Source organism: Bos indicus, chromosome 2, assembly GCF_029378745.1.
Source record: "Bos indicus isolate NIAB-ARS_2022 breed Sahiwal x Tharparkar chromosome 2, NIAB-ARS_B.indTharparkar_mat_pri_1.0, whole genome shotgun sequence".
NCBI lineage: Eukaryota > Metazoa > Chordata > Mammalia > Artiodactyla > Bovidae > Bos > Bos indicus.
In genome coordinates this window covers 125,006,424-125,229,895 of record NC_091761.1, presented here as the reverse complement: position 1 = coordinate 125,229,895, position 223,472 = coordinate 125,006,424, and the positions used below count along the sequence as shown (strand labels likewise).

General features: G+C 42.6%; 5 protein-coding genes, 1 long non-coding RNA gene and 1 pseudogene across 13 annotated transcripts; 3 read left to right on the top strand and 4 right to left on the bottom strand.

The window, feature by feature from the left end:
• Positions 1–8,193: 8,193 nt before the first annotated feature.
• Positions 8,194–22,470, top strand: THEMIS2 (thymocyte selection associated family member 2). The gene is made up of 6 exons (XM_019980184.2): positions 8,194–8,348; positions 10,810–10,950; positions 13,427–13,837; positions 15,729–16,801; positions 20,007–20,163; positions 20,588–22,470. Exons 1-6 carry the CDS (start codon positions 8,255–8,257, stop codon positions 20,638–20,640), a joined length of 1,929 nt encoding a protein of 642 aa, XP_019835743.2. The 5' UTR covers positions 8,194–8,254; the 3' UTR covers positions 20,641–22,470.
• A 989-nt stretch (positions 22,471–23,459) lies between these two features.
• Positions 23,460–46,234, bottom strand: RPA2 (replication protein A2). 2 transcript variants are annotated; one of them, XM_019980196.2, is made up of 9 exons: positions 45,851–46,207; positions 45,510–45,616; positions 40,786–40,887; positions 40,552–40,665; positions 33,120–33,194; positions 32,519–32,635; positions 26,758–26,865; positions 26,497–26,591; positions 23,460–24,364 (listed from the first exon to the last, which is right to left on the bottom strand). In XM_019980196.2, the coding sequence occupies exons 1-9, from the start codon at positions 46,137–46,139 to the stop codon at positions 24,280–24,282; spliced, it is 1,092 nt and encodes a 363-aa protein (XP_019835755.2). In that variant the 5' UTR covers positions 46,140–46,207; the 3' UTR covers positions 23,460–24,279. The 2 variants fall into 2 exon arrangements, with proteins under 2 accessions (XP_019835755.2, XP_070631570.1); XM_070775469.1 differs by lacking the exon at positions 23,460–24,364 and adding an exon at positions 24,373–25,618 and having other exon boundaries at positions 45,851–46,234.
• A 15,075-nt stretch (positions 46,235–61,309) lies between these two features.
• Positions 61,310–93,428, top strand: SMPDL3B (sphingomyelin phosphodiesterase acid like 3B). Its single transcript, XM_019980140.2, has 8 exons — positions 61,310–61,850; positions 75,458–75,671; positions 78,529–78,626; positions 86,131–86,274; positions 88,096–88,268; positions 89,871–90,051; positions 90,135–90,268; positions 92,821–93,428. The coding sequence occupies exons 1-8, from the start codon at positions 61,790–61,792 to the stop codon at positions 93,184–93,186; spliced, it is 1,371 nt and encodes a 456-aa protein (XP_019835699.2). The 5' UTR covers positions 61,310–61,789; the 3' UTR covers positions 93,187–93,428.
• Positions 81,923–94,297, bottom strand: LOC109572982 (uncharacterized). Of its 4 annotated transcripts, XR_011562666.1 has the most exons (4): positions 94,162–94,297; positions 92,501–92,641; positions 90,195–90,287; positions 81,923–90,060 (listed from the first exon to the last, which is right to left on the bottom strand). It is a non-coding gene; the product is annotated as an uncharacterized lncRNA (long non-coding RNA). The 4 variants fall into 4 exon arrangements; XR_011562663.1 differs by having other exon boundaries at positions 90,195–92,641; XR_002182883.2 differs by having other exon boundaries at positions 81,923–90,287.
• On the top strand, positions 93,824–101,093 carry XKR8 (XK related 8). Its single transcript, XM_019980161.2, has 3 exons — positions 93,824–94,325; positions 96,862–97,058; positions 99,543–101,093. Exons 1-3 carry the CDS (start codon positions 94,033–94,035, stop codon positions 100,280–100,282), a joined length of 1,230 nt encoding a protein of 409 aa, XP_019835720.2. The 5' UTR covers positions 93,824–94,032; the 3' UTR covers positions 100,283–101,093.
• A 2,932-nt stretch (positions 101,094–104,025) lies between these two features.
• EYA3 (EYA transcriptional coactivator and phosphatase 3) lies at positions 104,026–199,582 on the bottom strand. Of its 4 annotated transcripts, XM_070775443.1 has the most exons (19): positions 199,430–199,570; positions 198,924–199,044; positions 177,664–177,764; positions 167,724–167,767; positions 162,997–163,076; positions 157,446–157,512; positions 154,500–154,636; positions 145,279–145,416; positions 138,777–138,862; positions 136,113–136,296; positions 132,823–132,962; positions 128,174–128,257; positions 126,871–126,960; positions 124,752–124,810; positions 122,303–122,463; positions 120,150–120,264; positions 119,055–119,176; positions 113,348–113,448; positions 104,026–107,704 (listed from the first exon to the last, which is right to left on the bottom strand). In XM_070775443.1, the coding sequence occupies exons 3-19, from the start codon at positions 177,694–177,696 to the stop codon at positions 107,624–107,626; spliced, it is 1,722 nt and encodes a 573-aa protein (XP_070631544.1). In that variant the 5' UTR covers positions 177,697–177,764; positions 198,924–199,044; positions 199,430–199,570; the 3' UTR covers positions 104,026–107,623. The 4 variants fall into 4 exon arrangements, with proteins under 4 accessions (XP_070631544.1, XP_070631535.1, XP_070631518.1 ...); XM_070775434.1 differs by lacking the exon at positions 198,924–199,044 and having other exon boundaries at positions 199,430–199,582; XM_070775417.1 differs by lacking the exons at positions 198,924–199,044; positions 199,430–199,570 and adding an exon at positions 186,768–198,892.
• On the bottom strand, positions 165,448–165,566 carry LOC139179014 (5S ribosomal RNA; annotated as a pseudogene).
• Positions 199,583–223,472: the final 23,890 nt, after the last annotated feature.

Below are 223,472 nucleotides of genomic sequence, written 5' to 3'. Positions count from 1 at the left end.
AAATCTGTCAGACTTACGTTATGTGGTCCCCTGAACCAACAGCGGAGAGATGAACTGCTGTTTTCGGGACTTCTCTGGGGGTTTAGTAGCTGAGACTCTGTGCTCCAAATGCAGGGGACCCAGGTTCAATCCCTGGTTAGGGAACTAGATCCCATATGCTGCAATTAAGACCCAGTGCTGTCAAATAGAAAAATAAATAATAAAATAAGTAAACATATATATTAAAAAAAAAAGAATTGCCATTTTCTGTGGCCTGCTGAAGGAGCAGCAGAGCTGGGCTAAAATCCAAGCATCTCCCCTTTTTCATTGCCCGGTCTTAGGCCAGTCCTTTCACTTTTTTGAACCTCAGCTTGCTCATCTGTAAAGTGGGACTGTGTTTTGTCTCGCTTACTAGTTTTGTCTTGTTTATGAATAGGGAGGATTAACTGAGTGAACCGTTGTATAGGGCCTGCCCGGAATAGGGGCTCAGCGAACACCCTTGATGGTGTTTCTGGAAACATGTGGAAATGTCCCCTCCATCCCATCTCCTCTGCTTAGCAGAGCCTCCTCCTGGGTCTGGAGCCCTCTTGGGTGCCTCAGCTCTTGAAAACGTCTCTCTCCTTCATTGCCTTACTGCATCCAGCAGAGATATGGCAGCCTCTCACCAGGACTAAAATACACCATTGGAGGCTGTAGAAACAAGCACATCATTTGACCCAGAAATTCCACCTCAGGAATCTATCCTAAGAAAGTAGTTTCCACCCATCAATAACAATGCTGATCTTGAGCACCTACTGTGTGCCAGGCCCTGTTCAGTATGCTGGAGGTACAATGGGAGGGGATAAGACAGACTGGTACCGTGGTCTCTGCCCCCTCAGAAGCTACCTAATTGCTTAAAAGCAATTAAGCAAATAATGGGTTGGCCAAAAATTTCCTTCAGTTTCTAAGTAAAAACAAAAGACACATTTTTCATTTTCACTAAGAACTTTATTCAACAAAATATTCACCATTTTGTTCCACTACATTCTGCCATTTCTTGGGCAACTTCATAATCCCATCTTCCCCAAATTTTGAATCTTTTTGAGCAAAGAACTGTTCCAGGTACATTTTACAGTCTTTCAGAGACACAGGTTGGATCCCTGGGTTGGGAAAATCCCCTGGAGGAGGAATGGGAACCCGCTCCAGTATTCTTGCCTGGAAATTTCCATGGAGAGAGGAGCCTGGTGGGCTACAGTCCATGGAGTCACAAAGAGTCAGATACACCTGGACGACTGAGCATACACACAGGGAACTGAAACTTGGTCCATTAAGAGAATATTGTAAAGACTGAAATAAATAGAAATCCAAAGGTGCAATGGTGAATGAATTAGAACTTTCCAGTCACACTGTTAACAGTCTTTGCCTGCTCTTCAAAGAGATATGTGGTCTTGCAGTGCCCTGATGGAAGATTACACGTTTTATGTTGACTAATTCTGGATGTGTTTCGCTGAGTGCCGTTTTCAGTTGTTCTAATCTGGAGCAGTACTTGTTGAAGCTAATTGTTTGGTTTTCTGGAAGGAGCTCTGCATAGAGGACTCCCTTCCAATCTCACCATATACATAACATCACCATCTTTGGATGAAGGCTGGCCTTTGGTGTGGTTGGCGGTGGTTCACTTCAATTGCCCCATGATCTCTTCATTCCACATTATTTCAATTTAATAATACTGGAATTCAACATGAGGGTAGTGAGAATTGAGTTCTTTTATGCAAAAACTATCAGTATGTAGACATGTTGGGCTTCTCAGGTGGTGCTAGTGATAAAGAACCTGCCTTCCAATGCAGGAGACACAAGAGATGACGGTTCAGTCTCTGGGTCGGGAGATCCCCTGGAGGAGGGAAAGGCAACCCACTCCAGTATTCTTGCCTGAAGAATCCTATGGAAAGAGGTGACTGGTGGGCTGCAGTCCATAGGGTTGCAAAGAGTCTGACACAACTGAAGTGACTTAGCACATTCACTTTGCGTCACCTGTCACAATTTGTTTTAAAAATGGAACGTTTTCGTTACACTTAAGTAGAGATGGCATACACAAATATGGTCAAGGGGTTTTTTTTCACTTAACTTCTGTGGAACCCAAACCTCAAAATGATTAACGTAACCAAGCTACTGTAAATGATTGTCAATGCTTGATTGGAATATTTTGAGTATGTCAGCTATCTGCTGCATGGTATAACACTGATTGTTCTCAATTTCTGTCTTGATTTGATCACTATAACTTCAACCGGTCTACCTGACCTTGGAGCCTGGTCCAGCGAGAAAGCTCCAGCACGAAACTTTGCAAACCACTTTTGACACATTTGATTAGTCACAGCACCTTCTCCATACGCTGCACAAATCTTTGTGGGTTTGTTTTTTGCATTTTTACCTTTTTTGAAATAATAAAACATAATATGCTAAAAATGTTGCTTTTTTTCTTCCATCTTCAATATTTAAATGACTACACAAAAATTCACCAATTTTTTTTTTTTTAAAACACACACTGACATGACAGCTGTCACAATACAAACTAACAACAGTGTTTCGAATGAGGTTAAAGGCAACCAAGTGCTACTAGAGCCATCTCACAGAAAAAACTAGACAGATTTTTCGGCCAAGCCAATAATTACACAGATAAATACACAACTAAGTTGTACTGGCAAGGAGATGGTTTCTATATGTCAATAGTAGTACGCTTTGCCTACTCAGTTTTGGTAATCCCACTTCTGCGCCAGGAAAACGCTCACAAATAAACACCAAGTGAAAAGGGAGGATTTGAAAATTTCTGTTGAGAATTATTACTCAGGAGCAACTTCTGCTCCTCCTTTGTCTCCTTCTTCAGCAGCTGTATTTATTCATCTACTTACTTATCTGTCTTCTAGTTTTATGGATGTATATTAATAGCTGATGTACAGCACCGTATACATTTAAGGTGCCAGTATAATGGTTTGACTTACACACATCATGAAGATTAGTGAACATCCATCAGCTTATATAGATACAAAAGTAAAGGAACAGAAAAAATGTTTTTCCTTGTGACGAGAACTCTAAATTTGCTCTTAACCACTTTCATATGTAACATATAGCATTGTTAATAGCATTTATCATGTTCTACATTATACCCTAATACTTTTTTTTTCTAAGTCGGTTCAGTCGTGTCCAACTCTGTGCAACCCCATAGACGGCAGCCCACTAGGCTCCTCTATCCCTGGGATTCTCCAGGCAAGAATACTGGAGTGGGTTGCCATTTCCTTCTCCAATGCATGAAAGTGAAAAGTGAAAGAGAAGTCGCTCAGTCGTAGTTATAAGGAATTTTGTACCTTTTGCCTGTCTTCATCCAATTTCCCCTTCCCCCACCCCTACTTCTAGTAGCATAAGTCTGATATCTTTTCCTATGAGTTTGTTTGCCTTTTGAGGTTTAATGGACCTATGACACTATGTTAGTTCTTGACACACAGCACAGTGATTCAATATCTCTATACATTTCAAGATGATCCCCACGGTGATTCCAGTTATGATCTGTCACCATACTAAGATATTACATAATTGTTGACTATTCCCCACACTGTATATTTCTTTCTTGTGACTCATTTATTTTGAAAGTGGAAGTTTGTACCAGAGGAGCTTCTTCTTGGAACTTAGGGGTGGACCTGACATCAGCTGGGTCATGGGGCAGGAGGTGGTGTCTGTAAATGTCAATGCAAGGGGAAAAAAAAAAAAAAAAGACAAAAAAACAGGCAATGCAGTAGCAAGGAGACTCTCAGCAACCACAGTGTGGTTTCTAAACACCATTCTCCGATAAAAGGAAATACTGGCTTCTGGGAGAAATGGCTGATTGTATGATGAGGGCAGGGAGAAGACAAGATGACCCGGGAGCATCTGATAGCACCAGGCAGTAAGGACGTGCTTAGAGAAAGGAACAATGGGGCTATGGCAAAGGGTCCCAGGAGCCAGACTGGAGGAGCTCCCAAAGCCGGAAGAATTTGAGCAACTAAATAATGTAGTATTAGATTATAGTCAAAGTATAAAATAAATATACAAGAGTCTATACTGACATAATAATTGAATAAATAAATGGGGGAGGGTCTTCCCTGGCGGTCCAGTGGTTAAGAATTTGCCTGGCAATGCAGATGACACAAGTTTGATCCCTGATCTAGGAAGACTCCACATGCTAGGGAGCACCTACGCCCACGCGCCATAGCCACGGAGCCCGCACTCTAGAGCCCGTGTTCTGTAACGAGAGAAGCCACCGCAGTGAGAAGCCACCGCAGTGAGAAGCCCGCACGCGGCAACAGAGTCGCCACCACCCACTGCAACTAGAGAAAGCCCTGGTGTGGCAGCAAAGACGCAGAGCAACCAAAATAAATGAAATAAAATAAATAATTAAATGAGGGGGAGGGACAATTTTTTAAAATAATAATAACTTCATTTATTTATTTATTTTTGGCTGCCCTGGGTCTCTCTTGCTGAGCCAGGGCTTTCTCTAGTTGCGGTGCACAGGCTTTTCACTGCGGTATCTTCTCTTGTTGCAGAGCAGGGGCTCTAGAGCTCAGGCTTAGTAGTTGTGGCGCGTAGGCTTAGTTGCTCTGCATCACGTGGAATCTTCCAGGACCAGGGACCAAACCCGTGTCCTCTGCATTGGCACAGGCAGGTCCTTAACCACTGGACCACCAGGGAAGCCCAAGACAAATCTTTCTTATAGAAGAATTCCAAATAATTTATGTGGATGCTGCACCTCAGCGGTTAAGGTTAGCATCACAGTGAGAAGTCATGTGGATATGTCATGTACGCCCCAGAGGATGTGATGAGAAGGGCACCTCACCTGGGAAGTAAACTCCCCTAAAATTCATAACCCCAGTCTAGCCATAGGAAGACATCAGAAAACAGCAACAACAATAACAACAAATTGAGGGACAATATCTGACGAGTACTCTTCAAGACAATCAAGGTTATAAAAACAGGGTCAGAGAAATGCTGAGAAAGTGTCACAGACAGGAATCGTTATGACTAAATGCAACAGGGAATCTTTGTTGGGATCCTGGACCAGAAAAAGGACATCAGTGAGAAAATAGATAAAATTCAAATAAAGTCTGTAGTTCAGTTTACAGCAATGCAGCAATGTTGGTTTCTGAGTTTTGACAAATGCACCCTGGTAACGTGAGATGCTACCAACAGGGGAATTTGAAATTAGCTGAGGGATATATGGGAAATCTCTACTATTTTTGCAACTTTATAGTAAATCAAAAATTAAAAACAAATAAACAAACCACCACACACACTCCCAAGCAGCATAAAGAGTAGACAGAACACTGCAAAATGTTAGTTATATTTGGGTGGTGAGAAAAGAATGTCCACTTTTTATTTGTCAAATATCTTTTTATTTTTATTTTAAACTTTGGTTATGATTTCGATTAGAAGTCTTCTGTTACTCTCATAGTGACAAAAACCAAAACAAAGCGTTTTGCACAGTATCTATATTATCTCACTTAATTCTCACAACCAGCTCAGAAAAGATTCTTTCTTCCATTTTACATGTAAGGAAATGAAAACTCAAAATCAAAGTGATTTGCCTAAAATGATACAATAAGCAAGAGAAGGAGCTTGGATTTGAAGCTTAGTTGGTCTAACTGCTGAGGGACAGGGAGATGGAAAATCCTTATCCATCTCTCTGCGGTCTCCAGAAATAGTTGGTCTCTGTCCTAAGCAGATTTCTCTTTAGCCCAAGGAAGAATTTTTCAGGAGAATTGTCCAGCGGGAAGGAGCATCCTGGAAAGTTAATGAGTTCCCTGTGGGTCAAGGACCGTGAAGTGTCCCTGAGAGGGATTCAGGAGACCTGATGCTTTATCTTCCTCCTCAAAGCCAAAGGGCAGGGCTGTGTGCCTCCTGTGAGACTCAGAACTGGACTAGGAGTTCTAATTGACCAGGGCAGGGGATGTGGGGGGCGGTGTGTGGTAGAATAACGAGGGTGGGGCGGGGGGGGGAGTAGTGGATTTCTCCTTCATCTTTATCCTCCTCCCCCGCTCCACGATGGAGTACATCACTGAAGCCTAGGAACGTGGGGACCAGCTTTTATTTACTCAGAGCCTCCTGAGACGGAGGTTCATGACATACAGGAGGCAGTGATCAAGACCATCCCCAAGGAAAAGAAATGCAAAAAGGCAAAAAGGTTGTCTGACAAGGCCTTACAAATAGCTGAGAAAAGAAGAGAAGCTAAAGGCAAAGGAGAAAAGGAAAGATATACCCACTTGAATGTAGAGTTTCAAAGAATGGCAAGGAGAGATAAGAAAGCCTTCCTCAGTGATCAATGCAAAGAAATAGAGGAAAATAATAGGATGGGAAAAACTAGAGATCTCTTCAAGAAAATTAGAGATACCAAGGGCATATTTCATGCAAAGATGGGCTCAATAAAGGACAGAAATTGTATGGACCTAACAGAAGCAGAAGATATTAAGAAGTGGCAAGAATACACAGAAGAACTATACAAAAAATATCTTCATGACCCAGATAACCATGATGGTGTGATCACTCACCTAGAGCCAGAGATCCTGGAATGTGAAGTCAAGTGGGCTTTAGGAAGCGTTTCTACGAACAAAGCTAGTGGAGGTGATGGAATTTCAGTTGAGCTATTTCAAATCTTGGAAGATGATGCTGTGAAAGTGCTGCACTCAATATGCTAGCAAATCTGGAAAACTCAGCAGTGGCCACAGGACTGGAAAAGGTCAGTTTCCATTCCAGTCCCAAAGAAAGGCAATGCTAAAGAATGTTCAAACTACTGCACAATTGCACTCATCTCACACACTAGCAAAGTAATGCTCAAAATTCTCCAAGCCAGGCTTCAACAAAGCATGAACCGTGAACTTCCAGATATTCAAGCTGGATTTAGAAAAGGCAGAGCAACCAGAGATCAAATTGCCAACATCCGCTGGATCATGGAAAAAGCAAGAGAGTTCCAGAAAAACATCTACTTCTGCTTTATTGACTATGCCAAAGCCTTTGTGTGGAGCACAACAAACTGTGGAAAATTCTGAAAGAGATGGGAATACCAGACCACCTGACCTGCCTCTTGAGAAATCTGTATGCAGGTCAGGAAGCAACAGTTAGAACTGGACGTGGAACAACAGACTGGCTCCAAATAGGAAAAGGAGTACGTCAAAGCTGTATATTGTCACCCTACTTATTTAACTTATATGCAGGGTACATCATGAGAATTGCTGGGCTGGATGAAGCACAAGCTGGAATCAAGATTGCTGGAAGAAATATCAATAACCTTGGATATGCAGATGACCACCCTTATGGCAGAAAGTGATGAGCCTCTTGATGAAAGTGGAAGAGGGGAGTGAAAAAGTTGGCTTAAAACTCAACATTCAGAAAACTAAGATTATGGCATCCAGCCCCATCACTTAATGGCAAATAGATGGGGAAACAATGGATATGTAAGAGACTTTATTTTTGGGGCTCCAAAATCACTGCAGATGGTGACTGAAGCCATGAAATTAAAAGACGTTCCTTGGAAGAAAAGCTATGACTAACCTAGACAGCACATTAAAAAGCAGAAACATTACTTTACCGACAAGAGCCCCTCTAGTCAAAGCTATCGTATTTCCAGTGGTCATGTATGGATGTGACGATTGGAATATAAAGAAAGCTGAGTACAGAAGAATTGATGCTTTTGAACTGTGGTGTTGGAGAAGACTCTTGAGAGTCCCTTGGACTGAAAGGAGATCTAACCAGTCCATCCTAAAGGAAATCAGTCCTGAATGTTCATTGGAAGGACTGATGTTGAAGCTGAAACTCCAATACTTTGGCCACCTGATGCGAAGAACTGACTCATTTGCAAAGACACTGATGCTGGGAAAGATTGAAGGTGGGAGGAGAAGGGGACGACAGAGGATGAGATGGTTGGATGGCATCACGGACGCGATGGACATGAGTTTGAGTAAGCTCCGGGAGTTGGTAATGGACAGGGAAGCCTGGCGTGCTGCAGTCCATGGGGTCGCAAAGAGACACGTCTGAGCGACTGAACTGAAACTGAACTCCCCGGTGTCAGGTCCTGGTCTTGACCTTCTACAATAGCGCCACGAGTGTGCGAGGTGGGTACTGCAACCCCCGTGTAGAGACCCGGGAACTAGGGCCGGCAGGGGAGGGTGGGCGTCCTGGAACGCCCCTGGGCGGGGCCTCCGGCCCACCCCGCCCCGCTGGGCCGGGCCGGGCTGGACCGCGCGGAGGCAGCTCAGTCCGCGTCCCGCTAGCCGCACGGGCCATGGAGCCGGTGTCGCTGCAAGACTTCGTGTGCGCCCTGGACCCCGCCTCCCTCCCGCGTGTGCTGCGGGTTTGCTCGGGGGTCTACTTCCAGGGTGAGTGAAGGGCCGAGACCCCTCCGACCTCACGGCCCCGCCGCGGACCGGCTTCTCCCGACCGGGACGTTGGAAACCTGGGGCCTGCGCCCCAACTTCTCCGGGCCACGGCTTTTGCCTCCGTGGAATTGGGGGTGGGGGGTCGCTGATTGCCTCCCAGGGTGGCAACGAGAAGTCACTGAGCTCAGATACTCAGGTGAGTGGAACCGAGCCAAGCGGGATGGAACCGTCGGGCGCATTGCAGGAGGTCCGACCATGCGGGGTCTCGGCACTCAGGCGCTCGCGACGCGGAGCTGTTGCTTGATGATTCTGAAACGCCGGGTCAGCCCTCCCCTCCGTGTACCCTCCGTTGCCCCACCTTGACACCTGTCTACGTGTCCTATTCCGTCCCTCTAGTCCCGCCTTTGCCCCTCTGCTCGGCATTGGGCAGTACTTGATTCGACAAGCTCTTCGGTTCGCAGCTGAAATGACTCCTCCTCCGGGCAGCCCTCCTGGCTCCTTGCACGCCCGCACATTTGCCTACCTGGCCGCAGCCCGCCTGGTTCACAGGGGTGGCACACAGCTGGGGCTTCCTCAGTAGTCATTGCCTGAAAGATCTAGAGGGGAAGAATTGACAGGCCGTGAAGGTGAAAAGAAGGTGGCAGCTCTGAGCGGGGGCGGGCGGGAGGGACTGTGGGCGGCTGCGTGGGGAAGGAGGAGGCAGCGGAGAGAGGGAAGCGAGAGTCTGGGTGGGGTGGGGGAGGCTCCTTCCTTAGAGAGCAAACTCCGCCCGAGTGCCCTGACCCATCCTGTTCCTTCAACCTGCTCCTGGTCCGCACAGGAAAGCGTTCTGAGGCTCCAAGTGGGGTCACAGATCAAGGGTGAGACACCTGGAGGGCCCCCGGGGCAGGACCCGCCGCCAGGCCCGCTTGGGAATCTGAGGGATCTGGGTTCAAATCTCACTCTTCCTGTCTCTGGGGGCTTCCTGCAGGCATCTGTGCTGTTTGCTCTCCTCTGGACCCCCCCCTCACACACTGTGTCACAATGTTTGCGCTTCCTCATTCTGCTTCCCCAGCCCCACCCTGGGAGGCGGGAAGTGGAGGAAGTAAGAAAAGAACCCGATGGGGTGACAGCGTGGGGGTGGGGGTGAGCTGGAGAAGGGCCAGTGATGATCCTGGTGGGACAGGTGGCTCTGATCCCTGCGTGGTTCGGAGCCCCAGGTTGGAGGCAGACATCTGGGCCTGAGTCCTGGTAATGCCTTTGATTACCTGATCATCTTGGCTGCCCATTCATCCTTGCCTAGTCTTGGCAAGACCTTATATAGGAAGAAAGTCCTTCCCTCCAAGGACAGCCATGGGTCTTGAGCACAGTGATACCCCTGCAGTACTGGGCACAGCAGCAGGCATCGAGTCCATCTCCAGCACCAAGGCTGTTCTTACCAGCCCCGAGGGTCTGGAGCCTGAACTGTGTGTTGGAGCCTGAGTGTATTTTCCTGGGGGTAAGGGATGGGGTTTTCATTGATTTTTCGGGCCCTTCTGGGGCTACCTTCGGTGTGAGGTAGAGTCAGGTGGCCTCGAGGTTTGCCCACCTGCAGTGTCTGTCCTTCCTTCAGCAGGATGGCGGGGTGGGGGCCTATGCACTGCCCGAGTGGAAAGATCTTTATCGAGCACCTTCCATGTTCTGGATGCGGCTTTAAGCTCTTGAAACCAGGAAACGTGGGGCTACTGTGCTTGAAAGTGGGGACCCGGAATCCTGCCTACAGGGCCCACCCTCTCAGTGGACTGCCATTCTCTCCTGTGCTTCCTTTAAAAACAAGTCATTTGAAGAAGAAAGTGCCAGGGTGGGTGTTTGGCTGTGTGTGATCTCAGAGCCTCTCTGGGCTTGACTTTGCAGCTGTCTAATAAGGGAATTGGGCTTCTCTAGTGGCTCAGATGGTAAAGAATCCACCTGCAATCCAGGAGACCTGAGTTCGATCCCTGGGTGGGGAAGATCCCCTGGAGGATAGCATGGCAACCCACTCCAGTTTTCTTGCTTGGAGAATCTCATGGACAGAGGAGCCTGGCAAGCTAACAGTCCATAGGGTCCCAAAGGGTTGGACACGACTGAAGCGACTTAGTACGAAATAAGGGAATTGGGATTTACTGGGTGGTTTATACATTCATGACTTACACACCCTGTTCGAGGCTGGGCCTGTGCTAGGTGAGCTGGATCAGTCCTGCTGTATGAGTTAAGTTCCAGAGGCTGGGGGTTGTGACCACAGAGGGGTACAGTCAGTGCTAAATGCAGGCAAAGTGGCATCGATGCTGCCTGAGGAGAGCTGAGCCTGTGGATGCTGGGCAGGGAAGACAGGGAAGGGCATTCCAGGTGGCGGGAACAATGAGGGCCAAGGTGTGGTGAGTGACGTCTTGGGGGAACAGAGCCCTGGCCCCCAGTGACTAGCATTTGCTGAATGGGCGAAACTGAGCTTGCTGTGTCTCCACAGGCTCCATCTACGAGATCTCTGGGAACGAGTGCTGCCTCTCCACAGGAGACTTGATCAAGGTCACCCATGTTCGCCTCCAAAAGGTGGTCTGTGAGAACCCAGGGACAGGCCAGACCACCGAGCTCGCTCCCAATTTCCAGGGTAAGGCGGGCACCTCTGCCTCCCTGAGTGCCCCGGAACCCTCCAGGCACACTCTTGGACCCACTGGACTCCCCACACAAACCCCCAGCCCTCTGGGTTGGCCCCCACGGCCCTCACATCCACCGCCACCCAGCCCCGAAGCACAGATGACCCCTGAGCGCTCTGACAGTGCCCGCAGCCGGCGTGGCTGTGTGCTCTCCTTGTCCATCTCTGATGACGTCTGCCTCTTGGCGGGGACTTTTCCTGTTTTGTGTCTTTGACCACGTGCCTGTTTTTGTCTTCATTCCCACATCCACTCACCAAACATGTATTGACCCTTGCTGCTCACCAGGCCTTGTGCTAGGGGCTGGGGGGTGTGTGCTCAGGATGAATCAGATACAGCCTCCTCCAGTGGGGAGCTTCCAGGATGGCAGGGAGGAGGACAGCAGAGGTAGGCACCCGTTTAGAGAGGGCTCTGGGCATGAGGGGCCTGCCTCAGAGGTCTGTGCGGGCTTCCTGGGGGAGGTGGCACCTGAGCTGGACCAAGGATCCCAGCTAGAGGGAGTGGCACGTTCACATAGCATAGTCACTGCAGGAGGCGTGCGGCGTGGTGGACCACAGGCCCAGACGCTAAACCCAGCAGCCTGGGTGGGAATCCCCAGGTGTGCCGGCTACTAGCTGTGGCTGTGGTGAGTTCCCACGGTCTCTCTGCCTCTGCTCCGTCTTCTGTCATGAGGGAGTCAGGCTTGAGGGCATCACCTACTCAAAGGACATGAGTTTGAGCAAACTCCGGGAGATAGTGAAAGACAGGGAAGCCTGGCATGCTGCAGTCCATGGGGTCTCAAAGAGTCGGACACGACTGAGCGGCTGAGCAACAAGGTTGATGTGAGCATTAAATGAGTTGCCACATACGATGTGCTTAGAACAGGACTGGGCTCAGAGCAGGCGCCCTCTGAGGGCTTGTTCTCAGTATGCTTTCTTGATTTTAATCCCTGAAGTACAGTTTTGTGAGTGAATGTTTTTGTTTCTTAGGAGATGCACCAAATATTAGGAGTAATATTTAGATATAATGGGGCATCAGGTCTATAAGGGGCCTGGTGAGGGCTTGGGTTCCAGGTGAGGAGCAAGAGGTGGGGAGGTGAGTGGAAGCCAGACCACTGGGGGAGGCTTTTGTGCGGCACTGATCCATTTCAGTCTTTATTTTGAAGGCATTAAGTAGCCAAAGAGGGTTTTAAAAAGGGAAGTGATAGGTTTTATTTTCTATTTTGAGGATTTTTTAAAAACTTGAAATAATTTCAGACTTACAGAAGACTTTCTAGAATTCTTATATACTGTTTATCCAGATTCACCAATTATTAAGCATTTTGTTACGTTTGTTTTCTCTCTCTGTATATTATATATACATATACATACATATGAACATATATTACTATTATATATGTGTATATATATAATCTTTTTATATATCTATGTGTGTGTGTATGTATATATATATGTATCTTTTTCCGAACCATTTGAGAGTAAGTTACAGACATGATGCCCCATTACATCTAAATATTACTCCTAATTCAGTGTATCTCCTAGAAAACAAAGGCGTTCACTCACAAAGCTGTAGTTGAGTGATTAAATTCAGAAAATCCAGTATTGATACAATACTACTGTCTAGCCCACAGTCTGTATTCAAATTTCACCAGCTGCCCTATAATATATCCTTGATAGCCTGGTGTTTGCCTTGATTCAGAATCCAGCCTCAGATCACACATGACATTCAGTTTAGCCTCCTTTAGTCTCCTTTAGGCTGAAATAGTTCCTCCGCCTGCCTTTGCCTTGATATCAACGTTTTTTGAACAGTCCAGATCAGTACTTTTGCAGAATGTCCTTCAGACCGAGTTTGTGTGGTGTTTCCTCGAATAGATTTGAGTGGAGGGTTTCGGCAGGAAAATGTAGAAGTGGTATTACCTCCAGACATGAGATATCTTAGGCCAGTCTGGTAGCAGAAGAATGGACAGGGCGGCAGGAGGAAGGGGAAAGAGCTGGTCAGAGGTCACTGGCCAGTAGCTCTTGGGTTTCTAGTTTGGGAGGGACAATGGCGCTCGCCCACCCAGGACAGGGTGATGGGAGCTGGTGTGTGGAAACAGAGCAGTGCTGAGGTGTCTGGGGGCAAAGATGGAAAACTTTAGAGGCAGGACGGGCTGGGAGGCGGGAAAATGTGGCAGTCAGTGTGTCTGTCCTGTTCCGTCTCTGGTGACAGTCCCTCTGTGTCTGTGTTGGAAGGAACCGTCCCCAGCCCTGCCCCTCGCTGTCCGTTCGCACACGGTCACTTGCTGCCTCTAGTCCCTCAGCCCTGCAGCCCAGATATGCCAGCACTGGCCCACCTTTGACCCCTGTCCTTGGGATTCTGCCTGGTTCTCTGCAGCCAGACCTGGGTGTGGGGTTCACGGCCCTAGGCTGAGCAAAAGCCTGCCCCACCCTGACACCCCCTGCTGTGCCCCCACAGGCCTCTTCAGCCCCCTCACCGGCCCCCAGAGCTATGGAACCCTGGAGGAGCTGGTCTATGCTGCAACCCAGAGCTCCAAGTCACTGCCCATCCGCTTCATGTCGACCCACAGAATCGCCACCAAGGCCAGGGTGGTGCCTCAAGAGCAGCCCCTCAAGCTGGAGGCTGTGGAGATGCACCAGGGGGCCTGCTGTGCCCGCTGTGTGCTGGACTCCGGGGCCCAGCAGGGCTTTCTGCACCTGCCCTTGTCCCAGCAGGGGCCCTTCTGGAAACTGGAGCCCGGGCCCCCTCGGACCCTGCTCCAGGTGCTGCAGGACCCCACCGTGAGGGACACCCTTCTCACCTGCTCCGCCTTCCCCTGGCGCTGCCTGACCTTGAAGCCCCAGTATGAGGTCGAAGCCATCATGCACTGTGAGTTCCCTGGGCAGGAGGATGGGGGTGGGAGGCGGGAGGGACAGAGGGGTCCCAGGGGAGTTGCTTTGATGGATAAACCAGGGATTCTGGGTGGTTTACCTGGTATATACAATGTAACGGAGTTAAGATTCCCCAGCAGTGGAAGTTGGGTGCAAAAGGAGATAGGAAAACAGGGTAACTTGAGTGAGATCCCATATAGTTTATAAAATTGGGCAAAAGTTGGGTTGTGCGCTTGTCCACTGCTAGGACAAAGAAACAGTGTTACAAAGTGAAACCTTGAGCCTTTGCTCTGGAGAAATGTATTTTCCTGTTTCTGGGGAGCAGGATTGCTGGTGAAGGGCCTCCTGTTGGGGAAGGCACTGTCTGGCTGAGTCCCCCGGCTGTTTCATAGGTCACTTCTTAGGCGGGCTGGTGGCTGCACACAGAGGGTTGGTGAAGCAGAGGCAGAACCTGCCAGGTCTAGCTGGTCGGCGGCCACACTGGAGCAAAGGTAGAAGAATGGGTGTATCTGTCGAGGTTCCCAGGGCACTCCCACCCCATTCTTCTACCTCCACTCAGGCTTGGCCTCCGATTGGGCAGACCCCTGCCTCATCAACCCTGCTTTGGATGCTACCAGAAGCCTCATTAAGGACTGTCTTAAGAAACAGCCTATGCTTTGTTTACTAGTTTTTTTGTTTTTGTTTTTTAAATAATGAGTTGGCTGCCCTGGAGAATAAGGCAGCTCAGGTAATCTAGAAAACATTCTAAAGAAAAGAAAAAAAAAAAAAAAAATATATATATATAATGAGCCCACATCTGCCCATCTCCCAGCTTCAACCAATTATCAGCTCGTCTGGCACAGAGCAAAAATCCCAACCATGTGACCTGAGGGAAGTCACCACCATTCTTTGGAGTCTCAGTGTTCTCATCTGCAAAATGGGAACATTCCCTGTTCCGATTTCCATGTGGTATGACTCACACAACACAGTGGGTAGGCCAGTTTTCCTCATTCTCTTAGAGTTTATGCACTTGGCACTTTCAGCACCAGGGCAGGATGTTATCCAAAGTCACGCAGTCACTGTTTTTCTTGATTTGACTTTTATTTATTCAAATCCAGAAAGGATTTGGAAAGACAGCTTATATTCAAAATTATATCAAATTTGAATGTATACAATTTGATATATTTAATTATGCACAATTATATTCAAAATTCAATTAAAATTTTAAAAGTAAACTGGATATTCAGTGATATTAAGGAATTACCAAATTATTATTTCAATGTGATCATTGCCTAGTTGTTATTAAAATTTTAATTATCCCTTCTTTTAGCAATACACACTGAAATGGTCACAGATGGCAAGATATGATTATTCTGATTCAAAGTAACCCAGTGGAGGGGGAATGGATAGATGGGGGTATAAATGAAAGAAGATGAGCCACGGGTTTAAATGTTGAACCTGGGTGACAGGTTCATAAGGGTTCACAATACTATTCTACTTTTGTAAACATTTAAAACTTTCTATAATAACTTTTTATTAATTTTTTAAAGAGTTTTTTTTTTAATGTAGACCATTTAAAAAGTCTTTATTGAATTGGTTACAATATTGCTTCTGCTTTATGTTTTGTTTTTTTTGGCCACTAGGCATGCATGTGGGGGTTTTAGTTCCCCGACCAGGGGTCAAACGCACACCCCCCTGTATTGGAAGGCGAAGTCTTAACCACTGGACCGCCAGGGAAGTCCCTATAACAACTTTTTTAAAAGAGGTACAAGGAAAGGAGTGGGCGAGGAAGCTGGCACAATAGGAAAATGCTGGTAGGAAGGAAAAGACAGAGACAGGCAGGAGGTCAGCAGACCCAGACCTCTGAGGGGAGGAGGGCGTGGGCCCGGGCTGACCTCTCCCCTCCACAGTCCGCAGGACCGTCGTCAAGATCCCCTCCACCCTGGAGGTCGACGTGGAGGACGTCACCACCTCCTCGCAGCACATTCACTTCATACAACCGCTGCTGCTGAGCGAGGCCCTGGCCCGGGGAGGCCCCTTTCCCCTGGCCACAGAGATCCTGGAAGTTCCGCAGGGATCCCCCAACTTCCTCAGCCCGTGGCTGAGCTCCTTACAGAAGGGCCAGAGGCTCTGCCTCCATGGCGTGGCTTCACCGCCCTGGCGGTTCCTGGCCTCGACCAGGGGCCGGAAGGTACCCAGACACTTCATGATCTCCGGGGCCTACCGGGGCAAGCTGCGGCGGCGGCCGAGAGAGTTCCCCACGGCCTACGACCTCCTGGGTGCTCTCCAGCCGGGCCAGCCGCTCCGGGTCGTGGCCACAAAGGACTGTGAGGGAGATGAGCTGGAGAACTTGGGGTTTGCATCCCTGGCTGTGGGTGACAGGCTGGAGGTGCGGGGGTCTGGCCAGGCCCTTGGGCAACATGAGAGGGACATAGATGTCTTGGTGTGTCAGCGGCTAGGTGAGCCGACTGGGGAGGAAGAGGCTGGGGAGGATGAAGAAGTGGAGGACCAAGAACAGATTCTGCTGCCCCTCTACTTCTCTGGCGGCTTTGTGGAGGAGCTGAGCGATGCCCGGCGCTATAGCCTGCAGGACCTGACTGCCCAGTTCTCACTGCCCTGTGAGGTCAAGGTGGTAGCCAAGGACCCCAGGCACCCCGCCGACCCTCTGCCCTCCTTCCCGGGCCTGCAGCTGGAAGAGAAGATCCTGGAACCCTTCTTGGTGGTCAGCCTGGACTCCGACCCCGAGATGTGCTTCGAGATCCCTCCCCGGTGGCTGGACCTGACTGTCGTGGAGGTCAAGGAGCTGCCGGGCCAGCCGTCTGGGGCCCTCCCCATGGCCACAGTGGAGGAGCTGACGGAGGCCTTCTACTATCGCCTGCGGAAGCTACCAGCCGTTGAGAGTCAAGCTCCCCCACCCAGGCCTCCAAAGAGTAAGGGCCTCAGTGAGCAGAAGAAGCAGATGAGCAAGGAGAAAGGCATCAAGGTACCAAGAGAACCCCAGGGGGCAGGGAGGGGCCCTCTGTTGGGATCGTTCGAGTCCTGCTGTTCCTTCTTTGGCATGGCACTTCTCTTCCAGTCGTAGGGAACCTAGAGTTTATAAACGTGCACACCGGGTACCCACTATTCCATCCTGACCACCCTAACATCAGTGTGATTATCCGTATTTTACGGTTGAGAAAATGAGGTCTCAGAGACTCTGAGATGTGCCCCAAGTTACACAGTTCAGTGGCCCTGAACTGGAGCATGGCATTGCACCTCCAAATTCACGGGGCTCTTCCTGTCTCTGCTAACCCTGCTGTCACTCCCCAGCTCACGCTGCAGCATTTTTCACCTGAACCGTTAGAGCAGCCTCTTCAACCCCTCCCCACTGATATCGGAACGGCCTCCCACATCTCTCCTGGTCGCTGAGGGGCCTCAGCCCCATCTTCTGAACCCTTCAGTGGCTCCCCGTTGCTGGGGGTGATGGAATCCCTTAACATGGTATCCAGGGTCCTTTAGAGCTGACTTCAGCCTCGCCTTCCCAGGCCTGTTTTCCGTGTCAGCAGCCCACACTCCAACTCCTGACGCTCCCTCAATATGCCAAGATTCCCGCCTCAGCACTTCATGCAAGCCAGTCTTTTTGCCAGGAACGTTCTTCCTCCTTTCAGACTCCTGGGCAAGGCTCCGCTTAGATTTCTTCCAAGGCAGTGATAGTCCTGCATGCTGTATGTAGCCTGGAGGTGGGGGGCTGTGTCGTTTTTTCTCTTTTTGGCTGCGCTGGGTCTTCACTGCTGTGTGCACTCGCTCTAGTTGCAGCGGGCGGGGGCTACTCAAGTTGCGGTGTGTGGGTTTCTCTTGTTGCCGAGCATGGGCTCCAGGCGTGCGGGCTTAGCCATCTCGCAGTTTGTGGAATCTTCCCGGACCAGGGATTGAACCCACGTTCCCTGCATTGGAGGCTGATTCTTAACCACTGGACCACCAGGGACATCCAGTCATGAAGTTTTAATCAGTTGTATTTGGTCTTTGGGGCTAGAACAAGAGTTCTGTGGGGCAGGCTCTGCCGACTCCAAGGCAGGCAGAGAAAGTGAGAAAAACTTTCTCCAGAGAAAAACTCACTGTCAGTGAGTCTGAATGGAATCAGACTGAATCACAAGGGGGAAGGAACCAAAGAGTCAGAAATACTAAGTTCACATCCCAGCTTCCTCACTCTGCGGCAGGGACCCCTGCTCTGGGCACGTTTCCTCACCAGTGAGCCTGAGAGAACGTTGCTAATTCTCAGTGCGGTTTTGTTAGCCTCAGTTGGTAAAGAATCCGCCTGCAATGTAGAAGACCCTGGTGCGATTCCGAGGTTGGGAAGATCCCCTGGAGAAGGGGAAAGGCTACCCACTCCAGTATTCTGGCCTGGAGAATTCCGTGGACTGTATTGTCCATGGGGTCACAGTCGGACACCACTGAGCCACTTCACTTTCACTTGTTGGGCGCTTACTCTGGGGCAGGCACCTTATATGCAGCCCCACCTAGCCCTCACAACCTCCCTCTGAGGTGGGCACTGGCAGTTCTTTTTATGGTTGAGAAAACAAGAGGCACAGAGAGGTAAAGGAGTTTACCTCAGATCACACAGTTAGAGCTTCCCCAATGACTCAGCAGGTAAGGAACCCACCTGCCATGCAGGAGACATAGGAGATTCTGGTTTGGGGAGATTGGGGAGATCCCCTGGAGGAGGGCATGGCAACCCACTCCAGTACTCTTGCCTGAAAAATCCCGTGGACAGAGGAGCCTGGAGGGCTACAGCCAAAAGGGTCATGAAGAGTCAGACATGACTGAGCGACTAAGCGCACACACATGTGCGCACACACACACACACAGCTGCCAAGTGGCAGGCTGGAGGTTGAAATTGGGTCCGACCACATGGCCTGAACACCTACCTGCCATGCTTTGCTGATAAAGGGTGTTGGGGAATGAGTTGTATAAAAAGCACTTTGTAAACTGTTAACAAGCTATTATCTTGGGATGTGGAGAGACTTGTATTTGTACTATGTGGGGAGGTAGTGGGATGGTGGTGGAAGTTGAAAAATGACCCCGAACCATCTCAGCCCCAGAAGGGACTCCAATCTGTGGGGCAGCAGGTAGGGTAGCTGTTTTCTGACAAGAATCAAGAATAGACTAGGAAAAAAAAAAAGAATAGACTAGGACATCTGAAACGCAGGCCTGTGACAGTGTTGGAAAGAATGTGGTACAGATCCGAGACCTCCGCCCCAGCCTTGGTTTCTTTGGGCCTCTTCCCTGCTTGTTGTCCTAGAACCAGCAACTTTCCCTCCCTGGGCACGGGTGTTCTCTGCTGCTCACCAGGGCGCTGTACTGTTTGCCCTTGAAAGCATGGCGGGAAAAGAGGTGGCTTTATTTTTGTTCTTTTTTGGCTGCGCTGGGTCTTCACTGCGGCCGTGGGCTTTCTCTTGTTGCGGTGTGCTTGCTTCTCGCTGCGGTTGCAGTGGCGTCTCGTTGCGGCACGTGGGCTCTAGAGCACAGACTCAGGACATGTGGGATCCTCCCAGGCCAGGGATCGAACCTGCGTCCCCTGCACTAGCAGGCGATTATTAACCACTGGACCACCAGGGATGTCCCGAGCAGCAGCTTTTTAGAGGTCACAGACCTGTTCTGGGCCCCAAGCTTGACCTAGCCAGAAATCCCGCGTGAGGTGTGGCGTGGCACAATTTCACTGAGCCTGGTTCCTTACCTACAAACTGGGGGCTCAAACAGCTCCTCAGAGAGTGAAATGGGCTGACATGCATACAGTGTTTGGCACATGGTGTGTTTGGCACATGGTGTTTGGCACATGGGAGTTCAGTAAAAGTCCTCTTCCTCCTGGGATGCTCCTCAGCCCTGCACTCTTGCTCTGAGGCTTTGTGACTACATTTTGTTCCTTCGGTGACAGATCTGAAGGACGATGACCAAATCCCCGTGGAAAAATGCAGGGACATTTTCCTGTCTGGCCCCCAGTCCCATCATCCCTAATCCTGACCCCCTTTTCCCCTGCCAAAGAACATTTCAAATGCTTGTAGCAAAAACTCCTGGTGTTCTGAGATGTGCTACTCTGAAAGGGAAGTTCAGAGGGGAGCAGAGGAAGTAACAATTGGAGGAAATTGCATTTTGTGGACTCTGCCACCCTATTTCTTGAGACCCTGCTGACTTCTGCTTTTTCTCCCATGTAGTCCTCTGAAGTCTCAGAATTGCAGGAACCACCTCTGCTGCCTAAACTCAGGACAAAGTCCTTGCCGAAGGTCACCCAGGACAGTTCCAATTTATACAGTGAGGTTCCTGGCCGCAAGAAGGGCTGCAGGCCCGCTGTGCCCATCACTGAAGATTCAGGTGAGTTCCCTCAGCCCGTTCATCCAATCCTTGCTTCTCCCCTCCCCCACACCATTCTGCTGCTGCTTTGCCTCTGAGGGCACCAGCCATACCCTCAGCAGGGCCCTGCCTGTGGGCAGACCCTTCTGCAGTCCTAGTTGGATGCACAGGCTTATATGGGGTGAGCTTAGGCTGAAGGATCCTTACTGTCCTTCACCTAGGGGCTCCAGGGCCCTGGCAGGCAAAATGACTTCATCCAACTACCCTCCCCAACGCACACAGGAAGGTTGGCAAAGTGTGCAGACACAACCAATTGTGGCTTCTGGGCTAGCAAGGACCTTAGAGCATCCAGACCAAACCCTCCCCTGTCCAGGGGGTGGAAGTGCCCTAAAGATGGGAAGCAACCTAAGGCCGAAGATCCTTACTGACCTGGATTCTTTTGCAGATGATGAACATGATTACGAAGAAATAGCTGAGCAGTTTTCGAAAACCCTCTAGGCGCTGGAAGAACCTTACATCCTAACTGTTGCTTCTCAGGGAATCGGAGATACCAGCTAACAGTTACAGGCTTTTAGAGGACCTTGGACAAGACCTCTCAGAAATCAGACTGTGGACGAGGAATGGCCGTCTGAGGCCTGACTGGAAACCTGCACCAGCTCCCCTCAGTTCCAGGTTCCTACCACCCGGAGCTGGCTTCTCTGGGCCCAGCATCTTGCATTCGGCTCTCTCAGCCTCAGAGCTTTGGTATCAAGTAGCCGACTGGGTTCTACTCAATCCTGTATCTGTAATACCAGCTGCCCCACTGGTTAGTGCAGGAAGGAATCCAAGAGACTGCCCACCTGGATGTGGCAGCACAGTGCCTCCTGCCTCTGGGGACTCAATCCTGATCACACGCTGCAGTGGGAGTTTCTTTAAGACCCATACCACCCCTGCTCCACTCTCGTCTCCCCCTCCCCATCCCCAGCTCTGAGCCTCTGAGGGACCAGGACTGTCTTCCTCATCTCTGCAGCACCCAGCACATGAACAGCTAGAGGTGACTATCCAATATTATTTTATAAAACCAGAGAATAAAAATTACATCTGAGCTTCTAGAAGAATGATAATCATGATCACTTACTAAGTTGCATCTGTGTGCCAGACTTTTTACAAGCCCTACCTAAATTCTCAACTCTCTGAGGCAGACAATGGCAGGATTGTCAGCAGAGGACAGGATAGACAAATAGATGGTAGAAGTCTCCAGCTGAGGTGGGAGCTGAATAGAGGGTCCAGTTTCCACTCCTTGATTCTAGGCATTACACCTGAGTGTCCTTCCTTTGCCTGCTACCATCCCTCCGGCTCTCTGGACCCATGCCACACCCCAGCACGGAGCTCTTCAGGTGACCACTGCACGGTGACTATTGCTGCTGGGCCAGTCTCCAGTACCTAGCATTCATCCTTGTCTTCACACCAGTTCCCATGCCCTCCTTCGCAGACACAGTCTGTACTACACAGCGGACCCTGAGGAGAGAGCATTCTGGGAAAAGCAGTAAGCAAAAAAAAGTTCCTCCTGGGTACAGAACCCCTAGGGGTCAAGAGCACATGCAAAATGGCAACAGTTTTCACTTTCATGTCTGCACTGGATTTTGGCACCAAACTGAGTAAGGTCACAAAAGGGAGGCACAGGAGAGGACCACCAGTTTCCACAAAAGGGGATTTCTGAGTGGCCAAATGCTACTATGAGGAGAAAGGCAGTGATTTCCCAGCAGGGAAAGCTGGGCTTACAAGGAAAACATGCTTGAAAACCACATTGTGAATGTCTTACCAGAGCAACGGGGTCAGGCAGGGAACGGAGCAAAGGCAGACACCACCCTCAGGGTGCCTGTGTCGTCTTCCCTCCATGATAAACCACGGGGTGGGAGGAGGGTATTATAGTGAGGTTAGAGTCCCCCCACCCCCTGGCAGTGATCTCCAAAGTGAGTGCGCATGATGACTGACTGGGAAACAAAAGAATTACAGCTGACCCTGGAGCAACAAGGGGGTTAGCGTGCTGACCCCCACAGTCAAAAAATCCTCAGATCACTTTACAGTTGGCCCTCTGTATACGCAGATGCAACCGCAACCAACTGTGGATTGTGTAGTATGTACTTATTGAAAAAAATCTGAGTATAAGTGGACCTGCACAGTTCAAACCGTGATGTTCTGTAATAGTATCCCTTTATATTTATTTTTAATATCTTTTCATTTTTAATTTTTGAATGTTTTGTAATATATGTAACAAACTAACATAGTAACATATAAATAACTGTTAAATAAAGGAATGTAACTTGGAGGTGCATGCTCAAAAATGTATCAAGAGTTTTTAATTTCTCTCAACATTTCCCACCTGTACATCTAGTAAGACCTTCCTGAGAGGAGGCTGTACTCATGGCTTGGCCGTGACACGGGATTTCTGAGCGCTTGGGTCACTGTGCTGTTCTGCTGTCTCAACAGTGTGCCAAGGGAACACTGCATTCCCGACGTCCCAGGTAACCACAAACATCTAAGTGTGCGTGCCCCCAGCCTGAGCAGGCAGAAGCTCTAGAGGCTGGGGTTTCATTCTGCTGAGGAGTGGCCCGCCTCTGCTCAGCCCCAAGGGCCTCTGTGGTGCTCGGGAACTACAGAACTCCTGTAAGATCATGTCAATGCCGAGACGGCAGGGAACTCTATCACTGGGCAGCTACTCTGTGTTACTGGGAATGTGGAGTCGGCAACACCTGGGACGCCAGTCTCTTGCTTTATACTCCTGGAAGTTGGCAAATGAGCCGACACAGTAGGTACTGAATAAACACTAGCTGGGTTAATGAGCAAGCAGTTTTTGATTGCTAAATCAAATTCAAAATGAAAAGAAGAAAAACCCAAACCACTGCTCTTGTCCCCTTGCCCATTTGAGGGCATCAGCATGGTAACTAGAAAGAGAAGTCCACCACCCATGGAAGTATTCTATCATGCATTCCATATTCAAATGAATACATTTTTTTAAACCTGTTTTTAGCCATTGTTCTTTTAGGAAACAAGAATGGACACGCTTGCAAATAAGCACACTGGCTGACTGGCTTGTAAACATCTGCACAGCTCCCCAGGTGGGAAGTATCCTGCGAGCACAGAGAGCAACCACATTGTTGTTCGCTGTCAGAAACCACGGCGGGGTGGGGCCTTCTCCACACAGCTGCTGGTAGGTCTCATTTAGAAACACTTAAAGCAGCTACAGAACTTCTATTTGCATGTTACAGCTCATTAACTTATCTAAGAATTAGGTTGAGATGATAAAGTATTAATTACTGCAGCATAAAGAAATAACATTTTTACAAGTTACTTCAATAACAGAACTATTTTATTAAACATATGAACGTACTGATTTTGTACAACACACATTTCTTTCTCTCCTCTGCCCCAGGAAGCCAGCGCTCTAGAACCCCATGTTTATAAAAACACACTTTGGCAGCTACTATGACAAGGTGAAAAAAGTGCAATTCTGAAAGTGACAACACACAACCAAAGTGGGGAACAGAAAAGGCAGAGGGGAGTGGGCCCAGGGCTGCTCATCTTCTCTCAAGAGGAAACAATTTAAGAATAGAAACTCTTGAGCATTATTTAAGCAGTACTGCCCAACTCTCTTGGTAGCATCTCTGTTTCAATTCCATTTATCTTGATGTTGTAACTAACTAATCTGTTACTTCTTTAAGAAATTCTGCCCTGGTTTATATCCTTTTCAGTGACCCATATCCCTTTGAGCTTCAAAAACACAGAAGTCGCTCAGTCGTGTCTGATTCTTTGCGACCCCATGGATGGTAGCCCACCAGGCTCCTCGGTCCATGGGATTTTCCAGGCATGAATACTGGAGTGGGTTGCCGTTTCCTTCTCCGGGGGATCGTCCTGACCCAGGGATCTAACCCGGGTCTCCCACATTGTAGGCAGACACTTTACCGTCTGAGCTACCAGGGAAGTCCATGAAAAACACAGAAGAGTAGTAATAAGTTTCAAAAGGATGTCAGTTGAGATCTTTTATAGATGAAATCTACTTCCTAGAAGTCAACTTGCCAATTATATGGACAGCTGGAGACAAGAGGTTGCAAAAAAAGGTCCAACTGGAAAATATCTTGGGTACCCAATTAGATCCAGTTATTCTGCGTCTGTGGATTTAAAATGATCATCATCCACGGTGGAATAGATGTGTCCCTCGTTGCTTAGAAAATCCACAGCTAGCCTAGAAAGAAAGAAAACACCCAAATGCAGAAGATAGGAAACTCCCTTTTAGATACGGCTGAAAATGTAAACTTCCCTCATTTCCCAACTTTCTATCTTCTTGTTTTACTCACTAGGTCGTGTCTCACTCTTTTGTGACCCCATGGACTGTAGCCCACCAGGCTCCTCTGTTCATGGGATTTCCCAGGCAAGAATACCGGAGTGGGTTGCCATGCCCTTCTCCAGGGGATGTTCCTGACCCAGGGATCAAACGTATGTCTCCTGCATTGGCAGGTTGATTCTTTACCATTGAGTCACCAATTCACAGCTGTTTGCTCAGAGAAGGCTCTTGCAGGGAGAAACATCAGTTAAATTGCAAAATTGAGGTAATCCATGGAGACAATGGTTTTAGGGCTGCCTTGGATCCCTCTCCCAGATTGTATAAAGCAAAGAAAGTAGGACCTCACTTAAACACCAGTCTAAACGAGCATCTGAAACTAGGATCTAAAGCTGTTGTTCAGCTTGCACATAATGTTTCCTAGTAGAAATAGCTATTAAAAAAAAAAAGCTCCTCATCCATCCATGGGCCCTCCAATTTCCCTCTGGGAAATAAAGTTGCAGGAGGGAAAGAAAAGGTCTTCCAGAAATGGTTTTAAGGCCTTCAGGGAGAAATATCAATAACCTCAGATATGCAGATGACACCACCCTTATGGCAGAAAGTGAAGAGGAACTAAAAAGCCTCTTGATGAAAGTGAAAGAGGAGAGTGAAAAAGTTGGCTTAAAACTCAACATTCAGAAAACTAATAAGATCATGGCATCTGGTCCCATCACTTCATGGGAAATAGATGGGGAAACAGTGTCAGACTTTACTTTTGGGGGCTCCAAAATCACTGCAGATGGTAACTGCAGCCATAAAATTAAAAGACGCTTACTCCTTGGAAGGAAAGTTATGACCAACCTAGGTAGCACATTCAAAAGCAGAGACATTACCTTGCCAACAAAGGTCCTTCTAGTCAAGGCTATGGTTTTTCCAGTGGTCATGTATGGATGTGCGAGTTAGACTGTGAAGAAGGCTGAGCACCGAAGAATTGATGCTTTTGAACTGTGGTGTTGGAGAAGACTCTTGAGAGTCCCTTGGACTGCAAGGAGATCTAACCAGTCCATCCTAAAGGAGATCAGCCCTGGGTGTTCATTGGAAGGACTGATGCTGAAGCTGAAACTCCAATACTCTGGCCACCTGATGCGAAGAGTTGACTCATTGGAAAAGACCCTAAGGCTGGGCAAGATTGAGGGCAGGAGGAGAAGGGACGACAGAGGATGAGATGGCTGGATGGCAACACTGATTCAATGGACATGAGTTTGAGTAGACTTGGGGAGTTGGTGATGGACAGGGAGGCCTGGAGTGCTGCAATTGATGGGGTCGCAGTTAGACACGATTGAGTGACTGAACTGCACTGAACTGGGTCAGTGTCAATATCATATTTAATAATAGTAACAACTTAGAAAGCACCTACTATTGTGACCACCATTCTGGACCTCATCATAACAGTAACTTTTAAGACAGGAATTATTATCCTCATCTTATAGGACAGGAAATGGAATGAGACATGAGCATTTTTCTCTATCAAGATCTAAAATTTCAACTGATTTATAGTAATAGTGATCACAAACACAATACTCTGTTTGTTTGAACACAATACGAGTTCATTAGAATCAGGAAGCTGCTCATCTAACAGGTTATCAGGACAATGATGCTAGAAGGACTGTCTAACGGCTTTAGGTCCAGATAGCGTGTGGCACACTCTCCACATCTGGGACAGTAACACCAATGAGACTGTACACCTGAGGACCAGGAGTCAGGATCTCATTCCTCCAGACTAAATTCCGCAAGAGGTATCATGTCAATTTTCGCTCAAAATTACATACTTCACACGTAACTGGACTTACTATTTGTTGAATGAAACAATGAATGAGGGAAGTGACAGGCAGCACCATCTTTATGAGTCCTTTTTCTATTTTTCCATGACTGAACAACTTCCCTCTTATCAGTCAACAGTTGTTCTTTTTTTAAACTCACTTCTCATTAAAGGAAACCTTGGTGAGGTAAAATGGGTATAATTCTGGAACCCTAGCTCACAGAAACCAAATACTCACTTGATTGAGGCTACGGACATGTGTTGGAGTTGGTTCTTGAGATCCTGAAAGTTCAATCCTTCAGGTCTTGGGCAAGCCTTGATCAAATTCAGCACCTGAAGATTCAAATCAGAAGGATTTCAGTAACTACTATGAATCAGTTCCCCTATCAAGCAAGAATCTCTTTGTAAGAAAGAAATGAGTCAGATACTTAGCACCATTAAGAAAGTAACAATTTACAGCTCTGTGTCTTGCAAAATTTGGAGCCACTCCAATGTTTACCTGGTTCTGGGCCACAGTGAGGCCATTTGCTGGTATGAAGTTATTCCCACCAAAGTTCCCAGCTTCACCCATTCCTGGATTGCTGATAGGTGCTCTCCCTGCTGAAGGCTGAATTAAGAAGTTCACAACAGTAGTAAGTTTACCAATTTAAACATAGTTCTTAACTCTTTTAAATAGCTTAATAAGTAGTTTACAAAAAACAATTTAAGCAAATTTTTTTTTGTTTTTCTGACCACAACATATGGCTTATGGGATCTTAGTTCTCCAACCAGAGACTGAATCCAGGCCATGGCAGTGAAAGTACTGAATCCTAACCACTGCATCGCCAGGTAATGTCCTAAGCAGAATTTTCCAAATAACAATTGCTTAGACTGGAAAGGATAGCTATTATCTAATGAGTATTTCATAAGATAAAGTCATTCTCTGAAATATATATATCATATCAAACAGAAAGAAAGGTACTTCCTGGCTTCCCCTTTTCTTTGCAATGTGAGAGAAACCAGAGGAAAAAGAGCACAAAGAAAATTAATGAGTTCTGCTACAGTGCTATCTATCTTTGGTGCTAAATCATGCAAGCACTTACCAAGCATCAGCTAGCCATTAAGCATTACAAGGAGAGAAAAGGAGACGCAATTCTCATCACCCACTTCTTTTTTTTTAACCAAACTTCTAAAAAACAATAGACTATACTATTTTCACTTCTCCCCTATTTGGATTCTCCCCAAATATACCCCTGAAACTGTTCCCACCAAATCATCAATGCTTTTCAACCAACACAACCAGTAATCCCTTTCAGTCCCTCATAACAAGTGACCTCTCAGAAGCAGACACTGCTGACCACACTCCTCTCGAAAGGGACCTATCCCTGGGCTTCCTAGCACCATGTTCTTCTAGCTGTCCACTTAACTCTTGAACTCTGCCTTCTCAGTATCTCCTCTCAGTCTCCTTGTCTACCTCTCTTTCAAAAGGCTGATAGTTCCCCCAGGATTTCCTCCCAGACTTCCTTCGAGACCACAAATCCTTGTCCCCAACCATCAGCTGAAGACCACCACTTAGATGTCCCATGCACTTCAAAATAAAGTTCACTACTTTCCTCCCCGAACTGGCCTACTCTGCTATGCATTCCATCTCAGTTAGTAAGCCCAAGCCCAGTCCTGCAGAAGTCAGCCATCTGTGCCTCGTCACTCATCTCCCATAGTCTGCCCACAGCCTATTAATATGATCTTCAACAGTTCCAGTCCATCCTCATCACCCCCAGTCTCCTGACTAGTGTCTCAGCTGCAAGTCTCTCCTACGTCAATCAACCCTCTTTACTGCTCCGAGTAATAATTTCTGATCACGTCTCTCCTCCACCTAAACGTTTTCAGCTGGCTCCCCCTGCCTGTGAAAATAATATGAAAACTCCTGACATTCAAGACCTACCACAATTAGACATCAGTCTTTCATTTTTTTTTTTTAATTCTTGACCACTAGCTTTTAACACAGAGACTTCTGGCCATTCACACATGCCTCTGACACTTTATTCCATGTCTGGAATGCTCCTCTTGTCATTTGCGTGGGAAACACTCTTCTTATCCTTCAAAGCCCAACTTAATTGCCACTGCCTTCAAGAAGCCGTCCCTGACACCCTCCCAGGCCAGGTTAGTTGTACTGTTTCTGGTCTCACAGCACTCGCCCCATTCCCTCTCTCAGCAGCCATCTCGGTTTGTCACTTCCCTTCAGCTCTGCAGTGCCCAGTGGGCAGCAGGTGCTCAGTCAATGTTTATTGAACTGAATAAAGATGACAAAAGATCAAATATGTTAAGTACTCATTACAAGTAAAAGAGCATTGTGGAAGCTCATCAGGGGAACTCCCATCCAGGCAGGAGACGCATTCCTTCAACATTTATCCATTAAATGCCAATGCTTTGAGGTCATAAAAAAATAGACAAAAAAATCAGTCATGATCCTCTTGTTTTCAAGCTAGATGCCTTCACACTGCTTTCTGGGAAAACAGAAATCTCATGTTATGATAATACTGACCTGAACGCTATTTCTTCCCTGGATACCTCTGCTTATATGACCTGCTTCAGATATCCCCCCTACCTCCCATTTTACGACTAGGTTTAGGCATCATCTCCTCCAGCAGGCCTTTCTTGATGTCTGGGTCAGGATGGGCAACTCCTCTCTGTGCTTCCATGTATACTGCACTTGCCACTCATTGCTGGTTCCACTGCTTAAGTGATCTGAACCCCCCCGCCCCTGCAATGCTTGAGGCAACTCATTGAGAGAAAGGATTATTTTATTTACTCCTCAATATAATTGTCTATGCTCACAACTTCCACCTATTCTAACTTTAAACCATTTTTATCATAGAACATTTGATATACTTTATGTATCACACATAAAATATGATACACATTTTATGTTATACATACATAACATACATACATATGTTATGAAGCACAGTCATAAAATAAACACCCTAATCTTTCTATCCAATCCCATTCTTTCTAACCCATGTTCCCCCTAACCGTTACTAAAGCCACTCTTTTGAAGATCCACGTTTCCAAATTCAACAGACCCCTCTCATCATCTTACTTGACTTCTGGGCAGCACTCTCCAGTTGAACTCCATCCCTTCCTTAAAATACTTTTCAGAATATCCTATGGAATCACATTCCCCAATTTTCCTCTTGTCCAGCTGACAACTTCTTTGACTTTCTCTGGCTCCTGTGCCTCCACACTCCTAAAGGTTAGTGTCCAGAGCTCAGGTTTCTAATAACTCATTAGTTATCCCATCTCATCTGAAGTTTTAAATACCATCCACACAATGACTCCTAAAGTGCTTCCTCTAGCCCTGATCCCTCCCTTGAGTCCCAGCCTTATACAGTCAACCTTCCACTCCGGTCTCCATTTGGGTGTCTAACTGGCACGTCACATTTGTTAAATCCAAAACAGAATTCTGGATTTTATCCCCAAAACCTGCTAGCTTCATCTAGTTACTCAAGTCCCAAACCTAGGAGTTATATCTGAACCCTCCCTTTTCTTTAGATCCTGTTTCTAAACTATCAATAGGTTCTGCGGCTCTACCTTCAAAATAGGTTAGAATCCAACCTCTTCTCCCAGTTGCTGCTACCATTCCCCCAAATTACTGTTGCTATTGCTGGAGCCTCAATCTCTCTCCATACAAGAGCTCAAATGAGCTTTTGCAATGGTAAATCACACCCCATCACTCCCTAGTCAAAATCTTCTAAAAGTTTACTATCAGAAGAAAGTAATTCTTACTACAGCCTATGAAGCCCTACCTCCTCTGGGTCCCGCTTCCTTGTCTACATCCCTCTACCATCTTCCTGTCATTTGCTTCACTCCAGACAGTGTGGCTTTTTAATGTTCTCAGATATGCCAAGCTTGTTCCAATACTGTGGCTTCTCATTTTTTATTTCCTTAGCTTCAAATGTTCTTTTCTCATCTAAAATTATACCATACATTTTTCTTCATCACTGTCCTGTCCTACTCTGCTTTACTGCAGAGTATATCAGTTCAGTTCAGTTCAGCCACTCAGTTGTGTCCGACTCTTTGTGACCCCATGAACTGCAGCACGCCAGGCCTCCCTGTCCATCACCAACATCCAGAGTCCACCCAAACCCATATCCATTGTGTCGGTGATGCCATCCAATCATCTCATCCTCTGTCGTGCCCTTCTCTTCCTGCCCTCAATCTTTCCCAGCATCAGGGTCTTTTCCAATGAGTCAACTCTTCACATCAGGTGGCCAAAGTATTGGAGTTTCAGCTTAAACATCACTCCTTCCAATGAACACCCAGGGCTGATCTCCTTTAGGATGATTGACTGGTTTGATCTCCTTGTAGTCCAAGGGACTCTCAAGAGTCTTCTCCAACACCACAGTTCAAAAGCATCAATTCTTCGGCATTTAGCTTTCTTCATAGTCCAACTTTCGCATCCATACATGATTACTGGAAAAACCACAGCCTTGACTAGACGGACCTTTGTTGGCAAAGTAATGTCCCTGCTTTTTAATATGCTGTCTAGGTTGGCCATAACTTTCCAAGGAGCAAGCGTCTTTTAATGTCATGGCTGCAATCGCCATCTGCAGTGATTTTGGAGCCCAGAAAAATAAAGTCAGCCACTGTTTCCACATCTATCTGCCATGAAGTGATGGGACCGGATGCCATGATCTTAGTTTTCTGAATGTTGAGCTTAAGCCAACTTTTTCACTCTCCACTTTCACTTTCATCAAGAGGCTTTTGAGTTCCTCTTCACTTTCTGCCATAAGGGTGGTGTCATCTGCATATCTGAGGTTATTGATATTTCTCCTGGCAATCTTGATTTCAGCTTGTGCTTCCTCCAGTCCAGCGTTTCTCATGATGTACTCTGCATATAAGTCAAATAAGCAGGATGACAATATACAGCCTTGACGTACTCCTTTTCCTATCTGGAACCAGTCTGTTGTTCCATGTCCAGTTCTAACTGTTGCTTCCTGACCTGCATAGGGGTTTCTCAAGAGGCAAGTCAGGTGGTCTGGTATTCCCATCTCTTTCAGAATTTTCCACAGTTTATTGTGATGCACACAGTCAAAGGCTTTGGCATAGTCAATAAAGCAGAAATAGATGTTTTTCTGGAACTCTCTTGCTTTTTTTGATGATGCAGAGGATGTTGGCAATTTGATCTCTGGTTCCTCTGCCTTTTCTAAAACCAGCTTGAACATCAGGAAGTTCACGGTTCACATATTGCTGAAGCCTGGCTTGGACAATTTTGAGTATTACTTTACTAGCATGTGAGATGTGTGCAACTGCGCGGTAGTTTGAGTATTCTTTGACATTGCCTTTCTTTGGGATTGGAATGAAAACTGCCCTTTTCCAGTCCTGTGGCCACTGCTGAGTTTTCCAGATTTGCTGGCATATTGAGTGCAGCACTTTCACAGCATCATCTTTTAGGATTTGAAACAGCTCAACTGGAATTCTATCACCTCCACTAGAGTATCTATAACAATATTTATTTTCTTGTTTATGATTCATCTTTCTCAAGAATGTAAGTTTGAGTGCAGATACTTTATCCATCTTGTTCACTGCTGTATTCCTAGGACCTTGAATAATGATTTGCATACGCTATGCTCAATAAATTGAATGAATTTCTCTTTGTATCCTCAGTGCTTAGCAAAGTGCTTGGCAAAGAACAGGATGCAAAAGCAAATCAGTTTTCCAGTCCCTCCTACTGTAACCAGTCCTCCACCTTGCTACCAGAATCATCTAAGGGCATTCTAATACTCAGATCAACAAACCTTTTGTGTGGTCCTAGATGGACTTGTCAAACTAAATTCATTAGAATTCATACAGAAAAAGATGTTGAGAAACAAGAAGCACATGAAACAAGAAGTATAATCTCAGGACAAAATAATGGTGAATAAATTTTCTCATTTAGCCAATAGCTTGAAAGGGAAGCAGCAAAATGCTGTCTTAGTTGGGATTTTTCTCTGAATATGGACTGAAAATCCTGAAGTAAAGCTCAGCCTATAATGATGAGTCTACACTTGAAGTCTGTCTGGGCCTCAGCCATTCAAGACAGTGGAGAGGTATTATGAGAGGAATGTGAGTGTTTCATCTGGAATAAAGTAACATGACAAAGCTCACGGAGAAGACTTTTTGAGGATTGAATGATGCCTGTCTTCTGGCTCGATCTGCAAAATGTTTAGGAAATCAAAGCCTGAGCACAGAAGGAGTTCCTCCAGGAAAGAGAAAAAAACGAAGAGAGTGAAACTGGTCACCTGGCTGTTCGACTTGCTCAGCATCATGTGTGCATTGACCACTTCCAGAATGTGTGTGGTAAACTCATTCATATCCTCCAGGGGAATGATCTTAAAGGCTACCAGGCTTTTCTTGTTCTATTAAAATAAACAGAAAAATGTGAACAAAGGATAAGTACATTCAAGTCAACTGGCTCTTTTCTTGGTTAGAGTATTTTATTAAATGAGGAAAATGTGCTATATATTGAAAAATTTCAACTCAAAATTAATTCAAATATAGTCATTGAAATATAGTCAAAAAACAAAACTAGCTCAGAGATGTTCAATGATTTTCCCAAGGTTAAACAGTCTAGTCTCTAAATCCAGTGTTTGCCCTTCCACATCTAATAAATGCCATAGCTGGCAACTGTAGGCTGAGATCTTGTTCTTTCTCTACTTCCTATTTTAAACTGAAAAAACTCATTATTTCCTTTTGAAGAAGAAAATAACAAAATAACTTCAATATAATTCCCATTAAACATAGAGACTTAGTTAAGTCTTAAGTATCCCAAATGTAGGCATGACTCCAGAAACTGCTTCATGCAAATACATTTTAACTGTTCTTGTTTTTTTCTGACTTTACCTGGAAAGATCTCAGATGACCAGCCACTTTCACATATGTTTCTGGAGGGACCACAGTGTTTTCACTGCTGGCATCCTAACAGAAAAAATACAAACACACACTTAGGTTTTAGTGATGTTGGTAAAAGCCTCTTTAAAATTTCTAATTTATGTAGAGAAAGTTACAAAGTAAGAGCTAAAGGATCCTAATGTAGCACTAACTAGTTTTCCCTGCCTTTTATAATTTAATATTTTAAAAAATAAAATCAGGAATTAAGATAATCTCTCTAAAAGTAAGTTCCAGTTCTAAGTTCTACATCATGCATAAAAAAAAAAAAAAAAAAAACCACAACAAACCAGCAAGCAATTATGGCACTTTCATGCAGTGCTCTTAGGCACACAACTTTCTGGTAGACATACTTCTCAATACAGCAACTCTACTTTTAGAAATTTAAGAAAATTACTGAGAACATGTAATCAAGATTTAGCTTAAAAAAAAGATTTAGCTTTAAGAGTAGTCATCTCAGCATAGTTTTGAATACTACTAAAACATTTAAAGCAACCTAAATATTCAACAAAAAGTATACATTCATATAATGGGATACTTTACACTACTACAAAGGATAAATGGAGAATTCTATTTACTGTCTGTGAATATCATTTGTGACTCATGGAAAAAAGCTTATATCCCATGAGGGGAAACATACATGTCAAAATATTAACAAAAGTTAACTGGGATAATTATAAATGATTTTAATATTTCTTTGTGGGTTTTCTAGACTATGTACCTATTATTTATAAGAAAAACGTATAAGCTGACTCAAAATTATTTTCTGCTTATAGAACGCATGTGTGTCTGCTAAACTACTTCAACTGTGTCCAATTCCTTGTGACCCTATGGACTATGCCCACCAGGCTTGTCTGTCCACAGGATCCTCCAGGCAAGAATACTGGAGTGGGTTGCCATGCCCTCCTGAGGGGATCTTCCCCACCCAGGGATCAAACCTACGTCTCTTATGTCTCCTGGAGAAGGCAATGGCAACCCACTCCAGTACTCTTGCCTGGAAAATCCCATGGACGGAGGAGCCTGGTAGGTTACAGTCCATGGGGTCGCGAAGAATTGGACATGACTGAGCGACTTCACTTTCACTTTTCACTTTCATGCACTGGAGAAGGAAATGGCAACCCACTCGTGTTCTTGCCTGGAAAATCCCAGAGACAGCAGAGCCTGGTGGGCTGCCGTGTACGGGGTCGTACAGAGTTAGACACAACTGAGGCGACTTAGCAGCAGCAGGTGAGTTCTTTACTGCTAGCGCCATCTGGGAGGCCCACTTAGAGAATGTTGCTAGAATAACAACAATAAAAAGCTAGAATAGAAAATCTGCATGTTTAAAAATAAAAAGCATTCCAACTCCCATCACCTGGAGGTTATCAACTATTTGCATTTCATTCTATTACTTTATATACCTGAATCTATACCACAGATAAAACTCTGTATTCCCACAAAGAACATTTTTTTTTTTTCCTTTTTTTTTTTCAAGAGTCTTCTCCAACACCACAGTTCAAAAGCATCAATTCTTTGGCCCTCAGCCTTCTTCACAGTCCAACTCTCACATCCATACATGATCACAGGAAGAACCATAGCCTTGACTAGATGAACCTTTGTTGGCAAAGTAATGTCTCTGCTTTTGAATATGCTATCTAGGTTGGTCATAACTTTCCTTCCAAGGAGCAAGCGTCCTTCAATTTCATGGCTGCAGTCACCATCTGCAGTGATTTTGGAGCCCAGAAAAATAGAGTCTGACACTGTTTCCACTGTTTCCCCATGTACCATATAAATTGATATACACACACACACATATATATATATTGCCAATTTTACAAAAATATATGGCTATATGATCCCATTGCTAGGGCCTTTCAAAAGCCTGGAGGAGTGAGTGCAAGAGGAGTCAGTGGATCTCAGAGCTTCATTTGCTTTACAGTAGATCCACCTCTGCTTTGATACTGAGACAGAGGCCAGGGTTGATTGTGGGAATCACAGGGCTGAGATTTTTCCCCTGAGAGTGCTGAGTGTTTTGAAAGTATTGGATCTGTGCAGGACCTAAGCTGATATTTCCCAGTTAGTTATCCTCATTGTCTCCTATCCCCAGTTATCCTCATTGTTTCCTATCCCCTGAAACAATAGGGTTAATCTTTCAAGAAGTGGGGAGAAAAGTTCTAAGATGAGTGCATATCTTGAGAAAGCACTGAGAAACAGAAGCTCTTCCCTGGAGCCCATCTAAAGAGAGCACAAACAAAGCTGGATTGTCAGCAGAGAATCCAGCAGAGAGTATGGCTGACTGAGTTATGTTGGAAGCTGAGCAGGCAGGAGGCGTTAGCAAAGATATGAGGGAACTCTGCTGGGGGGTGGAGGGGTAGGATGGGGCAGTGAAGGTGCCTGTCTGTGTGATTGACTTCAAGAGGCAGGAGATAACTGGAGACTTCCCAGAACCCTCAATATGTGAACATCCAAGAGTATAGACTCCACCCAGTAGAATGTGGACACAAAGACAGTAGAGAATGATAAAATCCCCTTCTGATATGGTTGCTGCTCTGTTGGCCAGGTTCCCTCACACTAGCTAAGTGACATTTTGGATCACCCAAGCTTCCAGAGAGAGATAGACACAAGTAAGCCTCATCCAAAGACATCTGCATCACAGGGATTCTGGGTTATGAAGGACTAGTCAAACAAACCCTCCCATCACTTCCTGGCAAAGAAAGGGAAAACATGGAAGAGTGGCAGATTTTATTTTCTTGGGCGCCAAAATCACTATGGATGGTGACTGCAGCCACAAAATTAAAAGACAAAGAACATTTTAAAACCACTTGGAAAAAGTGAAGCTGGATCTATACTTCTTTCCTTTTACCAAAATTTATAAAAAGGCTTAATCATATATAGAAATATGAAAAGAAACCATAGAAATTGTAAAAGGAAACACCAACAATTAAAAAACAATAATCTGAAACAAGGAAAAGCTTTTTAAAGTCAATAGACAAACTAGAGAAATAATATGACAAGAGATTACTACTTTCCAGGTTCTTACAAACAAAAATAAACACTCCTAGGGAATCAAAGCACTTAGACAACTAAAAACTCTTCCCACAAATTAACATTTTGTTGTTGTTCAGACGTGTCCAACTCTTGGCGACCCCACGGACTGCAGCACACCAGGACTCCCTATCCTTCACTATTTCTCACAGTTTGCTCAAACTAATGTCCATTGAGTTGGTGATGCCATCCAACCATCTTGTCCTCTGTCGTCTCCTTCTCCTCCTGCCTCAATCTTTCCCAGCATCAGGGTCTTTTCTACTGAGTTGGCTCTTCCCATCAGGTTTAGCATCAGTCTTTCCAATGATTATTCAGGGTTGATATCCTTTAGGATCAACTGGTTTGATCTCCTTGCCATCCAAGAGACTCTCAAGAGTCTTCCCCAACACAGTTCAAAAGCATCAATTCTTTGACACTCAGCTTTGTTTATGGTCCAACTCGCACATCCATACATGACTACTGGAAAAAACAGCCTTGACTAGACGGACCTTTGCCAGCAAAAGTAATGTCTCTGTTTTTTAATTCGCTGTCTACATTTGTCATAGACTCATTTGTCAGAGTCTTTTAATTTCAAGGCTGCAGTCACCATCTGCAGTGATTTTGCAGCCCAAGAAAATAAAAGTCTCTCATGTGTCCACTGTTTCCCCATCTATTTGCCATGAAGTGATGAGACCAGATGCCATGGTCTTAAGTTTTCTGAATGTTGAGTTTTAAGCCAGCTTTTTCACTCTCCTCTTTCACCTTCATCAAGAGGCTCTTTAGTTCTTCTTCTTCGCTTTCTGCCATAGGTGTGGTGTCATCTGCATATATAAGGTTATTGATATTTCTCCCAGCAATCTTGATTCCACCTTGTGCTTCATCCCACTCAGCATTTCTCATGATGTACTTGGCATATAAACACGCAGGGTGACAGTATACAGCCTTGACATACTCCTTTCCCAATTTGGAACCAGTCCTCTGCTCCATGTCCGGTTCTAACTGTTGCTTCTTGACCTGCATACAGGTTATGCAGGAGGCAGGTAAGGTGGTCTGGTATTCCCACCTCTCTAAGAATTTTCCAGTTTGTTGTGATCCACACAGTCAGAGACTTTAGCACAGTCAATGAAACATAAGTAGATGTTTTTCTGTAATTCTCTTGTTTTTTCTATGATCCAATGGATGTTGGCAATTTGGTATCTGGTTCCTCTGCCTTTTCTAAAACCAGCTTGAACACCTGGGAGTTTTCAGTTCACGTACTCTTGAAGCCAAGCTTGAAGAATGTTGAGCATTACTTTGCTAGCGTGTGAGATGAATGCAACTGTGCAGTAGTTTGAGTTCAATTTGGCATTGTCCTTCTTTGGGACTGGAATGAAAACTGACCTTTTCCAGTTCTGTGGCTGAGTTTTCCAAATTTGCTGGCACATGAGTGCAGCACTTTCACAGCATCGTCTTTTAGGATTTGAAACAGCTCAGCTGGAATTCCATCACCTCCACAAGCTTTGTTAGTAGGGATGCTTTTTAAGGCCCACTTGACTTTGCATTCCAGGATGTCTGGCTCTAGGTGGGTGATCGTATTATTGTGGTTATCTGGGTCATTAGGATCTTTTTTGTGTAGTTCTTCTGTGTATTCTTGCCATCTCTGATTAATATCTTCTGCTTCTGTTAGGTCCATACTGTTTCCTTCCTTTATTGTGCCCATCTTTGCATCTCTATTTGCCCATCTTGGTATCTCTAATTTTCTTGAAGAGATCTCTAGTCTTTCCCATTCTGTTGTTTTCCTTTATTTCTTTGTATTGTTCACTTAGAAAGGCTTTCTAATCTCTCCTTGCTATTCTTTGGAACTCTGCATTCAGATGGGTATCTTTCCTTTTCTCCTTTGCCTTTTGAATCTCTTTTCTCAGCTATTCTTACAAATAGCCTCCCCAGATAACCATTTTACCTTTTGCATTTCTTCTTCTTGGGGATGGTTTTGATCATCGCCTCCTGTACGATGTCATGAACCTCCATCCAGAGATTTTCAGGCACTCTATCACATCTAATCCCTTGAATCTATTTGTCACTTCCACTGTATAATCATAACGGATTTGATTTAGATCATACCTGAATGGCCTAATGGTTTTCCCTACTTTCTTCAATTTAAGTCTCAATACGGCAGTAAGGAGTTCGTGATCTGAGCCACTGTCAGCTCCCAGTCTTGTTTAAATATAGTTAAAAAAAAATTCAATCTCACTAGAACCAAATTACATATAAAAAAATAACATTCTCAATGACAAGATTCTATTTTTTAAACTATCATCCAAAAACTTAAAGACTCATAAAAACTACTGTTAGGGTGTGGGGAACTAACTGGACATTCTCATGCACTAATTAAATAAAAAAAATGTAAAATCGTGAGTGGAAGAACAACCAAAAAAGAAAGTATTTTAAAATGTATATTTCCTCCAGAAAGTGTAGTTTAATTCATCGTAAAGAGATTATCTCATAATCATGAAGAGATGTACACACAGACACTCACTGGGGCATATTCTGTAATAACAAATGATGGAAATAAGCCAAATGTTCCCTGATTGGGTCTAGAAGCAAGGGATGATGTATCCTTATAATACAACAGGTGGTCACAAGAAATGGGAGAGTTCTGAGTGAAAAGGGCAGATTATGAAGCAGTTGCATATCATATTATCCTTTATGTAAAACTGTAGGCATCCTTCTCATTAAATGTACAAATATGCAGAGAGAAATGTCTAAAAGGGTATTTATCAAAATGTACTGTAACAGTAATCATCTTGGAGATGTGGGATTTCAGGTAATCTTTAAATGCTCACTTATTATAAAAGCAAGCACCATACATTTTGCATGAGTATGTAGTATTAGGCATCTCTAGTAATTACCTCCCCACTTGATGGCAGGGACTGTGTGGTTACATTCTTTGTCTACCTGGAATCAAGCAGTCTAGTTCAGAATTCCAATTATAACTGTTCCAATTGGCATTCCAATTATAACTGTTCAATAAATTCTCCTATATTTTTCTGAGGTGCAAAAAATAAAGAACACATAACTATCAAGTTAACTCTTCACAGATGACTGTGGGTTTTGAAATGAAAATAGCATACAAAGTATTACCCAAATTTTCTAAAATGAATGCACTTTAAAAACATTAAAAAATGAAGAAGCTGGGAATTTCCTGGAGGTCCAGTGGTTAGGACTCCATGCTTCTACAGGAGGCACAGCTTGATTTCTGGTCAGGGAACTAAGATCCCAAAAGCTGCACAGTGCAGAAAATACAAAAACCAAGACACCTTCTGCCCAACTAAAAAATAAAAGGGAACAAGCATATATTTTCTTTCGGTCTATTTTCTCCATGTTTATACATATACTCATATACATGGTGCTTTGCAAAAATGGGGCCACATCACGCATACTATCTTTAACAACCTCTTTTCCTCTCAACATTTATGGTAAACACTTCTTTGTGACAATACATACATCTCTTCATCATTTGCAGTGTTTTATACCATGGTTTAATTAATAATATCCTATTGCTAACATTGAGATTCCTTTTAGTTTTCCATTATGATAAATAATGCGATGATCAACAATCTTACAACTGAATCTTTGCACACATCTTTATCTTCTTAATGTAAATTTCCAGCAGTGGACTGCTAGATCAACATTTCTGTGATGGGTGATCTTGATCATCGGCTTTTGAGAAAGGTTATACTCATAACATCAAGGTAGGATGGTATCCACTTTCCCAGACAAACACTGACAAACCATTCCCCAAATTAAGTGCCTCCTGCTCTCAACAGAAGTAGATGTTGCTATTCTTTGTTTTTTTCCTTTGTCAATTTAATAAGTTAAAAATGGTATCTTAATGTTTAGTAAACCTGCTTTTCTAATTGTTGCAATTTGTATTTCACCTATTATGAATTACTTGTGCATTTCTTTCCTTGTTTTCCTAAGGTGCAGTGCTTTTTCCTTTGTAAGAACTTTAATTAAAAATTTAAAATGTTTGTAATATGTTGTAAAATATGTCCCCACTCACTTGAATAATATTTACTCAGGGCCCACTATGTAACTGGCATTATTCTAGGTGCTGGGGATACGATGCCAACATAAAAAAATCTTTGTACTCACAAAGTTTATATTCTAGTATGTCCTGTCACTTGCCCTTTAACTTTGTTTATAGTATTTGGGGAAGCTTCAAAGATTCTAAATTTTTATGAAATAAAATGTACTGGCCTTTCATGTTAGGGTTTCTGTGTTTGACGTCTTGCTTATATTTTATTTTTATAATAAGACCCACCTTTAAAAAGTAAAACTAAACAAGTTCGACATCTCCAAAGTCCCAAAGTAACCCCACCCGGATTCCAAAACAACTACTTACATCTGTGTCAACCCACTGGCGAACATCCATGGGTGCAGCTGTCATGTCATCTATCTTGTAAACAATGTTGGTTGCAGCCTTCTCTGCATTTCTGATAATCCCCACAATAGTGACCTAGACCAGAAGGGAAAAAAGTTTAGTTTTCTTGGAAACCAAAGTAACATTTATATATTTTTAAATGATGTTAGTTTTATTTCATTCTTCATGTTAAGTGACTCTTGCACTCTTCCATACCTGTGAAATCTCAACATTTCCAATTCTGAATACTTCATCAACCAGAGTAGCCGAAAGCAGCTGAGATATGGTACAGGGTACAATGTGCTGAGCTCGAGCTCTCTGAAAAAAAAGTATGCATAAATTCAATCAAGAAAATAATTAACCACTGTTCATTTAGCACCTGCTATGTGTCAAGCGCTATACATATAACACTGAATCTTCAATATGATCCTATCTCTACTTCATACAGGTAAAAACCAAGATTATATAGTTAACAAATGCCATACTTTAGACTTCAAACCCAGGTTTGTCTGACTCCAAAGTTCCTGATGAATGGGTAAGTCTGTGCTGCACTAGGGATCACCAAAATGAGTAGGCCAGATTGTGGACAGTGTAAGGACCTGCTTCTGGAATAGACTTTTAAGAAGAAACTCCAGCTTTAGGATGAAGGCAAGCTGGAGCTGGGTTTTCATCACTGATGAGATGGGTATTGGAAGGGGTCTGAGAAATGGTCAGCAGAGAAAGAACTCTGGAGTTGTTCTAAGTCTCATGATAAATAACAAAAATTTAGACATATAGCTTTAGGACAGATGTTCTGACAATCAAACATGAGTATGGGGAAAATGGGATAAAGGCTTGGTCACACTGGACATCCTAAAGGAAAGGGACAAGAGGCAATGGGCAGAAGAGGACAGACACCCAACTCACATCTGGAAGCAACCTAACAACAGTGTAAACTCTTATTTTGCCTACCACTGGTCAGAGGACATAAAGATGAGTATAATGGAATAGGATTTGCCCTCAACATACTCCTAACTTAGGGGAGGTACAAATGTAAGCAACAATCTTGATCTTTGTACACTACAGAATGAGAAACTCTATGTGGAATCTCAGAAAAATTTATTGGAAATTTCAAGAAGAGGGAGCATTTAGGCTGGACCTTGAAGCACAAAAATTTTGATGGTGAAAAAACAGTGGGTAAGGAACACTCATTATAGACTGAGAGCAAATATGCACTTTCATAGACTCTTAGGAAGAACTATGTACAAGACAGAAAAAGCATGGTGCATTAAAGATGAGGGTTCTTCCTGTTGGAAATCAGTAAGGTGTAAACCAGTAACTGTTCTATATGTAAAACTGATTTAGAAGTCAAAGCTTATCTCTGAAGATACATGATACTAGCAACATTTCACCTTACTGAAGCATAATTTTGAATGGTGAGTACTGCCAGGATAGGAGAAAGTAAGCCCAGCCAACTACCAGCACATATGTCACACAAGGTGGCAGCCAAGCTTGAGGGTAAAGATTATAGCTCCACCACTCAGTACTGTGCCCTTGATCACATTTCTCTACTCATCTGTTTACCTCTGTTTCCTCATCTATAAAACAAGGAATGATAAAATCACTAAAAATAATTATGAGAAGTAATTATATGGTGAAGTACATAGACTATCTGGCACACTATAAACACTCAAGAAATATTAGCAATTATTAGGCCAGCTATTATTCCTCACTCTTTCTATCTGCAATAGCTTTTAATAAGGATGTAAAGGAACCAACTATGTTTTCCAATTTTATGGTATTGGTAAATGAACTTATATGCTATATTAGTGCTTATACATTTAAAATCTGTTGAGGTTCTGTTTTCATCTATCACACTTGAGATTTTCACTGTATCTTCAGCATAAGAAAACTAAGAGCCACTATGGTAAGAGCAGCAAGAACATGGCTTTGGAGCCAGACAGTCCTATAAACCTGTGTTCAAACCTCTGCTCCACAGCCCTCGACACACTGCCACCTATTCTGTAAAATGAGGATATCAACCTGTGGAGCTGTTAACAAAACATATACTGTATTTAAAACTGCTAATATCAATCTCTATATATAGTCATATGCATTCAATAAAAATTATTATTCCTCAGGTAAAAATGTTATATATGGGTAATTACTGAGGTGTTGGTAATACTTTCTGGAGAAGGCAATGGCACCCCACTCCAGTACTCTTGCCTGGAAAATCCCATGGACGGAGGAGCCTGGAAGGCTGCAGTCCCTGGGGTCACTAAGAGTCGGACACAACTGAGCGATTTCACTTTCACTTTACACTTTCATGCATTGGAGAAGGAAATGGCAACCCACTCCAGTGTTCTTGCCTGGAGAATCCCAAGGATGGGGGAGCCTGGTGGGCTGCCGTCTATGGGTCACACCGAGTTGGACATGACTGAAGTGACTTAGCAGCAGCAGCAGTAAACCTTCAAATTCACCTCAAATCATAGAGGATTCTTGTGTTTTGTTAGTCAGTCAGTCAGTCAGTCGTGTCCGACTCTGCGACCCCACAGACTGTAGCCCACCAGACTTCTCAGTCCATGGAATTCTCCAGGCAAGAATACTGGAGTGGGTAGTCATTCTTTCCTCCGGGGGATCTTCCCAACCCTGGTCCCCTGCATTGCAGGCAGATTTTTCACCATCTGAACCACCTGGGAAGCCCTCTTGTGTTTTAACGAACACCTATTATGTGCCAGGAACGATCACAAATAGTTCCTGGTTTGTTCCAAAGAGTCTCAGAGAGAGTGCAAGCACAAGCATGTTTAATTTTGGAAAAAAAAAAAAAATTTATTTTTTAGTTGACTATGAATCTGTAAAAAAATCCAAAAAACAAAAATACCCCACCATTTTAAAAGGCAAAACATGATCAATTTTGGAAATTTCACATGAATTGATCAAACATAACAGGTTTATAATCAATAGGAAATGTTTTAGATAGAATGTTAACTTAATTTACTATGGAAAAGGCACTGGATTTAAACATAAAAGACCTGGGTTTGAGACTCCAGGTTACAACCATCACTTCTCTGAGAAGTGGTCTTAATATACAGCCCCAGTCAGGTGGAGATTCTGAGATAAAAATTCTAACAGCTGGAAATGAAGAAAAATATTAAGCTTAAGAAGAAAAGATGAGAACTAATGGTCTATCTTTTATTTTTTCCTTTACAGCCTCAAAGAAGACAAATTTAGAGGACTTGGAATTCCCTCTGGTCTTCGTAGGAAAAAGAAAGATATAATAGACAGAAGTTGCTCACCAGATTTTGGATTTGTGCAGCATCATATGTGCACTGTCTTACTAGCTATGCGAGTTCAGGTGTCCCTGAATCACCTTGAGCCTATGTTGTACAATGGAGTAAATAATAAGTCTCTTACAGGATTATATAATCATATGAAAAATATAAAGCAATGCCCAAATGTATGGGAATTATCAATGAATTCTTTCCTACTGATATACACCTGTGAATCAACAGCTCAGGTAAAACCTTATCAAACCTGGACAAAAAATATAGAACCGACTAATATTGAATCTTAACACCAAATTCTGTATTTTTAAAAAGATGAAATCAACAGCAGCTATTAAATGCAAACTTATTTCTGAAAGAGTGAATAATAAGCATTTGGGTAGGTTTTTACAGATCACTTTCCTATACATTATTTTATTTATCAAGTCTCAGAACCACTCTGTGACATGAATAGTACTAGTACTATTATCTAATGAGAAAAATCAAGGGTCACCAAAACTAAGGATGTAAGTTGCTTCACTAAACTCACACCAACAGTTAAAAGGCAAAGTTGATTCTGGACACTGTGTATTCTGACTCCAAAACTCAAGTTGTTTTCAGTAATACTCTGTGGGACCATTTATTGAAAGCAATTCTGGGATAGGCGTAATTACATTATTATAGTATTAAGTCTCACACCAACTTCGTAAAGTATGTATTATTAATCCCATTTAGCAGGTGCAAAACGGACTCCCAATTTTAAGAAATTTGTCCTATGATACTCTACAAGGAGTGGCAGAGCAACAGTTCAACACGTAATATATCCACTAGACTTCAAAGACCAAGCTCTTTCCACTGCATTAGAGCACCTCATTCGTCCAACTCTTTGAAACCCCATGGACTATAGTCCATGAACTATACAGTCCATAGAATTCTCCAGGCCAGAATACTGGAGTGGGTAGCCTTTCCCTTCTCCAGGGGATCTTCCCAACCCAGAGATCGAACCCAGGTCTCCCACATGGCAGGCGGATTCTTTACCAGCTGACCCACCAGGGAAACCCAAGAACACTGGAGTAGGTAGCCTATCCCTTCTCTAGCGGATCTTCCGGACCCAGGAATCAAACCGGGTCTCCTGCATTGCAGGCAGATTCTTTACCAACTGAGCTATCAGGGAAGCACCTCATTGCGGCTTCCCTAGAGGCTCAGCTGGTAAAGAATCTGCCTGCAATGTGGAGACTTGGGTTCGATTCCTGGGTTGGGAAGGTCCCCTGGAGAAGGGAAAGGTTACCCACTCTAGTATTCTGACCTAGAGAATTCCAAGGACTGTATACTCCATGGAGTCGCAAGAAGTCGGACACGACTGATCAACTTTCACTTTTCAGGGCACCTCATTAAATTTCATTGAAAACTGACTTTCAGTACATGAAGAATGCAAACTAGGCTAAACAAACAAGTTTTTTCCCACAAGACTGACTCATGAGTTCTACTGGTAAATTTCAAAATAAAGCCAAGTTAACAGTGGATGCAAAATTAGGGAAAACATCACTTTTCAATACTAACAGCATTCAATTATAAAATTCGATAATAACTGACAATTACAGCTCAGGTTTAACACTCTTCTCTCATAAATTTTCTCTCACAGATGAGTTAAGAACTTCAGGAAAGGATAACATAAACCGAAGTACGCTTTCGACCTACGGATTTCTTTTCGGCCTGGGAAGCTGTCGGAGATCCAAAGCCCCCAGGGGACTGTGTGTAGCCGCCGGCTCCCCCGAAAGAGGAGGTGCTATAGCTTTCAAATCCACCTGGTTTTAAACAACAACAGTATAAACATCTGTGCTGCCCTCCAAGCCTCTGAACAACCCACCGGACCCCCACCCTAGACTTCGCTCTAACCACTCGCAGCGTCTTCCTAACCGTCCCCCGCCCCATCAGCCAGTCCCCTGCTCCTCCCAGACCCTCGCCGCCACAGGCCTCGCCCACCCCGCTCCTTGCTAAATCTTTCCTGCGATTCTCATCACGCGCCCCACTCATCATACTATTCCACATCTTCGACACGATTCCCTCAGGAGAGAGTTCCAGAAGGTTCTCGCTGGAGGGTTCGCCGAACCGCTTCAAGACCCCTGCCGCTCCCGCTGCGCAGTATCTACTTTTCGCTGGCGCCACAAACTCCTTCCCGCGATGGACAGAGCCAATCAGCAACAAGAATGCTTCGAGCTTCAGCCAATCAATGCTCACGAATCTACGCCTTTTCCTGTCTTCTCGGGCCAAGCTCCTGAAAACTCGCACTCTGATCCCGTGAGGGCCAGAAGCCCCGGCGGCCATCATTGAAAAGGGCAAAATAAACTGCGCAAGCGAAAGTAAGGCTGAGAACCACTGAGATAGGACGATGTCTCAAGGAAATTACCAATCAAGATGATACGTCTTGATACTTCACGATCTCAGACCGTGTAATCCCACCCGCGTCAAGTGAGTGACATCTTACATCACTTCCTTTGTACGGCCTCCTCCTCTCCCGCCAAACTCTCACCAATCAAAAGAATCCCCAATCTAAAACGTTACGGTACAATTCTTGCTTCTGCGTCTCCGTCTGGTGATCGCGCTTTATTTGCGCATCCGGGAAAGTCACAGTACTAGTTTCACGGTACCTAGTAGGGCTGCGTATCCTTTTCCATAAACTGTTAGTAGCTCAGTCGTGTCCGACTCTACGGCCCCATGGACCGTAGCCTGCCAGGCTCCTCTGTCCATAGCATTCTCAAGGCCAGATTACTGGAGTCGGTATTCTTTCCCTTCTCCAGGGGATCTTCCCAACCCAGGAGTCGAACCGGGGTCTCCTGCATTGCAGGCGGATCCTTTACCAGAGCTGCCAGGGAAGACCTTTCCATAAAGAGCCAAGTTCATTTCTTATTGCTATCTCCTCGTCCTTACTTTCCCCAGTGAGGCTGTGAGAAAGTTACACTTTCCCAGAATGGCAAAAAATATGAGAATGACATCCCCCCAACCAGTCTTTCCTGACCCTGATCTAATTCAGCTCAGTGTCCTCGGTTGCTTCAAGTGCTCCGTATAACGTGGTTTTGTCCCTACCAAAGAGAGTGGCAGTCCTCTGCCTTAAGTACTACTACGTTGTTGGGACTCCTCCTCCCTCCTCCCCTGCCCCCCGCCCCCAGTTATTTAAAAATATTTATTGACTTTCCACGAAGAAGGAAATGGCAACCCACTCCAGCATTCTTGCCTGGAGAATCCCAGGGACAGAGGAGCCTGGTGGGCCGCCGTCTATGGGGTCACACAGAGTCGGACACGACTGAAGCGACGTAGCAGCAGCAGCAGCAGCATTGACCTTCCAAGCTCTGTGCTGGCCGCTGGTATTCAGTGGTAAATAAGATAGTCATAGTCCCTGGGCTTCTGGGCCATTGTATTTCCTTTTGATAAAACTGCTGGGACTGTCTTAAACATAATATTGCTGTTGTCCTCGCTTTACAGATGAAAAACTGAAACTCAGTTGTGGGAGTCTACATTCAAGTCCAGGACGTCTGAGTCCATCAACCAAAGTAGTTAGTATACCTTCCTGGACATCCTAGAATTGGGACACAAACTCAGTTGGATAAGGGGATCAGGCAGGAAAACTGTAAACATAATAGATTGGATAATAGAGTGGAATTTTTAAAACTTTTTCTTTTCAGTAACCAAAACAACCACACAAGCATAATGATAAATATTGACTGACATAAAGAATATGGGCTCAGTGGGACTTCCCTGGTGGTCCAGTGGTTGGGAATCCACCTGCCAATGCAGGGGACACCGGTTGGATCCCTGGTCTGAGAAGATTCCACATGCTCCAGAGCATCTACACCTGTGCACTACAACTACCGAGCCTGTGCTCTAGAGCCGGAGAGCCGCAACTACTGAGCCCGTGCGCTTGAAATACTGAAGCTCAGTCGCTTAGAGCCCGTGCTCCACAACAAGAGAAGCCCTCCGAAAAGCCCCTGCACTGCAACTAGAGAAAGCCTGTACGCAGCAACAAAGACTCAGGGCTCAGCATTGCCAGGTCATTTAAGTTTTTTTAGTAGGTGCCAGAAGCCTGTGACTTTATGTAAATATTTGCAAATTTCGAGTGTTTGTAAGTAATTTAAAAATTGCAAAATGCTACCTAGGTCAAAGAAAAGGTATCTGTGGGCCAGATGTTGCTTGTGTGCCATTTCTTTCCTATGTAAATTCCATTAGCCTCAAAATCATTGCTGAGAAATACACAAGATACAACCAAGAACAAAAGTCATACCAAGATAACATTATTAGGTTAAGCTTCAGGTGACTGAAACTTACAGTGTAACAAGGAAGAACATATTTATGATATGTAGAATAACATGTTTGCAAATAAGAGTATTTGGAAAAGTTAAGATGTGGGTTCATTTGGGGTAGTCACCCTCATTTGGGGTGCACCTAGTTATAAATTTAGCTGAGAAGATCATACTTAAAAATTTTTTCTTTTATTTATTTATATTTGGCTGTGCTGGGTCTTCACTGCTGCGAGGGCTTTGCTTTCGTTGCAGAGCACGGGCTTCTCATTGAGGTGGCTTCTCTTGTTGCAAAGTGCAGGCCATAGCACGAGCAAACTTCAGTAGTTGCAGCTCTTGGGCTCTATAGCACAGACTCAGTAGCTGTGGCTTACGAGTTTAGTTACTCCAAGGCATATGGGATCTTCCCACACTGGGGATTGAACCCCGGGTCCCCTGCATTGGCAGGCAGATACTTAACCACTGAGCCACCAGGGAAACCTAAGATCATATTTTTTAAAATAAATAAAATGATGGACTTCTCTGGTCATACAGTGGATAAGAATCCACCTGCCAATGCTGGGGAATGTGAATTTGATCCCCGGCCCGTGAAGATTCCACATGCTGTGGAGCAACTGAGTCGTGCGCCACAACTACTGAGCCTGTGTGCTGCAACTACTGAAGCCCAGGAGCCTAGAGCCTGTGCTCAGCAACGAGAAATCCCCGCAACAAGAAGCCCGTGCACCACAACGAAGGGTCCTTGTTTGTGACAACTAGAGAAAGCCCATGGGCAGCAACAAAAACCCAGAGCAATCGAAATAATTAAATAAATAAAATGGAATATTACTGTTTTAAATATAAGAATGCAAAACGTCAAACTAAGATTTTTGCACCTCTTTTCAAGAGCTTGGTGATCTGATAAATTGAGCAGAGGGCTCAGTTCTCAATTATTGATAAAATGATTAGTATTTACTTTCTGTTTGTGCATGGTGGGCAGTGAATTCATCTGTCAAGGTTTTGTTTTATCAAGTTGAAGTCTTCCTGTCACATGGAAGGGATTTCTGAGAAGTCTTTCATTTCCCTGTCTAGGTAGACTGCTATCAGGGAAATCCACAGCCAGATTGAGAAAAGGAAAAACTACAGTTTAAAAACGATCTAGTGGGCCCTCCCTGGTTGTGCAGGGGTTAAGACTCCACCCTTCCAGTGCAGAGGGCACAGGTCCAATCCCTCGTTGATCTGGCAGTTCCATTTCTGGGTGTATACCCCAAAGAACTGAAATTAGGGACTCAAAGAGATAATTCTACACCAGTGTTCATAGCCAACATTATTCACAAAAGTCAAAAGTGGAAGCAAACCAAGTCTCTATTGACAGATGAATTGATAAACAAAATGTGGTATGAATATACAATGGAATATTATTTAGTCTTGAAGAAAACTCTGATACATGCGTGCTACAGTATGAATGAACGTAGGAGACTATGCTAATGACAAAAATGGCATCATGTCTTTCATAAAAGACATTAGGAAATAAGCCAGTCACAAAAGACAAATGTATGATTCCACTTAAATAATGTACATAGAGGAATCAAATTCACAGGGACATGAACCCCTAAGTAAATGGCAGTTATCAGGGGCTGGAGAGAGAGAGAAATGGGAAGTTATCATTTAATGGGTATGGTTGCCATTTGGGAAGACTGAGAAGTTCTGGAGATGGATAGTGGTGATGGTTGCACAATAACAGGAATGTAGCTAATGCCACTGAACCATACTTGAAAATGGCAAGTTTTGGTTTTCCAGGAGGGAGTGGAGAAAAGAGTGGGAGCCTCGCCTGGCCTTGCCCGGCCTCTCCTCGCGGCCCGGGGCAGGGGCGTCAGCCCACCCCCTCCCCAGCGTGTCTCCCGACCCACCCGCCCCCCGGTGGGCACACGCGGCCCGCAGGCCCAGAAAAAAAAAAAAAAAGAAAATGGCAAGTTTTATGTTGTTTCTATTTTACCACAATTAAAAAAAATTAATCAACCCTAGTATTTCTTGAGTATATACCACATGCCAGATATGTGCATTATCTCTACTAAATGCTTCATATGCATTATCTCCCAAAGTTTTTGACCTGCCATTTTAACCTCCAAGTTCATTTTTCCTCCACATCATAAATAAACATATTTTGATAAGAACTGTCTCAACATCAATGAACTTTCATTTAGACTTGATTTCCTGTTCAGTTTTTTGTACGGTGAGATTTAGCCATTTCTAATTTTTTTCTATTTTCAATTTTGCAGAAATCACTGTGAATCAGTTCTTTCCTGGGTAAACTTTACAATGAGGGTTAAATTCATCTTTTAAATTTGATCCATACAAAATTTTAATTTTTTTTCACATCTGCCACTATAGTTTCATGGGTGCTGATTTCTATCGAATACAATTTGATTAAGGGGATTCCTGGTAGTTTTCAATGTTATATGCAAAATATGATTCTTTTTTTCTAAGATAATTTTACTGGATGGAGTAGTCATTTTCAGTTTTATATCGTACTGATTATTTCTACTAGTAATTGTCATTATGAATTGGTTGATATTGATAGAATTCTTTTTGATAGGGATTGTTGTCGTTCAGTCACTCAGCCATGTCTGACTCTTTGAGACCTCATGGACTGCAGCACACCAGGCTTACCTGTCCTTCAAGCATCTCCTGGAGTTTGCTCAAACTCATGTCCATTGAGTCAGTGATGCCATCAACCATCTTGTCCCCTGTTGTCCCCTTCTCCTCCTGCCTTCAGTTTTTTCCAGCATCAGGGTCTTTTCTAGAGTTGGCTCTTCGCATCAGGTGGCCAAAGTATTGGAGCTTCAGCTTCAGCATCAGTCCTTCTAATGAATATTCAGAGTTGATTTCCTTTAGGATTACTGTTTTGATCTCCTTGCAGTCCAAGGGACTCTCAAAAGTCTTCTCCAGCACCACAATTTGAAAGCATCAATTCTTTGGCACTCAGCGTTCTTTATGGTCCAATTCTCACATCCATACATGACTACTGCAAAAACCATAGCTTTGACTATATGGACCTTTTTGTTAGCAAAGCGATGTCTTGATTTTTAATATGCTGTCTGGATTTGTTACAGCTTTCCTTCCAAGGAGTGAGTGTCTTTTAATTTCATGACTCCAGTCACAATCTTCAGTAATTTTGGAGCCCAAGGAAATAAAAAGTTTCTGTTGTTTCCCCATCTATTTGCCATGAAGTGATGAGACTGGATGCCATGATCTTTTATTTTTTAATGTTGAGTTTTAAGCCAGCTTTTTCACTCTCCTCTTTCACCTTCATCAAGAGTCTCTTTAGTTACTCTTTGCTTTCTTCCATAAAGGTGGTGTCATCTGCATATCTGAGATTAATGATATTTCTCCTGGCAATCTTGATTCCCGCTAGTGCTTCATCCAGTCCAGCATTTTGCATGATGTACTCTGCATAAATAAGCAGGAATAGCATAGGATAATCAAGTAGCTTAGAAACCCCATTAGGGAATTGTAGATAGGGAACTTTAGGGGGGTTGGGAGACCACAATAAGACTAATGATCACTCAAGAAAGTAATGAAAATGTTCTGAAACAATGTGGGCTTGCTTGACTCATGAAGCAAACAAGTTGCTTAGCATCAAAACCAGATTGGCTGGCTTAACAAAATCAAGCTAACTTTGCTTAGTGACAAAACCATGCAACAGAAGCACTAGACATGCCCCAAAACAATACAACAATGGTAGCATGAGACCTATATCCTGCCCGGTAAGTTCAGTAAGTTAATAACCTGCAAAACATGCCCTTTGGCCCCAAAGACGTGTTCTTTGCACAATGCCCCCCAAACAATAAAACAATAGTAGAGAATAAGGCCTACAACCTGCCCAGTGGTGTCATCAAGTTAATGACTCCCAAAATATGCCCTGTGCCCACAAAAAAACAATCATTTATGGAAAGGTGAATTTTCAAAATGAAAGACCTTCATTGTACTGAGACCTGAAAATATTATTCCAAAATGTTATGACAGTCTTGGCCTGACCATATAGTGACAAGAAAACTTCCCTACCTTACTTGCGGGAGAAACCGATGAAGGAAACCTGACATCTATTTAAGAAAGACAAAGATCTTTTCCCCTTTCCCTCTCTTCCTTTGATTATAAAAATGTAACCCACTGAGTACTCTGGGCAGTGCAACACTTGTCTGCCTGCTTCTCTGTTCATGGGGATTCACCAGGCAAAAACACTGGAGTGGGTAGCCTTTCCCTTCTCCAGGAGATCTTCCCAACCCAGAGATCAAACCCAGGTCCCCACATTGCAGACAGATTCTTTACTGTCTAAGCCACCAGAGAAGCCCTTGTGAAACTTACAAGCGTCCTAGTCTAACAAATCACTTCTTGTCTATCACTTTGCCTCTTGCAGAATTCCTTCCTGTGTTGAGACATAGAGGACTGTGGTACCAGAGCTCTTCGGAGCCCTGGAAATGACACTAACGGTTTCATTTTCATATTAAAGAGGCTTTTATAAGTGAAGAAGAACACTTAGAATTATTTGTTTAATGCTCAATTTATCGAAGTTTTATAGGTGATAAACCTTGAAGTCAATTTTTTGGTATTTAAACATTGTTTCAGTTCAGTTCAGTCTCTAAGTCATGTCTGACTCTTTGTGACCCCATGGACTGCAGCACGCCAGGCCTCCCAGTCCATCACCAACTCCTGGAGTTTGCTCAAACTCATGTCCATTGAGTCAGTGATGCCATCCAACCATCTCATCCTCCATCATCTCCTTCTCCTCCTGCCTTCAATCTTTCCCAGCATCAGGGTCTTTTCAAATGAGTCAGCTCTTCGCATCAGGTGGCCAAAGTATTGGAGTTTCAGCTTCAACATCAGTCCTTCCAAAGAATATTCAGGACCCACTTCCTCTAGGATGGACCGGTTGCAGTCCAAGGGACTCTCAAGAGTCTTCTCCAACACCACAGTTCAAAAACATCAATTCTTCTGCACTCAGCTTTCTTTATACTCCAACTCTCACATCCATACATGACTACTGGAAAAACCATAGCCTTGACTAGATGGACCTTTGTTGGCAAAGTAATGTCTCTGCTTTTTAATATGCTGTCTAGGTTGGTCATAACTTTCCTTCCAAGGAGTAAGCGTCTTTTAATTTCATGGCTGCAGTCACCATCTGCAGTGATTTCGGAGCCCAAAAAAATAAAGGCTGATGCTGTTTCCACTGTTTTTCCATCTATTTTCCATGAAGTGATGGGACCGGATGCCATGATCTTAGTTTTCTGAATGTTGAGCTTCAAGCCAACTTTTTCATTCTCCTCTTTCACTTTCATCAAGAGGCTCTTTAGTTCTTCACTTTCTGCCATAAGGATGGTGTCATCTGCATATCTGAGGTTATTGATATTTCTCCTGGCAATCTTGATTCCAGTTTGTGTTTTGTCCAGCCCAGCATGGCTTAGAGGGTAAAGTGTCTGCCTGCAATGTGGGAGACCTGGGTTCGACCCCTGGGTTGGGAAGATCCCCTGGAGAAGGAAATGGCAACCCACTCCAGTACTCTTGCCTGGAAATTCCTATGGATGGAGGAGCCTGGTAGGCTACAGTCCATGGGGTCGCAAAGAGTCGGACACAACTGAGCGACTTCACTTTCTTTTCACCCTGCATATATGGAGAAGGGAATGGCAATCCACTCCAGTATTCTTGCCTGGAGAATTCCATGGACAGTGAAGCCTGGCAGGTTACAGTCTGTGGGGTCGCAAAGAGTCAGACATGACTGAGCGACTAACACACACACACACAGACACACACACAGACACACACACCCTGCTTATAAGTTAAATAAGCAGGGTGACAATATACAGCCTTGACGTACTCCTTTCCCTATTTGGAACCAGTCTGTTCTTCCATGTCCAGTTCTAACTGTTGCTTCCTGACCTGCATACAGGTTTCTCAAGAGGCAGGTCAGGTAGTCTGGTATTCCCATCTCGTGAAGAATTTTTCACAGTTTATTGTGATCCACACAGTCAAAGGCTTTGGCATAGTCAATAAAACAGAAATAGATGTTTTTCTGGAACTCTCTTGCTTTTTCGATGATCCAGTGGATGTTGGCAATTTGATCTCTGGTTCCTCTGCCTTTTCTAAAACCAGCTTGAACATCTGGAAGTTCACGGTTCACATATTGTTGAAGCCTGGCTTGGAGAATTTTGAGCATTACTTTACTAGCGCGTGAGATGAGTGCAATTGTGCAGTAGTTTGAGCATCCTTTGGCATTGCCTTTCTTTGGGATTGGAATGAAAACTGCCCTTTTCCAGTCCTGTGGCCACTGCTGAGTTTTCCACATTTGCTGACATATTGAGTGCAGCACTTTCACAGCATCATCTTTTACAAACTTAATTAATTATTCTTAAATTTTTAAAATAGTTTTTTTGGTGGGCTGTGCCACTCAGCTTGCAGGATCCTTTTTAAGAATTTATTTATTGATTTATTTTTGATGGCACTGGTTCTTCGTTGCTGCACACGGGCTTTCTCTAGCTGTGGTGAGCCAGGGGCTACTCTTCATCAGGGTGCATTGGCTTCTGATTGCGATGGCTTCTCTTGTTAAGAGCACAGGCTCTAGGGCACACAGGCTTCAGTAGTGCGGCTCTCAGACTCTAGAGAGTTGGCTCAGTAGTCCAAGGCATGAGAAATCTTCCTGGACCAGGGATCAAACCTGTGTCACCTGCCTTGGCAGGCAAATTCTTATCTACTCTGCCACCAGGGAAATCCTCCTTAAAATTTTAAACTGTAATTAAAGTGCTGGTTTGGCTGATGCTTATGAATTCTTCAAACATCTTCAAGAGGAGATCAGAAACAAAAATGATAACTGAAAGAAATGAAGTTTAAATTTCAGTGCTCTTTGCTTGCATAGCCTCTTCCAAGGCCCTTCTTTTGTCTGTATGCCTCTTTAATACCTTACTATGCATTTTTTTTCTTAAGTAGGGCCACACAAATTGTTTCAGCCATGGGCCCCACAAAATCTGGAGCTTCTTGCCCCCTGCTTTCTTGGACCATTGCTTTCTTTTGTTATCGTCCTATGGTTTCTGTAATATTATTCATATTCCTTTCTGGGCTTTCAAAAATCCGATCAGACTGGAAAGAAAGAGAAATGTCATCTTAGTTCAGTTGAGGTAATTAGATCTGGGTCTTCAATCAACTGATTCTTGGTCAGTCTTAAGATCTGCTTGTGTGATCCAAGGGGATTGTCATCAGGCCACTGATGATCAAGCTGAGCTCCCTTTTTATAATGTCTATAAGAGTTTTAAAATCATACCTTTCTCTTAGGTTTTCATTGTTTGTAATGTGATATTGTCCCTTAAAATCATGAGCCTTCAGTCTCACTTGGGTGGCATTATATAAACTGCTGTCCTGTCTCATGGGCTTACCAGGTGGCTCAGTGGTAAAGAATCTACCTGCCCAAAGCAGGAGTTGCAGGAGACGTGGGTTCAATCCCTGGGTTGGGAACATCCGCTGAGGAAGGAAATGGCAACCCACCCCAGTATTTTTCCCTGGAAAATCCCACAGACAGAGGAGTCTGGCAGGCTACAGTCCATAGGATTGCAAAGAGTTGGACACCGCTGAGTGAACACATTCACACATGTCCTGTTTGATACATTGATGGGGATTTTAACAAGTTCATTTATTCCTACTGATATATTATTTTGTGATATTCATAGAGCCACCTGAGATCTTCACTTCCTAGAGGAGGAGGAATAGAGTCCTTGGGGTTAGCAGGACTCAGGTTGGCTAATTAGCTCTTGGAGCCCCTTCTTAATTATTGTGTGTGAGCAATCCAGCCTGTCAGCCTATCTTGTTCTTCACAAAATTCCCATTGTTTGGGACTATTTGACTCCTCACAGGTCAGTGAATTGCTTTTATACCCAAGTGGGAAGAGTATATATGTATATTTTATAAATAGGAATTCAGTTAATAAAAGAAGCAAAGTATACATGTGCTAATTTTTCTTATGGAAATAAAAAAATTAAACATATCTTGTACTAGTCACCATTCTTGTGTGTTTTAACTAACTTTTTCTATTTGGAAAGAGGAACTAAAGAGCCTCTTGATAAGGATGAAAGACGAGAGTGAAAAAGCTGGCTTAAAAATTCAACATTCAAAAAACTAAGATCGTGGCATCTAATTCCATCACTTCACAGCAAATAGAAGGAGGAAAAGTGGAAACTGATAGATTTTCTTTTCTTGGGCTCCAAAATCACTGCAGACAGTGACTGCAGCCATGAAATTAAAAGACACTCCTTGGAAGGAAAGATGTAACAAATCTAGACAGCATATTAAAAAGCAGAAACATCACTTTGCCTACAAAGGTCCATATAATCAAAGCTATGGTTTTTCCATTAGTCATGTATGGATGTGAGAGTTGGACCATAAGGAAGGCTGAACGCCGAAGAACGGATTCTTTCAAATTTTGGTGCTTGAGAAGACTTTTGAGAGTCCCTTCAACTGCAAGGAGATCAAACTAGTCAATCTTAAAGAAAATCAACCCTGAGTATTCATTAGAAGGACTGATGCTGAAGCTGGAGCTCCAATACTTTGGCCACCTGATGGGAAGAGCTGACTCATTGCAAAAGACCCTGATGCTGGGAGAGACCAAGGGCAGGAGGAGAAGGGGGATACAGAGGATGAGATGGTTGGATGGCATCAATGACTCAATGGACATGATTTTGAACAAACTCCGGAAGATAGTGAAGGGAAGCTTAGCATGCTGCAGTCCATGGGGTTGTAAAGTTGGACATGACTTAACGACTAAACAACAACATGAACTCATGGCCTTTCACAGATGCGACTTGCTCCAATAATTGTGACAATAACAATAGGAAAATAATTATGTTGTTATTAATGCTGCAGTTGTCACACCTTGGCCAATTAGAGGTTGGTTCCTTAGACATACTTGCACTGCTAATGCTTCTTAAAGCCTTCTGGTGTTCTGGAAGCAGGAGCACGTTCCACCTCATCCAGTCTGACTTTTTTCTTTTCCTAAGACACAGACTCAGTTCTCTTCCTTTGCATGGAGAAGGATGCAGAGGGACCCTGCTGTTGGAGCCTTCTTAGTAGTCACTCATGAGTGGAAGCATTTTTCTCTTCAAGTTAGGAGTTAACATTTATTTTTCCAGTTTAACAGAGCATGTTGCTGTACCTTACATTTGTTATGCTGACAAATACATTGTGGATAGTTTTTTTTAGATGCCTTGGCGCTCCAAAAGGCATTAGATTGGGAAAGACATAGGACCTGGGTGTGCCTCTGGATTGGGAAGGCAGGGTCAAATATCCTGCTTTAGTCACTTCATCTTCACAACAACCAAGTGAGGTAAGCGCTGTCAAAATGTTGTCCCCATTTTACAGATGAGGAAACTGAGCTTCCCAACCTGCTTTTATGTCATAGACATATGAAGAAAATGGGGCCTGTGTGGTGTGCTGGACTAAACACTTAGGGCTGGCAGGCACCAGAGGTGCAGAAGCTAAAGGGGCACTCATCCCAGTTTGTCCAGGACTTTTCCGTTTTTTTTGGCTGCACAGCATGTGGGATCTTAGTTCCCCAACCAGGGATGAAACCCGTGTACCCTACATTGGGAGCATGGAGTCTTAGCCACTGGACTGCCAGGGATGTCACAAGAATTTCCCATTTTTAAAACTAAAGGTCTCTTGTCTTGGAAACCCCTCCAGTCTCAGTAAAACCAAGATGCTTAATCATGCTTCAGAGGTCTCTGGTCAAGCCCAGCCTGCCTGACTGACCTATGTATGAATATCTCCTTGCTCCTGTGACCTGCTAGTGATGTACTGATGTGCCTGGATATTCCATGTGAGGCTCAGTAATCAGCCTGAGGTTGCAGAGCTAGTAAAAAGAGAAACCAGATAGAACCCAACTCCATGTGACTCCTGAGCCCAGCTCTTAATCATGATGCTTTGTCCTTATTGCCCATTCCCTCACCCTTTCAGCTCTTCTTTACCCTAAGTGCTTAGTGCTTTGATGGTCTAGTCACATTAAACAGAGGGGAAAGGAGCTTATTCTTGTTTTTCTCAAACATAGTCGCAATTTTAAAGAGTGCCCTGGGTTCATTGCAGCACTATTTACAATAGACAAGAAATGGAAGCAACCTACATGTTCATTGACAGATAAATGGAGAAAGATGTCACACACACACACACAGACACCCCACAATGGAATACTACTCAGCCATAAAAAAGAATGAAATAATGCCATTTGCAGCAACATGGATGGGCCTAGAAGTTATCATACTAAGTGAAGTAAGTCAGACAGAGACAGACAAGTATGATATAGCTTATATATGGACCCTTTAAAAAAAAAAGATACAAATGAACTAGTTAACAAAACAGAAACAGACTCACATACCTAGAAAACAAACTTAGGTTACCAAAGAGGAAAGGGCAGGGAAGGGCTAAATTAAGAGTTCCGATTAACATAAACACACTGCTATATATAAAATAGATAATCAACAAGGACCTCCTGCATAGTTCAGGGAACCATACTCAATATTTTGTGATAAGCTATAAGGGAAGAGAATCTAAAAAGAATATATGTATGCATAACTTAATCACTGTGCCATATACCTAAAACTAACACAACATGGTAAACCAACAATACTCAATTAAAAGAAGGAAAACATTGAAGATATAAATACGTAAAGAAATAGATTGCACTCATGGGCAGAAAAATTCAATATCATAAAAATATCAAGTTGAGAAGAATTGGCCCATAGGTTTTATGCAGTTGTAATAAATATTCTCAATAAGGTTAAAAAAAAAAAAAAGAACCCACCTGCCAATGCAGGAGACACAAGGGATACAGGTTCCATCCTTCCATCCCTGGGTTGGGAAGATCCTCTGGAGGAGGAAATGGCAACCCATTCCCATGTACAGAGGAGCCCGGTGTGGCACAGTCCACAGGGTCTCAGAGTCAGACGCGCATGTGTGCTAAGTCGCTTCAGTTGTCTCTAACTCTTTGTGACCCTATGGGCTGCAGCAACCCAGGTCCTCTGTCTATGGGATTATCCCAGCAAGAATACTGAAGTGGGTTGCAGTGCCCTCTTCCATGGGATCTTCCCGGCTCAGGGATCAAACCCACATCTGTTACATCTCTTGCATTGGCAAGCGGGTTCTTTACCACTAGAGCCACCTGGAAAGCCCAAAGAGTCAGACTGACTGAGCAACTGAGCACGCAGGCACGCCTGCACATTAGGATTAAGCTGGTGGGACACCATACAAGTATGCGCCTTTTCTCTGCAATGCAACAGGTGGGACACAAGACCACATGAGATGTCATCTTGCCAAAAAATTCAAAGCTAACTGTCATCAAAACTTCAGATCTAACTACCAGTTTATAGGCAGTATGGAGAACAGAAGAACAACTTAAATGACACCACCAAGAGGCAATCAGCCAAACACTCCAGAATGTGGGAAATTTCACAAGAAAAATGACCTAGTTCCTTAAGAAGGGAAAAGAAAAAAGCGGGGAGGGGGAAAAGTCTAAAATTAAGAGAGACTTAAAGAGACAGATAAACTGCATGCAATGTGTGGGCCTGATTTGGATCTTGATTTGAGCAAATCAATTGTATTTGGTTAGCCAAAAAGTTTGTTCCAGTTTTTCCATAAGTTAAACAAAAATTTTAATTAAATTTTAAAAAATACTATGAGAAAATCAGGAAAGTTTAAACACTGACCAAGTATCTCCCTGGTGGTATGGTTACTAGGAATTACTCCTGAGATAGGCTGGAACCTGGGACCCTCTACTGGAGTGCCTGCACTTTCACCTGGGTAAATGCCTCCTTGAGCAACAGAATACAAAGAAACTATAAGCAGCTAAAAATAACTGCAAGCAGGAGCAGTTGGGCCAATTATGAAAATAAGATACAAAAAGGCCACAGACTTCTGAGGTGCTGGGAGCAAAAGCTGGGTACTGTGTAGGACCCCTGCACACAGCACCACCAAGGGGTGGGGAGACCGTCTAAGCTACCCCTCCAGTCCAACCATCTGCTCCTATCTTCATCCCACTTAAAGAACCAGCCCACCTTCCTGGGAGAGAGAGCCAGGGCACTGGTGTCTTGTTTTCATTCTGTTGTGATGCAGCACAAGTAAAGCCTTGCTTGAATCTCTCGTCTGGTCCCTTATCAATTTCTATTAAATAAAAAGACACATGCTCCTTGGAGGAAAAGCTATGACAGACCTAGACAGTGTATTAAAAAGCAGAGACATCACGTTACCGACAAAGGTCCATATGGTCAAATCTATAGTATTTCCGGTAGTCATGTACGGATGTGAGAGTTGAACCATAAAGAGGGCTGAGTGCCAAAGAATTGATTCTTTCAAATTGTGGTGCTGAAGAAGACTCTTGAGAGCCCCTTGGATGGCAAGGAGATCCAACCAGTCCATCCTAAAGGAAATCAACCCTGAATATTCATTGGAAGGACTGATGCTAAAACTGAGCAAACTGTGAGATAGTGAAGGACAGTGAAGCCTGGCAAGCCTGGCGTGCTTTTACTCCACGGAGTCGCAAAGAATCAGACATGGCTCAGTGACTGAACAATGAACAAGGGAGGAAGGTGGGAGCGGGGTTCAGGAAGGAGGGGACACGTGTATGCCTATGGCCGATTCATACTAATGTACGGCAAAACCCACCACAATTTGTAAAGAAATTATCCTTGGGTTAAAATAAATAAATTTAAAAAAAGAAAAATGAGTCCAAGGAGGAGGATCAGTAACACTACTGTTTTTAGATCCTCTATGCTGTTTTTAAAAAGTTCTAAAAAAAAAAAAAAAGTTCTTATCTTTTAGAGATGTATACTAAAGTGTTTATGGGCAAAATGATATGATCTCTGGAATTTAAAAATAATCCTTTGGGGTTGGGGTGGGGGTAAAGATGAAGTAAGATTGGCTCTGAGTTCATAATTGCTCTTGCAGGAGGATGGGTACTGGGGCTCCTTACATTGTTCTCTCTACTTCTGTTTATGTTGGCAAATTTTCACAATCAAAGAAGAGACGAAGCCATGTTACCTCCTCCCAGAAGCCCTCTCAGTTTCCTCAGAGGGTGAGCTCCCTCCTCTGGGCTTGTCAAGCCACCTGCCACCCAGAACTGCAGTCCAGTGGCCTGCTTCTTCCTCTAGAGGGCAGAGTGGTGGCCTTGGGTCCCTCCATCTCCCCAGGACAGGGTTTCCGGCAAGAATGAGACTCTTGGTCTGGGTTCATTTGTGGTCAAGCAGCTCAATCTCCAACAAGCACTTAAGTTCCTTTGATGGCAAAGGCTGGACATTGTCTGTTTGTTCTCCTGGGGTGGGGCAGCGTGAAAACTCTGAAAGAGGATATTTGCTGGTTGGTGACTGCGGCTGAGTGAGTTTCCTGGGGAATCCAGTTGCTGACTGGACCGACCTACACGCTCTGAGGAACTGGCAGGACTGGTGCTGCTTCTTACGTGAGAGGTCAAAGGCCTGGCAAGTGCAACTCCCGGGGCAAACCCCGCTCACACTCCCCTGGGCAAAGGAAGAAAAGCCAGAGGAGCCAGATGCCCCGAGTGTCTGGGAACAGCTGGTGACTGGACGGGAAGTTCTGCTCTGACACGCGGCCATCCACACCTAGCTAGGAAGCCTGTGGCTCGAACAAAAGCTCAGGGAGAACCTGACGGCTCCCATCAGGCGAAACCCTAGGATGAGGCTGCCAGAGGTGCTGATTTTCCTGGCCTCCTGGGGAGTCGCCAGGGCTGTACCAGGTAGGCACTGAGGATGCCTGGGATCGCTGTGAACTCCGAGTCCAGGGCTGCTGGAAGCTGCTCAGGGAAAGCTGAAAATGTTGCTAAGAATAGCAAGACAGGGAGCTCAGCTGGGGAGGCTGGGTGAGAGAGTTAGTGGGCAGAGGGTGTGCTGTTTGAGCCTAAGATTGTTAAGTGGAGGTGATGGCTGGCCACAGGAGGAATATGGACATTGTTCAGAGCTGTCGGTATCTAAGAGCCAGCCAGCTGGTAGAGGTAGAAGGTAGCAGGCAGACTCATGAATTCATTCAACAAATATTGGTCGAGTAGCTGTCAAATCTAGTATTTTACTGGAACTCTGTTGAAGCATTTTACTAACCTCATTCCCTTTTTGATCTGTAACACATTTTGGAATTTCCTAACAGAGTTCACTGTTGTTTAGAAATCTGCATCTGGAGAAGGGAATGGCAACCTACTCCAATATTCTTGCCTGGAGAATCCCATGGACAGAGGAGCTTGGTGGCTATAGACCATGGGGTTGCAAAGAGTCAGACATGACTTTGCGAATAATCCACAACCTCAGAAATCTGCAAGGGTTTCTTTTCTGCAAATGCCACCAGCAGATTATAATTCTGTCAACAATGTGCACGCACACACTACATGGATCCGCATCATACATGGTATAAATTTTATCCTTGCCAGATTACTCCCATTTCTCTCTTAAAAGGACATTAGATTAGCAAAAGATACAAACGCTTTGTTGTTTTGTTAAGACAAAGGCAAGCTTTCCTAAGCTTGAATTTATAGTTCTTCAAAACAAAAACAAGACATAAGAACTAAAATGTCCTGGGGATTAAAAAATTATTTTGAACCAAAAAATGAATCATGCACTATTCTTGGAACCAGGGATGTGGCAGAAAAGAAACAAAATTCCAGTGCTGGAGAAGCCTCCCTTCACCTCAGGAGAAACAGACTAAAAGACACATAGACAAAGAAATACATATTCCAGGAAATAACGAGGGTTATGGAGAATAACAAAGCAGAATAAAGGAGTAGAGAGGATGGGGGAGAAAGACTACTTAAGGGGTAGCAGAGAAGAACTGTCAAATAAAGTGACATTTGACTAGAGACCTAAGGCAGCACGGGAGAGAGCTATGTGGATATCCAGAAGAACATTCCAGCAGCAGAGGACGAAAAGTTCACAGGCCCTGAGCTGGATGCACAGGCCATGTGTGCGAGCTAAAGCCTGAGGCCAGGGTGGCTGGAGCTCAGAGAATGGGGGATGGTGGGGCAGGGGGATGTGGATGTTGGGAGATCACGGGGGTGGGGCCAGCGGCTGGTGCCAGCTCATGTGTAAACTTGCAGACAATTTTAAGAACACCAAGTGAGGGAATTCATGGGCTGTTTGGTGGTTAGAACTCCACGCTTTCACTGCCCGGGTTCAATACCTGGTGAGGGAACTAGGATCCCGCAAGCTGGGAGGTGCAGCCAAAAAAAAGAAAAAGTATATAAAAACATGCAAACAAAGGAAAATAGTCAAGAAGAACTAACATTTATTTTCTGAGTACTTACTATATACTGTGCTTATGCTTTGTGCTTGACATATATTGTCCTTTTAAAACCATTTGAAAAATGAAGTGAAAACACCTCCTCTGATTTTTTTTTTTTTTGATTTTTTTTTAAATTTAACTTCATGGCCGCCCGAGGCTACCCTGCCGCGGCCCCCTCAGACGCCCGGCAAACGCACCCAAGCACGCAGCACCGGCGTGCCGCGGCAGCGTCCGCCGCAGTTCCCGGGCGGGGCTTGCACGCAGGCACGCGTGCGCGTCTCCTCTGATTTTTATAGTCCCTGTAGTGGTGGTTTAGTTGCTAAGTTGTGTCCAACTCTTGTAACCCCACAGACTGTAGTCTGCCAGGCGCCTGTGTCCATGGCATTCTCCAGGCAAGAATACTGGAGTGGGTTGCCATTTCCTTCTCCAGGGGATCTTCCCGACCCAGGGATCAAACCCAGGTCTCCCGCACTGCAGGGAGATTCTTTACATAGTCCTGTGAAGTAGGTACTATTACCATTACATCCATTTTGTGGATGAGGAAATGAGACCCAGAGGGAACACAAAACTCCCCAAGATCCCACAGCTGGGAAGTGGCAAGACCAAGTTCGTACTCAGCCACCTTATCCACCATACACTTGGATGGGTCCTCTTGGGATTGTGGGTACTACTTTTTTCCCCCTCTTTTCTTCAAACTTTTCTGGACTGTATACATCTATAATCTAAAACTGGAGTTAAATTTAAAAAGAATTCCATAGCACCTGTCAGTTTTTTCAGAATCTGAGTCTCTTCCTGAAGTGCAGACTTCTGAGACACCCAGTCAGATAGCCATCACCCTTGCTTTGCATAAGGCCGTGGAGTTTCTACCTGCACCATCCTTAGCCAAGAACTTGGGTGGGGCACCAACTTGCTGGATTCATCTCCTCCCACACAAACCGGAGGCTACACAGCATTTATCCCTCAACCTCTAACTGCAGACAAGCCCACAAGTTCTTTCTGTGGGAGCCAGTGTGGGAGGCAAACATTTCCTTGAAGAATGACGAGCCTGCCTCTTGGAGCTGCTGTGAGGCGATGGTGAGCCACACAGCTAACACAAGTGAAGTGAAGTGAAGTGAAGTGAAAGGCGCTCAGTCGTGTCTCACTCTTTGAAACCCCATGGACTGTATACTCCATGGAATTCTCCAGGCCAGAATACTGGAGTGGGTAGCCTTTCCCTTTTCCGGGGGATCTTCCCAACCCAGGGATCAAACCCAGGTCTCCTGCATTGCAGGCGGATTCTTTACCAGCTGAGCCACAACGGAAGCCCAAGAATACTGGAGTGGGTAGCCTATCCCTTCCTCCAGGCAGATTTACCAGCTAACACAAGGGGTCAGTTTTAACAAGTTAACCCTTTGTGTTTTGGAGGGCAGTGGTTTACAGAGGAGGAGTTATAATTGAAGTGTTTGGGATCATTGCTTAGCATCAAAAATGATAGCTTATTATTGTTAGTCACTCAGTTGTGTCTGACTCTTTGCGATCCCATGGACTATAGCCCGCCAGGCTCCTCTGTTCCTGGGATTCTCCAGGCAAGAATACTGGAGTGGGTTGCCATTGCCTTCTCCGATAGCTTGTATGCAAATCTTAAAAAAAAAAAAAAAAATGTCCAAATGAACTTATTTACAAAACAAGAACAAACTCACAGAGAGCGGATTTATGGTTACCAGGGGAATGGGGAGGGGGGGATAGATTGAGAGTTTGGGATTGACATATATACACTGCTGTTTTTAAAACAGAAAATCACGGACTTCCCTAGCAGTCAAGTGGTTAAGGCTCTGTGCTTCCAATGCAGGGGTCATGAATTCGATCCCTGGTCAAAGGAACTAAGATCTAGTGTGGTGGAGCCAAAAATATATATATAATAATAAACATAAGAAATAAAATAGATAACTAACAAGGACCTACTGTAAAACCAAACCAAAGCAGAAAAACAAAACAAAACAAAACAAAAAAATCCCCACAAAGGACTGAAATTGGGACCGATATTGCTTTATGGTGGGTTGTATGCATAACAGATAAGTCACGGAATCATAGGCAGTTGAAACTGATAAAACAGATAACCTTTGTGCAAAACACAAATCTTAATGCTTCAGAAAAAAGAGGCTCCAGAAGAGAAGAAAACCTGAGGTCCAAGGGGCAGAGCAGCCCAGGGATTAAGCACTCAGGCTGGTTTGTCCACTCTATGGCCATCCACCCCTTTTCTACTGGTATCGTTATCCCCATTTTACAGAAATGGGGACACTGAGGCTCAGCTGAGGAAATCTCTTGTTCAAGTTGCCATTGAATGTGTAGCCAGGATTCAAAACAAGATTTCTCTGATTTCAAATTTCATGCATGTCCTTTCAAAAATAATCCACTGCCTTAAGCCAGAAAACCTAGGTAGTACCTTTTAATATCTATGTGACCTTGAGTCTCTATTTCACTATCTGTAAAATAAGGATAACACTATAGGAGGAGAGATTAAATCAGGTGAGCTCATGCACTTACACTGCAATGTGCTGTAAAAGTTTAAGACCTTTTTTTTTTTTAATATCTAAGGTCACATGGCTAGCTAGTGGCAAAGTGCACTGTGGTCATTTCTTTTCAGGTACAGTATGAATCATAGGTCTGCCACTAACTAGCTCAGTTTTCTCATCTGTAAAATGGGTATGATAATAGAACATATTTCATCATTTTGCTGTGAGGCTACATAGGCAGAGGGCTTGGCACAGCAACCGGCCTTCAGTAGGTGCTAAATAAATGGCAGGTGTTTTCCTGCCTTCCTCTTCTTGTCTCTGACCATAAGCAAACTCACCTTTCAGACATTTTAAGACTGTCTTAGACTCTAGGAATGGTTTTTTCGTTTCCTCCACTCCAACATGAATCAGTAAAAGGATCTCACATTATATACGATTTTTAATGACTTCTAAAAATAATTATTAAAAATATATTAAATGTACTAATTTTGTTCATTTATCTGGCTGCCCCAGGCCTTAGTTGAAGCACAAGGGATCTGCGATCTTTGTCGTAGCATGCAGGATCTTTAGTTGTGGCAGGTGAGCTCTTGTTTGCGGCACGTGGGATCCCATTCATTGACCAAGGATTGAACCTTGGCCGCCTGCATTGGGAGCTCAGAGTCTTAGGAAGTCCCTAATTTTTAATGACATTTATAAATGTTGCATTTGAAATAAATTGTTGGTTTTGATGGCACAGATTTTTTCCCCTCAATTTTGGAACCAATACATTTTTTTTTTCCAGGTCTTAGACATTTCCATGGGTCTTACAGAGGGATTAGGCTCTGGGTTCTGTATCTGTTGTCCCCAGTGTACAAAGTTAGCCTGGTGACACCTTGGTGAAGAAGGAGGGCCAAGAGACTGTTTTGCCTGCCCAGGCACAGGGAGCAGAGTTGAGCTCTCAGAATTAAAGCTAGAGGGTACGCTGTGCCCGCCAGCCCTCTGCTCAAGTAGAACCAGCCAGGAGAGGACAGCATTCGTCTTCATATTGTTCCTGGCCCTGGACCTTTACCTGCAGAGGACAGCAGCTGAGTGGATGCTGGAGCAGGCAGGAGAAGGACACAGCCACCCCTCTCATCCCATCTCCCTTCCGTGGTGAAAGCAGAACTGCAGGATCCCCAGTGATCAAATTCAGAGTAACTGCTGCTTTGCATTGATGAGGGCTTATGCATTCTCATATTCTCTCTTTTTAAACCTCACAATAACTGTAAAAGGTAGGGGGCCCTGTTGTCCCCATTTTACAGATGAAGAAATTGGCAGAGAGTCAGTTCACCCAGCTAGTGAGCACTGGAGCTGGAATTCCAACCAGGTCTGTGCCCTCAACACTCACTGTAACTTGATGCCAAGTTTATTTATAGTCTCCATGATTAATGAATAATCATGATAGCTAAGATTGGTACCTTTTCTTAAAACTCAAGGATTTTGAGAATACACTCTTACTGTAAAAGTTCCAAGCAGTATGGATATAGAGTTTCTTAATTTTCATGAGATTTCCCCAGATGAGGTGTCTTCATGGTAATGTTTGAGAATCTCTGGTCCAAAGGATAAAGTGTTAAAAGTGCCCACCTCCCCATACCCTCTGAGTCTCACTCTGGGTCCTGGGGGTAATTGCCAGGGACAGTGGTGTGTGAAGAGTCCTCTGGACAAACACCCCTCCTCCCTTTTTTTTCTGATTGAACACGGTGATTTATTTGAAAATATTATACTTTTTTTTTTCAAATACAGTAATAGAAGGGGTTCCAGCAAGTCATATGGAGGGAGATGTTTAGGGGAAAGTGTAGGAGGAGAAGGAGGAAAAACATTATGGGAAGCCCACCAGAAGGGTCAGGCAACCATATTGTGTGTCGTTAGAACTGAAGGTGGATACACGACTGAGCGACTTCACTTTCACTTTTCACTTTCATGCACTGGAGTAGGAAATGGCAACCCACTCCATTGTTCTTGCCTGGAGAATCCCAGGGACGGGGGAGCCTGATGGGCTGCCCTCTATGGGGTCGCACAGAGTCGGACACGACTGAAGTGACTTAGCAGCAGCAGCAGCAGCAGCAGGGACTTCCCCCAGGGGGCGCTAGTAGTAAAGAACCCACCTGCCTATGGAGGAGACATAAGAGACTTGGGTTGGATACCTGGTTTGGGAAGATCCCCTGGAGGAGGAAATGGCAACCCACTCCAGTGTTCTTGCTTGGAGAATCCCATGGTCAGAGGAACCTGGCGGGCTACAGTTCATAAGGGTGCAAAGAGTCAGACACATTCTGAAGCAACTTACCAGCATGCAGGGACTTCCCCAGTCGTCTGCCTTTTAATATGGAGGGTATGGGTTCAATCCCTAGTCAGGGAACTAAGGTCTCATATGCTGTGGAATGTGGCCAAAAATTTAAAAAAAAAATTGAAAGTAGATAAACAGGGCCTCTCCCTGCTGAATGGCGCACTTGGAGAAGTCCCCAACTGCCTCTGAAGTTGTCTAGGCTTTGACTGACTCCACCTTTCTTCCCCACCATGCTACTCTTTTTTTGAGAGTTGACCAATTAATAATGTCAAGGAGCACTTTTCTTTCTTCTGTTTTAAAAAAATACTTAGTTTTTAAAATCTATTTTGGCTGTGCTGGGTCTTTGCTGGCACACACGGGCTCAGTAGTTGTGGCACATGGGCTTAACTGTGGTATGTGGGATCTTAGTTCCCTGGCCAGGGATTGAACTCGGGCCGCCTGAGTGTGGAGTCTCATCCACTGGACCACCAGGGAAGTCCCAAGGAGCACTTTTCTACCAGGGCCATAATCTGTTATTCAGGAGAGATGGCTCTTCCAGGTGAAGCCATACACCAGTCTTCCAGTGACCAGCTTTGCTTCCTAAAGCACAAAGGCCACTGAACGTCCAGTAGCTCACTGTCCTCACTTGGAGCTTATCCTCCAAGAGCTTGACTTCTGACTCATTTTCATTTGAGGCAAAAACATTAGGAGAGTTGATCCTAATATGCTAGCAACTGTGAACCCCAACTTTATAAAATGAAATATCATTTCTCAGCTACTTTGCCATATTACTTAACCTTCGTTAGCCTTTGCCCATTTGCAGGAAACTCAGCTGAAACCAACGCTGACCACCCCCTGCAATAACTCAGTGCCTCCTCAGACTATGATGGGATGCTATTTGGTGCGCTTGTACCAAGCCTAGGTGCAAAATAATCCCAGAAATGCCCTTTTTACCCTGTATTGGAAACACCATGTGACAGTGGGAAACCAGGAGGGTGGTGGTGTCAAGTGCCAATTTCTCACAAATCTAAAGTCCTGTGTTTTTTCATCATTAGATCATTAGTGACTATAGGGATGGCTCTGAGACTGATTTTTTTTTTTTAATTATTAAAAAGTAAAGGGACTTCCCTGGTAGTCCAGTGGTTAAGAATCCGCGTTGCTATGCAGAGAACAGGGGTTTGATCCCTGGTCGGGGAACTAGGATCCCACATACCTCAGAGTGTGCCCGTGTGCCACAACTGAGACCTGATGCAGCCAAATAAACAAATATTTTTAAAAAGATCTCTTGGGGAAAAAAAAAGTAGAGACGGAAGTTTTTATTTTAGTAGGATTTTGTCTAACAATGGGGTCTGAGTGACACAGTGACAGATATACCTGTGTCTGGCTGGTGTCAGTGGGTTTCTATACCTCATGAGCAAGACTCGGAGAGAGCTTGAGGGACCAGGCAAGGAGGTTAACTGAAGATGTTAATTGACAGCTTCCAAGGTTGCTTCCTATAGCTATATCCTGAGCACCACACACTGCCTCTTCTAAAATTAGCCTCTTAAACAACTATTTAATTCCTCTGCTTCCCAGGGCAACCAACCAAGATCACAGTGAAAGTAACAAGAAACAAATAAAATAAAAATGTTAATTCGCCATTGTATTTATTTGTCAGACAATTGTAAGCCACTGCAGGGGACAAGTGAAGCATCGTTATCTCTGTCCCCTAGGCTTAAAATCTAATTGGGAGGAAAAGCACACACCAATTGTAATTTAAATATCTTCACTGATTAAAAAAAAAAAAGGAAAAATAGAAAAAACTATAAAAAAGAAAATCATTAACTTTTTCATCGGGTTCCTTATAAATATTTCTCTTCATTTTTATGTGCTTTTAAAAATAAAATGACTACCACACTACATACATAGTTTTGTAGTCTGCTTCTTTGACTTAATTTTACTTACCAGGAGAAGCAGAAAAGGAAGTCTTTATCCCCCCTTCCAACGTTACAGCATATATGATAGATAAAGGGTTAATATTATACAGACAAATGCTCTTACAAACTAAGAAAAATAATGGAACACCTCAATAGAAATAAAGAATCTGCCTGCAATGTGGGAGACCCTGGGTTCGATCCCTGGGTTGGGAATATCCCCTGGAGAAGGGAAAGGCTACCCACTCCACTATTCTGGCCTGGAGAATTCCATGGACTGTATAATCCATGGGGTCACAAAGAGTGGACACCACTGACTTTCACATGAATAAAATATGTACAGAAATTAAACATCATATTTTCCTTTTTAAAAACTTTTTATTGAAGTATGATTGATCTACAATGTTGTGCCAATCCCAGGTGTGAATCTGGGAAAAAGTGAAACTGCTATACCAACACATAAATGCACTCCTTTTCAGATTTCCCTACCACACAGGCCACCACAGAGCACAGGTCCTTATTAGTATCTGTTTTGTATACGGTAGTGTGTGTGTTGATTCCCAATCTTCCAGTTTATCCCTCCCCCTCTCAATACCTCCCCCCAACCACAAGTTTATTTTCTACCTCTGTAAATCTATTTCTGTTTTGTAGATAAGTTCATTTGTACCCTTTTTTTTTTAGACTCCACATATAAGTGATATCATATGATATTTGTCTTTCTCTATCTGACTTCACTCAGTGTGAGAACCTCTGTGTATTAGTCCCTGGGTCGTGTCTCACTCTTAGCAACCCCAAGGGGTTTAGCCCACCAGGCTCCTCCGTCCATGGGATTTTCCAGGCAAGAATACTGGAGTGGGTGCCATGTCCTTCTCCAATGAGAATCTCTAGGTCCATCCGTGTTGCTGCAAATGGCATTGTTTTGTTCTTTTTAATTGCTGGGTAATATTCCATTGTATATATATACCACATCTTCTCTACCCAGTCCTCTGTTGGTGGACATTTAGGTTGCTTCTGTGTCCTGGCCATTTGTGAATAGCGCTGCAGTGAACATGGGAGTGCATGTATCTCTTCAAATTATCTTTTTTTCTGGGTATATGCCCAGGAGTGGGACTGCTGGATCATATAATAGTTCTATTTTCAGTTTTTTAAGGAACTTCCATACTCTGCCCCATAGTGGCTGTACCCAGTTTGCATTCCCACCAACAGTGTATGAGGGTTTCCTTTTCTCCACACCCTCACCAGCATTTATTGTTTGTAGACTTTTTGATGATGGCCCTTCTGACTGGTGTGACCAGTTTTTATTTGCATTTCTCTAATAATTAGTGGTGTTGAGCATCTTTTCATGTGCTTTGGACAGGTCCTTTCTTGTTCACTGTCTTATTTGATGGTTATAGAGAAGTAGGCCAGATGTCAAACACCCTCAGTCCAACTGGCTTGCTCAGAGTTCTCAGCCTGGATTGTTGCTGTTGTTCAGTCACTCAGTCGTCTCCAGCTCTTTGCAACTCCATGGACTGCAGCATGCCAGGCTTCCCTGTCTTTCACCATATCCCGGAGCTTGCTCAAACTCATGTCCATTGAGTCAGCGATGCCATCCAACCATCTCACCCTCTGTCATCCCCTTCTCTTCCTGCCTTCAATCTTTCCCAGAATCAGGGTCTTTTCTAATGAGTGGGCTCTTTGCATTAGGTGGCCAAAGTATGGGAGCTTCAGCTTCAACATCAGTCCTTCTAATGAATATTCAGGATTGATTTCCTTTAGGATTGACTGGTTTGATCTCCTTGCAGTTCAAGGGGCCCTGGATGAGGAAACCCAGTAACCTGCCTCCCTCTTCAGGGTCCCTGTGCTCACCTTCTTCTCCATGACATGATAATTAGACCTCAATTCCTTATAGTCTGTGACTAATTCCATAGAAGCCTGTGGCTCCCGTCTCTTATGGGTAGCACAGATGTATTATGAAAGCATTCTGGGATCAAGCACTCTGACACTGTAGACAGGGCAGATGCCAACAGCCAAGTCAACAAGATAATTTCATGTGTGAGAGTGCTCTGAAAAAATAAAATGGGAGAGTCATGTGGAGTCACCCAGCTAGAGACCAGATGGGTGGGAAGAAGTGGAACTTGAGCAAAGGCAGTCAGAGAAGTCTTATCTAAGGAGATGATTCTCCAGCTGAGACCTCAATGAAGAAGAGAAGCAGCCGTGCAATGACCCGAGAGGACTGGGGAAAGCGGCAGAGGAGTCAGAAAAGAGGCCCTGTGAGGAGAGGGAGTGGGGGGTGGGGTCGGGCCAAGGAGAAGAGGAGAGGTCTATGGTCGGCCTCCACAATGAGGAGACTGGAGCCTAAGGCTGCCCATGTCTGAACCTCTGGCCCTCTCTGCCATTCTTTCCACTCTTCTGACCTCTCCCAGAGTCAGGCCTTTGAGGCCGTGGGCATAAAGACAAGCATCTACACACACACACACGCACACGCACACTCACATATGCACTCAGAGGTCATAGGAAGCCCAAGGGAGCATGGAAGGAGTTCCAGTTCTACACTGACTAGTCCGGAACTTGCCGGAAGAGAGAAACCAACAGCTGACACTCGAGCCTCAGACAAGGAGTTTCTGAGGTGAAGAAATGCTTGTTGAGAACTTTGAGGGCTGACATCAAAGGGGAAGAGCTGCTCCATGTTTGTGGTTTGCTGAGAAAGTGCCCGCTTGAGGCAAAGGGATGACCTCTGTGTGGTCTGCAGAGGAAGCAAGGGGCCCACATGCCAGAGAGAAGGGAAAAGTTCCTCAAGCTTCCATAGCCAACCCGGCCGGCCTGACTGGAAGCTGGTATGACCCACTTACCGCTGCTGGCAGGAAAGCCCCCCAACTCTGCCCACTTTCCTGATGAAATGGGGTGGTTGCTTTCTTTTCTCTGCCTTAGGATGTTGCCCCTGTAGGAGTAATTTCAAATATGTTCACTTCAGTTCAGTTCAGTTCAGTCGCTCAGTTATGTCCGACTCTTTGGGACCCCATGAATCGCAGCACGCCAGGCCTCCCTGTCCATCACCAACTCCTGGAGTTCACTCAGACTCACGTCCATCGAGTCAGTGATGCTATCCAGCCACCTCATCCTCTGTCGTCCCCTTCTCCTCCTGCCCCCAATCCCACCCAGCATCAGAGTCTTTTCCAATGAGTCAACTCTTCGCATGAGGTGGCCAAAGTACTGGAGTTTCAGCTTTAGCATCATTCCTTCCAAAGGAATCCCAGGGCTGATCTCCTTCAGAATGGACTGGTTGGATCTCCTTGCAGTCCAAGGGACTCTCAAGAGTCTTCTCCAACACCACACTTCAAAAGCATCAATTCTTCGGCGCTCAGCCTTCTTCACAGTCCAACTCTCACATCCATACATGACCACTGGAAAAACCATATCTTTGACTAGACGGACCTTTGTTGGCAAAGTAATGTCTCTGCTTTTGAATATGCTATCTAGGTTGGTCATAACTTTCCTTCCAAGGAGTAAGCGTCTTTTAATTTCATGGCTGCAGTCAAATATGTTAGTGACCACAGTTCGTGTGAAAAGTTTTAATTCCCCCAGTATAAACAAAGAGTCTCAGTTAGGGTAAAAACTTAAAATGCATGCATAGACGATCTACAAAAAGAGTTAAAATAAAAGGCATTGATTTTACCCCCTTAGCAATCACATTTTCCTGGGAGTGATTAGGGAGCCAGAGGACTCCCACCCACCCCACCCCCAGCATTTACCATGTGATCTCAAGCATGTTGACCTCTGAACTTTCATTTCTTTATCACCAAAATGGAAAGGGGATAATGGTCAATCCCTTCAGGGCTGTGAGGAGGGTGATTATATAATGATCGTGGGAGGGACCACGGTTTGTTTAATCAGTCGTGTGTACCTTGGTATGAACAAGTTTCTGATTCTTTCCAGAGACCAGGTTTAGATCAGGAGAGGTGGGCCAAAGCTCAGAAGCATCAAAGAGTGAGATCAGAGTCCAGACTTTACCTTTGGTCTTGGAGTCACTGGGGGTGTGGGGAAGGGAGGGTGGAAAGAGTCGGGGACTGGCTAGCCAACCCTGAAAGCAATAGAAGGCAGACTCCCAGGCCCAGGCCCATTTTACTGGGATGGGTGGGTGTTGACTGTTGGCGCTAAGTGACACAGGAAGTGGAGGAGGAAGTGAGAGCAATGATGGAAAGTGAGGAAATTCTGGAAACAGGAATTAGGGGAGAGGCCAAACCTGTTCAACCTCTCCTTCAATAGGCATCATTGAAACCACTTACGTGTACCAGGCCCTGTGCTGGATGCAGATGAGAAAGCCACTCCAAAGCCCGTTTCTTTAGATTCCCTTCTTTGTGTTACACCTAGAGATTTTTGGCATTTCACCTCACGTCCAGAGTCACTAACAAGTAGGCCCACAATGAGAAATTCAAGCCAGTCTGAAATGACATTCCACCTTTTCTGGTCTACTACTCATAAACACCATTTCCACACATTTTTGTTGTTCAGTAGCTCAGTCATGTCTGACTCTTTGTGACCCCATGGAATGCAGCATGCCAGGCTTCCCTGTCCATCACTATATCTGGGAGCCTGCTCAAACTCATGTCCATTGAGTTGGTGATGCCATCCAACCATCTCACTCTCTGTCATTCCCTTCTCCTGCCTTCAATCTTTCCCAGAATCAGGGTCTTTTCCAGTGAGTCGGCTCTTCGCATCAGGTGGTCAAAGTATTGGAGCTTCAGCTTCGTCATTAGTCCTTCTAATGAATATTCAGGGTTGATTTCCTTTAGGATTGACTGGTTTGATCTCCTTGCAGTCCAAGAGTCTTCTCCAACACCACCGTTCAAGCACATCAATTCTTCAGTGCTCAGCCTTCTTTCCTTTTTATTTCCACACATATTCCCCAGCCTTTTGCTGGTATTAATTAGCAAGATCTTATGATGCCTTTGGTGTGTAAGCCTTCTCCCAGATTTTTGTATATATTTCCCTAGAGCATAACATTTAGCTCTAGTTATTGGCTCAGAGAGGTGAAGCATCTCACCCAGAGTCACACAGCTAGTATGTGGTTCCAGAACCTGGGTGCTTAACTCATCTTTGCTTTAAAACAAAGTTCTACATAGAACTCCTGAAGGATTCCTGAAGGTCACACAGTCCAATCCCTCCTGCTGCTGCTGGGAACACTGAGGTGGGGAAATAGAAAGGGTCTTGTCAAAGGTCAGAGGTCAGGGACAGAACCAAGCCTATTTTCTGCTCTGCTCAGTGCCTCCCTGGGCAAAGCCCAGCCCTGGATTTGGAGAAAACTTCCTTTCACCTGTGTAAACTCCCCTCTCCTACCCCAGGGTTCTCCTGATCCCTCCCTAGCCATGCTCAGGGAGGAACCCGTATTAAAGGGGTCTCCTTGTCCCTGCAGGGAAGTTCTGGCACATCTCTGACCTGCACCTGGACCCTGACTACAAGGTGTCTGAAGACCCTCTCCAGGTATGCCCGTCTGCAGGCTCCCAGCCGGTGCCCAACGCAGGCCCCTGGGGCGACTACCTCTGTGATTCTCCCTGGATCCTTATCAACTCCTCCATCTACGCCATGAAGGAGATCGAGCCAGAGCCAGACTTCATCCTCTGGACTGGGTGAGAGCCGTCACCACAGCTACCCTTCCCTAGCCACTGCGAATGCCCCTTGCCCTCCTGGCACCTGCCCCAAACCATCTCCCTTAGTCCTCACACCAGCCCTGTTGCAGAGAGGATGAACCTGAAACAAAGCTTGTCCATGGGAGCCTGGGCCTGGCTGATTCCAGGGTCTGTGCCCTTGACCTCGTGTCTCCCAGACTCAGCAGAACTTGGCACTCACTGAGGCTGGGGACATGGTCATGGCATGTTTGAGCATGTGGGGAAGTCCTGGATTTCAAGTCGGGGGATGAACCCTGCTGCCACTCCCACCAGAGTTTAGGGACTGCAAGCCCCAGAGACCCAAATGCAGGGAGAGGAGAAAGTTAGGCGGGCTGAAGGTGGGCCAGCATTGGGACCAAGTGTCCTGGCCAGCTGTGGGCCACCCCTGGCTGCCTGGCCTTGCGGGTCCTCCCTGGCCAGAGCTTGGCCTGCATAGAGAGAGCTTGAGGGGCAATTTCAGCTCAGCCATAGCGATGCCATTTCTGCTGCTCCTCCAAGGATACTGCTGTAAGTCCTTCAACTTTCCTCAGCGCTCATAGTCCCCACTTCACTCACTTGATCCTTCCCTCCCTCTCCTGGTAGATCAGCCTGCCCTGTGCTCACCCCTGGGTAGACATGGGGGAACAGAGATAATAGGGACCCCGACCCTCCTTCAGGGAGCTCAAGGTTTCCTGGGTGATATAGATGTGGTCACTGACCATGATATCCCAGCGAGGAGAGAGGGGCATTGGGCGGGTGGGGGAGTTTCACAGGGCACCTGACTCCCTCTGGTGAAACTGGGAGGACTTCCTGTAGGAAGTGGTGAGCTAGAGAGCAGGTGAAGAGGGCTGGCTGGAGCTCTGGTTTCCTGCGCCCTCTTCTAGTCTCTATAGACACTTCCATAAGGTGGAGCAAACCCACGACGGCCCTAGCTGTCCCTCACTGTGACATGGGAGTGACCAGAATGACCCTCACATGGACAGTAGTGGGTGGAGTAAGGCTGGACCCTTAAGAAATGTGACCGTCTCTCAGAGAAGCCTGGGCAGTTCTGGTTTCCCAGGGCTCAGGAATCAGTCCAAGGAGAAAGTGAGTTTTAGGCCATGACTCCGGCCCCCTGCTCCCTGAGAAATGAGTAACGTTCTAAAAGACATGATCCCTCTGAGAAATTCACCATCCTTTAACAGAAAAGCATGATTTTTCTGGGAAATCTCTGGGACTTGCAGAAGTTATGACATTGGATGAGAAGACCTCTAGGGCCCCCCCCTTTTAATTCTTCGGTTTCTAAGAAATTTGGCCTCTCCTGGGAGAATCACAATCCCTTGGGGATTAACCTGTAGCAATTGAATATGTTTTCTATCACACAGAATTCAATCCTCCAGACTAGGGGAAAATGGAGTTTTGTTCTGATGTCTTCAGATTCTTGGCTTGTCCCCAGGGAGGATGGGGCTCCAGGGCCACTCCTGCTGTCCTAACGAGGGCATCAGAGACACTGTAGGATGTAATGGATGTGAGCATAGACCCTGGAGCCGGGCTGACCGGTTCAAACCCTGGCTCCACCACTGTCTTAGGCAGGACTCTTCACCTTTCTTTGCCTTGGTTTCTTTATCTGTCAAATGGGATAACAATAGAAGCTCCACTGTAGGGTTATTATGAAGAATAAATGAGTGGATATGGGTTCCACACACGGCAAGTACCCGGCACAAAGTGAGCCAGCGTGGACTGCCAGTAGTGGTCTCCGTATGATTCAGCTACTTAACTTCCCCAGGGAGTCTCGGGGCACAGTTGCTGCGCTCAGTCCAGCAGAATCCTCAGGCTTTAGATTGTGGGGGCTCCTATCACTCACAAACCTCCCTTCCTCCTTTTTTCCCCAAACCTCCCTTCCCTCTTTCTCTTTCTTGCTGCACCTTTCTAAGATGGATCCAGGAATTTAGGTCTGTCAAATGAGGGGTCAGGTGGGGGCTAAATGGTCCTGGGGCAGGCCCTGGACCTGCCAGAATACATCCAGATGCTTTATTATGAAGGCAGGTCCAAACTCCTTAGAACCTTTGGGGCAAGGAATGAACTCAGATCAGCTTCTCCACCCCACCGAGTCAATGATGCCATCCAACCGTCTCATCCTCTGTTGCCTTCTCCTTTAGCCTTCAATCTTTCCCAGCATCAAGATCTTTTCCAATGAGTCGGCTCTTCGCATCAGGTGGCCAAAGTACTGGAGCTTCAGCTGCAGCATCAGTCCTTCCAATGAATATTCAGGGTTGATTTCCTTTAGGATGGACTGGTTGGATCTCCTTGCAGTCCAAGGGACTCTCAAGAGTCTTCTCCAACACCACAGATCAAAAGTATTAATTCTTTGGCGCTCAGCCTTCTTTATGGTCCAACTCTCACATCAGTACATGACTAAACCATAGCTCTGAGTATATGGATCTTTGCCAGTAAAGTGAAGTCTCTGCTTTTTAATACTCTGTGTAGGTTTGTCATAGCTTTTCTTCATAGGAGCAATCATCTTTTAACTTCGTGGCTGCAGTCGCTCTGCACAGTGATTTTGGAACCTTTTTTGTTGAAGTCCCACAGATCCTCTGAAGTTCCATATTGTCCCTATTTTACAGATGAGCTTGTGGAAGTTCAGAGAGGTTAAACAACCAGCCCAGAGACCCACAGCAGGTTAATGGCAGAGCAAGGGCTTGAACTCTGTCCGGGTGACTCCCAACTCCAGCCTGGTCCCTCCCTCTCAGCAGCTGTCTGAGTCCCAGTCCTGCAGCTGGGTCTGGGTAGAGCTGGTTTCTCACGGGGAGCTGTCCCTTCTTTTCCTTGTGCCACTTCCCGAGCCGCTTGTGTTTTGCAGTGATGACACACCACACGTGCCCAACGAGAGGCTGAGTGAGGCGGCCGTGCTGCAAATTGTGAAGCAGCTGACTCAGCTCATCAGGGAGGCCTTTCCAGGTAAGATTGTGCCCTGGGTCCCCACAATGTTCCCTGACACCCAGGCAGTGCCTGGCACAGCGGGAGGAAAACAGCACCAAAGTGCAAAGGAATGACCTTCCCCCACGACGATGATGGCTGCCAGCCAGGTCCCGTACCAGGCACTTCACAGCAATCAGGTCTTACTTCCAGGAACACTGTGGGGAACATGAATGAGAGCCAGTCCGCTTGTGAATACACACAGAATCCTATTAATGGTGTTAAAAACCAAATTCAACTGAGTAAATCTGAAGATCTATTTGACTTTATTCAAGAATTCATGACTCAGGCAGCATCCCACCTTAAAAACAGAAAGGAGCTCCAGGGACTTCCCTGGCAGTCCAGTGGTTAAGACTCTGTGCTTCCAATGCAGGGGACCCAAGTTTGATCCCTGGTCAGGGAAGTAAGATCCCACAGGCTGTGTGGTACAGCCAAAAAGAGAAAAAAGATGAAAAAAAAAAAAAATGAAAGGGGCTCCAAGGAGCTGTACAAATGGAAGGTTTTACAGACAGAAGAGGGTGGAGAAAGAAAGACTCTAGCAAAAAGGGATTGTTTGGGGCAAAGTCACCTTCCTTTAGGGGAAAGGTGGGATCTGCCAAACAGATTTCCTCATTAGTGCCCCCTGTGTTAATTCCATATTGACTGTGTAAAGGTCACATTCTTGGGAGAGGCAGAAACTTCAGTTAGGTTAGGTATTAACTTGGTTAACACTTGGTTTGCTGACCTAGGGTTCAGCACAAGTAACTCCATTTCGGACCTGTTTCTTTTTTATTAATGGAAATGCCTGACATTTCACTGGTTTCCGTCCTGCCTGTATAACACCAGACTCACAGCCCCTTCTCAAGGTGTCTACAGTTACTTTTAGGCATCGTCCCTGGTAAGTCTCATGTGGGCTTGCACACAGCCTTTGCGTCCTGCTATGGCCCTGGAATTGCCATCTACTCTTCTCAAACCATCTTGGCTGCTGGGACTTCTGGGAGATGCAGATTTTTGGCCAAAGTGCTGCTTTGTGGTGCATCCAAGGCCTTCAGAGCCTGGGCGAGCAGCCAGGACTGTGAGTGATTATGGCCACAGCCCCGCAGGACGTGACGGGGAGACTGTGGTGGAGGGCCCCATCTAATGGTCCTTAGAAATGGCTTTAAGCAGGCTGTGCCAAACACAAGATCCTGGAGTCTAAATCAGGCTCTCCCAGCGGGAGACCTGTGAAAGCAGATCCTAGGTCCCAACCCCCACCCCTACCCCAATCGCCCTGGGGTTCTGGTACAGCTGTTTCCGCTGAAGGTCTTCATCATGGGTCTCTCAGGACCCAGATACAGAATAGTGATAACAAAAATAGGTAATAGCAGCAAGAACAATTATATGTATCTATGTGTGTGTGTACTAAGTCACTTCAGTCATGTCCGACTCTTTGCAACCCCATGGACTGTAGCCCCCCCAGGCGCTTCTGTCCATGGGGATTCTCCAGCCAAGAATACTGGAGTGGGTTGCCATGCCCTCCTCCAGGGGATCTTCCTGACCCAAGGATCAAGCCCGCGTTTCTCAAACCTGCGTTTCTCATAGTCTCCTGCATTGGCAGGCGGGTTCTTTACCACTAGCGCCACCTGGAAGTCCTGTATCTATGTATTAAGTGCTAAGTGTCAGGCACTCCTCTGAGAATATTGTATATATGCCTAGTTCCTTCACTGTCAGGATAATCCTAGAGAGAGGTGTTATTACTGCCTCAGTTTTACTGAAGACAAACGTGACCCTTGTGGTCAAGGAAACAGGCAAGGTTTGGGATGCAGATCCTGGTTTGAGGACATCTCCTACCCACCACTCCCACTCCAGGAGGGACCCCCGCCCACCCCCGCCCCCCAATTCCCACATCTGTCCTTGAGGCAACCTCCTTTCTGACACCTCCTTCCCTCAATGTAAATCAATTTGTGCAGAGAAGCTGACGGGACACTTCCAATCTACGTACCTCAACTCAACCAACTCAGACATGCTTGGGCTAGTTAATCTTCCAGCAGAAATCACTGGGGCTTCCCTGGTGGCTCAGACGGTAAAAACAAAATCTGCCTGCAATGCAGGAGACCCAGGTTCCATCCCTGGGTCAGGAAGATCCCCGGAGAAGAGAACAGCAACTCATTGCAGTATTCTTGCCTGGAGAATTCCATGGACAGAGGATTCTGGCAGGCCATGGGGTTGCAAAGAGTCGGATATGACTGAGCGACTAACACATAGGCACACAGGCTCAAACCAGGGCACTCTCCCCCATGGTAATAATAGGTATTATTCCCAGTGTATAGATAACAAATCTATAGGGCAAAGCTAGTCAGTTCCTAGGGAGGGACTCAAACTCAGATCTTACTCTGAACGCTCTTTTCTTTGCTCCACATGTGGCTTCAGGAATAAAAGTGAAATAATGGATAAGAAAATGTTTTATTATTATGATTTAACATATAAGTATAAATGATAAGATTTTATAGTTCATAACATGCTTGCATATGCATTGGATTTCCTAAATCTGAGATACCATTGACTGTAGGATGTTTCATTGTTTTATGTATTGCTAAGAAAAAAAAAAATGCTGTCCATTAAAGTATGACACAGCGCTTTCTCCTGGCCTCAATGGTAAGACACGGCCCACTTGTAGAGATGTTAAAATGAGAACAAACTGGAAGAGGTGAAACAAGGCCTTATCTTATTTGAGAATGGTAGTGACGTGGGTCAAGCAGAACACTCCCCATTATAAAGATAAATAAGTTGAAGCAACAAGTTGGAGAGGAGGAAGAGGCTGAAATTTGAGATTTTGGTTCCATGTCGTGAGTTCTTCTCGCCACATGCACCTGGGTTCCTCATCAGAGTCGCTGTGAACACTGGCCCCTGCCTCTCCACTGTGGCCGATGGGGCACATGGGTGTGCAAGGCAAACTGATTCGGGCCCCAGTTCAGGCTCTGCCACGCTCCAGGTGGGCCACGCCCTGGACACTCGGTGTTCTCCCTGTGCAACATGAGGAAAATAATGGTACCTGCCCAGAGGGCTGTTGTGAGGATTAAATAAGGTAACCCATTCATTCATTTAGTCCGTCAACAAATGTGTCTAGTATGGGTGAGACAGCGTTCTAGGGATAGGGAACTTGGTCATGAACATGATGCCAGGTGGTGCCCCCATGGAGTTTATGCTTGTAAGGAGCTTCTAGAAGTGCCCAACACATAGACACAGCAAAAACCTGTTACCCCAAAACAAGGTTCGACTCTTGGTGGGTGTTAGGCCAAAAGACACAACCAAGCCAAAAATCAGGAGAAGGAAGGATTTACTACTTGCACCAAATAAGGAGAACACCATGAATCTTTCCCAAATCAGTGGTTCCCTGAACAGTAAAATTGGGGCAGTTGTAAGCTAGGGAGGGATATATGCATATATTCATATATATGCATATATTCATGAAGCGGCCTGAGGAGGAGAATTCAATACAGAATTAGGGCAAAGTTGACAGAGTCCATGCTTTGGTTGATTGAAGTCATGAGGGTCAGAAAAGGTCAAAATCATCATCCCTTAGGTTTCAGTAGATCTGGTGATCGTTGTTGTTCAGTCGCTAAGTCCTGTCTTAGTGACCCCAGGACCTAGTGGTTGCAGGGGTTCAGTTCAGTTCAGTTCAGTCACTCAGCTGTGTCCAACACTTTCTGACCCCATGAACTGCAGGACACCAGGCCTCCTAGTCCATCATCAACTCCCGGAATTTACCCAAACTCATGTGCACTGAGTTGGTGATGCCAATCCAACCATATCATCCTCTGTCATCCCCTTCTCCTCCTGCCTTCAATCTTTCCCAGCATCAGGGTCTTTTCAAATGAGTCAGCTCTTCACATCAGGTGGCCAAAGTATTGGAGTTCAGCTTCAGCATCAGTCCTTTCAGTGAATATTTAGGACTGATATCCTTTAGGATGAACTGGTTGGATCTCCTTGCACTCCAAGGGACTCTCAAGAGTCTTCTCCAACACCACAGTTCAAAAGCATCAATTCTTCAGCGCTCAGCTTTCTTCACAGTCCAACTCTCACATCCGTACGTGACCACTGGAAAAACCATAGCCTTGACTAGACAGACCTTTGTTGGCAAAGTAATGTCTCTGCTTTTTAATATGCTGTCTAGGTTGGTCATAACTTTCCTTCCAAGGAGTGTCTCTTAATTTCATGGCTGCAATCACCATCTGCAGTGATTTTGGAGGCCAAAAAAATAGTCAGCCACTGTTTCCTCATCTATTTCCCATGAAGTGATGGGACCAGATGCCATGATCTTAGTTTTCTGAATGTTGAGCCTTAAGCCAACTTTTTGACTCTCCTCTTTCACTTTCATCAAGAGGCTCTTTAGTTCTTCACTTTCTGCCATAAGGGTGGTGTCATCTGCATATCTGAGGTTATTGATATTTCTCCTGGCAATCTTAATTCCAGCTGTGCTTCTAGCCCAGCGTTTCTCATGATGTACTCTGCATAGAATTTAAATAAGCAGGGTGACAACATACAGCCTTGACGTACTCCTTTTCCTATCTGGAACCAGTCTGTTGTTCCATGTCCAGTTCTAACTGTTGCTTCCTGACCTGCATACAGATTTCTCAAGAGGCAGGTCAGGTGGTCTGGTATTCCCATCTCTTTCAGAATTGTCCACAGTTTATTGTGATGCACACAGTCAAAGGCTTTGGCATAGTCAATAAAGCAGAAATAGATGTTTTTCTGGAACTCTCTTGCTTTTTCCATGATCCAACGGATGTTGACAATTTGATCTCTGGTTCCTCTGCCTTTCCTGAAACCAGTTTGAACATCAGGAAGTTCACGGTTCACATATTGCTGAAGCCTGGGCTTGGAGAATTTTGAGCATTACTTTGCTAGCATGTGAGATGACTGCAATTGTGCGGTAGTTTGAGCATTCTTTGGCATTGCCTTTCTTTGGGATTGGAATGAAAACTGACCTTTTCCAGTCCCGTGGCCACTGCTGAGTTTTCCAAATTTGCTAGCATATTGAGTGCAGCACTTTCACAACATCATCTTCCAGGATTTGAAATAGCTCAACTGGAATTCCATCATCTCCACTAGCTTTTATACCCTAAGTTACACATAGAGGATAATAGGGGATGCAAAGTCAGCAGTTTTTGATCCTTATCAAAAACCAGGGTTTCTTTCCTGCAAATTTATTGTATACAAATGGTTTAGGTGATTTACATCATCTTCTGGCCAGAAGGCCTATTAACATTTTATGACTCTTGACAAAGACTTATCAACCGTAAGACTTATTTTCTCTAAGAGTAATTATTTTAAGGTTTGGCGCCATCTTCCGAAGATAAAATTGCATTCCTATAGGGCGGATGTGTAATGGGTTTACAACAAAGGAAAGAATTTATTACCTTAAGGGTCTAAAGTTACTAACACCAAGGCCACTACTTATTTTTTCTACATACCAACTATTAATTAATACATATTCAAGGATACAATTCAGGGGATGTGAAAACTTGGCAACAAGCATTGGCTCATCAATGAAATCTTTTACTAGTTTTATTCTGACAGTTTCTAACTCTTTGAGAGGCTCTAAGCTATTCGAATATCTTAAGCTTCCCGTGCCTCTCCAGGCTGGGAGACTGTAAACAATCGTATGCATAGCTGTAGGAGTCCAGGTAAACTTGTCAGGCGAGTTAGAGAGCCATCTGAGGGGTTTGGATTTAAACACTCCTAGTTGCCCAGGAACTTTATGAATTGGAGCTGTAAGTTAACTCTTTGACAGAGAGAGTGAGATGGTGGTGGGGGACAGCTCCCAGTAAAGTCAGAGGTGAGAGCACAAAGCAATAAAGTAGGCAGACTCTGGTTTTTTGGGGTTAAATGCTCGAGAATATCCGGGGGGACTCCTGAGCCTCGATCCTGCCTTTGCGTATGCCGAGCCTCCTTCCTCATGACGTTTGTCACGAGTGGAATGTCTCTCGCCGGCTCCCGGCACAAATGGGTATATCTTTCCTTTTCTCCTTTGCTTTTCCCGTCTCTTCTTTTCACAGCTATTTGTAAGGCCTCCTCAGACAGCCATTTTGCTGTTTTGCATTTCTTTTTCTTGGGGATGGTCTTGATCCCTGTCTCCTGTACAATGTCATGAACCTCTGTCCATAGTTCATCAGGCACTCTATCAGATCTAGTCCCTTAAATCTATTTCTCATTTCCACTATATAATCATAAGGGATTTGATTTAGGTCATACCTGAATGGTCTAGTGGTTTTCCCTACTTTCTTCAATTTAAGTCTGAATTTGGCAATAAGGAGTTCATGATCAGAGCTGCAGTCAGCTCCCGGTCTTGTTTTTGCTGATTGTATAGAGCTTCTCCATCTTTGGCAGCAAAGAATATAATCAATCTGATTTCGGTGTTGACCATCTGGTGATGTCCATGTGTAGAGTCTTCTCTTGTGTTGTTGGAAGAGGGTGTTTGCAATGACCAGTGTGTTCTCTTGGCAAAACTCTATTAGCCTTTGCTTTGCTTCATTCCGTATTACAAGGCCAAATTTGCCTGTTACTCCAGGTGTTTCTTGACTTCCTACTTTTGCATTCCAGACCCCTATAATGAAAAGGACATCTTTTTGGGGTGTTAGTTCTAAAAGGTCTTGTAGGTCTTCATAGAACCGTTCAACTTCAGCTGCTTCATCGTTACTGGTTGGGGCATAGGCTTGGATTACTGTGATATTGAATGGTTTGCCTTGGAAATGAACAGAGATTATTCTGTCATTTTTGAGACTGCAGGGGTTAAATTCTGTAAAACAGCTCGAGAAAGTGCTTCAGGCTAGTGTTTACCTTTGAAACAGAACTCAAGAGTCTTTACAACTGATTCATTATCTTGCTCTTGTTTCTTCTCTTCCCTCTTAACGGGGTCTGTCCTTTTGTTCCCTTAAGATCTTTATTACTGAGATCTGTTCAAGGGCAAGCCTTGTGGCCAGGCTTAAATCCCTGAATGGCTTAGGCCCAAAATACCTTCTCTTAGGTCAAGAAAGCCAAGTCTGGTCCTGTTTCTCTGGGGACCCCCACCTTATCTGATTATAAACTGGACAGGGTTCCTCCCTTCTCATCTGTCTTTGGGATTCCAAGGATCTGTGTTTTCTCTTACATGAATGCTTATGTCTGCTTGCATCTGTATTACAGAGGAGGTTCTTTTCCCAGGCAGTTAATAGGTATGACTTCTGGCTCTGTGGACAATTCCTCATGGGAATTCTACGACCTCCTCCTTTGGCAGAGCTCAGTGTTTCCAGATTTTATTTGGCTACATTGGGTCTTAGTTGCAGCATGAGGGATCTTTGATCTTCATCGCGGCGTGTGGGATCTTAAGTTGCAGCATGAAGGATTTTTTTTAGTTGCGGCATGTGAAATCTAGGTCCCTGATCAGACATCGAACCTCAGCCTTCTGCATTGGGAGCGTGGAATCTTAGCCACTGGACCACCAGGGAAGTCCCCCATATATTTTTTTATATTTCTTTTTTCCTCCCAGATACTAAAGTCTATGCTGCTTTGGGAAATCATGACTTTCACCCCAAAAACCAATTACCTGCAGGGAGCAACAATATCTACAACCAGGTGGCAGAGCTGTGGCGACCCTGGCTCAGAAACGAATCTGTCACTCTCTTCAAAGAAGGTACTAACATCATTTGCTACTGTAAGGAGCCCTTTATGCCAAAGTCGGATCTAATTTCATTTTCACAACACCCCCATGAAATAGGAACTGATTTTATCCCCATTTTACAGATTAGGAGACTGAGGCTTGAATATACTAAGTCACTTGGCCAAGATCACCTAGCTTAGAGGATCAGTGGGAATTCATAATAAGGTACTTTCACAGCCTTGAGAAATTTCACAGAGAAACTATATTGATGATTATTTTTCATGTCTTAGAATTATAGCCATGTTAAAAATGCCAGGGCCAGACCCAGAAGGGATTATGACAGGGATCATAAAAGCATGGGCCTTGGAATCCTCCGTCTCTGTCAGGCATGAATGCTGCCTGTGCACTTGCTAATTGTTCCCGAGACTGGCCCAGAAGGGAATGACATGGGGTAAACACAAGGAGATCTGGACTATGTCAAGGTGAAGTGAAGTTGCTCAGTCGTGCCTGACTCTTTGCGACCCCATGGACACCAGGCTCCTCCGCCAGTGGGATTTTCTAGGCAAGAGTACTGGAGTGGGTTGCCATTTCCTTCTCCAGGGATTCTTCCCGACCCAGGGATCGAACCCAGGTCTCCCATTTTAGACAGACGCTTTACCATCTGAGCCACCAGGGAAGTCCAAGTCCATGATATTTAGGAGTATGTAACTGATATTGGAGAAGGAAATGGCACTCCAGTACTCTTGCCTGGAAAATCCCATGGACGGATGGAGGAGCCTGGTAGGCTACAGTCCATGGGGTCACAAAGAGTCGGACACCACTGAGTGACTTCACTTTCTTTCACTTTCAACTGATATGGCATGTGTCTTGAGAAAGATAAGATCTGAGAAAGTCTTGTAGTCTGCAGTTAGGAATAAAAGCTGGACTCAGAGTAGACTCTGCACCTCAGTCCAATAGAGGCTGCAGGTCCCCTGAGCCATTGCACCAGATTTTGTGTTCTGTCTTCATTCTCTTCGCTCCTGGACCATTAGGGCAACAGAGGAGGCAACCTCAGGAGCAGGATCCAGGGCTGATCCCAATGCCCATCTTCTTAACCACGCAGCACTAATGAGAATCAGAAGTGAATATTCCTCGAGCATTTTCTGTGTGCCTGGCACTGCCCTCAGTCCACTGCTAGATTCCTCACAACAGCCCTTGCAGGGGCAGTGACCTTCAGTTCAAGCCAGGTTTCTGAACCTTGCCACTGTTGACATTTGGGGAGGGGTAATTCTTTGCGGGAGGGCTGTCCTGTACATTGTAGGGTGTTCAGCAGCATCGCTGGCCTTTATCCACTAGTTGCAAGTAACATCTCCCATTGTGAAAACCAAAAACATCTCCAGACATTGCCAAGTGTCCCCTTGGGGACAAAATTACCAGGTTGAGAATCACTGGTATGGGGGACACAGCATCCCAAGGAGACCTGACCTCCTCTCATTCCTTCCCTCAGTAGCACAGAAACCCATTGATTTAATCCATTGCTCCTGGGGCAGAGAGCTGAGAAGGGCTGACAGTGAATCCAGAGGGATAAACACACCTCCATGTTATTCCCATTCTATGGAGGAGGAAACTGAGGCATCGAGACCTTAAGGAACTTTGCCCAAGTGGCACAGGTAGTAAGGGATAGAACCAGGACTTGAACCCAGGCAGCCTGGCTCCAGAGCCTTTGGTCCTACCCACGATGCTCATCCTGTGGGAAAGAAGGGAAGGGGGGATGCCAAGGAAGGACAAGGTGGGCAAGTGAAGTAACAGGGGACAGAGTGTGTCTGCCTGGAGGCAAGAGACCCCTTCACATCCCCCATGGCTGTGATGTCCTAGGTGCCTTCTATTCTGAGAAACTGCCGGGGCTGAGCGGGGCTGGGAGAATTGTGGTCCTCAACACCAACCTGTACTACACCAGCAATGAGCAGACGGCCGGCATGGCGGACCCCAGCCAGCAGTTCCAGTGGCTGGACGACGTGCTGACCAACGCATCCCTGGCTGGGGAAATGGTAAGGACTCCCTGCTCCTCTCCTCCCTCCCTGGGGTCTCTTCCTGAACAAGTTCCCCACTTTGGCACAGACACACACCCACTCACTCAAGATGCTCATGACACAGAGGGTCCTTCATCAGCTTGACACCTGAGAGGGCTTTTTCCATCCTCACAACAGCCTCTGAGGCTGGGACCCATTGTGCTGTGAAGTTCCTGGTGGGGCAATGACGGTCTCAAGTCACACAATGAGTGGTGGGGCTGAGATCCCCTGGAGTAGGAAATGGCTCCTCACTCTAGTATTCCTACCTGGAGAATTCAGAGGAGCCTGGCAGGCTACAGTCCATGGGGTCACAAAGAGTCGGACACACCTGAGAGACTATCACTCACTCGCTGAGACTAGAAGCTCAGTCTCCAGAAGCCAAGTCTGGCTGCAGCCACAGTGTGGGCCAGACCTCAGAGATACGCCTTGCCCTTGGGGGTGCCCATCTAGTCCTCTGTGAGGTGTGTCTCTCTAGTCTGCTGGGCTGGCAGCCCCCGACGACTGGCATTGTGTCTCATTTGCCTGAGTCCCTGCTCTGGCCAGTGTATCCCGGCAGGATCTCATTGCTGGTGCTTTTGAGTCCTTGCTATACATCAGATAAGTTGCTAAGTGCTTTATATGGATATATGAACTCTCAAAACCGCACCAGTTAGGTAGCCCTCCTGATGAGAAAACTGAAGCTCAGAGAGGTGACACGCATCTGGTATTCAGCGATGGTTTCTCTCCAAAGCTCACATTCTTCACTGCCCTCCTTACCAGCCACCACTGCCCCACCCCGCCATTCCACCTCTCGCAGTGGGGGCCAAGGGCCCAGGCACTGTCATTACAGCTGAGTGACTCAATGAACGTAAGATGTGAACACACATTACTGCTACACAGCAGAGGTTATAAACCATGTAAGGAAGCTTTGGTTACAGTGTGTGAGCTCTCCAACAGAAGATTCATCTGAAGGATCAGAAAGATTTCATGAGAAGGGTTTTGAAGCATGGGCAGGATTTACAGAGGGCTTCCCAGATGGCTCCTGGAGAAGGAAATGGCAACCCACTCCAGTATTCTGCCCTGGAGAATTCCATGGACCGTATAGTCCATGGGATTGCAAAGAATCAGACATGACTGAGCAACTTTCACTTTCGCTTTCCCAGATGGCTCAATGGTAAAGAATCTGCCTGCCAGTGCAGGAGACATGGGTTCGATCCCTGGGTCGGGAAGGTCCCCTAAAGGAGGAAATAGCAACCCACTCCAGTATTCTTGCCTGGGCAATCCCACGGACAAAGGAGTCTGGCGGACTACACAGTCTATGGGGTCACAAAGAGCTGGACACAACTGAGCGACTAAACAGTAAAGTCAGAATTTACAGAAGTGATCAGAAGAACGGTGGTCTGGGTGGCAGGCATAGTATGGGCAAATGCAGCACCTTCATCGCTGAGTACAGAGAGATGCCAGAATCACCTGGGAGAGGGAAGGGGGAGGAGGTCCCTTGGAGCCTGTTGCTTGCTTTTGGGGAGATTGGTAGACTGTGAGAGGTGGAGAGGAGTTGGGGAAAGCAGCTCTGAACCCCCGCTGGGTACCCCTTCTTCATAGGTGTACATCATTGGCCACGTGCCCCCGGGCTTCTTTGAGAAGACACGGAACAAAGCGTGGTTCCGAGAGGGCTTCAACGAGGAGTACCTGAAGGTGGTCCAGAGGCATCATCGAGTCATCGCAGGGCAGTTCTTCGGGCACCACCACACCGACAGCTTTCGGATGTTCTATGATGGGGCAGGTACCCACCCTGGAAGGCAACGGCCAGCCCACTTCCCTCCCTCTGTCATCAAACTCTCAGCCCCACTGTCTCTTTCCTGGAAGGTACCCCCATCAGTGTCATGTTCCTTACACCTGGGGTCACCCCGTGGAAAACCACGTTACCTGGAGTGGTCAACGGAGCCAACAATCCAGGCATCCGGGTGTTTGAGTACGACCGAGCTACGCTGAGCCTGCAGGTCAGGAGCCTTGGGTCTGCTGGGGCCAGAGAAGGTGGGGGAGGGACCTAAATGGATCACCACCTTCCCCAGCTAATTCACCAGAGCCTCAGGAAGGGCAAGTTACTTCCACCCTTTGAGAGCTCAGCATTAGAACCCTGGAGCTACCTCCAAATCCTGCTACCAGGTCAGATCAATTCTCCCCCAAATCTCCCTTTGCCCCAGTCATTGTCAGGGCCTCCTATTTGGTCTCCCTGCCTCCCGCCCAGCCCCGCTGGAGCTCATCTGGTACAGCAGAGCAGAAGGGATTAATCTTTCTTAAGCACTCTTGTCTCTCTCCTGCTCAAAAACCTTCAGTGGCTCCCCAATGCCCCCCAGACAAGTCGGATCTCTTTGGCCTGGCGGTCACAGTCTCTTACAGTGTGACCGCAGGCCCGCTGCCCATGTCTTCTCTACACCGACTGGGTTGCAGCCAAGCAGGCCCCTACTCATCGAGCAATCCCCCACCTCCTGGGATGTGCTGGTGACTACAGAAATGACAAAGGAGTACGATCCCTTAATGTAGGCAACAAAATGTGTTAAGCACCTGCCATGTGCCAGGCCCTGTGCTAAGCTCAGGAGACACAGACGTGAACAAAAGTCACCGCTCTCCCAGAGCCAACATCCTTACCGGAGTGAGACAGGCAATAAACAAACACAGTAAAGTTAAGTGCGGCATGAAATCAGTGCTAAGGAGAAAAGAGAAGAGGGTGAGGAGGCAGTGGGTGACAGTTACGGGGCACGTGCATATGTGTGTGGTGTCAGATAGATGGGGTGAGGAAGTGTCACTGATAGGATGACATCTGAACTCCGAGTTAAGTCAGGGAGTGAGCCATGTGAATGTCTGCGGAATGAGGAGGAAGGCACGAACTGGGTGTGTTGGGTGGGGAGGGGCAAGAAGGCCTGCGGGGTCACAGTGGAGATCATGTCACATAGGCTGTAAGACTGGAATTTTTTTAAAAAATCACTGTTCTGCTGGGTGAAGAACAGGCTGTAGGGGGCAAGGGTGGAAACGGGGGGATCAGTGAGGAGGCGACTACAACCACTGAGAGGTGACAGTGGTATGAGCCAGGGTGGCTGCAGCAGCTCATGAGGAGAGCTAGATCCTGGATAGATTTATTTTTCAAAGCATTAATTTTATTATTTGGCTACGTCAGGTCCTAGTTGTGGCATGCAGGATCTCTAGTTGGGGCATGGAAGAAACTCTCAGCTGCAGCATGTAGGATCCCCCGTCCCTGGGATTCTCCAGGCAAGAACACTGGAGTGGGTTGCCATTTCCTTCTCCAATGCATGCAAGTGAAAAGTGAAAGTGAAATCGCTCAGTCCTGTCCGATTCTAGCGACCCCATGGACTGCAGCCCACCAGGCTCCTCCGTCCATGGGATTTTCCAGGCAAAAGTACTGGAGTGGGGTGCCACTGCTTTCTCCGAGGGATTGAACCCAGGGACCCTCAATTGGGAGCACGGAGTGTTAGCCACTGGACCACCAAGGAAGTCCTGGGTATATTTTGAAGGCAGAGTGGACAGGATTTGCTGGTGGACTGGATGAGGGGTGGAAGAGAAAGTGAGGCGGCAACGAGGGCTCCAAGGCTTTGAACAGAGCACCTAAAAGAAAGAGGTTGCCATTTACTGAAACGGGGTCACTGCGGGAGGAGCAGGTTTTGGAGGGAAGATCAGAACCCTGGCTTTCCTGTTAACTTTGGGATGTCTATATGGCATCCAAGTGAAAATGCCAAGGGAGGAGGCAGCTGAATGTTCAAGTTGGAGTTCCAGAAAGAGGTGGGTGCAGAGACTTAACCTCAGTGTTGAGAAAGGCTATTTAAAACCAGGGACTGCCTGAGATACTAGGTCCTTGACTCTAGAGTAGAAGCAGGCTGAGGATTTTTAAGAGTATGGTCTGTTGTCCACATGGGCACTTGGCCCGAAGGTGGGTGTGAAATGAAATAATGTAGATGCCTAGCAGAAAGTTGCCATCCATACATGGCAGCCCCTCTTACCCAACCTCTGCTGACTTGAAGCAGATCCTCAAACTTAGGTGGAAAGTATTGGACAGATAAGCCTTCCACATTCTAGTCCAGAAAATGCACCTGAGTTCTAGATGTCTTGGGTGGATCCCAAGCCCCCATCAAAACACAATTCTATAACCTCTCTCAGCCAGGCATTCCATTCCTCTACTTTTCGATTTCATTTTATCCGTTCTTTTTGCAAATACTTACTGAGAATCTTCTGTGCACCCGGGAACTTGCTTGAATAGAAAATACACAGGCCATGGAGTAAACAACCTGGGTTCCAATCCTGCTCAGGCACCTGTGAGACTGGCCTAATGAATTAACCTCTTTAGGACTCAGTTTCCTCATCTGTGAAATGGGAATGATAATGCAGTTACCTCAGGAGTTTGGACCAGCTGATGTCTGCCAAGCATACTAAGAGTGGTCCCGATTACAGCTGTTAGAATCCGGGATCAAATGCAAGGTGGAGGGTTGGGGGCGGAAGTGGACAGCTGCTCACGGCCCGCCCGCCTCGCGCTCCCCTGCAGGACATGGTGACCTACTTCTTGAACCTGAGCCAGGTGAACGCGCTGGGGGCGCCACGCTGGGAGCTCGAGTACCGGGTGACCGAGGCCTACGGGGTGCCGGACGCAGGCGCCCGCTCCATGCACGCGGCGCTGGGCCGCATCGCTAGCGACCAGGGCGCGCTACAGCGCTACTACGTCTACAACTCAGTCAGTTACGACACGCGGGCCTGCGACGAGGCGTGCCGCGCCGAACACGTGTGCGCACTGCGCGAGGTGGCCTTCGACGGGTACGCCGTCTGCCTGCGCGCCCCCGGCGTCGCGCCCGCGCCCCGCCTCGCGCTCCTGCCCGCCGCGCTACTGGGCCTGCGCGCGCTGCTCGTGTCCTGACCTTGGGGGACCAACGGCCTACGCGCTTGGTAAAATGGAGGCAGCATCACCCCTGAGAGCTGGACTCTCCCACCCTTTCCCCTCCCCGCGACAGCAAAATGAACTGGGACTGGGCAGATGATCAGGAAATGAAGCCCCGAAGGTCCCACCAGGAGCACATTTCTTTCACGTTTCATGTTTTATCCAAAACACTCTGCTCGTCATGCATGTTATTAATTTATAAATCATGTTTATAAAAGTAACTCCCTTGCCCTGTTATTGAACGTCCTCCCCTCCTCCTATTCGGATAATCCGAGTAAAATGAGATGCCAGGAAGATGCGCCTGGTGGACCCAGTGCCCTCGGTCTCCCCTGGCACATGGCCTGGCCTCGAGGTATCCAGTCAGGGATCGGATCGGGCTTTGGGGTTTGGTTTTGCAGCAGTGCGGACGTGAGACAAGGCAGTTCTAACCGGGGCGCTCATCTGCGGGCCATATTCTCCTCCTTGGGCCTCCAGGATAAAACAAGCCTGCTACACTGCACCTCGGACGGTGCGTCTTCGGGTTCTCGCGGCCCTCTGGGCTCAGCTAGGCTTGGAGGGGGCGGGGGCGGGGGCGGGGAACCCCTAGGCAGGCTGCCGGGCCAGAAAGCACTGAGACCGCGGGCGCCCCAACCGCGGGGTCTGCGGGCCTCGCCCCTCCCCGGACGGGGCGGGACAGGGAAGTCCCGCCTAGCGGTCTGGTCCTGGGCGGCTCCGAGGGCTGTGCACGCCTCCTTCCTGCCACTGCGCCTCTGGGCCGGTTGCGACCCTGGGCCGGGAGGGCGGGCCTGAGCCCAGAAGAGTAGAGGGGGGAGAGGCTCGCGGGTCATGCCCTGGTCGCCCCGCGCCGTGCTCTTAAGGGACCTGGTCCTTGGAATATTGGGCACCCTCGCCTTCCTGATCGACCTGGGCGCCGATTTGTGGGCCGCGAGCCAGTATGTGCTCAGCGGTCGCTACCTGTGGGCCGCGCTGGTGCTGGCGCTGTTAGGCCTCGCCTCGGTCGCGCTGCAGCTCTTCAGCTGGATCTGGCTGCACTCCGACGTCTCCAGCCCGCTGGCACCGAAGCCCCCTGGCCGGCACCTGGCGCTGTTGCATCTCCTCCAGCTGGGTTACCTGTACAGGTGAGCGCCCCGCCCCTGGGGAGCGAGAGGGGGGAACGGAGGTCACGTCACGTCCTGCTGCTGGGCTGACTCTGGGACACGGGGGCGCGGAGGGGAGAGGACTGCGACCCAGGAGTGGAAGGAAGCTAAGCACCTCCTAGTTTAGAGGGCGCCCCTCCCACCAGTTGAACTCCTGACCCTTGATGGAGGAAAATTCCGGCTGACGGCCCTCAGAGCTCATCACTCGAGCTTCCTGGCACAAGTGAAGAAACGGGGACCTAGAGAGGAAACTGAGGCACACGACTTGGGAGTCAGGCCCTTTGGGATCCACTCCTGGCTTTACCATCTGTGGCCTCCTTCCAGGCTTTTTCAGAGCCTCAGTTCCCTCCTCTGTTAAAAGGAGGTTGTCATCCGGAGGTGGGCGTGGCGGGCAAACCCGTTGTGAAGGGCGCAGCGCCTGGCCAGGGCGGACTCTGCTCTAAGGGCAACGGAACCCAGCAGTTCTTTTTAGCTGTAGTCGGAGCCTTGGGCAAGTCACTTGACCCCCCTCCAGATCTGTTTACTCAGTGTTCCAGAGGCTCCCAGTGTAAGGATTGAATGGAATGAGACCTGTGAATTGCCCCCGTGCAGGTTGAGCAGCAGCTTTTTCAGCTCGCTTCATGATCAGCTAGCTGGGTCACCTAGCAGTTTGAGCAGCCTTGACCTCCAGAGAAGCACTTGGTCTCGCCTTATCTTCCCCAGCTGCCTTCTCCATGAGCACTTGCTCCCCACCCCACCCCCTCACCCCTAGGACCAAGCAAGAGGGCAGAGATGGGGTCTGACTCATGTATGTTCCTGGAGCCAAACAGGGCTGGCCGCAGGGGTTGTGGGGGTGGGGGGAGCCTAAAAAATCTGTGTGTGGGCTGTGCTGCTTTTCAGAAGTGGCAGGACCATCAGGAGATGGGGAAAGTGAAACGAAGGGGTCAGAGTCATGCGACAAAGTCAGGATGTCCAGATCTTGCCTTGAGTCTCCAGGACTGGGCGAGAGGAGCTTTGAATGTTGCAGTTTCGCCTGAGGGACTGGCCAGGCATCGGATGAACACGAAGGGGCACAGATATTACAGTCCTGGCAGCCTGCAATGAGCCCTGAATCGATAACTGCATCATGTATCTTCTATTTTTGCTGAGCACGGGTCGGACAGACTATTGAGCTTTGCTTGAGAAAACAGGGTCTCTGTTCTAGCCTGTGACTAGGCCGAGGCCCCTGCCGGGGCACTGGGGAACAACCCCCAACCTGGGTGTGCCTGTCTGTTCTCTTAGCATGTTGTCAAGACCATCCAGGGGAAGCGAGGGTAAATGTCTAATGAATGAATTAGAAATGAGTGAGTGGGTTCGCCTTCCAAGAGCCAAGTGAGATCAGTTCTGGGCAGGCGAGATCCTGGTGCATCCTCCACCTCCCTCAGGCCAACGGGTCACTCAGGTCCGTCTGTCCAACCTCTGGACCCTCTCTCTCATTTAAAAAAGTTTTATTTATTTCTGGCTGTGCTGGGCCTTCCTTGCTGTGTGGGTTTTCTCTGGTTGCAGCCAGCAGGGGCTGCTCTCCGTTGCGGCGCACAGTCTTCTCATTGCGGTGGCTTCTCTTGTGGAGCACGGGCTCTAGGCAGACAGGCTTCAGTAGTTGCAGGGCGTGGGCTTAGTTGCCCCAAGGCATGTGGCAGCTTCCCTGCGACCACGGATTGAACCTGTATCCCCTGCATTGGCAGGCGGATTCTTAGCCACTGGACCACGAGGGAAGACCTCTCTGGACCCTCTTAACTCCGCCCTGTCTCTGCTCCCATCACTCTGGGCAGGCCTCTCCAATGGATCCCTTTGTGCTCTTTCTATAGCACAGTAGGACTTGTCTCATCTGTGCTCAGAAGCTCTCCATGGCTCCCCTTTCCCACAGGATCCTAAGAAATTCTTCAGTTCAGTTCAATTCAGTCACTCAGTCGTGTCTGACTCTTTGCAACCCCATGAATCGCTGCACGCCAGGCCTCCCTGTCCATCACCAACTCCCGGAGTTCACTCAGACTCACGTCCATCGAGTCAGTGATGCCATCCAGCCATCTCATCCTCTGTTGTCCCCTTCTCCTCCTGCCCCCAACCCCCCCAGCATCAGGGCCTTTTCCAATGAGAAATTCTTAGGCTTGCTGAAATTTGAGAATGATCACTTTAGGCACTTTCATGGTACATCTTTCAAGTTCAGACAGCTTGGAGTCCAAATCCTGTTTCCACTGCTCATTCGCTCTTTGGTCCTGTTTCCCCCATCTGTAAAATGGGGATGTTGTAAAGGAGGAAATGAGACAAGGTTAGTGATGAGCTTGGAATGGTGGCTACTGTAGGAGCAGGAGCAGTAATCTATCCCCATTTCACAGATGAAGAAACAAGTTCAGTGAGGTTAAGTCGCTTGCCCAAGGTCTCATTGTGTGTACGTGACAAGCCAGGATTGGAGGCTGTCTGCATCTGTTCAGTGGGGAGGGAAGGAAGAATGCCACTGGATGCTAACTGGGGCCCTTGGGGCATCACGTGTGCTGCCTAGGTGTGTGCAGGGGCTGCAGCAGGGGCTGCTGGTGTGGCGGCAGGAGGCCCCCTCTGAGTTCGACCTGGCCTACGCCGACTTCCTCTCCCTGGACATCAGCATGCTGCGACTCTTCGAGACCTTCCTGGAGACGACGCCGCAGCTCACCCTGGTGCTGGCCATCATACTGCAGAGCGGCAGCGCTGAGTACTACCAGTGTAAGTGTCGGGCCCAAGGCCAGCCACCCCTGCCCACCACTCCCCCACACCCCTCCGCACCTTCACGCCTTGGGAAAGTTGCCCACAAACGTCAGAAAGGTTTTCTGTTTTTCATAAAGGCTGTTTAGGAAATAGGGGAATCGTCCTTTAGCGAGGCAGGTCTGGGTTCCAATCCAAAGTCATGCTCCAGCCTTGAGTTTGGACAAAGAGGACTCTATCTCTCTGAGCTATTGTTCTCATCTGTAAAATGGACATAGTCGATGATCCTTCCTCATAAGGTGAATGAAAAGTTTTTAAGTGAAGTGATGCATAGAAGGCCTAGTGCCTGATAAGTCTACAGTATAATTTTTACTAGTTTGAACATAACAGATAATGTATGCTGGGTGTCTAATGTCTAATAAGGAATCAGTTAATCAACAGAGAAATTATTGAGCACCTTTGTACACTTAAGTCTCTATGGAGCACCTCCATACAGGCCTGTCTGCGTTAGGGACACCACAGTGGAGAAGCAGACAGACACGGCCCCTGGCCTGCCAGGACCACAGACTGTAAAGCGTGCAGTTACAGTAAAGCCAGTGGAGCGATCTAAGAAGGAAGAAAGCGGGTGGCTTCATAAACCACGGGAGAGGTTTGTGCAATGAGCAGCTTTGAGGGGTTTTTAGGGAAGTGAGTTGCCCAAGGTCACATGCCAGCTGGCCGTCAAGTTAGGACTCCCGTGCACATCTGATTCAGGATCTCCACTTTCCCGTCTCCACCCTCGCACACCTGCTGCCGTACATGGCACAGCCTCCCGAGGAACCAGTCCCAGCTCTGCCACACTCGCTGTGGGACTTGGAGAGTCTTTTCCTCTCTGGCCTCAGTTTCCACGGTCGTACAAGTTGGCGAGTTGGACTCCATCTTCAAGGGTCCTTTCCATTTGCTCATCTGGTTCTGCAATATTAATTGGGGAAAAACAAAACAGCAGCAGCAGCTGCCACGATTGAGCCCCTGCTGTTGGTCCGCACGGGTGCAAAGTGCTACGTCATCGTTACATTCATAGCGCCCTCTATCTCCATTTTACACGCGAGGAAAGGGGCTGAGGTGCCGGGATTCTCCCTGGGACACACAGCACTCATTGGGCGCATACCGTCAGCCCTCTCTGTGGATTCTGCTCCCGCAGATTCAGAGGGCCAACCCCATTACCCCATTTTATATTAGGGACTTGAGCGCCTGTGGACTTGGGGAACCAATCCCCTGTGGATTCTGAGGGATGACTGTGTTTTTGTCTATTTGAGGCCAGTGGGTATCCAGGACCAGGGCTACGTGGAGACCATCTGCCCTGTGTGTATGGACCGGTGGGGATGGGAAACTGAGGGAAGAAGTGGACTTTCCCAACTTTTGTTCAGCAAACATTTCTTCAGCTGCTGCTATATGCCAGCTACTAGGCTGCTGAGGGATCCCCGGGGGGCAAAATCTGTTTTCTACCCTGAAGGAGCTCAGAGATAAGGAAATAAGACTCCAGACAGAGGTGGGGTGTTATAGGACCTTCACGGTGGGTGGGGTGGTGTCAGGATGGGTGACTCTAGGGGATAGTCAAGCCAGAACTTGCAGGGTAAGGAGGAGTAGGCCAGAGGAAACAGGGAGTGGGTCTCTCTAATAAGCAAGGGCGCAGCTTGTCAGGTCAGAGAATGTGGCACGTGGGGCAGCTGGAGGAACATCAGGCTGGCAGAGACCCTGAGGGTGGGGTAGTTAGAGAGGCCACAGAGCTGATTCCAGGCTGGGAGTGGGTTCCCGACCCACAGCAGGTTCCCAGAGAACATCTGTTGACCGAATGGGGTAGGAAGGCGGGCAGGGAGGAAGCTGTCTAGAGATGCTTCCAGCCCTCCTTGGAGGGCCTGGTGCTTCTAGTCTAGGATGGGCAACCAGGAGGTGGGAGGCGGATGTCTTGGAAAATCAAAACTGGAAGCCTGGTCCGAGGGTGGAAGGGAGGCGGGTAGGGGCTGTTCCAGCCGCGTAGCGGGGACATCCCTTCTGGCCCCCAGGAGGTGGCTTCAGCTAGAGGCTTTGTCGTCACCCTGTGGGATTTCCTGCTTCCCTTTCTGAGGTTAAGAAAAGGGGAACTGGACTACTGGGGTTCTGATTCAAGAAAGGCATGGACTCTTTAAGGAAAGGAAGGATTTCAGAATGTGCTCGGGGTGGGGCCAAGGCCCAGGGGGTACCCGATGCTGGGCGACGGGTGCTGATGAGAGTGTTAAGTCACAAAGTCTCACCCTTGAAAAATGTAACAGGGGTAGCACTTGAAAGGTTTGTGGTGAAGGACAGACTCCATGTGGATGGGAGCTCTGGTAGGGTTGTGTGAACTTACTGTGCTCCAGCTGTACTTTTCAACAAACTGGGAGCTCTAATACCCACTGCAGCATGGCTACAAGGCCTCCGCAGTGCCCACCACCTCGGGGGACGCCTGCAGGCTGCCCGCAGGGCTCACCTGTCTGCTCTTCTTCCCAGGGGTCAGCATCTGTACGTCCTTCGTGGGTATCTCGTGGGCGCTGCTCGACTACCACCGGGCCCTGCGCACCTGCCTCCCCGCCAAGCTTCTCCTGGGACCGGGCGCCTCCGTGATCTACTTCCTGTGGAACCTGCTGCTGCTGTGGCCCCGGGTGCTGGTCGTGGCCCTCTTCTCAGCCCTCTTCCCCCGCTACGTGGCCCTGCACTTCTTGGGCCTGTGGCTGGTGTTCCTCTTCTGGGTCTGGCTGCAGGGCACGGACTTTATGCCAGGTCCCCACTCTGAGTGGCTGTACCGGGCGACCGTGGCCACCATCCTGTATTTCTCCTGGTTCAACGTGGCTGAGGGCCACACCCGAGGCCGCGCCACCATCCACCTGGTGTTCCTGCTGAACGACAGCCTTCTCCTGGTGGTGGCCTGGGCGACTCAGAGCGCCTGGCTGCCCAGCGGGCGCCTGCTGCAGAGCCTGCTGCCTGCGGCTGGCGTCTGCTTCCTTCTGGGGCTGGCTCTGCGGCTGGCCTACTACTGCTGGCTGCACCCTAGCCGCCGCTGGGAGCCTGACCAGGTGGACGGGACCTGGGGTCTCCACTCCCTTGAGGAGCGTCAGCTCCTGCAGAACAGACGCATGGCCCACCTGGCTAAGAACTTTTTCCCCAAGGCGAGGGATGAAGCTGTTTTGCCATGGAAGGGAGAGATGAATGGTATCCTTAAGGCAGGGTCAGACCCAGCCAGGGAGACTTGAGGCCAGATGGAATCGGTTGGTAGAATGAAGATAAGCTACTAATGCTGCTATGGGCCTTGACTCACTCAATGAGCCCTTGATGCCTGATCTGTGCCAGGTACTGGAAACCAGAGTTAAGACAGAGGTCTGCCATCAAGGAGGAGAACTAGATGAGAAGGGCTGGGCCCTGCTGGGTCGAGGGCCCCAGTTATGTATGAAACACTTTGGGAAGAAAGAAGAGACCCTCCACTGCACTCTTCCCCCACCCACATAGACCAAAGCATCCCAGTGTTGGCATTTCTGCCGCCTTGGCTACCTTTCAGACGTGGAGGTGCTGTTTCACCCTTGGTTGCCCTGCCCAGGGCTGAAAGGCCCCAGAACCTCCAGGATGTATTCTTTGGAATTGTTCCTCTCCAGTCATTCAGTTCATTCAGCAGATGTTTACCAAAGGCCTTTTACGCGCTAGGAGCATCATTCTGTTCTTCGCAGATCAGCTGCCATTCGTTTCAGCCCCTACCCTCTCCAGCTTCCCCAGAGCAGGCTTTCATGCTAGAAGCCAGGGATGCCCAGCTGCCTGGAGTGCAGCTGGCCTAGCCTCTGCCCCCCGCTCTCAAGGGGCAACCTTTCAGCCAAGTGCCTTGTGAACCTGTGGTCTGGGCCATGGCTCAGCCTGTTGAGTATTTTTTTATACTTCAGGCGGTGTTATTTTCTACCTCAGAGTCTGTGCGGGAGGAAGAGGTGTGTGTTTCTATGTCTCTATGAGAGACACATGTATGTTGTTTTGGTTGAACAGTGTTACTAGATTATTATTAAAACCTCATGGTATCTTCCAGCCTAATTGTGTCATTGAATCTACTGCCAAGTTCAAAGCTGCCTGGAAAAAAGGGGTCAGGGACACACAATCCACCGCTCAAAGATGGTAAAGCCCCTGGGGCCAGAGAGGAGGGCTGGCTGAGCTAAGACCTCTCCACCTTGTCTTCTGAGCATCAAGAGCTGGTGAGCCAGTGTAGGGATGACCATTCAGGTGAGCATCAGAACGCAGATCTGTGTGCTCTTAACCAGCTCTGCTGGGCCTGGAGGAGTAGCCACAACACTTGGTACCAGGAAGTGAATACAGGAGCGCAGATGAAGAAAGACCTTTTTGCTGGGAGCTCAGTGGGAGTGTGGTAGTGATGACAGGGGATGTGGATATGGGCTATGGTGTCGGGGAGGTGGAACTTTTTGCTGTTCTGGGAGGTCTGTGGTTTGGAGAAACAAGGAGTAGGAAAAGGGTGCTGGAGACAGAAGGAAAGGTTCATCACACTGGGAGGGGACCTAGGAGAGTCTATTATTCATTCATCTGGTGGAGACACAATAAACAGTGTATCAGTGTTAAGTGCTAAAGAAAAAAAAGGTAGGGGAAGTATGTGTGTTAGGGGTGGGAGTTATTGATATAATTTTATATAGAATGGCTGGGAAGGCCTCCCTGAGAAACTGATGAGCCCTAAGGGAGAAGACTCTTAAGAGTCCCTTGGACTGCAAGGAGATCCAACCAGTCCATTCTGAAGGAGATCAGCCCTGGGATTTCTTTGGAAGGAATGATGCTAAAGCTGAAACTCCAGTACTTTGGCCACCTCATGCGAAGAGTTGACTCATTGGAAAAGACTCTGATGCTGGGAGGGATTGGGGACAGGAGCAAGAGGGGACGACAGAGGATGAGATGGCTGGATGGCATCACTGACTCGATGGACATGATTCTGAGTGAACTCCAGGAGTTGGTGATGGACAGGGAGGCCTGGCATGCTGTGATTCATGGGGTTGCAAAGAGTCGGACACGACTGAGCAACTGAACTGAACTGAAAGGAGGTGAGGGTGCACATGTGCTTTATCCTGGATGCCAAGTCAGCAGTGCCTGGATGAAGGAGGGCTTGTAGCAGTCATGTTGGCCTGGGGCCAAGGCAGACGGAGATGAGGGCTGGGTGCAGAGAGGCTCTGGGAAGATGATGCTGGTGCTTTTTACACACACAGAATGGTAGAGGCAGAAAGCATCTCCAGGATCACATAGTTCAATGATTTCCAGACATTTGAATTTCATGAACCAGTAAAATGGCCAACATGTTTGCCAAGTTAATTTTAATAAAAAAGGGTAGTAAGAACTTCTCTGGTGGTCCTGTGGCTGACTCCGTGCTCCCAAAGCAGAGGGCCTGCCTGGGTTCAATCTGTGGTCAGGGAACTAGACCCCATATGCTGCAACTAAGAGTTTACATGCCGCAATGAAAACTGAAGATCCCTCATGCTGCAACTAAGACCTGGCACAGCCAAATAATAAAATATTTAAAAAATACTATGCATGTATTATTTATATATATATATATATATATATAAAAGGGCAGTAAAAACTACCATCATCTATTATCTATATTACCTTATGAAAGGATATAACTTCAAAAAAAGACCATTCTTTTAATTGAATATATTTAAACACACACACAAAAGCAAAATTGCTTTTCTTCTCAATTCAGAGGGAATATCAAGGTGAGACCTCAAGAGGGCAGGCCTGACCTTTAGAAATTCCTGGTTTAAGTGGCCAACCTAGCCGCAAACATGAGGTTCTTAAGGAGTCCACTCAAACGAATACTTGCTATCAATTATACTTCAGTAAAATAGAAATACTTGCTTCATTTACTTTTCTCTACTTCTTCCTGTGATATGTGGAAAAGACTAGGCTCAGGGGAGATCATCTCGGCTAAGCTCTCATCTGCATAGACTCCCTTTAGATGAAACTGTCAAATGAGGCTAATAGGTCTGTAGCTTAAAAAGCTGTGGAATCGAGTGGTTTCATTTGTAAATAAGTACAGAGTCAAGAATTTTAAAAAGATGACAGTGTTATTACTTGCAATTAAAAATTTCTTTCAAAGACTTCTATTTTTTTAAATGTTAAGAAACTTGTTTTTGAAGAATAAAGCAGCTCTTGATTTGCTCATTTTAACTTGCCACTGGAAAGGTTCTTGAGAAATGTGCAGGTATTACACCTTTTGGAAGAGGAGATGTTTTGCTCTTTGGGCTCAAAAGGTAACTGATACTCTGATGTACTTCTGACCAATGAGCAAGGTTACTTCAGCTACACGATGTGGCTCAAAATATGCACCTTCTGAGCAAAAGATTTAGTGCCCCAGTATACAAGGCAGCCTCCTCTTCTCTGGGGGAATTTATTTGGGGAAAAATATATCTTATAGTCTGACATGGATGGTATTTGGAAGCTAGAATCCAATTCTAATCTTATTTGGAATAAAAGGCAAAAGGACTCATTTTCCAGACCAATGAAAAGTCAGACTCAAATCTAAAAAAATGACAAGAGAAAAAGTAGCTAATTTAACATGAAAACAAGCCAATCAAACAGTTTGATTATCAATTTGTCGGCTTTATTGCTTTTGCATTTGAAGCTCAGCACAGCAAGGTATTGATTTCTTAGTAATTAAATTTCAGCACATTTGACAGCAAATGAAATCTCTTGGCATTCCAGTCCTAAACTTTGAAAAGCAATATTTTTAGAAACAATTGAGACTTCCCTTTGAAAATTATTTTAAAATATTTATTTTCTCATTTATCTGTACTGAACGGCTAGTGTTTTTTGTTTTTTTTTGGTGAAATTAATGATGAAGTTATTGAAAGGGTGCCATCTTTCTAATGAGCTCTGCATATTTTTTTTGAAGCCTGACTCAGGAGCATACTCAGCTAGGCAACTGGGTTGATCCTACTCAGAAAAGACACAGGAGCAAACCATATAGAAAATAAAAACTTTATTTTTTCAAGTTTATAAGATAGTTCCCATTACATATAACATTATGGTCAAGGACTCGACAGCCACAAATGCCCGCAGTCACATAAATATATCCAATCAATGCCTTTTCCTGATAAATGAGGCACCTGAAGTCCAGAGGGTCATGTTTCGAGTAGAAGTCGTCCTTAATGGGATGGCTCCCATCAGTGCATTAGGAACTAGCCAAGTAACCTTGCATGCTAGAGCTCTCTGACTCGGGAGAGGAAGGGACAGGGCCTGCTGATCAGAGGTGGGCCAGAATTAGATGTTGTCTTGTGGTTAAGATATTTCAAAATCTAAGAATTTCGATTTGGCTTCTACAGCTTGAGTACTTGGGAAGTTTCAACTTTTGAATGAAAAGGGAAACCGATTTAGTGGTGAGAAACAGAAGCTTGGCTTAAGAGGGCTCCTAATGCCCGCTTCTGCAGGAGCAAGGAGAGAAAGGCCCGAAGCTCACCACCCCATGGTTTCAGCCATCGCTCCCCCAGGGAGAGGGAGTGTGTGGCTCCACCCCTAAACCCCTCTCCCTCTTGGTTCAGTGGCACTGACACCCATTCAAGGTAGTGAACATTGAGAAGCTCCATACGCTGCAGCTGGAGTTGGCCCATCAGATTCTGCTTGGAGCTTTAACGCGAACTAGTTTGTGTAAACTGCGAACAAGCTGTGGCACAAAGTCTCCTGGGACACTAGGTTTGCTCCCCCCAGTTGCAGAGCAGAAGACAGAAATACCCCAAACCAAATAAAAGCCCCACTAGGCATCTAGATCTGGAGCAGGCATCCACTCTCCTGGCCACCACCTGCTGCCCCAGGGGCACCGGACAGGGTGATGCTAAGGCACAGTCAGTTTTACATTCGAAAGGAAAACCACCTCTTAGACCCAGGACACGGCTGACAATTCCAGATCCCTTACTACAGATGGCCCAGCTCTCACCATGAAATGTGCAGACCCATCTTACAGAACCCATGGTGCCCAGCTGGGAAAGGGACTCATCAGGTGGGGACTCTTTTTGGTAGAGGGCTTTCCCCTAAACGAGAAGGACCCATAGTATCCTTTGGACCTCAGCCTCCAAGAGCTTGCTGCGCTGCCCACTTGCTTTCCTCTCCGGATCTCTGTGCCATGGAGGAGGAAAGCAGGTTTACTGAAGAGCACTGGGTTCCCTGGACGATTCATTTTGGCAAAGAGGAGCCAGGAAGCTCCCATTTCCTGTCTGCCCTCTGATCAACCAGAAAAGAGCAAAGACGGCACTGCCCAGGGAGCGTCCTCACCTCTCTTAGCCAGTTTCAAGTTCCTTTTGCAAAGACCTAAGCTATGCAGTCAGAGCAGGAGGGAAAAGGCCATCGGAAAAGGAGTCCCAACTCATACTCTAGGAGTAAAGAGCTCCCAGCAGGCAAGCAGAGGAAAGTATGTGAGTGTGTGCGTGCGCGTACTTGTGAGCATGATGCGCAGACTGCTCTGCAGTCTCAGCAGCCTGAAGCACAGCACCAACCGGGTGGCCTAGGAGCAGGGCAAGAAACCAACAGCCCTACTGCCAGGATGGGGTGGGGTGGAGGGGCCTGGAAGTAAAGATCGACCGTGCACCCTAGAGCACGCTAAGATCAATTATCAAGCACGACAGAGCAGCATCCGGGCAACTATGGTGAACTCGGACCAAGAAGGTCCGCCTCAGACTATATATCCTCCCCCATCCAAAGGAAACAGCCCGAAGAGGCAGCTTGGTGATAAGCACTGATTTGAGCTCCTCTCCAAACACCTCTTACCTACAACTGAGTTATGAAGCACCTTCTCAATTCGTTCTGAAGGAATGTGTACACCAGCCTTTCTCTGGGTGATCTGGCATTAGAGGGAATCTGGCCCCTTCTGTGCTGGGAGCATCTGCAAGTGGATACGCTAAACCTCTGAGGGTAAGCAGTGATGGCTGTTGTTGGTCAAGGACTCCGCCTGCTAAGGACCCAGACTGCATCTCTCTGAGGTGCTTATAAAATCACCTCTCTCCGTGCAACCTGGGAGAAGCTAAACTTCCTGAGCTCTAAGGAAGTTTATGCGGCCTGAGCACGTGCCCAGGCTGCTTGTGGAGGGTGGGGCATCCACCAATACAGCTGGACTGAAGGCTGTGACTCGTACCTGGGCACCCACCCAACTTCCCAGAGGTCAGGTTGGGAGATGTTCCCGCATTTGGCCCACGGTTGAGTTTTCAGGCATGGCGTAGGGGATCTACAACCTCATTTAAATCAGGTGAGTCTTTCTGGCTTTCGAGTTTCCCATTTTAGAAAGGGACTTGAGAAGTGGGAAGCGGATCCCGTAGGAAAACTGGGCTTTGATCACAGCCATCTGGTCTTCAGTTTCAGGCCGAGATCTGGGTAAATACATGCCCAGAACACCACTCACAGGGCTTAAAGGATTCAGAGCATGAAGTCCAATTCCTTAGTAGTTTTGGCCAAAATGCGGTTATGAGCCTCTTCTCAGACTTGATTTGACTACTTGGGTCCAAAGCCTGGGGATAGGCCAGAGCTGTGTGGGGGTAGATATGAGGTGCAGAGGGTGGACTAGCCTGGCACTGATGACTAAGAAGGGGGAGGCCCGGTGGGGATGGCCTCTGTTGGGGAAGGGTGCTTTCCTGCAGGAGGAAAAGTTGGAATCTTCCTGTTTCAAGGGCCAAAGAAGTGGAAATTCCTAAGAAGCCTTAGGTCTTCTCTCCAGTTTGAAGGTAAGCCCTCGTTAGCTTTGACAAAGAGTCAAGATGAAGGCTGAAAATTTACTAAGAAGAGTTTCTAGGATTGTGCCATTTGGTCAAAAAGGGAGAGGGATTGGGAAGGGGACTAAGGCTTCTAGGATGGGAAACAGCAAAGTCTAAAATTAATCAGTGTCCCAGGCCCCACAGTTCAGCCAACCAGGAGGTGGAAGCGTGGGAAGGAGCCCACCCTTGAGAGCAGACCACTGGAGCAGCTAAGGAGGTGCTACTGTCACAGAGAGGTATCTCAGATATTTCAGTTACGATTTTCCAAGGAAACTTTACACACCCCTTTCTTGCTAGAAAAAGAAAGGGGGAGGGGAATCTGCTTCAGAGAGACCAGACCCTTACCTATAAAAATAACATATACATTCACTGGGAGTATGTTCTACAGCTAAGGAGATTACAAAGACTGCAAGAGATGTTATAAAAGTCTGCTGCGTTTATCCTATCACCACAAGTTAATAGCAGTTCTCAATCTGGTCATGGACGCAGAGTGCAACTCTGCCCCAAGGATTTCCTTCTCTTCATTTTTTTTGAAACAAGATAAAACAAACAAACAAACAAAAAACCAGAAGAATTAAAAGCACTGTAGCTGCGGTGAGTCTATTGTTCTCTCAATCCAACTATCTCCCGCTCCTGTGCAAGGATGAACACGGGGCTGCAGCTCACGCACAGCAAAAATCAGCTTCATCTCTTGCAGCTGTTGGTTTTGATTGTGTTCTCGCCAGCATTCCATGGAGAAAGAGAGAGAGAATTCCCAGTTGGTTCCGGTCTCTGGCTCCCTTCAAGGAGTGAAAAGGAGCTCATGGGGAAGGCTCTTCATTCCAGTTTTTAGAGAAAATCAAGCTCCAAAGCCTGGTGGAGGGACACCAGGTCTCCGTGGTTTGTGATCCTCCAGAAGGGCATGTTGTGCTGGAAGCGGGAGCAGGGGTAACTGGTTAACTCAACTTCTTCCGGGAGCTCGTATTCATCCATACCCCTTCCTCCACAGACCTCTCCCCAAAGTACTCGGAGCCCTCTCTACTGCTACTACACTGTGAGATCATTATACTCATCAAATATGTATAAGGACTTTGTACTTCCCGTGTGGCACAGTGGTCAGGAATCCACCTGCCAGTGTAGGAGACATGGGTTTGATCCCTGTGTCGGGAAGATCCTCTGGAAAAGAAATGGCAACCCACTCCAGTATTCTTACTTGGAAAATTCCATAGACGGAGGAGTCTGGTGGGCTGCATGCAGTCCATGGCTTGCAGAGTTGGACATGAGTGAGTGACTGAGCATGCACACAGGGACTTTGTATACACTTATATATGTGAGCGATTTTAATTAGGTTTCAGTGGTAACCCTGTGCTTTGAGATATACTTGTTAGCTACTATGTAGGACACTCAGATCAAATAAGATGACCCATGTAAGAAATCAGTATTAATATAATATTATTTTATAATATTACATTTTCACATATATCCTGGAATGTGAAGTCAAGTGGGCCTTAGGAAGGAAGCATCATTATGAACAAAGCTAGTGGAGGTGATGGAATTCCAGTTGAGCTATTTCAAATCCTAAAAGATGATGCTGTTAAAGTGCTGCACTCAATATGTCAGGAAATTTGGAAAACTCAGCAATGGCCACAGGACTGGAAAAGGTCAGTTTTCATTCCAATCCCAAAGATAGGCAATGCCAAAGAATGCTCAAACTAACGCACAATTGCACTCATCTCATATGCTAGTAAAGTAATGCTCAAAATTCTCCAAGCCCAGGCTTCAGCAATACGTTGAACCGTGAACTTCCAGATGGTCAAGCTGGTTTTAGAAAAGGCAGAGGAACCAGAGATCAAATTGTCAACATCTGCTGGATCATCAAAAAAGAAAGTTCCAGAAAAACAGCTATTTCTGCTTTATTGACTATGCCAAAGCCTTTGTGTGGATCACAATAAACTGGAAAATTCTGAAAGAGTGGGAATACCAGACCACCTGACCTGCCTCTTGAGAAACCTGTATGCAGGTCAGGAAGCAATGGTTAGAACTGGACGTGGAATAACAGACTGGTTCCAAATAGGAAAAGGAGTACATCAAGGCTGTATATTGTCACCCTGCTTATTTAACTTATATGCATAGTACATCATGAGAAATGCTGGACTGGAAGAAACACAAGCTGGAATCAAGATTGCCAGGAGAAGTATCAATAACCTCAGATATATAGATGACACCATCCTTATGGCAGAAAGCGAAGAGGAACTAAAGAGCCTCTTGATGAAAGTGAAAGAAGAGAGTGAAAAAGTTGGCTCAAAACTCAACATTCAGAAAACTAAGATCATGGCATCCAGTCCCATCACTTCATGGCAAATAGATGGGAAAAAAGTGGAAACAGTGGCTGACTTTAATTTTCTAGGCTCCAAAATCACTGCAGATGGCGATTGCAGCCATGAAATTAAAAGATGCTTACTCCTTGGAAGGAAAGTTATGACCAACCTAGACAGCATATTACAAAGCAGAGACATTACTTTGCCAACAAAGGTCCGTCTAGTCAAGGCTATGGTTTTTCCAGTGGTCATGTATGGATGTGAGAGTTGGACTGTGAAGAAAGCTGAGCACCGAAGAATTGATGCTTTTGAACTGTGGTGTTGGAGAAGACTCTTGAAGAGTCCCTTGGACTGCAAGGAGATCCAACCAGTCCATCCTAAAGGAGATCAGTCCTGGGTGTTCATTGGAAGGACTGATGTTGAAGCTGAAACTCTAATACTTTGGCTACCTGATGCAAAGAGCTGACTCATCTGAAAAGACCCTGATGCTGGGAAAGATTGAGGGCTGGAGGAGAAGGGGATGACAGAGGATGATATGGCTGGATGGCATCACTGACTCAATGGACATGGGTTTGGGTGGACTCCGGAAGTTGGTGATGGACAGGGAGGCCTGGTGTATTGCCGTTCATGGGGTCACAAAGAATCAGACATGACTGAACGACTGAACTGAACTGAACATTTTCTTACAAATAGTCTATTTTCTATTAGGTGCAGAGCTTCAGGCCCAAATCTTGTTCATGACCAAGGTGCACAACATAGAGATCAAAGAAATAATAGTGCAGGTTCAATGCATGATACAGGATGCTTGGGGCTGGAGCACTGGGATGACCCAGAGGGATGGTACGGGACAGGCAGTGGGAGGGGGGGTTCAGGATGGGGAACACGTGTACACCCGTGGTGGATTCATGTTGATGTATGGCAAAACCAATTCAATATTGAAAAGTAATTAGCCATCTGTATGTCTTCTTTGGAGAAATGTCTATTTAGTTCTTTGGCCCAAACACATGAAAAGATGCTCAACATCACTCATTATCAGAGAGATGCAAATCAAAACCACTATGAGGTACCATTTCACGCCAGTCAGAATGGCTGTGATCCAAAAGTCTACAAGCAATAAATGCTGGAGAGGGTGTGGAGAAAAGGGAACCCTCTTACACTGTTGGTGGGAATGCAAACTAGTACAGCCACTATGGAGAACAGTGTGGAGATTCCTTAAAAAACTGGAAATAGAACTGCCTTATGACCCAGCAATCCCACTGCTGGGCATACACACTGAGGAAACCAGAAGGGAAAGAGACACGTGTACCCCAATGTTCATCGCAGCACTGTTTATAATAGCCAGGACATGGAAGCAACCTAGATGCCCATCAGCAGATGAATGGGTAAGAAAGCTGTGGTACATATACACAATGGAGTATTACTCAGCCATTAAAAAGAATAAATCAGTTCTAATGAGATGGATGAAACTGGAACCTATTATACAGAGTGAAGTAAGCCAGAAAGAAAAACACCAATACAGTATACTAACGCATATATATGGAATTTAGAAAGATGGTAACAATAACCCTGTGTACGAGACAGCAAAAGAGACACCAATGTATAGATCAGTCTTATGGACTCTGTGGGAGAGGGAGAGGGTCGGGAGATTTGGGAGAATAGCATTGAAACATGTATAATATCATGTATGAAATGAGTCACCAGTCCAGGTTCGATGCACGGTACTGGATGCTTGGGGCTGGTGCACTGGGACGACCCAGAGGGAGGGTAGGGGAGGGAGGAGGGAGGAGGGTTCAGGATGGGGAACGCGGGTATACCTGTGGCGGATTCATTTTGATATTTGGCAAAACTAATACAATATTGTAAAGTTTAAAAATAAAATAAAATTTAAAAAAATTAAAAAAAAAAAAGAAAAGTAATTAGCCTCCAATTAAAATAAATAAATTTATATTAAAAGAAAAGGAAATAATAATCCCACTATCTTAGGTGATTAGTCATGTACAGAATACTGTGTGCCATTCTGGAAGCCACATTTTAAAGAAACGCTTTGAAAAATGTGAGTGGTAGAAAACATGTTCTATAAAGTTGATGCTATGCTAAGTCACTTCAGTCGTGTCCGACTCTGTGCGACCCCATAGATGGCAGCCCACCAGGTTCCCCGTCCCTGGGATTCTCCAGGCAAGAACACTGGAGTGGGTTGCCATTTCCTTCTCCAGAGCATGAAAGTGAAAAGTGAAAGTGAAGTCGCTCAGCTGTGTCCGACTCTTAGCGACCCCATGGATTGCAGCCTAACAGGCTCCTCCATCCATGGGATTTTCCAAGCAAGAGTATTGGAGTGGGGTGCCACTGCCTTCTCCGATAAAGTCGATGGTGGTTAGCCTTACCAATCATCTTGTTCAGACTGGTTGCAAGTTACCTGGAATATTGAAAGTCCCGAGAACACAGTTCTTTTGGCATGGAGCTCAGTGCTTTTTCAAGCCTACTGCTCACATATAATATTTTAAAAGGTCTTTAATATACAGAAGAGGAGGGCTTCCCTGGTGTCCAGTGGTTAAGAATCTACCTTCCAATGCGATCCCTGGTGAGGGAACTAAGATCCCAAATGCTGCAATTACTAAAGCCTGCACCCTCTAGAGCCTGTGCTCAGCAATTAAGAGAAGCCTGAGTATCGCAACTACAGAGAAGCCCTTGCACACTTTAACAAAAACACCCATCACAGCAAAAAAAGAAGAAAAAGAAAAAAAAGAGGAAGAAGACTTGTGCTCAGCAGTGCAAGATTAAGACCAGGAAGCAAAGGAGAAAGGTTAAGCTCAATGGAAGGAAGAACATTCTAAGAACCTGAACGACTCCACAGTGGAACAGGATACCTGAGAAGCAGTTTCCTCATACTTAGGTATACTCAAACAGGGACTTGACAGAAAGTCTTCTGGCAAAGAGGCTGCAGAAAAGATCCCTCACAGGGAGGAGACTGACCTGGATGGAGCTCTAAGACATTTTCCAATGGCTATAGTCTAGGGCATCTACTTGGAGACATGAAGTCTGATAACACTTGAGTTGTTATCCTCCCCACTCCCTTCTTTAGACCAAGAAGCAGCAGCGCCTACATCCACTAGTGACTTCCCCAGAGGGCAACAAGCACTTTAAAATTAAAGTTTTGGAGATAACATATGAAAAAAAAAAAAAAAAAACCCAAAAACAAACCCTTGAAGAAAGTCCTTGAATTGCTACCTAGAGTGGCAAATGAAAACATAATTAGGTAATAATGCCACTGACTACCAAACGTAGTTCATTAACCGCTGCTGAAGGTTTGTGTGTTAACTAGATGGAAAAAACTCAGGGCAAATGGTTCTAGCTGGCAACCCAGCACCTCCATGTCTAAGAAACTGCTGGAAGAAAACTGAGGTAGAGAGGGAAAGAACTTCTGTAGGTCCATTTAGCAGATGAAAACTCTCAAAGAGAGTTAAGTAAACTGTCCAAAGTCACAGAGCTATTAAATGGATGAGACGTGAACGTGTCTTCATAGCCAAGACTTTTTCATCTGCTGTTCCCTGTATTAAAAAGGGATGACCTGGAGTTGGGACTGCTTAGCAAGGAGGTTAACATCGGGATAATTTTTCCAGGGCTCAGGAGCAGGCAGGACTTTCTCTAAACAACTCCCAGTTGATCACACTGGTTTTTTGAGAATCCAAAGCCTAGGAAAGACTGAATGATTGGTCTTTTTGGTAGTGGAGTCTCACCCTCTTGAGAAAGCATTGCCCTGTAAGATGAAGATGAGGCCCACATCAGGTTTAATCATGTGGGCTCCTTGTAGGAGGGCTCAAAGATTTTAAGATTTTTAGCATGGCAGGGAGGAGAGAGAAAGGGAGGATCTAATAACTTATAGGGAAAACTGCACGGAGGGGGGAAAAATGACCCTTTTGCTTTTTCTGATAAAAGAAAAATGGGGACTTCCCTGTGGTTCAGTGGCTAAAACTCCATGCTCCCAATGCAGGGGCCTGGGTTCAACCTCTGGTCGGGGAACTAAATCCCACAAGCCACAAATAAGAGTCTGCATGCCACAACTAAAAGGCCCTGTATGCTGCAACTAAGACCCAGCACAGCCAAATAAATTAACAAAAAAAAAAAAAAAAAAAAAGATAAAATGGGAGAGGAAGGGAAACAGTGTAAGTGCACAATAGATTGTATAATTTCCGAGTTTTAGGATTCTCCTAACTGTTCAACGTATTCGCATATAGACTATGTTTTTTGCCATGGTTACCTGTTTGGCTGCAATTTCTTCATCTCGTCCATCTCCAATCACTACATATGTGACTTTTTTCCCAAACCTCGACACAATTCTCTCGAAGCAGCTCTCCTTACCTGATAAGAAAAAGACATTTGCTCTTAAGACATTCCTTCTTTTTTTCAATATCAAAGAAAAGGGATGCTGCTAGGTTCACCTGCCTGTGCTTAGACAAAATCAGGGTGGCAGCTAGAGACCCAGCAGGCCCTCTGCCCAAAGAGTGTGCAATAGTTCCATTCACACCACAGACTTTTTAGGCACTGGCTCTCTAGGTTCTCACTTTAGCAGTGAGGGTGAAGTCCCGAAGATCTGAGAGTGGGGGTTTCTATAAACACAGGGTGAGAGCTGTGCACACTTCCCCCCTCTTCCACAGCTCCTGGACTTCACGGCATACAGAGCAGTTTTCAAGTAATTATTCCACTTAAGATAATCTGGTGAGATGAGATCCATCCTCTATTTCAGTAGATGGAAATACACCCAACTTGCCCCAGATTACAAACAAGCCAGTAGCTAGACTCTGAGCCTCTGACTCTAAGTCTAGGCTCTGGTCACTGTGCCATGAAGAAAGGATGATTTTTGAGGGGACACCATTAGTGAAAGAAAAAGATGAGGAAGTCCCTGATTCCTGGTGAGTAATGGGACAAACAGGCATTTCCTTCCAACCCTACATTTCCGAGAGAAACAGTTCTAGGCATGGGCCTTCTGTCTCTCAGGAGGGGAGGAGCCAGAGTATAGATGAATATGGCAGTGAATACGGCAGCGACGTCTGTCACAGCTGGAATTCCCTCCCTCATACTGTGTAACTACAACTGAGACCCTGTATCACTTTCAGTGACCTTGGGAAACGGGTGATTTAAACCCACTGCAGACAGTTCTTGGAAACACAGTAATGTATCCGAGCTCAAATCTCACCTGGAACCAACATCTAAACACACACATGACACTGCTTATGGCAAAGACACTATTTGCACCAGTAAATAAAATTATTTCTCTTGGCTCTCCCTTCACCATCTCTTAGGCTTTATTTCTATTTCTGCCATATTCTTCAGTTAAGTAAGGCCCTAACTCTGCTTCCTTTTTTTATTCTGCTCCATTAACCTTCTTGTCCTTCCCGATTCAAGTGACTTAACATCAGGGCTCCTGTGTGAATAAGAAAAAGGTGCCTCTTCCTCAAGGCACTTGAATGCCATCTGCTGGAAAACTGTTGTAATAAAATATACAAATACAGGAAATACATAAAGCTCAGATGACTAAAACATAAGTAACAAGAACCTTACACCCATACTCAGAAATCCTGGGTGGAAATCCTGAGCAACCGCAAGTCTGTGACAAGCCTAGCTCAGGGGGCACCTCAAACCTGGACCCGACTCTGGTGCACTCTTAATACAAGGGGCTTCAACCTCCCACTGCATACAAGGCTTGGTTTAGACGCACTTAGGTCCTTTTCAACGCTCCCACTACAACAGCACTGTCACGCCTTACTCTGATATCAAGCATTCAAACCATGTTTGCTGAGTAAATACACATTAATTTCACAAATGATTCAGGGGATGACACTAGTCCAGATCTTCAGCCCCAATTTAAGCATTAAATGATTCAACTAATAATGAGTTAATATATGTTCTTATTAAGTGCTAAAAGTTGTGTGTCTAATCCCACTCCAACCATTATGTCCTTGCTACCTAATCCAACCTCTGCTAGAGCCACAGTCAAATTTATGATTTAGAGAAAAAACTTTTAGTAGGATCCTAAATCAGTAGAATTTTAGAAATTTCTCCTAAGACCTAACAAAGGGAAAGTCTTATATTTAGAAGTCAGAGACACTGAGATGTTTTCATTGTCCTGGCCTGCAACGATCAAGGAAGAAATACAATTAGGAATGTCTCCTCTAAAAGGATTAAGAATGAGCTATTAACAACTCAGAGTAAAGTAGTAGCCATTTGAAAAAATAATTCCAACATAGTTGGTAAATACATTTTCATTTTATACTTTCAAAATAATCCTAGAGATGAGCTTTCCTGTTCGGGAGGATGAGACCAATGAGTGGTAAGCTTACCAAATGTCAAGCAATAGAAGCTGTAACTGCAAGACGCCCAGGCCTGTGGAGATTTAGGTTCCTGGGCTTCCTCTATTAGAAATACTGTTGACATTTTCAGAAATGATCTTGAGAATTCTCTTTTATGTCCAGATCACAGAGTGGCCACGCAGAGAACTGCAATTCTGAAATAATTTCAGAGGAACTGAACAAACATTTCCTCTGCCCACTCTCATCTTACAGCTCTGTGAAGGCAAGCCTCAAGCCTCTCACTGTGGTTACCATGGTGCCAGGTACCACTGGAGCTCAGCTAATGAGCTCTGGACGAAATGAGAAAATCACCAAATAAGCACACTTATTGTCAGAAGGAATAAAGTCACGTCCATTAGTTTGATGAGCCTCTGAGTGCCAGGAAGCAGAATCAAGCACCACAGAAATCCCCCTTTCAGGTGTGGGAACCTAAGTGAATGATCAGAGCTCTTACAAAACACGCAGTAAAGCAGCAGCAGGAGCGAGCTCTGAGGGGAGGTTTCAGATGTATCTCCCCTATCAAAGCCCTTGTAAATGAAATAATTCAACACACAAAAAAAGAACAATAAAAACAAATGCCTGTACATCTACCACCAACCCAGCTTTGTCAAACCTTAACACTATAGAGTTGCTTTAGATAAAAAAAAAATATAAGAATGAGGGTTTCCCTGGTGGATCAGTGGTAAAGAATCTGCCTGCCAATGCAGGCGACATGGGTTCAATCCCTGTTTGGGAAGATCCCACATGCTGCAAAGCAACGAAGCCTGCGCGCCACAACTATTGAGGCTGTGTTCTAGAGCCTGTGCTCCGCATCAAGAGAAGTCACTGCAATGAGAAGCCAGAGCACCGCAACTACAGAGGAGATGTGCCGGCCGCAACCAGAGCAAAGCCCACACAGCAACCATGACCCAACACAGCCAAAAGTAAAAAGAATTATATATATAAAGGAATAAGAATGAGATCATACAATCTGAAATTTTTGATGTATGCCTACTTACTTGACGCTATTCTTCCTCCTCCTTTCTCTATATATCTATAAACAGTGTATGGTTATTATTTTGAATTTTTTTTTACTTTTATGTAAATTTTGCATACTGTACATACTATTTGCAATGCGTTTTTTTGTGTTCAACACTTTTTAATACTAATCTTTAGGGATATATATAGGTTTAGTTCACTTACTTATAAGTGCTTTATAGTATTCCATTGTTTCATGTCTATTTTCTGTTCACAGACAGGTTCACCTGCTGTTTCTCATTATCTTTTACTATGAATAAGACTGCATAAAAAAAAGTCCTTACATGTACCTCCTTTTGCAAATGAGAATCACTCAAGGGAAGGAGCTGGCATATTTTAGGCTTTGCAGGTCATATGATCTCTGTTGCAACTATTCAAGTCTGCACTGTCCTGTGAAAGCAGCTATGGAAATGATCAGGCATGGCTTCTGTTTCAATAAAACTTTACAGAAACAGGCAGTGGGCAGAATTCAGTATGTGGCTGTAGTCCAAGACCCTCAAAGTAGTTTTTGTCAACCTAGTTTTTGTCAACCTATCATATTTTAATTTGCATTTTCTTAATTTGCAGATCCTTAATCGATGAGGTCAAAAAACCTCTCATACACATTTACTAACAATTTGGGTTTCCTTTTCTGCAAACTGGCTGTTCCAAGGTTTACGCCTACTTTTTTTTTTTTAATTATGTTGCTTATTGATTTGCAGGAGTTCTTTACTAATTAACAACTACATGTATTACAAATATCTTCTCTCAGTCTGTGACTTGGCTTGTCACTTTATGTCATCTTTCACTGTATATAAAAGTTCCATGCAACCAAAATGATTGGTTTTTTTGTTTTTTTAACACTATTTTTTGGGTCTCTTAAATGAAATCCCTCCCTACCTCAAGGTCATACAGATAGTTTTATATTTCTCTTTAAAATTGCAAATTTTGCTTTTCATGTTACATTTTTTATCCACCTGGAATTTTAGTTTTGCAAACAGCATAAAGAAGAAATCCAATTCTGCTTTTTCCCCCCATACAGAAAACCAATTATTCTAGCACCACTGACTGAGGGTAAGTCCCATGAGGACAGAGGATTCTGTCACGGCTATATTCCTGGTGCCCTGGCAATGCCTGACATCTTTTAATCTAGCGGATACCTAGAGTTCACCTTCACACTAGAGCTGTCTCCTCTGCTGCGGCAGGGAAGCAGGAACTGTAGACACAGACTGAAGCGTCTGCAGGGGCAGGAGAGGGCTGTCACTGGGCCTTGTACAGCACATACGATTAGAGTGCGCTGCCTTCTCAGCAGAACAAGGTGGTTTTATTCAAACCTGGTGCCAATTAGTTTTATCAATTCAGCACATACTTATCAAGTACTTACTATTTCATATACTTAGTACTGAATACATTTTTAGCGGATAAAAATACCTTTTCATACACAGTCTGGTTTGATTTTCAAAACCTCTCTGGTAGTTAGTTTCTCATCTTACATGAGGAAACTGAGGCTCAGGAGATATAGTAATTTCCCGAAGAGCTAATAAGCAGGGGAATTAGGACTCTATCCTGGTCCTCAGTTTTTTTTTCTTTTTCTAACCATTTAAAAATGTATTTTTCAGTAATAATAAGCGTACTTACATTGTTGAGTGACAGTTCTCCAGAACTTTCCATTTTACAAAATTAAAATTCTATACCCACCAAGCAACAACTCCCTATTTTCCCTTTCCCCAAGCTTCTGTTAACCACCATTCTACTTTCTGTTTCTATGAATCGAACTACTCTAGGAACCTTATATATAAGTGGAAATATACAGTATTTATCTTTTTGTCATTGACTTATTAGCATAATGTCTTCAGGGTTCATACATACCCATATGACAGGATTTCCTTCCCTTTTGAGATTGGCTACTATCCCACTGTAAGTATATACCACCTTTCATTTATCCATTCATTTGATGGACATTTGGGGTTGCTTCCACCTTGGGGCCTTTGAGAATAATGTTACTATGAACACAGGCTTGCAAATATTTCTTTGGGATCTGCTTTGTAGTCTTTTCGCTATGTACCCAGCAGACTGCTGGTTCTGTTTTTAATTTCTGTGCAACAGCCAGACTGTTTTCCACAGCAGTTGCACCATTTTACACTCCCACCACAAGTGCACACGGGTTCCAAATTTTCCACATTCTTGCCACATTATTTTCTGTTTGTTTTTTTGATAGCAACTGTCCTAACAGGTGTGAGGGATTTAATCATTTTAAAGTACATAGCTTAGTCCTTGATTTTTAATCTGGTGTTTTTTTGATTATACTATACTGCAGCACTCTATGAAAGATAAATCTGAAATGAGGCACAGGTAGATTTCTAAACTAGGTATTATGTTCTTTCAAATGGAAAAGAAAAGAGCACAATACATTTTAAGTCTGACAGACTTGGATTTGAATCCTGTGAAGCTGTGAAGTCCTGAGTCAACCTGAACTGCCTCATCAGTAATGTCAGAAGAAAGCAGAGGATTATAGATATACCCATATGTAAAGTGTCTAACAGCAGGACTGGTAAATAAGAGCATCCTAAGTAGCAAGTATTACTGTAAGGCCAGTCACAAGAAACAGAATTGACACCGTACCAATTTTGGTAGCACTGTAGATGTTTTCAATAGGAAATATTTCTCCTAGCCCATATAGGAGAACCTTGGCCAGAGCTGGAACCAGTTGGGTTGTAGTGATCAGAACATTTACACAATTCTTTCTGTAAGGGAGAAAAAGACAATAAAATGAAATCAAACCAACCTGGGAAAAAGAACTCAAATGAGTCTTCTCTGTAGGATCTACTTGTGCAAAATGAACCTCAAAGCTCCTGGTGTGGCATTTGCTCAGCGCCAACGCTCAGCTCCTGCTCCAGCTCAGGTTTACTCATCTTCCAAATTAAAAGGCAGAGATTCTGTGGTGGACACAGAACAGCCCCCTGCTCTCCCCTCATTTGCATTCTAGCTCACTGCACTGCTGGCAGACTCCACGAGCCCACGGCACTGACACCGCACCACAGAAAACACGGCAAGGCTTTCAGCAGCAGTGGCACTTCATCTCAGTGCAGCTCAGCCCTTAAAGGAGACGCGACTTCAGTCCTCTCTGCTCGGCACACAACGGCGACACACAGGTCAGAATATACCTTCTTTTCACAAGTCTTTTCCCTTCACAGATATCCATCCGTGGGTGTCAGTTTCTGTTTACTCTACTAGGCTGTTCGTCTGGAATTCTTGCTTTGGAGGAGGGACGACTAAGGCTATGTTTTTATTTCCCATTCTAAGCTTTGAGCTCAAATCTCCTTATCTGCTTAATGTACCCTTTTTCTTTTGAATCCTGCCTTCCTGAGTAGGCTGCGCTACATTTCTTTGGAGCTTCCTGTATTCAGGGTATTTGTAAAGTCTCCTCCATGTACTCTTCGATGTTATCAGGCGCATCCACCTCCAGTGCTGGACACTCTGGGTTACTGAGTATAATTTTGTGAGCAAAAAGTAAGAGAAAAGAAAAAGATGTTCAAAACTCTAAGGCATGCTGATAGAGTAAAATGGCCTTGCCTCCCATCTGTGAATCCTTGCCTGCATCACTGAACTCCTCTCACCCTTCCCCACAGCCTGTTTTCGGGAATGGCCTTATCCTGGACCAGGGTGGGAGAAAGAATCTCTCTGAGAGGATAAGACCTAGAAAAAGCATTTCCATACCTGGACTGGATGAGAAGTAAAGACTTCAAGGCAGTTCCTAACCAGGAATCTGTTAAAACTTCAATTTCTGCTCTTAGTCTCTGCAGTGCTTCCTTTCTCTGGGGACTGAGGAGCCCTTTGGGAATAAAAGAAGACACAGTCATCATTTGACAAGATCCGTGCTGGCATTGAGAAAGCAACTTCTACATTTAATTTGGAAATAGTGTGTTACTGAAGTAGCTACTGAGCTAACACCTCTCTCTCCTTGATAAGGCCCTGGAGTAGTCTACTCAACATGCCTTTTTGACTCTTTCCACCAGAGTCTTTCGCTTGGTGTGGCATAACCACAACAAAATCAGCTGAGAGAAACACTGTGATTAGGATCTGGCTCAAGCTCATTCTTTCATTAACCAACCAGTAACATCATCTGCAGACTGGTGGACCATACTTTGAGTAGCACTGGTATAGACGTGACATCAAGAAGCAAAAATGGGGGAACAATTACAGATGGAAAAGCCCACGGCATTTTCAGTCTCTTTCTAAAGAAAACAACAGAGCAACTGATGTCTTTTGGTCTCAGAAATCTTCCCACTGACATACACTGCTCCCAAGGCGATGATGGTGCTTTCACCTTCTTCAGAACACATCAACCTGAGATTCCAGGTTGAATCACCAAATTCTGATCATCTGTACTGTACTTACTTCTGAAACAACTTCAGCTGATGAGAGACTGAAGCACTGCTTTAAGATCAGATAACTAAACACAAAACAAAAAAGAGTTCATCTGATTGGAACATGTTATCAGATGCTTGAGTTAGTATATTCAAATAATAAATCTGGCTCTAATTTTTCTATGGTGAAGGTAAAAAGAAATTCTACTACCAGTACGCCATAAAAACAGAAATCTAGTATAACTGTTTATAATTTATTTTCAGACAGATGGTTTCACAATGTAAGCCTGCAATTTGATGACTCTCAATATTTCTGATAAAACAAAAACCAAACAAATATATGTCATGTATGACATACACAAGCAAGCCTATGTCACAGGTTTAACTACTATGATGTAGCACTTTTGTTAATTCACTTAAAAAAAAAATACAGGTGGATATTACTTTTAATATGTTTCCCAGGGTAGGCTCCAAGGATTCTCACAGAGGGTTATAAAGCACTTCAGGAAACCAGGTCGAGACACTCACTGGGCAGAAAATGGACCAGACACAGAGGTTGTATATGAAAACTAATAAAAGAAAGGCTAATATCTGTGACAGAGAAAAAACAAAATGACCTGATTGCCAAAATAAAAAGTACTGGGGCCTCTCTTGACCCAGGGTCATATATTTCTAGGCAGTCCAGGGAATCCCTGAAACACCACGCAACGTTCTGTGTGGATGTAGGTGTTTGAGGGTGATGGTTCAGTTTTCAGTATTTTCTTACAAGGGCATGTCACTGAAGAGGGCTCTGTATGAACGTAAAGTGCACTGGACCGAGAGTCCAGTCGTGGTATGGCCACTAAGTTGCTACGTGACCGGCCTCTGTGATCCTCATCATGGACCATCAGTTTTCTCAAATGCAAAATGAAGGATTTAGATTAGTTCTCTACTAATGTCTCTTCTCATCCAAACAATCTATGGCTAATTAATTCCAAATATATGAATTTTAGGCATAATGGCACCTGATATGTGAGACATATCTGGGCAGAAAGGAAGTCCAAGGTCCTTCAAATCACAATGCATGGATGGATACTGCCAACCTATCAAGCTGGACCTAGTTTTCCATCCACTATAAACCTGGTCGCTAATTCTACCTGACTTGTCCTGATGGCTAGATAAATCTGTCCAAAAATATGGCAACCTCTTAAATATTACTGACAGTAATTGTGAATCCAGAAAAAACACATGCCATTAAACATGATCTATGGAACACATTTCCTTTAAAAAGGAAAGCTGTCTAAAAAGAACAAGAGAACTTGGTGAAGTTATGCTAAGAAGAGTCCATGAGGAATGCAGAGCTTCCTCCCCACAGGGTTTCAATCAAACCCCATTTTTAAAATACAGAGTTAAAATGTCCCTGTGTCACAAATTCATAATCCAGGAGCTCTAAGGTAAACCCTAGAAAGGAAAACAGGAAATCAGAACAAAAGAGAAAATTAGCTGGTTATATGCCACACTTACCACCCACGTTGCTTTTATGCTTATCATAGATTTCTCTCACTTTTCGGTAACGGAAAGCCAATTTCCTCATCCAGTCCACACCTCCCTGGACGCCCACAGACGAACCATGGCTGCCACTGCCTCCCGAGCCGCTGAAACCATCTGTCGAGAAACTGTAGTTGCTGCAGAGAGAGAGGATGATGAAAATGAAAATCTATACCGCACAGAGTTTTCAGCTGAAGGCCACCTGAGATTCTCTGTCCTAATCCACAGGCATCTGACATCAAAGCCGTGAGACTCTTCTTCCTTAATCTCTGTATGTCAGAGGCTATCTTCCATTGGTCCGCCATCTCACCCCTGTTACTTCTATCAGAGAAAGGATGGAGAGGGAGAGCAAGAGGGGCAGGAACAATTTGAGCGTCAGCATCCCCTAGAGGCTGGCTCCAGATAGACCATCCTTTCACTAATGATAGATGACATCTTACAGTGAAAAAAAGCCTTCAGAATATAAAATTTTTTGTTCACACCCACAATATGATTGCAACTATGTAAAAAGGAGAAATGTGAAAAATTAATGGGAGGAATGAACCCCAAGTTCTACCAACAGTAAGAAAATGGGAATGTTCTCCTTCAGGGATCTGTCGACTCGTTAAGTTCATGGGCCACTACTCCTCTCCTAATTCCATTCCCTTCAGGTACAGACTGTATATGAATGTAAATAGAATGTGGTGGAACTGATGGTGTCAGGCTTTAGAGACCAGACTTCTCTTACAGGGCTTGCTCTAAGTGTCAGATGTCACGTGAGAACACTCAAGCTGCTCCGTGAAGGGGCACAGTGAGGCCTGAGGCCTCCTGCTAGCAGCCACACACAACAGGTTGGAAGCAGGTCCTTGGCTCCACTCAAACCTTCAGATGATTTTAACTCCAGCTATCTTGATTTTAACCTCAAAGACCCTGATTCAGAACTACCCAGCTAAGTTACTTTCAAGTTCCCAAACTACAGAAACACTGAGATGATCCATGGTCATTGCTTTAAACCACTAGGCTTGGGAGTAATCTGTTACACAGCCATAGACAGGTGTTACAGTTAAAGCCTGGGCGGGATGGCTACTTCCTAAGTCAAGATTAAAAATGACTGATGGGATTAGGGACAACTTGGTTCAAAAATCAAAACAGAATTCCCTAAGTGTGAGATTCTATATTTAAGGAAAAGCTGCCAATAAAAAGATAGGCCATTACTAGTTAGCCATATGTATGTGCTGTGCTTGGTTGCTCAGTCCTTATCTGACTCTGTGACCCCCATGCACTGTAGCCCACCAGGCTCCTCTGTCTATGGAATTCTCCAGGCAAGAATACCGGAGTGGGCTACCATTCCCTTCTCTAGTGGATCTTCCCCACCCAGGGATCGAACCAGGGTCTCCCACATTGTGGGTAGATTCTTTACCGTCTGAGCCACCAGGGAAGCCCAGACATATGTATACGAGAAACAAAAGAGCACTAGAGCTCAGAGTGGATTGTAAACTGCTTCAGATCAAGCTTTCTCCTAAAGTAAGTAAAATCTCTTAAGAATGGTGCCCTTTACAGCTGTGCAAGACCCAACATGCACGGCTGGATGCTGCTCCCGAAGGGAAACCTCTCCTCCTCCTCAGCGCCGCAGGGCTGTCTGTGTCCTTACTAAGTGATGTGTCCAGATCTGCTCTAGAGTTGAGAATGCACAGAGGAAACAATTTTAGGGTAGACACATGGAAAAACTTTTTGCCTATGGAAAGGGATAAACATTAATAAAATAAATTAACATGAAAAGATGTGACAATTTTTTTTTTTCTAAAAGTCTTTAGATATAAGGGAGACAAATTTTTGGATTATTCTTAGCTAAAACTACTGGGCTAGAAGACCGTAGCCAAGAGAGACAGGAGGGGACTGAGCAAGCATTTTGCCACTGAGACCTCCCTGGTTTAGTGTTCACTGTGATATTAATGTTTAAGATTGTCTTCCATACGGTCATTTGACACCACCAGACCCCTACCATATAACTTCCTTGGTGAAGTTACCTGATGCTTATTTCTATCTAAGACTAACCAATCTGGAAGCACACTTTTCTTGACTGAAAATCTGGCCAAAGAGAAACTAGTATATCCTTTACTTTGGAATGCTTTTGTCTCATTCCATCATGCTCCCCAATCTCTAAGATTATACTCAAAGTCTACTGTGTTGAGAAGGCCACTCCAGTGTTGGCACCACTGGCTCCCCACAACCATTGGAATTACTTTCTACTCTATATCCCATCACATTTTCTACGGTCACCTTCTCTCACCGCATGCCATCATCAGCTGTCTTTGTTTCTATCTTCTCTAATAGACTGTGAGCTCTTTTAGGCCATGTCTTAATCACCTTTGTTTGCCTCTGAACCTAGTCAGTGTCTCGTGCATAACAGGTATACTGATGTTTAAGATATCATTGTTTTTATTACCTCAAGTCTTGGCCATTGTCATCAGAAGCCACATCTTCCACATGCACCTGGTCACACTCCTGTTAAAAGACAAAACCACCCATTATTTCATCCCAGAGAGCAGTTCTATTATCACCATGATATATTGTAAAAATACCACAAACAATGGCAGGATGATGAAATACCTTATGGTTTCTTATGTGTGGAGGATCAGTCTCACCCCCGTTGCTGTCCACCTTCTTTAAAGGCCTAATTTATATTCCTCAGTCTTCATGCAATCTTCCTTAGCCATACCAGCCCGCAGTTCTACTCTTATCTCAATAGTTCATTTTCCCCACAGCCCATGGGTATAAGCACAAGCTCCCTTATATTGTCAGGTGTGCCTATGTCCTACATTAGGCTAAGTTCTATCACAGTGTAGGCCTCTTATGGCACAACCATATCTTACATCTCCTTTTGAACCCTCCAGTCTAGTCCAGTGCCCTTATGTAGCATGTACTCAGTAAGTTTTTGCAGACAAAAAAGATGCTGGTAGAGTGTGTGCAGTATCAAAACCGAGAATGACTGAAATAGAAATTTGTAAATTCAAACTCAGAATTAGAAGAGGTCACCTAAGTCAATCTCCTCATATTCTAAAAGTGAGATAAATGATTGGCCCAAGGTCATAAAACTAGTGAGTGGTAGAAAGAAACTAGAAGGAGCTTAGGTCTTTCGATTTGAATGCACGGGTTCTTTAAGCCCACACTACTACTGAGGTAAAATACCACCCACTGCCTAACTGACAGATGTATTCCTCTGACACCACCTAGGGCGGTGCCATGGTGTCCACCTGCATCAGAATCCTCTGGGGAAGATTTTTTAAAATGCATATTTTTGAATAGAATTTCTGTGAGTGAAGTCCTAGAGTCTTCATTTTTAACAAGCTCCCCAGGTGATTCTTATGCCCCCTAAAGTTGAGAACCACTGACCTGGGGGGCAGGAACACATTCAGGTCAAATTCTTCACAGAACTTTCAGTCCTGAGTGAGGACTATGTCTAGAAAATCATTACAAATACAATTTGGCAACAATTACTGGCACATAGTAGGTTTTCAATAAATGTTTGCTGAATAAAAACTATAATGTTCCAATTTATCAACATGTGAAGTTGATGGAAGATTAAAGCACTGTGGAGCTTACATAAAAGTACTGGAGTTTAGAGCCCTACTAATTTAACTTGTTGGAGAATTGCTGAGTAGAACTAGACTGTGTTTGAAAAGAGAGAGGATTACTTTGTGTTTATTTTACTTTAAAATTTCCACTATTTAAAAAAGTAGGTAATACATGTCTTACAGAGTTCAAAATTCAAAAGGACATTAAGTGACAAATCTGCTCCTTCCCACCTCAGTGTCTTGGCAAGGCATTCTTATCTTCAAACAGAACAACTGTTACTAGTTCCTTGTATAGGGTAACTGCTTAACTGAGGCCCAGAATGGGGAGATAACTTTCCTAACTTGGTACTCGAGTCTGGTCCTCTGACTCCTGGTCCTGTGCTCTCTCCACTACACCATGTTTACCTCAAAGATGAACTCAAATGTCAAACAAAACAATTAACCAAGAAGCTCTCAGGGTTTCCAGGTTTCCCTCCACCTAAATATAAAATGATCTGGACTTCACGGCTTACACATGGACAATAAGCAGGTACAAAATACAACAAGTTAAGAGTAGCCCTCTACGGATCTGACAAATCAAGAGACTATCTTTTAAGAAGGTAAAACTGAAGAACAGTCAAAATATAATTAAGAGTACAACCAATGCCACATTCTATATATTATTTAATATAGATGAGTAAATTAGAATATTGGTCTATGTATCAGTGCTTTACCTGACGGGATGGCACTGCCCCTAGAGCTAGATCACTTCCAAATATGCTAACAAAATCAAATTTTTGAGCCAATAAAACTGAAGCCCAGAAACAAGACTGTGCTGACCTAACCAAGGAACTATTTCTTCAAGACTATGTATACCTAAGTGCCCAGCTGGCCTTACCATACCTACCCTGTTTAACCACACTTCCTCTAAATGCAAAAATCACAGTCTCAATAAATAAGTTATGGAACAAAGTGTTTCACTGAAGCACAGAAACAATTTAAAATGCATACCTCTAGGTCATTGAAAAATAGATGTGTGTCAGCCACTTCAAAAATCATTTCTTCCATTGTTAAACCTGAGCCAATCACTACTGTTGGGTCCTGAAAGGCAATAAGAGAATTTGTTTGACTTGGCACTTACAGCACCAGTTCTTACCTCTAAATGTTTCAAAATTATTTGAGGTCAAGGCCAAAACAACATTGGCCCACAACAGTGCTTCTCACTATTACTGATGCAATTTCATTCACAGGTGTAAGAAGCTTAGATTGTGCAAAGTTAAAAATTTCAGGACTTTAACCCACTTAAAAAAAAAAAAAGAAAACAAATTTCGGAAAAATTCCCTGCTTCAGCAGAAATTCTAACTATTGCTAAAATATTGCTATTATAATACTCATTATCTTACACACACTCACACAAATACACACACACACACACAGTATAACGCTGGAAGTCAGTAATCTGACAATCTAAACAACCAGGAAATCAGTAAAGAAATATTTGTAGGAAAACCAATGCACATAGCTTTAAAAGGAACTATCAGACCTTCACTTAGAGGTGGTATGATCTTATTTTGTATACTTCCATAACCAGTCTTGTTATAGAGTATATAAGCTTATGTTAGTTTACCAGCCTAGATACTAAAAGCCTACGGAAAATACTTCTACTAGAAACAAACAGTGACAATAAGAATTAATTAGGGGTAGATAAAGTAGGATGGTAAATGAGGCAGATATTTTTATAAAATTTATTCACAGAAACTAAAAAAAAAAAAAAAAAGGAAACTGGAGGTAATTTAGTATAGAAATATACCGACAATACCTCAAAAACAGCTCATCCCTCTATCAAAACTGATGTTACTACTGATGATTAAACTTAAATTCTGCTCGGTACATTTTCATTTAAGAAGCTATATAATCTATTTTAGAAAGTTATTTAATATTTTAAATGTACAGATCTCGCAGATTCTCAGCTAAATGAAATGCTCAGTTGGGACTGTCTCATGTGATGTAAGGGACAACAGATCAGTCTTTGGAGCATGTAATCCTGAGACTCCACTCTGTTTTGAGTTCAGTCCCATACTTAGTCTTTACCACCCTTCACCAACTTCAGCTTTCAGTACTAGTCCAAGGTCTAGTTCCCAGCTTTATAAACTCTGCTTGACCATGTAGTCTGCCTGCTATAAGCCACCAGGTGAAGTTCTATGTGAAAAGTGAAAGGTCAATAGGTAAGATGGAGATAACAGAGACAGTGATCTTGGCTACCTGCACGCATAGAGAGGGACAGTTATAACAAAGGAAGAAAGACTCAAATTACCTTTCCATACTTCTGGGCATAGGATCCAGTAAGAAGGGAGTGGAAGATGATGATGGTTTCATCTAAGTCCCACAGAAATACCCGCTGAATGAGGGAAATATTTTAAAAAATGAGTGAGCATCTTTTTAAATCATAGTAGAATGAAACAAGTAATCAATAACAGAAGAAAAACTGAGAAATTCACACATATGTAAAAATTAATATAATCTTAAACAACCAATGGATAAAAAAGAAATAACAAGTGAAATTAGAAAATACCTTGGAATGAAGACCAAAAAACAATGTACCATAATTTATGGGATGCTGTGGAAACAGTTAAGAAGGCATTTTTTTTCTTTTCTTTTTAAGGCCACACTGTACAGCATGGGGAATCTTAGTCCCCCAACCAACCAGGGATCAAACCTGGGCCCCCTGCATTGGAAGTAGGGAGTTTTAACCACTGGACCACCAGGGAAGTCCCAAAGGAAATTTATAGTTCCAAATGTGTACCCTAAAAAAGATCTCAATCAATAACCAAACTGCACAATTTACTCTGCTAGACAAAGCCAGTAGAAGGAAGGAAAAAATAAAGTTAGAAAAGGGTAGGAAAAAGCAGAAGATAGGAAAAAAATAGAGAAAATCAACAAAACCAAAAGTTGGTTCTTAGAAGAGATCTATATAATTGACAACGTCTGGTTAGACTAGCTAAGAAAAAAGACAGAAGACATAAATTAATAAAATCAGAAATGAAAGTGGGGATATTATACCAATTTTGAAGAAATAAAAAAGATTTTATAATCCTTTATACTATGAAGAGTTATACATCAATAAACAATCTAGATGAAACAACAAATTCCTAGAAATATACAATGTGCCAAAACTGATTCAAAAAGGAAAAGAAAATCTGAACAGACCTTTAACTGGTAGGAGGCTGAATCAATAACAAAAAACATCCCAAGAAAAGAAAAGGCCAGGGTCAGATGGTTTCACTGGTGAATTCTACCAAACACAATCCTTCAGACCTTCCAAACTGAACAGGCAGGAACACTTCCTAATTCACTCTGTGAAGCCAGCAAATCCCTGATACTGAAGTCAGATAAAGATAAGACAAGAAAGCTACAGACCAGTCTCTCATTTGAACACTGATGCAAAAACCTCAACAAAACAGCGGCAAACAAAGATCAGCAGCATATGGAATTATACATCAGGACCAAGTAGGATCTGTTCCCAGAATGTAAGAACGGTTCAGTGTAGGGAAAAAAAATCAATATAATATACTGCATTAACTGAACAGAGGAGAAAACCCACATGGTCATCTCAACTGATGTAGAAAAAACTGATCTGACAAAACTGATCTGACAAAACTCAGCACACTTTCATGATAAAAACACTCAATATACTACCAACTTCCTTATCATGATAAGGGTCATATATGAAAAACCTACAGCTAATATTATACTCAATGGTGGAAAACTGAAAGTGTTACCCCTGAGATTAGGAATAAAAGAAGTATGTCTCTGTTTTCATCACTTCTATTCAAACATGGTACTGGAAATTCTAGCCAGAATAAGGGTAAAAGAAATACCCAAGAAAAGGGTAAAAAAGGTACCCAAACTGGAAAGAAAGAAGTAAAATTATCTCTGTTCACAGATGATGTGATCTCACACAGAGAAAACCTTTAAGAACCCACAAAAAATTACTGATAGCTACTAAAATGAATTCAGAAATCAGCTGTTTCTATAAGCTTGAAATGAATAATCCTAAAAGGAATTAAACAAAAGCATAAAAAATAATAAAATATTTAGGAATAAATTTAACTGATAGGTATTTAGTATATAAGTCCTAAACTATCAAAATTCCAACACTGTTTTTGTTGTTGTTGTTTTCCAACACTTTTTTAAAGAGATAGAAAAACTAACCTAAAGTTTGTACGAAATCTCAAGGGACCCCGCTGCGGCTGCTGCTAAGTCTCGTTAGTCGTGTCCGACTCTGTGCGAACCCATTAGACGGCAGCCCTCCAGGCTCCCCCGTCCCTGGGATTCTCCAGGCAAGAACACTGGAGTGGGCTGCCATTTCCTTCTCCAACGCATGAAAGTGAAATGTGAAAGCAAAGTCGCTCAGTCGTGTCCGACTCTTAGCGACCCCATGGACTACAGCCTACCAGGCTCCTTAGTCCATGGGATTTTCCAGGCAAGAGTACTGGAGTGGGGTGCCATTGCCTTCTCCGCAAGGGCCCTAAAGAGCCAAAATAGTCTTGAAAAAGAACAAAGTTGGATGACTCACATTTCCTGATATTAAAACTTACTACAAAGCTACAGTAATCAAAATAGTGTGGTACTAGCATAAAGACAGACACACAGACCAATGGAACAGAGAGAGCCCAGAATGGCACCCCACTCCAGTACTCTTTCCTGGAAAATCCCATGGACGGAGGAGCCTGTTAGGTTGCAATCCATGGGGTCACTAAGAGTCGGACACGACTGAGCGACTTCACTTTCACTTTTCACTTTCATGCATTGGAGAAGGAAATGGCAACCCACTCCAGTGTTCTTGCCTGGAGAATCCCAGGGACAGGGGAGCCTGGTGGGCTGCCATCTCTGGGGTCACACAGAGTCGGACAAAACTGAAGTGACTTAGCATAGCATATATATAAAGTGAGAGAGACAGAGAGTCAATTGATTATTATTTCTGCAAGGATACCATGAACAAAGGGGAAAGGAAACCATTTCCAAAACAAGGTCCATGTGCAAAAAAATAAAATTAGATCCTTACTTCACACTATGTACAAATTAACTCAATATGGATCAAGGACCTAAACTTAAGAGCTGAAACAATAAAATGCTTAGAAGAAATATAGGTGTTTTCATAACCTTAAACCCTTAAGTATAATACGAAAAGCACAAGTAATCAAAACAGAACTTCAAAATTTTAAACTGTTAACCATCAAAGGAAACCATCAAGAGAGTGAAAAGACAGTGCACAGAAAATATTTGCACATTATATATCTGCTAAGGGATTAAACTCTAGAATAAAGAACTCCTAAGATTCAAAAACAAACAAAACCCCCTGATTTAAAGAATGGGCAAAGGATTTAGACATTACTTCCAATAAAATACACAAATGACCAATTCACACATGAAAAGAAATGCAAATCAAAACCACGAGACACCATTTCATACCCATTAGGATGGAATGCATAGAAAAGGGAAGCAACTGGAACCCTAGTATAGAGCTGGTAGAAATGTAAAATGGTGTAGTCATTTGGAAAACACTTTGGTGGTTCCTCAAAAAGCTGAACACAGAACTACTATATAGTCTAGCAATTCTACTCCTAGGTTTATACCCAAAGTAATTGAAAAGAGGGGCTCCAAGTGATATTTTTGAGGACAGCAGTGTCATAGCAGCTTTATTCACAATAGCTCAAAGGTGGAAAACCCCCAAGTGTCCATCACAGATGAATGGATAAACAAAATGTGCTATATATACACAATGGAGTTATTCAGCCATAAAAAGGAATGAAGTTCTGAAACATGCTACAGAATAGACGAACCTTGAAAATATTATGCTAGGGGAAGTAATAAGCCTGACACAGAAGGAAGGGTTTGGTATGATGCCACTTTTATGAAATACCTACAACACGAAAATTTACAGTGACAGGAAGTAGAAAAAAGGTTACCAAGGACTAACAGAAGGGGAGAACAGGAAGTTATTGCTTAATGAGTACACAGTTTGTAATCATGAAAAACTTCTGAACAACACTGTGAATGTACTTAAAACTGCACTTACAAAATGGTAAATTTTATATATACTTTACCACAATTAAAACAAATAAGTGAATTCTCAGTTTTTCCCATGAAATATATCAGGTCTTTACATTTTCTTTCTTTCTCTCCCAGCCCACTCCCATCCTCCTAGTAACAAAAGGAAAGAGAGGTTCCAAACATAGCCTCAATTTACCAATGTCTTATGAACAACTGTCAATGGACTCATTTTTAAATATGGCTTTTTCTTCTCATTAAACAATCACATTATAGAAAAATTAAAGAAAGAAAACAAAAAGATTAGTATCAAAACTCCATTATTATTAGAATTTTGTATGGCTTTCTAGTCTTTTTAATAATGAAGCCAAATGTATATCCATAATAAATTTCTATAGGGTTTACACAGTAAGTGAGAGCCAATCTACCTCATTTACAAGTTACCAGATCTGGCTGCAGGTTTCACAGAAACTTGGCCTAAAGCACTTCAGTTCTGTCCTTTTACTCTAAGATTTTGAAATGGAGAACAGTATGACATTGTTTGTGATACCCTTTGCTTTTTGAATATGATGCAATGTTCTTTCTGTTCTAACCTGGAATACAGAACAGATTGTTCTTTCCCGATTGTTCTTTCCCTTAAAAAGTTACCTGGCTACCTAAATTTGAAAAAGCTTTTTCAAATTTGTTGGTTAAAAGGATCTGAAAGTGATATGGTAAAATATGGGCACAGAGAAATGTGTTTTTACACTTCTCTTTTCACACTTGGCCAATTCATTTTCTACTGCTCAGGAATTAAATGATACACAACATAGAACCACATAATATCCATGAGTTTCAGAAATATATTTGACAAACTTAAAGAAAAGAGAAAAGAAAAAAGCAGGTGGTAACTCAAATGAGTTTCTTCCATACTTCTAATTCACTGTCCTGGGAAGAGCTGGCGTCAGCTTTCCTCTTGCCCCGGTTCTTGCCAGTCATGTTTTTCCTGGACTGGTCATCAGCATCTTTACTTGGTGTGGTCTGGGTCAAAGATGGGCTTGGAGAAGGGTCTCCTGAAAAGGAAAAGTAAGACACTGCTATTGCCAGTGTAGTCACAGGCTATTAAAAACCAGGGCAGGCTCTCTGCCTTTAAGAATCATGTTGCAGGGATAAAGGCTGGGAAACCAAACTTTACTTTGGGAATTTGGAAATTCAGACCTAACAGCATGAAGAGCCATAACTAGCATTTGCATGCCTGCCTCTGCAATGAAAAAACTTACCTATAAAGTCATTTTGCCCCACCCAAAAAATTAAGCCTGCAATCAGTTTCTCAACTTGGTACAACTGACGTTTTGGTCCAGACAATTTTTGTTGTGAGGGGACATCCTGTACGTTTTAGGATGTTTGGTTAAGCGGCATCCTTGGCCTCTACCCATTAGATGCCAGTAGCACCCCCTTCCCAGTGTGACAACCAAAAATGCTTCCACACATTGCCAAATATCCCTGGGTGTGGGGCCCTTAGGGTGGAAGCAGGAGGCACAAAACCACCTCCAGTTGAAAACCACCACCCTAGATCTATTTACCAATTTAAATAAAATACAGAAAGCAGTAGGTTGCAGCAAGCTACCCTCTGAGCTTTTAATTGGTGAAATTTATACTGACTTTATTTTTCTGGCCTTCAAAATTACTGCGGATGGTGATTGCAGCCATGAAATTAAAAGATGCTTGCTCCTTGGAAGGAAAGTTATGACCAACTTAGACAGCATATTAAAAAGCAGAGGCATTACTTTGTCAACAAAGGTCCGTCTAGTCAAGGCTATGGTTTTTCCAGTGGTCATGTATGGATGTGAGAGTTGGACTATAAAGAAAGCTGAGAGCCAAAGAATTGATGCTTTCGAACTGTGGTGTTGGAAAAGACTCTTGAGAGTCCCTTGGACTGCAAGGAGATCCAACCAGTCCATCCTAAAGGAGATCAGTCCTGGGTGTTCACCGGAAGGACTAATGTTGAAGCTGAAACTCCAATACTTTGGCCACCTGATGTGGAGAACTGACTCATTTGAAAGACCCTGATGCTGCCCTGATGAGGCCAGGAGGAGAAGGGGACGATAGAGGATGATATGGTTGGATGGCATCACTGAAACAATGGACACGGGTTTGGGTGGGCTCCGGGATGGACAGGGAGGCCTGGCGTGCTGTGGTTCATGGGGTCGCAAAGAGTTGGGACTGAGTGACTGAACTGAACTGATATTGAGAAAACAATCTACTTTCTTCAACAAATAAATTACACAGGAAAGAAACAGAGATGGGGAATTTATAGGTTAGAACAAAATATATATCCACCAATCACAATGTATGGACCTTGAAAGTGAAAGTCATGTCTGACTCTTTGCGACCCCATGGACTATACAGTTCATAGAATTCTCCAGGCCAGAATACCAGAGTGGGTAGCCTTTCCCTTCTGCAGGGGATCTTCTCAACCCAGGGATTGAACCCAGGTCTTCCGCACTGCAGGTGGGTTCTTTAGGTGGATTCTTTACTAGCTGAGCCACAAGGGAAGCCCTTACTTGGACTTCAAACAAAAACAAGACTCTTAACGTTTATGAGAAAACTAGAAATATGAATACCCTTAGGCATTAAGGAATTATTGTTGAATTATTTTATATGGGATAATGGCATTGTGGTTATGTTATTAAGCATTTATCTTTTAGAGACGTGAGACCTGGAATTTGAGGAGGAAATTAGGAGGAAATTAGAAGTATAGTTGAAACATGCCAGGTCAAGGACTGATGCTGAAGCTGAAACTCCCAATACTTTGGCCACCTCATGTGAAGAGTTGACTCATTGGAAAAGACCCTGATGCTCGGAGGGATTGGGGACAGGAGGAGAAGGGGACAACAGAGGATGAGATGGCTGGATGGCATCACTGACGCAATGGACATGAGCTTGAGTGAACTCTGGGAGTTGGTGACGTACACGAGGCCTGGTGTGCTGTGATTCACTGGGTGGCAAAGAGTCGGACACGACTGAGCAACTGAACTGAACTGAGGTCACCAGGTAATGTTAGTGGTAAAGAGCCTGCCTGCCAATGCAGGAGATATAAGAGATACAGGTTCGGTCCCTGGGTCAGGAAGACCTCTGGAGAAGGGAATGGCAACCTACTCCAGTATTCTTGCCTAGAGAATCCCATGGACAGAGGAGCCTGGTGGGTTACAGTCCACAGGGTCACAACGAATCAGACACAACTGAAGTGACTTAGTACACACATAGCTGAAACAAGACTGCCTATAAGTTGTTAACTGTTGAAGTTGGATGACAGATATATAAGGGTTCACTATACTATTCTGACAACTTCTGCCTATGTTTGAAATTCTCCATTATTAAAAAGTTAAAATTGTTATGAAGGACAAAGCTATTTAGAGAAATGAATTAAAAACTAAGGTATTAACGCATGGAATGATTGCAACGTTATGCAGGTTTGAAGCAGTGACCATCTGTACGCCCATCTACTTAGAAGACTAGTAGAGGCAAGATGCACAGAAGACTGCTTTAGGAGACGCAGACCACTGGTTTTAAAAATGCGTCAGTGTTAACGATAAACAGTCTTCCTTCAAGTTATAGGATGTAACAGCAAACCACCAAATTTTCATGAAAAATAGAGATAAATAAAAAGTATGTGCATATGTTTACTGAAAGTTTACGTCTTTATGTCAGAATATTAAAATCTGGACATCATAATTCACTGATTCATTGCCAAGGTAGAAATTTAAATTTGTAGGTTAAATTCTATGTATTTCTTTGGGGAAAAAGGACTACAGCTTTTCTCAACATCTTAAAAGGATCCATGATATAGAAAAAGTTAAGAGCTACCACCCTGAGGTGTAACCAGAAGTCCAAATGATGCACAGACTAAAACTGGACTTCTCCAGCTATTACAAAATGTGCTAAGATTCTGAAGTTCTCTGTGACAAGCTACAGGGAGGGTAGAGTGGGAGTCAGAAATAAAGTCTTTTCATTTTTGGTCCTTTTCTGTTCACAACATCAAGTTTTATATTCAGTCTGCCAATGACTCATCACAGTCTGGATAAGTGTTAAAAATACCTCTCACCTGAGAGGGAAAGCTAAGAGCATGGTAACAGTGACTTAGATAAGAACAAAATAATCTTCACCATCACTGGCTGGATGAAATGTCCTTAAGCCAAAGTTTTTAGAGCTGCAGAGCTTACCAGAGGAGAGTCTGGGTGCTGCAGCTGCAGGTACCATGACACTGGGCTTCTCCGTCTGGTATGTGGCTGCTGCTAAGGTGGTGTTCTCAGCATCACTGTTAGTCTGGCCTGTGACTCCAAAGCTGGAGCTGGGGTAGCAAGCTTGGTATTGACTCTGACCAAGGATGGTATAGGTGGGATAGTCCTGTAGGTCAAAGGGAATAAGGGAGGAAAACAAGACTCAGAAAGAGAAAAACACGAATTTCAACACCAAAGACTTTCATGTCCCTCTGTCTCATAATTATTTCCTTAAAATATTAACTTGACTTCTCGTTTATGTACCTATATAGTTTTCCACCTAAGCCAGTGATTTTCAAAATGCATTCTGTGGAAACCCAAAAGTAAAGAGAAGATGCTAGGGTAAGGCTGAGAGGGAAGTATCCCATGCATTGTACACACAATGTCCATTTTCTACTATAATATTCTTTTTCTCCTACTTTATGTACAGAATTTCTGCATAAATATTTGCATAGAATTTTTGAAGGAAAGATTCTACACTTTAAGAAGTTTATATACCACTGCACTAGACGGTAGTGCTTTTAAGGACAGATGAGCATGAAAAAAAAAAAAGCACATATCCTACACAGTTTCCCAGTTTAAAAACTGAGTATGCTGCTGCTGCTGCTGCTAAGTCGCTTCAGTCGTGTCCAACTCTGTGCAACCCCAGAGATGGCAGCCCACCAGGCTCCCCCGTCCCTGGGATTCTCCAGGCAAGAACACTGGAGTGGGCTGCCATTTCCTTCTCCAATGTGTGAAAGTGAAAAGTGAAAGTGAAGTCGCTCAGTCGTGTCTGACTCCTAGCGACCCCACGGACTGCAGCCTACCAGGCTCCACCGTCCATGGGATTTGCCAGGCAAGAGTATTGGAGTGGGTTGCCATTGCCTTCTCCAAAACCTGAGTATATCTCTCTTTAAAAAAAAAAAAAAAAAATCACATTTTCTTTAAAAATAAAGTTATTTCAAAATATTTGAAGGGAACTTTTGGTAGTTACATAGGCACACACATGACAAAATTTATCAGGTCATACACTGGAACCTGTGTGGTTTACTGTATGTCAATTAAACCTTTAAAAAGCTGTAAAAAATGGATATGATGCACAGCTCAAACACACCTTAAAAAAATTCCACTGATATTGATACTGATGACAAGTAGGAAGATGCTAATTGATCAGATCGATTATTTATAAAGAGTACTGAGCATCTACCATAAGCCAAATATAATTCTGTGTGTGTGTGGGTGTGTGTGGGGGGGTGCATGGACAGGAAAAAGAAATATTAAAGAAAAGAGTAAGTCATACTAGCCGAACTCAGGGAGTTAAAAATCTAGCAGGATATAAAGCAAAAATACTTCCAACAAGTTAGCGATAAAAAACAAAAAAGCTGAGACTTCCCTGGCAGTCCAGTGGTTAAAACTCTGAGCTTCCACTGCAGGGGGCATGGTTCAATCCCTAGTCAGAGATCCATATACCGTGTGGTGTGGCCAAAAAAAAAAAAAAAGAAAAGCAAGAAAGAATTCCAGGAATGGTTGGATCAGGGCTGGGTAAGGAAAAAAAAAAACTGACAATGACTGGTCTGGTTTTAGGTGTAGGTATATTAAAAAATAGTGTGCATCCTAAGTCGCTTTAGTCGTTTCCAACTCTTTATGACCCTATGGACTGTAGCCTGACAGGCTCCTCCGGGCAAGAATACTGGAGTGGATTGCCATGCCCTCTTCCAGGGGATCTTCCCGACCCAGGAATCGAACATGTGTCTCTTATGTCTCCTGCACTGACAGGTAGTTAAGTGACAAGAATTGAGACACCGTAGGAAAAAGCGGCATTCCTTTTGGAAGATAATGAACAGCAAAAGGGTGGAAAGAAACGTTGGTTTTAGATATGGTTAACTTAGGGAAACAACAGGATATTAAAGGAAAAAAGCCAATCAATCAGCAGGAAGCCTGTAGATATCATGAGGTCAGGACTAGACTCTTCATTTTGGAAGTAGTAAATGGACACTGTGACTGTGTAAACATTCCTGGGGATGAACTAGTAAACATGTGGAAACCTAAATACAGACTGTCCATGACCGAGGCTAGGATATGAAAAGGAGAGAGACGTTACCCTGAAGAGTTCCAGGTACACAGCAGGAACTCAATAAATACTTGGGGACTAGAAGAATGAACAAATACAAAAGAAGTCAAACATAAAATGTGAACCAGAATAGTTAACTGCAGCCAGGAGAAAAGATCCATGGAGACTGTGGTTAATAATACTAATTGCTACAGATAAAACAAGTAAAAACATAACACAACCAAAAAACTTCTAAAACACTGAAGATGTTACCAGTGATCTAAACATAAAGTTAGCACAACAGTGATCAAGACCAGACCACAAGGAATTCACAATGAAATGAGTGGCTAAACAGGGAGCAGATACAATCATATCATTCAGTCTTAGCAGAGGAATGAGAGAGACTAGATAGTAGCCTGAGAAACCATCTTAGGTCCTAGCTCTGGGAGCATCCAGGAAAAGGTCTCTCCATGGCCCATACTGGTTGTTTCTTAGAAATGGCAAACTGATAATGAAAAGAAGGGAAGAGCTAGTTAGATGAACCGTATCAAGTAGGATGAACAAAAGGAGCACCATACCTGGTTTGAGATGCTGGAAACGGCTGCTGTTGGAATATTGGCAATAGCAGATGAAGTGGGTATCAGGCTGGCATTTGTGCTTGAAGCTATAAGATTGAAAGTGTTAAAAGATATTATGCGAAAGGCTCGAAGAAATTGAAAATATATTCTGTCCTAAGTAAACAGATTGACAAGGAGATAAGAAACATTGGCAAAGGAAATAAATACTAGATACCAGTTTTGCTCTTTTGCATGCCATACGTTAACTGAGATTTAATTAGAAATAAAGCAGTTCACACATTTTTCCTGTTTCAGCTTGAGTCTTCAACTATTCCTACTAAAGTCACTATTCCTACTAAAGTCCTAGAAGGACACAACACAATGCCCTGGTTCATGCTAATGATACTAAGGAAATAAGAAGCTAAACCAAATCATTCCAGTCCATCTTCTCTGGCAGCTGCAAAATAACTCACCTGCAGTGTGACCTACTGACACCAGTAAAAACAACAAAAGCTCTGGCAAATCCACATGTAATTCCTATACTGTGATATTTACTGTCACTTGCCCCAAATGATGCCTTTTCTGATGCAACACAATTACTTTGAGCAACTGAGGTAGCTCTCCAAATTCTAAAGTGTTTGGGCTTGCTCCAACAAACACCAGCTTCTGGCATTTAATGATTTCACCAATGAGCCCAGAAAAACTCGGAAAGTATTCAACACTATTCTGGTCAGGTAAAAAAATTTAAGCTACTTAGGCTGCCTGTGTCAGGACAAGGAATTTGGGTTAAGTTTTTCACACCCTTCTATCACAAATTCCACCTGCGTTTTAATCAAATCCTCAGGGACTAGCATTTGCCACACTGATTATTTTTTTTCCAGGCAGACAATATAAGTGAAATTGTGAGGCACTCACTGCTCTTGGACTTTTCCTTCACTCATCATAAACATACTTACACTTGGTTCCTACTGCAGTCACACACACAATACACATTCACCATCAGACTGTCTGACTACCTACCCCACTGGTGACAAAGTCCTCAGAGGGAAAGGTATTAGGAAAATCTCCATTAACAGTAGTGCAGGCGAACAAATGTGGCAGAAACTTGAGTACTGGTCAAAATCAGAGGGAATTTTTATCCCTTTCCCCAAGGCTACTCTGTTTAAAGTCTAGAAGAGACTGAAGCAAGTTAGACATAAGGAACAGCTACTGATGCAACAGTAGCTTCAGAAGACTTGGGACAAAGAGGAGTTCATTTGTTTACAGTCACGAAGTTCAAGGTAAATAGCCAAACGATAATTGGGATCTCCCAATTCTTCATTCAGTGCCCTTTCTTTCCTGAGTTAGGGATCAGATTTCCTCACTACTCAGGGACATTTCCTTTTCTATGGTACTCCCTCCCTCAGGTAAATGAAAGGATTATTTACTTTCTTAAACCCAACAACTAAATGAAACAGATTTTATAGTCTTATAGATAATATTTTCTTCCCATCAATATTTTTCTTCCTAAGGGGAAGTCCTAAGAAATTACTGTATATAAGCTAGATGATTCTGTAAGTAGCTTTTAAATTATTCTTGAAGGAAAAGAATTTTGGGTACATTCCAGATTCTATTACTAGTACATTATGCTAGGCAGGCCTGTTGGCTGAACATAGGTGATTTAATGTAGGGAAGAAAATGAAGAATTTACTTAATCTCTCAAGGTTATCTCTTCCAGCAAAGTTTGTTTCTAGATCACTTTTTCTTTAGCTCTAGTCCTAGCATATACTCCTCTGTTCCTCCTGCTGCTGCTAAGTCACTTCAGTCATGTCTGATTCTGTGCGACCCCATAGACAGTAACCCACCAGGCTCCCCCGTCCCTGGGATTCTCCCGGCAAGAAGACTGGAGTGGGTTGCCATTTCCTTCTCCAATGCATGAAAGTGGAAAGTGAAAGTGAAGTCACTCAGTCGTGTCCGACTCTTCATGACTCCATGGACTGCAGCCTACCAGGCTCCTCCGCCCATGGGATTTTCCAGGCGAGAGTACTGGAGTGGGGTGCCATTGCCTTCTATATCTGTTCCTCCTATTTACCTTTAATTCTGTTCTACCTTCTTAATAATTTATAAATGGTTAGAGGTTCAACTTATTCATATCTGATCCCTACACACGCACAGGGAAAAAGGTATTCTGACAAGGTAGTTTTATAAATTTAACAATTTTCAGATCGCTCACTGGAGGTAAAAAGGTAGACCTAAAAAACAACTGGCCACACACTCTAATTATCCGTGACAGGAAGTTCAATGTCTTGATTAGCTAATTGCTGATATCAAGTTTTCAACAAGTACAGTACTAAACATCACAAACTCCTCTCAGCAATAGTGGCTTCCATTACAGAAAATGTTGGTCTGCTAACCTAGAAAGTTTACAGGACTTATTAACAGTTCTTTCCTCATCTCAATCAAATCATTCCTAAACTGTCATTCATTTACTCATGTGTTCATCAAACCAGGGTGTACTATGTGCCCAGAAACTGTTTCAGTCACTGGGAATAGAGGAGTGAAGACAATGCCTGCCCTCATGTTATTTAAATTCTAGTGATATAAGTCAGATAACTATTAAGCAATATTTATTTAGTTCTTGTAACCAGCAGTGAACTCAAGCTAAACTCACCTTAAAATATACACAATCACTACATGCCCTACCTCCTGCACTATGACAAAAAGTCAGGCACCTCAAAAAAAAAAAAAAAAAAAAAAAAAAAGCACTGATCATCCCACAGAAATATATACGTACCTCTCAACAACAACAAATTCAACTGCTGACTTAAAAAATAAATTTCAAGGATCATTTAAAACTCAAGTGGTAACTCCTATTGATATATATATCTAAAGACTATTAGCTCCCCAATGCCAATGGGATGGCCAACTGTTTTTGGATAGTTTCCACTCTTGTTTTGACAATGAAACTATGAAATCATAGGACGATAAGCTTCTGAGAACCATGCCCCACTCAAGGTCCACCTGCAACAGTCAGGATACACAGACAGCTTTAATGAGAAGGCTGTGGTTACAGAACTGTGAAAGGCACAGTTATGTGACATTATCCCACAGCTGGAGGGTAACCCAAGGGTTAATGGCACATAGAAGCTGGTGCAAGATTTAGTTCCTGCCCACCTCACTAATTTTATATATGTCTCTCCACCACCCTTGCTCACCCCAGCTTTCGAGTTAGTGAAAACAAGACCCTCTTTCTCACTTGAGGACCTCTGCAATGTCGCTCTCACTGCCTGGATTGTTCTCCCTGGCCTGTCCCTCTTGCCCTCCAGCTTGATGGTTCCCACTCAGCATGTCTACATCCACAGAGACTCTGACTCCTCTATTAGAACGAACTCCTTTCTTGTCTTCCCAATCACAACAGCCAGTTCTTTTCCCCTTTCAAAGCACTTTTCAAAATTTATTTCTCCCTTTACTTCTTTGTTCTCTGCCTCCCCTCCTAGTTCGTAAGCTCCATGAAGGCAGATTCTTGCTATTTTATTCATTACCTCCAACATCTAGCAAAATGCCTGGTCTGTAATAAGTGATGCTCAATAAATACTCATGGGATTTATGAATAATAGTATGTCAAGGTTATCAAAAACAAGTGAAGTGTGAAAAACTGCAGTCAAGAGAAGCCTAGAAAAACATGATAATCAAATGAAATGTGGTGTCCTGGATGAGATCCTGGAATAGAAAAAGGACATCAGGTAAAAACTAATGCAATCTAAATAAACCTATGATTTAATTAATAATAATGAACCAATATTAGTTCATTAATCATAACAAATGTTCCATTCTAATGTGAGATATTAATAAGGAAAACTGCGTGTAGGAAAGGGGATATATAACTATCATCTGTCATCAATAAAAAATAGGGTCTATTAAAATACAAAACAAATCTAGTCAACAGAAGACTATTATGTGTCACCAACACTAGTCGAGCCCAAAGACATTCACTGAACATCAAGGCTGGGTTAAAATTAATTTTGAAAATTCTAAAACTAAATTTACTATTTGAATTTTAATTATTTTAACCATTTCAACTCAAGATAATAACCAGAGACTTGGCCACATAGTCACAGACACTTTAGAAAAAGGTTGGTATAAAGAATCCAAATCTATTTAATCAAAGGGTTTTCATGAGCATTGAAGGAGAAACTAAACAAAAGGTTTTGATCAGAATTGATCAAGCCAGAAGTGGAATTTGCTATAATTTCTCTAATTTCTCCAGGGAAGATGGGCTATAGTCAACTGTTGAAAGCTTTTGGAGGGGATGAGGGGACACTGCCATTTTGATTACTTAAAAAAAAAAAAGATCAGTACAATGCTCCTTCCTTTTATTCCATGCTGTGACTGGGTAGTTACACGGGAGTGGGTGGGAAATGGGGGGAGACGAAGCCCTGGAGAGCTAAATAACATTCATTAGCCGAGCTAACGGAAATGAAAAGTAGGGGTGAGAAGAGTGATCCTGATAGTGGAGAATTCAGGTACTCAAATGTGCCAAAACATCCATATTTCATTTCAGCCAATTGTTACTACCTTCTTTCTACCAACTTTTTCTTTTTCGCTGGAATAAATAGCAAAAATTGACAACTTGATGGTTAATTTCTGCCTTAATTTCTACCCTGTGCCAAAGCTCTAATGAAGAATGTAAAGGGCCAATAGATTAACCAGAAAAGGGAAGGGAAATGAATTTAAATACTTGCTAGTATAGGTTCTCAGTTTGGGGAGCTGATATTGATACCAAGACTTCAATACTGAAAATCATACACATTACACTCATGTGCTGGGGCCAGACTGCCCAGCTTATATCCTTGACTTATCCACTGTGTCTTATGTGCCAAATCCGTAAAATGAGATTAATGACAGTACTTCCCTCATAGGTGTGTTATGATTACACGAGTAACACTTATCTGCTGCTAAAACAATGCTAAACATACAATACAAACTTAATAAACACCAACAATAATCATTAGCACAATGGAGGAAACCGGGTTAACTGATCTAAAGGGAGAAAATGTCATAAAAGGTAAAGAAATGAGGATAGTGGCAAAGTAAGCCACAGAATGGCTTTGTGACTTTTTTTTTTTTAAAGCAATGGGTCTTAAAAGACCCCCACAAGGTGGTGGTTCTTGTTTTACAAGGAGGGAGAAGTTAAGCTCAGCTACCAGGTTCCACAAATTCAAGATACAACTACACAGGAGTGGTGGTTCTACACCTTGGAAGAGGATTATTAATGTAACAGAAGAGAACTTGCTTTTCTTTCATGACCAAGGTGTAGTTATCAGACATATAAATGTTTAGGAGGGACTTGCCTACTAGACTTGCCTGTAGTTGGACCCCAAAGCCTACCAACCTAGAGAAACACTTTATAAAAATGAAGAGGGTTAGAAGAGAAGATAAAGTCACGCTCTTAAGTTTTTCCCTTCTGGCTTGTTCCTATTTTAGAAAGAAAGAAGGGGGAAACGGGGGGAAAAAAAAGAAAGGAAAATAAGAAAAGAGGAGACACGGTAAAATAATTAAGAAAAGAGGAGACTTGCTAAGCAATAAGAGATAGAGGTAGCTCAGAGTAAGGTCTTAGGAACGTAACCAGTTCTGTTTCCAACAGACCAAGAAAAAGTAGTTCTTAATCATTTTATTGAAAACAGTTAACACTGAAAATCAAAACATTTTAACATAATCTAAATAAAAACATTTTTTATCCTCAAAGTGTGTATCTTAAGAATACCTCAGACCAGCTGTCGCTGTCCTAACTTCATCTCTCTAGCACCACCATTTTATAAAGAATAATATTTAAAAGCTGGGAGAAAGGAGGCAGATGAGAAGCCAAGTTGATGGACGTTAATTCCCTATTTGGAGCAATGACAAATTCCCTGCATTGGACTTGAAAGGATAGGGAATTAACTCCATAGTGCCTTTCGAGTTTCTTTGTCTTCATTCCTAATAGTCCTGTCTTAATGCTAACCTTTCAGAAGAAAAATTCGGGAAGGCAGAGAGGTTTAGAGTTCAAGCTTTAATGCTATGCATTTCATCACAAAATAGAAACAAGACTGAATTTTTTGGCAAGAAAAATGCTTACCAAGAAGTACAAAATGGGGGAGGAGGTATGACAAAAACCACAGCAGAAAAGCAGCACACATCTTACAGAGCACTCATCTCACGTTCCATTCTATTTGCACTGCACAGAAAAGAAGTCAGCAGAGCTCTAACCTACAGTCTTCTGCTCATTTACAGGACAAGATGTCACGGAAGACAGACTAGAACAAAATCAGACAGGTTTTCTGGACACCAACATGCAAAAGAGGAATCTTCAATTCTATTAAGCAGTTCACAAAGGCTTAAACTACTTATGAACCTCACTCCTAAGTTCTGGTTTGTCTAACACAAAAAGCATGCACAAATGCAAATATCCTGTATTACCCAGTATGTTTGGAGATACAGGTAGATTAAAAACAAAAAACAGTAATAATTTTAAAAAAATGAAACACACACAACCATGCCTGTTTACCTTGAATGGGATAAGAATAATGTGCTGGGCTTGGCTGGCTTGTGGTTAACCCTGTAGTGCAGGTAAGAACACTGTGTTGACTTGGAGATGGAGTCTGAATTAAACCACTTTCAGGTTTCATACCTGGCCACAATGCACCTGAATCAGATAAATTGGACCAGTTACAAACAACACACTGGGACTGAGGAGCATATCAGCCAGCAGGTTTAAAATCTAAATCTTAAAACAATAATAAATTTGCTTGTAAGAGAAAATTACTCAATCTCCCACTTGTAGTATACCACAAGCAAATACAATTTCAAAGAATTGGGAGTGGGGCCATAGAAATTAAAATCCTGTCAAAAACCCCAATAGTAATATACATATATAAGTTCACCTCGATGGTTGGGGGAAATTGATCAGGAGTCAGAAAAAGAGCTACTGACACCCAAGCATTGTTGTAAAGAGTGTCTGACATTCAAATCATTTGTGTGCATTGTCAAGGTGGGAGATATTCCACATACGTTTAAAATTCACTTACCCATTAAATAAGAACCAGATTTTTCTAAAATGTTTATATACTTCTCTGCCTCCTTAAGCTGGTTATTTTGTTACCTTTGTTTCTTCTGATTAGGAAAGATATACCTGCTTACTTTCATAAATTGAAAACATTAACAGAAATATGTAATTCCTAATTTTTTAGAAAAAATAAAGTCACATATAACCCCATCATCCAAAGTTAACCACTATTCAGTTTGCATAAGAGCCACTAAGATTTCTTCTGTTTACAATCTTGTTTTTCCTTTTTAATAAAAATGGGATGTTACCTGCTGTTCATAATTTGCTCTTCCACGTAATATCTGAGAGACACATCTCCCTGTCAGAACATAAAAATCCACCTCACACTGACAGATATCACAGCTATTCACTTTTTTTTTTTTTTTATCACAATGCTCCTAGGTGGTAATCTTTTAAAAATATATACATACCCTTTCCTATCTTCTTAGCAGGGGGAACATACCTTTTTCCAGAATTATTGTTTCCAAGAGCTCTTCTGTGCTGTGCTGTGCTATGTACATTACAGAAACATCCCCAGAGACTACTGCAATATGTCAAAACATCTGCTTAGTACTAAGGAGAACTCAATTACAGTTCTATGATTTGAAGGTTCTTATATCGCTTTGCCTTTCCTCTGTGATCTGTCACTTCTTGACAATCTTCTGTTTCTGGCTGTATCTCCTTTTTCATCTGCACTAAACTAGGAAACCATAAGAAAAGCATGCTTCTACATGAGAGTCTCAGGATATCCTTTATGCATGAATTGTTTCTGTCATAATTTTGGCTATGCAAAAGTCTATGAAAAACCTCACTGTGCTCTGAATAGTTATGGCTACTGGATCAATATAGTTGAAGCTGATAATAATAAGATTCATCAATGAAACACATTCCAGGTAGGAAATCAGTATGAAGGTCAGCCACAGCTTCAAATTCAGTATTACCTTATTTCACATACTCTTAATCTGGTAAGAAATTTATAAATATATAATGCTTTGATAGTAAAGACCTCTGCTTCACCAGGGCATTCAGATATCTTAGTGTAACTCAGATCTATAAAATCTGTTGATAAATAAATGTAAGAACAGTAAAAGGAGATGTGAAAATCTTAAAAGGTTGACAATGGAACATGGTAACTGCCTTGTCTCAAACTATTATTTTTTTAATTGAAGTACAGTTAAAATGTTGTGTTAGTTTCTGCTGTATGACAAAGTGATTCATATATACATGTATATATACATATACACACACAGATGCTTTTCCATTATAGGTTATTATAAAATATTAAGTACAGTTTCCTGTGCTATACAGTATAGGTTCTTGTTGTTTACCTATTTTATATATTGTAGTGTGTATATGTTAATCCCAAACTCCTAATTTATCAAACCCTTAAAGCATTAAAAAGTCATAGTCTTTTCTCACCTATTAAACATATCAAGTAACTTATTTGAAGAGGTTAAGAAACACCAACATCTTAGCATGAATTAGAAGGGCTGTCCCCCTCCTTACTTAGTTTATGATGATTTTAAGTCTTGTCCAGGTAAGCCACAGCTAAAGTCCTTGTTATGGTTGACATTTAACAATAAAAAATATTTCAGAATGTAGTTTTTTAAACATTCATGATGTGAAATTTGAATATCAGTGCTAAGACTCTTGGTGATTGACTATCACAGTTTTTAGAAACAACTTGCCATTCCAGTGTCACAATAACGTTCAAATTTATTGTAATCAATTTTTTTTTTTTTCTAAATAGGTTCTGAACCTGGGGTGCTGGATTTCTGAATATGTTTATTATTACACTGTACTAAAATAAGAATAATATTAACTGAGAGGGTTTTGCTAGTCTCATTATTTAGTATGTATTCTTAAAAAGTTTCAAAATGTATAATTTCTATAAATTGGTCTTTCTTATAAAGTCAAAAATTAGAGCAAAATGTCCAAGACAAGTTAGAGGAAATAGCTAGTTTTGAATGTTCTGGGCCAGAAAAATGAAGTATAAACATGAAGAATATTTAATACTGTTTTATAAAGAATAAAGGAATAAAAGACAACATGGACACTGCTTCCGGCATCACTGCTGCTGCTAAGTCGCTTCAGTCGTGTCCGACTCTGTGCGACCCCATAGACGGCCTCCTACCAGGCTCCTCTGTCCCTGGGATTCTCCAGCCCACTGGAGTGGGTTGCCATTTCCTTCTCCAATGCATGAAAGTGAAAAGTCAAAGTGAAGTTGCTCAGTCGTGTCCGACTTTTAGCGACCCCATGGACTGCAGCCCACCACGCTCCTCTGTCCGTGAGATATTCCAGGCAAGAGTACTGGAATGGGGTGCCATTGCCTTCTCCATCCGGCATCACTGTAGCCCTACTCTTTAAGCCCTTCCTTTAAAAGTGCTCTTCTTAGAATTTCAGGTAACAAGTAGCATGACCAGTCTGACTGCAGATCACTACTGCCAACAATCAAAGAAATAAAATCCTGGCTTCCTGACTCCTATTCCACTGTTGCCCATAAGTTCAGACTTTCTCAAGTCATTTAAGCATTTAAGAGCCTGATGTAGAGCAATAGCTGATCAAAAAAAGGTAAAGGAATTTTTGTCTCTGAGTGCTATGCTCCTGCTGCCCCACAGTGGGGTCTCATCACTAACTCTACCCATGTTTCTCAGCCCAAATACTTCCCTATGGGTTAGTTACTAACCAAACTAATCTGAGCACCTCACTCTGCAGTAACGTATATCAGAGCAGTGGACCTTTAGAGAAGACTGTGCAAGCTCAGTTGCTAAGTTATGTTCGACTCTTTGCAACCTGATGGACTATAGACCACCAGGCTCCTCTGTCCATTGGATTTCCCAGTCAAGAATACTGGAATGGGCTGTGGTTTCCTTCTCCAAGTTAGAGAAGATTAGTTTGGTTAAAAACTGAAGTACATGTACATGCTAGGAAAAAAATATATGAAAAAATATCTGGTTGATTTAATAGCTCACTAGGATGAGCTATTATAAATACTAAGTAATCTGAGTACTTTGTTAATAATAAAATAAGTAGATGTATATCACAGAAAATTGGGAAACTACAGAAAGTGAAAAGAAAAATACTGCATAGTATCATCATATAGAAAAAAATACAGGCAGTTCTCACTTTTTGCACGGGTCTGTGTTAACTGAAACCGGTGCACAGTGGAACTGTGCATGCTTCTTCAGTAACTAAGATCAGACCTGTACTGCCCGTTCTGTTAACATTCAGTTTTTCTTCCAAGTTATTCTTTATGTAGTATTTTAACAAACTACTTAGTATATTGTATTTTCAGTTTTATATACTGCTTTTTTTAATTAATAATGAGCTATATTTTCAAGACACTAAGTGTCAGGAAGCATTTAACAGGAGGCTTCCTGTGTGCTGTTTGGATCTGTCATGAATCCTCTGTCCCTTATTAATTTCTGAATATTCAGGAATTAGGAATGCATGCAGTTTTTAATTTCATGGCTGCAATCACCATCTGCCGTGATTTTGGAGCCCCAAAAAATAAAGTTTTTCTATACATATGGAAAAAATGTAGCTTTTCCATACACGGTGATAAGTAACTATTTACGACCCTCTTCCTTTTTATGAATCATAGGGTAAAAGTGATTATTTACAACCCTCTCTCTTTCATATGGATGACCTCATGTTTCCTTGATAACTTGTAAGTTTTGATTTTATCTCTGCTGAAAATAGCTACCTTGTAAGACAGTATAAATACTCACACAATATTGAATAAAACACCCTTGCTCCATCAGAGCTTGGGTCCCTGTGTCTTCTCTCTCTCTCTCTCTCTCCCACTCTCTCTCTCTCTCAGGCTATATCTGGAGCGCAGAAGCCTGCTGTGTTCACTTTCCTGCCCGGGCTTCTAAGACCCTCTCGAGAAGGCGCTCTGTGCCTCCCCCCATCGAGAGGGCGCCAGGTGCCTTCGTGAACAGCGCAAGCCCCGTGTCAGGAGCTTTATTGGTTTTCTGCATAAACCAAGGAATATCAGCCTCTTTCTCTCTCCTTTACTTTCTTAAAGTAAACCGATGGACTCCGGACCACCAGGTTCCGGTCCATTAAAGGACCTCAACAACTAAGTATTCTTTAAGAATATGGTTTATAATGGCTACACAGTTTTCCATTCTATGAATCCACTGCAATTTAACACACATCTTTCCATTCAATAAGTCGGTTGTTTCCAATCTTTTGCTATTGTAAATAATGCTGTGATGAGTATCTTGGCAGTAATTTTTTGTGGTTATCTGTAATTAATTTCCTAGGATAAATCCCTAGAAGGGATTACTGAGGGAAATGACATGAACATCCTTCAGACTCTTAATACTACTGTCAAGTCTCCATCTCATATTAAACCTCTTTTAAAAGAAGGCAGAACAATGGAGGTTAAGCCAATCTTTTGTGAGCTCCTAAAAACAAATAAGTACCCTTTCCCTCACACATATTCAATCAGATCACTGGAAGTTAAACCTCAAATCCTTATTCTGCCATCTCATCATTTCTATATAGCTGTGAAAAGATGACCACTATTCCTTTACTTTTAAATATCTATCATAATATGGGCTTCCTAGATTTCCTTGTCTTTTCTCACTTCTTTAAAAGGAGGAAACTTTAATTTCATCTCAACTCTAATATTAATTTTTTCATACAGACCTAAATTTATGAGCACTTCTGGATTTAAACAGATTGGGGTGCAATTCTAATCCAAGGCATTTACAGGTTAGTCACTTAATCCTTCTAAATGTGTTTCCTCATCTATAACCAGGGATAATGCTACCACTTACTTTTTATGACTGTTGGTTTGGATTAAATAAGAAAATAATGTAAAGTGTGAAGTACTTATTCTCAGCATATTGCTTGGCGCAGTAAGCACTCGTTATTATTTCAACGGCAATGCCAAAGAAAGCTCAAACCACCACACAATTGCACTCATCTCACACACTAGCAAAGTAATGTTCAAAATTCTCCAAGCCAAGCTTCTACAGTATGTGAATTTCCAGATGTTCAAGCTGGTTTTAGAAAAGGCAGAGGAACCAGAGATCAAATTGCCAACATCTACTCGATCACTGAAAAAGCAAGAGAGCCAGAAAAACATCTACTTCTGCTTTACTGACTATGCCAAAGCCTTTGACTGTGTGGATCACAACAAACTGTGGAGAATTCTCCAAGAGACGGGAATACCAGACCACCTGACCTGCCTCCTGAGAAATCTGTATGCAGGTCAAGAAGCAACAGTTAGAACTGGACATGGAACAACAGACTGGTTCCAAATAGGGAAAGGAGTACATCAAGGCTGTATATTGTCACCCTGCTTATTTAATAACTTACTAAGATCATGGCATCTGGTCCCACCACTTCACGGGAAATAGATGGGGAAACAGTGGAAACAGTGTCAGACTTTATTTTTTTGGGCTCCAAAATCACGGCAGATGGTGATTGCAGCCATGAAATTAAAAGACGCTTGCTCCTTGGAAGGAAAGTTATGACCAACCTAGATAGCATATTCAAAAGCAGAGACATTACTTTGCCAACAAGGTCCGTCTAATCAAAGCTATGGTTCTTCCAGTAGTCATGTATGAGAGATGGACCATAAAGAAAGCTGAGTGCCAAAGAACTGATGCTTTTGAACTGTGTGTGGTGTTGGAGAAGACTCTTGAGAGTCCCTTGGACTGCAAGGAGATCCAACCAGTCCATCCTAAAGGAAATTAGTCCTGAATATTCATTGGAAGGACTGATGCTGAAGCTGAAACTCCAATACTTTGGCCATGTGATGAGAAGAACTGACTCACTGGAAAAGACCCTGATGCTGGGAGAAGGGGACGACAAAGGATGAGATGGTTGGATACCATCACTGACTCAATGGACATGAGTTTCAGTAAACTCTGGGAGTTGGTGATGGACAGGAAGGCCTGGTGTGCTGTGGTCCATGGGGTCACAAAGGGTTGGACACAACTGAGCGACTGAACTGATTATTATTATTATTGCATAAATATATTAATATAAAGTCATATTATTACAATAAGATTTTCTAAAGCTCTGTTTACATCTGAAATAAAAAACAGACTAGCTAATTGAGTGTTAGTGCTAAAGGTAAGAGAATAAAATTACTGAAACCTTCACAAGAATAAGGTCTTCCCTGATAGCTCAGTTGGTAAAGAATCCACCTGCAATGCAGTAGACCCTGGTTTGATTCCTGGGTCAGGAAGATCCACTGGAGAAAGGATAGGCTACCCACTCCCCAGTATTCTTGGGCTTCCCTTGTGGCTCAGATGGCAAAGAATCCGCCTGCAATGCAGGAGACCTGGGTTCGAGCCCCGGGTTGGGAAAATCCCCTGGAGAAGGAAAAGATTACCCACTCCAGTGTTCTGGCCTGGAGAATTCCATCTACTGTACAGTCCATGGGGTTGCAAAGAGTCAGACATAACTGAGCAACTTGCACTTCACTTTTTCACAAGAAAAGGAATGGAGTTTTTTTGTTTTTTTTTTAACTGAAGGGTAGCTGATTTACTATATATGCTAGTTTCAAGTGTATAGCATAGTGATTCAGTTTTTTTGCTTCCCTGGTAGCTCAGTCAGTAAAGAATCTGCCTGCAATGCAGGAGACCTGGGTTCAACCCCTGGGCTGGAAAGATCCCCTGGAGAAGAAATGGTAACCCACTCTAGTATTCTTGCCTGGGAAATCCCACGCACGGAGGAGCCCGGCAGGCTACAGACCATAGGGTAGTAAGACTTGGACACAACTTAGCAATTCCACCACCACCACAAGTTATTCTAAGATATTGGATATAATGCCCTCTGCTATACAGGAAGAAATGGAGTGCTTTATATCTGAGTGATATAAAACAAAAAAAGCCAGGTGGTAAAACATAAGAAAATATCTTTTAAAAATACAGTCACTTAAAGTTATCACACACATACACATAAAAAGTATTACAAGTATTTCTTTGAAATTTCCTTTATGAAATTTGAGGATATGCCATACCTATCATTCAAAGGCAAATTAAGCTAATGAACAGGTCTCTCTGAACTACTGTTAAGAATTTAAGAAACAAGTTTCCTTCATCCCAATTATTAAACAGAAACAGATTAATAAAAGCCTATTATAACCAATATTTCTTTATAAAATACTGTCTCCTTCAAGTTTTTAACAGGGATCTACTTTACAAATTTTCTTTCCTTAATATGAAGGAAACGCAGTGATTACAGAAGATACCATAATATCTAGGACCTACATGCACATGGCACTGTGCTATGTATTCCATAATCGGAGTTTAGAGACATAACCAGAATTTTACCCAACACTGAACAGCAGGAATAAACAGTTGTTCAACAATGTCATAAAGGGCTTTTGGCTTTCCAATAAAGAATTTAAATCAAAACAGAGAGTGAAAAAAAAAAAACATGAAATGCTTTATACTCGCTAGCCTATTGATATTAGCCAGCTGCTGGTAAATTAGCTTTAATATATACAAAAAGAAATAAACACAAACATATTCACAGAGAGTTCTGCATCTGAAAGGACTGCCCAGTCTTGGCTGGTTAAATATATCAGCAACATAAGGTTTTAGTATCCTTGCTGACACTGACAGGCACTGAGGCGTGGGTGTACAAACAGGAAAATGAGCATTTCTGTTTCTTTTCTTTCATGAAGTTATCAGCTACCACTACCATTAAACATATCTCCCATTTTTGTTTCTAGTAGTTATCAAGAGCCAAGGAATGCTAACAAGTCTCAAAGTGAGAAAGTTGTAACTACCATAAAAGAGTAGCCAAATAGGCCAGGAAAAGTAGGAATGTCAAAACCAAAAGCAAGCAACACCCAGAATCTGTGGCAATCTGTTAGAAAGATTTTCTAATTCCCAGCTAGTTGCAATAAAGGCTACCAAGTTATACTTTTATTAACATACTGAATATTTTTTAAAAAATACAGTATTCTTTCAATTTCCTGACATCAGTTCTAGCAAAGCAGCACTAAACCACACTGAACATATCAGTACACACACTGAAAAATCAGCAGATATTAAGTGCTCAAAGAACCTCAAACTGACTTCTAGGAAATCATTCTAATTTATAGTTCAGTCCAAGATACCTAAAACCAAAGAACAGAACTCTCTATGCACAAGATAAGGCTGTACAAAATCAGGGATTTCCCCCTCTAAGATGACTTTTCGGTTCAGCAGAGCAACAACTGATCACTTTGTGGTATGGGATAAGAAGGAAGGGGAGAAACTGACAGAGAGAGAGAGAACTATGAGGTACATTCTACCTGGATATGTAGATTACTTAGTTTTAGTAAGAAATTAGCCACCTCAAAATATATTTGTCATGGTACCATGTTTTCCACGAAGTAAGTCAAATCAATAGCAATGCCTCAAACAGTTTCCAAAAACATGAAGATTCCAACTTTTCCAGTCAAGACTTAGCACCTTGGAAATATCTAAATTATGGCAGATAAATAAGTGAGTACTGAAAAGTTATGATTTTATATTACATGCATCAAATACACTGTGGAAAAGCACACCCAACTTCTATCACACCTGTAACAAGCAGATGCTGTCAAGAACAACTTGCTTTCTCTCAGCTTCCTGATTAGCCATGCTTGCTTTTGGGGGAAAGATGGAAATTTCTGTGGGATAAAGTCAATATTCTTAGAAACTGCTTACAACAGGATGCCTTACCAAAAGGAGGTAGTCCGTACGTCTGGGTTGCCTGAGGGTAGACAGCATAGGGTTGAGACTGCTGCAAAGTCTGGTACTGAGTCTGCCCAGGGTAAGCAGTTTCCGAAACAGGAACTGAGAGGATATGTGCGTAAGGTCTAGAAAAGTTCAAGAAAACAAAAAATTTCACATAAGAAAAACAAAAAACAGCTAATATCACTAACAGCAAAGAATCAATAATGAGTAGACTAACCTGTCACATAAAATGCCTCTTACTATAGTCAGAAAGCAGAATTATTTTTTCCTTTTCAGGTCTACTTATCATCTACCTAACAAACAATTTTATAGAAAAATCAACAGTTTCAAACATCCTCCAAAGGTCCAATCACACCACACACACTTCTGGTGTGCTACGTGCAAGGCCCTGTGTGAGACACAGGTACTGACTAAGCTCATTTATGCCCTTAGGTCTAAATACAGAATAAAATCCTGGAAGGACACACAACTGGATAGAACAGATTGGCAACTGACTCCATTCCCCATGGAGCCCTCCAGGCCAAACTAAAGTTTTGAGAGTGAAAGTGGAACTTGGAAAAGAGGGTGAGACCTTCAGAGAAAAAGCAGGCAACCACCATATTAGAAAACCAGGATCAGGCATGTGGCCCAATGGCCCTAGATCGAGCCTATAAGATCAAGAGTCAAGTGACTAATAAAATCCGGGAAGTCCTAGACAGGACACTGACTTGCCCCGCTGGGATTTAAGCCAGAGTATACGGCCACTAGTTGGTTTAGCTAGAGATGAATTCAACAGTGACACTTCCGGGATTTTAAACCAGATAGCAGACCTGCTCATTTCATCCATGGAATAAGATGGCGCCACATTTTATGCACTGAATTTTTAGATATGGGTTATTTTATTTAGTGAGTTATCCTGTACTTTAAAGTAAGAAAGTAAGTGTCATATGTACCATGTAGGTCATAACAATAAAATAATGGGGGGAGGTAGTTTCAGAGAGGAAAGTTTTTTTTTTTTTTTTGCAGTTTTTGGAGAGAAGAAAATGAAGGAAGGCCATAAAGAAGTGATCTGTGAGCAGACAGAATGTGCAAAAATGAGAGAGAGAAAAGGTGTTCTAGAAAAAGAGAAAGCCTCTGCCAAGGGTACAGACAGGGCTTCAGCCAACAAGGAGCAGAGATTATACTAAGGGAAAGTATAAGACAGACAGCAAAGACCTTGAACCAGGCTAAAAGTGTTCAGACAAATCTGAAACAATGAGGAGTCACTGAAATTGTTGAGAAAAGGATGACAAGATCAAAGCTGTTCTTTAATAAACATTAGTTTGATATTTCTTTGAAAAATGGATGGGGGAAGGGGACTTGAAACAGAGACAGTTAAAAAATGCAATGGTTTAGATAAGTGGTAAGGCGGTCTGCTACTGCTGCTGCTAAGTCACTTCAGTCGTGTCCAACTCTGTGCGAACCCATAGATGGCAGCCCGCCAGGCTCCCCCATCCCTGGGATTCTCCAGGCAAGAACACTGGAGTGGCTTGCCATTTCCTTCTCCAATGTGTGAAAGTGAAAAGTGAAAGTGAAGTCGCTCAGTCGTGTCTGACTCACAGCGACCCCATGGACTGCAGCCTACCAGGCTCCTCCGTCCATGGGATTTTCCGGCAAGAGTACTGGAGTGGGGTGCCATTGCCTTCTCTGGGTAAGGAGGTCTACATTAAGGTAGAAAGCTAACAAGGTGTCCTGAGTGCAACAGGTATACAATACTTTTTTGAATAAATGAATGAATTTGGAGTTTGCTATATTCACATCTCAGTAGACTCTAAAAGACTGAATTTGAAAATTTCTAGTCTTTTTAGCCAGTCCTGAGACCAGAAAATAGCTCAGGCTGTAGCTGTTAATCAAATCATGTGGGAATGATTTAAAATCTTAGTAACTTCAAATGGATTAATCTCCAGATATGATAAAGATCATAAAATCTTTTTTATTTAGTGTCTTTATAGCTCAAATTATTTCATCACCTTCATAACGACCTCAGAGAACAGGTTCAGTCATTTCACAGAAGAAAAACACAGAAAATGACTGGCCCAAGGATGTTATTAATGTTAATGGTAATACTAGATTAGAATTTGTAGAATTCATTGAGATGATTTTTCAATCAGCTTCTTTTTTTTAAACTGATGCAAAATTCAAAAGGCACTTAATACAAATGGGCACAAAAAGGAAAGTTTTCTTTTACAAGAGACCCAGACATATTACTCACCTCTGTCACCAATTTCTTTATGTAACTTGCCTATGTAAGTACGTAAGAATTTATCCTAGGTTAATAAAGCACGCTTGTACGCATCTATATATGCAGGCTCAACCTTTATCAATGTGCAATTGGTAGCTTGATATATACACTGTTCTGCACCTACTCATCTTGGAGATGATTAGCTTAGTGGATCTTAAATGCTGATCTTATCTCATGAGGCCCAAAATATTGCCTCTCAGTGATTTAAATTCACTAAACCTGTCTAACCTCAGCCAACTTTCTACTTGAGTACACTTCTAAAAGAATAAGCTTCTAAAGCCGTAAGATGAACACAGATTAGGCCCAGAAGTCCCAGTCTGAGGCTGGCTTTAGCTTTTTTAATTGATCTCTCTTTTAAAGCGGAGCAAAGAGAGAATAATGAGAGGTTAAGCAGTGATATATTTTCATCATTAATGGTATTTTACACTTTTCAGTGCCTATTCACTTTGAGAAAGCCCCTGGGTAACAGTGATCTATTTCAGACAATCATTAACTTTTTAAAAGGATGATACCTAGACTATATTTACATGGAATAAAAAAACTGGAGTAGGGCCAGAGAGAACAAGAGAGGTGAAAATAAATGTCAACTTAATAGCTTAAATATCAAGTTACATTTTGCAATGAATCTAGAGAAAAAGCATACAGATTTTTGAAACAATTATTCAACTTACTTTGCAGAATACATTTGTGAGGTATAATCATTGGATGAGCGAGGGATGTAATCGGTGCATGTCATAACTGAAAGAAAGATACCACCAGGTAAAAAGTTAGAACATTCCAAAAATTAAAGGGAGAAATTTCATGTCTCAGTGTATAGTCTTTCAAACTAAGGAACAGAATAAAGCTTGGACATCAGAAATTTAAAAAGACTACACAGTAGAAATACCTCACTCTTCTAATAATGAGTTTATAGAGACTTTTAGAGACAGTAAAAGAATCTAGAATGAAGGCAGTATAGAAAAGAGCTGAAGGTAAGTACCACCTGATCTCTATTTTTGGCTGTGCTGTGTGGTGTGTGGGATCTTAGTTTCCCAACCAGGTATCAAACCTGGGCCCTTAGCAGCGAAAGTGTGGAATCCTAACCACTGGACCGCCAGGGAATTCCCAGTACCGATTGATCTTTACCATCACCATCACTGTTTTAAAACCATAAATGAAGCAACTTCTTAAGCTCTCATCTATGCTTAAAGGTGAGGTTAAAATGCAAGATCCATGTCTAGGAAGCCACATTATACTTCTTCAGCTTATTCATTCTCTGGATGCTTACCCTATTCTGAGTAAAAGGTCATAAGGATGACCTGCAGGAAGACAGATTTGGAAAAAGTATCCAATAACTGTTGCTACTGCTATATATAATCAGCAGCAGAAAGATGCAAGCATGCTTTTATACTATTATTTTTTTCAGCTTTGTAATACAGCTTTAAGTTTGGTAATGCAGAGACAGACCTGAGGAACTGATGTAACGCTCTGATAAACCATCAAGTAAAGGGACTTTCACAGCTACTGCCCTCTTGACCTTCATGATTTCATCTAGAATAGATACTGTCATGAGGCTTAATCTTCATGATTTCATTCGGGATAAATACTGTAAATATTCAACTCAAGTTTGACAGGTAGCAGAATCCTTTTCATTAGCAGTATTTCAGTCCATATTATAGACAGAGCTACAACACATAGAGCTTGTACCAGATTCCTAAATTGTTCAAGAACATCCTCCACTATCTATTATAAGGGAGGTTGCTCTATTGTGAATAAGGACTAAGGGTGAACCAACTAACTTTATGTCTAGCTGGGTTTTCTTTTTTTTTTTCTTCTAGCTGGGTTTTCTGAGTGTCTTACCCCCAAAGGGAACACTGATAGAGATCAGATGTGGGGTCAATTCATGCCCAACAGTAACACAAACCATCTGCGAATGAGCTTATCATGGATATTGCCTATTGCCACTGTTCACAGTCTCTGAAAATAATTCATAGCAATTTGTAGATTATACTAATCATTAATCACTTTGACAAAAATGAAGGGAATCTCAGTTAGATCCAAGGTTCTTATCATCCATTACATAGAACAGAAGTTCATTTGATTTCTACATAATGGTTCCTTCTCTGCTGACAAGTATTTTCAAAAACCCAAATCCTTCTCCCTCTCTCATTTAATTCTAGAAACTGAAAAGTTAAAGTGAAGTCGCTCGGTCGTGTCCGACTATTTGCGACCCCATGGACTATAGCCTACCAGGCTCTCAGGAGCCTCTCAGTCCATGGAATTTTCCAGGCAAGAGTACTGGAATGGGTTGCCATTTCCTTCTCCAGGAGATCTTCCCAACCCAGAGATCGAACCCGGGTCTCCCGCACTGCAGGCAGATGCTTTACTGTCTGAGCCACCAGAGAAGAGATTCGCAAAACATTCTAGGAGATCTAGGCCAATTTTTACTTTTCTAGAGAATGAATGAGCCTTAATCTTTGTGGTACTTGGGAACTATGAAAAGATTAGAAAGAGTCAAGGCATAATCTGCTTAATTTTAACTTCTGTGCCTACCCTTCTTCCCCCTCAAGCTGTGGGACAGCTGCCTTCCTACTAAATTGTAAAGCAGTATTAAGATCATTATTGTATGTGCATTAAAAACCCAAGTTTTCTGTTCCCTTGAGACAGAAAATTGCATGTGAGGTGGGATAATCAAGTTTCAATGACCTCTGTCAGTTATACAACAAAGTTGGATCCCAGAATAAAATTCCAAAAAATGGAAATAGAACTCAAATTTCTTTATCATTGTGTAAATAAATTTGGATGTGTTCAACTCTGCACTGGTTTAAAAAAAAAAAGGTAACAGCAGTGGAAACGAGGCAAAAACCTAGAAATATACTCTGAAAGTAAAATTAACAGGAGACTCTGATGAATTGAATTAAGGAATAAGGAAAACAGGGAATACAGGATAATTTCTAGATTTTCAGCTTGGGAAATTGGAGGGATAGTGAAAATACTTCCAAAGATGAAGAAGTTGGGGAAGAGAACAGCTTTGGTGAAGGCTAAGGGCAGAGAAGGAAAATTATGACCAACCTAGATAGCATATTCAAAAGCAGAGACATTACTTTGCCAACAAAGGTCTGTCTAGTTAAGGCTATGGTTTTTCCTGTGGTCATGTATGGATGTGAGAGTTGGACTGTGAAGAAGGCTGAGCGCCGAAGAATTGATGCTTTTGAACTGTGGTGTTGGAGAAGACTCTTGAGAGTCCCTTGGACTGCAAGGAGATCCAACCAGTCCATTCTAAAGGAGATCAGCCCTGGGATTTCTTTGGAAGGAATGATGCTAAAGCTGAAGCTCCAGTACCTTGGCCACCTCATGCGAAGAGTTGACTCATTAGAAAAGACTCTGATGCTGGGAGGGATTGGGGGCAGGAGGAGAAGGGGACAACAGAGGATGAGATGGCTGGATGGCATCACTGACCCGATGGACGTGAGTCTGAGTGAACTCCGGGAGTTGGTGATGGACAGGGAGGCCTGGCGTGCTGCGATTCATGGGGTCGCAGAGTCTGACACAACTGAGTTACTGAACTGAACTGAACTGAAGGGCAGAGAAAGCTTTTACATATTTTAAGTATGACTTTCCTTTTAGATATCTAAGTGGAGATATCAAGTAGGCAGTAGGATGGATACAAAAACGAAATTAGAGCAAGAAGTCAGACTAGGAACACAAATTTGAAATTCATTAACTACACATCAAATATTTAAAGTAATGAAATGGGTGACAGAATTCAGAAAGAACAAAGATGGTGGACTAGAACCAAACCCACTAACATTCAGAGATTAGACAGCAGAAGAAAGGCCAGCAAAGAAGAAAGGTGGGAGAAAGAGTGGTAAGGGGCAGGATACAAGCAGACAGGAATACCCACTGGAACTAGTACTTTCAGCTATTGAAAGGAACTAATGACCTTGACAAAAGCAGTTTCACTGGAAGAACGGTGACAAAGTTAAGTCTGAGAGGGATGAAGAGTGAATGGGAGCAGACAGAACAAGTGAGGGCAACTCTTTCCAGAGGTTCCAAGGCGGGTCATGGGACAAAGAGAAGGTCTGTAACTGGTGGGGAATACGGACTTCAGGGAGGGTTTTGTTTGTGCTTTAAGATGGAAGATACTGGATCATGTCTCCACAGACAGGATGGATTAAGAAGAGAAGAATAAGACAATGCAAGAATGGTATTAGGATAATCACAGTACCAAAGTCCTTGGGGTAGGTGAGAACAGACAGGATATGAAGCACAAATAAAAGGTCTTACCTTTCACGGGAACAAGAATACTATTTCCATTCTGACAAGAATAAAACAAGGTAACATGGGTACAAACACAAGTAGGGCTGAAGACTTGGTGGTGATAGGTTAATAAGGGAACCTCCTGTCAGACAGCTTCTATTTGAGAAGAAATCATCAGTCAAATATGAAGAAAGGTGAGTAGTATGCGTGCTCTGAGAGGAAATAAATTGTAAAAGGTAAAACTCATGAGTAAAGAGTAGTAGGGTGCCCACTTGAGGCCCTGTGAGTAAACAGTCAGCTAAATGTATAAACTACCCAGTAATGTTCAGCTATTTAATGTAATACTTACAGAGAACGTGGACAGTTGGATTAAATCAGGATTGGGGTTTAGCAAGGACAGTACAAGAGGCAAAATTATTGAAGGAATTAGTAAGGGAGTACTTGTAATAAAGAACTGCAGAATCCATGTGGAGTAAAAAGGGATAGGAAAAGAAGAGGGACATTATGGGTGTTGGATAGGTCATCTACACGGACGTTCAAATTACCAAAAATAATAAAGGTCTGGATGGAGAAGAAAACAAAGATCTAGTCTCTAAAGAGCAAAATGACTAGGAGTTCAGTCTGAGGTAAAAAGAAAGCTGGAGGAAGGGGCATACATATAGACTTCAAAGGAACTAGAGTTTTTGAAGGAAAAAAAGAGAAATAATTTTTAAGAAGCAAGAACACTCAACTTACTTCTGGGCCCTGAAGTATATAAGGAACAGACCTTTTTCTTGGGGATGTGAAGTGAAAGTCATTCAGTCATGTCCGACTCTTTGAGACTCCACGGACTATACAGTCCATGGAATTCTTCAGGCCAAAATACTGAAGTGGGTAGCCTTTCCCTTCTCCAGGGGATCTTCCCAACCCAGGGATCAAACCCTGGTTTCCAGTATTGCGGGCAGATTCTTTACCCCTGAGCCACAAGGGAAGCCCAAGAATACTGGAGTGAGATATTAAAACAATTAGAGACTCCTTTCGTTGATTAGAGCAGTTCCCATATGTATCAGAGTTACCTAGCTATCTTCTTGAAAATGCAGATTCTCATCCACAACAGGTCTTCTAAATGATAATCACTGAAGATGAGGCTAGAATGCTACCTTACAAATAAGCACTCCAGGTAACTCTCAGGTATGCTAGAAGTTTGAGAACTACTGGAACAGCATCTTTGAGGAAGCAATATATACAACTCAAGACATAACCATTTTTTTTTAAAGGCATACCATCTTTTATTACATGGGAATTATTTAAGATTAAGCATCTTAAGATATATCTCCTAAACAAATGTCTTTTTATAAAGCAACGTACACAAATTTATTCTTCTGAAGTGTGTGGTATAATATGAAAGGGCATAGCTATTTAATTTCAAGGAGGACTATCTGCCCTATGGAGCATACCACCATGATATTCCAAAGAAACTTAGATCTCCACAAGAAAAAAAAAAGAACATTCTACAAATTTTTGGCTAAGGTTTGGAAAGCAGAGGGTGTATCCTATTGAGATGGGTCTCCCTCAGGGCCCAGTATCAATCTTGGGCTCTCAGGGGACTACTTTTCTTTCTTTTTTTGTCCAGATGGATAGGTAGAATCATTCGGTTATTAGAAAGCTGGAAACACATCAAGCCATCCAGAGAAGGAGTCAGAGGCTGGCCCACAAATTTTTCTGATTTTGAGTAAAGCATTATTTATTACCTTTAGAAGAACATTCAATCTCAAAACAAAAACACAATCACCAATCCCTAGGAGTGGATCCCATGTGATTTTGCTCCTTAGCTGGTATGTAATAAAGTTTACAGGAGGGCATAAGGATGAACACACATACAAGGCAATGAAAGGATTCTGGATACTCTGAGACAAGTGAGGCAATCAGTGAAAACCAGTTATAAAAGGTCAGCATCACCTGGTCACAGGAATACGTCCATGATGCACAGAATATGGTACTTACTTTCCTCTGACATGGTAAGGTTTGAAGCAAGGCTTGAAGTTTCAGGTTTCTGATCACTGACTTCGGGGTTGCTTACTTGACTGGGAAAACCAAAATGAATACATTAGCCTCTGGTTGATCTGCTGCATTGCTAAAAGTGATTAAATCAAATCAATTTCTTCCTAGATAAGGGGCAAGGTAAGTCTACTTCATGAAGTCCTTATTCTTGGTTTTTATCAGCTACCTAACAGCTAAGGCCAAGCCTAGTACCTTCAGCATTCCAGTTCTTTGTCACATCCCTAGACCATGACTGGTTTTATACCACGTGGAAATTTCATGTAAGCAACAGGCAACTCAGATTTTCTCTAAAGACCACATGGTAAAAGAAAAACTCTACAGCAACCTAAAACTGCTCTCACTTTATTTCCAAAGTACCAAAGGAATGTAGGGAGATGATTAACTTCAGACAATGGTCCTCACAATCACTTGAAAAGCTTTTGCAAATTACACATGCTTACACAAGAAGGGGTTCTGAACCTGAAGATGGTGCATTACACTGCACTTCTGTTTTCCCCCAATTAAAAACACATTTTTGTTCTTATACGTCAAACTGAGCAAAATCTTCTTTAAAAAAACTTATAACACAAGTTAAGAGAAACTGAAAAAGACTAAGTCATATAAACTAGGAGGATAAATCATTATGTTAGATACTTCAATGTTGGGCAGATCCTCAGTGAGATTCTGAAATGGAGATTACCCTTTGACTTTCACAATGTTCTCCCTCTTCCTCTTACCTTACTTTCCAACTCTCCCCGTATTCCCTCAACCACTAGTATAGTACAGTGCTTAAGGGTGCAGACTCTGGAACCAGACTGCTTGAGCTCATATTGCACTTTGTCAAAACTAGCTTTATGGCTTTAGGCAAGTCACTGAACTTCTCTGTACTCCAGTTTTTGCAACAGTCAATGAGGGATAATTAGAGAACCTACCTTTCAGGGCTGTTGTAGGGATTAATGAGTCAATACATGAAAAGTATTTAGAGCAAAGACTAGAAGAGAGTAAACACATGTAACTGTAGCCAGTACTATTATAATACAACTTCTCCCCAGTCCAGGTATTCTTCCCACATTCATGTTCCTGCAGCAAGAAATTTGCTTTGCTGTTCTACACTCTAGGAAGAAGCGGAGGTCACTGTCGCAGATACTCCACATACCGGGAAAGATATGACTTTTTTAAAGACTAGAATAAAACTTTATTTTCACTTACTAAGTTAGCAAAGACAAAAAGTTTGTGACACGATGTTGGAGAAGTATGAAAAGAACTATGGTTACATATTCATGGTGGGTGAGTAACTGGAACTGGTGTGTATAAACTAATGAAGAAGTATTTTCATTGCAACATGATTTGTTACATAAAATTTTGGAAACCAATGTCCAACTGGTTAAAGAACTGGGTAAAAAATATGTAACATATCCTCATTCAAGGGAACACTATGCCATCATCAAAAATTTTTTTTCCAGTTTTTCTTTTTTTGGAAAGATAAAACTAATAAACAGTAAGAATAGTTTCTACATAGAAAATTTTAAAAAGAAATGTTACTTATTCAAAAAAAGTACAAAGCACCAAAATTCTTAAAGCTCTCATATCTTTTCTGAATGAACCTTTAATATTCAAGCATAGTATCAATAAAGGTTTTTTCCCTGGTATATTCTGAATGTTCAAAAAAGTTTTCCTCAGATGTAACTAATTTTAAAAAGTAAATCTCCAGATGAAGTTTATCTTAATCTATTTACTCAAATGTCTGTACTTTCAAAATAGCACTTAATATAGTAACCAAGATATGACTATGGGAACTGAAAGATAATTGTATCACTGTTTCCCAAAATGGCTTATTTCTTATAATTACCTGAATGATTGGTAAAAATACAGACTTCTGAGCCCCATCTTATGCCTAATTAAATAGGATTCCAAGGAGAATGGTATAAACCCTGACAAGAACTTCACATTTCTGAATATAATGACTGGTCTTCTATGTGTAAGACTAGTCTGAGTAAGTCTGGGGATCATTGTTATACCAACTGTTGAAAGACTATTTCTAGATCTTGTATTGTAGAAGGTATACTTGTATGATCTGGTGTACAATGGACAAGTTCCTAAAACCCTATGGTCCTGGATTCTTACAGCAAAGTCTCCTATGTATTCAACTAAGTATCTAGAGATTAAACAGAAACAAAAGCACCAAGACAGTGAATTAACTCTAGCACTGTTAAATATTTGAAATTATATCTAGAAAAATTACTATCTCAAAATATGATTATCCTCAGTTATATAAAATTTACTTAACATGTGTATGATGGAAAAAAAAATACTCCAAAATAAAACTTCCCTCCTCCAAAAAAAGAGCAAAAACACCCAACTCCAAAAGTAAGCATCACAAATACCTCTTTCTCATTCAATGAAACTCTTTTTTTTTTTTTTTAAATCCCGGTATTCCCAGGTGGTCTCCCATCCAAGTACTAACCAGGCCCGACCCTGCTTAGCTTCCGAGATGAGACGAGATCGGGCGCGTTCAGGGTGGTATGGCCGTAGACCTCAATGAAACTCTTGACAATAACAAACACAATCAACCAATGAATGGATAAACAAAACGTGGTATGGACTATTACGGAGTATTAGTCAGCTTTAAAAAGGAAGGAAACTCTGACACATGCTACAAATGGATAAGCCATTAAGACATCAGGCTAAATGAAACAAACAAGTCACAGAAAGACAAATAATTTATGACTGTGCTGATATAGGGTACTTAAGAGTTGTCAAAATCATAGAGACAGCCCAATGATGGTGGCCAGGAGCTAGAAGAAGGGGGAAATGGAGAGTCTGATGAATACAAAGCTTCAGTTTGGGAAGATAAAAAAAGTTCTGGAGATAGATGGTAATGATTGCCCAACAATGTGAATGTACTTAGTACCACTGGATTATATGCTTAAAAATGACCGAAATGGTGTATTTCAGGTTATTTGTATTTTATCCCAATAAAGCAGTTGCTGAAGGAGATGGAATAAGAGCAGGAAAAGATGAAGCTGATAGGCTCCATTGTATAACTGGAGAGAGATGAGCAAGGGAATTAACTTCAGAGAAAAGGGATGCAGAGAATATTAGAAGCACTGAAGCAGTTAAGGGGGTAGATTCGGTGATAAGACAAGTAAGGCAGTTCCTATCCACTTCTGATTTCTCTTTGGAGTAGGGCGTCAGATCCCCAGCTGAGTAAATAGAAGGGGAAGGGTGAGGAGAGGAAGCAGCAAGAGGGAAGGAGGGAGGGAGGGAGGGAGGCAGGAAGAAAGGAAGGCAGGCTGAGAGGCAGGGAGGAAAGGAGAGAAGGAATGAAGGAAGGTAAGGAGGAAAGAGAAACAATTTTACCACTGTGAAATAAACCAGGAAGGGTGACTAGATCACCAAGAATGTTTAAGTGCCCACTGAGATGTAATCATGACTGGAAACTGAGACCAGTGAGCAGTTTTATGTTTTCCTATCAGTGTTCAGATGATTGGGATAAGGATGAAACTAGGGTTTTTATTTTTTTTTTTTTTTTTTATTTTTTTTTTTCTTAGAGGCTAAGTTGTTTAGCTTAGACGCTAAACAACAACAAAAATAGAGAACAGAAAGGTAAGGTGTATAGAAAGGTTCAAGACAACGTTTAGAAAATTATTTCTGAAAGTAGAATAATGCAAAACCTATTTTTCAGAAATTACGTTCAATCTTCCACCCTGACAGGAGAGTAGAGAGCATGAAACTTGCATGATTTTTTCTTTGCTTAAGAGCCAGAAAGCTGATGGCATGAAAAGATAGGTGGCAAGTCCTGACCTATGAAATAAATCACAAAATTCAAGGGCTAAATATTAAAGAGGGAACTGTTTTTAAACACTAGGTTAGGCTAGGGAAGGATGACAGGGAAAAGGGAGAGGAAGTTACGAATGTTTGTGAAAAACTGATTAAAGTAATAGATCTTATCTTTTGAGCAGCACAGGAAGATATGGAAGTCTTTTTTGAGGGAAGGGTCAATGCCTGACAGTGAAAATATGATAGTTCATTGTCATTATAAGTGGAAGTGTAGAGTAAGACACAGGGCTAGTGTGACAATAGAATAAATGAGCCGGAATGCTAGTGTGTGAGGTGCAAGATTAGGATTCTTGAAATTAAGATATTAGGGTGTTATTGGTTCATCTGGCTAGTTGACAAACAACAGGAGGTAAGAACTGTGGACAACTGAAAATCATGGTGCTCTGGAAGCCAGAGTATGACATGCAAAGGAGCTGCCTCTTTTCTGTAAGGGGAGCAGAGCTAATGATTAAGGTGTCCCATGTCCATTTGGTAATTAAGGATTAACTTCTTGTTTTTTTTTTATTTCTATTTTTCCTATTATGTATATGTAATTGAAGAATATTCACCATTGTGTCTCCTTCACATATCACAGGATCTGAGTGATAACATCAGATTGGTACATTATGCTGAATAAATAATGAATAAAAAAGGAGAAAAATTCAGCACTTACATGTTTCAAGGACAAACTTTATTTTAAGGACAAAATTTCAGAGGATAATTTTCACCTTAAATCAAATAATTTCAAAACATAAAAACTGATGCTGAAAACCAAAATGAGGGTAAGTCAATCCAAATCATGTCCACATACTGGTCAGCAGGTAAAAACAAATTATAAGTAGGTCATTAAAAAGAAATTCAACTTTGTATACCTTAAAGTTTGCTCTCCTGATTCCTGCATCTTGGCTTTCTTCACCTGTAAAATAAATATACAAAAGCATCAATGTCATGATCTGTATTTAAAATCATCTAGCTACTCAAATGGCAGCCTCAGATTAACTAATAAATTACAGGGTAACTGTTTCCTTTTGTCTTGCTTAGACTTAGATTTATTTCATTAACCCCTGATATATTTTAAAGATGGACTTGTTTTTCACATAGGGCTCTCTTTTTTCTTTTTAATGAAAACAGTGTCTTCTAAACTCAACGTAAAATAAAAGGTTTACCAGGATTTTTACTCAACACAGACTGTTTACCAGGATAAGGTATCCAAACTTGAAATCAAACTGCTTACTTTAAAATTTTAACAGACATATAAATATATTTTCAAACAGTAAGTATGGTAATTTTGCAATCATCTAACCATTTATTTAATAGAAATACCTTTATATTTATATTACATACCAAAAATAAAAATAAATTCCTATCAAGTTACCAGTAATTTAAAAAATATGCTTCACACTATTCTGTTTTTTTCCCATATTTTCATCTTCTCTAAATCCTTCTAAGGTAAAAGTATTCCCATTGAAACAGTTTAAGAAGTCACAAATAGAAGATCTATAGTTAACATTACTAATGGTTTTCCCTGTTGTTGTTGTTTTAAATATTACAAAGAATCTGATTTTAGAGTTTTTGAATTAGAATAACTAGTTACAGAAGTAAGCTTAGTGTGCTTAGCCATACAGATTATGAATACTTAAAAAGTATTTCAAGTTCGCAAAGTACAAAGAGTACTGCCAACCCACTACAAGGAGTTAGGTATGCACAGAGGCAGAAACTCTGCTCAACAATTTTTTTTTTAGGCATGCAGAATCTTAGTTTCCCAACGAAGGACTGAACCTGTGCCCCCTGCATTTGGAGTCTTAAGCGCCGGACTACCAGCGCAGTCCCTGCTAATAAACAATTTTAAACAAACATATTAGGTGGGAATATAGCTATTAAATATGATTAAATTTAAAAATTTAAAGTAAATAATAAATACAACATAAATCCCAGGTCCATTCAATTTCTCATGGACATGTATTCTTCATGAGAAAACATGACAAAATAAATAGAACCAAATACTCTTGGATCCTTGCTTATGGCATATCAACTGACATTATATAATGCTGCCTTAACTTTCATAGGTGCCAATAAAGATAAAATTAATAAGGGGTATTAAAAAAATCCTCTAAGTTTACAAACAAAATCACAAAAGTATATGAAGAAAAAGGAAACAAAGACAAAACCTTTGAGGTAGATAAACCCTTAGTAAACATGATATTAAATTAAAAAGCCATAAAGGAGAAAATAGGTTGGTTTTACAAAAATTCAAAACTTCCATATGATAAAAGATACCATACCAACCAGGAGGTAAAGCAATTACAGGACGGTATCTACACTGTGACAAAAGAATTTAACTGTATTACAAATCCATGACATAACCTCAATGAAAGGTATGGGAGAAAAATGCACTCATGTAATAATGCTGGAAAACTGTTTTGACTGGAAACTGCAAGGCTTAAGACAAGAAAAATTCAACTTAATACAGGCTCTTATAAGAAAATGTGCTGTCCTTCCCACCTGAAGATGACAGTATTTACATAATGCCAGATAATAAAGTAATTTTCCAATAGTGGTGATGAATTTATGCTTAGCTCACCCAAAGACTCTCTTTGCAATCAAAGAAATGAAGTTAAAACAGTCTATGGTTTACAAACAGTAACCTATACAAAGAAAACTAGAGCAATGAAAAATCTAACTTATCACAGTCTTCATTTTATTAGAGCCACAGTGTAACAAATTTAGCTAGAAAACTCTCAAAAAAAAAAAGCCCTGGAGCGAAATTTTAAAATATATTCATAATGGCCTTTCAAGGAAGAACTATGCTTTTTCATTTTTTATCTACTACATTGCCAGCTCAGTACAGTGCTGCTGCTGCTAAGTCGCTTCAACCGTGTCCAACTCTGTGTGACCCCATAGACAGCAGCCCACCAGGCTCCCCTGTCCCTGGGATTCTCCAGGCAAGAACACTGGAGTGGGTTGCCATTTCCTTCTCCAATGTATGAAAGTGAAAAGGGAAAGTGAAGTCGCTCAGTCGTGTCCAACACTTAGCGACCCATGGACTGCAGCCTACCAGGCTCCTCCGCCCATGGGATTTTCCAGACAAGAGTGTACTGGAGGGGGGTGCCATTGCCTTCTCCCTCAGTAGAGTACATACACACAAATAGAAACAGAGAAAATGAACCTAAAGACATGTCTACCAAACAAAGAAGTCAGGGGGTGGAAAATGTGCTCCCAGCTAATTCTGTACCTTTCATGACCCACTGTCACTTTGATTTAAGCAATTCCGTCCTCCTGTAAGTCAGGGATAGGAAATGTGGTACCTTGGCATAGAGGAATTAAACTATCTCAAAGGATACAGATTTCACTGGATTACAAAAGGATGGGTTCAAATAATACAATCCAGAAATGGACAAAAAGTAAAACAGTGCAACTACTTTGGCAAACAGTCTAGCAGTTTCTCAAACAGTTAAAACATAAAGCTGCCATAGAATCCAGCCATTCCATTTCTGACTATATAACCAAAGAGAAATGAAAACATATATCCACACAAAGGCCTGGACATGAATGTTCATATCAGCATTATTCAAAATAGCAAGAAAGGGGAAACCCAGTGTCCATGAATAGATTAATGGATAAACACAATAATGACAAATAAAAATGATGAATGATAAATCCATATAATCAAACGTTCAGCAATAAAAGGGAATGAAGTATCAATACTTGCACATGCTAACACAGATAAACTCTGAAAAGATTATGCTAAGTGAAAGGAGCCAGTCACAAAGGACCACATACTATATAACTCCACTTATATGAAATACTCACAAAAGGTCAACAGGAAAGTAAATTAGTAGTTGCCTAGGATTGCGGCGAGGGCAAAATTGAGGGGTGACTGCTAATGGGTACAGTTTCTTTTTGGTCTGATGAAAATGTTCTAAGATCAACTCTGGTGACAGCTGCAAAACTCTGTGAATATACTAAAAACCATCCAATTGGACACTTTAAAATGGATGTGAATTATATCTCAATAAATAGAGCAGTCATTTAAAAAATGACATAATCTTATGGGCATGGTATAACTCAAGGTTACTAGAGGAGGATACACTGACAAATTCATGAATCAGAGTTCTATATATGCCTCTGCTTAAAAACATAACAACAACAAAATCATGCTTTAAATACAGCAGAGCAAAGGAATACAAATAACACAACATATGAATTCAGAATATACAGGTTCAAGGCTCAGTTCTGAGAGTTAATTCACTGTGTGTCTACCTCTCTGAAAATACAACATGACTATCTACTTCAAGAAAGCTGAGCGTCGAAGAATTGATGCTTTTGAACTGTGGTGTTGGAGAAGACTCTTGAAGAGTCCCTTGGACTGCAAGGAGATGCAACCAGTCCATTCTAAAGGAGATCAGCCCTGGGATTTCTTTGGAAGGAATGATGTTAAAGCTGAAACTCCAGTACTTTGGCCACCTCATGCGAAGAGTTGACCCACTGGAAAAGACTCTGATGCTGGGAGGGATTGGGGGCAGAAGGAGACAGGGACGACAGAGGATGAGATGGCTGGATGGGCATCACCGACTCGATGGACATGAGTTTGAGTGAACTCTGGGAGTTGGTGATGGACAGGGAGGCCTGGCATGCTGCGATTCATGGGGTCGCAAAGAGTCGGACACGACTGAGTGACTGAACTGAACTGATCTACTTCAAAGACCTGCTTTGAAAATGAAACTGGTGAAAAGGAGTGGATAGGGAGAGAAAGAATGAGTGAGCAGTTTATGAAAAGACAAACTGATATACAACTGTTATTTTAAGAAATACCACTTTCTAGATAAGAAAATTACATTATGCATCTCAAATGTCACTCCAGAATTATTCTGAGATGCCTTACAAGTATATAATTATTATGCTTCTTAAGTTTTAACAAGAGGCTAAGTCATACTAGAGCTTGATAAACTGTAATCTTGGGAATAATAAATCCAACAGAAGTCTGCATGAAGTCTTAAAAAGGAAGACGTCTGTGTCAGAATTTATCCACCACTGTCCAACAAAGCATATCATTCTTTTTACTAGAAAGTAATACTGTATGTTCTAGTAGGGGAAAGAGTTTGATCATAACCTAGATGAAATTACACACACACACACACACAAATTTAATATTATTTTCTTTGATCACACTTACCAACGGGCAGTGGCAACGTTAGTTGCTCAGCTGTGTTTGACTCTGCAAGCCCATGGACTGCAGCCTGCCAGGGCTCTCTCTCCATGGAATTCTTCAGGTGAGAATACTGGAGTGGGTTGCCATTCCCTTCTCCAGGGGATCTTCCCAACCCAGGGATCAAACCCAGGTCTCCTCCATTTCAGGCAGATTTTTTTATCAGCTGAACCACCAGGGAAGCCCTTACCAATAGTCACCTAATTATTAATTTGACTTCCAGAACTTGATATAAGGAAATCAGCATACAGAGGGTGAGAACAAGCATTCCAAATGACTAGAAAGGTAAATACCTGTGGCAGAGACAACTGCCTGTTCCACCACTGCATACGGAGCATGACTTGCAATGGGAGGCAAGAAATGTGTCTTCTTAAGTTCACAGGCTACCAGTTCAAAAGAGGTCACAACTGGATCTAGTAGAAACTAGTGAGCATCAGACCCTGGACTGGATCTGGATGCAGCAATGGATGGAATTTGGGGCTGTTCCTCTTAAGAGAAATGTATAGGGAAAGGAGTTACATATTGTTTTTTACATCAGAAAATCAAACAGGCGACCCAAAGAAAAGATTAGGGTAGATCCACATATAAATATTCACTAGTCTTCTTCCTCTCCCTGGTTACACAGGATGCTACAGACTGAGTATCTGTATTCCGCCCCCCACAAACCAATTCATATTTTGAAATTTTATCCCAAATATGATAAAATGTGCAAGTGGGGCTTTTGGGGTGATAAGATTATGAGGGTGGAGCCCTCACAAACACGATTAGTGCCCTTATAAAGGAGACCTCCTTTGCTATACAGCAAAAATATAGCAGTCTATGAGCCAGGAAGCAGGCCCTTACCAGACACCAAATCACTTATATGTTTGGAATCTAAAACATGATACAAATGAATTTATCTATGAAATAGACATAGACCCACAAACATAGAGAACTGACTTGTGGTTGCCAAGGGAGAGGAGAGTGGGAGAGGGGTGAACTGGGAGTTGGTGATTAGCAGATGTAAAGTATTATACATATGTATAATTGAATCACTTTGCAGTACACCAGAAACTAACACCAACCACACCTCAATAAAATAAAATTTAAAAAAAATCATGACTTTATCATTATCAACTTGGGACAGGACCATTCTTTCCACTGAAGCTTTAGAACTGAACTGAACTGAACAGTCTGTGAAAATTTTCCTCAGTATCTGACGTTAACTCTTCTTATCCTAGTTATTTGTAACAGTTAATACATCTTCTACATTTTCTGTATTTGTCTATTTCACACCCATTAATCACAGGGCCAAACTAAGAGCCAAAGTTGCTTACATCTCCCCTGCAATCCAGAGCCTATATTTTGAACCATAGTCTGAACTATATTCCCCTGCTCTAAATAAACCCAGGGCCAGATACCTAGTGATAGTTTCTGTACCTCAAATCTCCAATCCTAAATAAACAATTACCCTGCCTTACCTTCCCTATTCAGTTTAGTTCAGTTCAGTCGCTCAGTTGTATCTGACTCTTTGTGACCCCTTGAATCGCAGCACGCCAGGCCTCCCTGTCCATTACCAACTCCCGGAGTTCTCCCAAACTCATATCCATCGAGTCGGTGATGCCATCCAGCCATCTCATCCCCTGTCGTCCCCTTCTCCTCCTGCCCCTAATCCCTCCCAGCATCAGGGTCTTTCCAATGAGTCAATTCTTCGCATGAGGTGGCCAAAGTATTGGAGTTTCAGCTTCAGCATCAGTCCTTCCAATGAACACCCACGACTGATCGGGCTGAATCTCCTTGCAGTCCAAGGGACTCTCCAGAGTCTTCTCCAACATCACAGTTCAAAAGCATCAGTTCTTTGGCGCTCAGCTTTCTTCACAGTCCAACTCTCACATCCATACATGACCACAAGAAAAACCACAGCCTTGACTAGACGGACCTTTGTTGGCAAAACAATGTCTCTGCTTTTGAATATGCTATCTAGGTTGGTCATAACTTTCCTTCCAAGGAGTAAGTGTCTTTTAACTTCATGGCTGCAATCACCATCTGCAGTGATTTTGGAGCCCAGAAAAATAAAGTCTGACACTGTTTTCACTGTTTCCCCATCTATTTCCCATGAAGTGATGGGACCAGATGGCATGATCTTAGTTTTCAGAATGTTGAGCTTTAAGCCAACTTTTTCACTCTCCACTTTCACTTTCATCAAGAGGCTTTTGAGTTCCTCTTCACTTTCTGCCATAAGGGTGGTGTCATCTGCATATCTGAGGTTATTGATATTTCTCCCGGCAATCTTGATTCCAGCTTGTGCTTCTTCCAGCCCAGCATTTCTCATGATGTACTCTACATGTAAGTTAAATAAGCAGGATGACAATATACAGCCTTGATGTACTCCTTTTCCTATTTGGAACCAGTCTGTTGTTGCATGTCCAGTTCTAACTGTTGCTTCCTGACCTGCATACAAATTTCTCAAGAGGCAGGTCAGATGGTCTGGTACTGTCATCTCTTTCAGAATTTTCCACAGTTTATTGTGATCCACACAGTCAAAGGCTTTAGCATAGTCAATAAAACAGAAATAGATGTTTTTCTGGAACTCTCTTCCTTTTTCCATGATCCAGCGGATGTTGGCAATTTGATCTCTGGTTCCTCTGCCTTTTCTAAAACCAGCTTGAACATCAGGAAGTTGACGGTTCATGTATTGCTGAAGCCTGGCTTGGAGAATTTTGAGCATTACTTTACTAGCGTGTGAGATGCGTGCAACTGTGCAGTAGTTTGAGCATTCTTTGGCATTGCCTTTCTTTGGGATTGGAATGAAAACTGACCTTTTCCAGTCCTGTGGCCACTGCTGAGTTTTCCCACTTTGCTGACATATTGAGTGCAGCACTTTCACAGCATCATCTTTCAGGATCTGAAATAGCTCAACTGGAATTCCATCACCTCCACTAGCTTTGTTCGTAGTGATGCTTTCTAAGGCCCACTTGACTTCACATTTCAGGATGTCTGGCTCTAGGTGAGTGATCACATCATCGTGATTATCTGGGTCGTGAAGATCTTTTTTGTACCTTGCCTGTAGAAACCTCAATTACGAGTGTGGCCTATGCATTCCCCTACGATACATTCTAGGATTGCTCTATGTGTCTCTGCCTCCTGAATGACACTGGTGCTCTCCCTGGGACCCTTTGTGGCATGCTATGTCTCTTATTTCTAAGAGAATTGTAACAGTAAACTTTTCTCTCAATGGCACTGATCTCTTTGTGTTGTCACTCAGTCACCTTCATAAATTAAGACAAATAAATTAAGACAATTAAGACAATAAATTAAGACAATAAATTGGTACAAACCAATTAAAAAAAAAAAAGATGTCCCATGACAATCACCATCTACAGTCAGCAGAAAATTTTTATTTTTTTTAATTAAAAAAAAATTTTTTGGCTGCGCCACATGGCTTGTGAGATCTTAGTCTCAGGTATCACACCCATGCCCCTGTTAGTGTAAGTGGAGATTCCCAGTCACTGGACCACCAGGAATTCCCAGAAAATCTGCTTTTAAACCACTTTAATTTCTCACCTCTCTCTGAAATAACAATCAGGTTTTGCACGTCATGTTATAGAAACTAAATAGAACGACAAGGAGATGAAGCAGAGGGGGAAAAATGACTCACCAACAGGTCAGCTTCACAATTCTCACTACCTTAAACAGGTAAGGAGCAACTAACAATACTCATTTCAGCAGGATGTCAACATTTACATAAGCCTTTTGAAACTATGACTAGACGTTTGTCTTACAATCTTCCTTGGTACATTCAGTGTCTCTAACTCAGCTATTTGTTCTCACAGTGTATATCTCTGAAACATCGCTGAGGATGATTTTTAACCCTACCATTTCCTTGATTATTAATGTTCCACCAGGGATAGGGGAATGACATTTTAAATGTTTCAAAAGGTCATTTTACCAACTGCTTAGGTCTTCCTAGCTTTATACTCAAACGAGGGGACTAAAAGAGTAATAGCAAAAGAATCACTGATGTGCATGTCTGAACATAAAGTATAATACTTAAAATACTTAGAGGACTTTATCATTTAAATGGAAGCAGGTGACCATCTTTCATTGATGTAAAGAACACATCTAGAACATAAAAACATACTCTGTTATCTTCTTTCAAAATTCAAAGTTTTTTAGGCTGGACTTTTACTGAGAGATAAAAATGTACCACTCACTATTCTCTTAAAATGCAAGAGGCTTATTCAGGAGAGCAAATTGAATCAGTATTTATCTTATTTCAGAAAAAGAAGCTCAAGTAAAAGGAAAAGATTCTTTAACAAAAAAGTATTTTAAGAGAATGATTACTATGTCTTCCTTTTTTAAATGCTATGGGTTAAAAAAGAAAAAAAAAAAAAACACTTAAAAAGACCAAAAGAAAAAAAAAAGAAACCATGGTAAGGCAATAAATCTGTAGCACCCAAGTACATTTAAAATTAATTTATGTTAAATATTTAAAAGAAATTAAGAATTCAACTTATTCTCGAGGGTCTTATCAATTTTAAAGAATTAGCCAGTGGTCAAACTACATTTTCTTCAACTATTACTACTTTAAAAAATTTAGTCAGGGAAATTTAGGCAAAAATAAAACTAGATTTTCCAGCAGAAATAATATATACCGTTTGGTAAATGTCCTCTTTTATTTTGTAAAAACTTTAAGAATACCATTGCTTTAAAAATGACAACAATTCATTTTATATTAGAGCATAGCCGATCAACAATGCTGTGATAGTTTCACGTGGACAACAAAAGGACTCAGCCATACATATAGATACATCCATTCCTCCCCAAAGTCCCCTCCCATCTAACATTGAGCACAGTTCCCTGAGTTATACAGTAGAACCTTGTTGGTTATCCATTTTAAATATAACAGTGTACACATGTCCATCCCAAACTCCCTAACTATCCCTTCACCCCGTCCTTCACTACAGGCAACCATAAGACTGTGAGTCTGTGTTATTTTATAAATAAGTTCATTTGTATCATTCCTTTTTAAATTTTACATGTAAGGGATGTCGGGGCTTCCAAGGTGGTGCTAGTGGTAAAGAATTCACCTGCCAAAGCAGGAGACATAAGAGATATGGGTTCAATCTCTGGGTTGGGAAGATCCCCTGGAGGAGAACAGGACAACTCCATGCCAGTATTCTTGTGTGGAGAATCCCATGGACAGAGGAGCCTGATAGGCTACAGTCTGTAGGGTCCCAAAGAGTCAGACATGACTGAAGCGACAGTCATGTTTTAGCAGCAGCAGCAAAAAGGATGTCATGATATTTCTCCTTTGTCCAACTTACTTCACTCAATTTGACAATCTCTAGGTCCATCCATTGCTGCAAATTAGCCACTGCTTTTTTAAAATGGCATTTCTAAATACAATACTTACTTTGTAAAGCTGAATTTTCTAAGCAGACTCTTTGGCATTAAGTCAGCAAAATATAAATTTAAGTACACTTTTCTTAGAAGAATATTATTAAGGAGTCCTTTCATCAATTTTATTTCTAACTTAGAATCTGTAGTATAACTGAATAATATTTAAAGTTTCTTAAAATTAGCCTTTCTACAATCAACTTTAAATTGTTAAAGGAAATACTTACTGGTTGCTCTGGTAAATCTTGCTCTTCTTCCATCAGGACCAATATTTCTTTATTACACTTTTGTGACTGGATTGCAAGTATCCCCCAGCAGTCTTCACAATCTGTTTAAAAAAGAACGGGGATTCAACACTTTATGTACTCTTAGAGCATTATCATTGAGGCCATCAGAGAATAATTTTTAAAATATTTTGCTACCTCAGTCTTTCTACGTGAGCTCTAATCTCAAATCTGCACGTGGCTTTTCAAAATTGACATGCTGCACCAAGTCAGGTAGGTTTACCCGACTTTATAATACCTTGCAAAAGCCAACACGTGGAACCACTTCTGCTGTACTTAAAACACGGTTGCTATAGTGCCCAAGGCATTAAACACTGTAACAGCCATGTAAATGAACTAAGACACAATTGTTTAAAAATTTGGGTTATATTAAAAATTTTAAACATTAGCCGAGCCAGTCAATAACTTACGATAACATCCAGCCTGCTTTAACATGGACTATTTACATAACTGCTAACACACACAGGATCACTTTAAATAGTAGGTAAACTGAAACATCGAGTAAATACTTTCACAACCAACTATCTGTATATATGTAATTAACACAAAGGAAACTTTTGGATCTATTTTAATAATGCAAATAAATAAAGTGAAATATTGAATCATAGAATTAAGGAAAATAAAAATGAAAGCTAGGAACCATTTTATCCTGAAATAACAAGCTCCACTAAATTTACCACTTAGTCAATTATTAAAGCAAAACCTTTACTTTCTCAGCCCCTGCTCTTCCTGTTCGGATTTCCAAACTAGAGAAGAAAAACAGGACTCTAAGCCCCTGAAAAAAAAGAAAGTGAAAGGGGCTCAGTTGTATCCGACTCTTTGCGACCACATGGACTATACTGTCTATGAAATTCTCCAGGCCAGAATCCTGGAGTGGGTAGCCTTCCGCTTCTCCAGGGGACCTTCCTGACCCAGGGATCAAACGGGGTGCCCTGCACTGCAGGCGGATTCTTTACCAGCTGAGCCACCAGGGAAACCCACACTTACTGGTAAGAACACGTTTTTGTGTCCTGCTGCCAGAAGAACAGAAAGATGTTAGAAAGCAAAATAATTATAAAAACTAAAAACTCCTCATTTCTATTTAACAAAAATGAGAATAGTACTTCTCCAAAACACATGATTGTTTGTGCTTCTAATTAAGGTCACACCTGTTTTCACTTTTTACCAACCACTGTAACCAACTTCACACACAAAGCTAAATAAAGCGAGTAGAGAATCTTGTTGCAGATGTAATGAATAAAAAGGGAATTGAAAAGCTTCAATCGTGCCCATTTACCACCACTCCGCTTCTACTGCTCTATCCTGGTACAATACAACATACTTTAGGGGCACACTCTGGAATGGGGAAAGGAGAGAAAACACGTGTAAGGGATGCAATCAGATGCACAACTGTCCAGCTCTGACACAGCTTTCCTCCCTGCCCTGATCTAAAATGTCAAAAGAAAAAAAAGTTTGAAGGTCAGAAGCACTTGATGCTCAATGCACTCACGTGTAGCTCATCCACAGAGCCCCAAAAGCTAAGTTCTCAAACTACATGACGCAGATAACTAGTGCTGCAGAATTACAGTGCGCAATAACCAAAGCTCACAGGAGCTATCTTCCCTGCACTTGTTTTGCTCTACTCAGGAGAGCATAACCAACGTGACGTGAAGCTGATGCACAATTATGAAAGATGAAACGTTTTCATGTTTTACCAGCTTATATCTGATTTAGTTTTAAAATGAAGTGTCTTATCTCTATGGGATTTTTACAGAGCCAATGTACATAATGTACATATATGACTTTATCCCGAAACAGGAAAATAGAACCAAATCATTAGAGAAATGTAATGCCTTTAAATACCTTATTTGTTAAAATTTTGTGTGACCAGCTCTCACCTAAACAAAAAGTGATAATATTCTATGTCTTACTTAATTGAAGGCTGTAACTGTAATGATTGAATCTCTAATCAGTAGATTCTCAGCAAAGGAGAGTAAACGGATATTCTTTCTCTTGGAGGAAGGGTTATAAATCTACTCGTGAGCAAGAGGAAGGGAAGAAAAACAGTGTTTTTTTTAAAGAAAAAAGAGGGTACTCAATAACATGTGCTTTCCTTATTTTCTTGATTTTAAAAATATGAACAGTGTTAAAGGAGAACACAGATCTCTTTTATAGATCAAAGGGATCATGGGTTTTAAAAGAGATACTACTCTTAATAGCAGGGAAATAGATTCTCAAACCATACAAAACTAAATGGTAAAATCTTGAATTTTGTTTTTTAGAAAGATGGTAATACTACAGTGATTTTACAACAGAAAGGGAATAGCTTCCTAGTTTTCTTGAGATAAATCCTATGGCAGGTTGCAAGAAAACTTTCGTTAAGAGAACAATTGGAAGACAATCTTTCTACCTCTACTTTTTTCTTTGAAAACAAGTACACTTGGTTGTTTCCATCTTAAAAATTACCTTTATCTTTTTCATTTTGCAACTGAGAAAAATAAAAGGATCATAGATAATTTTTACATTTTTAAAAAACTTTAAAGATCAAGTAATCAATGAACACCAATAATTTTGATAATTTTACAGTTAACACAAAAAGCAAACTACAAAGGATGCATATGGCTTAGTGCTGCAGAATTTCTGGGATTCTGCTGGCATGTGATATATCTGAAGTCTGTAAACATACACTCTGGTACACTTGTATATAAAATATATTAATAATGACTATAACATATGTGATTCTATTACACCATGCATGTAAGATACTGAGATGTGCTGTGGTTAGTTGCTCAGTAGTGTCCGACTCTTTGTGACCCCATGGACTATAGCCTGCCAGGCTCCTCTGTCCATGGGATTCTCCAGGCAAGAAAACTGGAGTGGGTTGCCATGCCCTCCTCCAGGGGATTTTCCTGACCCAGGGATCGAACCCAGATCTCCCACACTGCAGGTGGATTCTTCACTGTTGGAGCCACCAGGGAAGCCCAAGAATCCTGGAGTAGGTAGCCTATCCCTTCTCCAGGGGATCTTCCCGACCCAGGAATCAAACCGGGGTCTCCTGCATTGCAGGCGGGTTCTTTACCAACTGAAGTACCAGGGAAGCCCCATGTAAGATACTTTCCATCAATATAATATTCTTCCTTCTTTCCAATAATTTGTTAAATATCTGAATTATACTAAATAAAAGAACACAAGTATTTATCATGTTCCTAGCATTTATAAATGTGCTAATAAAACTTTTAATATTAAGACCTTACATCATTTTCAGCAAGTGGCACATGCTTACAATAGAAAGTCACACTTACTAACCACCAAATGAAAGTGTTGTAAGGTGTTCCAGTACTTGATAATAGTAAAAGTACAGAATTACCATACAAATCTTAGTTTTCTTGCTTTCCTGTACTCGCTCTGAAGTTTAACTGCATATTTTGTCTTTTTGTTTTGGGGTGTTTCTTTTAACCATTAATATAACCTGACATTATTTTACATTCAGTGAGATTCATCTTTTTAAATTCAGTTTAGTCGCTCAGTTGTGTCTGACTCTTTCCAACCCATGGAAGACTGCAGCATGCCAGGCTTCCCTGTCCATCAGCAACTCCCGGAGCTTACTCAAACTCATGTCCATTGAGTCAGTGATGCCATCCAACCATCTCATCTTTTGAAATATCCAATATCTTCTGAATTAAAATATCCAATAATATACAATGGTTTGACTTAAAAGTGGAAAGCAGATTCTTAACGTAGTGTAAATGAATGTAATTACAACTTACTCAAACAGCCAAACAAAACATATCCTGAGTGCATTTTTGTTTTAAGTACTTTCAAGGCATTTGGACAGTAACAGCTTTTCATAATTTTCCAGTTTCAATTCTTACTATCGACTTTTAATTAAACCCTTTTACCACCATTTTTGGAGAGAGTTTATATCCACATGCCTTCATGGGCAGAAATCTGGAAAAACTATAACTAAAGGTGGTGCCAGTGGTAAAGAACCTGCCTGCAAATTCAGGAGACGTAAGAGACACAGGTTCGACCCCTGGGTCGGGAAGATCCCCTGGAGGAGAAAAGGCTATCGAAGTTTCCCAGGGGAAAATGAACAGCCTGCTTCCCAAAATTAAATAAATCTCAGCAATAATAGTTATAAGCATCAGGAGCCTGAAGAAGTTATCAAGAAGTAGGTAACTGGCAAATGTTTATCATGCTGTCCTCAAATATAATTACATATATACATTGAAGAATGAAAACAAATAGCGAAATACCCTCTTCTATGTGACCTGAAGAAAACTGCTTCAAGTACTATTATTCAACAGTAACTGAAATCTTCTAAAGGGGATCTATCAATTAATTTAGAAACAAGTGTCCTAACACCTAAAGTACCATGATAAAGCCTAAAGATATCTCATTAAATTCTAATTTATAAACTAGGAGGCTTCATAAAGCAAAATCAGAAAAGATGTAATGAAAATGGCTCAAAACATAAGAAAACATATCAACGGTCTCTTGCAGAACAGTACTTAGTAGTAAGTATCGGTGGGATGATACTAAATGCTAATTTGGGTATCATAATCTATACAATCTATCAGGATGTTTCAAATAAATAAACAAAGATTTATTCTAATATGTACAAACTTCTTACTGAAATTAGACAAAAATAATGATGGGTACCTTGGAGGAGAATAACAAAGTCAGTTAAGAAAGATCAGTCCTACATCAGTCTTGAAAACCAACTATAGTGGGAAGGATAAGAGACCTATTGATTACCGAGCATGTAAAACCCACTACATATTTTTACATTCGTTGTCTTAATTTTATCTCCACAACCATCTTAAAACACAATTGGTATATCTTCATATCCCCTAGGCACAGGACAAGTGGAATTCAGAAATTTAAACAATCTACCTGAGGTTAATAGCAATCGTGTTTCAGCTTAAAGCAGAACTATATCAAATAAGGATAGTAGAGGATAGTGGTGAAGGATGGCTGTGCAACATTGTAAATGTACTTAATGCTGTGGAATGATATACTGAAAATGGTTAAAATTATTAATTTTGTTATGTATACTTACCACAATTAAAAAAAAATACAAGAAGATCCACGAGACTAGAAAGACCAAAATAATGATCAAATTTCAAAAGTGCTTAAAGTGCAGAAAATCCTTATTTAAATATTGTCAGAAAAACTGAGGATAATGTGGAGAAAAACATATCCACATCATACATTATGAGTAATTCTAAATACATGAAGAACTGAGCATTCAAATAATACTGGAGAAAACAGAATAGCCTATTTATCTCATCTGTGAGAAAGAGATTAAATTTGGGTCAATAAAAGAAAGCATAAGCAACAAATCAATAGATCTGGTTTTGTAAAACATACTTTAACACAATGAAAAATAACAACTGTAAGAGTAAAAGGATATAAACAAATGGAAGCAATACCTGCAATAATTATGACAGATAAAACTTAACGTCTACAACATTTGAAAGAAAGTGAAAGTGAACTCGCTCAGTTGTGTCTGACTCTTTGCGACCCCATGGACTGCAGCCTGCCAGGCTCCTCTGTCCATGGGATTCTCCAGGCAAGAGCACTGGAGTGGGCTGCCATTTTACCCATCTTCTATGTGGGGCAAAAGGATACAGACAACTTAGGTAACAACAAAGATCAAGTCGGCACTCAGGGAAAAAAGATTCTCACTACTAACTGAATAAATTTTAATATTAAAAAAAAAAACCACTTCACACATATTAAACTACAAAAATAATCTAAACAACAAAACCTAAAGTTATCTGAAACATAAGAAGAAAAGAAATATTCAGGCCCTTGTTGTAGAACTGTATGTATCTTCAGACTGTTCTCTGGTTAGAGTATAAAAGATGTCATAAAATTGCCCGTGGCCTGATTAACTTTTCTTGGATTTCCCCCCCAAAATTAAATACAGGGGTAAAAGCTAAATTTATTTTAAAAACTAAGTGTTTCTTGCTCACAGAAATTAAAAATTAGAAACAATCAACATGTGGAGAGATTTACCTAAGCTGTAATTCTACATTCTGTATTAAACGAAATTGTAAATTTTTTTTAAGCTGTGCCAAGCGGCAGGTGTATCTTATAATAGTTCCCTGACTGGGAATCAAACACACATGCAATGGAAGGGTAGAGTCTTAACCAAGGGATCACCAAGGATTTTGCTGTAACCTATTTCAATACAGGTCCATTTAAAAGGTGAAAAAAAAAAGGTAAGATTTTACACTGATTATAGCTTATAATAATAGTTTAATAAGACTCAAAAGCAGATACAAAGGGATACAATTTGGATGTCTTAAGGTTTGTACGTGCGTGCATGCCTGCTTAGTTGCTCAGTCATGTCTGACTCTCTACAACCCCATGACCTGTAGCCCGCTCCTCTATCCATGGAATTTTCCAGGCAAGAATACTGGAGCCAGTTGCCATTTGCTACTCCAGGGGATCTTCCCAACCCAGGGATTGAACCCATATCTTTTCCATCTCTTGCACTGGCAGGTGGATTCCTTACCACTGCGCCACCTGGGAAGCCCAGAGAGTAGCATGCTTCTTCATAAAAGCATTTACTAAACATTTAATTTAAAATTTTGTAACACTATGCTAAGCACTGTATCAAGAAAATTAATAAATAGATTATACAGAATGATACTAGATAATCAGAAATTTTTGTCATTAGAAAAATGTGACTTTTATAACTTAGTAAATATCTTTTTAGGTTTTTTGCATGTATTTCTTTCTTTGGAACTCCCTTTTTTGTATTTCCTGGAAACAGCCTTAGAATTCTTTCTCAACATAAAATATTCATTGAATATCTGAAACCAGAAGAAAAATACTGAAGTAGAACACAGGATAGAATATGCTGGTATTTAAAGACATATTCTGAAAGAAATCATAATTACTTAGAGTGTTTTGCCTGCTTTCAAAAATTCATGTCAGTGTTGAAAATGCCATTTAACTAAACACTAAAATGTATATATCAAACAGAGTAAAAATATAAAGGCTTCATTAATTGAACCAGTAAAAGCCGTTAATGTTAACTTCAAGCAACAAAGTAAACAAGAGTAAATTTTAGGAATTTACTCTTTTCCTGGATAAAGACTCTTAACTGAAATAATTTCCCCAGAGACTATTATTTTCTGGTTATTCTAAAATGAAGGAATCGAATCCACAGAGGCCAGCAGTCTCAAACTCTGGAATCTTCTCTGAAAGCAACTTAAAAAGGATGATATACAAATTAAACTTAAATCACTAAAAGAAAAGTATATGCTTACCAAACAAATTTCAGGATAACATTATGAAAGTTTTGTTTAAAAAAAAAAAATTGTAATTTAAATTGCATTAGACCACGAAGGTCTAATTTAAGGATGAGTTTACAATACTGAGTTCTATCTAAGAACAGAGTATGTATTTCCAGTTACTTAATATTTTTTTTAGTCTCTTAGCAGATCCTCTACATTTCTTTGTGCTGGCATTTTATCTTTTTGCTTTGTTATACTTTTCATTATATTTTCTAAAGAAGTTACTTTTTATATATAGGAAAGTTGTTAATATTGGCACATTAATTTTGTAATCTCCCCTGTTACCAAAGTCTCTTATTGTTTCTAACAATGAGAATAATAAGATGGTTGATTCTTGAGTTTCATGTATATATTTTCCCCATCTGCATAAAAATAGTTCTTCCTCTTTCCCCAATATTAACCTCTTTATTTCTTCTGCTTGCCTAATAATATTCTTACACCTCCACTATAATATTAAGTAACTGCTAACTGTTGAGCATTCTTTTCTTTTCCTCACCTTAATAAGAATACATCTTGCATACCACTACTAAGCGTGACACTGGTGATTTTCTGCCATCCACAAAAATGACCATATGGGTTTTCTCTTTACTATTAATACAGTATGTTACTAGATTTCGGACATTGAACCACATAATGCACTTAGTTCAGAGATGAACCTCTTGCACTATAGAGTATTATTTTTAACGTACTGTTGAATCTGTTTTCTGGTACTGAATCCATGATGTTCAATAACTATCTCTAATTTGAGAGGGGAAAGGCTATTTTTACAGGGTGAGTTCCCATTCAGGTCAAATACAGTCTTGCAAATGAGGTCTTTCAAGGAACCACTAGAAGGTCAAATAATAATGTTTTCTGGGAACAGGGCTTTGAAGGAGCTCCATTCTTGTTCTGCCCCTTCCAGTGGCTTCCAGGATGCTAGTTTTCACCATGACTGTGGGCTGTTGGTTTCCAAGGCTGGAGCTAGAGAGAGGAGAATGGGCACAATGCAAGCTAAAATGCTACAAAGTTCACTGCTTTTGCTGAGATTCAGCTATTTTTCTTGACTAAACATTCAGATTGCTGCAAGCCTGTAGTTAATTTTCAGAGTCCTGAAAGCGTTGACTATTTTTGCCAGTATCCTCATTGCTTTTATGGAGAATTTTCAGAGGTTCTTACTCTGCCATTATTGTTGATATCCTCTGCATTTGAATTCCACTCAATCTTTACACTTATTAATGTGCTGTTCACCCTTTATGATTCTTAAAATTTCAATATTTATTTCCTTTTATATTTCCTCTGAAATAATTCTTACCTTTAAAATCTGTATTACATTATACTAAATTTAGTGTTTTATATTAATTTATATTACATTATACTAAATTCACACTGTTCACTATCTCCGTTAGTGCTGGATGCATTGGGTACCTCTCTTTCACAGTATTAAGTTTCCTTAAGTGGCTGATACATCTAGGTTACTATTAGTTCATATTTGTAGTTAGGAGTTTCAACTAAGCATTTTTTTCTGAGTGGCCGAGAATCTTTGTTCATCTATTATCATACACAGGTTCTAGTTTTATACAATGACTTCTAGTGACTATGGAAGAGGCAGGTAGGCAGTGTCTGCAGGTCACTTGCTTTCTGGATATGAATTTCTGCCTCTTCTGAATATCACATAAATTACCACGGATATATCTGGTCTCCCATGCCAGGACTCTACTCTAGAGAATACCTATCATAGCTTTATCTGGGCAAGAAACACCGGAATTAGCTACTCACTTTGCTTTTTGCTTCTGCTGCTTTTGTTGTGGAAGTCTATAGTTGCTTCAGACTGTGCTTGCTTCTTTCTAACCTCAAAATTCATTCATTCATTTATAAAATAATTATTGAGTGTCTACTATAGTGCCAGGCACTACTGTAGATACTGGGAATTCAGTGATGAACACAAAGTCCCCAGCCTCAAGGAATTTTGTATTCTCACAGGAAGAAAACAAATGCATAAGGTAATATAATTTCACAAAGTAATAATTCTTTGGAAAATAAAACAAAGTAAAGTATAGAGCATGACTGCAGGGGAGCTATTTCAGATTAGGTGATAATTTATCTGAAGTGGTAACATTTAAGCAAAGCCGGGAATAATGCAAAGCAGAAAGCTATAAAAAGATGTACAGGAAGGCTTTCAGAAGGAAACAAATGTAAAGAAACTAACAGGGTAACACCTAGCACTTTTGAGAAATAGCAAAAAGGCTGACTTTTGCAAATTATAGGTGACAGGAAATGAGTCCGAGAAGCAGGCAACCAGGGAGATGACACAGAGCCTTGTAACACATGATGAGCAGTTTGGGGAGGTAATGGGTGCTTCAAGCAAGAGAGTGATGTGTTTTGATTTATATATGCCAAATGCCATGGGGAGAAGAGAGACTATAAAGTAAGCCCTCCCTGAGCAGATTGTTTTATATGTTTCGAAAGCATTTCTCTGGGTTTTATCCAGGAGACGAACACCAGATGCTCAAAATCAAGAGTAAGAGCCGAGAAACTGATGAACCTCCAGGCCCCCTCCCATTCTCCATATTCTTTTACTTGAAGTCTGGTGTATTTCTGAAACTTCTGCATATACTTTATGGCATGATTTCTTCTCCTATCAATCCAATTAGAAATCCACTAAAGTCTCACCAGCTGATGGCAACCTTTCTCAAGTACTGCTGCTGCTGCTGCTAAGTTGCTTCAGTCATGTCCGACTCTGTGTGACCCCATAGACGGCACCCACCAGCCTCCCCCGTCCCTGGGATTCTCCAGGCAAGAACACTGGAGTGGGTTGCCATTTCCTTCTCCAATGCATGAAAGTGAAAAGTGAAAGTGAAGTCACTCAGTCGTGTCTGACTCTTAGCAACCCCATGGACTGCAGCCTACCAGGCTCCTCCTTCCGTGGGATTTTCCAGGCAAGAGTACTGGAGTGGGGTGCCATTGCCTTACCTCATAAAAAATACTTATCTAACTTACCCATTAACACAACCACTCAAGAGTCCTCTGTACCCTGGAGTCTGCTGAAGCAGACACAAATATCCAGCAGACCTATACTAAGCTGCCCTTAAGGTTCCCTTTAAAGTAACCATAAGACAGCCTTTCAGCTCTCACAATTTAGGCATCAGCACAAATCACATTTCTGTGGCCAAAAAACCTGGAAACAACTACACCTTCCCTGTGGACTTGATGTGGACGTACAAAAGCCATCATCACGTTGGTTAACTCCTTCTGTAAATAAACAGCCCAGTCAACTGACTGTGGTAAAGCTGGTGAATTCTTCTGGCTACTTTATTGGGAGGCATGACTGACTAATGTATCATGGTATTGTCAGCCCAAGGAATATTTACAGTAACTTTTTTACACTAAATACGCTAATCAGAACTTACTGAGAAAGAATTTAAAAAAAAAAAAACAAACACATTTAGGCTGTACCAAATTCTTATTAGGAAAAATATTTTATCAGGAATAGATTCTCTAAGAAAAACTGTTTTCACAATTTCTAACCTTACTTCTTGGAAAATCATCCTTTGAAGTTGTCTGTAAATTAACACAAACTTTTCCCCACAAGCTTCCAATAAAATTGGGAGATAGTATTCCACAGGAAAAATTCCAAAACCACAGTAGAAAGTATTGAGAAGGGATGAGACAACCTGAATTAGTGTCAAAGTGACCTTAATAATAATCCCACAGGTCTACTACATTCCTTCCAACCCTCTTCAAATCTCTCTTCAGTTTTCAGTAACATGTCACGTCATTCACAAAGCACGAGTTTCTCTAATGTGTGGAGAGCCAGACTCCACAGAATTCTCAGCCTCCAACACTTTATCTCTACCCTCCCTTAATCTAAAGTTAACATTTCTAAGAGAATCATATACTTTTCTATAGGTGCTCTGACCTGACCCATGGTATTCTCCAACATGAATGTTCTATAAATGTGTTGCTTCCAGGTATATAGAAAAATTTATACCTTACACTATCCATTTTCTAAACTCAAAATCCTATATAGCATTCTATATATCTACACATCACATCTATTAATCAGCTCTCCAGTATTCAAACAAAATTTACTACACATTGTATTAACAGAACTGAGTCTTTTGAAACATAAGTCTTTAGCTGTCAAAACTATAAAATCTAGGTTCAGATCTTTTATTAATATTTTACTTCAAATTTATTTGCCCCTTCAAAAATCCATCAGACCAAACATCATCAACCATAATTCCAGTGTATAATCACCCAATCATTCAGTGTAGAGAGTAAAGAGTAGTGAAGTAAGTTTTAACACTTGTTATTTTACCTTTTTCAACATAATTCACCTCTGTAAGAGGCAGGTTTGGCAAGCTTGGAGCATGACCTCAGGAGTCTGACTGTGCCTGCTTAGTCACTTCAAATGTGTCTGACTCTCTGCGAACCTATGTGGCCTGCCAGGCTCCACTGTCCACGGGATTCTCCAAGCAAGAATACTGGAGTGGGTTGCCATTTCCTTCTCCATGGAGTCTGACTGCTGCTGCTGCTGCTGCTGCTAAGTCACTTCAGTCGTGTCCGACCCTGTGCGACTCCATAGACAGCAGCCCACCAGGCTCCTCTGTCCATGGGATTCTCCAGGCAAGAACACTGGAGTGGGTTGCCATTTCCTACTCCAATGCATGAAAGTGAAAAGTCAAAGTGAAGTCGCTCAGTCGTGTCCATCTCCTAGCAACCCCATGGACTGCAGCCCACCAGGCTCCTCTGTCCATGGGATTCTCCAGGCAAGAGTACTGGAGTGGGGTGCCATTATCTTCAAATCCCAGTTCTGGCACTGATGAGCGGTGTGGGAGCTTAGACAAGTTATTTAACTTTCCTGAGTCTCATTTACTTCATCTGTAAAATGGGAAAAATACTAATGTGTCTTTCTCAAAAGCTTGTCATGGGTTCAAAGGAGTTAGTATCTGTAAAACTCTTAGAACAGTGTCTGGCACATAGTTAGCATAATGTAAGTGTTGAAGAAAAAAGTTTTTTTTAACAGACTCAGGACAGAAAACTGGTCTTGGTGAAAGTCAATTCATTACTAGTTTCTCTTAGTTTTTCAAAGGGCAAAATATTAATATTATTAAAGGTCCATGTAACAAGAGATTCCTGCAAGAGAGGCAACAGAATGGGTCTACAGCTCATAACCTTTGTCATTGGCTTTGATTCCAACACCACACAAGAACTTCCAAGTCCTCAAGGAAAGCTGTTGTCAAGCTCCTGGGCAAGAGAACACTGAATGTCAAACATGTCCTGTTATTTAGTGATATGAACTCATCATGGTCACAAACACTTTCAGGAGATTCAACTGTGTGTTATTAATAGCTAACATTTATGTAATTTGTTTTATGGGCTATCTAAGTACTTTATGTATATCAACTCATTTAATCCTCTTGAAAAGTCTCTAAGATATGCACTATTTATTATTATTACCATTTAATAGATGAGAAAACTGCAGCACAGACAGTAACTCATCAACCTGGAATTCAAGCCCAGGCAGCCTAGCTTCAAAGCCTGAGGTTTTAAACCACAGCTATGTGCCTCAGTTTAGAACACCACAGACAGGACTAATGATTTTAAAAAGCTGATCAAGCTAAAAATGTATGCTATGCTGTGCTATAGTCATAAACAGCCAGAATTCACAAGTTAGATAACGAGAAGATACTAAGAAGGCCAGTTTTCTTCTTTATCATTTCTCATTCTTGTTCTTCCCCAAGGCCTCCTAAGTAAATATGAGTTAATACAAGTGAAGTGCTTTAAATAGTGCCTGGCACATAGTAAGTGCTCATTATGAGCTAAGAGGCGATAATGGTAAAAATAGTAGAGTCTGCCTGCTGACCCTGCCTCATTCTAATAGCTGTGATATGCTAGGAACTGTTGCTATCTCTACTGTATTTCCCCTTTATGATTACAGGAAATGAACAGGGATAATAAATAAATCCACTATAACAAACCCTGAAGACTTTCCAGTCGTGTTGCTTTCACATGACTACATACACAGGAGCAAACTGCTTCGCTCCTCTGTTCTCTGTTTTGGTTTCCAAAGACTGGATGGGAGCCAGAAAAAGGCAGAAGAAAGCACCTTTGTAACCTTCTGACCAGTTTCCAAGAGCACAAGTAAAGTTTGTAAAAGCAATTTAATCAAACTAAACTTTGACTGTTAGATGGAAACTAAAAAAGGATTCTAATGATAGAAGCTCTACATACTACCAAAGCAGTGTCAACCTCATGAATCTATATTACTGCAGTTTTTAAAAATGATGTGCCTAAGACAGAGGTGACGGAAACAGTAAACAAGGCCTCCTTCAATCAACTGCTCTGCACAATTATTTAAGTTAAAAGCTTAAGAGAATCAAAATACATTTTGGTGAAAAAACCAATAAATCCAAGCATCTTCAATTCCAAAAAAATTTTATACTGGTAAAAAAATCTAGTAGTCACTAGAATTTTTCAAACTGTAGGTTCAATTCATTATTAGATTATCATATCCATTTAGTGGCTATTAATAGCTTGTTTTGAGTGAAATGCAACTGGTGGTGGTTTTAGTTCTGTCTGACTCTTGCGACCCCATGGACGGTAACCTGACAGATTCCTCTGTCCTTGGGATTCTCCAGGCAAGAATACTGGAGTGGGTTGCCATTTCCTTCTCCAGAGGATCTTCCCGACCCAGGAATTGAACCTGTGTCTCCTGTGACTCTTGCACTGCAGGCAAATTCTTTACCACTGAGCCACTAGGGAAGCCCAATGCAATCAACCAAAACTAAAACAAAATTAAATTAAACATTATAATGCATTACCAACATTAAAGATAAGTATTGTTTCACGAAACTTCTTTCAATTTTAAATATTAATATGTACATATATGTGTATAAGTACTGGATAACAATGAAAAATGCATCTTATGGTGGGTTGTGATCAAAAAAGTTTGCCGTTTTACCCAAAGATTAAGGGAAAAAAAAACTAGTCAAAAAGGAGAAAAATATCCACTTCAAGCTACGCATGATAAAACATTCAAAATTTTAATGATTCTCTAAATTAGTTTGTTTTTTTTTTAAGGCAAGCCTCTGAAAATGAACAAAAAGGGGAAAATAAACCATCTGGGTAATAATCAATAGTTTATCATAATTATTCCAAATAAACAACAATTTCACAGCATGAGAGGTACCAACACTGAATAAATATATAACAGGAGATACACAGAAATGAGCTAAATATATACTAACAGGAGATACACAGAAATGAGATAGTTTCAGTTCGTCTAGCTATTAAATACCACACCAATACGACAGATAAGCAAAAGCTATAGAACTCACTCTCAAGAACATTTATTTTTCAGTGTTATCTAATCACTCCTTCCTAAGGGGACAACAGAGGATGAGATGGTTGGATGGCATCACTGAATCAATGGACATCAGTCTGAGTAAACTCCGGGAGGTGTGGATGGTCAGGGAGGCCTGGCGTGCTGCAGTCCGTGGGCTTGCAAAGAGTCGGACAAGACTGAGCGACTGAACTGAACTGAACCGATAGCAAAGTTAAGAACTGGTGAAAAGGAAAAACAGATTCGAAAAATTCAGTGAATACGTTAATTACAAGGGTATGTTTTTTAATAAGATATACGTGTGCTATTTTGTATCCTAAGTTGTTGTCCAGTCTCTAAGTCGTGTCTGACTCTTGCAACCCCATGGACTGCAGCATGCCAGGCTCCCCTTTCCTTCACCACCTCCTTGGAGTTTGCTCAAATTCAAGTCCATTGAGTGGGTGATACTATCTAACCATCTAATCCTCTGCTGCCCACTTCTCCTTTTGCCTTTTGTTCTCTAAATTCTGAAATATTTCAAGAAAAAAGAAAATCACACACACATTTTGGATTATGCTGTCAGTAAAGAGAGTGCGATTATCATAAATATCATCAATCTAGTAGGAAAAAATTAACATCATTGTGTTAAATTAAAATGCCCTCTTATTTTCAAAAAAAGGAACAGGTGAATCTGACCTAAATCTTCTTCAACTACTATGGAAACTAAAGAATAAGTTCAATTTCACCTAAGAGTTAATCATTCTAATTTATTCCCATAGTAACAGTACTGACAGCAACAAACTGCCAATTTTCCTAAATTCAGTAATTGCTACATTATTAAATTTCAGGTGAAAGAAAATTATTGAAATTTTAGAAGCTAAACTGATTATCAAACCCACATATAAAAGAAAGCCCCTTTTGAAATAAAAATCAAACGTTTAAATCAAAGAACATTCTAAATACCAGTAAGTCAGTCACCATAGCAATGCTTATACTTTTCACTTAATAATACTTTTCTGACAAAGAGGGAAAAAAAATCAAGACAAAAGCCACCATTGAAAAATAGTATACTTAATTAACATGTCTGAATTAATAAGGGGGATTAATACATAAGAATTAAAATAAGCAGTATCTGTAACCAAGCATCACTTCTGACCAGAAACAATGTAGTTTTTTGTTAACCAGATCCCATGATTCTCAGTTATATTTGAAATACTCAGAAAAATAACTTCTCATCACATATAAGTTTCAGGCTCTGGCATTCAGATGCACCTCAACTAATATTAAATCATCTCCTTCCCTTAGAGAGGCAACAAAATTTTAAAATTTGGAAATAATAAAAGCACACAAAAAAGTAGTAGTAATATGATTAACAATATTCTAAATAACTATTTGCATTTTCAATTAAAAAAGGAACTGTTTTATGAAACAGTTTTCTAAAGTAAAAATAAAAACACTAATTTAAATGTATTACTCTAAATATTGTAGTCCTGAACAGATGGGTGCACTTAATTTTGCACAAATTTCCAAATCTGGAAATGAGACTAGAGGTAAGTCAGAAATTTCAGTTTTAGTTTTCTGTTTTATATTTCAAAGTTGTTAAGTTCATACTGTGGTCAGTAAGATTTCAAAGTTCAAGACTATTACATGAATTTATTTAATATTCTGCAAATCAGAGAAAGTGAAAAATTAATGTCAAGAGGTAAACATTTTAGTAACAGAAAATACATTTTGTTAAACTCCCTTTTCTGCAAACACCTCAAAAGTAATGAACTTCCATATAGTACTTTTTTAAGAGGGAAGGATACGGATAATGATTTGCTTCAATTTGTGGTTTTTGTCATCTAAAAAACCTAGGTAGTAAATGGTTTGCAATTTACCTTAAGCCAGTATTTATAAAACGACCAGGTAAAGTTTCCAACCAAAAGCAGTATTCTTCTGTGTTTCAGAAAAATTGGATTTTTTAACTGTTATGAAGGAAGAACTCATTAAACCAGTGGAACTTTGTACAAAAAGGTCATGAACTCTGGAGCTACAAAAACTAAATTCAAATCCAGCTCTCCTGCCAACTAGCTGTGTTACTTTGGGTGAATTATGTAACTTCTGTGTCTTGGTTTTCTCATTTGTAAGTGGAGATAAATATAGTACTTACTTCACAGTGTTGTAAGGATAAAAGAGTTAATACTATAAGTAAACCGTTTGGTAATTTCTGGCACAGAGTAAGTACTACATAAAATGTGCTTAAAAAAAAAAATTACTGTTTTAATACAGATTTTCACAGTTCAGTTGTGAAAAAGTTTCCAAAATGAAAATTACTTAATTATATGTATAAAGAAAAAACATGACTTTATATTAAGCTGTAATAAAGATTAATACAAGAACCTTAAATAGTGAAATCACTGAGTATTTTGAAAATTAAAAATCATAAAACCTAGTTTAAAAAATCCGGGGCTTCCCTGGTGGCTCAGTGGTAAAGAATCTGCCCGCCAATGCTGGAGACGGGATGGATCCCTGGTCCTGGAAGATAACATGTGCCGTAGAGCAACTAAGCCCATGCACCACAACCACTGAGCCTGTGCTTTAGAGCCTGGGAGCCCCAAATACTACAGCTTGCCTGCCCTTGAGCCAGTGCTCCTCAACAAGGACAGCCACTGTGATAAGAAGCTTAGGCACTCCAACTGGACAGTAGCCCCCGCTCACCATAACTGAAGAAAAGTCCGGGGTACTCTTTCTGCCCCCTTCTGATGCCTATGTCAGAAGCTTTCTCTATCTCCTTTATACTTTAATAAAACTTTATAAAAAAAAAAAAAAAAAAAAGAAAAGTCCTCACGGCAACGAAGACCCAGCACAGCCAATAAATCAATAAAAATACTTAAAAAAAAATCGTATGCCATTGCACTAATAAGTGCAATAATAATTGCACTTTCCTAAGATGGATTAAAGCTTATTTTGATTCTAATTTTTTTTCCCCTCTACACCATAAGTTATGTTTACTCTTATATTTTAATTCAGATATATACAAATAAAGGCACATTAAGAATCTAAGTGTAAATGTCAGCCTTGTATAATGTCACCTACTTCAGATGAACTGCCTATATATGTAATATAACTGTACTATACAGCAGGTATCAAACATTTTTGCTGAATGTCTTACAAAGATTGTTACTATTTTCCAGGGTGAACAAAAACCTATCTACCTAGTACAAATATTAACCAAGCTAATAAGTTAAAGTGCATCCAACACAATCTGCAACAAGATCTTTAAGATATTAAGCACGGACTGCCTTGGGCCGATCTGTTAACTTACAATAGGTCAGCACGAACTACTATTCCTCTTCTGAGTTAAAACACTACCACATATTTAAAAGGGGTATCTTTGATGCAAAGATAAATTTGATGAAGCCCATATTTCAAATATCTTTTTTAATATATTACAAATAATAGAGAAAATATCCTTATTATTTCTACATTTAATAATTAGTTGCTCTAGAACTTGGGCTAATGTGATCAAGTAAAAATATCAAGATGATGATGTTGCTGCTGTTCCATTGTTTGCTATGTTCTCTGCAAATAAAACATATCAATAAGACAATTTATAGCTTAAGCCATATATTCTGTGGAAGAACATAAACCTGTATTAAGTTAATCAGCAGACAGAAAGTCCACCTATTTTTTCCCTTTACTATAAATAGAACAATTTGGTCCCTTGGTATAAACCAATTAAATGAATGTGGGGGGGGAACTATTTCTAATAACCTTAAATACATTTTGAACTATTTTTATGTTGAACTATTTTTATTCTTCCTCCATTTAAATCACACATAAGTTAAAATATCTTGCTATTATATGCAGAACACAAAAATCTTTTAAACAACTACCAAAAAAGATGATCTATGAGCCTTTTGTCTGTAAGCAAAACAAAAAGAATGAAGTCATGGGGTGGCTTATGCAGATCACAGGAACCATCACACTGCAAGGTACAAATCACCAGGACATTGTAAAAATTAAAATTTTTTAAAACTGTATTTTCCTTAAAACATATCCTAGGATTCAAGGATAAAAATGAAAGTATGTAAAACAAAGTGCAGTAACCGGTAAAATGACAAAATATCAAAATCAAAAAAGAGTCAAACAAAATCCAAACAGAAAAACCCTGCAGGCAAAAAACTAATATGCAGAAATGTTATCTTAAATTAAGCGAACAGGCTTACAAACTAGGACTTTGCCAAACTAAAGCAGAAAGTTTTATGGAAAACCAACAGTGATTCCGCTCCTCAACTTTAAAAACACACACAGTCAGTCGTCTCCAGTGGTATTTTTTTCCTTTGGCAGGTAAGAGGGGCAGGCTTTTCAGTAAATGGAAAGTCTATCACTATTCTGTGCAAAGAACAAGACCGTGAACACAACTGCTCCAATGAGACCACAGGATGTTCGTTTCATGTAAGGGCTTTCATGCAGAATTTCTATCATAATAAGCCAAAGTGATTTTAGAGAAAAGAGAGAAAGAGACTCCCTAAGACTTTTCAACCTCTACTTCCATACAACACAGTTTCTTTCTGAAGTCTCTCTTTGAAGGCAAAAATGACTTAAGTCTTCAATTTTGTGGCTCAGCTGGTAAAGAATCCACCTGCGATGTGGGAGACCTGGTTCAATCCCTGCGCTGGGAAGATCTCCTGGAGAAGTGAAAGGCTACCTACTCCAGTATTCTGGCCTGGAGAATTCCATGGACTCTATAGACCATGGGGTCGCAAAAAGTCGGAGACAACTGAGCAACTTTCACTTTGAATTTTAAATTCCACATCGTAGATTTCTTATCCCAAAACTTTTATTCCTAAGACATAAATTTACTGACATTAATCACTAACTACAATATTGTGCTCTCCAGCTTACAGCTTTGATAGAACTAAAACCCATTTCTCTAGCTGCTTGAAGAGGACTTCTTTTGCAAAAAATGACCTTGGAAAAAACATCACCAATAAACCCTAATTTCCTTATTTTGTAAAATGAAGGGTAAGTTTGAACTCTATGGTCCCCTCCAGCTGTAAACTACAGTACCCAATCAAGGTTTTAAACTCAAGACATGCTGAAGATGTAAAAAGTTCAGAAATGAAAAAGGTTGAAAGACAGCCTTGCATCAATCCAAATATGGGTATATGTGTGTACAAAAGAAAAAAGAGCCCACCATCCTGGAGATAAGGAAACACAGAAATGTCAGACCAGACTCATTGGGGTTAGATTTTAAGGACTGGGAAATGATGAGGTCAGGTTGAACAGAAGCTAGAGTTTTCCAGTGTTAGGTGCTGCGGAGGAGGTAGCAGTAAGGAGCTTTCAAAAGAGCTTTCCTCAGTATTTAAAAAAGTCCTGCAAGCCAACCACAAGGGTCCTTCTCTGTGGCTTCTAGCACTAATATGGCCAAGCTCCAAAGTCTTTTGCTAAAAATAGCTTAAGGGATCAGCCCAATTTTGGAATAAGCCAAGGCCTATGCTATGCTTGCATATGTCTCATATAATGAGGGACACTTTTCTACAACTTATTAGTCAAAAGAAAAGCAGGTGCTAAATGCTGTATTTATTCTGCTTGCTGAAGTACTAAATTTGAGAGCACAATTTACATGAGTACAGAAACTGATCACACCAAAACATTTACAATCAAGTGTGAGACATACACCATAAACACTGGAAAGACAAAAATAAAAATTATCCAACTCTGTCTCAAAACATACCTCAGATAACAATTTTTGGAAAACACCACACAATTATTATTAAAACCAACCCTTCAATTCAGAGATGACTAAGAGCCTACAGAGTCATTTAAGAAATTTACAAGAAACTTTAGCCTCAAAAATGAGAAAAAGATGGTTCTAAGGCTGAAACAGTTTAGCAAATTAGATGGTTTATGGTGAAAACAGTAAAGAAAAAATAGAACAGGCTAAGTAATCAAATACTGTAATGTCTGGTTTATTAAGAAACAAGAAGAAAAACAGAAAACTTGTCAATATGGTAAAATGAAGAGACAATATACAACAGACAAAGATATATGCACGCTAAGTTCAACAAAAGAAAAGGTACTTTGAAATTACTATAATGAATTCTTTAAGCATAAAATTTTTCAGTAAGAGCACACTAAAATTTTTGGCAATAAACTTATAAATCGGGCTAATAATCTCCCAAGAAACTCTGTCTTCCATCACAGCAACTGTTCTATAAGTAAAGTTCGTACAGAAAACAGAGCCGATCGTCTCAAAACATCCGCATTTTTGCCTCGGCTGTACATATCCATTCTCATGGGATAGAGAACACAAAAATGACAGGACGTCCTGATGACCTGTCGATTAACAAGATTACACAGGCCCCACTGCCAGCAGTTCCGCGTGCTTGCCACCTGTTAGCCTGCTTTAGCGAAGCCCCCTAAACTGTGCTCCAGCGAAGAACCGGGAACGCCTTTGTTGTTTCCTAACTACGGAAGCTACCAGAGTTCAATCCAACCTAGCGCCTTAAGGAAAACTTGCCCCAGGCCGGGTAAATCTGCCCAGATGCTGACTTGGGCAAAGACCTTCTCTAGCTAAGAAAAGGCGGGAGAACCCCAAGCGAAACACAAATGTCACCTACTCGTCCCGGGAGGAGCTAGGCGTCAAGGGTGAAGAAAGTTGGGGAACCAGACCCAGGAACCTTGAGAGAGGCTCAGTTTCGCAGTTGGAGCAGGGTGAGCACAACGAGGAGGTGGGCCGCCCTGATGGGTGAAAACATAGGAAGATCCTGAGACCACAGGTCGGGGAGGAGAGGTGCGAAAGTGAATATGGGCAAAACCGATAGGCAGTGGCTTAGGGAAGGGCTGAAGCAAAAGGCAAGAAAACCAAGGCTTTTAAAAGGCAGATGAGGCAGAGGGAAAAAAGCAAGGCGAGAAGTGAGCAGCGACGACACAGGCTGAAACTGAGGTGAAAGAGGCGAGGCCGGCGTGGGAGAAAGGAACCAAGTGAGCTCAGGAGGCTCTGCAGGGACAAGGGACAAGCAAAGAGAAACCCCACCCACAGGGACCGGGACACAAGTCTTGACCGTCCCTCTACAGGCATTACCCGACCGGCTGCACTCAGACCCTGTCCGCAGCGGAGACTCACCCAAAGGCTGCAGAGGCCCCACAGTAGGACATGGGGACTGGTCCAAACACACAGGAATACCAAGCGGCTGGAGGAAACGGCGGCGTTAGTGTGACCCGGATGCGCATCCCTAGGAACCGGAAGTTGGCGGTCAGGGTCATCACACAATCCACACCTCGTTCCACCAGAAGCTTTCGGGCGCATGTGTCAGGCCTCAGGGGGCGGGGCGGGGAAAACGCCTAGATTCCGCCCACCTGGCCGTCCTGGGAACCCCGCCCCTGGTTACGCCCCGCCCGGCGTCTGGGTGGCGCTTGGTGTGTGGATAGGCTGGTTGGTTCACGCAGCTCCCAGACCAAGGTACCACTGAGGCACAAACTGCCCGCTTAAAAAAAAACAGCGCTCAGGTTTCAAGAAGATCTTTTAAAATGCGTGCAATCCCTCTCTCTCTAAAACGAACGTGAAATATTGGATGTATTTAGTAGATTTAGAAAAATTGTGGGAGGAGGAATGGCTGGGAAGTGCTGGAAGACACTTTTGAGGCTAGACCAAGGGGATGGTTTTATTCCCAGTATCAGTTTATTCATAATATTGTATTGAGGTTACAATTCATTTCTATTTTGTGCGCAATATTTTATGTAATAATTTTATCAGAAACAATTTTTACATGTTTCGTTAACTTTAAATTACTAACCCATCATGGGCAAGGAGCATGGTTGATTTCAGGTTTTGTTGGGGCCTGAAGTTTATTCAATTGGAGGACTCTCTTTAGAGAACACAATTTCCCTCTTTAGGGAAATCCACAATTACAAATAACAATGTTAGGTATAAAAAATGAATGTTTAATGTGAGAAAAGAAATCGCAAATTACAAAGTTTTTAAAATTCCATAAATAACACAAAGTCCGGAAGAATTAAGCACTACAAGTACTATTACGTGCATGTTTGAACTACTTTTTTCCTACGTTTTTTGGCTGTATCTTCTTTGATCTCCTTTTCCTATGGCAATTTACTAAGGAATGTATTTACCGAGATCCTTGACTCCTGTCTCTCACACTGCACACCTAATTCATCTGTAAATTCTACACAATTTGTCTTAAAAATCTGTCCAGATTCAGACTATTTCCTGCCTCTGTTGGTACGAGCTACAGTCAATGTGTGACCATTTGCTGTTTTTATACCCTTGCCCTTCCAGGATCTATTAACACAGCAGCAGTTGGCTTCTGTTAAAGCCTTAATCATACCAGGTCCCTCCTCCAGTGGATCCCTATTTTAAAATGAAAACCAAAATCCTTATATAAGCTGAGAGGACCCTCAAGATTTGACACTGCCCAGTACAAGTAACCTTATCTCTGACTTTCTCCATTATCCCTCCTCTCAAGACACACTGGTCTCTTTGCTATTTCTCTAATCTGCACATACACTCTGGGTCTTTGTGCTTGCTGATCCCTCTGTCTAGAATGCTCTTCCTCCAGATAACAGCATCATTCACACTTTCACTACCTTTACATCTTTGTTCAGATGTCACCCTCTAAATGAAAACTTTCCCAGACACTGTATTTAAAATTGAAACATTACCATCCTTCCTGAATTTCTTAGCCCAGTTCCCTCACTTAATTATTCTATAATAACAGTTATTCTAACAATTTGCTAGTGAATTTAGTTTAACATCTCTACTCCCACCCCTCAGTCTTCCTCTCCCCATTCTCCTCTCACCAGAATGTGAGCTCCTGTTTTGTTCACAGATGTGTTTCAGAAGAAACGCCAGCACCAGAAGAGAATTTGGCATGTTGAGGGCACCCAATAAATGTTTGTTGGCTTAAAGGATAGATTGCTCATTTACTTTGCTTTTGCTCATCCAAAACCATACAAGCTGAGCCACCAACTCCACCAGGAGGGAGCCCATGAGTAACCAGTGTGGTACTCCCAGAGAAGTTCTTCCTAAAGCATATATTTACACATAACTCCAAAATGTGGGGCTTCCCAGGTGGCTCAGTAGTAAAGAATCCACCTGCCAGTGCAAGGAGATGCAGGAGATTCAGGTTCGATCCCTGGGTTGGGAGGATCCCCTGGAGGAGGAAATGGCAACCACTCCAGTATCCTTGCCTGGAGAATGCCATGGACAGAGGAACCTGGGGAGCTATGGCCCATTGGGTTGTGAAGAGTCAGACATGATTGAACATACATGCACCACGCAACTCTATAACACAGCTATCAGAAAGCACACCAACTCCTCCCCAGAGCAAAGAGTGCTGGCCGCTGCTGCTGCTAAGTCGCTTCAGTCGTGTCCGACTCTGTGAGACCCCATGGACTGCAGCCTACCAGGCTCCTCTGTCCATGGGATTTTCCAGGCAAGAGTACTGGAGTGCTGGACCTACTATTAATAAAAACCCTCCAATGTCTTCATAGTCCCCTAGGAATAAGGTCCAAGCTCTTTGCTATGGTCTACAAGGCCCTGTTGGCCTTCCCTTCCTAACTCTCAGATGTCGTTTCCAGCCTCCCTTACTCTCGAATTTCCACTTCCGAACTCTGGGAGATAGTGGAGGACAGAGGAGTGTGCATCCATGGGGTTTGTAGAGTCGGACACGACTTAGCAACAGAGCAACAGCAACAACCCTCACGAACAGCCATCCTTCTCTTCTTTCTGCTTCTTGTACAAAACTAGCCTTCTTGCCTCAGGGTCTAAACAAATACTATTCCTGCTCTCTCCAACTCTCTTCTCCGAACCTTCCAAGAATGGTTTCTTCTGTTTCTCTCGGTGAAATAACACCTCTGAAAGATTCATACAGCCCCTTCCCCCACCCGCACCCATGACCCCTTCTTCCTGTCTGAAGCAGCTCCTGCATTTCCTTCCCCTACCTTATCTTTTCTCCAGGGTCACTATCGCAGTCTGAAATGACCTTGTTTATTTATTGTCTGTCACTGGAAAGTAAGCTCCTCAGGGGTCTTTTTTCACTCTTATTCATTGCTGAAGTCTCAGCACAGCACTAGAAGTGTGACTTGTTGTTCAGTCACTAAGTTGTGTCCAACTCTTTTCAGCCTCATAGACTGCAGCATGCCAGGTTCCTCTGTCCTCCACTATCTCCCAGAATTTGCTCAAATTCATGTCCATTGAGTCGGTAATGCTATCTGACCATCTCATCCTCTACCGCCCCCTTCTTTTGCCAAGAGCTGACTCATTGGAAAAGACCCTGATGCTGGGAAAGATTCATGGCATATAGTAGGTACTCAATAAACAAAACAAATATTTACTAATAGTTATTGAAGCTTTACTATGTGTTACTTACCATACACAGTAAATATAAATACTCCTGTTTCTCTTTTAAATCCTGCCGGCGATCTTGTGAAATACTATGATTATCTCTATTTTATAGATGAGGAAACTGAGGCAGGGGTAGGTTAAACAACTTGCTCAAGACCACCCAACTGGCAAGAAGCAAACCCAGGAGTTTAGTCCAGGTCTGCAGGACTTCAGAGTCCAGGATGCCTCTCAAATAACAGGCAGAGCGAGTATGGATTCATTTGCTTACAAGTTTCTTTTCTCTGACTTCAGACAATTTTGCTTGCTGTGATGGTCAGCAAGACTGGAAAAGTTTGTTGAGTTGTATTCCCTGCCCTACTGCACTACTCCTGGGGACAGATCTCAAGAAATAGATCAAAAATATGGTTTTGTTCAAGCCTAGTTATAACTATTTAGATATTTGTGATACTCTTTCTGTAGATTTGGAAATATTTCATTCAAATTTTAACACAAAAGAAAGCTATTAAAATAGTCCAAAAGTATTATAGCTGTGTCTTTCTAAACAAAAGCCAATTGTAAATCAAAACACAAACCTAATTACACTACAACTATCTAAAAATAAGGTCTCTAAATTGTATATTTCCACTAAAAAAGACATAATGAATCAGTGTTTTGAATAGGTATCAACTTAAACCCTCCTGGTTGATCTTAGAGGATAATAGTCTAGGTTTTGTTTCTGTTTATTTCTCTTAAGGTACTTAAGGCAATACCTTATTGTGTGCATGATAGTTGAGCCTCTAAAAGCAGTCTACAGTTGATGAGATTGTAAAATGGTGCCACTGCTTATAAAAACAGTATAGCCATTCCTCAAAAAATTAAACATCAAACTACTATATGATCCAGCAATCTTACGTCTGAGTGTATAGCCAAAATAACTGAAAGCACGGTCTCAAAGTGATATTGGCACACTCGTGTTTATAGCAACACTATTCACAATAGCCAAGAGGTGGAAGCAACCCAGATATCCATTGACAGATGAATGGATAAGCAAAATATGGTATGTGGATACTTTAGAATACTCTGCAACCTTAAAAAGGAAGGAAATTCTGTCACATGCTATATAATATGACTGAATTTTGAGGCCATTATGCTAAGTGAAATGTTAGTCAAATTGTTCTTCAAAAAGAACAAATACTGTGATTCCACTTATCTAAGCTATCTAAAGTAGTCAAATTCCTAAATATACCAGTGGCTGGAGGGAGGGAACAAAGGGGAATTATTTAATGGGTATAGAGTTTCAAATCTGTGAGATAAAAAGATTTAGGAGTCCTGTTTCACAAAAACATCAATATACTTAAACCAACTGTTTAAATGCACACTGAACAGCACACTTAAAATGGTTTTGTGAGTGTGTGCTTCAGTTGTGTCCAACTCTTTGTGACCCTATGGTCTGTAGCCCACCAGGCTCCTCTGTCCATGGAATTTTCCAGGTAAGAATATTGGAGTGGGTTGCCTCTTCCTTCTCCAGGAAATCTTCCCATCCCAGGGACTGAATCCACATCTCTTTGGCCTCCTGCATGGGCAGGTGGATTCTTTACCACTGAGCCACTGGCGAAGCCCTTAAAATGTCTTAGATGGTAAATTTTATATGTTTTTACCACAACAATTAATTTTTAAAAAGAAATCTACAGTAATCTAGTCATTACTGTAATAATGATGTGGGTCATTTTATGCCTACTTGGCCCTGAGTGGACATTATTAGAGTCGTTTTCACAGTTTTGTCCAAATTTACACAGGTAACAAGCCTTTGGAGTGGGATAAATTCACATTTCCAAGATATGCAGTAACCTTTGCTATCTTTAGAGCAAAGCATTTCCAGCCTCCTGCACATATTATCTTCGGTTTAACCACAGACATCTTTTCCACATGGTTATTATTATTGTTCATATTTCTCCCCAATAAATCATTATCATTTGGAAACACTCGAGATCTGTTGCACTATAGAGAATGAGTTTTGAACAAAACTCAGGTGTTTTAGGACACCTCACCAGGCAGAATTTAAACTACAGCCCTGGAAATCTACATGAGAATTTGAAGTAGGAGATAGACATGCCCCGGGCCAAACAACTGGTGTTTGTCAAATGGAATAAAACTGAAGCTTTGTCCTCAGCCAGATGAGAACAATACTTGATTCCCTTTCTCCATTGAAATGAAGGGAGTGAACTAGCAGTGGGTAATGTGCTGCAGCAAAAATGGAAATGAGACTTTTCTAATAAACAAAGAAAATAAGGAAACAATGAACAGGCTAGGGAAACAGCATAAACAAGCCTGAAAGAGTTAAGCAAATCTTGGTTATTCTTCAGCTGTTACCATTAAAATCCACTTGTAGCTAGACTTGTCCTTCATAAAACTAATTAACTCTCACTCCTTATGAATTATACTCTGCACCCGGCATTCTCCTTCCCCTACTCTCCTTTGTGGGAAATCCCTGGTGTCTCAGTGGTAAAGAATCCAACTGCCAATGCAGGAGACACAGATTTGATCCCTGGGTTGAGAAGACTCCCTGCAGAAGGAAATGGCAACCCACCCCAGTCTTCTTGCCTGAAAAATCCCATGGACAGAGGAGCCTGACAGGCTACAGTCCATGGGGTCACAAAGAGCCAGGCACAAATTAGCAACTAAACCACCATCACCACCACCACCACCACCACCACTCTCCCTTGCAGCATTCTTCATTTCAGAAAGAAGGTCATAGGCTGAGAACCTCAGGGACACAAGAGCAGGTTGCTGAGCCACTTGATGCCAGCTTTGATGCCAGCTTTGCCTGTAAATTTGCAGGATGAAAGAAATGCAAGACCTTCATTACTTTGAGACTTATCACCTACTTTTGAGACTATCTCCCTATTCTCCAGGGAAGAGGGTAGGGCACAGTTCTTGAGGTGCTAGCTTGCTGTATTCCCTCTTTGCCTGGCAAAGAAATATAGCTACTCTTTCTCTCGCCTCTAGATCTCTGTCTCCGTATTTCTATTTGTCATTAGTGCACAGGGAGCCAAGATTTTGGCAGCGAAGTAAATGGAGCATTTTCTTCATCCTTACTGCAGGCAGCTATGTATTCATTAAGATGACACTTGAAGTGTATTCTGGTTTTCTATTTCTATGTAACAAGCTATCCCCAAACTCGGTGGTTTAAAGCAACCACTGTATCATATCTCACAAGTTTTGAGTCAGGAATTTGGGCAGGCCTGAGTTGGATGATTCCTTTCTTCTATATGGCATCAGTCAGAGTTAGTTGATGACATTGTAACTGGCAGGTTGGTCTAGAGGGTCCAACACAGCCTTACTCATATGCCTGGCACTTGGTGGGAATGCCTGGGTATAGCTGCCCTCCATGTAGTGTCAGAGCCTCTCCACATGGTCTCTCCATCAGGGTAGTTGAACTTTTTACACGGCAGAGACAGGTCTTGAAAGCTGCTAGTCCCCTAAGAACAGCCTGGTAACTGACACAGCATCACTTGTACCCATTGGTCAAAGCAATCATAAAGCTCATCTAGACTCAAGGAACGCAACTGAGCCCCTAGACACTGGCACAGTAACTTGGACCTCTTGCTACTATGGTTAGCTTTCTGATGGTCACTCAAAGAGCTCCTGAGGAAACATTCATTTTGATGTGTATCTACCTGTTTAGTTAGTAACTACTCTGTAAATTCTAGACTCTGAGGACACAGCAGAAAAAAATTGAGAGAAAAACCTTTACTTTCACGGAGCTCACATTCCAAGCAAGACATAGTCAGAAAATTTTGTGTTTGTAGAGTATGTTCACTTGGGGTTCAACATCCATTCCCACTTTCTCCTAGTGAGACTTCCCATATTGCAGAAGTGGGAATGTTAAGATGGCATTTCTCAGGCTCCCTTACAACTCAGATTTTGGATGAAATTTAGGTATTCCCAATTAGATGCACTTGGGTAAGATTTATAAGATGGAAATGAGGAAGAGACCATTTTCCTGAGCTTTGACCATGTCTACTGGCCAGTAGGGTCATCACCGGAGACCTGGACTTCTCCTCCAGCAATCTTTTGCTTCCGTCTCCAGCTCCATGAATTGGAAAGGCAATGGCTGCCACAGTGGCCACTAAGGCAGAGTTACTCAGCTCTAGCTTTCTGACCCCCTGACCCCTGAGTCTTAGTTGTAGAGATATGTTCTTAAAATTAGTCATTCCTGAGTTGACCTCTGATTCTCTTTTCTCCAGATTTTCAATGATTTACAATGATTTTGTAAGCATTCAATTTCCTGAAACTAATTGGCGCTAGTGGTAAAGAATCTGCCTGCAGTGCAGGAGACCTAGGTTCTGTCCCTGGGTTGGGAAGATCCCCTGGAGAAGGGAATGGCTATTCACTCCAGGATTCCTGCCTACAGAATCCCATGGACAGAGGAGCCTAGTGGGCTACACTCCATGGGGTCGAAGAGTAGGACACAACTCACCAGTAAATACTTTCACTTTCACTGTCCTAAACACCTAGAAAGATTTCTGTTGCCTATGCTAAAAACTGACTGAGAAGGTATGATATTAAAATTGAAATACTCAGTTCCCACTATCTCTGCCTTCTAGGTAGACCCCCCCCCCCATATTTATCTGATTGTTACGTTAGTATCCCCCAAGTGGAAATCTGAGCATCTGATGTTCTTGCCTTTGACTCCTCCCAGAAACCTCTACAGCTTCCTAGGCACAGGGTGAACCTGATCTGGCCCCTGGCAGAGAGAAAGCCAAAAGCAGAATGCCAAGTGTTAGAGCAGAGAGCAAGTCCCAGGAATCACTTGAAGCTTGGGGAGTGCAATCACGGAAGCGAAGGATCTCAGGGTACCACCTCAGCATTTCATCTTGAGAGACAGACCAGCCTAGTCCCTTCCCTGCTCCACAGGAGTGTGCTTTTCTTTGCTTTTTTGTTGCTTGTGGGATCTTAGTTCCCCTACCAGTGATCGAACCCACACCCTTAGCAGTAAAAGTGCAGAGTCCTAACCACTGGACCATAAGGAATTCCCAGCAGTGTGCTTTAAAGCTATAAAATGAGAATGAAAATACTTTTCCTGATTCAAGGCACTTCATAAACTATACAGTACTACACAAATATAAGATGCTATCTAGTGTCTAGACTAGCTGTTCTTAAAGTGTGGAGCTTTCTGAGACTCTGTCAAGGAGGAGAGGAGGAGAAGTGTTAGTCACTCAATCATGGCCAACTCTTTGCGACCCCGTGGACTGTAGCCCACCAGGCTCCTTTGTCCATGAGATACCTCCAGGCAAGAATACTGGAGTGGGTTGCCATTCCCTTCTCCAGGGGATCTTCCTGACCCAGGAATCAAATCCAGGTCTCCTGCATTGCCGGCAGATTCTTTACCATCTGAGCTATAGGGAAGCCCCTATCAAGGAGTAAGTGAAATCAAACTACTGTTCGAGGGCAGAACAGTGACGCAAATGTGCGGACACAGGATTGAGGGGAAGGGGAGGGCAAGATGAATTGGGAGATCAAGTTTGACATAAAAACTCTAATATAGATACGTAATATAAATAGCTAGAGGGAACCTGCAGTATAGCACAAGGAGCTCAGCTCCGGGCTCTGTGATGACCTAGTTGGGCAGGATGGGAGGGACATGGGAGGGAGGTCCAAGAAGGAGGAGATATATGCATAGATATAGCTGATTCATGTCCTTGTAAGCAGAAACTAACACCTCATTGTAAAGTAATTAAAATCCATTTAAACAATAATGATGATAATATTAATGCAGCATTTTACTTTTTTACCCTTATTCTCTCAAAAACATGTTTTCCAGAGACTCTGTGATGCCATCATTGCCCTGATGGCCAATGGAATATGTGCTGGTATATTCTTCATTTTTAAAATTATAGCATTTTAAAATTCTGTTTTAATCTCTACAAAAGAAGATATTAATAGCTATAACCCAAATAGATAAAAGCTCTTTGGGGTCCTCAATGATTTTTAGTAGTGCTAAGTACTGAAGCAAAAACATTTGAGAACTGTTGTGTACACCCATTCTGGTGCTATCTATAATGGCTCCCACTCTAACAATTTCCAGATGCCTGATTCCCACTCATGGTCATACCCCTGCCGTGTCCAACACTCGTCTATGAGGATGCCTTTCTATTTTGACTAACATGCTTGAGACAGTATCTTCTGGAACAGATGTCCAGTAGCAGCTGTCTTGGCACAGCCTTGGGACTCCACATAACTATGAACTGTCTTCATGGGCAACACTAGACCCATCCAGTCCCTTGTTTTATTGCTGCTGGGTCATTCTTTCTGGCTGGACTTGCCTGGGATACCTGGTTTCGGCCCCTGCTTTCACCCTGTTTAACATTAATCTCACCCACTTGTGGTCCCCCTCCTGTTCAGGTGGCCACCTGCTGTGAGGGTCATTTTCAGCTGCCCACAACCAAGCTGAGTCATCCCCACCCCTTAGCCCTGTCCAGTTGGAGAGCTGGACCCGGGTCAAACTGAAGCCTCTTGGAAGCTTCCTGCCAACCAGAAAATGGATTAATTTTTTGCTTTTAATTATGGTTATCCTTTCCCCCAAGAATGTTGTTAGTTATGTTACTTGTACTCTAGATTTGAAACTAAAACATAAACTGTTAGCAATGAATATTTCTTGTGAGTAGGATTAAAGAGACTATTCATTTCTATGTTATATGTATCTGTAAACTTTGCTTTTTTTTTTTAACTCTAGTGAGAATGTGTCTCCAGTACTCTTGCCTGGAAAATCCCATGGACAGAGGAGCCTGGAAGGCTGCAGTCCACGGGGTCACTAAGAGTCGGACACAACTGAGCGACTTCACTTTCACTTTTCACTTTCATGCATTAGAGAAGGAAATGGCAACCCACTCCAGTGTTCTTGCCTGGAGAATCCCAGGGACAGGGGAGCCTGGTGGGCTGCCGTCTCTGGGGTTGCACAGAGTCGGACATGACTGAAGCGACTTAGCAGCAGCAGCAGTGAGAATGTGTAGAGGTTAAAAACAAAGGCTCTGGAAGGCGATTGTGTCCGCTCTCTCTGAACTCCCTGGCTCTCCCACTGTCGTGTGACTTTGGGCAGGTCAAGTATCAATACTTTTTCTCAGTGTCTTACTTTTCTCATCTGGTAAAATGGAAACTTGCAAGAATACTTATCGAAGAAGAAGGAGGACGAGGGGGAAACAGAGAGAGAAGAAAGCCCTTAGAGGGTTGTATGAGGATTAAATATATAAAATGGCTTAGAATTATTATAGATACATATCTATATAAGTGATTAAAAATCAGAATAGAATGAAGATATAGAAGGTACATTATGAAGCTTTCAGGAGTTTAGAGATACAGAAACAAAAATGATAATAAATCCTAAAGTCCTGATCTTTATCAGGAAACTTGAGAAGACGAGAAGCTATTAATCCAAGTGCATTAGAGGATGCCAAGCACTGGATTAGAAAGATAAGGAAGAAGGCTTATCTTCCTTTGTTTAGAAAGATAAGGAAGAAGGCTAATGAATTTTTACATACGGGTTACCATAAAATTTAACAGATCCATATGACTTCTGAATCATGTAATTATAAAAATAGACTGTCTACATCTTTTAATTAAAAAGACAAACAGCTTTTGTGTAATATTGGAATGTTTATTTTAATAATTTCAGTAAGTGCTTATAGCCCTGAAGCTAATAAATCTTAATATAGAAAACTACATTTTAAAAACTGTTTGTTGTAGAAAACAAGTGATTATTAATCTAAGCTGTAAATTATGTTTGTTATAGAAGGTTTAATTTTATTCCAGTTTGGTGATAAACTGACCACCTGACTATGACCCCACTAATCTAGATCTAAATTAACTTGACCAGTATAAATTTTAGCAGATTCTCTTAAATTTGATAATGCATCTAAAAATATTCCTTCATGTTAAAAAGTTATAAAAAGTTATCTTATAAAAAATTAAATATAAAGTTCTAACAGATTAAGTTTAAAAAGCAATACAAAGAATGAAATTCGGATACATGGAGGGACTTTGAAAGCATTATGCCAAGTAATAAGCCAAACACAAAAGGACAAATAATGTGTGATTCCACTTGGTGGGGCACCTAGAATAGGCAAATTCATAGAGTCAGAAAGTAGAATGGAGGTTACCAAGGTTACCAGGAGCTGGGGAAAAGGAGAGTGGAGAGTTCATTTATCGGTACAGAGTTTCTGTTTGGGATGATGAAAAAGTTCTGGAAATAGTTGTGATGGTGTACAACCTTGCCAATATAGTTAATGCCACTGAACTGTACACTGAAACACAGTTAAAATGACAACTTTTATGTTATGTATATTTTACCAAAATAAAAAAAATACTATACAAAAAAAAAGCAATTCAGAGGAAACAATGTAAAATTTTCTGTAACACAACTAGCCTGGATTAAAATGTCAATGACATGAAAAAAAATCCAAAAATGTAGAGGAATTGCTCTAAATTAAAAGAGAATAAAGAGATCCTAAAACCAAGTGTAATGAGTGACATTTTATTCAATCCTAATCTGAAAAAAAAATCTATAAAATGTATTCTTGTATCAGCTGAGGGAATGTGAACATGAATTTGCAATGAGATGATGTTATGGAATATTTATTAACTTTCTTAGGTCTGATAATGAGACAGAGCAGGACCCTATGGTCTTTGCCCCTTATGTCCTCTGCCTGCCTTTTGTCGGTGGAAAAACTTTAGCCAAAGAATAAGTTTAATCATAAAAGTAAGGAATTGCAGAAACAAAGGAAAATAGTCAAAGGAGACCAAATAATATGAATAGTAATGTACTCGTTAGGCATAGTCAAGGACCTTTAGTTCCTTCTCAAGGGTTATGGATAATATTCTGAGCCATATCCAGTGAACTGTCTTATAGATAGAAACCTCCACCAGGTGGAAGAAGCTAACTACCTGATGACCATACTGTAGTCATGATATAAGCTGCTACAATTCCAAGAATTGGCCTCAAGGAAATGAGAACAAACAATCATAGAGCTGAAGTTTAACTGTACTTAAGTACAGTTAAACAATCAAGATGATGCTGGTCAGACCACCGATGACCAATTTCAAGATGACTGTCAGAGCTGACTGTACTGTTTCTACATGTAGACCCTCCCTCCATCTGTAAAAGCTCTTGCCCTCTGATTATGTGTGTGGTGGGGGGAGCTGGCCTTTGGACAGGCATCCACCACCACCCCACCCCTCTCCCAGGGTTACCAGCATTCAAAATAAAGCAAACTTTCCTTTCCACCAACCTGCCCTCTATAGTGGCTATTTTGAGTGGCGATCAGCAGGATCCCACTTTTGGTTACAGTAATAGTATTGCATTTATGTACACCAGTGTTTTTATCTTTGGGAGATACAGGAAATATTTAAAGCCCAAAGGGCCATGATGTCTGAGGCTTTCAAATAGTTCACAAAATTTTTTAAATGCAGGGAGAAATGTAAGCAAATGTAGCAAAATGGAAGCAGATGTTGAATTTAAAGTGTAGATAAGTGCTCGTTGTTTTATTCTTTCAACCATCCTGCCTATTTGAAAATATTTGAAAAATTCAGAATCTTGATATTTCATCACAGGGAGAATGCCCTTTTTAGGGAACACCTGCTGTTTGCACTCACCCAGCATCCAAACTCCTCTTCCTGTAATAGTACCTGCATTTGCTTTTGGGGTATTATCCTCCCCTGGTGTATACTTACTTATTCTAAATTTCAATCTGTTAATAAGGATCCTCTCCCTCCCAGAACAAGGGGGTAGGTGCACAAGCCAAGTCAATCAAATGCTCCCTTGTAAGAATTTCACCTTGGGTAGATTAACACAAGGCACATCTGATACCACCTGGAGGTACTGCTCATCACTTCCTACTTCCCAACTCCCTAGAGCTAGCCTGTGTGCTTTTTCTGAGGCTTGACATTTACTTTTGCCTCAGTGAGCTATTCCATTCTTTCAAATAAAATATTGTTATTGTTGTTGTTATCATGAAAACCAGAATTGGTCACTGTTTTTGACCAGTGAACCATTTTAACACTGATCCAATGTTTTGTCTACAAAATAAGAAAGAAAAAAATCTCATAGAAAAAGCGCATAGAGAAAATTCCTAGCATGAAAAAGCTACTGCTTTTATATGATGGTTAGTATCTTCCAGGCCAGAGACAAGTTGCAATTATGAAATGAAATGAGCTGTGAATCATAAAAACAAGTTAAAAAATTCAGTAAGCAATGGGAGTGAAAGCAAGCTGAAAACAGAAAAATGATGATTCCATCAGCCAAGGATGGAATCTCAGGATAATATGGCTGCATTTACCAACCACCCACAGCCCCAGGCACTGTGTTAGGTTTTCGTATCCATCACCTCACTGGATTCTCCCAACGGCAAAATTATTATGTTATTTGACTATATATACTCTAATTATCCGCACTTTACAGAAACCTGGGGCTCAAGATTGTTAAATCTCTAAGTTGAAGACTCAGGAAGAGGAGCAGGATCCAAACTCAGACATGTGACTACACCTCAGGGGCAGTAACACCAGGAGGGCAAGTGAGCTCCAGCTTCCGGTTCAGATCTGCATCCCACAGGCCTAAGCCCCTCCCCTTCAAGTTCCTGAGCCAATCCAGAGAGCAGTCAATGGATATTGAAAGACTGCACTCTTCTCTACCCACTCTGGACCAAGGAGCTTCCTCTGCGGACATCTTCCACAGCACTCAATTCCTGGCTCTTAAGGGTCTCCTGAGTCACCTCTGCTACCCACAAGAACTGGGTGCCACACCCTCCCAAGTTAACGCACCGGAAAAGGAGTATGTCAAGGCTGTATATTGTCATCCTGCTTATTTAACTTATATGCAGAGTACATCATGAGAAACGCTGGACTGGAAGAAACACAAGCTGGAATCAAGATTGCCAGGAGAAATATCAATAACCTCAGATATGCAGATGACACCACCCTTATGGCAGAAAGTGAAGAGGAACTAAAAAGCCTCTTGATGAAGGTGAAAGTAGAGAGTGAAAAAGTTGGCTTAAAGCTCAACATTCAGAAAACGAAGATCATGGCATCCGGTCCCATCCCTTCATGGGAAATAGATGGGGAAGCAGTGGAAACAGTGTCAGACTTTATTTTTCTGGGCTCCAAAATCACTACAGATGGTGACTGCAGCCATGAAATTAAAAGATGCTTACTCCTTGGAAGGAAAGTTATGACCAACCTAGATAGCATATTGAAAAGCAGAGACATTACTTTGCCAACAAAGGTCTGTCTAGTCAAAGCTATGGTTTTTCCAGTAGTCACGTATGGATGTGAGAGTTGGACTGTGAAGAAGGCTGAGCACCGAAGAATTGATGCTTTTGAACTGTGGTGTTGGAGAAGACTCTTGAGAGTCCCTTGGACTGCAGGGAGATCCAACCAGTCCATTCTGAAGGAGATCAGCCCTGGGATTTCTTTGGAAGGAATGATGCTGAAGCTGAAACTCCAGTACTTTGGCCACCTCATGTGAAGAGCTGACTCATTGGAAAAGACTCTGATGCTGGGAGGGATTGGGGGCAGGAGGAGAAGGGGACAACAGAGGATGAGATGGCTGGATGGCATCACTGACTCAATGGACGTGAGTCTGAGTGAACTCCGGGAGTTGGTGATGGACAGGGAGGCCTGGCGTGCTGCAATTCATGGGGTCGCAAAGAGTCGGACACGACTGAGCGACTGATCTGATCTGATCTGAACCCCTGCTTCGGAGAACGCAATGGCACCCCACTCCAGTACTCTTGCCTGGAAAATCCCATGGACGGAGGAGCCTGGTAGGCTGCAGTCCATGGGGTCGCTAGGAGTCGGACACGACTGAGCGACTTCACTTTAGCTTTTCACTTTCATGCATTGGAGAAGGAAATGGCAACCCACTCCAGTGTTCTTGCCTGGAGAATCCCAGGGATGGGGGAGCTTGGTGGGCTGCCGTCTATGGGGTCGAGAAGAGTTGGACATGACTGACGTGACTTAGCAGCAACCCCTGCTTTAGGGTGTTAACTTCATCCACAGAAAATAGGTTCCTCCTGCTCCCATTCACCTTTACCTTGTAAAGCTGAATGGATAAAAGCAATGGCTTTGGAGCCAGATATACCACCGTTCAAGTCCCTGCATCACAGCTGCCTGCTGCTGCTACTAAGTCGCTTTAGTTCAGTTCAGTCGCTCAGTCGTGTCCAACTCAAATTATAAAATAATTTGTTATTTTTTTCTTACTTTCACTGTTATCCCCACATTGTAATCTGTCCAGCCCTTCAACCTTGATTTTTTGGGGCCTAAATCTCTTGCCTTCTCTTGTCAATTGTTTTTTTTTTTTCTCTCTGGAATTGAATACAAACCCAGGTTTGTCCCAGTTCACTGGTGGGTGTTCTTCAGGAACAAGAATTTAGGCTGCCTGACATTTTTATTTATAAAATTTATTTCCAGGTAGAGTTTGTGCTTCCCTGGTGGCTCAGATGATAAAGAATCTGCTTGCAACACAGGAGACCCGCATTCAATCCCTGGGTGAGGAAGATCCCCTAGAGAAAAGAATGGATACCCACTCCAGTATGCTTGCCTGGAGAATTTCATGGACAGAGAAGCCTGATGGGCTACAGTCCATGGGGTCAGAAGGAGTCAGATACGACTGAGCAACTAACACACACAGAGTTTTGTTGCAATGTCCAGCAGTTTTTATCTAAAACTTGAATGTAGGTGATTAGGCCCCTTGAGGCCTAGGCCTCAAGTCAGCAGTGCCTGACCCTGCACTTGCTGGCCATGAGGTGTGCACACTACTTCTCATCTCTGAACCTCAATCTCCTCAGTTATAAAATGAAGAGTCTGGCTCTTAATCTGCAGGGATGTAATGAGCAATCCATAAGAGAGCAACGGTAACACCCATGTGCCTGGCATAGAGTAGGCAAGGATAAGGCTAGTTTCCTTTCCTCAAGCAGACCATCACTGTATTTTTAAATTTTAATTTAATTGGCTCTGCTGGGCTTCAGTAGTTGAGGCACACAGACTTAGTTGCCCCTGCAGTATATGGAATCTTCCTGGACCAGGGATCGAACTCGTGTCTCCATGGCAGGCAGATTCTCAGCCACTGGACCACAGGGATGTCCCCATCACCATCTTAAAATACTGCCATGAGGATCCTAACAGAGAGGTCCCACCTCTAAGAAAATAGCAAGGCTCCCCCTCTCCTCTTGCATCTTCTACCTCTTCCTTACACCTTTTGTTTCTCTGAAACTCAGTCATTCTGCAGTTGGGGGTGGGGCAACACAGGAAAGAGAGGTGGTCCTGGGACTCAGCCAGCCCCAAAGTGGCCCTGCTTAGATGCCATCTGGTTAGGAACTAGACTTGCTGCTTAGAAAAACACATCCGTTCTGGGCACCACTACCTAAGGGAAAACTCTGAGAGACTTAAAAAACAGCAGTAAAGATGATTAAAGAGTTAGAGCAAAGGGCCCGTGAGGAAAGACTACAGAACCTGGATTAAGGCAGGGTGCAGGAGGGGGAGGCAGGGCTGCTGAAAAACTGTTTCCAAAGAGATGAAGCCAAACAAACAAACAAAAAAACATATAGTAGAAGATTAATGGTATAGATTGGGAGGGATGAATCTGGGACAGGGCAATGGATGGGTCTTGGCAGGTCTAACTGAGGCAGTAACCTGAAGTTGGGGAATTTCTTTATGAAAAAGGATGCAAGGGACTTCCTTGGTTGTCCAAAAGTTAACACTGCCTTCCAATGCAGGGGGTGTGGTTTCAATCCCTGGTTAGGGTTAAGGTTAGGGTTAGGGGGAACTAAGATCCCACATCCCACAGCCAAAAAAATAAATAAATATAAAGTTAAATTTAAAAGAATGCTAAATTATTCCCACAAAACTAGTAGGGCCCTTTCTGGACTTCAGGTGAGGGACCCTGAAGCTCTATTGATTTCACCTCTATCAAGTAAATTTACCTCTAGTCGATGGTGTGACAGGTGAGCTGTTAACAGATTTGGGAAATGGTCCCAAAGCTTGATTGTTCTGCAAACTCTGCCTGGCAACGCCTTCTTCCCCTAACGAATGCCTTTTTAGCCTGCAAAACACAACAGCAGCGTGCTCTCTCCTCAGACATGTCACCAGATACAGCTTTCCCCTGCCGCAGTGGTTCCGGGCCTCACCTCACCTGTCACCTGTCACGCACGCACAGTGCTTATATGGACCACTCCACCTGTGCATTAGTTGTCTAATGCTGTATAATACATTTCTCCAAATATAGTGGCTTAAAACCATACTCATTATCTCACTGTAGATGAGGCATCCGGGCATGGTTTCATCTTGTCTCAGCTGTAAGAGATCAGCTTCCCAGCTCACACGATTGTTGGCAGGATTCGATTCCTCAGGCTGTTGGACTGAGGCCTCAGTTCCTCAAGAGCTGCTGGCCGGAGGCCTCCCGCTGTTCCTTGCCATATAGACCTCTCCAGCCAGCAAGCATGGCAGCTGGCTTCATCAGAGCAAGCAGATTAGAGGGCAAAAGAGAGAGTGGCAGCAAAGCAGAAGTCACAGTCCTTTGTAACCTAGTCACAGAGGTGACACCCCAGCACTTTGGTCATATTCCACTCATTAGAAGCAACTGACTAGGTCCAGCTCGTACTCATAAGTAGGGAGTCACTAAAGGTCATAAATAGCAGGAGGTGGGGATCATTTGGAAGCCTGTCAGAAGCTGCCAGCTACAAATATCACTCCTACTCCTTCCTGTCACTGCCTGTTGTCCTGCCTGTCTCTGCCAGACCCTTAGGAGTGCCTTGAAGATGGGCAGCACAGTTTATTCATATCTTAGTACTCCTCAGTGACTAGCCCAGGCCTCTCAAACTTGTTAAGTGAATGGATAATGAATAAATGAATGACTGGTTACTCACTGTAGCAGAAATGGAACCAAGGGCAACGGTATCACATTTCTTAAGAGAGAGTGCTGTTTATTGCCCTTTCACCTATCACTTCATTTCCAGAAAATTAAGGAAATAATCAGAAAAATAATAACAAGGATATATTCAGAAGTTTGTAAGTTAGTTGCAAGAATATTCTATAGAATTGTTTATAATAGCAAACCTCCCCCTCAAAAACAAAAACAGCTAACCTGTAAACTACCTGAATGTCCAGTGATAAATAAAGGCTGATTAAGTGCATTATGCTACAGTTCTGCAGTGGATAATCTATTGTTATAAAAGTGAAAAATATGGAACAATACTAAGTGACAGGAAAAGCTGCTTGCAATGTTGAACATTATTTTCAGTTTCAGTTCAGTTCAGTTGCTCAGTCGTGTCTGACTCTGCAACCCCATGGACTTCAGCACGCCAGGCCTCCCTGTCCATCACCAACTCCAGGAGTTTACTCAAACCCATGCCCATTGAGTCAGTGATGCCATCCAACCATATCATCCTCTGTCATCCCCTTCTCCTTCCACCTTCAATCTTTCCCAGCATCAAGGTCTTTTCCAGTGAGTCAGTTCTTCACATCAAGTGGCCAAAGCATTGGAGTTTCAACTTTAACATCAGTCCTTCCAATGAATATTCAGGACTGATTTCCCTTAGGATGGAGTGGTTGGATCTCCTTGCTGTCCAAGGGACTCTCAAGAGTCTTCTCCACACCACAGTTCAAAAGCATCAATTAGTTTAATACCGTATAATATTGCACAGTATTTGTTGTACATCTACAGATTACAGAATAGTATATGCAGTTCACATTTTTACAAAGTAACTATACATATAGAAAAAGTCTGGAAGGATTTAATCAGTTTTGAGTGGCCATGAGGTTCAGATAAACCGATTTTTTAAAACTTGTTGGAGTATCGTTGATTTACAAGGCTGTGTTAGTTTCAGGTGTACAATAAAGTGCATCCATTATATATATCCGCATATCCACTCTTTTTCAGATTCTTTTCCCATATAGCCATTACAGAGTATTGAGTAGAGTTCCCTGTGCTGCACAGTAGGTTCTTACTAATTATCTGTTTTATATACAGTAGTGTGTATATGTCAATCCCAATCTCCCAGTTTATTCCTTCCCCCATTTCTCTCCTGGTAATTATATGTTTGTTTTCTACATCTGTGACTCTGTTTCTGTTTTATAAGTTTGTAAGTTCTTTTTTTTTTTAGGTTCCACATACAAGTGATATCACGTATTTGTCTGTCTGTCTTACTTCACTCAGTATGACAATCTCTAGCTCCATCCATGTTGCTACAAATGGCATTATTTAATTTTTATGGCTGAGTAATATTCTGCTGTATATATGTACAACAGCTTCTTTATCCATTCCTCTGTTGATGGACGTTAGGTTGCTTCACGTCTCGGCTGTTGTAAATAGTGCTGCAGTGCACGTTTTGCATGTATCTTTTCGAATTATGGTTTTCTCTGGATATATGCCCAGGAGTAGGATTGCTGGATTACATGGTATCCCTATTTTAAGTTTTTTAAGGAACCTCCATACTGTTCTCCATAATGGTTGTACTAATTTACATTCAACAGTGTGGGAGGATTCCCTTTTCTCCATACCCTCTCTAGTATTTATTTTTTTTTGTAGATTTTTTTTTTTTGATGATGGCCATTCTGACCTCATTATAGTTTTAATTTGTGAAGCCACTCAGTCATATCTGATTCTTTGTGACCCCCATGGACTGGGGCCTGCCAGGCTCCTCCATCCATGGAGTTTTCCAGACAAGAATACTGGAGTGGGTTGCCATTTCCTCCTCCAGGGGATCTTCCTAACCCAGGAATTGAACCCAGGTCTCCTGCATTGCGGGAGGATTCCTTACTGTATGAGTCACCAGGGAAGGCCATTTGATTTGCATTCCTCTAAAAATTGAGCATATTTTCATGTGGTTTTTGGCCATTTGTATGTCTCCTTAGGAGAAATGTCTTTTTAGATCTTCCACCCATTTTTGATTGGGCAGCTTGTTTTTTTGATATTGAACTATGAGAGCAGTTTCTGTATTTTGGAGATTAATCCCTGCTCAGTTGCTTCATTTGCAAATATTTTTTTCTGTGGATTGTCTTTTCATTTAGGTTATGGTTTCTTTTGCTATGTAAAACTTTTTAAGTTTAACTGTGTCACACTTCTTTATTTTGTTTTTATTTTCATTACTCTAGGAAGTGGATCAAAAAAGATGTGAAAAGAACATTTTAAATTGCTTAAACAAGCAGGTATGTGTTTCTGGGATTTTTGATTGCTTGTTTTCACATAACAAGATGCTAAGGCAAGCTCTGGCCTTGGTTCTCTCCGGCTCAGTACCACTGCAGGAATTTTGTCCTTTCCCTCATGCTCTCTACCCCATAGTCATAGATGATTGCCCCAGCTCCAGGCCTCACATGCACTTTCAAAGAAGGAAGAACAGCTAAGGGGAAGCTCCAGTCACGGCTAACTCTTTACTAGGAAAGCAAAAGCTTTCCCAGAAGTCCCCCAGTATACTTCTCTAACCCTCTCATTGACTGAGTTACACGGACATTCGGTGGTACTGAAAGTCAGTGGTACTTACTAGAATGGATATGAGCATCACTTCTTCTACATCATGTCCTAAAAGGAAATTGTTAGCCATCTACTTCCTCTTTGCCCCCCTTTCCCACAGGCTGGGAATGTAGATGTAGCAATAGAGAGCTTGTTTCAGCAATGTCCTAGGAAAAATATATATAACAAACAAACAAAGGAAAACAGAAATAACAAAGTCCTAGGAAAAGGCAGATCAACAAGAGAGAGGGAACTAGTGTCCTTCAGTGACACCTGGGGCAGAAGCACTCACCTCTGAATTCACTCTGATCCACTCAGAGGCTTAAAGAGATAAAACAGCAGCAACTATTAAACAAGATATACATATTTAAAGTATTCTGTATTTTTAATCTCTTTATTAAAACAGCTATTCTGTTCCTCAACTAATACAGAAAACAAACTGCATGATACTAATGGTTGTCATTAATAGTTAGAAAGGGAGTTAGGAGCTAAGATGAAAGAAGAGAGGAATCAAATAAGTGCAGGAATGGGAGAAGAGGTTTTTATAAAGAGTTCTTGGAAAATACAAAAGCCTGTGTTATTGGGGGAGGCAACTGAACTATAACAGGCAGGGCATTGATGGAGCTCGGTCAGAAGCCCTGCTGGGCTCTGTTTTGGCTAGAATTGGGGCTGCAGCTAAACACAAATACCAAGATGAAGCTGAACAGTGCAACCTTGTATATGATGCAAAGATCCATGGTTGAAGAAGGGTCTGTGAAGCTTTGAATCAGGTGAGACGGCCATCAGTCAGAGTCTTTAGGTTGTAAACAGGCAACCTGGACAGAAGGCAACTCTGGCTCTCTTAAATACAGCAAAACCAAAAAGAAATTTATTAGAAGGACACCGAGGATATCAAAGCATCCAGGGAAGATCTTACAGCCGAGTTCTAGGAAAGGACAAGATCCAAGTCAACTCTGGGAATCCCACTAGCAGAAATATCTAGTCTCTTCTAGGTCAGAATCACCTGGAAGACTTGTTAAAACACAGATTGCTGGGGCCTCCACCCAGAATTTCTGATTCAGAAGATGTGGGGTGGGGTCCGGGAATTTGTATTTCTGACAAGTTCCCAGATGCTGATGCTGGTGATCCAGGGACCACATATAAGAACTACTTTTCCAGGTAAACACATCAAATAATTCAGCACCAACTACCTTCCATCCCCAAGTGTTTCCTCTCAAGGTTGCAAAGTCCTGAGAAAGTTTAGTTGACTCAGAGTTGAGTCACTCCTGTGGTCAGAGAGGTAGTCCTATGATTGGCAGCCTTGTGAGTGTCACATAGGGTGGGGGTGGGAGAGAAGTTCCCCAAAGGAAAGAACAATGGACAAAATAGATGTCCTCAATGTAGTAACTGGCCAAGCTGAATGCACCGCTCTCTCCGTCTGCCCCAAGATCTGCTATAACAACTTCTCTCAGCACAGAAAGTTCCAGAAGAGAATTTTTAAATTATTTATTTATTTGACTGTGTCAGGTCTTAGTTGCAGTGTGCAGGCTCAGTATTTGTGACGCACGAGCTTAATCGGCCCACAGCTTGTGGGATTAGTTTCCCCAAACAGGGATCAAACCTGTGTCCCCCTGCGTTGGAAGGCAGATTCTTAACCACTGGACTGCCAGGGAAGTCTCAGAAGAGAGAACTTTTTAAAAAGAAAAGACAGAAGGAGAATGTGGACTCTTGAACTGCTATCTTTATTCAAGCCTCATTCTATTTTCTAGCCAGGAGACTCCTGCCCCCTAGAGGCCAGCAATATATCCCACAGATGCCTTGGTGACTTAGAGAAGCCCCATAGAGGCAGTAGACTTTACGCTGGGGACCATTTTGCCCAGGACAACCTGTCATCATGCGTGCTGTGGCTTTTCTCAGCCGCAGAGAGACTGACATCAATATATAGTGATAGTGAAAGTCGCTCAGTCGTGTCTGACTCTTTGCGACCCCGTGGACTATACAGTCCATGAAATTCTCCTGGCCAGAATCCCTGAATGGGTAGCCTTTCCCTTCTCCAGGGGATCTTCTTGACCCAGGAGTCAAACTGGGGTCTCCTGCATTGCAGGCGGATTCTTTACCAACTGAGCTATCAGAGAAGCCCCAAACAGATAGTTTGTAAGAAGACTAAACACATGTTTTTGCAGTATATTTTATATGCTTTCACAGTGAACATTTTCCTTCAGAAAAACTATGGCGAAAAAAAAAAAATGATAACCTAAGTACCCAAGCATATAATTGTGTAACTCTGTATTGTTATCTATCAAATTTTCTTTAAATTAGGTTCAACCACCTGAGCTTATAAGCCTATAGGATGATTTAACATAGCAACATGGAGTGTGTTAAAAATATGCTCATATTTATATAACAGTCAACGTAATATGCCATATTAACAGGATAAAGGACAAAACATATGATTATCTCAACAGATGCATAAAAAATTTGACAAAATCCAACATTTAACAAAATCCAACACTCAACAAACTAGGAATAGAAGGGCTCTTTCTTAGCCTGATGAATGTCATCTACAGAAGCCCCACAGATAGCACAATAGTACTTAATAGTAAAAATTGAATGTTTTACCTTAAGATCAATTGTTAAGATTACTGTTTGCCAGGGGCTGAGGAAGGGGGAAATAGGAATTTGCTAGCGGGTACAGGGTTTTTTGGGGGATGATAAAAATGTTCTGAAGTTAGTAACAGTGGTTGCCAACCTTTGCATGAATGTACTAAAAACCACAGAATTAGTCATTTTAAAATGGTAAGTTTTGTGATATGTGAATTTTACCTCAAATAAAATTGTTACTAGAAAATATAGAACTTCCCTGGTTGTCCAGTGATTAGAATTCTGCGCTTCCACTGCAGGGAACTCAGATTCAATCCCTGGTTGGAGAACTAAGATCCTGCATGTGTCGTGGCATGGCCTGTGTGTGTGTGTGTGTGTTTGTGTGTGTGTGTGTGTTTGTGTATACATACAAACACATGGGGACAACTAGTGATTGTGTAGCTGGAAGTGGTGGGAGGGATCCCATAATCCCTGGAATAATGCTTGGAATCGAAGAATTATTTATTCTCTTTAACTTTCCCAAAACTGGTGGAAAGGGAGCCCAATTGAATAATTTAATTTTGCTAAAGAAAAACAAAAAAAGAACTCTATAATTTTCAAGTACCCTTTGTTTCAAAGGGCCTTTTTTTTTTGCCATGCCAAGGAACTTGTGGAATCTCAGGTCCCCAACCAAGGATTCAACCTAGGCCCATGGCAGTAAAAGTGCCTAGTCTTAACTACTGGACAACCAGGGTTTTCCTTCAAAGAGCACTT

Bases quoted from the DNA above. Each gene is read 5' to 3' on its own strand.
- EYA3 (XM_070775417.1), bottom strand. From the start codon at position 186,852: ATGAATTTTGAGGTTAGAAAGAAGCAAGCACAGTCTGAAGCAACTATA. The intron at 128,258-132,822 runs GTATGGAAGAAA...TCCCTCATTCAG, and splicing joins CCCAGGACAGTGAATTAGAA to CGGGTATTTCTGTGGGACTT. The intron at 107,705-113,347 runs GTAACCATGGCA...TCCCGCTTCCAG, and splicing joins AAGAAATTGCAGCCAAACAG to CACAACATGCCCTTCTGGAG.
- XKR8 (XM_019980161.2), top strand. From the start codon at position 94,033: ATGCCCTGGTCGCCCCGCGCCGTGCTCTTAAGGGACCTGGTCCTTGGA. The intron at 94,326-96,861 runs GTGAGCGCCCCG...TGTGCTGCCTAG, and splicing joins CAGCTGGGTTACCTGTACAG to GTGTGTGCAGGGGCTGCAGC. The intron at 97,059-99,542 runs GTAAGTGTCGGG...TCTTCTTCCCAG, and splicing joins CAGCGCTGAGTACTACCAGT to GGGTCAGCATCTGTACGTCC.
- RPA2 (XM_070775469.1), bottom strand. From the start codon at position 46,139: ATGATGGCCGCCGGGGCTTCTGGCCCTCACGGGATCAGAGTGCGAGTT. The intron at 40,666-40,785 runs GTATGGAAGAGT...CTTCTGGTCTAG, and splicing joins GAAATGTTGAGATTTCACAG to GTCACTATTGTGGGGATTAT. The intron at 33,195-40,551 runs GTAAGTAGTTGT...TTTTTCTGTTAG, and splicing joins GCCAGTGGGTTGACACAGAT to GATGCCAGCAGTGAAAACAC.
- THEMIS2 (XM_019980184.2), top strand. From the start codon at position 8,255: ATGGAGCCGGTGTCGCTGCAAGACTTCGTGTGCGCCCTGGACCCCGCC. The intron at 8,349-10,809 runs GTGAGTGAAGGG...GTGTCTCCACAG, and splicing joins CTCGGGGGTCTACTTCCAGG to GCTCCATCTACGAGATCTCT. The intron at 13,838-15,728 runs GTGAGTTCCCTG...TCCCCTCCACAG, and splicing joins GGTCGAAGCCATCATGCACT to TCCGCAGGACCGTCGTCAAG.
- SMPDL3B (XM_019980140.2), top strand. From the start codon at position 61,790: ATGAGGCTGCCAGAGGTGCTGATTTTCCTGGCCTCCTGGGGAGTCGCC. The intron at 61,851-75,457 runs GTAGGCACTGAG...TTGTCCCTGCAG, and splicing joins AGTCGCCAGGGCTGTACCAG to GGAAGTTCTGGCACATCTCT. The intron at 88,269-89,870 runs GTAAGGACTCCC...CCTTCTTCATAG, and splicing joins CATCCCTGGCTGGGGAAATG to GTGTACATCATTGGCCACGT.